At 47.4% G+C, this 280,009-nt stretch overlaps 12 protein-coding genes across 32 annotated transcripts; 7 read left to right on the forward strand and 5 right to left on the reverse strand.

Moving 5' to 3' along the window:
- The first annotated feature begins 339 nt into the window (after nucleotides 1-339).
- LOC143164755 (exocyst complex component 1-like) lies at nucleotides 340-29,408 on the forward strand. Its single transcript, XM_076347677.1, is given in 17 exon segments — nucleotides 340-457; nucleotides 1,824-1,951; nucleotides 6,063-6,222; nucleotides 7,003-7,196; nucleotides 11,634-11,861; nucleotides 13,883-14,015; nucleotides 15,139-15,248; nucleotides 16,393-16,542; nucleotides 17,184-17,277; nucleotides 23,154-23,272; nucleotides 23,502-23,612; nucleotides 23,969-24,039; nucleotides 24,645-24,885; nucleotides 25,717-25,900; nucleotides 27,110-27,306; nucleotides 28,942-29,136; nucleotides 29,253-29,408. Coding segments are annotated over 17 exon segments (2,589 nt in total).
- Nucleotides 29,409-34,455: 5,047 nt separating this feature from the next.
- GLOD5 (glyoxalase domain containing 5) lies at nucleotides 34,456-35,293 on the forward strand. The gene is made up of 2 exons (XM_076347620.1): nucleotides 34,456-34,617; nucleotides 35,141-35,293. The coding sequence occupies exons 1-2, from the start codon at nucleotides 34,456-34,458 to the stop codon at nucleotides 35,291-35,293; spliced, it is 315 nt and encodes a 104-aa protein (XP_076203735.1).
- Nucleotides 35,294-40,143: 4,850 nt separating this feature from the next.
- On the reverse strand, nucleotides 40,144-46,223 carry LOC143164756 (cis-aconitate decarboxylase-like). The gene is made up of 6 exons (XM_076347678.1): nucleotides 46,203-46,223; nucleotides 45,552-45,606; nucleotides 42,566-42,753; nucleotides 42,292-42,384; nucleotides 41,792-41,997; nucleotides 40,144-41,062 (listed from the first exon to the last, which is right to left on the reverse strand). The coding sequence occupies exons 1-6, from the start codon at nucleotides 46,221-46,223 to the stop codon at nucleotides 40,144-40,146; spliced, it is 1,482 nt and encodes a 493-aa protein (XP_076203793.1).
- Nucleotides 46,224-71,346: 25,123 nt separating this feature from the next.
- Nucleotides 71,347-77,531, reverse strand: LOC143164700 (uncharacterized). The gene is made up of 7 exons (XM_076347621.1): nucleotides 75,899-77,531; nucleotides 75,209-75,308; nucleotides 74,374-74,522; nucleotides 74,090-74,202; nucleotides 73,202-73,291; nucleotides 72,190-72,312; nucleotides 71,347-71,727 (listed from the first exon to the last, which is right to left on the reverse strand). The coding sequence occupies exons 1-7, from the start codon at nucleotides 77,529-77,531 to the stop codon at nucleotides 71,533-71,535; spliced, it is 2,403 nt and encodes an 800-aa protein (XP_076203736.1). The 3' UTR covers nucleotides 71,347-71,532.
- A 5,974-nt stretch (nucleotides 77,532-83,505) lies between these two features.
- LOC143164757 (glutamine amidotransferase-like class 1 domain-containing protein 3, mitochondrial) lies at nucleotides 83,506-89,057 on the forward strand. Its single transcript, XM_076347679.1, has 4 exons — nucleotides 83,506-83,648; nucleotides 85,803-85,974; nucleotides 86,758-86,959; nucleotides 88,339-89,057. The coding sequence occupies exons 1-4, from the start codon at nucleotides 83,541-83,543 to the stop codon at nucleotides 88,529-88,531; spliced, it is 675 nt and encodes a 224-aa protein (XP_076203794.1). The 5' UTR covers nucleotides 83,506-83,540; the 3' UTR covers nucleotides 88,532-89,057.
- Nucleotides 89,058-90,328: 1,271 nt separating this feature from the next.
- Nucleotides 90,329-95,750, reverse strand: CETN2 (centrin 2). Of its 2 annotated transcripts, XM_076347489.1 has the most exons (6): nucleotides 95,679-95,750; nucleotides 95,225-95,383; nucleotides 93,540-93,668; nucleotides 92,717-92,854; nucleotides 91,777-91,908; nucleotides 90,329-90,387 (listed from the first exon to the last, which is right to left on the reverse strand). In XM_076347489.1, exons 1-5 carry the CDS (start codon nucleotides 95,679-95,681, stop codon nucleotides 91,819-91,821), a joined length of 519 nt encoding a protein of 172 aa, XP_076203604.1. In that variant the 5' UTR covers nucleotides 95,682-95,750; the 3' UTR covers nucleotides 90,329-90,387; nucleotides 91,777-91,818. The 2 variants fall into 2 exon arrangements, with proteins under 2 accessions (XP_076203604.1, XP_076203603.1); XM_076347488.1 differs by lacking the exon at nucleotides 90,329-90,387 and having other exon boundaries at nucleotides 91,744-91,908.
- A 367-nt stretch (nucleotides 95,751-96,117) lies between these two features.
- Nucleotides 96,118-108,850, forward strand: NSDHL (NAD(P) dependent 3-beta-hydroxysteroid dehydrogenase NSDHL). Of its 3 annotated transcripts, none has more exons than XM_076347490.1 (8): nucleotides 96,118-96,151; nucleotides 97,870-97,920; nucleotides 100,281-100,442; nucleotides 101,385-101,531; nucleotides 102,932-103,060; nucleotides 105,068-105,210; nucleotides 106,725-106,827; nucleotides 107,551-108,850. In XM_076347490.1, the coding sequence occupies exons 2-8, from the start codon at nucleotides 97,900-97,902 to the stop codon at nucleotides 107,884-107,886; spliced, it is 1,041 nt and encodes a 346-aa protein (XP_076203605.1). In that variant the 5' UTR covers nucleotides 96,118-96,151; nucleotides 97,870-97,899; the 3' UTR covers nucleotides 107,887-108,850. The 3 variants fall into 3 exon arrangements, with proteins under 3 accessions (XP_076203605.1, XP_076203607.1, XP_076203606.1); XM_076347492.1 differs by lacking the exon at nucleotides 96,118-96,151 and adding an exon at nucleotides 96,598-96,620; XM_076347491.1 differs by lacking the exon at nucleotides 96,118-96,151 and adding an exon at nucleotides 96,844-96,866.
- Nucleotides 108,851-112,743: 3,893 nt separating this feature from the next.
- Nucleotides 112,744-170,031, forward strand: ZNF185 (zinc finger protein 185 with LIM domain). 12 transcript variants are annotated; one of them, XM_076347496.1, is made up of 34 exons: nucleotides 116,231-116,247; nucleotides 129,203-129,298; nucleotides 133,861-133,935; nucleotides 136,521-136,659; nucleotides 137,248-137,307; nucleotides 139,158-139,196; nucleotides 139,826-139,900; nucleotides 140,763-140,837; nucleotides 141,540-141,620; nucleotides 142,642-142,725; nucleotides 143,939-143,977; nucleotides 144,621-144,701; nucleotides 146,373-146,447; nucleotides 147,107-147,187; nucleotides 147,625-147,693; nucleotides 149,251-149,334; nucleotides 150,989-151,033; nucleotides 151,421-151,525; nucleotides 152,397-152,480; nucleotides 152,992-153,090; nucleotides 154,932-155,030; nucleotides 155,701-155,814; nucleotides 156,490-156,585; nucleotides 158,191-158,271; nucleotides 158,519-158,620; nucleotides 159,082-159,240; nucleotides 160,580-160,693; nucleotides 160,962-161,057; nucleotides 162,226-162,327; nucleotides 163,800-163,868; nucleotides 165,981-166,061; nucleotides 166,422-166,524; nucleotides 167,106-167,204; nucleotides 168,049-170,031. In XM_076347496.1, the coding sequence occupies exons 3-33, from the start codon at nucleotides 133,911-133,913 to the stop codon at nucleotides 167,202-167,204; spliced, it is 2,655 nt and encodes an 884-aa protein (XP_076203611.1). In that variant the 5' UTR covers nucleotides 116,231-116,247; nucleotides 129,203-129,298; nucleotides 133,861-133,910; the 3' UTR covers nucleotides 168,049-170,031. The 12 variants fall into 12 exon arrangements, with proteins under 12 accessions (XP_076203614.1, XP_076203613.1, XP_076203611.1 ...); XM_076347495.1 differs by lacking the exon at nucleotides 116,231-116,247 and adding an exon at nucleotides 118,363-118,487; XM_076347497.1 differs by lacking the exon at nucleotides 116,231-116,247 and adding an exon at nucleotides 125,480-125,496.
- Nucleotides 170,032-171,938: 1,907 nt separating this feature from the next.
- On the forward strand, nucleotides 171,939-198,009 carry LOC143164643 (SLAIN motif-containing protein-like). 3 transcript variants are annotated; one of them, XM_076347508.1, is made up of 9 exons: nucleotides 171,939-171,952; nucleotides 174,823-175,550; nucleotides 185,343-185,479; nucleotides 188,073-188,222; nucleotides 192,298-192,438; nucleotides 194,417-194,734; nucleotides 194,942-195,079; nucleotides 195,241-195,559; nucleotides 197,372-198,009. In XM_076347508.1, exons 2-9 carry the CDS (start codon nucleotides 174,841-174,843, stop codon nucleotides 197,436-197,438), a joined length of 1,980 nt encoding a protein of 659 aa, XP_076203623.1. In that variant the 5' UTR covers nucleotides 171,939-171,952; nucleotides 174,823-174,840; the 3' UTR covers nucleotides 197,439-198,009. The 3 variants fall into 3 exon arrangements, with proteins under 3 accessions (XP_076203623.1, XP_076203622.1, XP_076203624.1); XM_076347507.1 differs by lacking the exon at nucleotides 171,939-171,952 and adding an exon at nucleotides 173,101-173,180; XM_076347509.1 differs by lacking the exons at nucleotides 171,939-171,952; nucleotides 188,073-188,222 and adding an exon at nucleotides 173,101-173,180.
- A 2,717-nt stretch (nucleotides 198,010-200,726) lies between these two features.
- On the reverse strand, nucleotides 200,727-224,018 carry VAMP7 (vesicle associated membrane protein 7). Of its 5 annotated transcripts, none has more exons than XM_076347512.1 (8): nucleotides 223,966-224,018; nucleotides 215,778-215,936; nucleotides 212,476-212,533; nucleotides 211,725-211,862; nucleotides 206,953-207,043; nucleotides 206,263-206,330; nucleotides 203,749-203,841; nucleotides 200,727-203,039 (listed from the first exon to the last, which is right to left on the reverse strand). In XM_076347512.1, exons 2-8 carry the CDS (start codon nucleotides 215,921-215,923, stop codon nucleotides 202,971-202,973), a joined length of 663 nt encoding a protein of 220 aa, XP_076203627.1. In that variant the 5' UTR covers nucleotides 215,924-215,936; nucleotides 223,966-224,018; the 3' UTR covers nucleotides 200,727-202,970. The 5 variants fall into 5 exon arrangements, with proteins under 5 accessions (XP_076203627.1, XP_076203625.1, XP_076203626.1 ...); XM_076347510.1 differs by lacking the exon at nucleotides 223,966-224,018 and adding an exon at nucleotides 223,278-223,342; XM_076347511.1 differs by lacking the exon at nucleotides 223,966-224,018 and adding an exon at nucleotides 223,139-223,253.
- LOC143164646 (DNA-directed RNA polymerases I and III subunit RPAC2-like) lies at nucleotides 223,452-232,477 on the forward strand. The gene is made up of 5 exons (XM_076347515.1): nucleotides 223,452-223,514; nucleotides 228,831-228,928; nucleotides 230,646-230,722; nucleotides 231,841-231,923; nucleotides 232,278-232,477. Exons 1-5 carry the CDS (start codon nucleotides 223,476-223,478, stop codon nucleotides 232,323-232,325), a joined length of 345 nt encoding a protein of 114 aa, XP_076203630.1. The 5' UTR covers nucleotides 223,452-223,475; the 3' UTR covers nucleotides 232,326-232,477.
- Nucleotides 232,478-238,102: 5,625 nt separating this feature from the next.
- Nucleotides 238,103-252,046, reverse strand: LOC143164647 (endothelin receptor type B-like). Its single transcript, XM_076347516.1, has 8 exons — nucleotides 251,880-252,046; nucleotides 246,699-247,226; nucleotides 243,415-243,527; nucleotides 242,730-242,934; nucleotides 241,878-242,027; nucleotides 240,981-241,114; nucleotides 240,215-240,323; nucleotides 238,103-239,274 (listed from the first exon to the last, which is right to left on the reverse strand). The coding sequence occupies exons 2-8, from the start codon at nucleotides 247,146-247,148 to the stop codon at nucleotides 239,125-239,127; spliced, it is 1,311 nt and encodes a 436-aa protein (XP_076203631.1). The 5' UTR covers nucleotides 247,149-247,226; nucleotides 251,880-252,046; the 3' UTR covers nucleotides 238,103-239,124.
- Between the last annotated feature and the right edge of the window lie 27,963 nt (nucleotides 252,047-280,009).

Raw genomic sequence — 280,009 nt, forward strand, 5'->3', positions numbered from 1 at the left:
GTTTTTGATGAAATTAGGAAAGTTTTGTTGTAGCCTTACTGGGCTGGATGCACTGGCATGTCTTGCTTGCACTGGGCAGGAATTCAGACCAGCTGATTATAAAAGGCCCTTCTGGCCTCAAGTCTACAACAATTGCTTAACACTCATGCTGTCTGCAAGACAACAGAGATGAAATCAGTGTGGGGGTGATGCATTTTACCTGTGTGCCAGGAGCTTGCGTGTGGATCATCTCTCCAGCCTGTTTGTGTTTCACAGGAGGTGCCGCGCAGCCTGCGGTGACCGCGAGCATCAGCGGGAGGCACACGCAGCTACCGCTTGCCGTTGCGTTCAGGTATCACCATGGCTTCTCTTTGGAGCTCGCTGGAAAAAGATGCGTGCAACCCACAGAAAAAGAGGCTGCTGGAAACCGTTCGTGTCCGGAAGACAGGGAAGAAGATGTCCATTCTCTGTGTTGTGGGTGAGAACCCCGGGGGACTGGGAGAGAGGTTGAGTTGCAAATCCAGGAAGGTTTCTTGCAGCTCTGGTCAGAGAGTTTGATCTCTGATGGCTCTTTTCCTCATTTGGGAGAAGAGGTAGGACCACTATTTGGAATGCTGTATTTTAAGATTAAATGAAGGAAATCTTAATCCAAAGATAGGAGCTGTGCCATGTCAGTACAGCATGTCAAGAGCTGGCAACAAAAGCACAAGTTCCCTCTTGAATGTTGGACGATCTTTAGCTGGCTAGAGAGAGCCGGGGTCTGCAGGATTGCTCCCTCCACCAATGTAAGATTATTTTTTTTACCATTTGCATCAAATCTGTCATTAGAGGTCAGCAACAAACCATTCTAACATGACACGGCATTACAGCCTCATTCTGTCTCTCCATAGTTTTGGTGAAAGTTTTAACAGTACCCAGGCATTTCAGGAGTACATAGCTATTTGATTAGGATCCAAAGGTGCAAGTGCTTTGGGAAATTTTCCATCTCCTTTGGTCTGTGCTTTTCCAGTTGCTCCATTACTCCTGAGAAGTTGTTAGCATAGATTTTTTTGACAAACTTACAGGGGAGAGACTTTCCTGCCAATAAGCTTCTAGACAGCGTAGTCACCTACTACAGGATTGATTTCTGACAGACTTAGCCATAGTGTTTACCTAAATGATGTGCTTCAACTTCCTCTGTTGTCAATGGAGGGCAGGAGGAATATCTCCAAGGGATGATGTAGCCACCCTATAAGTAGCATCTAAAATACATGAGTTACCCCTGGAACTGTCCCTGTCAGCTTTCTGGAGATATCTAGCTCATATGGGAGATCTAAATTATAATAGCCAGAACGATGTACAGTGAGCACCTCCCAGATGAACCAAGAGGTGACAGTAAACTAATTGGCGCTGGTATTCATTTTTGATGGGATATGTTAGTGTGGGTATCAGTCAAACAGTGCAGTGCTTTTGGACCCTGTTGTAGGGCCAGCAATATGGTATGTAACTACCATAAATCTTATTGCACTAGGGCGCCCTGTTCCCGTCACATTTGCTCTTGCTGAAATATTACTTATGCCTTGCGTAGAGCACAATGGCCTGGTTTAAAACTCATTGAAATTATTGGGAATCCCTCCATAGACTTCAAAGTACTCTGGATTAGACCCTGGCGAGCACTTCCCATATGTAAATACTCAATGAAGAGAAAAGTCAGTAGAAACCCTGTAGCATCTCTCCATACAGCCACAATGCAAAATCAGTGTCTGTGTGTCCATCTGTACCTGTCCGCTCACACTGAACTGTTGTGCACTGGGCTAACAATAATATTGTGGGTTGGTTGGTTTTTTTCTGTCCCTCATCCTCAGTGGACACCTTTAGGCCAATGCAGCCATTTCTGGTGCAGGTCAAGGTAGACTGAGGAGAGGAGTACAAGTTAGCCTACAGGTGGCCTTTAGCAGAGCTGAAGCTGGTAGATGGAAAGACTCTCAATCACGTAGGATTGATTTTCCTTCTGCAGCAAAGGGCAGAACTGATCATAGGGGAGAGATATGAATATGAAGCTAGAGAGACACAGGCCAGGATCCATAGGGGGATTCGGGTCCTCCGGAGCTCAGCCCATGCGTTTAGATGGTGGGAAGAGCAGCGGGTGGTGTGTGTGTGCGTGTGTGTGATTTCTAATATAGGACTGAACCAGCCTGAATGACACTAATTTTGAGGAAACAACCACCATCAAAAAAATATAAAAGCCTTCTGCCTTCCCTCAGAGCTGTTTTCTAGAGTATGGTGAACTGGGGTCTCTCCCTGGATGGTTCCTCCATCCTACATCAGTGCTTTTGGACTTCTCGTTTCCCTCATCTCTTCCAGGGAGATGCCTGTGCCCAGGATGCTGAGGCTGGAGTGATTTCCTCCCTCCTGAGTCATCCCTCCCTAAGTTAGGAAATGTCAGGCTGGCCAAATACCTGACCAGGGTGAGCAGCGAGTGGGTGACCGCTGCAGGGACACAGCTTCCATCAAAATCAGTGGGCAAACTCTCCTTATCCCTCCGGCAGAGGACCTCCTGAAGCTCTTTGCAGCAACCCTCAGAGGCTAGAGAGATGGGCTGCAAAGCACTGCTCTTGTCAGGTCTCCAGCATTTACAGAACACATTGTCAGGCCCATCTGTCGATCCATGTTGACAAACCTTCTTGACAGACATTTGCATAGGGTATTTAAAGATTAAATGGAGGCATTAACTGAAAGAAGGATTATAGATACCTGGAGTCGGCGTGAGTCTACGCTTTTAGGGTGACGTTAAGGTTTTTGGGAAAGAAAGCATGGACAAGATATTCCCTTTCTGCTGCTGGTGCTGGCAGAGTGTTGTTAAAGTTGTTATAATTAGTTTTTTTATTAATGTGAATGTTCCAGGGGCTTTGGCAAGGTGCCTGGATTTTCACAAGCATAGAAATAAATGAGAAAAAGAACAGCTTTCCAGTTCTACATCCAGGACAAATAAAGTACATCTGCACAGCATGTCTGAGAGGAAAATCACATTTGCAGGTTTGCAGGGCATCTTGATCCTATGGGTAGAACTGAACTGATATCTCACTGTCTTTTACATTTTCCCACGCACAAGGAAATACATGCTTTCATCCTGCCTGAGCTTTCCTCTAGCAGAAGAGCCTGGCTCCACCAAGTCTTCTAAACTGCTTTGACTCCTGAGGAGTTAGGATTACAAGATACCTCCAGGATTTTCAGTCCTTTCCCCCTCACTTGCCATCCCAATGAGAAGAACTGATCTTAAAACTGATCTCTACTATTAAAGTTTTGGTGTATTTTTGAAGCCTCTCCTACTGGGAGGCAAATAGCGAACTTGGTTGTCCCGATGCCTAAAGCCTTCTTATGACTCCGAGCCTGTATTCCTACCCGCATCATCCCCGTTTGCGCTTGTGCCATGGCTGTCCTTTAGGTTAAAGAGCTCTTCTCCTTTGCAGATTTATTTTAGATTGCCCCTATTAACCTTCCTTCTGGCAGGCTAAGCAGGCTGTCCCCTTAGTCTCCTCTTCTGTGTTGACTTCTCTCTTCCCTTTATCATGCCTGGAGCCCTCTTCCTTGCCTCTTCCTGGCTGAATTGATCTTTCTTGAATGCAGGCAGCGGGAATTGTCCGTATCATTCCTAAAATGGGATCTACTCACCAGCTGAAGCTGCTGCACAAGGTCCCCAGGCAGAGGAGAGGCTGAAGCAGTAGGCTGCAGCCAGGATGTGTTGACATCTCTCAGGGTCCCACCATGGAGGCAAGCTCCCCAGTGCAGCCCAGTGCTCCAGCCAGCACAGCCCCTCCCTGTTGCATGGCTTGGCGGGTCCATGGAAGTCAAAACAAGAGCTCTCTGTTGCTTGGCAGATCGTACCGGCTACAGGCAAACCGCGGCTCGTGGGTCGATATTCAATACACACAGCAAGGGCTTGGTTGTCAGGTCTGCTCTGGTGCGCTGGGAAGCCCTCTGTTCCCTGGCACCAGCGACGTCCTGACACTGCAAGTCCAGCGGTGCTTAAAGCTACAGCTCCCTTGACCAAAACAATATTAATATTTATGAAGCGATTAACGGATGCCTCCCTGCTTTAATAGCTCCTCATAAGGCATGCTATAAGCCACGCGCACTGCAAATTCCTCCCCCAGACATCACTGCTCTGTGCTGTTGCAGGGGCTGCTATCAAGCCTACAAAGCAATGCGGGGGCGTGATGTATTGCTTCAAGGTGTTTAGAAAGCAACCCTTAAAGCATCGTAGCACTGCATCCATCCTTATAAACCCTATGTCTGTTATGATGATTAGTATCAATAATTAAAGTGCGGCTTCTAAGTTCTCCAGAAGATGAGATCAGGCTGTGCCACAGAGCTAATGAGATGGTGCAGGAAGGAGTTTCTTTCTGTGGGATGTTCCTAGTTCAGCAACCTCCCTTATTCTCTCCACCTGTATATCACTTAGTGGCAAATACTAAGTCTCCTGTGGCTGGAGTTCCCCCTCCATGAGACTACATCCTTTGGGCATAGATAGATGTAGAGCTATTGACACTTACAGGGATGAAAACAACATGGGGAAATGCCAAGGGTGCTTTTCTTCCAGTCCACGCTCCCGTTACCTCAGGTGACCTTCCCCTGCCGGGAAATGGGGCCGCTGGGAGATGCCAGGTGAAGCACGCGTGACACCACAGTGCTGCTGGGGGGATTTCAGGTCTGAGCTTGTGGAAGCCTGTTTCTGGGTTTTGTCTGGGTGTTCCCAATTCTTGAGTGAAGAGAGGTTTGAGATTTCAGGTTGGGTGAGGATTGCAGAGGGGAATATCTGCAGCGGGAGGCAGGGTGGGTGCTGGGCTTACCCCAAATGCTTAACTCCGGTTGATTTGAGCTTTCTCATCCAGCATATCATTACACTGCAGAGCTTATTGCCACAGGATGCTGTAGATGCCAACGCTATGAATAAGTTCAAAAAACCACTAGAGGAAATCAGGGACAGTAGGTCCTTCAAGGGCTGTTAAACACAGTGCTGTGGATGCAACCTCTGGCTCAGCAAGCTGCTGGATCACGGGCTGCTGGAGGCTGGCAGGGAATCCTGAAGGCAATATAACTCCGGACTTGCCCTCTGAATGCTTTTTCTCCCAAGCATCTGCCACTGGCCACTGGCAAAATTCATCAGCGTTCATCTCCCAAAACCTGCAGTAAAAGGTGAGGGATTTATATAATCTGAAAAGAAATCAGGGTGCTGGATCAGGACACTGGGACTGGTTGATTGCTTGGTCTGACCCACTGTGGGTGTCCTGGTGTCCATATCTAGGGTCAGAATTGCTGTACATCCTTTTATTTTCAGTGTTTTCATCATGCCTATGATTACTTGCCAAGTGCCATGAACATACCTCTCAAATCCTACCCAGTTGCTCTGGGATAGCAGCAGAAGTCCAGGGAAAGATGTCTATATCTGCAGGAAAGAAACACGAAGGAGGATTTGCTGTTAACTAGAGGAATCACCTGCTGTCAGCTTGGAAATACAGAGCTTGTCAGGGAATTCATGGACTGAAAGACTTCAAATCAAACTTCTGACAACGGTTACCCTGGGTATGGTACAGTCGGTGTCCATCGCATCAGGTGGTATGGGGATGTTGGATGCAATAGCCCATTTTAGCCCTTCATCAGATCTGAGTCTGACTATACCCGTGCAGCTCCACCAAAACCAGTCTAGTCATCAGCCGGCAGCACTGGTCTCCCTGGGGTCACCTTCCCAGCATATGCCAGCCGGGCTTTTTGCTAGGTGGTCTCAGGGAGCTGTCAGGATCATCCCTCTGGTTGAAGGGGCTGCCTGTGCAGGCAGAGCTCTCTCCTCTAACATCTAAGCCCTGTGCTAGTCTCCGTTCACAACGTGGCTTCCTGGGGCCACTGAAAAGCCCAAAGCTTGAAACTGCAGCGTAGATGTGCGTCTCCCTCCCTCCTTCAACCAGGAGGTGTGATTCCTCCTGGTGCACAAGGTGTTTTCACAACATTCAGCGCCTGCCATTAAAATGTGCTGCAAACCTGTGCTGAGTGCGTGTGGTGTGGCAAGTGGCATCTAATTGATGTGGTAATTAACTCTTGACATCTAGGCAAGCCTGGATTTTGATCTGCAGTTCAATAAGGTTTACAAGTGGACTGCTAGCAGCTTTGATGAGAAGAAAACCTTTATCAGATGCTTGTGGAAGCTGAACCTCCGATTCCTTGCCAGCTCTATCCCATTTGTGAATGTCCCCTCCTATGCAGCGGAAGGCAATTAGTTTCCTTGTCACGCTCAGAGTGGTGTGGGTTTTTTGCATCATCACTATCATCGCTTTAGGAACAGAAGGTGAATAAATTTCAAACAGTGAATGTGGATGACAGGAGAGGCTGGGGTGGGTACCAGTGAGAGGGAAGCAGGAGGATCCATGTTTTGTGTATCTGGAGGCACAGCCACCTGATTTATCCACTGACTCTTGCAGTGCTAGGCTGGGAAGGAAAATAGATGGACAGTTTATCTTATCTCCAGAGATGCTACCTGCACTCTGGGTTGGGGAAGGCGAGCAGTAAAGTGTTGGAAATGTCAGGCCGGGGGGGAGACTGGCTGCCTGCCTGGTAACATTCCCCAGCAGTATATCAAGAAATACAGACATATATGAATATAAAAATATATTTTGCTCTACAACACATGACTATCAGTATATTTGATCAGAAGAAGCCTGTTCATCTTTGAAATGAATGTCTCAGCTTTGTATAACAAATATCAACATGCCCCAACACACAATCCTAGAGAGGTGAGCAAGTAAAAACGCAACCAGAGCTCAAATTAAGTTTCGAATGTCCGTTTTGTCCCTCTTTCAAAGCTGACCCTTTATCCCATCCACATCTTTCTTTGCTCCATGCTGTGATCTTATTCTAACTGACCAAGAGACTGAGACCACTGGACTCGTCACTTGGATTCGATGGGACCCCTGGCACTAATATTAGCAGGGCTAATAAAATGACATAGCTAGAAAGCTTTGGCCATCTCCACGTCTCCTCCTGTCCATGCAGGGAGACAAAGGCCCCAAGAAGACAGGAAGGACACTGCAGAGACTGAGAGCCAGGAGGAGCTCAGCGCATACCAGGAGATGACACCAAAGGAAGCTGCTGATGTGTTGAAGCTGATGGAGGAGTACAAGCCCCTTGTGAACAACTCCGTGGCCTTTGCAGAGCAGCTAAGCAACAATCTCCATGTGCTGAATGAGGTAAGGGGGCCAAGGGCTGTGACTCAACTGAAAAGAAGGTGCCTGGCCTGCAGGGGCACTGGACTGAGTCTCTGGGTATCGGCAGCTCTTTCGCTTGCTGTGAGCACTTGAGAGAAAGTCATCTCGGTGTTGTGCTACTTCAGCTCAAAAGGCATCTCACGTGCAAGTCAGGAGGACACTGCTGCTCCCCTCTCGAGGGTCAGTGTTTGTCCCACCATGCACTATCGTGGGGCTGCCTGCCCTTTGCAGGGGCTAAACAAATAGCTGCAGCCTGGCAGGCACAAATGTCTGCCTCTGATGAGCTTAACCGGCCTTAGACATTGGCTTGAGTGGTGTCTCTCCAATGAACGCAGTGACTGACCAACTCGGGGCAGATGAAGCCCACTGTCAGTTTTGCAAAGGAGTAAAACAAAATAGTGGCACAGACCCAGCTGCAGGGAAGGATACGGAGCCCAGCTGCACACGGACGTGTAGCTGTGAGGGATTATAATTTCTGGGGGCAGCGCAAGGACGGGTAAGGGTCTAACCGCGGGGCAAAATGAAGTGGGGTGCTCTGGGGCTGGCTGAGGGAGGTGGATGAGACTGGGGAGCTGCAAGATCTCCTTCACATTGTGCAGAAGGTCTCTGTGTCCCAAGCAGTGTGAATTAGGACCATCGTTTCTGTAATAACCAGTGCAGAAGAAATTTGTCTTAGGGCATTGCCTCTGGCCCTTACTGCTGGGTCTACAAACTGTGCCTCCGGCCAGGTCAGTGGTCAGCAGCGATCTTGAGCAATCCCACAGCCTTAACCACATCTGGAAGTGATTTACAGGAACTGTCCCAAGGGGAAAATGTGGTGACGATGCCCACGCTGTGTGTCTTCCCCTCCCTGTCTGCACGGGGCCGGGTGTCCCACGGGGAGGGTTAGCCTGCCAGACACCTCGGGGCACTGAGAGCTCCCCAGGCTCCTGCCAAATCCACAGCCAGGTCTGCAGCTCATGGCGTGCCTGGTCCAGCGTGGCCATCCGCAAGCAGGACGTGCAGAAGCAGTGGGGACGGGTCCTGCCCCATTGCCATGAGGGCTATCACAGATGCATCAAAAATTCCTGTTATTTCAGTTTGTTTGTTTGTTTGTTTTTTTAACTTGAGCACAGGCACATGAGTCACCTCAGGAAGGGGAGAACAGAGAAAAGCTGGGTAAGGAAGGATAAAGGCTGCTGAGTAGGGAGGGATGGGATGAATGTGCATGTAAAAAGTTGGGGGTGATGAAAAGCAGAAAGGGTGGTCTGACAGGCAGGGATGCCTGGAAGAAAAGGAAAGGGCCAACAGTGATCCCTACAGAAGGAAAAGCAGCAGCTAGGGAGAAGCAAAAGAGGAGAAAATGAAACCGAGCTGGAAAGAGATAAAAAGTAAAAGATAAACTGTAGTAGAAAGGGCCAATGAAGAAGGCACACATTATTTTCAGACTAGTGAGCTTTATTTACTTTATTAGAGTTGCTGTATTTTATTGCATTCCTGCAGAGGGTAACTTGTTTCTTTGAGTGCTGGAGCAAAATAATGAGATAGCTGCTCTGAGCATTTATCTTATGCTAATATATCTGGCGCTAGGATTTTATGCGTAGGTAGCTGAAGAACAAAGGGGGAAAAAAAAAGCCAAAGGAAATATCCTAAAACATATGAGAAACCACAAACTCTAAATCCAACCTCCTTTAGCTCCAGTATTTGCTGTGTTCCCAGTTTGTATTTATATATGACTTATTACACTTGGAAACTTAGTAGTTAATCTGGAAGACCAAACTCCCGAGGTCTGCTCCTGCTTGCTCTTAGCAAGTCGTACAGGCACTTTGCGACTGTTTCCCAGCTGTAAAATATCCTATGAGAGTAACTAATAAATCTCTATTAAGTTCTTTGAGATGAAAGGTGCTGTCGAATACATTATTTTAATGCCCTCTAATGAATAAATGTCACTTATTGCTAATACTATTAATTAATGAGATGTTTCTATTTCTAAGGTTTAATCTATGATATTAATTATTAATACCAGCAAGTTAGACTAGCACATGCATATATTTAAATGTTTTTCCCCACATCCCAGTGGTAACACCTTGTCCTCCTCTTACAATACTAATCACCCTCTGCTAACCCATCTCTTCTGGGGGTCGCGAAACACTGCACCAACAGCAAGAAAGCACTTATCTGCTTCGGAGGGAAGGAAAGCACAGCCAGGGCACCTGGGAGGCCGTGAGCTCTGATTTTTACATTGGTATTCCTACGTACTTGCAGGATCCCAGCACCTGCTGAAACGCAGGCAGCTCCTGGCGGCTTCGTGCCGCCTCCAGCGGGAGAGTTATTACCCTTACCCGAGCGGCGGTTCTCCGGAGAGCCCTTTCTGCCAGCAGTTGCCCTGCCAATGTCACTGGTGATGCTTTGCTCTAAGCAAACCCCCGTGGGTCTGTTAAGCCCTAACAAGACAATCAGAAGGCGCGGCGGTGACAGGCTTGTGGGAGGTTTATGGCTGTAATTTAGGAACATTTAATAAAATGTGAAGCTCCGGGCAGAGCCTGTGGCCGTGGGCCAGGGTCCCTGGCGTGCGGCTGGAAAGCAGCAGTCCGGGAGCGGGGCTGTTTGCTCCCTCGCAGGTCCCTCGCGCCAGCCTGCATAGGCTGGTTGGGCTCCGGGCAAAAGGAGCATTCGCTTAGCATCCTTGGTGCTTTTGGAGATGAGTATCTGCGTGCATTAGCATGCCCTGCTTCAAATCTGACTGCTGAGCCTGCTGGCAAATGAAACCTCTGCCTTCCCTGCCGTCACTGGGCTCCCTGTGGGAAAGCTGCATCACTTTGCAGCGTGGTAGTTGCATCTGTACCCTTCGATAGAGATGCTTTGCTGTGTTTGCTATGATATCAGACTTTTCTTTTCTACAGAATTCCTCTGACCTTTCCAGATCCTTTGTGAATCTGCCTACATCCGAAGTCATTCCCCACAGTCCTTTCTCCCCCACTTTCCCAAAACGGCACTACCTTTGTCACAGGAGAGTGTAATCCGTGCTTCGCCAGCGAGACCGAAGCCGCCCAGCCACATTGAAGAGTGGCTCTCACACATTTCAGGAGCACCTCCGTGCTGCTCCAGCATCTTGTCCTGCATGTACCACCTCTAGAGCTGGAGCGGCCGGCTCATTTTTATCCCGATAGCAATGCAGGTGGAGCTTGAAGAAGAGAAAGTCCTTAACACAGGGATTGTAGGTGCCCAGCATCTACCGTGCTTTCAGACACATTCCTAATTCGGAGCACAGGGTAGGTCCAAGCCACAGTAACCTGACTTGGGTTGACAAGACTGTGCTTCTCTTCCTCCTGTCATTTCCCACTGGCGAGCCAAGCGCAGGGCATAATGGAGGGTGCAGATACTTCTGCTGTTGTTCTTCATTTAATGAAAAAGACATCAGATAATTGAAATATCAGAAAAGACAAACTTCTTTAAAAGCTTTATTAATGGAGAGAAAAATAGCAGTCTGGAAGCCTCATGCCTCCCAGGCCCGTGTCTATTGATTGTTTTCTTTGATATCTCGCATGGTACATAGGCCCTGAAAACGATACAATTAACATTTGGAAGCAGTTAATCTCTAGCAGAGCTTGTCAGCAGCAATTAACACGCCGTTATATCTCTACCACCCGTCAAAACAAATGCCTGAGACCTCCCTAGGCAAATTGTGCCTTCAGTTTCTATATTAGACACATATATATGTGCATGTCTCATGCATGATTTAACTGTTTATTAATTCCACTGCCAGAGCAGCTCAGCTGGGTAACACCCTGGCAGCAGTGGCAATGCCCGGAGCTGTGCTAAATGTGCTGTGACAGGCACTTGGCATGGCCATGGTCTGCGTAAATGCGTTAGAGCTAGACAGAAATGGCCAGTGCCTCAAAGCTGGCATGTTTCCTTACAAATATTGTGGGATGGACACCGAGATCCTCAGGGGACTTCACCAGTTGTGGAGATGGAGGGTTGGAGACTCCATGTAGTGTCCACTTGGGACTTCCCTAGTGCACAGAGGGAAAAGCGGGGTGCAGAAGCCAGCAGGGCTTGGTACCCTCTCCAAACCTACAAAGACTGTGTTCTGCTCATGGTCGGATTTGCCCGGCGACTCCGCAGTAACCTCTTTGCTGTGGCAGACGAAAGTCCTCTGAGCGTACACCTTGCTCAGGGAAGGGTTTTGTTCTACCCCGGCACTTGGGACTTGCAGATGGTTACTGATACACAGAGTTTAGCCAAGTGCAAAGATAAGACATTGACCTTGTGCAGGTAGTGATGCAGGACAGCTGCAATTATAACAGCACCTTGCACGTTATAATGACAGGGTCTCTGCTTTGACTTGGGAGAGCGAAGGTCAGGATATTTGGCTCTGAGATGGTGGTGATCAGTCCCTGCTACAGTGCTGAAGCCCTCCGTTTCTCCATTTCACAGGCCAACCTTAGAGCTATTATCTCTTCTGAGAAGCGGGTGACACAGCTGATGAGCTCCATTGACGAGGCCCTGGCAGAGGTGGCCAGAGTGGAGGAGACCTTGCAGATCTACGATGAGTTACTGGGAAGCGTGAAGCAGCAGATGGACCACATCCACAGGGAAAACTCCTTGCTGCATCGCATCGTTTCCAACAAGACAAGGCTGATGGATGAGATCCTCTTCCTTACGGTACATGGATTTGCAAAGACATAAATCTTCAGCCTGTTGCATCTATTAGAAAAAAATTTCAGTGAGCCTCAAACTCTCTGAAAACTATTGTCTGTCTGCAAAGGCTACAGAGCTTCTCTGGCCCAGAAATGAGGGACTTTGTTGTCTTAATAATATAAGGACAGCCACACAGCTGGGATGGAGTACAGGTAGACCAGCAGCAGACATGATGTGCAGTACCCTCACTGTGGTCCAGGGCTGTAAGAGGGGTCCTTGAAAGTCCTTTCCATGGGCAAGATGAGCCTCAGATCACGTAATGCCAAGGACCTTCCAAACGCAGCTCTGCAGCCTTTCACTTGGGACGCTGTGGTCTGCCTTTCACTATCAGCTTTGGGACCTTCTTACATGCCCAGAGGCTGCTGGGGCAGTGCTTTTACCCTTGCACCCAAAGAACTGACACCCTCTCAGCCTGGTGCCTTCAAATTCCAGGCGTACTTATGTCTGGTTTGTGGGGTTACTTGTGGGAAGCAATTGTCACTGAGGACAGTTACTTTCTTCCTCCCTTCACTTGGCAGCTTTCAGTCTATATTTTTGTACTAGGGAAAAACCGCTCTCGTTAGTAAATAAGAGTAATTTCAATAACCAATAATCATTACCCAGGAATATGCAAGCACAGTACTTAATGAGCAATTAGAGCCAGTGCATGCAACACCGGCCCCGGGTCAAAGCATGCTCCCATCAGCACTGATAACCTCACATGCAGAGAAACCACTGGGGACTTTGGGAGGGTCCTGAGGCAAACTATACGTCTACCATGGGAAAAGCATTCTGGGGACTCCCTGTTGCCCTGGAGAGGAGCCCTGGAGAGGCTATTTGCCCAGAGACCCTGTTGCTTCTCTTCCCACTGATAGGAGCTTCCCCATTCCTTTTCTCTCCTTTGCTTTCTTTTTTTCTTTTTTTCTTTTTTTTTCCACCCTTGAAGGTAACTTAACTGTTAAGTCGATGTCTGCCATCAGTGGTGGACTTTGTGCACATCAGCCTGTCTCAGCATCCATTGCGGAGTAAGGAGCTTTTCTCTGCAGTACCTCATAGCCACAGAGACACTGGTGCAGGAGACAGCACAGCCAGTGGAAAGACTCTTGATGAGCTCTGGGAATATGGGAAAGCAGATTGTTTACAAACATACCATAAATGCAAGAACTGTGCAGTAATAGCACAGCTAATCCTCACTTCCACTGCTTACGGTGACCTCTATGCCATTGACCTCTGTGCCAACGAGGCTGGTGAGGGGTCTGGAGAACAAGTCTGATGAGGAGCGGCTGAGGGAACTGGGGTTGTTCAGCCTGGAGAAAAGGAGGCTGAGGGGAGACCTCATCGCTCTCTACAACTACCTGAAAGGAGGTTGTAGCGAGGTGGGGGTCGGTCTCTTCTCCTTCCCTAGTGATAGGACGAGAGGAAACGGCCTCAAGTTGCACCAGGGGAGGTTTAGATTGGATGTGAGGAAAAATTTCTTTACTGAAAGAGTGGTTAAACATTGGAACAGGCTGCCCAGGGAAGTGGTTGAGTGACCATCCCTGGAAATATTTAAAAGACGTGTAGATGAGGCGCTTAGGGACATGGTTTAGTGGGCATGGCGGTGTTGGGTTGATGGTTGGACTTGATGATCTTAGAGGTCTTTTCCAACCTTAATGATTCTATGATTCCATGACCTTTTAATTTCTGAGTAACTCAAGCTGCGGCTTCCTTAGCTTTTTCTTTCTCCTCCCCACCACTTGGCTGCCAGTAGTGATCCCAGAGGAGCCAGCCCTTTGGAAACTCATGCTGAGGTTTGCCAGGGCTTCCTTGGCGACCGCTGCAGTTGTTACTGTGCAGACCTTTGTTTTTGGTGGGGATAGAGCAGCATGGTCTTCTTGACGGACACATGCAGCCTGGCAGCTGAAAGTAGCACTTGGCTATTTCAAGCCAGCAGCCTTTTGGGTGGAATAAGAAGGGATGAGAAGCTGGCTGTGCTTGTACCTGTTCTCTTCTGGCTTTGTTTTTAGACCCACCTCAACCTCAGCAGGGAACACTGTGATGCCCTGAGCCGGGCAGATCTTTCCAGCCCCAGCAGAGTGAAAGCCTGCATTGCTGCAGCAGAGGCTTTATCTGGCTGCATGAACACCCAGATACAGCCCGGTGAGTAGAGAGCAGAGATTTATGTCTGCAAATGGCAAAGCCACCAGCCCATCCACAACCTGTGCTGCCCAGCCTCTGCAGGTGCCCCTGGACCGCTGAAGCCGGAGGGGGGTGTTCCCAGGAATTAGCTCACACGCTTGCTGGCCAGCCCTGCAGGCTGCCTGGAGCAAAGCAGAAAAGAAATAGAAGGCAGGCATGTATTTGGGAAGCTAAGCAGCAGCACTGTCCTGGGGGTACGGGGGGGTGTACGGTGCAGAGCACCCTGCAGCACACCTGGAGCTGCAAGCTGGGGAAACAGGCTTGCAGGGTTGGCTTTCTTCTGAAGATATTGCTGAAGCTTTCAAAGTCTTCAGCAGCTTCACCTAGAAGCACAGTCAAGCAGGGCTGGGAAAGCCAATGTAACATTACTTCTGAACATCCATGGAGAAAAGTAGCTGGGGCAGGATTGGCTCCATCCCTAGAGAAATCCAATTCATGCTGCAAACGGCCAAGCCAGGGCATCCACTCACCACAGGCAGGTCTGCAGGCACCTCCCTCTGGACTCAGGCACCGGCTGGTCCAGTTTACATTAAAGTTGAGGCAAACTTATGGCAAGCATCTATACAATTCCTCTAAATACCTGGATGTAAGGCATCGTTGTCTGCCATCTGTGTACAACACCTCTTATAGTTCAGAAAGGAACTGGTGGAAAGACATGTTTAGAAATTGTGGTCTCTTGAGACAACCCTGTTGTCTGTACTTGAGCATGGAAAAATGATAATTCGTTGCAGCAGTATCCACTGTGGGTGTTGTTGGAGACCTGCCGGTGTACAGGGACCTGATCTTGGCATGAAACCCCATGCTTTCCTTGTGAAGAGGCTGGGTGTTTGTCCTTGACCATGGTCGGACTGATGGATGCTTTGCAATTATTTTTTTTTTTAAATTTAAACTCTCTCCCTCTCTGTATTTGCTTGGTACCACAGCAAATCTTTTTCCCTTTGTTGGCTTTTGGGTGGTAGCATTTATCCCAGAACTTACTCCTTGAAGACCTGTTTTATTTGCCAGTGTGCTGAGTGACGTTGGTCTTCAGCCACGACAGCTCATGCCCCTCCAGACCACGACACCCTCTCTTTTTTCCCTCAAGGTTACCGGAAACTGCAGTCTGTGGCTGAGCAGCTGATCATGTTTGAAACTCTCAGGCAGAACTTTGAAAACTCTTTCATCAATCACATTACGAGCATCTTCAAGCTGCAGGTGGGCTTCGCTCTTCACGTGGCAGCTCAAAATCCTGGGAGATTTGAATATTCTGGTAAAATAGTACCAGCGGTATAGGGGAGGCCACCGTAAGAGGATTCTCCAAAAGTCTTTCCACATGCCTTCACCCTGCTGTTGCCCCCTAGCCCTCTGGTTAGTTTTGCAGGCATGCAGAAGAAATCCAGCGCAATTCTGCGTCTATCAGGCTATCAGGTTCCCTCCCATGACAGTCATTAATCCTCTGGTCGTGTTAAAAAGTGCTTAGGCCTAAAGATTTTTGCTTTAGATTTTCTTGTTTTACTTCAGGAGTGGTGGTGGTTGTTCGTCTGTTTGTAACATAAAATCCCAGGATAAAAGCCGATCTCTTGATCCTTTGATTAACGTTTTCAAGTGCTCGTCTTGCAATTTAAAAGATATGGTGGAATTGTCTCTGTGGGAAGAAAGCTGAAAGGAAAATGTTACTCTTCCAGATTTCATTTCATGAAAAGAAAAGGAGCTACTCCCAAATCCTTAGCATTATATCCTTAAATCTTTAGCATTTACTTTCAAGCATTGACTCTGGGAAGGGATGTGACTGGCAGGGAACTGTGAGGGAACTGTGGGATCTCCATCCTTGGAGATTTTCAGACCCTGACTGGACACGTCCCTGAGCAAGCGGCTCTGCCTGGACCTGCTCTGAATCTGCTGAGCTCCCATCCCACCTACATGACTCCGAGTCTGTAGGTGTGATGTCCCAGCACTGCCGGGCCCTGGCAGATGGGCTGCGTCAACTGTGCAGCATCCTTCCTCTCCATTGCATCCCACCGCAGCGGCATACCCACTGCCCAGCGCTTGGAGGGACAGTTTCCAGCATGCTTCTGAACAATGAGCTTTTCTCCTGTGTCTTCTCCTGACCAGTGTGCTTAGCTGGAGTATCCCACGTTACTGATGGGCCAGCTCATTCCTCTGGGCTCAGAATTTTTCCCACAACATGGGATTAAAACTAGAGTTCAAAGTGATCATGCGTGCTCTGCTTCACCCTTTAACTTTGCTTCTCCAACATATTCAGAACTGGAAATTCAAGGGCAATTATGAAAAAACTGTTTTCCAGAGCTTTTCAAGGCTATGTTTTATTTGACTCTTTCTGCCGTTTCTGTTGCTTTAGGGTAATGCTCAGGTCCCTGCTCTCGGTCAGCCCGTTAACAAGCTATCTGCTCCAAGCCATGGACTCCACCATGAGGAACTGGTGCCCTACGCCCCGCTCATGGCCTGGCTGAGGAACGCCAACCCCGTTCTGTTCTATAATCTCCCCAAGGTATGGCTGAAATCCTGAACAAATATTGCAAACCATCCACCAGGAACAGATTAGTCAAACTGGTTAATTCGTGACGAGAGCTTGGTTTCACCAAATCCATACCACCAACGAGCTTCCAGCATTTGGCCCTTCTAGGAGAGTGTCTGGCCAACTTGGCCACATGATGTTGGACCTCTGTGCTTGACAGAAAGCAGTCTGGGACTCGGTGGCAGACATTGTGTTGAAGGAAAAGGTCTGAAATGCTAAAATTTGGTCTTTTTGCTTTCATCTGGCCATTTCTCTACTGAATGAGAGCGATAAGCATTAAATGAATGTGGTTAATCTTGTATTTTATTCCATACTGCTTTATTTAAAGGGTTCTAGGGAAGGGGCATCTTGAAGTCCTTGGCCTCTTCTGTTAATAGGGACTTTGTTCAGTAACTGAGATGGTTCTTTTTATATCACTGAGGCTTGGTTTCTATTTTTCATGCTGGTTTTTGCCTTTCCGAAGGTCTTACACACCAAAACCAATAGGTCTGTTTCAGTTGCCATCTACTGACTTTTGTTTTAAGCGGGCAGCTGAAGAAAAAGCTATGAAATGGGCACTGTTCGTAGAGAGATGAGATACAGCAGGAATTTCTGTGTCTGTCTGGTCTTTCCAGGTCTATGCCCAGAACCTCAGAAGACTCTATGACCGGCAAGTCGAAGCCTTTTTTGAGCAAGCCAAAACCTTCTTGTTAGGAAGAAGAAAAGGAGGTGAGTGATTCGCAAATATGACTTTTGTGCCGCTGAGCAGTGATTTATTTGCAAGTAGGGAACACGGCAATCGTCCTCTATCACAGGTGTCTTCCCCAGATTTTGTGACATGAATTTACTTTCTCCTCCATGGACCGGGTCTGCAGCTGGCAGCACATGACAAAGCTGACTCTGCTTTACACCAGCCAGTGTTCGTGTGAGCTTTGGCTCCGTGGATTGTCCAGTTTTGTTTAGCTGCTTCTCAGAGCTGTAGCTTTTGTGCACCTTCCCTTCGCAGGACTCACAAATGATGCATGGGTGGCTGAGATCGTGTCCTGAGGAGCCGTAAGAGAGGGGGACGTGGGACTGCCTGGCTAATGCCTGGTCCACATTTCATGCCAGCAGAGCTGGTCACGGACCCCTGAGACACTCTTTTCCTTGTAAAGAGGTGTCACCAAGCCTGTCCCTGAAGACACGAGTGTATTCATAGCAATATTTGTGAGAACAGAATGATTTCATAGAGAGCTGACTGTGGGGCTGTGTTGTCCCAAGGTGATCATTTCAACAGAAATCGCTGCATCTGACTCAAAATATTCCAGTCAGGTGTTTCTGAAGATAAAAAGAGAAACTGATCTGTCTCCTCTGGAAGTTTTTGATTGCGCAGAAGTCACATTTTCCTTCAGCAAAACAAAGCACTGTGATGGAAAGTTCCATGCCAGCTTGGCCCCGCTTGAATGTCAAAACCCACTTTGCATGGTGTGTTTAGTCTATCAGAATGCTAGCTCGGCCTCTTCCAGCTCTGCACCTACTTCATCACTTGTGTCCAGATCCCGGAGCCAGAGGACGAAGGCTAGGGAAGGAAACGGGGCTGGTGGCTGAAGGATCCTGGCGAAGGGCTCTGCCTCCCTGCGGTTGCTGTGCTGGCCCCGCAGCAGCGATCATACCAATAGCCCCTGTCCAGCTGACACAACTGCCCTGATATTTGCCCATCCTTTGTCTTCTGGGGTGAAGTCCATGCCACTCTTGTGGGGTACAAGAGAGAGTTAGGGAGCCTGGGCCATGGGCAGCTGGAGGGAGTTACCCTGAAGCTCACCAGGCTGCAGGATCAGAACACTGCACATGATTTCCACTTCTGTAGCCCTCCAGGGCTCTTCCCCTCAGTTTCAGAATTGGCCATGAAGGGAAGAGCTAATATCTGGGTGTTTTGCTGTAATCTCCTCCCTGCTCTGGGGATCTATGAAGAACCTGGTGAGTCTCAAGCAGGGACGGAGAGAGCCTGTGCTAGCAGCAACTTGCACAAGAGTGGGAATAGGACAGTGCTTCTGCTGGCAGCTTTTCCCATGCTGGGGTAACAGAAGCTTCCTCTGCATCCCAAATTTTGTGGCTGTCGACTGGCCCTGCATCCCTCCGGGTGGGAGCACTCGGCATCGCTTTGTTCTGCATCATGGCAGCTGCAGCAGCTCCCTCCTCACAGAGGTGAAGGGGCACAGCACCCAGAAGCACGAGTGGACCTGAGCGCTGGGTCTGCTCACCCCCTTGCTGCGCTCCCAGTACTGCCCCAGTCAGTCCCAGTGCAGGGTGGGCCAACAGCAGCAGACTGCAGTGCCCAGATGCTGGTGGCTGTGTCTGAAGAGGGACACGGGAGCGCTTCTCCGCTCCCGTTTTCGGGTGCGCATCACAGCCATATCTCAACACACCCACCACCCCTTCCAGCTCCTCCCTCCCCAGTGCCAGTTCCCCTGGGAAAGACGCTCCGCCACACATACCAGGAAAACAGGGGACCTCGGGACCATGGGACCAAACCGGGATGGGCAGTGCTGGCAGCGTACACGTACCTGCAACGGAGCACACAAGTCCTGAAAAGAAAGAAGGAAAATTTCACCTAAATAGTCTTTTGCCACTGGCAAGAAGAGGAGGGGAAAAGAAAAAATGCTTTCTCCCCACTAGTCATTTTCAAAAATTTATCCCCTTTGAAGGAAGAAGGAGACAGTAGAAGCTCAGATACTAATCCTTAATTAAAATGCTCCTTTTTGAAATTTTGCTAGAAATGGAGAAAGCGAACACCTCCAGGAAATGTTTTTATAGTCACCAGAAATCTATTTTTCCATGCCAAAATGATTTGCCAAACTATGGAGCCAAGAGAGGGAAAAACGGGGATCAAAATCTCTCTGCTAGTTCCAGCAGAAAAGTAGTGACATGATAAAAAGCATCAAAAAATAAATAGTAACATGATAAAAAGGGTCAAAAAATAAGTCTTGTAGGGAAAGTCAACAGGACATTTTTACTCTCCTTGTAATTTAAAAACAAGGTAACAGGCAATTAAATCAAAGGGACACGCTGAAAAGTGGTGATAGGAAATTATTTGTGCATAATGCCGTTAACCTGCCGTACTTGTTGCTACAAGCTGTCTCTGATGCTGGAGGACTCAGGAAAGCCTATAGCAAGCAGATGACAGGAAAATAAAATGAGACGGTAATAATAATCCCAGGATAAGACTGAGATACGGACTTTCTGAAAAAGGATAGCATTTCATAAGAACTGTAAAGGAAGACGCTTCTCCCATGGGGCTGTTACAACACACGTTGTCACCCTGAATGTCGTCCTCCCTCCTCGGAGGTGCCAGGGACCCAGCAGTGCTGGAGCACTCGATGCATCACTTGTTGGATCTGGGATACCCACCCTTCGAACACTTTGGCAGTCCCTGCTGCTGCGATCTGGACGCCAGGGAGGATACCTACGTTCAAGCAGACAGTGACGGGTTGGTGATGACACCTCGTGAGGATGTATTGGCCCAGGTGGAGGGCCCCGAGCAGAACAGAGCACTGTTCCTGTGCTTCCTTTCCAGCTCATGGCAGATGCAGTGCCTGGGGAAAGCTCTCCCCGGGGCGGCTGTCAGAGCTGGCAATAACGTATTGGGACAGGACACGGCCATTTCGTGTGGCTCCCCAGGGCTCGCTTGCTTTTGCCGTCCCCGCGCTGCCACACAGCCGGCGCTGGGTCTTGTCCTTATGGATGTCCCGCACTGCCCACCCTACTTGGAAGAAGGGGCGTGCGCATCAATAAAGCAGTCATTGTAATGAGATATTCTAGTCAGGATCAATTTGCTTCCAGCTTCCAGCTCTTTTATGCCTCGCTCATACAGGGACCAGCTCACCACGTGGCTCCTGCACTCAGCCCGGCAGAGAGGGGCGTATGGTTTGCCTCACCTGCCACGTAGGGTAAAACAAACAGTTAAAAAAGATAATGTTCCTCTCACCCCGCCCCCCACCCCCTCCTCCAGCTTTTCCTGGGGAAACATGCTCTTTCTCGCTTAAAAATAGGAATTCCTGATAAGAAGTAATGAACGTACTGGCAGCAAGCAAGCCTGGGGAATTAGCAGTGGGGAAGCAAACTCCGACCTGTGGTTTATAAGATAATGTGATCAAGTGCCATTTCCTGAAGAAGGGTGATTGCTTTTATTTAAACAGAAGAAAATAATGAAGATTGTGTATAGGATAAAGAGGCCCTGGTTCCTATTTGCAAAGTGATTGATGAGCTCTGAGCAAGGGACTTTAATTCTGCTGGGTGATAGAAAATAAAAACACCCAAGTTTGTCTCCTCCCAGAGCACAGCTGGGTCTGCTCAGAAAGCCATTAAAATGGGGGACGTTGCAGGGGCAGAGATGGCTATTAGAGATGCCCTTTATGAAAACAGATCTGTTAAATTAAAAAAAAGATAGCGTAGGGCATGTGTTGCAGCCAGTCTGCCTGATCCCCTTTCGGTAAATGTTAAACCAGTGATTTCTCTTCAGTACTTTGTCTATCTTTAATGCCTATGCGAGTCCCATAAAATGGGAGTAATTAAAATCCCAGGAGAAAATCCAGTGTCTGTGAAACCCGTTGCAGCAATAGCAGGACACCTTGATGGTTACAAGCCTGTTACTGCACTGTTATAAATCACCCAAAGGCATCTGCCTGTCGCTGGTGTTGCTCCCGGGGCCAGGACGAGATGGGATGAGCTTTGCCCGTGCTGGGGTGTGCTGGCACCGTGCTTTGCTGGGGTGAGAAGAGGTCTGGGGCGAGAAGAGGTCTGGGGCAGGTAGGAAGCCCCAGGCTTGGTTGGGGATGCTCAGCCCACCGTTAATGTGAGCAGCACATTGAAACGACAGCCATGACATCATTGTAGAGTGCAATTAGTAATAGTGGGAATTTTTAGAAAATTGTATCCATGGAGCTTCTGCCAGCTGCAGAAAGGCTCCTTCCCTGGGGCTTGCACTGCTACCAACTGAGATTCACCCGCCTGTCCCTGGAGACCCTGGGGACAAAGCAGGAGGGAGAGCATCACCTCCCTCCGGAGGTGAAGCTGACCTCGTCTTGACTCAGCAGGGTCAGCAGCACCCTGGAAATGCATGCACATGTCCTTCTGCTGAAGGAGCTTGGCAGCAATGGACACTGAAAGCGAGCACGGCCTCTCCCAGCTCCCGGGGACTTTTGGAGACCCCTGCTGAAATATTTTCTGCAAAATCAGTTGGTCTCAGGCTGTTTTGCAGGGAAGGTTTGGCTCTGGTGAAGTTCTGTGGGAACCTCATCCAAGGTCTTTCCTGACGTTTCACCTGCTCAGCTGCTCCTAGGGGTGAGCAGCTGCATGGATAAAAGCCCAGGCTGCAAGGACACTTGCCTAATAACATCCCTGAGCCCTGCTTTAAAATATCCCAGGCTCGCTCTAGCTCTCCGTGCCTCTTTCTTTCTCCTGATTACTGTGGCAGTGTATTTTTAGGGTTGATTCCCTGCCCTCATAAAGGATTATTTATGCCAATCGCTTCTAAATATACCACCTGATGATTTATTGCTTTGTTTCAGTATTATGGGAGAATTTAGAAGGCAAACCCCAAGCTGTTTATAATTAATTGTGAGCCAATAATTAAATCTTTTCTCCTCATTTTCCCATTCCCTTTTCCACACTGAAATTTACAGGTGCGTAAAATTCTTTCCTGTTTGCCGTGGGGAGATATTTTTTCCCTGGTTTTGCCACTTCCCAGCAAGTGAAATTATCATCACCCATTGCATAAGGGTGGAAAAAAGATTATGAAGCAGCTTATTAACAGACAGCAGGGCTGTCTGTCATCTCTCATCCCTGCTCAGCATGTAGGGCATCTGACAAATCCTTTCCAAAGGTAAAAGCCCTGCAGGTAGTAGCTTGAATAAGGATATTTCGGATGTTATGAGAAATGGAGAGCTGGCCTGACTCACCCAGGACCTCTGGGGTTAGTGGAATGATACCAATTGTTAGAATTAATTAGAAAATAATAGGGATGTTTCCCCACTGATTTCTTTCAGTGAGCATAATAGTATTTTTTTAATGCACATTTCAAAGAAATTTTTCAACTTTTCCACTTAAGCCAGGGACCCAGTGAAAACCGTGTGGTAAAAACTGGTAATATTCGAAAAGTGTATTAATTTCCAGGTGAATGTTTATAATTTTTAAAGGCTAGTTTTTGGAAAAAAGCCAACCTCCCCCCACCTGGATACTGTTTTATGGCGATTTACCATCAAAACTAAGCAACAAACATTTTCCCTGAAACTCTTGCAGGCATTTCTGCCAATTTATGCTCTTATCACCTAGGATTTTTCACTCCCCAGTCCTCAAGGGTTAGTATTAAGCACTAAATAGCAAAGGGGAAAGCATCACAGACAGTGAAATAAAAAAAGAGTAATGAAAAAGAGAGAGAAACAGATGAGAAGGCAGATAAACGAGAGCAAAACCTGCATCCCCCGTACATCTGAATCCAACCGGAAAAGGCCAATTCACACGTAAGATCAGACATAAAAAGAGACATTTAAATCTGTTAAAATGATCAAAGGAGCTGGAGAGGCCAAGAGGGATGGAGATGTCTAACCACTTACCGACATACTGTGCAGGTCTTCAGGAATGCCTAGAGAAGCTGATGGTGATGGGGAGCCAGCAGCTGTCTCTATGGAGTCTCCCTGGGAGCAGAGAAGGCCAGGAGGACACATCAGGCAAAGGCAATGTCATCGAGGTAAGGAGCTGAGGTTTTCTAAAGGGTTCATGTGTCCCATAGGAGCTGTGCCAGCGCTGCAACCCATCCCATGGTCCTTTCTCTAGTGCCGTGTACTTGGAGCAGAAGCAGAGATGTTTTGTACTGCTGACCAGGTTTAGATGTCACTTCAGGTGGACATGGACATCTACTCCGGTGTCCTCACTGTGTGCTAGAAGGTTTTCTAACATGTCTGATGGTTTCTAAGCAGGTGTTGGAGCAGGTGCTGAGAGAGCTGCAACCCCTTTGCACCGCAGAGCAGCAGTTCATTGAGAAATTCTTCCAGCTAAGCCAGGACGCTACAGAACTGCAGGTGCTGGAGGTACGTGTGAGGACTATGTCCTCTCCAGTCCCTATAGTCAGTCCTCCCTCCAGCTTGATACAAGCCTCAGCAGGCACAGTGGGGTGGCTGCTTACCTCTATCAGATACCTGAGCTCTCCTGGGCTCTTGTCCTCTGGCAATTGTCAGTGGTATCAGTAGTGGGGAAGCTTAAGACCTCCTGATGACAGAGGAGAATTGCATTGAACTTAACTGACAGCTCCAGCAAAATCACAGGATCTCTAAGCATTAAACACAGGACTCCAATATGAGGCAGCAGAAATGAAGCCCAGATCTCAAGTTTTCCTCTCTGAGGGAGGGCAGACAAATCATATTTTCCATCCCATTCTTTCTTTCAGGCATCTGCCACTGAGGGAGGAGCGGGCATGGCGTCTCCAGAGGACCCTCCTTGCACCAAGCCTCGGAGCCAGTACGTGGGTGATGAGATACAGCTGGCTGCTCTGACAAGGGCATGGTCTGGAGTGTCCTACAGGAACGGCCTGACATACTGATGGAGGGATTTTTTTTTTTTCACTCTTGACCATCCTGATGTCAACTAAGTGGTCTCAGGTTTGCGCCCTGGATAGCAAAAAAACCAGGAGGCATCATAGCTGGGCATGCAGAGGGGCTGAGCAGAGCCTACTGGTTCTGCCTTTCCCCAGCACAGTCGTTCTGCTTCAGGGTGGATCAGAAAGCGAGGTTTATGTTTCATGGAAAACCCTATGTTTCAATCGGTTTTATTTCCTTATTAGCAATGTCATGAAGTGAAAATATACTGCGGAACAGAAATCTTATTAAAAATGTCAGCATAAAAACACTGGAAGCTTTCATTTGGCTGGCAAAACAGGACATTTCAGCGTCTTCCCACAAGCAGAGATGGTGAAAGAGTTGAAGGATGACCCAAGCCTAAACAGGCTCCACTGTGATACAGAAAGCTTTGATTCTTTCTTTAGCTTTGCCCTTGCCTCTGCAGCTGGCCACAGGGCCAGTGCCCCTCCCCATTTCATTGGTTACCTTTTTTTTTTTTTTTTTAAGACTAGAAGAACCTACGACCCAGCTGCTGAGTGAGATCTTCAGTTGCCTGGAACCGGAGCTGAGAGGATTTCTAGAGGTCTGCAGTAAGGTCCACCCATTCAGCTGCTTGCAGGTCCTGGTTACCTTGAATGACTTCATCTTTGAGATGTTGGGCTCTTCCTCAACTCTCCGCTCATCCTTCCTTAACACTGTCCTGGGCAACATGCTGTTCCTGGCCAAGAGCCGCTTCAACAAATGCATTGTGAGTATCAGTAGGAGTAAGCCCAAGTAGACCTGAGTGATGTTTGACCCCCTCCAGAATCTTCTAAACTTCTAACATGCTCTTCATCGAAGGCAGCACTGGTTTATATCAGGCAGGGATCTGGCTCTTTGCTTTTGGGAGGACTAGACCCTCATTGCACCAATGATTGTGTCTGTGTGAGGGAGGTGGGACACAATAAACCTAAGTGCCATCTGTGCCTCCTTTTACCAGGATAGTCAAACCAAAGGGGTTTCCCCCATATAGAGTACTGGGAGGCTGTGAGGGTGACAGCAGCATGTCAGATGGCTGGAGCCAAGCTCTCCTCTTCTCCTGCTGGTACAGCGGGTCATGCTCCAGGACCAAGCAGCAGGGAGGGGAGTGGGGAGCGGGTCAAGAGCCCATCAGAATTGGCCGAGGAACCACTGAGTCCACTGAGGTCAAAGGAAGCCACATGTTGACATCAACTGTGTTTGCGCCAAGACCTGGAGCAGCAAGTCTGCTCATAAACCAGCCTGAGAAGTGCAAGAAATGGCAGTGGTGAACAGGTCTGCCCTAGGAGCTGCGGGTGTCTGCATGGGGAGATTGCAGCAAAGAACCGCATAGCCTGGGAGGCCAGGTACGCCAACTCCAGGAGAGCAGCTAGCGCGGCTTCACGTCCAGCCTCAAACAAGGAAGCTCACATATCTTCCCACGGAAGATATTGTAAATGGAGAAAGTGGTATACACGACTGATTTCTTTGCTTGTTTTCTGGCCTATGCCTTCTTGTGCCATAAAATGAGGCTGGGGCCACATCAGATCTGAGAGTGCCGTGTCTTGTGTGTTGTTGCCAGGAGACCTTGTGCAAAGAGATTGAGGAGGCAAAGATGCCCAGCAAGTTGAAAGACAGGATCCTGCCCTCCGTGAGCCTCTTTGAGGAGTTTGTGAACTTCTCGGAGGTGGTGTTCAGGACAGCTCGGCAGAGAGGGGACCTGCACGAAGCACATCTCAGGCTGGCCAGCAGTGTCTTCAGCAGCAGTGAGTACAAAGGCTGACGGTTGGATGTATCAGTCAGGCAAGCTTCAGGAGTTACTAGCAATCAGCTGAGCCACCAGGGCAGGGTATGTGCAGGCTACCTGCCTCCTGGCACTGAAACTGCCTTCCCTGAGCAAAAGCCTGGGAGCATCAGACAAATTCAGCGTGGCATGCCAGCTGCATGGGTGCATGCCACACCGGGCTGGTCCCAGCTGTGACAGGGCTGAGACACATGTGCTTAGCTTTGAATCTAATGTCAGTCTCTCCTTTCCCACTACGGAGGGAGTAGCTCCTCACTACAGATCAGACGACTCTTCTTACAAGCGCAGCGGTCTTGGGAGCAGTGGCAGCTGAAGAGCAACTCCCCCCAAAACACCAAGGCATATTGGTAGGGAGAGAGGGGTTGGGAGAGCAAGGCAGGTAGCTTTCAGCAGGATCCTGTGTTGTCCCAGCTGGTGCTCACAGCTGTTTATAAGTGGAGGGACCCTGCTTCCCAGCTTGGAGAGGACCCGAGGGGCTGCAGAAGTAACAGCTCCAAGCCTCTGAACCACAGATCACTAGCTGGTGTAAAGAGGCAGCTCCCGCCTGCAAATGAGCCTGGGATGACCCACTGAATAGCAGCTCATAAATCCAGGAACACAGCTCCTTCCAGGCTCCAACAATGTTTACAGTGAAGCAGGTGAGATAGGGAATCAAGCTAATGAACAGGGATCAGTATTTGCATTATGGGTAGTTACTCCCTCCAGTACTGGAAGTCAGATGGTTCAAATGAGACAGCCTAACGACATTTTACTGACATGCGTGAGAAAGGCCCCCGCTGTCCTGCATGCACAATGAGCTACTCAAGCTCTTGCCCTCTCCAGACCAGCTGGCAAGTGGCTGGCAGCGTGGTGAGCCATGCCTCCGCTCGGCAGGCTGAGTGTGTGCCATGCTGATGTGCCGCTCTGGCCCCCAGGTCAGAAACCAATTTGGACAGGGCAGGACTTGGATGTCTCTGCACCCTTTTGGGTAAACAGTTATTAAATGTCATGACCCCAAAGCTCTGCAAGGCAAGGTGGTTGAAGAGCTGAACAACCTGTGGTGATGCTCACCTCAGCTCTTGGTTAAACTCTCCACTGGTGACCAAAGCCTGACAGCGTCTGCATCTCATGTCCCTCCTGATCCAGCCTGCAGGGTCTTCTTTCCATACCTGATTTGTTCCTTTCTTTTAAGTCAATAGTCTGTCCTCAGCAAACCTGAAGGTGAACACAGATATGGTCATGATGGAAAATTTCCACCACGTTCACTGCTTCCTGTGCCAAAAGAAGATCCACTGCCTGGAGGGCAAGAAGAGAGAAGCCAAGCAAAAGTATAGTGAGCACATGGAGAAATATGTCAAGTACCTGGGCCAGCCACTGGAGAAGCTCAATGTGAGTACAGGATAAACTGACCCTTGCCTGGGTCTCAAAGGGCAACTGTACTTCCCAAAATTATGAATTAACTGGGGTTCAAATCACCCCTCCCCAAATCCAGTCTGGGATTATATCGGTGTGTTGTCACATCCCCAATGTTCCCACACCTTCTCTGACCACTTGCTGCTGGGTTTCACCATGCAGCACAGCCCCAGCAAGGACAGGGCTCAGCAGCGTCAGATGCTGGTACCAGCTCTGCAACCCAGCCTCCGTGCGGCAGTGTGAGGACCTGTTCAGACCCCCACTCCGGGTTGTGTGCCTGCGTCTGGCAGATGCTGGTTTCTTTTTGCACGGCTGCCTGGACTAATAAGTCTAACACAGCTTCACGCTTCCCAAACGGCTGCTTTGTTAACTGAGCTAAGAGCATCTGGCTTTGCTAACTCAAACAGGCATCCCCCTTCCCCCCAGAGACGATGGCTGCTCCCGAGACCCCTCCTCGCTCTGCTCCTTCTCTCTTCTCACTGGCCTAAAATGTCTCTCAGACTGAGATCAGCGTGAATTATTTATAGGGCCTGTTACTTTCGATTTATTTCCAGTCTTTGCTGTCAAACATCTTGTAGGTTTGACTGGAAGATCAGCTCAGTGTCTCATGCTACCTGCAGCCCTGTGATGTTAATGGCTTCAAGTCCTTCCTCTGTGAGGGAAAGTATAATTTCACTGCTTACAACAAAGCAAAGCAAGTAACATATGAGGGTACTTGGATCGCATTCTGCTCAGGGATTTCTGGAGTCCTGACATGACCTTCTCTAGCAGACCACATAGCTCTTCAGGTTTGAGTACAATTTGCTAACATCAAGAGAAGTTGCAAAGGGGCCTAAATAATGTAGGAGCCCATTTCTGCTTTTGAAAACAGCTTATGCATTTAGGAACCTCTTTGCCTCTGAAATTCCTTAGGATTTTGGGGTATTTCTCCACAGCAAAATTGCAGTGTTGAACCTGCTTTGAGCAGGAGGTTGAACTAGAGACCTCCTTAGGTCCCTTCTAGCCTGACAGATTCTGTGTCTGAAAAACTCATGCTGAAAAAAATACTTGTCGGCATTGAGCTTTTTGTGGAGCTACACTGCTCCTGGTACTTTTCTGAAAGCTAGCTGAGGTCTGTATCCCTTGGGGTTGGCATAGCCCTGGGCTCTCAAGCAACAGCCATGCTTGGGGTGGGACATGCGCTCCTTTTGAAATTCCTCCCTACAGAACAGCTTTTCCTGCTTTCATACGATATCCTGGAAGAACTGAGAAAACTTGAGTTTTGCTTTACACTTCTGCAGATTCTGGGATTCCCCCAACCCCACCTCCGGCTCCAAACCCCCTGTAGTGAGCAAAGCTGTACGAAGCACCAAGGAACATGAGTGATTTTTCCAGCAGTCCCATTGCTCCATGGTACTGCAACACTTAGATATGCTGCTTGCCAAGCAGGGAGGGAAGAGAACTGATGACATTCCCTATGCCCTGCTTTCGTGGAGAGTAAACAATCTCCAATACTTCATTTCCACTTAATTAGACATGGGAAGGGAACTGAGGAAAGTGGTCAGGTTTCAGCCCTGCCACAGGAGTCCGCCTTAGGGCAGCTCATCAGTGAATGTCTCCTTGCCTTTCCAGCACTTCTTTGAAGGGGTGAAAGCCCGTGTGGCTCAAGGGGTAAAAGAAGAAGAGGTCAGTTTTCAGCTGGCCTACAGCAAGCAAGAGCTGAGGAAGGTCATTGAAAAATACCCTGGCAAGGAAGTGAAAGGAGCCCTTGAGACCCTCTACAGGAAAATCCACAAGGATCTTTCCCCAGAGGAAAATCTTTTGCCGGTAACTGGAGCGTGATCTGGGTGTCATGCTATGATGTTTTGGGGGGGTTCAGGACTGCAAAGCATGTATAGCAGTCACGGGCTGATGAAGGGAGCTGACGGTCTGTTTTTCCCTAGGTGGTGTGGCACGCTATGGAGCAGGAGTTCATACGTCAGTACCAAGAGTTTGAGGATCTGATCCAACGCTGTTATGCAGGATCAGGGATTGCCATGGACTTCACCATGGAGGCCTTGCTGAGCTACTTCAACTCCATCACTCTGTCCAACATGTAAAGGCAACCCTCCCTGGATGTCTGTTGGGAGCAGCTCAGGAACCCTTGTCTGCAGCTACACCTTTAAGATGCTACACTCAAAATCCTTCCCAAACTGAAGTTTGATGTATGGGGGTCCCATCCTGAACTTAATGCCAAAGTGCATCTGACTTGTCTGTCTTAGGCTAGATCTCCCTTGGGGATGTGGAGTTTTCAGACCCAAATCGCAGCTTCCCTGCTCCAAGAAACCATTATGCAGCTGGTAAAAAAACCCTCCCAAACCTCAAATTTCTGCCAAAGTGAGTGCCAGCACTGTACCTTTTCAGCAGACCACTTCCCAGTGCAGCTGAACAGCAAAAGGCATCTTCTCTCCACGAACTCTCTCCTTTTTATCTACTCTCAGAATTCACAGTGAACCTGTGCTAAAACAAGAGGGTTACAACACACCGAGACACCCAGACGCGTGTAGTGTTACTATATCCAGGTATCAGAACATGCACCATTGCTCTACCAGCTCTTCAGTAGAGACAGATGAAAGTTCAGAGTTATTAATATAAAAAGTTTTATTGCTTTTAGCTGAGAAAGGATTTACTTGCACGTAAACTGGAGTGGAGCAAATGCTACAGTTCTAGAGATCCAAACTGGTCTCTCAGGGAGTTGCCTGTTCTTACCTCATTTTCTTATGAAGCATCCTGTAGCAACATCACAACTCGCATATATATTTTTATTGTTGAAAATACAGCCTCCGTATCTTGTGATGATAATTGTGGGGCTAACATGCTGTCCATTATAACCTTCTCTCTAAAAAACTGAAGATCCTGAACTTTTTGGTTCAGTACAAAAAAAACCCCAATCAATCAGGCCCATAGTGATGACACAGGGTCAAGGACAAGGATATTAGTCTATAAGCTGACATCTAGACCAGCAGGGTCATCGGCCAGGTAGAGGCACATCTGAAGCTAGGCTGGAGACCAGCACCCCTACACCAAAACTCAGGCATGGAGTAAAGGCCCTGAGAAGAGCTTAAATATCCTCCAGGACCCATGGATGTGGGTGGAAGCCCTCAGGTGAGGCTGGTCAGGGCTATTAAGGCCAATTAGTGCCCTCAAAGCCCTGTCAGGCGTCAATGTCAATGGTCCCGTTGCTAGCACCTGTGGGTGCTAGCAACTTTGGGAGTTTTAGTAAAGAAAAGATATTAGGATTTTTCCCAAGAAAATGAGGTTTGGGAGGTCCACCTGCTGCTTGTCCATCTGTCTGTCAGCCCCCCTGTGTAGCTATTAAACCCCTTGGTCTGGAGTGGACAGGACAGCAGAAATCACCAAGACAGTCAGCTCCTGCATGTCTTGTGAAAATCAGGGGCTGACAGAGGGAAGGGGTGTCAACAGCCTCCTCCAAGCGAGGCTGTAGCGTGAGCTGAGCAGCTCTCTGTCCTGCTTGCCCCAGTCCGGGCCAGCTGGCAGAAGGCTGCTGCAGAGCCTGCAGGAGTGGGCTGTCACCCATGTTTCGAAAATAAATGTGGTCTGTTTTCCATAATTACCCTCGGGGCAGATTTATGAGCTTCTTTCCCCATTCAGAGCATTGGCATCCTCTTCTTTTCTGTTGTTTCGTGTTGAGACCGGTGGCAGTCCCCCCACTGGAGGACTCTTAAGGGACACCACCGTGCTGGGGAGGAACAGCCTTTCGCTGGGCTCCGGCTGTGGGATTTCCACCTCAGCTCTGCCTTCTCCAGTGTGAGTAAACCCACAGTGACCTTCAAGACAAGGAAGGCACGAGGGTGGTATTGCATGTCCCGGGATTAGCTTGTCTAACCTACTCACCCTCACCATTGCCAGTTGACAGTAGATGATAACCCATGGAGTGGCTTTGGGGGAAATTCTGTGGGCCAACTTGGACAATTAGGGGAGAAAAATCCAAAAAGGATGTACAAAAAGGATAGAGGGACTTGGACTGCTCCCTCCCACAGCAACACACAGATGTTCTTTCCCTTGATCTGAGGCAAAAAACCATTTTCAGCTATTTCCACATATCAGAAATTCTGGTTTTATTTGCTGTGTTGCTGTACACAGTGAAACGTGGGCAGCTTGGGTGGAGAAGGTCTAAGCAGAACGATTTTAACACAGAATGTCCTGTGCCTTGAACCACTTGCCCGGCAGATTTTCCGCAGCCTGAATTACTCACTCCGTTGGAGCCAACTGCCCAGAGAGCTTCAGACCTTTCAAAACTCCATTTTATTTTTGACAGATTTGGGTTTCGTAGAGGAAGAAAGAGAAAATCTCTAACTTTGCCTCGGGCCACAGAGAACCCCTTCAGACATGTCTTTTTGCAGGAGGGGGTGTCCGAAAAGGTGCCCAAAGCTGTGCACGTCACCCTGAGGCTCCTTTTCTATTGCTCCTTGCTACGTATTGGCTGTTAACACGGCACCTGCAGCTCATACATCTTTTATTAGTGGGAGCTTTGCAGTGCTCCCAGGGACAGCAAGTGCCTCGCAGGGCAATAAGACCTCAGCATGTTGCATGGTAGAAAATAATCTTGGAGGGAAAGAGGTGAACAGGCAGGTTGCCCGCTGCCGGCGAGGTGGGGAGCCTACTGCAGCTGCTCGCCACAGCTCCTCTTCTCCAGGGACGTCTTTGCTTCTTCTTAACAGCAAGTCACCCCAGTCTGAGCACCAAGCTCAACTGTGTGCTTTAATATAGCACATTAACACATCTTTCCCTTGCAAAGGGAGAGATATGTGGCTGAAATATCCAGACTCCTTTTCCGGGATTTTTCAAACAGCTCTATGTAGTTGGACTTCCAGGTCCTTCGGGTCAAGGTACACCTCTGTGGGGAGCAGTGCTCAGAGCTCCTGTTTCTAATCTCGTCATTTTCCCCCCGCCATTCTCCTGTGACGTTGCTTGCTCGTACCGCTCGGCTCCGGGCAGGAGAAAGAGGACGGCCATAAGGGAACCGTCTGGCACCGGCTTGCCCAGCGGTTCAGCCTCTCTCGCAGGTACTCAGCCTATTTTTGCAGCCCAGTTTCCTTGCAGTTGTTTGCTGAGGGGCTCACATGGGAGGGGAGGGTTGTATTGGCAAGGTTTGCTAGGCAGGAGGTGGGAGCTGCAGGCTGTGACATGAGGGCCCTGCAACTGGGGAGCACCCGGGAAGACTTCCTGGGTGGAAAGGACTTTGCAGAGGGACTGAGCCGGGGTTGCTCGGAGGTGAGGTTATTAAACACAAAACGCCACCTGCAGCAAGGAGGAGCAATGACTTTCGCTGCCTCTGTTAACAGCTTCCCCCCATAAATGGTGCAATCACCAGGCACAGTCCAGGCCATGCTGCAGTCCCAGCTTGGGCTTGGGGACAACGGGGTCCTGCTCCAAGTAAGCTCCTCTGACTGCAGTGAGCAGATGCCCCGGTGAAACTGTGCCTGGTTTTATGCTGACGTTGCTCCTGTGTCAGCGGGGCTTTGAGATCTCTCCTTGCCAGTCATTTCCCATGCACTCTGCTGCAGAAGGATGCCAGAGGATATGAACCCAACATAAGAGAAAACACCCAGAACCACTGTAAACCCAGGCTGTTGAGTCCCCCATCCCCTCATGCTGCACCTCCTTGAACCTCTGGCATCAGCCTCACCCTCTGCCTGCAGATGACATCTAGCAGTTTCAAGGCAAATAACGAGGCAAAAAGGGGTTGGTGCTGTGGGCTGTTTTCCTGATTTGTGCCACTTTGTGCTGCATTAGAGTTGAGAGGGTTTATTTTCCACCTGTTTTTTTTCTGAGAGGCAGCAGGAGTGTCGGGCTTCCCTTGCACAGGGGTATCAGTGGAGAACCTGTTGAGGGTCTCAGAAGAGTGAATTGTCATTTGCATCAGTATTTGGGGCTTTTTAAGAGCGAGAAGTAAATGTATCTAAGCAGAGAGAGCCATTACTGATTTGAAGGAAACTTGACTCCATTTGTCATTGAGAGGCTTGTTACAACCCTCCTAGTTTCCGCAGCCAGGTTTTCTGAAGGTAAAATCAACCAAACCCAAAATGAAATGAAAACTTCACAGCCTCCTAAAAATATCATTCAGGCCACCAGGGCCGAATCCATTTCCTTTTCACAGCTTGGTGCAAAGGTTCTGCCGGGCTCTGGAGAACAGCAGGAAGATCTGCTGCCATTGAGTTAAGCAGCCTGAGCCTGCTTCAAATGTGTGTTGATGATCAGGGGTTCAGGGATCATCAGAGGGTCACTGGAGCCATCAGAGCAGCATCATCGGGTATCCTGCTCTGGCGCGGATGGGGCTGAAGTGAAGCAGAGACGTGACAAGTAGGTCACCGAAATATTTACAGCACTCAATTTTCCTAAAACTGATGTTCCCCTCCAAGCCACCGTGTCACAGTCCCAGAGCCCTCAGCCATTTGCCCCTTGGGCTGAGTCCCACAGTGCAGCCATGTTGGTGGCAAGTTCCCATCCTCTTGGCGCTGCTCAGGGTCACAGTCCTTGTCTTATGGTCCATGTTTTACAGCTATATTATATAGGCACCAGAAGGGATTCTGTCCCCTTCCTGCAAGATAATGACACAGCACCTTTCCATGGGCACACCAAGCAGCTGCTTCAGCCCTGGTGCCCTCTTCCCCCAGGAATATTCTTCCCCCAGAGACATTTCCTACTGCACTGCCAGGGCCCAGCTTGTCTTCACTTTCTGTCTTTGCTCCACCTGGGTGAGTGTCTGCACCTGGACATGGAGAAGGTTGGGAGGACACCAGAAGGAGTTGGAGGGAAGGATCACATGCATGGTTCATCCTTGGTGCACACAGGTTTTTGTGCACTGGGAGCTCAGCATCTTGGTGACATCAGTCCTCAGCGAGGTCACCCAGCTGGTCTTCCAGATCTGGCCCCAGCCAGGGGCTCTGACATACTCAGGTCCGACCAGAGCAAAGTGAGGGTCTGAGGCCCTTCCAGGGAGGAGAATTTATTGCTTCTGTACTTGTGCCACCTGCAGGCCAAAAGAAAACCTGTTTGATCTCCATTCACAGTGCAGTTCACAGCTGCCTGGACGGTTTCCCTGAGCAGCTGGACACTCCTAACCTTCATCTTCTGTGGTTTTGCATGCTAGCTCCCAGCCCTGAGATGTCCTGGAAGGAGGAGTGTATGAATCCACCCCCATGTTTCATCCAGTGGCTGGACCACCTTGTGTTGACTGTGAAGAGCATCGAGGACACTGTGGCCTTTTATTCCAAAGTCCTGGGCATGGAGGTGGTGACTTTCAAGGTAACATGGGGGGGACAGGCTCATCTTGGGTCTAGGGAAGCTGGAACTGCAGTTCTGGGCCAGTGGCTGGTCCTTGTGGATCTCTGATAGGGTCTCTGGGGCATCTCCTTGGAGTGGGATGGTAGGACCAGCACAAACTGCAGGCCATCAAGCTCTGAGTTTCAACACAGTCAAGCTGAGTCAGAGGGAAGTCCAAACCATACTGCAGAAGGAGTCAAAGTGAAAAAAAAAAAAAGAAAGGTTCTTTGAAAAATGGTTTCTAGGGCTGAAGGAGGAGAACCCTCAAACCCACACATCCTCTAAAGATGTCTGACAGGCTCTTGTTTTGATATTTCCATTGGCAAGGAGAGAAAAAGATGGTTAACATTTTCAGAACAGCCCAAACTCATCTCCTGCCCAAGCTTCAGGCCACTTGCCCTGTTTTGGATGTACACACGGCACCTTTTTAACTGGGGGAAGAGTGCACAATGCCCTGGTAAGACTATCTTAAGCATTAAAACCCTGCCCTTACGTGTCTTTCCAGGCCTGTGGGGTGATCATTGAAGAAGGTCCCGTGGCCAGAACTGGTGCCGTGGGTCCAATAACATCCGTCTACTTCCGAGACCCCGATGAGAACCTGATGGAGGTTTCCAGGTACAGCACAGATGTGACTGCAGTCAATGGAGGGGAACCCTAACCACAACCCATACTCTGTCTGTGTCCCAGCAGGAGAAAGGATGCAGAGGCCAGGCTTTTGATGGCCAGTTTCAGGTTCAAGCTTTTATTTTGCAAACCTAGGACAAGTCTCAAATCCCAGCCATAAAAGTAGGGCTGCATGAACCTTGAGAGCTTTCCCAAGGCAGCCTGCTCAGCTCTCACCCCTGGGTGTGAATCCTACTTTTATAAATCATCATCAATGGAGACTTCATGACCTTCTTGGAAGATCTGTCCTCCTGCTGCTGCACTACTCTTGTTGGGACATTTTTCCTGATGTCTGACAGCCCTTTTGCTGCAGTTGGAGCCACTCATTTCTACACTATCCTCCATCAACACAAAGAACCTCTCATTCTTCTTCTCTTAATCGTCACTTTTACACAGCTGAAGATTTCTGTCTCCCTTCTTCTCTGTCTGCCTACTTGGCTTGACTCAGGCTGGCTGGCACTGGTGGCTCTCACACCAAGCCAGTGGTTTAAATCCAGCTGTGACTATTGAAACCCAATTCCTGCCTGGGAACTGGGAACTTGGCCTCAGTGTCTGACACACAAAGCGCTCCTGAGGCTGAAGCTCTGTGCCTCGTACTCAGCTCTCCATAAATAGTTACAGGGTTCCTGTCACCCGGTATGGGAAAGTGCAGAGATGAGATGGCTGCATGGAAGGGAGAGCGTATAAAGTCAGTGAGTTCACCTAGATTTATGCAGGGATGAGGGGGAAATAAGGTGCTAAGAAGATGCTGGCATCAGGCGGAAAACATTGGCTCCCCCTTGCAGCCCAGCCTGGTTGCCCTTTTTTCGCAGTGAGGCAGCAACAGGGCTTTGCTCTGGCCCTTGCACCAGCCGCATGTGCCTGGCCTGCACATCTCCGCTGCCAAGGGAAGGATGCAGCCTTGCACTGCACCTGGGAGGGATTTGCTCCTCCTTTCCATCCCCGTGCAGGACACATTCCTGCGGGCTGTTGGTCTCAGTCATTCATTTTTGGAAGAGCAGCCTCCTTGCAAAACTTGACCCCCCATGGCAACATGTCCAGAGCTTGGGAGAGCCTCTGGACCAGGGAGAGGAAGGCCAGCGCTCTTGCCTTCCTCTGTCCAGAAGAGGCATCCAGAGTCGCTCCCGGAGCTCTGGCGTGGAGCTGCCTGCATGGCATGGAGGGAGGCACGGCTCATCCCTGTGAGGAGGAAGGCATGTCAGCAGAGCTGGGGCAGGGCTCTGCCACAGCAGAGTCCGCTCTGACTCTGACTGAGGGCACTCAATTACTTGTGGGACTGTCCTAAGTTTTCTTCTTTCTTTAATTATTTAAAAAGCAATTCTTCAGTTATTTAAAAAGCATAAAACAATAAAGAAGGACTCGGGGTTTTTCAGGGAGAGCAGTTCCCCGGCTGGCCACACTGCGGTAGCAATGTTATCATCACGGAACTAGTGCTGGAAGGCAGAGAGGGCTCTTCTGACCTCTACAGTCAAAATCCTCTCTAAAATTGAAACAATCCGTGAATTGTACTAATTTTTTTCTGCTGGCATTTCGTGGGAGATCCAAAATCCTCCATGGCGCGAAAAAATGCAAAGCCCTAAAAAATTCAGTGCTTCAGATTACCGAAAGCTCGCGCCGGTTGGCGGCCGCAGGGACGAAAGCTGCTTTCGGCGCCAGTTGAACCATTTGTGGGAACTAAAGACAAGAGCTGCCACGGGAGAAAGCCGCAGCTCGTAACCTTCACCTTGTGAACGGAGCCCCGGGGGGGACGACCCCCAGGGAGGGACCCCCGAGGAGGGACACCCCCCCACACACACACCCCCCCCCCCCGGGGAGCGGAGCCCCCCGCCGTCCCGGAGCCCGCCGCCCCCACCGGCGGCTGCTCTCCAGGGTGCTGAGGGCCCGCGGCGGTGCCCGGCCCTCCCGCGGGACCTCGCGGGTGGGTCCTGCCCACGGGAGGGGGCCCATGCCCACGGGAGGGGGCTGACGGCGGCATCGTCTTCCCGCCAGCCCTGCCTCAGCTTTCCCCCGCTCTCTACGGCTCAGGGCTTCTCCCTGGCCAAGTGCTTGTGCCAGCGGAGCCCTACTAATTTCTGGCGTGGGACTGCAGCTATTGATTGATGACTAACACGGATCCTGCCTGGCTCTGCACTGCGAGTCTCCTTTCATTCACTGAGCTTGCTACTGTAAATATGTGCGTGGGGAAATGTTTCCTTTTCTTAATTTTAGTTGTCATTTATCTTGGAACGGCAGTAGAAAGAAGGACAACGGCTCTTTTCTTACTCAGCCTGAGAGGAGAAGTTAGGGACTTTGGTGGCACCATATTAATCACTGAATACCCTCAGTGTCACACAAGCTGGTCTATAATTTTCACAGGCCATTTTTTCCCGTGGCTCTTTTAAGGCCTTGCTTCCCTTGCCAGTGCTTTGGGCGTCCTAATTAGTTAAGGATATGAAACATTTCCTGTTTGAAACTGGAAATAACGAGTGAGACACTTTCCTGGGCTGGGATACTGGAAGCGTCTTCAGGGTCCTAGACTTTTAGAGGAAATACCATGAATGAAATAAATCTCAAGTGTGCCTTTAGCTCCTAGATGCTCTGGAAAGGCCACTTACTGCTTCAGCTGATAAGGGGACCAATAAAAGGAAAGTTGGACCTACCAGCCTTCCTGAGCCTTCCCTTCCTAATTTTACAAATAGTCTGCTGAAAGGTGTCAGGATTGCATGGGACAGGCAAGACATGAATGAGGTTTAGAAGGGTTTCTGTATCTCAGGGACAAAATGTAGCCTGAGACCCAGCTGAAAAGCTCTTTTTTCTGCTCCAGCACCAATAGGTAAAAGGTGCTAGTTCCCTCCTCTCCTGCTCAGTTTCATTGCTATATGGCATCACTGCAGCATGGTGCAGAAGGCCTGGAAATGAGAACATTGGAACAAATGTTCGGGCACTGAAAGCACTGATAGTCCACTGAGATGCATTGTTCCCTCCACTGAAGCCCATCTCGGTTCTGTCACACATATTGATTCCCTTGACAAATGTTGAGCTAATGGCTGACTTGGAAGGCGCTGGATCCGTGGGTTTCCAGTTCATTGGGCTGTGAAACATGGAATGACAGTTTTGGTGATCTCACACCTGACTCGATCCAAGGGAAACTAGAAGCTTGTCATGGAAACTTAGCGAGTATTTGAAATCCGTTGCTTAATGGAGAAACACTGGGTAACTTCTCTTCGTTGAGCGATCGTGTTTAACCACAGCCAGGCTTTGCTGGCTAATAGCTATTGTTCTCACCAGGAAAAACAGCCTGCAGGGCTCAATATAAATATATGACTCTGGAGAAATCACTGGCCACAAGCCAGCCTTCTAGCTGGTCCTGTCCTAGCCTCTGCAGTGTTCCCCATCTACTGGAAAAGCCTCTGTATTGCGTATGTTCAGATTAAAACTGAAACCCTGATGGTCTACATAATGTAGCATTAAATCTTTATGCAGAAAATGAATTTACTTCCGTTCTTTATTCAGAAAGATTCAGTGTGAAAATGCTAGACAGTATGAGAGAGTGGATTACCAGGTGGGCAAACAGTTTTGCCCTGGCTGGGAAGTTCTCTGCATAGACCACTACCAGCAAGCTAAAAAGGAACCGGCCCACATTCCGTCTTGCCTGTCTAGTCCCATCTCGGTCCCCCTTGCAGAAGGCAACCCTAACTTCCGCAACAGAAGCTGTACCTATATCATGATCACATCGGAAACAAGCCCTTTGGATAAGCAATCACAGTATTTGCCTAATGTACAGAGGAATATTGCATAGTTCTCCATCTTACTGTTCAGAAAGGATGCAGGGTAAGAAAGCCTTTCAGTGAATGGCTACTCAGGAGCACAAGTACTGATTTCATCCCAGCTGGAAAGATGAGTTAAGGACTGAGCCTCAGTAAGCTTTCCATCCTCTCGGGGGAGAGAAACAGGAATTTCCCAATGTGAGTCACAGTGTGTATGTGTCCAAGTCACCATCCAGAGGTGCCCATCTCTGCACGGACTATAGAGGACACTTCTGGTGAGCCAGCTCTGAATAGGTGCCTGGGCGACCTGCGCAAAGCCAGAAGGGATGATGTGGGACAGCCCTAGGATTGGCAGGGATCACCTCTCAGGAGGCGTACGATGCAGGTGTAGGACTGATGTAGGGTTCCTCGCCTACCAACTGCCTTTCATTCAGAAAAGACATACAGGTTTTAAGGGTCCTTGAACCATCCCTTGTACACAGAGAAGTGACAAAGACTTCCCAAGTGCTGGAGAAATGGGAGGCTTTTACTGGAAAAGAAAAAAAAAAAAAAAATCCCTCTCTGCCTGAGAGTTTTGCAGGCAGAGCTGTTTACAGTAACTGATAGATTTTTCATCTGGCCAGCGTGACTAACTAACCATGATCCGAAAAGTGCCCAGAAGAGCGCTAAGAAAAGCGCACATTTGGAGTTGAACTTCCTCTTCTTCCCAGACTCAGCGGTTAGGCATTCTGCACAGAAAAAACTTTGAATGCAGCTTTAAAAAATATCTAGACACAGTTCCTTCTGGGGAACCGGCTTCCAGATGATACCCCAGGATTCTCATAGATTTCCATGGGAGTTTTTTTGTATTTGTAGTGACCTTTCAGCTACTCAGACAGCATCAACTGTGAGTTGAAATTTAATCTGTGTACTAATTACTGACACAGACATACCTCCTGCCTTGTGGACTCCTTTGGTATTAAAGCATCTACTTTGACTTCGAGGGGTGGGAACTTTCCTGTCATTGGAAATGAATAGTAAAGCACCAATGAAGAAAGGAATCAGATTTTCACTGGGACAAGTCCCTTATAAAAAAAAAAACCAACCACTTGCTGTTCCCTCACAGGCTGCAGGCCAGCTGGGAACTATCTGACAGGTTCTCCAGGTTGTCCACCATGGTGATGATGGTTTCTATTTTTTCTTCTGGAAGCACATGAGAGGCGTTGGATCGAAACTTCTTCAGGAGTGATTCTTTGCTCAGAGGCTTCCTCCAGTGCCCATAGAAAGTGTCACATTTGCCTGTCAGGACATCCCCGCTGTGCAGGAGCAGTGCCACCTCTCCGTACATCTTGTCAAAGTTGGCCACGTTATCTTCAGGGTGCTCCACCACCACTTTGTCCAGCAGCTCCCTCAGCTCCTGCCGGTGGATGCTGCTCTCTGTGAAGGAGCTGAGGCCCACCTCACCATCCAACAGGGCAGTACAGGCATTGAATTGGAAGGAGTGTCTGGCCTGGTGTTCGGAGCTGGGGAAAGGCCGATTGATGTACTTTGACACTGGGATCTTCAGCACAATGGTGCGGATCAAAGAGGGAGAGAAGGACCCTGCATAGTTGATGAACAGGTTCCGGACAGACAAGGCAGCATCCACCACCCAGTGCATGCCCAGGTGGGCTGGGAATCGCTTGAAAGCAATATCCTGCTTCTCCAAGAGGAACTCATGATGGTCACTCGGTGTGGACAGTGGTTTGGGTTGATAGACACTGTAGAAAGCACTGAATCCAGAGCAACCAGGGATATCATCCAGAATTGAGGGGTTAGCCTCCATCCCTCGGGCGGCCAGCAGCGCTGCTTCGAAGCCCAGGCGGGTAGCATTTCCGATATGCAATGGCTTGGCTTGGGTGGCGGCGTTTGCCATGGGTGCCCCTGCAAGCGATGCAGCAATGCCCAAAGCATGTGCGCACTGGGCCGCGCTGAGAGAGAGCAGTTTTGCAGTGGCTGCAGCACTGCCCATGGTACCGACCACCGAGGGAGGGTGGAACCTAAAGGGGAAATTGCAGATATGAGCATCCCTGCCTGCTTGGCACAGGGAGCACCCAAGCGCCTCACTTACCAGACCTGCCTGTGGGACTGGAAATGAGCTGCCAAGTCAGCCAGTGGAAATCCCTCACGGCTCTGGTGCAGGTGGGATTCACCTAACTCAAAATTTAGCCATCTGAAAACTAAGCGTCTACTTGAAACTTCATTGGAGACAACAGACTGAGCTCAGCATCTCCAGAAAGCAATTTTTAATTTTCCCTAAGAGTAGGCGGCATGGCTTGTGTCCATACAGCCAAACTTTCTCCCCTCAGACAAATAAGGTGGCCTCATCTAACATGCCGAAGGGTAACAATTCCTGGTCGGTGCTGCCCCTTGGACCACACCAGGGCAGAAATTGTGCCAGGGACTGTGCCCACAATTAAGCTGTCTGCATGGCTGTGGGCCACTGCCTGTCCTGTGCTTTTGCCCTGGTTACTTTGGATGACGACACTGCAGACTCAGTGGTAGTCCTCTTGATGGTTATTTTTAAGGCAAGATCACTGGAGGCCACCAAATGATTATGAAATAAGCGGTGACTCATCAGCTCTGGCAGAACCGGCATTTGGCTCTCAGTAGGGCTTTACCCTGATCCTGAGTTCAGCTGGACTTAAACTAACATTTTGAAACCCTGAGTAGGCCTGTTAACAGACTCACCAACCCTCTTCCTACTCGGTGAAGAAAAGGAGGTTTACCTTTTGGGAATGTTGTGAGCCTCAGTGGAGAAATGCATGAGCCTTCCTTGCACTTCCAGGCCCACATTAAATGCCAGCAGGAAATCCACGCCGTTGGGTTTGGTGCTTGGAGGTAGCATCTGGGAAGCTGCCAGAAGAGCTGGCAGAACAGCCCCTGACGGGTGAGTAGCAGGGTGCCAGGTATCATCGAAGTCCATGGAGTGAGTCTGCCAGAGAAATGGAGATAAGGACATGCTGGTGTCGGGGGCTGTGAGCTGAGGGAGCTAGGGGTCCTTGCTGATATTGCTGAGGCTACGTCTGTAACAACATCCACCCGGTCACCTAGTGGTCCCCATGGTGGCTGTTCGGTCCCTCTAAAAGCAGTGTGCAAGACTGCAGAGGAGCCCATGACTCCTTGTCCCCCATTACCCCTCCCAGTCACCAGTCTGCTGCCTGTAATACTTAGTAGTGTCTCTGAAGGCACCACAAAGCAGAGCTTCTCCTGGAAGAGCCCGCCTTACCGCAACTCCGTTGGCGAACGCAGCCAGCGTGGGGGAGAGCTTTACACCTGGCTTGCCATAGACAGAGCTCACGGCAACCGAAGAGTACAGCTCCTGTGAAAGGGAGAGAAATTCAGGGGAAGACCTTGAGTGAAGCAGTGATCGTGTGATGCCAGAACATCCCTCTACTGCAAGGCAAAAGTCCTACATCAGCCATGAAATGAGGCCCTGGCTATGGTGGTGATGTCAGGGTGGGGACCACGTAACTTACGTGGCAATATGGGGCTGTTCTTACCCGGCAGTACTGCAGAGCGATATCGAACACATGCGTCGTGCTGCCCACCAGGCCAACCCCAATGCTGTCAAGGATCATCCTCTTGCTTCTGTGACAGACGGTCTTGGACAAGTGCTCGGGTCGAACTGCATGGATGAAGGCGGCAAAGCTGCTGGTCACGGTCTCCTCTGGAGCGCTCCTGGCCACCACTGCAGCACCAAAAGAGAGGGGAGGGGGTAAAGACACGTGTGGGCCACGTGCTGACAGCTCAGAGGTCTTCAGCCTCTGGTCTCACTGAATTTATTGAAGGGCAAAGGCAGCTGGAGAGTGCAGGATCTGCCCAGCATGTCCCTTGGGTCGCGTGGCCGCATACAGCTCTACAGATTTGAGAGGTGACGTACGGCTTCCCTGTGCTGTCCCAGGCTGTCAGCCTCTCCCTGAGAATGCCATTTGGGCCCAGAGTCATCTCCTGTGGCTTCAGGCACTTGGCAGAGTCTAGGAGAGGAGCACCGTTGCTCCAGGCTCTCTCAATAGACAGTGGAGAGATGATCCTGGCGAGGGGACTGGCATCTTCTCTGAGGGGAGGTGCCGTTTCTCCCTCATTGCCAGCACAGGGAGCCCAAGGTGAGCAGGGTGGTGTGAATCCTGTCCCTCTCCATGGGTTTCCAAGGGTCCACAGCACGTCCTGGCTCCTACTGCCTTCACATGCTGTAAGGACTACTCTGTGCACCTCCTGGGGTGGCTTCAAGAAGGTTCAAGTGAAGCAGTTTCAGGGCTCAGCCACATCCCCCCCCCCCCCCCCGGGTTTCAAGCAGCCATCTTTTTGGGGGGGTCAATACAAATTATGTCCCTTTATCTGGAGAAAAGGCAGAGCAGGTGCCCTGTTACATTACCAGTGGTGCCCTGCCGGGAGTGGGTCACATAAAAACAGCTTCCGTTATTTTTTGGCAAGCAGGACTAGACCCCAAAGCCTGGATTTATCCAGAAGTTTGGTCCTACAAGGCACTGAGGTGTCTTGACTCAGCCAGCAAAGCTCTTAAGCCCTATGCACTCAAAACAATGCTAGTGCTGATAAAAAAGGCCTTTGTGTGTTCCTTCATAGTTGAGCTCAGCATATCAGAGGATTCAGCCTACGCTTCAGAAGGAGATTAAACCAGAAGATCTCCTGAGCTCGGTGTTTGAAGGAAAGTTTTTCCTGTCTCTGAAAACACCTTTGCTGGTAGACAAGAAGCAGCACGTCGAGCTTCCCAAGGCAGAATCGGTGCCTGTATTTATAACCTGTAAGGTAGAGCTGGGCAGACAGCACAAGCTACTGGCACTTTTGGATTTGGAAGTCACCATTTCCAAATCTTTGGAGGTGTTAAAATTCTGTGGAAAATATCCAGTTTGGGACCATTCTACTTTTTAATTTCAGTGACAAATTGCTTTGTTTTGATGAATTTATAATTCATAGAATTATAATTATTATGACCCATTATAATTTATAATATCATTTTGAGAGTGCACATGAGAGTAGAAAAACTATAAAATTCAATACAGCTAACATCTGCATGATTGTGAATCCATATAAATACACACATGTCTGTATGTATGTGGGGGGTGCACGCACACATGCACGCAGATAACAGATGGCATTAATGTCCAAATGAAACTAATCACATGAAAAAGTCAAGATGAGTGAAGCAAGAAAATAAAAATACTTTGCTTCAACATCTTACGGGAAACCTCATCAAAATCAACAGGTACATATGACACTTTATTTTTTAAACAGAAAATATCCCAATCAAAAAAATGACCATTCCCTAATTTCACTAGCAGGTATTCATTCTTAAATGTCATGCCTACTGACTCACAGTTTGCTTGCAAATGTATTTGGACTCACCTAGAGCCTAGGAGTCTAAAAGCTACTTGTAAACACAGCTGAGAATGCCATCATTGCTGTGACTCACTGAAATAAAACTCACCCCTCGCAGCGGCTCTGCGAAATATATTGCTATAGGAATCTGTAACACTCAGCAGTTTGGAAACCTTCTGCTGACAAAAAACTGTGTCCTCTCTGTGAGCATCTTCAGTACACCACAAACGAAAGCACCAACGCCCTCAAGGAGAAGGAACCAGTGAAGACAAACCAGATTGGAGAGGCTGGAGCAAAATCCACTCGAATCACACTGCACCCATAAAATTTTGATTGCTTCCTTCCCGTTATCAAATGCTCTTTGTCACTTCAGTAGGCAGCAGTATTTTTTAACTCTTCAGTTAAAAGCATTTCATGACTCCAGTGTTTTTGTCCTGGTATGGCAGCTGTGCTGCAGAACTTAACAAAAAAAAAAAAAAAAAAGACCCTGTCCCAGAGCAAATAAATCTGTGTGGATTATTATTATTTTTCTTGTTCTCAAGTGTTCATTAAGTAACATGCCTTGCATTTATTGTATTAATAACACATTTTAAAATAAGTTAATAGACAAACTTATAACAGACCGAGTGGCTACACAGCAAAGTTCTGCTTAATTTGTCTGGAGCAGAGAAGCTGTAGACATGCAGTGCTGGAGAAGACAACAGGCTGGCTGTGAGACACGGAGAACGATCCGCGAATCACTTCAAGTACTGCTAATAGCAAGATCAGATGTAAAACAGAAGTAATGACAAACAGAGGAGTTAATGATCGGAGCAATCCGATGACAGCTACAATTTAAATATCTTATATTTATGGTCAAAGAGTAAGAATTTGGAAAGTCTGGTTCTAAATCAGTTAAATTTTCTGTTCTAGCGCGGGACAAGCAATCAACATTTTTACCACTTGTTACTTCTCTCCTTGTTCTTTAGCAACCGAGGGCAGCGATCATCACAAGACCCCCCAGGCATGCTTTGTCTTCCACGAATTTGAGCGGTTCATCTCAGTGTGCTTAGCCCAGCGCTTTCTTTTTTTTTAAAAAAAGTAATGACATGATTATTTTGGGATGCTCTTTAAAAAAGGGTAGGGAATGCTGTTCTGCAGAGAGATACAAACCGTGAGTAGCAGTTTTGTGAACTTGCCGGGAGCTTGCCAAGAACTTCTGGGATTTCTAGAGTAAAGACAGAGGAAGAGCATTTGTCACCTAAGCTGCTTGAGCTTCTTCAGAGCCATTTTACTGGTTGTGCCTCTAACATGGCATTGTAAGACACTCACAGATCAAACGAGCGGATAAAACCAACTACATATTTAAAGGAGGAAAAAAAAAAAACATTTTTCCAAAGCTCAGTCCAGCAGGGGTGCCAATAATATCCAGGGAAATAAAGCGGTACAGTAGAAGGGGCAGCACAGCCTTTTCAGACCTACCATGAAATCCTCTTACGGCTGCGAGCAGGACCAGCTCAGAGTGGACACGAGGAGAAAAAAACCACACAGCACGTCCCAACAACAACAACCCCCCCGCCACGGCACTGTGCAAAACACGTTTGGGACGCATAAAAGGAACAGGCATGGAAGGAACAGGTTAGTAACTATGAATAAAGTGTCTGTGAAAACCATCTGATTTTGTTAGTATTGGGGCAGGTTCCCATTTAATGTCACGATAATTTTGACCAGTTGAGGAAACGCCCAGAAAACGACATTACCTCCTTAAAGTGAAAAAAGGAAAGATTAGAGATGAATAGGTTTTGTACATGAAATAGTAGTTACCTGTAAGGTTAAGTAGACCATGCTGGTGGCTGCTACCACTGCTTAATCCCCAGCTCTGCACTGCTCTATTCGAGGGATGGGAGAGGTGTCTGTCTGAAAGGTGCTTTGCTGTCAGGGTTTATATATGCTTCTGAAAGGCAATTTGCTTTTTGTTTTTTTGCAACTGAATTTCAAGTGTGATGACATCAGCCTCTGGGGACGGAGAGGGTGGGGGGAATAGATGAGGAGGGGTGGTTTTTCTCTGCTGAACGGAAGGGAAACCCCCCTGGTTTCAGGAAATAAAAAAAGGTTTAGGACAATAACCGACAAGGTTCAAGGAAATGCCTGTCTCCAAAATGCCACAGGTGCCAATGTGTGAAGCAACTGGCCCCAGGCTCCTCCTACAGAGGAGGACTATAAAACTGGTACTTACCAGGAAATGAGAGGGACAAGAGCATCCTCCCATTGAGCTGAAGTGTCACCAAACCAGGTAATCCAAGCTGCAGAGGGAGAAGTGTGGCATTGGTGTTTTTCTTTGATGCTTTTCTCGAATACATTCAGTGTTTTGTCATTTGGCTGAATCTTTTCATAGCTCTCCTTCTTCTAAATATTCAGCTCTGCGATGTTGCCTGCCATGTGCTGCCGGTTCATTGAAATGTTAGTGCAGACGTGAACTCTGTAGCTTCCAGGAGGCAGCGGGACCCTTCGTTCCCAAATGAACATTTGGACTTTGGGGGAATGCCATGGCTCTTTGCTTTGTCTAATAGTGAAACCTGGGGACATTTAACATGCTGCGTATTATTTTGTGCAGAATAACAGCCTGGTGTGATACATCTTGCATTTAAAACCAGCCTGAATTTGCTACTAAATACTAGTCAGACCCTTGATCACTGTGAACATAGCAATGCATCTCAGGCAACTTCATGCTGTTTTTCACCAGAGGAGAGTCAGGGTTGTGATATTTATTCCAGCTGTGTAGCGTTGTCGTGCACTGTTAATCTTGCTGTGTGCTTATCCAAAAAGAATTGCATTTTATTCTCTTAACGTGTTTATCTTGAGAGACACAGTATTTTCTCAGAGCTATATAAACATTTGTTATCATTAATAAGGTGGGATGGAAAACTAATCGCAAAATGCCACTGGGGAATAAGTGTCTGAAAAATTAACGTTTTGGTATTTATATATGTGTCCCATGGCATGCTAAGCCTTGCTCCAACCTCCTGTGGAGACAACGTCCATACACCAGCATATTCCCATTAATATTAATCAAGGTAAAGAAGCACAGGCAGCAGATGTCAGTGCAAAGCAGATGCACACAGTGATGTCTGCAAAGCCCAGGTATAACAGCAAGGTGGAAAGTAGGTGCAGAGGGGGATGACCTTTTCTGGAAGGGGTGAAGGGAAGTTATTGCAAGCAAGGCGGCAAGTAAAGGAAAAGGTGTTCAGAGGCTGCAGCCCAGCTGGCATGCTGGCCACGTGGGCATGGCTCAGAGGTCATGCTGAAAGGAGAAGAGCCAGGACAGAGGGAGGACCTCACGAGCCATTTCTGCAAACCCCATGCTGAAGAATGTCAGGGCAAGCAGGAAAAGGAAAGAAGACAGAGGAGGGTGGGTGCATGAGGGGATGGCTTTGGCTTTGCCCTCGCTGCACGAGGGATTTGTGCAAGGGAAGGATCACCCCGGGCTGCCCCATCCGTTCGGTAGACCCAGCTCTCTGAAAGGCCTGGCAGCACCCCAGGTCTTCAGGTGCCTCCTCACTGTGGGGAGGTCTCCATCCTCGCGGTTTCCTGGACAGTGGCTGTGCTGGCTGGTACCCCGTGTGTACAGAGAGCTGCTAACCCCACATGGTAGAAAGGGACTTCCCGTTTGCTCCTCTGCCTCCGCACTGCCCTGCGTTGCCTGCATGATCTCTACCCAAAGAGCTACTTTGCAGCAGTCCCAGCTGAGGATGCCCGGCTTTCAGACTTCAGCACAAAGAAAAGACCTGGTGGGAGATCCTTCTTTGCTGTGTTGCACGGACTGGGGAGCAGAGGTGTCATGTTATCAGTTTTCGGTAGTGCATGAGGAGAAATAGGTCCTTACAAAATGCCAGAGGCAGCAGCGGCACGAAACGGTTAGTGACAGCAGCAATGAGTGGTTTTATCCCAGGGACAAACACGGCTTGGGCATACTTTGGACAGAAAACACCTCTGGGTGTTTCCACGCAGACCCTTGTTTCTCCAGGTCTTGGTGCAGCCCACAGCATTACTAGTGCTGCTACTCCTGAGAGAACAGGAGGGGATTAATTATTTGATGTGTCCTTACGTTGCATGAAATGGAGGAGGAGGGGAGGCAATGCACAAATGCTGAAATGGTCTTAGGACAGGGAGCACAAGTCTGTGTTTGCAGTGCGTGGGGAGATGCTGCGGGTAGGTGTGAGCAGAGCAGGTCTGCAGCTGTTTCCAACCCCAAAACCTTTTCCTCCCAAGGGAAGCTCCTTTATCCTCCTCCTTTTCCATATCTTGGTCTAAATCCTCTCACATCCTTTCCCTTTACACCTCCGTAGCCCGATATGGCATATTCTGGTATTGCCTTTCCCCCCTTCTCAGATGTCCTATGAAGGATTGCACTGCAAGCAGAGGGAACCAGAGGGAACCAGCCCTATCACTTGTGTCTCTACATCCTCCACAAAACCAAGCTGTATGTTGCAGGCTCTAAAACCGCTAGCACAGCTAGTTATGCACGAACCGCCAACAAAGCGAGCCTTGGCAAATTGAAAACCACTTCTGCGAGCCAAGCAGCCACCTGGCCAGCCCATCTTCCTCCAGAAAACCCATCTCATCCTCCTCCAGAGACCAACTCAAAACAGGGGCTTGTTGCAGCATGCCTAGAAAGCCACTGTCTGAGCTATTTCAGAGCGAAACATCTGGAGGAACTTAATATTGTGGCCCACCTCCAAGTATAACCATTTAAACCAAACCACTTATTTATATCTGAATGTCTTTAAAAAAAAAAAAAAAAGACAACGTCATGGACTCCACAGGTACCTGCTCAGCTCTTCCTAAGGGCGCATCGTTTCTTAGGGCCTCCTTCAAGTCAGTAGTTTATACAGATGCTTGACGTTAAAAGAGAGTGTTCCTCCCGCAGAACTGTGATTTGGTGCATCTCTCTTTCTGAACCAAAAAATCTAACCTTCAGCACAACCAAATAATTGGATGAATTAATTGTCCCCCAAGGTTCACTTGAAAGTTTTTACCCTTTACACATTTCATGAGAGTTTAAGTTGCTGAATAAGTTCAGAGCTGTTAGGAGTCAATTTATCCTTCATTCTTCATTTTTGTGAAAGTTACATCCTTCAGAATAAATGGAGAGAAGGAAAACATGGGGGTTTTAGTGGAACAAAAGAGTCCAGAGGCCACTGATATTTGTAAAACGTGTATGTCTGCCCAGGAATACTGTGTGCTTGAGAGTAGACACTGGGATTTAGGTTCATTAATATTCACAAAACTATTTCTTCTTTGGGTGGTGCTCCTTCACTCCTCGCTTCCCATATCAACAGTAGTGCCGCATGCTTTCCTTTCTTTCCAAAAGGCTTTTTGGAATGGCTGAGAAGAGAATACATCACTTTCTCCTTTTCCAGCTCCTTTAGGTCATAAAATGTTCTAAAAATACCAAAATAACAAGAACATTGCTGTTTTATTTTCATCTTTGTTTCCTAACAAAAACCTCCAGAGAGCAAACTCCAGCTCATGGTACCCAGGAGTGCAGAGGAATGGAAATGTGGGGGCTGCCTGCAAATAGACGAGTTAATGGTAGAAGTATGAAGCGTTTGAAAATAGACTATTTAGTCACTAGGGTTTCAAGAAAGGGATGGAGCTGGAAAATTCCATCTGGAAGGGAGACTGTGTATGTGTATGTCGTGCCTGACTGTTTGTCTGTAACAGTGGATAAGAAATGTCCTGGAATGGCTCAAAAATACCTTGTGGGTTTCGTCTGAATGTTTGTTCATTTGTGTTAGGCTATTCATTCCTCTCCATCTCCAGCAGCCTGGAGAAGAGGGGGCAGGAACCATCACCACCACCTGCAGCGCTTTGGGGCACCTAAACATGTTTTTGCCAGAAATCCTCGTAGCCTAAATAGGTTGTGTGTGTTTTTTCTGGATAGGACTCCGGAAAGTAGGCACCTAAAGTTCTGCTTTGAATCGAGCCTTTGTCTGAAGCAACGAGTGGGGAGGCACTATGGAAACACCTGAGCCTGTCACCAGTTTCTCCCTCCTTGGAGCAGGGGCACTTCTCTGAAGGTTGGCTGAGCGCCTGAGCCAAAGCAGCACTGGTCTAGACGCCGATGACAGTGAGGTTGTGGGGGTGACCGCCGACACTCTTGTTTTGTCTGGAAGGGCCATGGCGAGCGCGGCGGGTTTTGCAGCCGTCTTTTACAGCGAGCCTGCGGTGCTGGGGCTCCTCGCGAACGTGGTCAGCGCCTTCCTCCTTTGCCTGCAGAACTTTGCCGTGGCGCACACCGGCCTCAGGCCACAGGGAGCAGAGGACATCCTCGCAGGTGGGTGATGCTGCTCATGGGGGACACTGGGACTGCTGGTCAGAGGGGAACTTTCCCTGAGAGCGCCAGGCAGGATGGACTCTTCGAGAGTCATCCCTGTGGGCCAACGGACAGCATTGGTGGGACAGGTGGGGAAATGTGGGCTTTCTCCAATGTACAGTAGGTCTGTTGTGCTCCCTAGGATGGCTGCTCCTCCTTCCCCAGCAGCTCTGCCAGGGATCTGGTCCAAACCTTTCACGTGCCATTCCCCTACCTTCATAGATCCAAACTGCTCCTGGACCTGCTCACCATACTGAGCATACCAAGGGGCTCAGTGGCCATGCACCAAGGCTCCGCACAGAAATTTGTCATAAAGGTGGGAAGAGAGGGGAAGACAGAGGCCATGGGGCTGGTGACAAGAAGGCTGTGGGACCTGAGGTGGGGTGTCCCCCAGACCTTGGAGACGCAGCACTGCTTCCTGCAACTCAAGCCTTTTTGTGGCTTGTTTCCTACCTGACCTCTTCATGTGTCTCTCAGGTGTCCACCTCATCCTGATTGGAGGCTTTGTCCAGCTCCTGGCAGGATTTCTTGTGTTCCGGAAGTATGACCACCTTGGAGGTGCAGCCTTTCTCACCTTCTCCGCTCTGTGGAGTAGCTATGGGGCTACACGCATCATTGCGGCCGCTTACCCCTCCTTGCAGAACATAACGCTGCCCTCAGGGAATGCCAGCCACCTCCTGCCCACCGGCATGGCCCACCTCTCTGCCAGCCAAAGTGCGGTGGCTGGGCTGGTGGCCTACATTTCCATTTCCTTTATCCTCTCCTTCTGCTCAGCCACAGTGAACTACATCATGCCCTTTATATTTGGGGCCATCGCGCTTGCCCTGGTGTTTGAAGCAGTTGCACTGTTTGGCCAGTGGGCCCTGGTAGTGTCAGGTGTCGTTGAGCTTGTCATCGTCACGTGTGGGTTGTACGGAGCGGTGGCTCTCCTGTTCAAGGGCATCACACAACGGTACGTCCTTCCAGGCTTTGGGCATCCTCTCTTCAATGTCTTGCTACTGGGGTCAGCACAGAAGAGCTCTTCCAAGGCCATTGGGGAAGAAAAGAAAAAGAATACAAAGTATGCCGAGCCAATGGCCCTAGGCAACATCTGCAATACTGTCTCTGCCTTTTTTTTTGCCTTTTACTTCTTTGGGTACATGAAGAACTTCTGTATCGGAGCAGCGTGGATATCCATCATCTCCAGCTGCCAGCTGCTGTCCAGCTTCTACAGTTATCTGAGAGGTGATGTCTACTACACTACCAAGTTTGGTGTCCACAGTCTCTACTGGCTGGTGATGTCTTGGGAAGAGTTTACACTCACCACCTTCCTTGGGCTGTCCAAGGCTCAGGAAAGCAGGCTGGGAATGTTTGGAGGGTGGTTCTTCCTGGCCATTGCCTGCATGCTCTTTCTGATGTCAACCCACAAAGATACCCTGGAGATGCTGCAAAATGCCTCATTCATCATCCTCACAACCGCCTCCATCCATCAGATCCCAATGCCAGGTGCTTACCTGTTCCTCGGGGCTGCCTGCAGCCTTTGCACTGCTCTCTCAATGTATGCCACTTTTGCCAGCCTTATCAACTCCATCGGGGAGAAGGTTTTGATTCCAGTTGGTGTCCAGGCTATGTCCAGCTCAGCTCTTCAAACCACACTGATGGCTGTCAAAACCTGCTTCACAAGGTCCAAGAATTTCCCAAGTGGCACCAGTGCTGAAGTGCCAGATGCCTTGTTCTACGTCTGCAATGGCCTGGCTGCAGTCTCTGCCATCCAGGGTAGTTTCAGTGACCCCAGCAGACAGCAACTCTCCATACCCTCTGTGCTCATCCCAGGAACCATAATGCAGCTGTATGTCTGCAGGATCCAGGTTCAAGGAGGGAGAAGGTTTGGTTGCATTCTTCCATTCTGCTATGCTGCCTTCTGGGGAGCATGGACCTGGCTTCGGTTTGCAGGTAACGCAAGGTCAGGATTACTATTTTGCTTACTCAAAAAAAAAAAGGGATGTTGTTAGGAAATTTCAGATTGCTTTCTCCAACATAATTCCTTCTCCCAGGGGATTCAATGACACCAGGTTTACCAATATTCCTCCTTGTAAAAAGATAATGACCAAACATCCCAGCTTGTACTCACGTAATTGATTGCCATTGCTGCAGTCACTTGGTACTCTCACAGCTACAGGAGTCTAAGTTGTGTCTTCAACCCCAACAGAGGTCAAGATTTCCCTGATAAACTATTGTGAGACAGCACTCAGACCATCTCCGGGCTGTTATCTCAGAATAACAGTTCAGGAGATGCTTTTTAGGCAGTGGAATACTCCAGGTTCCGGATTTGTCCTTCAGAAGCCTAGAGCGATTCATCTTAGTTGGTCATAGCCATGAAAGAAGATCTCAGAATGATGAGCCTGGGCTTTAAAAAGTCTTATTTAGCTCCAGGTGGGCAGCATGTTCATACAGCCTCCATGCCAGGCCCCATTAAAATGAACACCTGTGGGGAAAGTTAAAGCTATTGCTTAAGAGGTATGCCAAGAAGCTATTAATGTTTTCAGGCAGACCCTGTTTATTACAAGCTGGAGGTAAAATCATCAGCTTTTTTGGATAACTATCACCAGTTCTTCAGTTAATACCTCAAATACTTTGCATTGCAGAAGCACTGGGTTTCAATGCGGTAGATTTTCTTTATAGCGGCCACCATCAATTAGTTTGAATTGTAGTCATTCCAACTGCAGATATGTCATTCTTCTGTTACGCTGCACTTAATGGTTTGCTCACAACCAAATCTGCTGCTCCTTTTTCAGGCCACCTGGTGAACATCGGTGCGGGGAACAGTGAAGGATTCACTGCTGGTTCTATTGCCTTTTTGGTGCTCAATGCTTTTTTAATTATTTTAGGTAAGTCTCAGTACCATATGTGATTGTTTATTGAGGGGTATTCGGGGTCAGATCATTAATTGCATCTGTGGTCACTCTGTGGTGGAGATGCACAAGTGAGGGTGTCTCAGCTCTCTCTGTCACTCCGATTAAGCAAGAACTGAAATGTTTTGCCCACAGCCAGTAACAGAAGCTGAGCTGGGCTTAGAAGAAACAGTCATAAGGGAACGGAAGAACATTTCAAAGAAAATAAAAGGTTCAAATAAGGTGAAAGTGTTAGACAGACTGGGCCACTGGCATATATCCACAGTCACCCTTCAGCCCAGCTGCTGTAAATCAGAATCTTCTTGGCTGCCAGAGAAGTGTTTTCCGTGTGAGCACAGTGTACTGGCAGATTAAGGGTTTGGCAGCTTGTCTCTTGAAAGCTGAGGGCTGAAGAAACCGTAGCCGTACCACTCTGTTCCTCCATGAACAGGGAAGTCAGACCGTGGACTGCTCAGTTTAATCAAATAAGATTAAGTTGATTTAGGAACTCTTCTGCTGTTTCACATACATTTTTATGGGCCATTCTCCGATGTGAGTTCCTCTTGTTTCTATTTCTTTTCACAGCTTCCTCTTTTAACGTGGTGCTTCTCTGCATGACCCTTGCAATGGAGCTCTTGACCGTTTGTTTTCTGCTCTTTACATTGGAGAACCTCCCTTTGCCATTTGAAAGTGAGTTTTAGGTGAACTTGGTCCTCAAACCTTCACCCATGGAGTGCAGTGAGCGGGTCCCTGGTTGGGGAGCAACGTTCTGCACAAGCTCAATATGGAAAAAAGCAAGCAGAAGAGTGTGCCATCTTTCCCTGGAAGACTGGTGTGTGTGCAAGCTACAGACGCTGAGCCTTTCGGCTCCATGACTGGAAGAGGAAACCTTTCCTCGTATCACCCCCAGGTCCTTGAGCTTTCTAATAAACATTTAGGTGTGGCTGATACTGCTGAATCAAGACAACCTCCTGATGTTCTGTACAGTCCTACCTTATAGTAGTTGTTCAGTGAGCTAAGATTTGGGATGAACTAAACGTGCCACTGGTGTGAATGGCTGTAGTTCTGTTGAAGCTTTGGCTTTGCAGCAAGTGAGAATTTTATTTGTAATTCCATAGAGTGTTTTAGCAAGATGCTTTGTAGAAGCTTTTCCACCAGGAAAAAAAAAACAAAACACCATATGGCAAAAGATGCACAGGTAGGCAAGCCTGGAAATGCCTTGAATTTTTAGACCCACAAATATGCTGGACTGCAAATGTTGCATGACAGGAAAGACTGAAGTAAGTTTGCAATGCTGGGAAGTCATGAGGCATAGAAGAAAATAAAACTTTGTCATCACCCTTCCTGCCTTTGACTCTCTGTTTTTTTTTCCAGTTGTGATGCTAAGCATTTTCAGCATCGTCTGCTTCTATGGAGCAACAGCATCACTTGCAAACAGCATGTTTGGGAAGGATCTCATGATGATGGGACCCCCTCTGTTCACAGTAAGAGATTTTTTGCATGATGGTGTAGCTTCCCTGGTCAGGAGGGATATCCTGGGGTCTTTGGTCTTACCTGGGGGAGTTCAAATTTCCATTGAATGTCCTTCCTTTGAATCCCTTAGTGCCATTTGAAATCCCAGTCACAGCATTTCTGTGGGGAGCTATGAGCTGAAAACAAGCTTCCTTCCATTATGAATAACACGTACGGAAACTTGGAGAAAGGGCAGGGACATTTACAACACTCCTACCTCACTCCAAAATGCCTGTCTCCATGGTCCTGTGGAATTAGCCATCTCCAATCCAAGAACTGGTGACAGACTGAAGTTTTAAAGGCCACAACCTTGGGGGCAGGGAAGTAGGGAGTTAAAAGTTTCCCAAAGTGGACAGCAAGAGCTCCCCACTGTATCTGTTAACTTTAAACTTTTTCTACCGTCTTGTATGTCTGACCAAGGCAGTTCCACCTAACTGGGTTGATTGATCTGACAGCTCTAATTCCTGCTGCAGAGAAACATTTTCATTAAATCAGCATTTCTAACCACAGATACTCATAAGAAAGCACTTGAAACTTGATCTTACTCAAGTTCCTCTGGATTTAAGATTCCCTAGCAGCTTCCTTATGTCATTTTGGAGAGCAGTTACTCCTCCAGGAAGCAGTCACTGTGCTGGGTGGGATTCATCTCCTATAATTTTAGGCATCAGCAGTTCAAATGTCCGTACCTGAGCTAGTCTCTTTGACTTTTTTTATTACTGGGACAGAGCTAATCACTTCTGCCTTGTAATTCACCTCACCTACTTTAGGTGAAGCGTCCCTAGAAGTGCTGCTTCTGCCCTTTGACTATCAAGGGAGCACGGCAGAGCGAGATACCTGCATTTGGGTGGACTGAATCCTACGCCGTGTTTCATGTTTGCTTATTCACACTGTAATGGATTTGTTGCCTCCCCATTATTGCCAGGCTGAGAGCTCTAAGAAGGACACCGAAGATCCTCCACCCTGCATCTGCCCCAAGTCCCACTGTACGAGTGGCTTGAGGACCATTGCTGACTTGCTGAACACAGGGGCAGTATGTGGGGTCCCGACAGACACTGTGTATGCTTTGGCAGCCTCCTGCAAACACCCTCAAGCCATCGAGAAGGTCTACAGAATCAAGGTGTGAATACAAGGCTGTCATCTCGTTACTTGGATCCTGCTTATGTCCTATAGATGAGTTATGTACAGTAGCAGAAATGGGAGCCCCTTGTTTCAAGTTGTCCTAAGACTCAGAATTTGACCGTGGATAGAGTTTATGAGCAGCCACACAAAAACGTCATGGGCCATTTTCTGAGCTGAGCAAACTGGGGTAAAGCACCCTCTGCTCTGGGCATCGGGCACTGGGAATTAGACAGCTACGTCCTGCGTCACTGCGGGGGCAAAGCACGAACCCAAACTGGAACAGCCCCGATGCTTGTCACAAGTGGGTCCAAACCAATATTTGGACCTCTCTGTCTTACGAAGTGCTGAATCAGAATCCCAGGTCTAAATTTCCCCAGACTTTTGGAGACATTCAGTGCTGGAATCAGACCCACAGTTTGCACCTTCAGTACAACTTTTGCAGCCTGGCCCCGTCTATTCTCCATGAGGCAATTTCCTGGCTAGCCTGGAGAAATAAGCATAACAGACTATCTCAGCTGGCACTTAGTGTGAACATCAGCAACAAAGGCAGTCTTTTCTGTCCTGCTTTGGTGCCAATGCTAACCTTCCCTGTCGATGAGATAATATAAACAGAATGTAAATACATGCCCAGTTCCTTAGTCATTTGGCCCCACTGAAACTGATGTCAGTTGAGGACTGAAATGACACCGCTTTGTGAGCTCTTTTTATTTTCCCTCCATACCACTGTTCATTTTACAGCAAGCTTATTTCAAAGTACCAAAGAACTGAAGAAGTGGTCGTGTAGATGTTGGTTTCCAGGGGGTTAGGATCTCCTTCCGTTATCCTGTCATGAATTGGTGGGCTTGACCTTGATTTACACCAGCGTAAGTTAGAAGAAAATCAGGCCCCTGGTGTATAAGATGTTAAAAGCACCGATAATGAGCAGAGCATTGCTGTCCCTTCGTTAGTTGTGTCTAAAGCAGGGGATTTGGATGCATCCCGCCAAGATCCCAAGGGCAGACCGCTCTTCTCTCTCTTCTTCGATTTGCAATGCAGATCTGAGCTGTGGCATCGATCACAGCATGCAGTCCCCTCCTGGGCTCAGCATTTTGTGCAGAGATAACATCTTGCTTGCTTGGAGCTCCTGGTCCCTGGGAAGTACACAAACTAGGATTCCAGTGGGCTTTGATCTTCTCAAGACAAACTTTCTGTCTTCACCTATTTTTTCCCTTCCTCTCTTCCTGGTTTTTGCAGGACAGGCCTCAAGAGAAGCCCATCTGCATCTTTATTTCAAACTTGGACCAGTTGCGAGCAGCTGCTCCCCCCATCAGCCCACTGCTTTGGGAATTCATGGAAAATGTTTACCCCGGTGGCATCGGCTGCATTATCAAGAAAGGAGAGTGGCTGAAGAAGTTAGGTGAGATGAACAGGACAGCCCTTCTCTCCCTCTTCCATGTCTTCAACACGGCAGGTCTGCAATCCACACACCCTTTTTGATGTCAATGGGGAGAGATTCAGTTCATTTTATCCTGAGAAATCATCTCTGGAGCTCTTACATGCCTTGGTAAATGTTTAGCAGAGGGTGTCAATGAGCTGGAATGACTCATTAACAGTGTGAGCCAGCATGATGATTTCTTTAACTCAGTCAGACTCGAAGGAAGGGAGGCTCATCGGCCTGGGAGGGTCACCTCTTTCAAGCCCATAGCTGTTAGCTAGGAATGAGCATCATTCCTAGCTGGGTGGAGCATCAAAAGCAGATGGGAGGTCCTGGGGAGGAATGGGGTTCCTATGGACGTCCCTTCTCATCGCCTCTTCCTTCCTACCATATGGACAAAATCAAAACACCGTGAGCAGCAGTATGCTTCACACTCAAACCTGGCTTCTGGGAATTAATGAAAATATTAAAGACTGAAGAAACAGTAGGAGTTATGCATGCTTGACAGGCAGATGTGACAGAGGGTGGGAGGGTAGGTAATGATCACAAGAAGTTAGGCTCTGTGATGTAGGTAGATCCTATGTCCATGAAGGCAGCCATGCTGATCTTCAGCCATTAATCTTTTCCTTTTGCAGTTAGTCCCAAAATCTTACAGCTGCTCTTGTGGATTTCTGATCAAGAAACTTCTGAAACTGTACAAACAGACTCGTAGTTTTGTTTGGGGTGCGGAGCAGGGTCACTTGCAAAGAAAGCAGGAGGTCTCCCTCTAATGCCATGCCAGGTATTGTGCCAGTCTTGCCTCTGCCGACATCCTCTGTCTGTCTTTCAAGGGGTTGGAGCAGGCTACAGCAGAGTGGGAACTCAAGACAGTATCATGATCAGAGTGCCTGACCTGACTGTCCTGGTGCACCTCATTGACATGACGGGACCCTTGGCAATCACATCTGCTAATCCTAGTGGAGAGGTTGACAGCACACACCACGACATGGTCATCTCGTGAGTACCCGGTTCACCGGCATTTCTATTGCAGTGCCAGTGAACAGGCACTGCATTCTACTGGGTGGCCAGCAAGTTTAAGTGGTGTATAGATCACGATTTGATGCCCTGCATTGAGGGGAACTTCAGCACAATGTAATATGAAGTACTGTGTACTTTTGTTGGTTTTTTTTTCCCCTGCAGGCGTCTTGGCCATAAGCTGGAGGGTGTTCTCTGTGATGGAGAATCTGATGAGGTGGTGGCATCAACTGTAGTCAACTGCACGAAGATTGATGAAAGTGAGTGTAAGAACCACCCTTTCTATGTCAGCAATTGCATTTTCCTGGGATGTTTCCATTGCTTTCAATAGTATCAATCTGGCAGCACAGTGTGCTCCAAGAGTAACAGTTCTTGAGTGCCTGGACATTTGCAAACATGTTGACGAAGAGGAACAAAAAAAAAGATGTCTTTGGAGGACCTCTGTGTTGACAGAGAACAAGGCAGGGAGGAGAAACACAGTTGTGCAAGCAAAATCTGCCTTATAAGAGCAAAAATGCTTCAAGTGGGAGGGTGGATGCTTCTGGAAGGAAGGGTGTATACCCCTTGTAGACCGCCAGAATGAAGGTGTTACAGGAGCTCATCCACAATGATGTAACAGCACAAGCTGAGGTGTCATTAGCTGGATCTGGATTGTCATTTGAGTGGGATTCACTAATGGAAAACTAAATTCTTGAACAAAGTGCAGGGTCAGTGTTGGTTGTTTTTTTTTTCTTTCTGACAAAGTTTCTGGTCCTCTTGCTACACAACTTTATTGTTTGGATGTCCTGAGCATTTGGATGGCTTTACTGGTCCAAGATATTCCTTTATATCCCCATCTCTTTCACCCTTTGGGGATTATCCTAACTTTCTCATTCTTCCTCCGGGAAGGTGGCATCACCATCGTGAGAGAAGGCTGCATACCAGCAGGCAAAGTGATGCAGATATTTGAAAGCGTGAAGAACAGAGCAGTCTGAAACGGAAGGAAACTTTTCCTGAGCAAAGGAACAGCGTCTGGTCTCACTAAAAGACATGAGGCATCCCATGCCTCCCTGGAGCACATGGCCTTGTGAAAGCCATACCTTCTCTAATCAAGCACTTACCTCCTTGGGAAACAGCAGCACTTCCCCGCCCAGCGTCTCTCCTGGGAGCTTTCTGCGGCTATTTATTGTTTATCTCCAGTAAGTGCCTGAAACCGCCGGGAGACCTGCCCACAGAGTGCCAGCAGGATCAGGAGCTGATGCTTTATTGCTGGAATTCCCAGAGCGCCTGTGTTTCCTAAATGCCTTGAACTGTGAATGTCATGCCTGCTTGTATATCCCCTTCCACAACACTCAGATCTGTGTATTTTAAACTGCTAAAGTCCACTAAATAAATCCTCTTTTTGGAACATAAGGAAAAGGCTTTGAGTTTCATTTGATTTCCACCGAGCTATTCATCCTCCAAAAATTGCAAGGCTCCGTGGCTAAACACTAGAGGAAGGAATAAATATTGGAAGGTGCAGTTCTGACAGAGGGCTTACAGCAAGTAACTCACCCCCTGCCCTTCTCTGGCATCTTCACATCCATTCCCTGCTTGGCCCAGGTGAGTCCCCAGCTGGTCCTGGGGCGCTCAGCTCCTCGCAACATGCAAAGGCTGATGTGGGTCCATGGCCAAGCTGGGAGCTGCAGAGGGTCGGGTGGCCCCTGGCTGCAATGCCTCAGGAGATGTCCCCACGCTGGTCCCCAAGCACATGGACCTGCATTACGCAGCGTGGAGGGGAGGGAGTTTTCTGCCAAGAGCAAAGAACAGAACTCTTCTCTCCCCCAGAGCAAATATGACCCAGGGGGAGTCAGGGACGAGGGAAATTCCCTCTTGAGAAAGACAAACCTCAACCAAGGAAACAATGATTTAGGGCCCAAAGGCAAGAGACTGGCGTCAAAACACTGAGATGTGCATTACAGATTTGGAGGTTTTCTGTAATGTTTTTTCCTGTACTGGAGGCAGTGTCCAAGTGGCAGATCTCTGCCAGCTCCCTACAGTTGTTCCTTCTCCTCCCTCCTGCTCTGGGCAGGAAGATTGCTCCCTCGGCACAGCCACAGTACCACCTCCCACCACCCAAGGGACAAGCCCCTTCCCTTTTCTTCTTCCTTATCATTGTTTTGGAGCATCTTTCTGTCTTGCTTATGGATTTCTCCCTCAAGCCACATCCCCCCTCTACATCTCCGGGCAGGAGCTCACTCCCTTTCTCCTCACCAGACGCTGCTCTGGGACCTGAGCAGCCAAACCTGGGAGCTTCTGGGGCTGGATTCCTCCCACACTTCATTACTAACATGTAAACAGTAACTCCAGTTTTAACCGTGCTCAGCTTGCTTTGGCACTGGGGTTGTTGTCCATCTGATCCTCCATGAAGTGCAGCCTGCTATTTAGTTTGCACTCAGAAGTCACCTTAAATAGCAGCTTTTACCCTGGCTCCAGGTGGCGGATGTTGTTTCACTCAAGCAGCTCCCCAAACTCCCAATTAAAAATCCTTGGCAGCCGTTCCTCGGGTCTGAACACAGGCTCCCCTTCACCCTGCAGCCTTCTGACCCTGCAAACCCACTTGCACCCTCCACTCCCGGGCTGAGGGCTGTCACTGTTCGCTCCGCTCGGGCACAGCCGGGTATTCCCAACCTCCTGTGGTTTCCCAGCCCATGCCAGCATCTGTAAGTGGAATTAAATCATGCTCTCCTCCCTGCGCATACCTTATGACAACTAAACAAGCCTCTGCACACACTGGGCCCTTTTCTCGCACACAAGCGTGTATTCTGCCTCACTGAGCCATTGGCCAGGGCGGCACCTATATGACCAGTCTACGTCTCAAGAGCCCCTGTTCCTCCCTGGAGGTTAAAATTGGCTCCCCCCTCTTGCTGTAAGTGGACAGCACGTCCTCGTAACCTCCGCAAAGTGCCGTGTCCCACCTCCCTTGCCGCCTGCACCGTGCCGGCAGGGGCGAAAGCAGAGCAAACATCTGCTCGCCTTTGCCAGGTCCAGAGGCTGCCCAGGGCACTCCCGAGATAAAACAGTGAGCCGGGAGAGCTCTGGCTTGCTGCTCTTACGCTCAGCCTCAGGCAAGGAGCAGAACCTCTCTGCCACCCCTTCTCCCCAGGGCAGAGTTCTCCCTGATTTTTGGACCAGGCGTCCGCCTTCTCATCGTGTGCTGAACCGTGGCCCCTTGTCCTCTCCAGGACACCGTGCACCTCGCAGCACGGATCAGACCGATCAGCTGTATCTGGCATAAGGGGAAAGTCAGCAGGGTGAAACACGTTGCCAGGGTGAGGCGGACCAGCTGGGAGGGGAGCAGGAAACCACAGGAGACTGGCTAAGCTGAAGATTACTGTGCGGATTTCTGTGGAAGTTATAAAATACCAACATCCTCTCTGGCCCTAACCCAAAAAGGCACAGACAGAACAAAGTCATCAATAAGTGAGTGCAGTAACACCTACTGCTTCACTGGGACAGAGTTACCCATGGTTCTCGTGCTCCCAGTACACCTGCATCCCAGCTGCAGATGCTGCCACGGAATATTTAGTTTAAATGTACAGATAAATGAATTAGGTAACTATATTAGACCAAGAAGGAGAGGAGGCCACTGCTAACACCGGGTAATTAGTGTAGTGCAAAGAGTTGTTAACCTTCTGCAAGCCCCAGTACAATAAACCACTTATTCATCAAATGCATTTAAGTGCCAGCTGAGGTCCACCACCATCCAGCAGAGGCTTAACTTTAAGCATGTGGTGAAGTCCCACAACGTGGGACTTCTCTCATGTTTTAATACTTGAAAAACTACTTGACCTTTCCAAGCAAATGAGGTTTTTTAATATTGGCCATAAACTGCTGGAACAAAAGAAAAAAAAGCAGAAGGCCCCTTCTTGACTTGTCACCTCTGGGATGTGGGTCTGCGTTAGACCGTCTCCATGTCGGTGACACAGGACATTTCAGCTCAAGGGAAGGATGTGGAGTTCCCCATCTGCCGTGATCAGTGCACACACCAAACGGCCCAGGATTTGGTAAATCAAGGCAAGTTTTGGCCCGGCTGGAAAAGTTACCCGTGGGGGCTGTGGGCTCCTGGGACGTTGCACAGTGAGAATTTTGGTAGCAGTAGCAGCTCTCGCCTTGCACTGCTGCTATCTGACAGGTAAATCAAGACTGGGATGTCTCAGCCCTTGAGGAAAGTGCTTGAGAGCATTGTGGTGATTGGAAAATCAGGGGTTAAAATAGAAGCTATTTTACAACTTCAGAGCTATGGACAAATCTGTAATTTACGTTACAAATGGAGCAAGATAAGAAAATTACAGGACCCTCTTGGCTTCAGACAACAGCTTCATTTCAGGGAGAACCATGAATGGTATTTCCTTTGATAACATGCTTACGCAAAGAATTACCTGCCGGTAATTCATATTGATTATGAAATAAATAATCCATCTGTACTTATGGGCGGGGTGAAAGCCAGGGATGTAAAGATGGGGACTCTTTTATGCATTAATTGAGGCTTTGTGGTTTACTGAATGAGAAAGCAAAGGAATTATGCTACAGGAAAAAAAAATAGTCTGGGCTTCTTATCTTGGCTTGTCTTGGTCTCGTAAGTACTCTGCTGACCTATGAGAAACTACAGCAGAGAGGTGTTTGCCCTGTACCTGTTTTCCAACATCAGGTGTGGCATGATAAAAAGAAAATAGATGTTTAACACAATAAACCACACAATCATTTTCATCTTCCCCCAGTTTGTGCTGGGAACAAGCATGCATCTCTCTTTGCTGCGAACAAGGAAATAAATTAGATTTCTCAATGTTGTTTTAGTGCTGCTAAATAGACTGGAATATTTCCTTTATATAACATATTGGGTAAATCACCATTATATTTCTATCATGACAAAGACTTTTTGTTAAAATGCTGTGAATTATAGTACTTTACAACACTAATTTTTTGCTGGTTTAGCTGAGATTTATCACGATTCTCCTCTTGACAAGGAAACCTGTCGTTCCATAACCTCCAGTGATGTTGGTCAGAAATGGCCAATTGCGCGTGCAAGACCATGGGAACAGAGGAACTGTAAAACTTAAACCGATTGAAGACGTGTCTGGCTTGGGAGCTCATGCCCAGCAGATATCCTCGACAAATGCCAAAGAAAAGTGCAGATTTTCCAAGGTGGTCACCCATGTCTGCCTCCAAGAGGGTTTAATTTAATTGTATTCCCAATAGCAACCACTTTAAATCCTGAGCGCGTGTGATGAGATCCTGCGCAGTGCATTGGCATTAGCCATCGGATCTCCAGAGATCCTTCGTGGGTTTGGTCTGTACCTCAGGCTGTCAATTCTGCCACTTTAGCCAAATATAAGACAGAATTCATCACTGGGCTGTGAACAGTTATCACGACAAGTTAACCTGGAAAATGGCTTAGTCACCAACCCCCACGTGAGCGAGCAGCACCATGTCCAGACCCCACGAACATAACAGGTGCCTCTTTCCATAACAGGTGAGCTCCTTTCCTCCAACTCAGCACAAGAAGGTTGGGAGCTGGAGCAATGTCTGTGCGGTCACGTACCCACTATTCTTCCCAGGGACTCACAGCAAACTCCCCAGGTCTGGACCACCCTTGCCAGCATTTCTGCAAGGTTAGAGGGAAACAGACGCACCTCCCTTAGATCAACAACGGGAGCCTTCAATTCTTTTATTCAAGCTCTCTAAACACAGGGTCCTTTCATTAGGGCTATTGCTAATATTTAATGCCTCTTGATGTGTTTTCCGTTACAAGATGCTATATACTGCTCAAGGCTCATTTCCAAATGGGAACCAGCAATGAGCAACCGGACCTCTGGTTTCTAACAGAGCCAGGGGTAAAGGATGTAAACCATGTCATATTTGTCCCTAAATCTCTCCTGTGGATGGGTTTCTTCATTTTGCCCCGCTTCTCATCCTCATGTTTACTCCGAAGTGAGCGGAGCTCCAATGAAATCGTTTTCAAGGCCGGGGCACCAGGTCTGGCAGAGACAAGCAGCCCACTCGTGTGTGCAATCAGATGGGAGAGGGAAAGAGGTGTAGAGGCAGCGATGGGAGAGGAAGTTTTAGGCAAGGGGACAGAAAGTCGTTATTTTGTTAAAAGAAACATTGGTGCAAAGCGTTGTTGCAAAACTGAATGTCTGCTCACATCATCAAGGAAGTAAATTGCACTAAATGTCACTGGTGGTGACGGGCAGCACATGTCTCTTCCAGGAGAGATGCTGGAGCCTGGTGAAAGGAACGTTAGAGCATGATCATCCGGCCCTCCATGGACAGGCCCATTCTGTGACCAAGAGACCAACACCTGGGGGGTGACAGCACACGTGCATGCACCACCAAGTCTCCAATGCCTCTGCAGTGCCTCCTTTCTCAGGAAAGCAAGATTTGGTCAGTTCAGCTTCCCAGAGCACTGAATTTCCGTCTCGGTCTCAGCGCAGAAAACCAGCTTGTCCACTCTCCTGGACTCTCAGCTGGTAGCTTTCACCAGTCATGGTTTAATCTGAAAATAAGAAACAGACATTCTTAAGCCAGGACAGCAGGTCTCATGAGATGTTTACTCCCTTTCTGGAGCTGACCCATGTTCAGATTTGTGCTGTCTGGTTTCGGTTCTGGTCTGCCCATACCCGTCTCCTTCCTTCTTCTTTGTTTTTTCACTGATTGATTGATTATTTCATTTTATCTGTCAGATAATTTTAGGAGCCAGGAAAAGACATCTTCCTGAAGGCAGCGAGGTCATAACTCCATGAATTTGCATTTTATCAATGCACATTTTAAACATTATTTCGTGCAGAGTAACAGGAAACAATTACCAGTCTCTAGCGTTTGCTGTACACAGGCATGCACCCTCCTACCCTACTCTTACCCTTCCGCCAGAGACCTGGTGGGACACACTTCCTCAACAGATGGAATGAATTGTGCTGTTCTGGGCAAAGCACGTCCAGAAAGTTCAAAAAGTCACCAAAACCTGTAGCATGACAGACAAGGCAACCTCAAAGGATCCAACAGCTGCTGCGTAAAGCCGGTCCTCAGTTATGAACCCCCTAAAGCTGCTTTGTTCCATATCAGAAGTTTAGCTATGAGGAGACATGGACAAGGCCTTTAACTTCCTTTGACTCACACTTTGTTGTGTCTTTGGAGAGCTAGAGCTTGGAAGCAAGATGGAGAACATAATCAACATTAATTATGTCTGTGGAAACGCCATCTCAGCTCTTTCTGTGGCCAAGGAGAAGCAAGCCTGTATCCTGTGTCCCAGCAGCCATGGTCATCGCTGCCTACTGGATTTGGTTTCTTCTTCACACCTGGAACTGTAGCAAGCTGCTATGTCTGCTCCTTCCTTATTCCTCCTCCACCTCTACGGCCATTTCTACTTCCCACAAGAGACTCCTGTATTACCAATTAGGACTTGGTTTATTTTGCAAGTGAACGCAGCTGCTGGCAGCCACAGGCAAGGAGGGCCTGGAGCAATTGTATGGGGTGGTAAGAAGGAGGACGGGGGTCTGTGGTACCTCTTGGGTCATGTAAGATCTGATAACCTAGTGTGGGAGGACATGTACTTTAACAAGGCTGCAGGGGAAAGGATGCCAGAGGCGGTTAGGGGACTTATGGGAATTTTGAGGAGATAAGGTGAGCTTGGTCAGGAGCAGAGTCACTGCTGCTGGCACTTACCCAACCTCCAGGTTCTTAAGAATAATGCACTGAAAGGAAATCTGGGCACATCCTGCTAATTTAGGGTGTTGTCACTGACTGCACAAGGTCACGGTGGAACCCATAACAGGGAGAAACTGGCTATATGCATCCCTCATTAATTCAGCAGATAAGAGGGCAATTGTTTGGTGTGAACCAGCAGTCAGGTCAAAGGAGGAAGTTTGTTGTAGTATCTCCTGTAATTGGTGGTATGTCAGAGAAGGAATTCAGAGCTGGCTATTTACTGAAACTCGGCAGTAAACACCTCGTTATGAAAAACCCATGTTACTTCCTGCTGGGTGGATATTACGAAAAATAGGGTCTGAGAATGGAAGTGCTCAGGTAGAGAATGTCTCTAAGTTCGGGATGTGATCCTACAACCCCTGCTCCTCTGAGAGCTGCATAGAGCCAAGACAGGCTGCCTTGCGAGATGGTCGAAGACTTTTCTGCTTCTGCAGCGGTACGTGGAGAACGTGAGGTTCCTCAAAGGTGCCTGGGCATGGCTGGTCCTGAAGGGACTGCAGTGTCTCTGTTCCGCAGCTGCTGAGACATATATGTGTCTCAGGATAACTGTCTGAACCCCGACATCTGTCTCAAGGTCAGAGCAGAAGAATTTGTTGAAATTCCTGCTTTTTTGGTATCTAGGAAGAGATAATAACACGAGTAAGACCTTCTCTTTGTGTTTTCCAGGAAGGAATGGAAAGGTCATTCTCACAAGAACTAACACTTCTGAGCCTTTGAACAGGCTTTTCAGTTGAGGTATTTATTATGGCTGCTGAACCATGGCCAGGGGCAGAGCCGAACTGGATGTACAGGATAGACCTCCCCATCCAGCCCCCCAACATGACCCCTTGCACTGACTGCTCTGCAGCGCTTTCTGCCTGTCTTCCTCCATCCAGTCCATGGGGCTGAGAAGTTGGGGACCCACAGCGGTCCTGCTGTGGGATCCCTTGAGTTCCCTGAGACAGGAACCAGTGCGGAGGGCTGGGTCCTGTGCCTGGTTGTCTTTGTGCACCTTCACGCCCCACCGCTGCGTGCTGGATCTAAACAGAGAACTGTTGGGCTAGGCACCGACAGAGCCGGAGGTGCAGGATCGCCTCCATCAGAGGTCACAAACACCACGGAGCCACTGAGCTGAACACAAGCCCTCACACACGTGGTCGGTTATAAACTGAGCTCCGTTGGCAGTGGGATGCCAGGAACCGTGGAAATGGAGCAGGGGAATACAGTGATCTGACAAACCCACCGGTCCTTGCCCAGAGATGCAGCTACTACAGAGCCTTTCCTTCCTCAGCCCCAGCTATGACAGTGTCGTGCATAAAGAGGAGATGAAAGTCTTGGAGCCATCAGATGCTTTTCTAGTCGGGGCAGAAAGGAAGAATGTGATGGAGTCACAACTGGAAGTCAATCCCATTAATTCTTGTTATGACTCAAGAAGCTCAATTTCCAGACCGCTGTTTTTTCCCCCAAGATTTTTTACACAATTGATGTTATTCACTAGGTAGATAAATTCTCTACTGCTGTTCCACACCAGACAACTTCAGGTGCACCGTGAATTACAACGAGGGAGACATGCAACAAAAGACAACTTTAACAGAGTTATCTTCTGCTTTGGTTAAGTGCCTGGCTGCTGTCACCCAGCTATCTCTGTTCTGACTTATTCTGAGCCTCAGCTCAGAGCGGTTCCGTAAATTCAGTATTACAGCTGGCACGAACGCCAGGGACTCCCAGATGACTCTAGACCATTAGAGGTTGTCCGGCTCTTGGCTGGGCACCGCAACTCAGCTATCAGGTACGTAAAGCCAAGCCGTATTTTGTGGAGCAGCTGAAGATCTTGAAATATGCTGTTTCTTTGTTGTTCTTGGTATTTCCCCAAAAAGCGACAAACCAGATCATCTGGTCATTTTGTAGTAACAACCCTAGGCCTTTGATGTTATAGGGAGGGGTACCAGGAAGAATGCAGCAAGGTGAGTATGACATAAAATCACTGCGGGTTGTGTTTTTAGATGCTGTGCCCTCAACAATGCCAAGATCAAAGGGTTTTGATCACCCAATTAAGCAGGACTTTGCTTCTGCCTTTTCCTCCACCTCATGTCCCATCCCAAGCTATAGGCAGACTTAGACTTTCGTATTTCAGGAGCAGGAGCCAAAGAGGAAAGGACTCTGTCCCTACAGAGCTCCCAGTTCCTGGTGTTTCTTTAAGTTGGAGGTGGTCAAGGACCACCAGAGAGACACGACTCTGCCCGTGTCTCAAGGCTTCTGCTTGGCTGGTTTCACTCAAGAGGTGGTTGTGATGCCGCCCTTCCTCTTCGAACCACTCTACCCACTCTAGTATCAGGTCCACCCACTATACCAACACGCATCCTCGAAGATGTCGTTGAGTCAGTTCCTGTTCCTATGGCACAGCTCTATTCTCAGAAGGGTGAGCTGTTTTTTTCCTGTGACTGGAAAATATACTTCTTTATTTTCCATTCTTTTTTTTTTCTTCTTCTTCTTTCCATTGACACGGATGTCTGGACTCCACAAAGGGCAAAATCAAGGTGGGACAGCCCTTCTTCCTGGGTTGTTTCCAACCCCAGTGGGATTAAAATGTTGGCTATTTCACAAAGAGGCCCATTCATGAGATTATTTTGTCTCCCAAGGTGACCTTTCAGGCCTAAAGGCCTCCAAGGCATTGACAATGCAACCAAAATTGGCCTTTCTCAGAAGTCTCTGGTTTTCCTCAGTCACTTCAAACTCCTCCTGTGATGGAGGTCTGAGGACCCCAAGTCCCTTTCTGTCCCTCTCATCTGGTACACTGCAATGGAGCGATCCCTTCCCGTTAAGCAGGACAGGAGAGGAGCTGCACCAGAAGGCCTCAATGAGAGTCTCCTCTGAGGAGGGCCGGGCAACCATTTTTGACCAAACCCTACATTTTTAGAGTGATGAAAATATCTGAGAAATTCTTGTCAATACCTCAAAATGGATTTGATCTGTGATTTTTCAGAAAATATGCTGAAAAAAGTTCAAATGTTTGTCTCAACTGTTTCATACCAAAGCGTTTTGGATTTGCCACTTAAAACAGTGGCTTTTCCTCTCTCTCCACTTCTCTTTGAAAGTGTTTTTCTTCACCTTGAATGCTGGGAAAACTCTGGAAATATTAGAAAACTTTTGCCTTGATTAAACTGAAACATCCCATTTCCATCTCCTCCTCCCTAAACTGTTTCTTTCCAGTTTGCTTGTACACAGGAGAGCTGCAGGTGGGGTCAAACAAGGACTGAGCTTAAATGAAATATCTCCCCGTCTTGCACCTCGCTCAGCAAAGTGAGAAATGGTTCCCCTACATGTTCTCCCAGTGTCCTGATACTGACATCAAAACTTTCTGTAAGGATCAAGCACCATGGAGAGAGCGTGAAAGAGGAAAAATGGACCCAGGCGAGGCATCTTGTGAAGAATCCAGCTTTTTAAACCACTTCTAACTTGTGGCACACTAAAATGTGTCATTGTTTGCAGCACAGGGCAGCAGTATCCCTGGTATATTTAAGCCAGGGCTGTTTTCCCGCAGCAAAAGGCTTTGTGATGCTTCAGCACCTCTCCAGATTAACGCTCCTTACCACACTTCCTCAGATTTCAGTGTTTATGGGGTTTTTTTACTGAGTTAAGGAAAGGGGTGAAATTCAGCCCTGGTGTTCGTGAGCTCATTAGCACTCCTCAGCAAGGGAGCTGGCACCAGGGGGTGGATCTTAAGAGTTATCTTCTCTTTCCCTCCTCTTCCCCACCCTGGAAAGTGATGCAATTTGATTCCCTGCTAAGATCCTCCGTGCAGGACCAGGACCCCTGACATGCTGAAATCCACAACCCTTTGACCCGCAAGGTTTTTTCCAGGTACTCGCCACAGATGATAGCACAGTCCTGCGTGACATATGGCTGTTTATTGAAAATATTTTATTGCTTTCTAAAAATCAGTTTTAATAAACTCCAAAGAGATACAGTAAGTAGACCAGCAAAATTATTTAACGAACTCAATTATCCGGCATTTTCTTTCTCTGCAGGAAGAGAGCCAGTTCTGCAAGAACAAGCTGAGAAGACCTGGTTTTGCCGTAGTTCACAGAGATTGAGCTTCTCTGACTGCACAGCATTTATGCTTAAGTTCCAGCAGAACTTCAGGTGAAATCAATGGATCAATTCATTGGTTTCAGCTGGAGTCTGATCAGCACCTTGCACCTGAGTCAGGTAAGAATAAGATCAACAGTTTTCAGAGGCTAAACAAGCCACTAACTGCACAGCCATGCAGTCTTTGCCAAGGAAAACTCCTCACGTTGGTTTGAAACTTCTTTTCACCTCCTCCTGGTCAGCAGCTACCACTCTGCACTAAACCTGCACTCTGGAGGAAACGTGCCATGAGATGTGTACAGTTACGCTGTAAGGCAAGAGACCCGCTTCTAGCATCCTCAAATGCAGTGCAGGTGGTTCCCCTGAAATTCATACTCTATGTAAGATAACATGGGAAGGGAGGGTATTCCATAACGCTCCAGCACTTCTAAGGAAATATTACTGGAGTCATCAAAACGGTAATTCCACCCTCACACTGACTGTGAAATACAGAAAATGGCATCTCAGACAATGGCATTTCTTTTTAGTGTTGTGTTCTGCGACCTCCATTTTGAGAAGACATATCAGAAGAGAGCCCCAGCTCCCGAGGCCATGCTTTGCCTCACCTATTTTAGGAAGTCCACTGTATTCATCAGCACAGGACCTGAATACATCTTCCCTTCTCCCTCTCCCACTTCAAGTTTTATGCAGTGTTTTCCCCCCAACGTGTAATTATGAAACACTTCACGTTACTCTGCACCCCAAACCGAAGGTATTAGCTCCCACTGAAAGGAATAAAGCTCTGTTACTGTGGGGCCAGTCTGTCACCAATATAACACTTTCTTTGGTCACGTGTGATCTTCAGTGAAAGCTGGCAGTCTCCGTAAGTGAAAATTTTACTTCTGGGTGACTGTGGTTTGTAAGTCAGCTTTGCACTGGGATATTTTAGCAGTATCCATAGAAAGATGAGTAAGTCACCCCTGCAGCTGGGAAACCTTTCCCATTCCCCAGTTTGAACTATATGTCATTTCCAGCAAACACCTTCCTAGTGAGCACGTAACCGCTTGACCTGCACGGGAGTCAGAGGCGAGTGTGATTCTCGCAGCCATCATCGGGGGACTGCACCGGCGCTGTCTCTTCCGAGGCAGCCATGCCCACCCCGTTGCGCACAGCAGGGCTATGATTCGGGTGTTCTTCCCAGCCCTTTGCGGTGCGAGTGCCACTGTTAGGAACCAACGTGTGTTTCTTCTGCACCTGCTCCAGTATCTGCAGCACCTGCGAGCGGGTTGGTAATTAGGGGAAAGCACTGATTTCTTCTCCAGCTATTGAAATAATGTCCTATTCTCTTTCAAGCTACGTGTCTGGGCTCAGCCTTGGGATTACGCTAAGCATTTCTGTCTGCTCAGAGGTCTCTGGGACAGGTGTAAATGGAGAGCCTGCCCCATGGAGGTCCGTGACCTTGGATCTCAGAGCTCTTTCCGCGAACCCATCAGTCTCACCTTGCACATTCCCCAGCAACGTGCTTAGCACAGAGAGGTGCAGTGGTGGTCCGGAGGCAGGATCAGGACACAGGCAACACGGAGCTCTCGTTTTCTGCTCTTTCACACCACCCTATGATAACTCCTCATGCTATCACAGATTTCTTCACCTCCTTATGGAACTAGGAAACCCCCAGCCTGAAACCCACTTAATGGAGATGGAGAAAGGGAGCAGAAGTAAAATCAATATTAACTTTACCTGGGACTTGGGGATGATACCGACTCTGAAGAAACCTATGTTTCCACTGTCAATTTTGGTGCAGTCCACAACGGTGGAGGCAATGTTCTCTGGAGAAGGCCCATCACAAAGAACTGCATCCACCTGAAGAGCAACAGATGCTCACACCAAGTTCCCCTCAGGCACTTGGGAAAAGAGAGGGCAGTTTACCCCTCTCAACAGCAGGTGATTATTATCAAAGGCAACTCTGCTCTTTCCTACCCCACTGTATTGACACTAACTGAGGGCTGAATTTGGAATGAAGGAACTTAATAAAAGCGAAGAGAGAGAGAGCTCTATGGGTGGTAGGTTAGCAGCACAGCAAAGACAGGTTTATGTCAGCTGAGGAGCTTTGAAGAAGTCCCATCCACAAAGCAAATGTGTAGAAAACCAGATTATTGAGGAGTTAGAGGTGGAAGATTTGTACCAGCTTTTGTTTAAAACTGCCCTCACATAAGCTGCCACGAATATACAAAATGTAGTACACTCAGGATTTAGCAGTGAAATGAAAGACAGTCATTTGAATGGCCAGGACTTATGAAAGTTCTAAAAGCCAAGAACATTTAGAGCTTTGGCACCAGTTTTAGACCAGCTTCAGCTTTAGATGGGAATCCCCTGTGTTCTGACAGCTCTACTCCAGCTGGAGCCCTGGCGCATTCAGGCATCAGGGGTTTTATTGCTTGTAAGCAAAGCAGCATTTTTTTGTTGCTCATATCATTCTGTGTTGGAAGATGAACGAACTCACGTTGCCAAACCACAACTATACTGTATAAATCAGAAGAAATTTGGTTTCCCACCAAGTTCTGTATTTTACACTGTTCTCTCACTATGACACCAACATGAGGAGTGTCCATGAGATTTTTTTTAATGAGATGCTTTCCCAGAGTCTTGATGTCATCTATTGATTTGCCTACTGGAAACAAAGTGGTTGCATTCTTCCATCCCCACATCTTTTGGGACCAGCCGGAATGAAAAGACACAGAGCCCCAATTACCTTATCTCCCAGCTTGGCGTACACTTGGTTGTGGTGTGTTGTGTCTGCCTCTCCCGTTGGGTTAGCTGACGTGACCACAATGGGGCCAACCTGGTGACGGAAAAATGGGAATAAAAGCTCTGAGCAGGTTTTGCTGTATAAAACAGATGACTTGAACTCTGAAGTTCACTCGTGAGTCTCTGTGACTCTAAAGAGAACTCAGTGTGACTCACCCAGGTAGAGACACCTACTGTGCAGGCAACCACAGTCCCACCAAATCTGTGTACGAGTGACTAACACCCTGCTGAACTGGGGTTTGCTGATGTTGGTCAGGAAAAAACATTTTGGTTTTCAGCAGTAGCAATTGCCAAAGACCTACAATGTCTGTCCTAGAAACGAGCAGAACATGCAGGGTATCACAGTTCCTCCGGCCACATTCTGGACCTTCTGAAGTTATTCTGGCTTCAGATAAGCCCGTGCTTGCAACAGAAGTGTTCTATGTAGGAAATCAGACAAAGTGTCTGTTAATTACATCTTTTCTGGCTTTCTGACCTGGTGGTTATTCCTTTTACCCTCTTTTCTGCAATAAAATCAGCTACCAGCTGCCTGCATACCTCACCCCTTCCTAATGATATTTTTCTTGCAGGAGTTACTCGTTTTAGCACTTTTCACTCCCAAAACCTGTCTGAACATGCTAGGATACTCACTTCATTGAGAAGAGAAAAAAGAGAGGAGAGGTGACATGCCAAGAGGGCTGACAGAGTGCTCCAGCCTCTCACTATCCTCCTCCCCTCCAGCAGGCCAGAGGACCTGGGTGCTAGTGACCGACACCAAGCCTGCTCCCTAGACAGTGGAATGGCAAGGTCTGGTCGCCAGCGCTGCTGGGATGAGTGTGCTCTGGCCACTCACCAAGTCGATGAGGTGGGTGGTGACAGAGCAGTCGGGGATGCGGATGGCAATGCTCTGAGGGGTACCGACGTATTTAGCAGAGTCCTTCATTCCCAGGAAGTCCACCCATTCTCCTGCACAAGGAAGAGTCACAAGGCACTTATGGACGTACAGCAGTCCGAACACAATGGTCTTACTAGAAATATCGCCACGGAGCACGTGGCGTTGCAGGGATCCGTGACTTAAAGTTGGAGTTTCAAAGCCAAAGCTCTCCAGAGAGCTTGGAAGTAACAGCATTTCCTCACCTCTGGGAACCACCAAGCTAATAGGAGACGGCCAGGCAGCCTCCATGAAGTCCCAGAGGAGGGGAGTGAACAAATGCTTTGCAGGTTCCAGTTGCTTTAGGCTAGAAATCCAGAGTGACATGGGGCGATCCTGAGCCTGGCGCTTGGACCTGGAAAGGAGGCAAGAAAAATGAGCCTGGAAGTAAGATGGGGATTTATTTTCAAGCTGAAAAGGAAATTGTGTTGGCGAGGCCTAGAGTTAAGAGAAGGCGTGTAGGCTCTGCCCCAGGTCACCAGTCTGTAGTAAAAGTAGGACTGTTCAACAGATGACCTGACAGGAAGGGACATTAATGACTATTCCCAATCAGGAATGTCTACTCCAAATCAAAGTTTTAGCTTCTTTCGTAGTGATAGGTGCAAGTCCCAATTGCCCAAGTTCTGAGGAAAACCCACCAATATGAGGGGTCCCGGCTGCTTACAAAAGTACAGCTAGAGGCATTTGTTAAACACGAGAGGGGTTTTGGTTGTGACAATATGTACCTACAAATATGTACAATAACCTCCTGCCCCATTTGTCACTTCTTTGGGTTTCCTTGTGATATCCAAGCTACCTGGCTTCATCACCTGCCAGGAGCCTTCAATATCCTAGAAGACAATTCCAGCTCGACTGCCTCCTTTCCTCATTCAGATTTTCTCCCCCAGGCTCATCACCTTGTTGTTCCCATGAAGGCTAAGCTATGTGTCTCATTGCTCTCGATGGCTGCTGTAGCCAGTACTCAGTAGCAGCTGTAAGTCCTAGAGGCTTCTTTAGACTAGCCAAGGAAGCCCTCACTGGGGCACCAAGACAAATACTTACTGGTGAGCTTTCTCCACAGCATCGGGCCGATTACAGGCTGCCACAAGCACATACACAGTATCTGTGGGGATGCCGCAAGTCCCTCCATTCTTCAGGATATCTGTTGGCATGTGAACAGGGCAGAACCCCTTGAGTGACTAGAAGTGAGGGGCTGTAATTCACGGAGGAGCTGTCACAGGCAAAACAGCCAACTCGGTGCTCTCATCTCCTTTTCCCAACTAACAAAGCTTTTCCTCTGACAGTGCATTTTCTAGCATTCATCCAAGAGGAGATCTGGCATTTAGGGGAGTTCTGGGCCACGTTCATCAGGGCCAGAAGTCATTCAGCCCTGTGGAGAGAGCAAGCACCATGCATTTGCCCTGCTTTCTCTATACAAAGCTTTCAGTGGTAGACGCAGCCTGGAGGATTCGTGTATCTCAGATTGGATGAGCAGACAGTGACATGATAAAGGAGAGACAGCAGCAAATTCACTGCTAAACCCAGCTCCTATTAAGGAATTGGTCCTATTCCCCCCATAGTGTATTTAGCTTCTAATGACTCTTGTAGCTTGGCCCACTTTGTCAAAATGTCATCAGATTATCGTGGTTTCCACATCTGGATTGGAAAAATGTTCTTTTAATAATGTTCTGCTACAAAACCTCCCAGAGTTTACCCTCCACCCCCACATTATGCCCTATGTATTTCCCTTACCTGCAATTCTCTTGACTGAGGAAGCTTTCCTGGCAGGCAGGTGAAGGCACTTGGTCATTCCTCCCCCCACACCACTAAGCTGCACAATGGGCCTACCCATTGGTAAGCAGGAGCCCTCAAAGATGCTGTTGAAAAGGGCAGACAGGAAGCAGTAAAAGCTGACCAGACCAAAGATGAGAGCGGCAGCAATGTCATAGCCAGCTGGAAGAGCATGGATGGCATCCAGCAAGAAGCTGACAGCGATGAGCAAGAAAGCGAGGGAGTAAAAGAACCAGGCGATGTTTAAGAAGAGTGTGCAGAAGACAATGAAGCCATTGAAAAGCATGAATGCAATGATGCCTACGGCTGCGTGGAAGCTTCTGGTAGTGCCATAGAGGCCACCATATCTTGCCAAGCCCCAGATGATCCACATGACAGCATAGAGAATGAAGACACTGCTCTCCAAGGTTTTACCCCGGGCAAAGGCCACCGAGCCGCCTAGAAGCTTAAGGATCCCACCAGCTACCACTACCCATGGAATTACAACAGTAGCAAGTGGAGCCTGGGGGTCTCCTGTCATTGTTATAGCAAAAGAAGCGAGGACACTGCATGCATAGCCAAGTACTTCTGCATCTGCATACTTGGAATACCCTAGGTAGGGAGCGTGAAGGTCAGCCCCTTCACGAATCTTCAGAAAACTGCTGCGAGCAAGTAGGGCCTTCACAGCACCCTTCCCTGTTGGGATCTTGGCACTTGCTTTCACATTGTACAGGTGAATTAGAGTCATCAAGGCTGAGGCCACAAAGATGGCCACATCCACGCCTTGGGGTCCACCTTCAAAAAATCCCTTGGGACGGCAAGCTAATGCAATGCAGTAGGCCACATAAAACAGCAAATACAGGCCATCCACTGGGCTCTTAAGAGTGAGAAAAAGAGCCAAGACAGCAAAAAGAATTGAGAAAACCACCAGGAATGGAGTAGGGAAAGATGGTTCCTCTGGTTGCCAGATCGGGTACAGAAGGCAATAGCCTCCAGCAAATTTCAGGATGGAAGTGAAACCAAAGAATGTAGCCATTAGTACATCCATTGCACGGTATGATAAAATGCAGATGCCAATCTGGTAGATCCCAGCTGCCCACAGCCAGGGCACTTGACCGATAAATAGTTTGCCAGTGACGCCCAGGAGCCTGCAGCCGAAGACACTGGCAGACAGCATGTTCAGGATCAGACCGGAGACTGCAAAATGATTCATGCTGCCTCTGGTGGATTGCATCTGTTCATGGGTCTTTTTCTTGGCCAGATCTGTGCCAGGGAGGGCAATTTTCTCTTTGGTTAGGAAATAGAGAATCCTTCCCAGAGCAAAATAACCACCAACCAAGCAGACAATCATATAATTGCAAGCCACAGCAGAGGAACCGAAAGCTGTGCTATAATGCATGGCAACTTCATGAGCACTGGCAAGTGAGACAGCAGAAGCAATCATAGCTAGGACGACCTCCCTGCAAAGGAAGCCCACCACTGCAATAATGAGTAGTGCCAAAGTAAATGTGACCAGGCCAGGCACCAAGGCATTGCGGAAATCACCAGTGTCGTTCAAAACTCCTTGCCCTCCCAGGATGAAGACCACTCCATAGCCGCACCAGAACACTGACATGGTCAGGCAGAGAGACGAGAACAGGGAGGCATTTCTTAGGCTTCTCCGAATTCCTGTGAAAAAAATTACAATGGAGACAGAACTGTGATTTCGAGACAGTAGGCTATGGAAAGCGGTAGTTAGGACAGGCGGCTGTGCTATAGGCACACGGTGTGTTGGAAGCATGATCACTATGCCAGCATGGAGCTGCACAAGTCCTGCATGATGCTAGACAGAGCTATCATGAGTTTGGGCAGGTCTGCACCATGCCACATTACACTGTGTAGACATGACCGTAGAGGCTCCATCAGCACAACACTTTGTGTTCATCAGAATGCCTGAAGTGAGCTCAAAGTATTTGAGTTCCTTCAACTAAGTATCGTACCAGGCCTGGTATGCTGTTTGCCCTAATGAAGTTGAGGTTCAGCAAGCCATTGTCTTATCTTCTTCATGATGCCTACAAGACTCAATAACAAGACCATAATATATTAATGCAAATCAAGTCGTGACACCTCTTTCTTTTGGGTTGCCTGCTGGTTTGTTTTGTTCCTGCTGTAAGCCGTCAGGTCCAATGTTTGAACCACAAGTGTCATACAACCTGCTGGGTCCCCATAAATAATTGGACCTTCTCAGAAGACAGAAGCACAGGAATTGCAAAACTCATTTCTTCTCAAGAACTATCCTGCTTGGTATCCTGATCCCCAATATGACAAAGACCTTGATTTAAAATACTTCAGGTTGAATGGAACGCAACTACTACCCCCAAACAATATCACGAGGTACCTTATTTTTACTGCTATGCTTTCTTACCTCATGATGTGAGGATACTGATCAGCACGGATAGACCTGAAAGCTTCCTTCCAAGCTGGAGCTTTGTAATGGACCTATGCTTCATTTCTTCTTCAAACTGATACAGCTTTGTGAGACAGGCTCAAGTTGGGAAGGGAAGCAAGAGCTCTGCTGAATGAGTCCCCAGGCTACAGAGGACCGTAATCACACAAGTATGTGTGATTATATGATTATATACTTGGATATGTGTTCCAAGTATCTCTTGGAACAAGGGGGCACAGAAATTCCTGCCTTTGGTAGGAGGCTGTTGATTCCCACCAACTGTGAAACATCACCTGCCCAGTGGTCCATTCCCTATGGTCCCATCAATACAGCTGCTTCGAAGTGCTTTCTACTAATGCTTTGTGCCACCACTGACTGAGAGAAGAAGTGGACCTATGTTTTATGGGTCTCTCCCAAGCTGTCTGCTTTGTAGAGGAAAAAGTACCAGCATCAAATCTTGGATTTGCATGTCCTCATCGCTCCAAGTTAAAAAGGAGAAATAACTCAGCATTCATTCTAAAAAGTGTGGACTTTGTTATAGCCAGTGATTTTTTCTCTCAGATAAGTAGATCTCTTGGCATTTACACATCGCCATGCCATTTCAATCCACAGAAGCCTAAAGTACTCTCAGAAAGCCTGGGAACCGTTTTTAGAGAAATCATGTATTCAGTCTGTTAAAACTCTCAGAGATCCTGGTAAAGCATTTGTTCAAAACTAACATTGATTTTCTTTGGTTGCCTATATAGGAAAAATTTGCTGTGCTGTCATACTCCTCTAGGAGAATGAATCAGTGGTCTGGCAAGGCTGCCACGGTTTGTATAAACCTGTGGGCAAAGCAGACCAAATACATGCAAAGCTGTAGAAGGGGAGGCCTTGAAGCTGGCCATGCTCCGAGTCTTACCTGCATACGCCAAAAGAGACGATAAAACCAGCAGAAGGACTCCTAGAGCTGTGCTGGGGATCAGAGGGGCTGCTCTGGGTAAACCGTAGAAATGCACTGCCAGTAAGAGTGATCCTGTGTGTGACCAGGGAGGTGGGAAAAAAAGAAAGAGCTTGTAAACTTTGCCCAAAAAACCAGGAGAGAACCAGAGTGGCAAGAGCAGGGAATAGAGGAAAAAAAAAGCAGTACAAGATCTGAAAATAATGAAATCTAAGGAGCTGGGGATGTGTGTTGTAACTTGGTTTGTGTCCAAGGTCTCACCTCTTTCTGGGTGCCTAGTTTTAAGAAACTTGAACTTAATCATGTTTGAAAGTGCTCCCCCGTTGTCAGATAAAGGTAAAAATCAGCTCTCCCATTCCAGTTACACAAAAGGCAGGCAGACGCACGCACAGTCTACAGATGATCACGTAAGCCGTGTGCCTACAGAAAACTAGCCTAAAAATGCAAAGAGGCAGCACTCAGAGAGATGAAACGCAAAGAAGGAGCAAATGAGAGGGAGTGAACACGGAAAACAGAGCTGCAAGGAAAACTGCTAGAAAAGGAGAAGAGAGGAAAGTGCATCCAAATAAAGATCGTTTATGAAAATGACTACCAAAAAGTTTTGATTTGCTTCCCACCCAGGATGGATCGAGTACAAAATTTCAGGCCAGCACTTTAAAGCCAAGACAAATATTTTGTTGGCTGCTGAAATAGGCACGGGGATCTCTGGATCGAACGGCTTTACCCAGGCAGAGAAGATTCAGAATAAACAGACTCTTTAGCCCCCTTTGAGAAGGGGGTTGTCCATGAAAGCTAGTCCCAGCCCCATCTTCCCATGCCAAGAAGACTCGATCCCTACCTGCAGAAATGCCCAAGAGCCCTGTGGAGGAATGCAGTGACTCAGCTTTTCTGTCTGCCATCGCAGAGTCCGCCGAAGACCCAGATGCGGGCTGAAATGCTACCTCTCTTTCCTCCCTAGCTCTTTATAACCAAACCAACTCCACTGGCCTGCGTTCCTCCCTGCTCTCCACCCCTTTTCCCTACAAACATCTTCTGTTAGTGTTCCTTTCCGCATGCGGGAGGAAATGCAAACGAGCTCCTTGCTGCAATAAATTTCAGTCTGTGAGTCAGCATGGACTGCTGGTAGCTCCCTCCAGGGGCCTGTTAATTTTACTGTTGATTAACCCTTGTTAAAAAAGACACTTGAAAAATAATGCTGAGGGTTTATTACTATTACTGCCTTTTTGCTACTGCCAGTGAGGAAATTACACTAGTTAAAATTAAGGGTTTTTGAAGAATCATTCTTGCTGGAGCAAACAAGTACTTTGCAAGCCCAGGAGCTCCTTGGGAACCAGTTACTTCTCCTAACACTGGCCACGGTCCTGCTGTTTGTCCCTGTCACAGCTGTGAATGCCTGGCATCACTGTCCTGCGCTGGGCAAACCCAGGGCAGATTCAGTGCCATTCCCTTAAAGGTGACTTCTGTCCATGGGTCACTCCACATCTATCTAACCCAGGCTCTTTGTGCACACTCATGGGGAACTCCTCCTAAGTGGTTTTCATGAGCGAGGTGTCGATGCAAACATGCCGTCTGGAGACCAGCAGTGTGAGGATAAATCTAGAGGAGCCTTGCTGGCTTTCCAGGAGAACTGTGCAGGCAGTGAGTGAGTATCAGTCATTGCCATGGTCGCTGCTGTATCCCAAAGGCGACACGAAGGACCTATTCACAGCTTCCTACTGCTTCCCATGGAGAATGTATGATCAGGGCATAAAGGTCTTTACCAATGGAGGAGAGGCTGCAGAAAGCAGTGGACGCTGGCCTCGGGATCATGTTGGGTCATGCGTCAAGCGGGAATTAGGCGGAGAAGTGTTCTGTGAGAGCTAACAGAGCTTTGAAGGAAAACAGGGGCAACACTTGCCTGCACTCGTGTACATTCCTCCATTGATTTGTTCGTGTGCAATGGACCGGTGTAGGGCCTATTTCCGTGAAGGACTCAGCTCCTGTTCCCATAGCCCCAGTTAAAGCAAATTCCACTCTCAGCCTCTTGACAAGATAAAAGATGCAGAACAGTGTAAAGAGCGTCACACTAATATTACTAGGCTGGTCAAGGATGACTCTGCAGAGGCCCTACAGCAGCAAGCTGTGATGTTCCTCTTGGCAGATCCTGTTCTGTGTTCCTCTATAAGTCATGGTCCACAGTCAGGGCTGGAGGACAGAAAAGCTGTTGGAAATGGGACTTAGAGCTGCACAGGCTGGGGCTCAAAGACAGGCCTCCAGGATCATCCGTCCAAGAGGCATTAGATCTGTAGCAGCATCCAGAACAACCCCAGACTGTCAGGGTCCGCAGATAATGTCAAAGGACCCTGCTCCTCCTGTTCTCTGAGCCAGTTGGAGCATGATGGCATGCTTCCATTGCGCAGCTGGATCCCTATAATGGCTCCCAAACTTTCCTGGTTTCTTCAGTGCTTTGGAGGACAGTTATCTTTAACTGTGTTCACCCTTCAAGAAGAGCTTTGAGGCAACAGGGTTCCTTCACACTCATCTTCACTAGAATATTAATGCAGATTAAAGAAAGGTGTTAATATTAAAGCCCAATGTGTCTACTGTAATAAATGTGTGCAGACATTCCCCCACGGAATACTCAGCTGAAAAGTATTATTTATCAAGAATACGTTTATTGCAGTTAGACCTTTAGGTTCAATATGTCTATTGAGATAGACCTTATTACAGGAGGAAGCATGCACTGGAACAAGCCTGGTTTGTCCAGTTACACCTAACCAATTACATCAGTAAGGGGAACCAGCTCAGTCACTTTGCAACAGGCAGAGCTAAATGATGTGGTTTGCAGCAAGCAGTAAGTTTGTTTAAATCATCAGCCTCTGGCTATCTTCGTTCCATCATTAACGGGACTGCTCTCTAACCAGCTGAAGGAGGAAGAAACTATCTGTTCAAGTTGCAGCATGATTCAGCTGTTTTTTCATGCAAGAGGAAATAATACATTTCTAAACCACAGTTAGAATACATTAGATACCAAAACAAACAGCAGTAAAAAGGCTTTGGGTGTTTTCCACACATATGCGTCAGTTTAATTCCTGTTCTGGGTAATAAAAGTAACGGAAAGGAAAAGCCTGTGTTAGATTAGCTGGACTGCAAGTCCTTTCTCACGTGCTTTTTATTCCTGCTTGTATAGGTAGCAGCTAGGAGTATGTGATGCCTGATATCACTAATTTTAAGTATGCCTGCAATAGATGAAGTCGCATGCATTAGCAATTATTATCTTCCTCATGCCTGCTATGATTAACAAACTTGCCAAAACACTATTTTATACACAGGATGTACTTCATGTCTTTTTCAAATATGATACAGACCCAAGGAAAATTTCTTATAAATAACCCCTGAAAAACATTCTTCAGCCATGTTGCATGAAGTTTTTTGTTCTCCGAAGAATGGCAAGACAGCCTGAACAGGCCAGTTACTTCAACAGTGTAAAGTCGAGATAGAGAGGTACATAATCATCTCAGGAGTGAGCATATCAAGGACATGGAAGAACAAGTCTCTGCACGAGCAAGGGATTTTCCCCATCACATGCTGTGAATCTTGCTGCCACGTGCCCCTACAGAGGTCAGGGCTCTGCAATTCCCGGTACCACTTTCCTGTCAAATGGAGAGATGGTGCTGTTGATGAAGAATCAAGTTATAAATTAATAACCTCAGGACCCAAAGGCCAGGAAACAACTACAACTGGGTGCAAAACCTCTGCTCTTGAGAGATGGGATATGAGCTTAAGAACATTTAAGGTCAGAAAAGGAAATCTTGGGGTTAAAAGACTGAGGTTGCCTATGCAGCGTAGGGTTTTAAAAAATGGGGCACAGAGGGGAATGCACTGGCTAGAATACTTGCTCTGGGCAGGCTCCCTTTGATACCATCTTATGGGCAAAGACTTTGGTACTTTAGCCTGAAATAGAATGGAAAACCGACAGCTGAGAAGGAAAAACACAGCTGCTCTGTTGAACAGGTCACATCAGCTGGGGGTGCTTTGGAGACAACGTGCTGAGAAGAAGATCTGCAAGGGAGCAGTCAATTGAGGAAACAAATAATATTTACATGCCCTGCCTGTGGCATTGGAAATAAAACCTTCCTGCCAGTAAGAAATTCAGCCCAACCCTCCTGGCCCCACCTGCTCCTGGGGGAGGGATCGCACTATAAAAGGCTCCAGGCAGTGAACAGAGACGCACAGCAATTTGGGGCTCTCCAGGGAATCCTCCCGCTCTGGTTGTGACCATGGGAAAGAGAGTGGCTGTCGTGCTGGCTGGCTGTGGGGTGTACGACGGGAGTGAGATCCATGAGTCTTCTGCTGTGCTGGTGCATCTCAGCAGGGAGGGGGCACAGGTAAGAGGCACCCTGGCAGGCTCCTGCCCCATCTCTGGCTCCTTTTGCCCGGCTCTGCTTTTCAAGCTCTCTCTCTTGCAGAAGATACTCGTCTCTAAGGAGCTTTGCAGCTTGCCGGACAAATCACAAGCTCCCCATTGCTGCTGGGGTAATTGCAAAGCATAAGTGACTGGAGTCAAAGCAAACGGCACAGCGTAGGAGCTGCTACAGCGAGCGTGGAGAACTCCCTGGTCTCTGCTTCGCTCTTACAGCTTTGCTGTGCGAGAGGATTGCCTTGGTGCTCTGTGTTGAGTGTATCCAAATTCTGAAACAAACTTTCCCAAACGCATTCTCTATTCTTTTTGGCTTGCACTTCCTCTTTTCTGCTTTGGTATTTCTGTTTAAAAGACTACTATTGGTTTTGGCTGTTTGAAATTCATCTTTTTAAACCCCCAAAGATTAGAACTGGAAATAGACAAGTTCTTGAGAGTTGAACTTGAATAGGGGTAAAAAAGGCGACCCTCAAGCAGCCGCTCTAATGTGCCATTAGTCACGATAGCCACTCCGCGAGGCTGGAAGAGGAGGGAGACATTACCCTCAGCTCTGAGCCACCCAAAAATCTGGGTCAGAGGTGTTCTCCTGGGAATTGGAATTGCTCTATTAAATACAAAGGCACAGTGGTGATGTACATGTGCTGCAGAGCCAGCCCACCCAATTCCAAAGCCTCCAAAGTCTGTATTCTCTGTTTGGCTTAAAGCTGAGACTTGTCCAAACCTTTTCTCCCACTGTCTATAATTTTGCCTCTTCTCTCCTGGAGCTGCTGCGGTCGCTTCCCTCCTGCCGTACCCTGGATTGGCAGGATGGGAGCACGGTCCTGCACTCATCCCTTGATCGGCAGGGACCTCTAGTGGAAGAAACTCGGGCGTTATTTCAACCCCCGCCGTTTATTTTTTGGTCATGCTTGCCTGAGGAAACAAAGAACAGCACAGCATAGACTAGTTCAGTTGGAAGGGACCTACAACGATCATCTACTCCAGCTGCCTGACCAATTCAGGGCTGACCGAGTTAAAGCATGTTATTAAGGGCATTGTCCAAATGCCTTTTAAATGCTGACAGGCTCAGGGCATCGACCACCTCTCTAGGAAGCCTGTTCCAGGGTTTGACCACCCTCTCGGTAAAGAAATGCTTCCTCATGCCCAGTCTAAACCTCCCCTGGTGCAGCTTTGACCCCTTCCCAGGCGTCCCACCCCTGGATCCCAGGGAGAAGAGATCAGCACCTCCCTCTCCACGTCCCCTCCTCAGGAAGCTGTAGAGAACGATGAGGTTGCCCCTCAGCCTCCTTCTCTCCAAACTAGAGAAACCCAGAGTCCCCAGCCGCTCCTCAGAGGACATGCCTTCCAGCCCTTCGCCAGCTTTGTTGCCCTCCTCTGGACGCCTTCGAGTACCTTCACATCCTTCTTAAATTGTGGGGCCCAGAATTGCAAAGCTTGTACAGTCTCAAAATCTATCGCCCATCTGTCTGTCGTCCTCCACTCTTAATTACTGCATGTGAGCTTGAAACAGTTCTGAAGGCATTTTCCAGAAAAAGAAATACTCTGGCTTTGGGAAAACAGTGGCTGGGGAGAAGAAACTCAAAGCCCTGTCTTTGAGGGAGGCATGTGGTTTGGCAGCAGCTTGCTGGGTAGTCAGCACCCATAGGGGATGACTGGCTTTGTGGGGGCAGCTGGGGCAGGGCTGGGGCTGCCCCAGGGAAGGGGATTGCTTGGGATGCAGATGGAAACCTCTAAGAAATGGCTTCACCAATGGCTCTTGGAACACCTTGTTTCCTAGGGAGGTAAGGAGTCACTGCTCCCTCTCCAGCACTTCAGGCCCCAAAACAAGCAGCGTGGGCTAGCTTCTTTGCTTTCACCTAACAACACCCTCATTCCTTTAAGGTCAGGGTAAATGTTCCTGTGCAGAAGCTATAAAAGACCTTTCTTTCTTTCTTTCTCCTCCCTATGACAATAGCCTTCCTGATGCCAGTATCAGATACAGGTGAGCCTGAGAGTCGCTGTATTCATCAGCAAAGTTCTTTCCTAACAAAGTAACTCAAGCATTTTCATTCACTACCTATGGTCTTTAAGATGCTTAGGATACCTGACTGAAGGATAATAGACCTTTCCCCCTCCTCCCCAGGCAGAGGTTTATGCTCCTGATGTTGACCAGATGCATGTGGTGGACCACGTGAAAGGACAGCCAACTCAGGAGAAGCGCAATGTGCTAGTTGAAAGTGCCAGAATAGCCAGAGGCAACATCAAGGATCTAGCTAAGCTGGATGTCAAGGGGCTGGATGCCCTAATCATACCAGGTAGGACGGCATACGGGGTCTGCCTGCCCGAAGTCTTGGGAACAGCTTAGATAAGCCATAAGCCTTGGATGACATGGGAGTCACGGGCTGGAGAGGAACTGGGCAGAGCCACCGGGGAAGAAGACAGGCTGGAAGCAGGGACTGGAGAACAGTTCCATCTGTGCTGGCGCTGGCATGCTAGCTTGGACTTGTATTAAAAGAGAACATGGCAATGCAGAAGCTTATCCCAAGAGGAGAGGGCAGATAACTGCCAATTGAATTATCCTTTGTACCATCTACTGAGCTTTTTTTTTACTGGATGTACAACTATCCCCTCCCTCACCAACATGCCTACCTCCTCATCAGGAGAAGAGGCTGGGACAGAGAGGGGGTGACTCAAAAGCGGAAAGCTTGGTCAGTCTGGCAATTCATCTTTAGTGAAAGTATGACCATGTGATTTCAGTGGGGATGGATTAGGCCTGGAGCAAGGATTAAGAGGCAAGTAAAAACTTGTCAGCGTGCTCCACCACAATTCAGAAAAGAGCTCATGGGTGAAACACAGTACCCAACACACCCAATACCTCTCCGCTTCAGTTCTGTATGGAAGCAAGAAAGGTGCTTTGATGTCTCATCTCCTGGCAGCCAGCTCACAAAGGTTCAGCTTGTCTGGTTTCAATTCTTTTATCAACATTGGACAAATGCTGTCATCCATCAAATCCATTTTAGCATTCTAGTGAGTAATACCTGAAAAAATCCTGCCCTGGAGTACTAATCTTCCGGTCTAATCTGTTTCTCTTTTCTCAGGTGGCTTTGGAGTGGCTAAAAACCTGAGTACTTGGGCCACCCAAGGCAAGAACTGCATCATCTCCAAAGAGGTGGAGGACGTCCTGAAGGCATTCCACGCTGCCAAAAAGCCCATTGGCCTGTGCTGCATTTCCCCAGTGCTGGCAGCCAAAATCTTCCCAGGTTGCGAGCTGACTGTGGGTCATGACACAGAGTGTGAGAAGTAAGTAACCTCGGAGTGCTGATATGAAATGACACCATGAACATCACAGAATCAGCAATGCCTCCCCAATGTACGTAGCGCCCCGTCTCAACTATCCTGCCCGGATATCTGAAGTCTCGTGATGAGTTGAATGTTATTTCTCAGAACGAATGACCCACATCATGCATTTATTAAATTAACCTTGGCTGATAAATTAAATAATCAGAGGTTTTGATGTACCCCTTGTAACTTACAACGTACGTCTCACGTTAAAATTAGAAATCTGATTTTACTTTTTACAGTTTTCTGTAATGGGGGTACTTTACCATACGGGGGCACAAAAAACTGCAAGAATCGCAAAGGAATAAATTAGATTTTGAGTCAGGAAGATGTTCAGGTTTCTGGAAAGGAGGAATCTGTCCTTTCCTTGCCTGAGAGCAGAGAGGGAGGATACCAGAGGGATTAGTGGAACGAAGAGAAGTAGCAGAAGGGCATGGGAGCTTGTTTCCTTCCAACACAAGGCAAAAGCCATCCTTCAGTTATGCTCTTACCTCAGGCGGACGCCACTTCAAAGACAGGCTCTGCTGTAGCTGCTGCCTCCAGAGTGAAGCATTTAGCAACTAGGGCCCTTTTGAAGACTTAACAGTTAAAGCTTAAAAGTTGAAACTCTTCAAGTACCTGGAAGAATTGTTTCGTTATTTGTCAGCAGATCAGTTGGCATCCTGTACCAGCGGATTTGTTTGTATTTTTGTACACTTCTTTCCACAACTCTGATAGCTTAAAATAAGACACTATTTTAAATACAGTCTTTTATTTGCCTCCCCAATGTAGGTAGCACCCTGTCTCATGCACCTCTTGGTCCCAGGGTAGGAAAGACACCAGACCACTGACTCATGAAGTTAAGCAGACCCTAGGTAGGAACAGGACGGTTGCACAAGACTGGGTAGCGTTTAGAGCGGGAGGGAGTTAAACTGTCCTTACTCATATGGGAAAGCTGTGACTGAATTCTCCCAATGGCAGGGAAGGGACTATGATGGCTCTTGCTAGGAAGGGCTAGGAAGCAATGTCGCTTGTAGGAAGCTGGTGAAAAAAACCCCAAACCTAAACACAAAGACTGGAGTGGGCAGAGTTAAGTACTGGAACATCTATAGTGGCACATCAAGGTCTTATTTTGGCTTTACTTCAGATTTTTAACTCACTGCAATCTGGAGGTTTTCCTGGTTCTATAGTCCCGGAGAAACTCATCTGACAGGAAAAGATTTGGATCCTATTGAGCAGGCTTTCTGTAGGGACCATCCATCTCTCTGTAGTCAACGGACTTCTCACTCTAGGCCTTCATCAAATTGCTCTGTGTAGCGACGGCTTCCCCACACAGGGTTTATTCTCTTTTCTTCTTGTAGATGGCCTTATGCAAAGACTGCTGAGACCATGAAGGAGCTTGGTTGCAAGCATGTGAACAAACACGTCACTGAAATTCACGTGGATGTGAAGAACAAGCTGGTGACCACCAGCGCCTTCATGTGCAATGCCCCCATTCATGAGATCTACGATGGCATCGGAAACATGGTCAGAGAAGTGGTCAGACTTGCCTGAATGCCACAAAGCCACAGAATCCATCTCCTCTGGAGTGCAGGCACTGAGCCTCGGATAACGTTCTTCCCCTTTTACACCCACATGTCAACAGGCAAACTGCTACTCAAACGGAGTTCTCCCCCCTGGCACCGGACCACCGGTGGCTGCTGAGGAGGGAGAACCCCGGAGCAATGGAAGCATTGTGTTCTGCCGAGGACACACCACTTACTGACAGCCAACTGGCAGTAACTGGAGTGTGGGCACGCATCGAGCTGGCAGGCAGAAGCCAGGTTTCCACGGGGCTCAAATACAGCCGCTGTCTTTGGTTCTGAGTGGCCCAGGAGTTGCCCGGGTCACGTCAGCCACGATTGGGCTGACCTGACACGTGCATATCATCTGTCAACAGGAATTGGTCCCCTTCTGAGATTCCTTACACATCCATCTTTGCCAGTACTTCAAAGCTCCCCACATACCTCACAGAACAGAGGAATTAGTGGCAAAAGGAAGGAACACGGTTCTGCTACTGAATAAAACCTGTCACTACTTACATGGGCTGAATTCTGCTTTCATTTTTGCCTTTTACTCTGGATTAGGAGATGCTCTTAGTGCTACTGGTTGGCCAAGGAGTGGGGAAAACGGTACAGGAAGAAGTCACCAGGAACGAACCCCACTTGTTTTGCTAGGATTTGTCAGAACCAGACTTGGGCATGAATACGACATGGGTGAAAGCGGAGTCAAACCAATATTAGCATCCAGGTCTAACGGGGAGAAGTTAAATTCTTCCCTTGTATTAACAGAAGACCTGCTATGATAGCATGGAGTGTTTTGGAGGCAGCCTCCCATACTGCTCCTAGGCAGAAAGAGTCCAGGGCGAGATCTAGGCATCCCGGAGAAAGCGGTGCAATTTCCAGTCCCTTCCAGTCTCTAGGAAAATTCCTAGAAACAACCCGGAAGCAACAATTCTTCATTGCGACGGGGACAGACAAGATACCCGTCTAGCTGAAACCTGAATGGCAAGCTGCGGACCAGCTGGGCGATAGCAGAGTCTGGCAAGCAGAAGGCACTAAAAATAACCCCGTGTCCGGCGCAGTTGTTCAGGTAACAGGCCAGGCATGGGTTTTTAAGGCCAGAGGGAACCATTTGTAATCCGACCACTCTGCAGGAGCTGTAGAGAGCGCAGCAACTTACACTGGGCTGAAGCAAGCCTACTGAGGGGATTCAGTCTTGACCTGAAGACGCTGCCGTAGTATTTGATAGCTCATTCTCACAGTTAACAAACGTCATTTAAGATAAGCCATGCTTTTATTTCTCTCTTATAGTTGAAGAGCTTACTTCCCGTTCCTGGATGCTGACAGGTTTGTCTCCATTAGGTTAAGAGCTTTTTAGATGGTAGCTGGTATGTTCTTCTTATATAGGTTCTTATTAAACAGGTAGTATCGTATAATCATTACAGACTGAGCTGTTTAATTCTCTCAGTGTAAGAAAGACGTTTTCAGAGCCAGCAACTATTTTCTGAGGGTCTTCTCAGCAAACTCTTCATGCTTTTTACATCCTTTTCGAAACACCGGCGTATTTTTGCACTCTCACCAACATGGCAAGATCCTTCGTGACTACACTGGTGGCCAGAGTGCAGTGGTGCTGCAAAGAGGGGTTCAAGCACATCTGGCAGTGACAGAACAGCCCAGAGTAGCATAATACAGCAATTCTACCCAGGTTTCTAATGAAAACGTAGCTTATCGAGTCACTCTTTTCTGCGTTACTTTTTTCCACTGATTCTCCTACCAATCATTTTCACCCCGTTGGCCGCCTTCCGTAACCTTTTGCAAAGGTGTGAAAGCCTCCAAGACATAAAGGACCAGCCAGTTTGGGGACAGCAGCTGCCAGGAAGAGGAAAGAAATGTTTGCTAGCACAAAAAGTCCACCGTTCCCTTGGTCCTTCGACAACCCCCTGTAGAGACCTGTAGTGAGTATCCCAACCACAGAGTAACGTTCAGCCTGAATTAGCATTTAAGGAGGACAGAGCACAAATCCATGGGAGACCAGGCCTCAGAGCTGCACGGTTTTCTCCCATACTCTTACTTCCGAAGGGGAATCCACAGCTTAAGCTGTTCATTACCTTACAGAAAGTAATCGTTCCCAAGCCCTTCAACTCTTGTCTTTTGCACAATGCAGGAGTTCAGGAAAGGTACAGAAGTTTCTGCCATAAGCACTAGCTTTTGAGAGTTATACAGGATTTTCTGGGATTAAGTGTTTTGACTAACTTATCAGATAGGCTGAAAAGCTACAGGATGTAAATACAATAGGGAAAATTCCAGGGACTGGCTGAAGAATTTGAATTAATCTCTAAGTTTAGATCCAACCCACACAGACACAAAGCTACTAACAACACTGTTTGCTGGGATGCAGAAAACTGCTTCCACTAGTGGAGCAGGAAAATCAACCCCAAAGATGAAACATTAACAACAGGGCCCTTTTGAAGACTTAACAGTTAAAACTTAAAAGTTGAAACTCTTCAAGTACCTAGAAGAATTGTTTCGTTATTTGTCAGCAGATCAGTTGGCATCCTGTACCAGTGGATTTGTTTGTATTTTTGTACACTTCTTTCCACAACTCTGATGGCTTAAAATAAGACACTTACTTTAAATAAGTCTTTTATTTGCAGCCACTGAATATTCCTGCAAACATACAGAGCTTTCAACAGCAGCACTGGTAACTTTCCTCTTCTTTTGCAAAGAGATTTCTTTCAGTGTGTGAACTCAATAGCAGTAAGTTATGTTGCAGCAGTCTATTTACTTACTTTTTTTTCAGTTTAAAGAACATACTAAAAAAAAGGGGAGGGGATAATCACCACAAGACAGAGTATAAAAAGCTGATCCCTGCAAATATGTCATATAAAGAGTTCACCATAGCTGGGCCCAAACCAAGACATTAAACCAAAAACTTCAACTGCTGGGAAATAGAGATTTACACTATCTGGTTTTGAGTCCTCTCTTTACCAAACCATAATCATTTGACACGTGGTTTTTAGTCAGAGAAGGATCGGAATTCTGTCACTGAAAAATGTGATTTGTGTATCAAAAACAAAGAGTGTAAACATCTTATGAGCACAAACAAGCAACCACGTTGCTACATGTAAACAGGTTAGCAGTTGGTAACTGTTCCCAAACACAAGTTTAAGATCATCCACTTAAAAAAAAAAAAAAAAGTTGACCTATATTTTCTGCTGTCTCAAAAGAAAAAGACTGTAAAAAAAGTGAGGCACCTACCAAACGTATATACAGATGTGCAAAAATAAATAAAATTCTGTTTCAGTACAGGCTGGTCTTCTTCATGATCCGCAAGAATTCTTGCTCGTTCACTTCCCCATCCCCATCTCTGTCTGCTTCATCGATCATTTCCTGAAAGATATTTGTATTCAGAAATTAGATGCAGATTAGACTAGGGTTAGAATTATTAGATTAATTCAGAATTAGAACCACTTTTTAGTAAGTTGTATTGGAGGGGACAGTGTTAGCTCAACGTCAGACCTACTATGCTACAAAATATTTACTAAACCAGACACTAGTATGTTTTTATATATATTTATACAAAAATCCGCACGGAAAATGTTGTATTATAGGAACTGTCCTGGAAGAAACAAAGTGCTTGGAGCAGAGTTCTTCCTTTTACATCACCGTAACTCCATAAAACTGCAATTCTACTGGCGCAATTTCGACAGCCACATATGCTTAACCCATCGTTGACCTAAGAATCCATTTCCCAATCACAAATTGACAGAAGCTCTTCCATTTCTGCTGGGAGAGAGGGGGCAGATTTTCCTAACAGTTCAAGCGTAAAGATCCCACGGGACACTAGAGGACAGCACCTAAAACTGAGAGACCGCTGCCTTTACCTAGAAGCTGACCCTGAGAGGGCTTCCTTCCCCCACTGAGAGAGAGATTCCCATTCCTTACTCTCGCTGCTAGCTCTAGTGCTTAGCAGACCAGTCAGGGAGACGGCTCAGCTCTCCAGACAGAAGCAGAATTAGGCTGTGACTATTTACATAGGTTTTACACGAATGTAAATACGAAACCAAGTAACGAACATTCTGTGACTGCCTTCCTACTCAACGGGCACAGTGTAATCTGGACCTTTCTATGTTCACTACACACAAAGGCAGACAGTGGGCGTTTGTGTATGATACGGTTTCATATACCAGGTACAAACCTGCAGCTCTTCATCTGTGAGATTTTCCCCCAGTTCTTTGGCGACACGTTTGAGGTTTTTGAAAGAGATTTTGCCAGTTTCATCGTCATCAAAGAGTTTGAAAGCTTTGAGAATCTCCTCTTTGGAATCTTTTTCAGCCTTAAAGAAGTAAGCGTAAGTTTAAGAAAAAAAAAAATAGTGGTTATGTTGCAGGTAACACTCAAAATAAAGTTATAAAAGACAAGCATTAGAAAGACTGAGAAACCTCTCTTAAGAGCAAATTTAAAGAAGTATATGTGCAAAAACTGAAGGTAGACAGAGACACGTCGATGCTTCCTGAACCTCAGGGTTTCGGGGAGGTTTTTTTCTTTCATAGCTAGCCAGTTGTCTTTGGGATTTCAGTATCGGGATCTTCCATGGTTAAATATCTGGTTTTACTCAGCATGTTTTAAGATTTTTAAAACCAGAGATTTCATCTGTAAATATCTTAAAACTGCAGAAAAGAAAATACAGTGCATTGCTTCACAAGTCACGTGTCAATACTCCCGACAGCTTTCTGCAGGCCAGAGCTGGTTTTAATCTGTGATAAAAATCTTGATTTCAGTTTTTCCCTTTTCTCACACACACAAAACTGACTGCTACAGAAACTTGTTAATGACATAATTATTTCAACCTTACCTTGAAAAATGAGATAGAATTGCAAGACAGGGACTACCCTAACTTTTGTATATTTTGTTGTTAAGATTAAAGTAGTGCTTTCATCTTCCACTAAAACCAAAAGGAGATGAAAGGTACTCAGCCATTTTCAAAATTGCTTTCACTTTGACTTTTAAAATTTACATACCATTTTCTGTGTCATCACTACCAAGAAGTCATTGAAGCTGATTTTTCCTGTTCCTTCCTTATCGATATCTGATATCATTTTCTTGATCTCTTCTTTTTTAGGTTCAAAACCTAGTGCTCTCATGGCCACCTGTAAGGACAAAGAAAAAAGTTATAAATCATACAAAACCATAAAAAAAAACCACGGGGGGTAAAAAAAGTTGAACTTTATGTTCGCACATCATGTTAAAACACGCATTCTGTGTCTCAAGGAAAACAGCAAGGTAAGGGGCAGACTTGGAGCAATGCTTCTCAACACACAGGGGCACATCAAGATGCAGAAAACAGGAATGCAACCATTCATATTCTGGAGTTGTCCTTCAGTTAATTCAGAAATTTCCTAAACACATCCTTACCACCACCACGTCCACCAGCCCCAGCTCAGAACTGGCAAGAACTTGGAGGGTAAGGCTATATAAGAGAGTCTTGGGAGAAATATTTCCTCTGAGAAAATTTGGACTTTTTTTATGAAGTCTTACCATACCTATTTTGGTATATACTTTTTTTAAATTCTTGTGATGGGCATAAGAGTCCCACTTCAATTAGTATTTTGAAGGAAAAATCCCAAACTGTCACACAGTGCTGTGGATAGCAATTTCCAAGGCTACCGGAAAATTTAATGTTATTCCATTCCTGTCAGGGGAATTGCTACTAGTATTCCCTTTGCAATGAGAAACAAGACACTGAATAATAATTAAAAAAAAAAAAAAAAGCTTATTTCAGGCCCTGTTGTAAGCAAGATGGCTAAATGGAAGACCCAGAAATGTCTCAACAAAATAACTTCAGGACAAGTGACTGCATGAAAGACGTTTCAATCATACCTGCAACTCTGCCGAACTCTACCAACCTGATCTGATGGCACAAACATGGGAGGCCTTAAGCCGGTAGACCTCAGGGAACTTAAATCAGTTAATTTTTCATTCTAGTGACATAAATCTTTTTCAATGGATGTTGGGAAAACAGAATTCAAGCACTTTGCGTGCCTTTCTACAACACTCCTATAAGCAGCACATCCAAGGCTGCCGTCACTTGCAGACACACGCATGCACACCTACACGCTTTATTTTTTCCTCCTTTGATAAAGGGACAAGCGGCAAGTTTGAAATCAGGTCTCCTCCCTAAGGTCTTAAGTAATATGGACACCCAGCCGGCAAATAGGAAGGGCAAATGCTGAAAGCAAAAGAAGTATTTATTTATTGATTACTATTCTTCCCGAAGGACAGGGGTGGGAAAGGACCAAAAATGTTTTGCAATAAATAAAAGCATGAAAATGAGTAGCATTGGTGTGTTCCATAGCTTGGATAACCTAGTTTGCGAAGCATGCAATCCTCAATAACACATAAGAGGGGAAAAAAACCCCCGCCTTTTTAATATTCACAAACCCTTGTTGATGTTTTACTAACAGAGAAGGAGACAGTAGAGAAAATACAGAACTATCAACGTATTTTGGCCAGCGCGGCCTTAAAGACACTTGATAACAGCAGTAAAGAGCTATAATTAAAGAGAAAAATGTACCTGTTGACAACAGGGTTTTAGGGGGGGGGGGGGCAATCTCTCCTTTCCTGTTTAAGGTCACTTAGGCACTTATGCCCCTATTACTTTATAACCTCAGCAGAACTGTGCTTTTAGCACCAGGAAAGTTCTTACCTTTAGCTCCTTAACATCTATGTTCCCGGTGCCGTCTGCGTCAAACAGGTCGAAAGCCTCCCGGATCTCCTGCTTCTGCTCCTCGGTGAGCTCCAGCTTGGGACTCGCTTTCTTCCTCTGGGACGCGGCTCCTAGCGAGGGCTTCTTAAAGCTGGAGGCCTTGGCACAGCAACACAAGAGCAAAGGAGGATCAGGCCGCCGCCGCCGCGGCCACGCACCGCCCCGGGAAGGGCGGGTGAGGCCCGTAGGACAGCGGCCGCCTCAGCCCCCAGCCCACACCGCGGCCCCGGGGCCGCTCCGGGCTGACAGGGGCCTCCCCCGCAGCCCCGCCACCGTGGCGCCGGGAAGCCGGAGCGGAGCAGCGCGGGGCCCGAGGCCCCCTCCCGCCGCCGGTGAGGAAGGCAAGGCGCCCCGCAGCGCCGCGCCGGGCCGGGCCGGGCCGGGCCGCACTCACCATCCCGGCGGCCGGTACCTTGGGGCGGCTCCAGTCCTGACAGGCCGAGACTCAATGCCGCCCTTTCCCATTGGCTAATGCCCCTACGCCGCTGCTATGGCAACCCTCACTCCTATTTGGTGGAGAGCCGGGCGCGGGAGGCGCTTAGGCGATAGCTATTGGCCAACACGTGGCTGGGGCGGATCCAAGAGGCGACCGACCGGGGAGAAAGGCCTCTCCTCCTTCCGTCAACGCGATTGGCCGAAGGGGGGAGGCCGAGGGCCAATCAGCGAGCGATAGCCGGCTAGCGCGATGCTCAGCCCAGGGCGCGCGGGAGGAGAAGCGGCGGGAGCCGGCGGAGTGGGCGGGGTCTGCTGGAAGCGTCCGCGCCGATTGGTGGGCGGGAGGGACGGGCTGGAGGCGGGGGCGGAGCCGGGCTGGAGGCGGGGGCGGGCAGCGGAGGGCTGAGGAGGGCTGAGGGGGCCGCCGGTGTGGTGAGTGGGGAGGGCTCGGGGTGAGGGCGGCTGAGGCCTGTGAGGAGGCCTGTGAGGAGGCCTGTGAGGAGGCCTGGGTGTGGGGAAGGTCACGGGGGCTGTGAAGGGGCAGACCGCAGGCAGCGGGGCCTGCAGGGCTGTGAGGAGGGCTGGGGTGTGGGGTAGGTTTCGGGGGCTGGGGGAGCTTAGGGGTGAAGGGCGGGTGGGGGAGGCTGTGGGGGAACATGGGGTAGGTCGTGGGGAGGGAAGCTGGGGGTGGGGGAGGCTGCAGGGACGTGAGGAGGGCTGCGGTGTGAGGAAGGGCAGGCTGTAGTGGCGTGTGAGGAAAGCTGGGGGTGGGAGAAGCTGGGGGTGTGTGGAGGGCGGCTGAAGGGGTGGGAGAAGGGGGGGGGGCTCTGGGATGGGGGGGCTGAAAGAGCTGGAGGGAAACTGGAGACGGAGCTGTTCATGAATTGCATTTTGGAGAGGGGTAAGGCCTGTGTTAAGGGAGACGTGGGGGTAGAAGAGAGGGCAAGTGGAGGGTGGATCACCCTGTGCCCATACTTTCAAACCAGCTTGGTGTTCCTGGCTGGACAGGCACTAATCCTGCCTTTTTTTTGGCTTTTTCCTTGATGTTTCAAAGGGCTTGTCAGAAAAATAAAAACCGAAGAGTGCTAAACTGTACAGCTTGCAGAGTGAGCCAGTCCAACAGATGTATTTGCTTGTGTGAGGCATGGTACTGAGATAATTTTATAGCAACGTTGGTGTAGCTGTTCCTGGATCTCATCCAGTTGTGTTGGCACTAGTGTTCGTGAAGTGAGATGGGTCAGAGAGCTGCTCTGGCTGAAAACCAACCCAGGCAGAAAATGATTTTCAGCTAGTCGTAGCCTTGATCCATCTCAGCGCATGAATAGGAGGAGGTAGTGGGAAGCACTGACTAGGAATAAGGAGAATCAAATCAGCCTCTAAAGCAGTAGTTTATCATAGTGATGGTTTAAAGCGACCATAAAGCCATCAGAAGTCTTTGTGTGCAGCTTGTCTTTATGTTGGAAACAGATGTAAATAGGCATGTTGTCTTTTTCTGTCTTTCAATTATACCCCACATAGTAGGATCCCAGCTGAGTTGGGAATTTTGTTTGCTATTGCTGGGAGGAAGAGCGTATTTTAATGAAACTGGTGGCATCAACAGCCTGTGATGTGAAAACTTGGAAAAATCTCACCACGGGCTCCCCTCTCTTCGCTGATGGGCACCAGTGGGTGCCAGCGTTTCTTCCGTGCTGCTGTGGAACAGGCGGGCATGGTGCTGCTGAAATGCTTGAACTTCAGTTGCATCTTGTTGTTCTAACACCCTTGGGCGACTTTATTTTTGAAGAGGACATTGCCAAAACCTGCAATTGTGTTCCTGTTATTTGGAGAATAAATATTCAGACTTAAAGGAAGTGCATTAAGCTAATACTAGCTAAAATAAGATGGTGCCTTTGTTATCAAGGGTATCTTATTATATTAAAATTATGCCTTTGAGAAAGCTATTTGATGTCACTGTTACTCTCATACTGCTTATTTTGTTCAGCAGGGCAGAGAGAACTAGCTCACTCTTTTCATGCTTCTGCTTTAGCATAATGTCTTCAAACCTTGATTTCTGTAACTAGAAATGTGTTTAAAAAAAAAAAGTTTGGTTTGTGTTAATGGCATGCTTAAGTAACGTATTGTGAATAAAATAATATTCTTCTTTTTTAAAGGAATCAGGTTGATAGTGAATCATCTGAGAAATGGCCACACGCCTCAGATCCGTAAGTTGAGGACTTAAACGATGCTTTATGGAGATTTGTCTTGCAGAAACATATTTTCATAGACATTTCTTCTGAACATTTCTAGGGAAGACATGAGACTGTTCCTGCAGTGCTTTTTCAAGGAATCATTTGCTGCCGTTAGTTCCAAAGAGATCCAGGGATGCTGCACCCCCCCCCAAGAACACCAGTGGCTTTGTCAGTGCTGCCAGATCAATTGGTCTGGAGATTTAATTACTCCAGGACCATTTCTACATGCCTTATAACATTATTCCATGTTGTAATGCAGATAAAGGCCCAGTTGAGGTCCCTGAGGTCTACTAGACCATTGTAACCTTTTTCTATGATTACTGCATTGAATACAGGAGGTTAGAATATGGAAAGAGTAACATTTTGCTTAGCTCAGAGAGATGTTTGGACATTACTCTTAGGAGTACAATTTATTAAGCTGTTCTGTTGCATTACCTGTGGTTCTTGTTTATGGAGAAATTTCTACCTTCTGAACTATTTTCTCATTAATTCATATGAAGCTGATGGAAGGCCAAAATCTCAGGTATTTAGGAAACAAAGAATCCAAAAAAACCCCAAAACCAGTTTAGCATCATGTTAGAGAGCATGAACAAGCTGTTGTATCTTCACAGCACAACACTAGATAGGTAGTAATTCATATCCTAAAATCAATATAATCATGCGTAGCCTGGCTTTCTACCTGCATTTTGTAAAACAGCTGATTAATCCAGGTGTAGCACTGTTAGCTGCAGTTATGCTGATTCTAGTCATTGAGTCGGTTCATTTAGTACTTTCCCAAGAGGTGTGTATACTAAATTGTATTGCATATTATAAATGTGCACTAAAGATTATTTAAATAGCCTGCTTCTCATCACCAGTTAGAATACTGTCCTTTACTTGGGCGAGTGGAAAACTATCATACAGCAAAACCTGGACTATCTCATCTGTACTGGTAGAAAATGATTCTGATATTTAGAGCCAGACAGAGGGCGTCGTTCTGCCGCTGTAAAACTTTGGTTCAGCACATCTAAGGGCAGTGTGCAGTTCAGGTTCTCCGTAAAATGAGAGCACACACTGCAATGAGAAAGGGTGCAGGGGAAGACGAGTAAAAATATTGATGGAACAGAGCGACTGCCTTTTGAGGAGAAGGTGAAAAGGCTAGACCCCTCACCTGGGAGAGGACACCGCAGAGGTGTCTGAGTTTAGAGAATGTGACTTAGTCAGATGTGACCGAGTTTAGAGAATCAGGAAGCTGACAAATAAAGCAAATGCAAAACTGTTATAGTGGGGGAGTACAAGGAGAGCGAACTGCAGAGTCCTTAGACTCACGTTCTTTCTATATCGTCTGTTCTCTTGCAACTATCAAAACCAAATAGACCACTGGGCCAACCCATTAGAACTTTTTTTTAATTATTTTAATCAGACTGTACTTTGCATGCACCATTCTAAAGAATTGGTTGTGCTTTAATGTAACTGAGCAACTGCAGTGAACTCTTCTAATTTCTGTTGTGGATAATTGATGCTTTGCAGTCGAACCTTTGTTTAAGGATGTAGCGCTTAGAAACTTCTGAACAATTGTTGTCTTTGTGTGGTTTCACTGGGTTAAATTCCCTTCAGCTCGATAGTACAACTGCAGAGGTGGTTTTTCGCGTAGCAACAACAAGGAGGAAATCTATTTCCAACCAGGACAGAGCATTCTTTGTACAAAAGCTTCCTCAGACTCATTGCTTGTATGTTCTCTGTTGGCGGTAAGGTCTTCAGTCTCAGTCCAGTTAGACGAGTGACTAGACCGGAATCTGTTAGCTAGTGACTCTAGCCATTGATTTTTTAAAAGCTTAAAAGAAGAAAGGAAGAACTAATGACTAACTAAAAAGGATAAGCCTTGCCTTTACCCGATTGCTTTCTTGGCTTGGAGAAGCCTAAGTTTCACACGCTCTGCAAATGGTTTTGTCCTTGCTAACGGTGACAGTTTTAGTATTCTGAATTATCTGTGCCATGTGGCTGAAGCAGATTCTGTTTGCTTTACCATCAGGGCAGAGCTTGTCAGAGCCAGTCCTCTTTTTCTTCCCTACTACGTGAGCTGTTTGGTTATGAGGCAGAGTCCTGCCAAATACAAACCAGCACGTGGGCCGTGTGGACCATTAGCACGTCTGAACTTTTAAGATACTGTGATAGTACAGACATATTGAAGAGTGTTTTGATATCTGAATTTAGACTCCTCCAATTAAACTAGCTACTGACTAGTTGTGCAAAATTCCAGCATGTTAAGATCTCAGGAAGTTCAGATTGGTTTACTTGCGCAGCTTGTTGGTGTATGTCTGCTTGCTAAAGTGCTTTTCTCCCTGTCTCTGCAGGCTGGTAAGAAATGTACAGTGATCGGTGGGTCAGGATTCTTAGGCCAGCACATGGTGGAGCAGCTCCTGGAGAAGGGTTACGCGGTCAATGTGTTTGATATTCAGAAGACATTTGACAATGACAGAGTGCAGTTCTTCCTGGGAGACCTTTGCGACAAGGAGGTACAGACTAACAACAGTACATGACATGGGTAGATGGAAAGGATGTCTGTTTAAATAAATGTTTGTTCAAACAGCTTACCGAGCCTTGCCTGAAGCACTAGGACCTGAAGGCATTGCACAGGTTGTAAAAGGGTATGTAGATATGTCCCCCAGCCTTTCCCTGGGAAGTCAGTAGCCTAAGCAGTTTTCTGTGGAACCCTCATCTAGAACATTTAAAGAAATATACTTGACGTCTGCTTGAAGCTGAAAAGAACAGAACTTGTTTCTGTATTATGATTTGCATTACTGTTAGCTTAGGTATAGAGTCTAATTTACAGTCACTGTTGGTAATTGCACGTGGGTGCTCTCCTAGCTGACCTCAGCTGCGTGAGAATGGCAGAATGCATTATTCCTAACAGTTAAGGCACGCTAAGGCCTCTTCCCTTAACTCAGTCATGTGTGTGAGCCTTGGCAAAAACATTTGTATGCAATGTGAAGAGACGTCTCCCCACCAGTGTAAAGTATCATGTCTCAGAGCTTTGTGGCAGTCATCTCAAACGCTGACAGTGCCATGGGGTACTGCTGGCTGTTAAACCTGCTGCTGGCTGAGTTTTCTAACTCCTGTCTCCAGGTAATTTTGTGTCTCCTACCTGCACTTGAGACTATTGCAAGTAGTTAAGTCTAGATAGCCTCCAGGTCTCAGAAAGTTCCCAGGTTCTTCTCTGGAAAGAAAAAATAATATATAGTGCTTTTTTGCCTAGCAAGAAGGAGAGGACATTGTGAAGATCCTGGACAGTAATCCTATTCCAGCTGCTCACCTTTATGGAAGGAACGTGACTTGAAATTTAGCATTTTTGTTTCCATGAGAAAAAGAACTGTGTTTTATTTCCTTCCTTTTTTTTTTTTCCTGAGTAGGCACTATTACTGTTGCTTCATTACTGTCTCATGCCATGTATCTTCTAGGCTTTGCTCCCAGCTTTACAAGGTGTGTCAGTGGCGTTTCATTGTGCATCCCCAGCACCTTCAAGTGACAACAGGGAACTGTTTTATAAGGTGAATTTTATGGGAACCAAAGCAGTCATTGAAGCCTGCAAAGAAGCTGGAGTGCAGGTAAGGGTAGAAAAGCACCTGGAGACTATAAGACGCTGACGTGACTTTATAACAATTGCAGCATGGACCAATTTCAGTCTAGTTTGACAGAGGGGCAGAGGTATCTGAGATACTGAATTCCTACTTGTTCTGTGAAAATTAGTAGAAGAGAGAGACTGTTGGTCTCCCACTTAGTGTCTGGTGTAAGCTCAGTCCAGGTTTGCCACAGAAAACCTACACATTGCAATCTTCCTGACTGCAGGAAAAGCATCCATTAAAATTTGTCCTACTAGACGCCTGGGAATCACCCACGGGAGAACCACAACTGACAAGTGGATTCTTTCATGCTTTAATGAGGGGAGAGCTGTAAAGATAGCTTTTCCAGCAGTGGAAGTATTCATGGCATCTATTACCTATGTGAATTCTTGACGTATAATGAGAAGGAACACACTTGTGTCATAATCTCAGTATAATTTGCTTTAGAAAGTCATTTGCCCACAAAAGAAAGAGCCAGAGGAAACCAGACTGCTGTTCAGGCAAGTTTTTTGTTTGGGGCTTTTTTTTTCCTTATGTTATTTTGGTATCACATGAGTTTTCATTTAAATTCTTAGCTAATTTTCAAGCGCAAGGCACGTGAAGATTCCTTACTTATTTTGGGCAGAGATGTTGCCTCCAAAGTATGCATTTTGCGCAGTGTCCACGTACAAATATGGAAGTGATAATGTTCAGAATTAAGTGATGTGTATTACATAGGACTCCCAGCCCCAGAGTTTGTTGTTTGTTGGTGTTTTTTTCCCCTCCCCCTCATGTAATAAGCTTTTGTAGGAGATGGGCCACGCAGTGTTTACCTTCAGGCTTAGTCTGGATTTTGTCAGAGCAAGGGGTTAAGTCTTGTTGGAACTTGTTGGATCTAGTCATCTTTATATTACAATGTAGATCTTTAAAACCCCGTGTTTCTGATTACTCAAATACATCACTGACTTCCTGTTTTGAATCCACTAGGGTATGTTTTTATCCAACAAAAATATCCCAAGATAAGAATTCTTTTTTGGTTTAATCTACCGTGGTACTGTTATAATCAAGATAAGCAAATGTATCTTAAAAACACTCATTGTGTGTTAAGTGCTACCAAGCCAAGTGGGCACTGATTTTCCTAGAGATCTTTTCCCCTTGACTGGCTGCCTTGGAAGTTTGTTGAAATGTTTTAATCTCTTTTAGAGTGACAGAGTCTGTTAAAAGGGTGGGAGTTTTCCTACCTGCAGCTTCAGATCATCTTCTGTTAGCCCACGTTCTTCTAGACTTAGTTTATTATCTGTAGAATCAGTTGATTAAACATTATTACTGTCTTTACTCGGCCCTCGTAAATAATGACCCTTTTGTCTTAGGCTTTAAACAACTGTTTTCTTTCACATCTATTGCAGAAACTGGTGTTAACTAGCAGTGCCAGTGTAGTTTTTGAGGGCACAGACATAAAAAATGGATCAGAAGACCTCCCTTATGCAAAAAATCCCATCGACTATTACACAGAGACGAAGATCCTACAGGAGAAGGTATTTGTCATCATATGGTTCACATTGTTATTTTCGATGCTTAAAACTGCCCTTCTAAAAGTAGGGCATGCCCTGGGGGACACAACAGACTCTTCAAGACTGAACAGATCTCTGTTGTTCTCAAGAATCTCCCTTTCATTAAAAAGAACTATCTCATTCTTACAGTCGCGAAGAAAATCTGCGCAGAATCATGCATGTGTAGCCATGCCTGCCAGAGTTGTCAGTATAACTGAAATAGAAAATTCCCTTCTTTTAGACAAATCTGTCAGATTTTAGCCCTCTTATTCTCAGCGCGGAGGCTAGTGGGCTGTGGATCCATTTGTTCTGTTACAGAGAAGTATGGCAGGTGGTTGCCGCTGGCGTCTTTCACAGGTGACCCACATCCTTTTCCCTAGGCGTGCTGATGGCTTGGTCCAGGGGGTGCTTTCCGAGCAGCTGTCTAGCAGTCCAAATACATAAGTAGTCAGTTATGTCTTCCTTGGCTGGTGAAACTCCCAAGGAGTGTATTCACTTAATAAAAAGAGAATAAAACAAAGCTGTGACATAAATTACCAGGGAAGTTGAATGAAATAGTGTGTTACGCTACAGAGGTTGTTTCTAGAGAAAGAATAAAAGAACTGGCAGAGATGTCGCTTTCGTTGCAAGAGCCATGTGATAATCCCGTTTCTTAACTGATCCAGCTTTGTTTTCAGAGCAGCTGAGGGGAGTCTTTTGCCTTCTTTGCTCCTCCGGGAAGGCTGTTTCAGAACCACATTTACCTGATTTGCAGCCTGAAGTTACAGTTGGGATTGTGAACAAGTCACTGGGGAAGGAGAAGATGAGATGGAGGTGTGGACTGAGTTAAGGAGCACGCAAGCCTAATAACATGTTGTAAGCTAATGCTATTGGCCATATACAGAAAATATTCTTGTTAAAAAAGATGTAAAAATTTCCCCTACATCTGAATGTCCACTACTTCGGACATTTGCAGATCACCAGTATCTGTTCTATTTCAGGTTCTTAAAGCTGCAGTATTTGTGGTTTAAATATGGTATGACAATGTTTTAAATCAAAGTGAACAAACATTTTTTTCAGACTTTTTTCAGTGGCTTGCATTTCAGTCGTGGAAAGAATCTACGCTTTTTGTGCAAGAAGAATTTAGACTTGCTTCCATACTGAAGCTGACAGTGTATCCTCTAAAGTCGAGTATTAGCCTTTAAGAATTTTTCTTATGTTCCTTGAAAAGAGCTTAACTGAAAACGCAGCATAAAAACATCTGTTCATTCGCAAGCATAACCACTTTGCAGTAAAGTGGTCTGATAAAGTGGAAGCTTATGAGTGGTGATCAAGCCTAGCCCAATATGCTGGTAACTATGTCTTTGTTTTGGGTGAAACAGTGAAAGTATTCAGTGTTTATGTGTATGCGTTGTTCTTAGATTTTTAACAGAAAATCCAGCAGCTGTTAAAAATTAGTAGAACACGCTGTTTGGAAACTCCCAACAGAATTAAATCTTCTTCAAAGATGCCTTGCTAAATCTGCTTAGCACTTGGTGCTGCTGGGAAAATGGGATCACACCCCTTCTGAATGCAATCGAGAAGGCCCATGATGGAAATCTTCCATTGATTCATGAGAGAGACAGAGACTGAATTGCTTAGCATCCTTCTTTTCTCCAACATGTCCATAAAGAATTCATGGAGTGAAGGAACGTTCAAAGCTCCTCTGGTTTCTATGGTGTTAAATGAGAGAGGCGAAGAGTTCCTTTCCTTTGCCTATCAATTCATTAAGTGTTCAATAACGAAAACAGATTTTTGTCTGTTTTTCTCATTAAAGAGAAGTGGGAGAAGAGATGGGAACAAAGGAAGGATCATTTGTAAAGATATGGGTGGACCGTGATTCTTCCACTGATGTCTTCCCAAGGAGATGGGGGAACGCCCACCCCCTTTAGTGATGATCTTGGAATAAATTACTAAGCCATATTTCTCTTCCCAGCCTTTCTCTCCTGATTCAGTTATCGTTTTTCTGTACAGGAAGTGCTCAGTGCGAATGACCCAGGCAACAATTTCTTCACTACTGCTATTCGTCCCCATGGAATATTTGGTCCTAGAGACCCTCAGCTGGTTCCCATCCTCATCCAAGCAGCTAAGAGTGGCAAAATGAAGTTCATAATTGGGTGAGCAAGGCTCGGTCATTTTATAGCTTTTGTTAAAATCGATGCTGAACCTACAAAGCCCTTTTGGAAGGGAATAATATTAAATCAGTAGTGTTGTTGTGGCATGCAAAAAAGTACATTTCTTCAGTTTTTCACTTGTGATCCGGGATTCTTTTTTTAAAAATCCTTCTATGTTAGGGACTCATGCACTCAGATGGTAAGTGTTCATAATGCAAGAAGAGTATCAGTGGGGAAAGCTGACATAGCTTGAGCTGTCTTTGCATTGTCTGAAGAGCTGTCCTTTTAAATATGAGAGAGCTCAGATTACTTGCTGTTAATTTAATTAATATACACTTCTGGTATTTGAGGTTCTTGCAATTAAAAAGCCCATATGACAGTGTTTTAATATTTCTGATTATAAGATCAAAGATATTTGCCTTGTTATTGAGCCTTGCAGAGCTTCTAGTGGACCACTGAAATTTTAGAGCAAGAAAAAGTTCAAGCTACTACTAAGGATATTTTTACCAATTGTATTATGGTCTTGAAAAGAAATGTGCCCTTTAATTTATAATAGATTTTTATTACATGCAAGGAGCTGGTTTGTGTGTATGTGTGCACATGTGAATATGTGCTTGGGATAGAAGGAAGAAAGGGAATAGGGTTGTGGGTTTTTTTGGTGTCATTCTTCCTTACAGTTCACTTCTGAATTGATCTCTCAAACTGATCTGTGAGCAGCAAACCTACACAAACTCAAGGTTTCCACTTCGTGCAAGTCTGCATTCTCTTCCAGCTCAAACATGCATTCCTCATTTGAGTTTTCCTACTGCTATGCAGACCTGTATATCCCTTCAAAGAAAGCAAATAAAATAGCCATTCATCCATGAACGTAGGAAAAGAAAATGATTCTTTCTCAGAATGTTGGATTGCAGCAATATTGTTTCTATGGCCAAATGAGTGTGATAATGGTTTTGTAACAAACCATTTGTTTGATTTAGCTGGATTCTTGCAAGCGATACGCAGATTCATTTTCATTTTCTGTACCTGTGTAGAAATTTAACACAGTGGGTTAAATCTGTTTCAGCTAGGGCTGAAGTTGGCTTAATGAGGGAGTAAGTTAGAATTTCATGAGCCAAGAAATTCATAATTGAAAGCTTGTCCTTAAGTGACTTCCTTTGTGCTAGTTACCACTCTGTTTCTATTTGTTCTGCTTCTGTGGATCACTCTGCTGATTCTGAGACCTGTAGGATCTGCCACACCTAGAAACTTGGTAACTTGCGAGGTTTAAAAATGGTACTGTTAAAAGAATGTAAACTTTGAGGGCCTTGACAAGAGCTGAGACAATAACAGCCTTTCCTCTGTCTCCAGTAGTGATTTAATCTCTCTGACAGGGTATAGCCTGATGTTGCAGCACAAGAGAGCGGGAGAAGAGGAAACTTGGAATAAATATACCTTGTGTGAAAGTCCTGCCTTTTGCCACAAGCAGATTTTCAGCCTAACTTGCCTTAGGGCTAAACTTCTTCCTTTTGTCTGTGCAGGGATGGAAAGAACTTGGTAGATTTCACCTATGTGGAAAACGTGGTCCATGGACACATCCTAGCTGCAGAAAATCTTCAGAAAGACTCTCCCCTGTGTGGGAAGGTAAGGAAGGACCTAGCGAGGGGAGGGGAGTGGGTGTCCCCTAGCCAAACTTCACCTGCAAGCCTCGCTTGGCTTCATGTGTCTGCTCTGTAGTTCTTGCTGATTTTTGTCTGTACTGAACATCTATCTTGGAGGTGAGTGGAACTAGCACACACAAATGGGTCATTTTTTTTCTGTCTGTGGGTATAATGAATGGTTGCCCATCTGGTGACCATTGTGTGCAACCACATGGGCTAAGGTGTATCAGTATACTTTAACTTCATGTTATAAAACCCCTTGTGAAAGGTAATCTAGGCAGAATTGTGGGCAGCCGAGATGCGTACGTAAGAAACATAGTTATTTAGCTTTTACGACAGAGTTCAGAACAGGAGAAACTTTTACAGATTTTCATGGCACCACCATGCTCTGGGCATGTGCCATACATAACGGCTCGGATGCTTTAATGTGTTTGCGTTCTGTTGTGTCATTCAGTTTGTTTGACCATTTATGAGTAATCTTAACCTCTAGAGTGTCAGAAGTAGCTCGCTTTCTTAGCAAAGAAGGGGTTCATCACTTTTCAGACAGAGCTGGTTAGTGCAAAGCAGTTTCTCATGAAAATGTGTTCTCAGTCAAGTCAAGGATGTCAGTCTCCTCAGCGTGAACATGAGATGGGCCATCACAGAGACAAATTTGTGAAAACCGTAATGATTTTATCATCTGGCTTTTTGTCTTCCTCTCTTTCAGGCATTTCATATCACAAATGATGAACCAGTTCCTTTCTGGGCTTTCATGTCCCGTATCTTGACTGGCTTGAACTACGATCCTCCCAAGTACCATATTCCCTATTGGCTGGCATATTACCTGGCCCTGTTCCTGTCTCTGGTGCTGTGGCTGCTAAGTCCACTGGTCACCATCAAGCCCACTTTTACCCCTATGCGGGTAGCATTAGCTGGAACGTTTCACTACTATAGCTGTGAACGGGCCAAGAGAGACATGGGCTACAAACCAGTGGTGAGCTTGGATGAAGCAATAGACAGGACTCTGCAGAGCTACCCCCACCTGCGCCAGGCTAAGGCCTGAGAAGTCCTGGATGGATTTTTTTCTACTTGATTTTTGTAATTGCTTTGACATCTTAACATGAACACTGAAGCAAATTTCACTAATTCTCTGGAACAGGGAGTTTTTCCAAAGTCCCCCCTCCTCCTCACCATTATCGAGACCGCTTTATCTGGATTGAAGAAAAAACTCGTGTAGGAGCTGTGCTAACAGTTCTTTTCTTTGATGTGACTTCTTGTTTTGAAGCAGCTGCTGAACCCTATGGACTATGAATAAACACCCTGCTGTGCCCTCTTCAATCCCAGCCCAGCACATCAGCATTCCTTCGTCTTCCCTCTCCACCCTTGTCCTCTGTTTTGTTGCTCTGGTGATAACGGCCGCCTCTTCTCATAGCTGCAGGCTGGTTAATGAAATACTTCTCACGACTGGTTCCTCTCTGAGGTTTGGCTTTTTTCTATACAAGAGCAATGAAAGAGAGGCTTATGCCAAAAAGGAGTTCTGCCACCATCTCTTAAGTCATTGAAGCTGATTTTGTTATTCCCTCCATGACTGGTGAGTGATTTGGCTTCTTACTGAGGCATCAGAAGGAAACCTGAGAAAAGGCATGCTAGGCCTCTCTTTGTAAGGAAGCATGTGCCTTTGTTTCTGCAGGAGCCTATTTCTATCCAAAAATTACCCAAATAAATCACGAAGAGATGACTTCCTAATTTTGTGTTCCATCTTTGAAAGGGCAGATCCCATTCTGAACATCTCAGCATAAACAGGATTTTAATCATTCCCTTTGTGGGGGAAGAAATCTTTGCTGTGGCTGTTGCCAGTCAGCACATACTATTTTACCATAGCTCGCTCGCTTCCCATAAGAACTATGTTGGTTGGAAGATCCTGCTGCACAAAGCTCTCGTCTTGTCTGACATGTTATTGCTGGTAATGGTGATTTTTGTTGCTTTGACCACTTAGTACATGAAAAAAACTCTTTTCCACAAGAAAATGGTTGTCTTAATACTGTGTTCACCAAGCTGTTTAGTTTGACATTTATATTAAGTGTACTTTACCCTATAATCTTTCTAAGTGCTTCAGTTCTGTTTTGGTTTTAAATGAAGAGTTTAGGTTAGAGTTGGAACTTCCCTCTCTGCCAGTTCCTGGCTCCCCAGGAGTTTTGGTGTTTCAAATTTCAGAAGTATGGGAAGTGCCTCACTCAATCAGCCTTAACCTCATCTGGGAGCTCGATATGCTGCTTAGAAGTCAGTTATATTTTAAATTCTGGTTATTTTCTGGAGAAGAGTTTTATGTTGGGCGCTTTTTTCTGGAAATTTTTGTTTGCTGCTTTAACAGCTAGCTAGTTTTACCAACCTTTGCCTTGCTTGATCTTGAAGTAAATACTAGCCAGTTGCTTGGGCCAGTTCACACAGTTCTGGTTTGTACCTGTCAGCCACCTTGGGCTTTTTTTTTTTGCCTTTTTTTTGTTGTTGTTGTTTTTCCCAGCCTGCAGGGTTATATATTTAAAGCTTGAATTCTGGAGTGCCATTCTTCAGTGGTGTGTTGTTTTTAAAAAAAAAAAAAAAAAAAAAAAAAAAAAAAAAGCCCTGTGGTTCCTAGGTTTTCTGGAATCTGCTTGTGTCATCCCACATCCCATTTCAGTGGGAGACAGATGCTGCTTTCAAAGACCTAAGCTGTGTTAGCCTCCATGTGATGCATCAGTGTGCCGGCACAAATTCAGTGTTAACGGAAAGACCCTTTCTTCCCTCACTGTTTCTGTAAGCATGTACCAGTGCCCCATCTATATTTAAAAAAAAAAAAAAAGTGACATATAAAAAAAAACACTCATGGTGAAACCACGCCTGGCTGAGAGACATGGCTTTATTCCCAAGGTTTTGTAAGAGGCCAGGCATCTTGCCTGCTTTAAGGGGTGAGGAAGGACTGGAGTATGTTTGTTCCTTGCTCGTTTTGGTAAAGCTGGGCCCACTTCTAGTTTTTGTGATGTAGTCGACGGACACTAAACTCGTAGCTCGTCACTAGAATGGCCTTTTGTGAAAATGGACAATTCAGATGCACCTCTGCTATGTGCGATAGAGGTAGCTGCTAAACCCAAGCTGGTAAGTACAGAAAGCCCTGAGGGACAGCGTGTTCTAGTTCAGATGCAGTGCTGCACAGAAAAGATGGTACTGCTTTTGGGACTCGTGGTGCAGCACAGCAGAGAACTTCAGCTCCTCATCTGCAAAGTAGGGATAACGCTGCCCTCGCACAGAGAGGTGGTGAGAGAATGGGATTGTACCAAAGCAAAAGGAGCAAGCACTACGAGTGCTTGAAGTCAAACATAAAGAATAGGTAAAAGCACATTTTGGCCTCTAGATGGCATTTCCCAGCTAGATCTGCCTTGCAGCTTCAATCAGTCCCAAAAATGCTGTCTCTGAGTCCTTGGACACAGTTCCAGTGGAGGGTTACTCATCTCCCCATGTCTTTGGAGGACTGTCAAGGTAAGAGGTGAAGGTGACAACCAGAAGGTGCTACAGAAACAAGAAGCGCTGGAAGTTCAAGTCTGCTGGATAAAAAGCAGTAGGCAGTATGGGTTCCCTCATGTATGGTTAATACAAGAAGGGTAAACCAGAGGTTTGCTTGTATGGGGGCGAGTAGTTTCCCACAGCTGGGCACGGAAAGAAGCATTGCATCATGCTGAAGTTGGTTTGACTTGGTACTCCCTATATAATTAGGTCAGTTCCCAGCATTTCTTCTGGCAGGCTGACTAGCTTCTGTTTTCCAAAACAGAAGTAAACAGGCATTGTTGCTGTGGTGGAGCCTGACATTGCTGTGCCTATACCCCTGGCCACAACAGAGGAGGAACCTTGCTTTATCCATAGCCTCTTCTATCCCTGATCAAGCCTCCTCCTCTCAACTCATTTTCTCATCCTGATAAGCACCTGCGTAAGTCCCATCTTGTGTTTTCTGGGCAAGCCAATAAGATCCTTCTGTACTTTCCTGCCTGTGATTTGTTTGTCATGCCACCTCTTTGCAACCTGTATCTTGTGTGTGTGTGTGTGTGTGTCAGCAAGCAAGCAGGAGGCTACAGAGCAAAATTGCCATTATCAAAATTTCCTTCCAAATATCTAGGGTCAAATGCAGTTGCAAGCTGTTGTTATTAGTAATGCTCAACAGGAGCTGCTAAAGACTTTCCTGTGGCACTCATCAAACTTCTTATCTCTCTCACTTTGCTTTCCTGGCTTTTTCTTGCTGCAGCTCCTAATTTTGCTGACCTGAGACTGTTTTTGGTTTGACAAGCAATGGGAGAGATAAAGGAGATATCTTCTGTTGCTTACCCTAGAGAAAGGAGAGGGAGGGAAAGAGAGAGAGGAATAAAAGTGCTTTTCTAGGTGGAGTTAGTTAAGGTAACCAAGAACCCCGTTTCCCCTCTTACAGAGAGATTGCAAAGGGGACATATGCACAGGAGGAATGTTACAGTCTAAGAAATACCTTTCAGTCTTGCCTGTAGGAAGCTCTTGTCCAGACACACCTCAGTGCCAAAAAGGAAAAAGGGTGGCTTGGTTGTAATTACTTGAAACAGGTAAGAGGAGTGACTGATGAAAAAGCAGGTCAGAAATTATCTTGCATGTCCAGTGAGCAAAAAGGCATGGAGGCAAACTTAAGCCTGTGGTGGATGTGTAGGAGGTTTCAGGTGGAGGATAACGTTTGCATCACGCAAGCATGTGGTTACCACTGTGGAAGCTCCATACCTTCAGTGACTTACAAATACAGGGACCTACGATGCGTTACAGTGCTCAAATGCAGCCTTTTGTGAAACTGTGTACCTTTTGACTCAGTAGGTCCTTGCATATGTTATTCAAGTCTGCTGATGCTAGTGATCACCAAGCACTAGTATGAGTGCCCACACCTTTTAGCGCTGCAGAGCCGAACATGGCATGAGTGGGCTGAACTCTGCTCCTTGAGAGAATTGTTTACCAAGTTTCGCTAATGCTTGTGCAAGCCTTTGGAAAGTGCCAGGTCCACAGATGTAAGTGATGGTGCAACTTGGTTCTTATTATGGGCGAAGGAAAGCAACTTGTTTGCCTCAGAGCCCAGAGGAAGCTTGCTGAGCTGGTGATGAGAAATAAATAGGCATCTCCCTACTTGCAACAGAGCATGTCTGAGGTGTTTCTGTTACCAGATTGCACATGTTGTTTTACTGTCTTAGCAATGCCATCAGGCTGGCACTTAGCCACAGCCTCACTTTTGCCCTGCGTTTGCTGACAAGATCATTTTGTCTCAGCGCTGAGAGCTCCTGACCTCCTGTGCAGGTGTGTCTTCATGACCATGGGTGAGATTATTGTATTCTAGCACTAAGTAGTCAAGGATATACGATTCTGTTCTGCTACCTGCTATTAGGAAGGTGAGGTCTGGCATTTTGGCAGTGCTTTGTAATGACACCTCATGAAAAACCAGTTTGATTCCCTTGTAACAAATGGGTGTAGTGGTTTTACACCCTTCTACTCATCACAGCTCTGCTCAGTTTCTACTGAGGCTTTGGTTTTCTGTCACCATGGCAAAGACCCAAAGGATTGATGGGGTAGTCGCCTTCCTCCCACCTTCAGTGCGAGGATGGGGGCCAGATAGTTACACAGGAGAAAGTGTTGTCGAAAAAACAGTAAATGTTCCAGTGGAGTTCAGTGCTCTGGAGTGGTGTTGACTAATTTTTCATGACTAGAAAATACTCAAAAATTTTTAAGGATATATTGTACTAACTGTTCAAATACAAGCTGGACTGGTCAGGGAGGCTGCATGCCTCTGGGCAGAAGTCCATTGGTGTCATAGGAACGACAAGAATTGCTATGCTACTCAGTACAACCACCTTCCCATAAAATTGGCTGCCTGGATTTCGAGAGTTGAGCAGGTTTCTACCTCGTAGACATCGCTGTTTCTAAAGGTATGTGTACTGCACCTCTGGAAAGGAACATACTGCAGAGTTATGCAAACTGCTTTTACACTGGCTGGTTTTGGAAGTGGTAGCAGCGTGCCCAGAGCGGAAGAGAGCTTAGAGCAGGCTGATTTACCCTAGCAAGAAGAGGCTGCAGTATAGGCATAACTGCAGTTCACAGCCAGCCAAACCTGCTAGGCTGACCTTCTACGTTGCTAGCTGTGAGCTTTCCTGCGCTTACCTCTGCATGGTTCACCTACTGCGGTTTGGCAAAGGGATCCCCTCTGGGACAGCTTCTGGACTTCAGCAAATGGAGAGCTCATCTGTTGATGTTTCAGAGCAGTGGCAGTGTTTAATCCCCATTGCTCTTCCAAAAAAACCCAAAACCAGCCCACCCCCAAACAAAAAAACTTTCACTGGAAAGTGTCTAGTTTGCAGCTCAGTCCTCAGTTTTTCTGTTTTTATTTCTTGGATGCAAGTGCCCTTTGTACTTGCCATGTTCTCTCCTGGGTAGTTCTCTTACCATATGGTCAAGTCCCTTCTGTTTCTTCTTTTTTTAATTTTTTTTTTTTTTTTTTTACCTAAATGGTCTGAGTCCTTTAAATCTTTTGCTGTTAGGCATTCTCTCCAGCCTGCGAGTGGTTTCTGTGGCTGCAGCTTCTTTATGTGATGTAATTCTCATGTCTCGCTGATCCCAAATTATCTGCTTTGCAGTGCACTAAGAATATAAACAGCAGTGAAACAAGCATCAACCGGTGCTAACTGTGAAACATCTTTATGAGAGGTGCTTGTGCTTTTCTTGTAAAGGAGATTCAGGGAGAATCCATTTCCTTGTAAAGTCAGACACTCCAGGCTAAAATTTACCTACAGCTTTTACAGAAAAATAACATTTCCTAACTGGAGATGGGGAAACAAGGCTCTTCGGACCTGGTCCTCCCTCCTCCCCTGCTAGCAGGAGCGTGTGTGTGTCCCTGGAGAAGGTTGTGTTGTTGAAACAGAGCGATGGGACGTTCCTCCTGCTTTGGGCTGGGCTGGCTTCTCCGGCACACCTGGATGGCAGCCTCAACTGCACCTTTGGCTCGTGGCCCGAGGAGGGAGTCCAGATCCGCAGCAGAGTGGGGGTGCATTTCAAGCCAGACCCTCTTGGTTTTAGCCTGGTACAGAGGAAAAAATGCCCCTCTTGGATTCTGCTCCTGGACTGATGAAGATAAGGGACTTTTTGTTGTTGACTTCAGTACACGCAGGCTTTGCTCCAGAGGTATGCAGGTTAACTGTGCTGTTTCCAGATGAGGCTGGTTTGGTGAGACTGAGTTTGGTGGCTTTCTCCTGAAGCATCATGAACTTGTCAGTATTTAACCTGTAGCTGCTAGCTTGGAAAAGCTGTTGCTTCTTGCAGTGGTAAGATTTATAGTTTTGCTAGCTTCAAAGTAGTATTGGACTGTAGTTGTTGCTATATATATTAGCAAAAAGACCCAGTTTCACTCCCCCTACACACACATGTGCACACGCACATACACATACACTGCATATTGAATGGATTCCTAACATAAATCTGGAGTCTTTATCCTTAAGCCTCTTCTAGAAGTTAGAGAGATGATGCTCCTGATCCGATTGTCTCAGTTAAGTGCCTAAAGTGAAGTAAATTGACTTTCCCTACAGACTTACTGGACGGTCTTTTAAGCCTCTGGTCTGGAGCGACTTGGTGGTGCTGCGTTTCAGTGGCCCTGTGGCATGGTGCTCTTCTGGATGTCACACAGGCCTGCCACTTGCTGGCAAAAAAACTTCTGCCTCTGGCCGCTGCTGTGACTTTGAAATGCCACGTCATTAAAAACTGAATATGCTCCTGTAATTATGAGGAAAAAAAACACCCATCAGGGTTTCTGTGCCTGCTGGTGTGAGTGACATCCAGCTATACTTTGGAAAGAGTGGTTTATCTAAGGGCTTAATTGGGATAAAACCACAGACTTATTTGGGACTGATTGTCCCTAACTGTTCAAGCTGCTGAGCACCGTAGATGTGCTTCCTGAGCTTTGTTTGCAGTATGGGAGTACTGTGAACTGTGGTGACACGAGAGCCCTGGAAATCTCCAGTTCAAGATAAGCTGCCTGCATGGTTGGCCATGGTTATTTTCAACTGAACAAAGAATATGAAAAGCCTTTTCTACGAGGGGGGGGGGGGAAGTGTGTTCCTATCCTACTCTCCTTAGTGGGGAAATAAAAGACAAAGCTGTGGTTTACATTAGTATACTTGTATACTAACGTGTATATACATATATACTGTATTTCCTGTGGTATCTAATGTCTCTGACCCTCTGGTGTTGTCCTAGTCCATGTGAGAAAGATAGAACGTCCCTTTCCATGTTCTGCCAGTCCTGGAAGACAACTGTTCTTGAGACTTCCTTCCTTCCAGACTTTTTAAAGTGTTCTCTCTCTTGCTGTTGATTGGGAAACCCACTCCCTGAGAGGCCTGTGACGTTCGTGCTGTCCTTGGAGCATCCACTTCTCTGCTCCTCTTTAGCAACAGCCATGGCTAGAAGAGTTCCCCTGCTTTACTCTTTCCACAGAAAGTGGTGTTTGGCAGCCATGTGCTAAATGGTGACGAGGGTGCAGTGTTTTAGGGACATGATGTTGCCCTTGTTGCCCTTGGTGATCCTCCTGTGCAGACCTTGAGACTCTGAAATGCATGAGCTTGATTGTCCTTGCAATTACATTACTGCAAATGAAAGCAACTCCCCTGAAGGGCTACACTGCTTCAAAACAGATGGGAGAGAGACAGCTGGAGCTGCTGGATAGGTCTCAGGTTTAATCGCAGTGATAAGCTGGTACCTTTCGTACAAGGTACCAGCTGAAGCGTAGGCGTTGCCACAGTGGAGCAATGCACTTGCAGGAGACGTGGGTGCCTCAGCACTGGAGGGACCATGGACATAAGGGGAAGGAGATGCTGTGTGTTGCTGCTCTTCCCTAGGACTGCAGTTCGCAAATGAATCATGGCTTCTTAAATAAAATGAAACTGTACCCTTTTTAAATGGGAAATTAGCTGAAAGGGGGAGTAGATATAGCAGAATAAAGTCTCTCTTATTGCAATGTAGGCTGTCCATGTGTGGCAGTTGTAGCAGTATCATAGTTCTCCCTTAGCTTTCCCAGACAAGCCTTAAGTCTCCTCTTGCTTTACTCCCAAGAAGCTGCATGTGGCCAGTGTGATGTACAGCAGTGAGCAGGCAAATGCTCTCCACTCAACAAGTGTTGCTGTGCAACAGCCTTACATCTCACAACTGTGTTAGCCAGCAGCTGAAATTATGTAGGTAGTGTTTGCACCAGAAAACCATGGCTAAATTAAGTGAAATAGTGTCTCCTTTTGTTCTCTCTCTCAGGAGCATTGCCACAGGATTAGCACAGCATGGAGAACCCTGTGTGGGACTGATACAGATTTCAGACTGGAGTAGCAAGGGAGCTGACTCCTGAAATGGAGGAAGGCTGTGTAAGGTCAGTGCTGAATCAGTGGGGCTTTGGGTGGCATCAGGAGGTTGAACATGGAGGCTGAAGATTGAGGAGACTTCAGAGAGTTGAGTTTGACAGGGCTTGAATGGTAGTTCATGTTGTGGAGGAGAAGTGCCTTGCGTGGCATTTCTCTGTATCTCACTAGGCTACGTGCTATGCAGCGTGTCTTTCACTAACAACTTGTGCACCCAAGTTGTTGTGATGGAGCTGCCAGCTTGGAAATACATTCTCTGCTGTTCTACCTTGCTACCACACCCCTGACTTTAAGACCTGTCTTTGGAAGTTTTGTACATATGCTTGGACCTGTATTTTCAAGCTAATAACAAAATGTTACTTAATACTGCACCTATCTCCTCTTAGTTAATTAGAAAAGCAATTCTTTGCTGTGTTCCTTGTTCCTTTCTTCTGAGGAAGAGAGCAACGCTGAGAGACAACTAATGTTTTAGCCTGCCTATGTGCCAGTTCAACAAATAGTTGTCTGCATCTAGTAAAACAACACTCAGCTTCTGTGTGTATTGTTTTAGGATCTCCTTATCCATTTCTTTTGGTGTTTAATATTAAGGTGCTTGTAATAGGTGCTTTTTATTTTTTGAACATTCATTGTGGAACAGTGTGTTCACACTGGAAAAAAAGCATAGTCCTTAGACCCTGTGGTGTCCCTTCTGCTTGCTTGGCAGAGGACCTATTGTACCCGAAAGGCGGGCCAGGCTATTAGTCACTATTTCAGGAAAGAACCTGAACGAACCTTCAGCAAACGATAGGATGACTCAGGGGTTACCGAAAATAAAGCTGCACTGTCAGCTGGCGCCCTGAAGCAGAGGATGCTTTACTGAGGTGGGGTCTGGGCTGCATTTTAAACAGCCCACTTGAATAATTTTAAATTTTCCTGAGTTGGACACCCCTCTGTGCCCACTCTGAGCTCAGGGTGCAGCTTTGTGAATATTACGCCTTCTCTCCTGTGCTTATCTCAGCTGGGATCACAGGCAGCCTCTGGGGAGGAAAGCTCAGCTGAGCCTGTGCTGCTGCTGGTGTTGCAGCGTGAGTAGATCAGAGAGAAAGATCTGGGACTGGAGTAACAACGTTGACATCAGGGCTTTTCAGACGTTATCTTCGTGCTGCTGGGAGCCAGGAATGGGTTATTAGCCCTGTTACAGCACATCCCAGCCCATCCCGCTGGTGGATTGCCCACCGTCCTACAGCAGATCCGTTGCAGAGCTGCGAGGAGAGCGTAGGAACGCTTCTCTCCAGCAGCTCATCTACTACAGACTCGGCGTTACTTCTGATCAGTTCACAGGGGCAGGGGAAAGTGTGTGCTGGTGGGTACAGAGGTGGGGAGAGGTGCTGACAGATGCTTGATTGGGGCTCCATCACCTTCTTCTTACCAACCTGTGGCAGTCCCAGGCTGAAGCCCTGACTTCTCAGAAGTGCTCTAAACTCATGTCCCCAACCACCACCGGTCTTTAGGAATTGGCAAAAAGTGTATCCAAGGGTCTTGCTGTGTCCATTCAGAGACTCACCAAAGCTGGGCCTTGGGGATCTTGCGGTGACCACAGCAGTTAGAAAGAGAACTAAACTGAGGAAGAGCAGAATACCTGGCAATTTCCTCTGCAGTGAATAGCGATAATCACACCTGCGTACCTCATTTAATTAGTTAGAACTAGACAATCACTGTTGAGTGCTAATTACAGTGCCAGTCCCTGATGCTACCTGGGTACCACCACTGTAAGTGTCTCTGAGACTCAAGGGCTTGCCAGTACCTGAGTAGCAGTGGCGTGCCTGCTCCCCATTCCTGCAGGGCAAGCCTGTCTGGCAATGCTTGGCCTGAGAAGAAATTCAGTGGGGTGAGAGCTGGGGGGCTGCTCTCTGCTGTCCCATTGCAAGCACAGGGCTGGGGAACATGGCATTCGCTGGAGAATGCGAAGAATGTAGAGGAGAGCTTACAGGGAGGGGAGACCATGCCGTCTGAATGGAGAAACCTGTTTGGTTCCCCTGAAGGGCAAAACACACCCAAGTCTCCTCCTCAAAACAAGGCTTGGCTTCTAGGAGCCAGCCCTCTCGGTCAGCTCGGCAGGTAAGCGCTCAGCTTCGCCCACAGCTGCTTTTGCTGCCAGGGAGGATCGGAGATACCTGCCGCGAGCCCTTGGGGGGCAAGGGCCAGGAGACTGGTTGCAGACTGCTCCGCATCGGTCTTTTCGGGGGAAGGCACAGCTGAGGAGCCTCCGCAGGTAGGGCTGGGCAGGGAGGCTGGTCCTCTAGCCTTGCAGAGGGCAGCTGGGGTGCTGCTTCTCTCCGTGCTTCACCTGCTCTCTCTGCCTGGGGAGGAGGAGGAAGAGGAGGGCTGTCCTTTCCTAACCTGCTGATGCAGGGATCTGGCAGGGATGAGGAAGACTTGAACCGATACCTTAAATCCTCCTCCTGCATGGGGAAATGAAGCTCTTTTCTGTAGTGTGTTGGACCAAAGTGTGGATCTAAAATGGTCCTTGAGTACTACAGGGATGGTGTTAGTACAAGTACACAAATGAGGCAGAAGAGGGGAGGTTTGGGTATGGGTCTTTGTTGCTTGCCCCTGTCTGATCACTGAGTTCCCTCCCTGCCCATGGCCCCACATCTTTCTAAAATCTGTCCCCCTCTTAATTTACTAGGTAGAGCGGGGGGCGTAGCAGTGAGCTAGCTGGGGAAAAGTCTGTGTGTGGGCAGGAGTGAGCAGAGTCTGGACAACATGGGTAAAATTTGAGCCTGTGACCCTTGACAACCTCTTGAGAGGCTTGGGGTAAGCTGCACCACTTTCTGCCTCTCCAGCCCCACCTCCCCAGGAGGAGGGGGATGGACAGGGGTGCAGATAGAGATTTTTCTCCCTCTCCTGCTCTGCCTTGTTTTGTTTCTCTCTGAATTAGTATGAAATCAGCACCCTGGAAAGGAAGGGATGGGAGTGGTAAAGCTGGTACAGAGGAGACGGGCACCTCCCCCAGTTCTTGCTTCATCCTACCTCCAGGCTTGGTGAATGTCTTCTCCACTTCCCCGTCCCCACCCCTCTGCTCAGCCCTTGGCTGCTCCAGGACAAACTCCTAACAGGAGGATGAGCTGGATTCAGCTGGACAGGTTGCTCCACCGCAAGCTGGGGAGCAGAGATGTCCTCCCTCATCAGTTTGATCAGGACGTTGTACTTAGGCTAGTTTATTTTATTCATCCAGCCAAAGAAAAAGCATTAAATTTGTTCCCAAAAATTTATCATGTTTTAATTGGAAGTCCCAATTTCCACAAATGACAGATTTTAGTTTTCTTTTACAAAAATGTTGTTTTTTTCTTGGCAAAACTTTGTACCGTCTCTGCGATGTCATGAAGCTTCAGTGAGATTTTCTGTCCTGCTCTGTGGGTCTGTGGTACAAATGCAGAGCTCTGCCTTTGAAAGCAAAACTCTTCCTTCCTTCTTGCTTTCATCTTTAGACATCAAGGCTTAAGGTCAATGGCATGTGGGTGTGGTAAACATCCTTTACATCCTTCTTCCTTTTCAAATACAGAAATTAGTTGAGCAATTAGGAATTAATGCCTTGTAATTAGAGTAATGAAACTGTATACCCAGTATAGTGAAAAATGATCTAGTAATTTTTGGCAGTAACAGCAGTGAGTTTTTGTGTTTGGGGGTGGTCATGCTGTGTAGGTTTGTACAGCTCCTAGCACAACAGGGCCCCAAGATGATTTCTTGGGATAGGCAGGTTTGCGTGCTGCTCTAATTAAGTCTGTGCCACACTTTCCTGACTTCAATAGCTCACGTCTTTGCCAACTTCTTCTGGTTGGACTGAATTTTTTTTTTTTTGTGGGGTATGTGGTTGCAAGTGAATTAAAAGAAACTATAATTGTGTTTGTAGCTTTACAGCCATTGTCTCAGACATGGCTGAAACGTGTCTGCGTTGCTTGTGTTAATGACTTCTGTGCAGGCAATTGCAGGTTTTCATTTCTCTTTTCCCCATGCTCGGGGAAGAAGAGGCGTTCGCTGTCCCCAGGTAGCGGTGACCAAGATCCTGAGGAACCGTGGTGCTGGGCTGAGGCTCTTCACAGAGATCCTGCACAGCCAGCCAGGCTCTGCTGCAGCTGCAAGTGCTTGATGCTTCTGTGGTTCATATTCAGGGTCGTGTTGGCCACCCTGAAAAAGGTGGGCGCACAGTTTGATGACCGTGATGCAGTTTAAATTATTTGACTAGCATCATGGAAGAACTGTGGCAGAGGCATAAAATGTCACCTGCAGCGGAGTAACAATCCATCCTCTCTAGCTGTCACCTCACTCCTCAAACACCTCTAGCAGTGGTTCCTGGGGAAAAGAGCTTCCTCTTGTAGCCTGGCTTCTCCTTAGAGCATCTCTGCATGCGCTGAACAAGGTAGCGATGAGCTATTGTATTGCACAAGCCTAGAAGGGTTGATTTAAGTTTGCCTGGACTGCTTCAACTGTGGCATTCCTGATCGTTTGCAAGCTTGACTTTAGAAATCTCCTGGTGCTTCTTAAATACCACCAAGTGTGTATGTAACAGTATCAGTGTTAAATAGTCTCTGCATGGAAAAGGGGGAAGGCAAGAGTAAAAAGCTGGTCCTTCAGAGAAGCTAAGCATTGTCTAAAATGTGAGGACTCATCACCCTGCCTGTATGGATGACCATTCAGCTGGGGTTTAGCATAATAAACCTTTCTACTGTTCAGAGGCGGTTATGCGTCGGTTTATCTCCGTTTGAAAGCCCACAGCCATCCAGTTGCTCCTAATACTGAGCCAATATCCAATATCGGGGCACTACGTGTTATTTGCCACTGAGGCTCAGTCCAAGTCCTGGAGGATGCCTCGGGCTGTGGGTCTGGGCTTTCAGTGACTGACTGACAACGTCCCACTTCAAACACATTCAGCCACCTGCGTGCATGAGGTAGGATGAGATCCTAAATTGCAGGTTGTGCGTTCGCAGTGTGAAGCCTGAAGTGTAATTCCTGTTGCCACTCATTTCCCCAAGTGCAGACAGTGGGACGGAAGTGCCCATCCTTCCCAGGCACGGGATGTCATTCAAGTCAGAGTTCAAAGGTGAAATAAGTTTTAAGAATGCTGGCTCAAAAATGTCGCAGGCACTGGGCACAAAGTGCTAATCCAGCATAAACTTCCTTTACCAGTTCAAACTTGCTGAAATGAATTTAAAGGGTTAACTTTGTCCTGGCAGGGTTTATGCTAGATCAGGTACAGTCCGTCCACACTGCTCTCACTTCACAGCAGTTCAGGTAACAGCTGACATAAAAGCATAGCACTGGCACAAAGTTTGCATTGTGTGCTCTGGCTAACGCAAGAGAAGTGCAAGTATGTGCCCACGCCTAATCCAGATCACTGGAGGGCAGTCTGGCAGTGCACAGATTTAGATTAGCAATCCTGCAACCTGAATACTGCCTTCCCGGGGCAGGCTGTCTCGTGGCTGTATGTAACCTACATGGAGAAGCTTTCTCTCCCTGGCTTTCCTTCCTGTGGGTTTGTAAAAGTCAGGCTTGATCTGCGGAGTGTTAAACCAAGGTCCCACCTCTCACCATATGGGCTGGAGAGCAGGGACTTGGACTATGATTTAGGTCTAGATGACAAAATTCGCAGCAGAGTTTAGGAGGTTCAAATGAAGAAGGTTCAAACCTTTTGCAAGCTTTAAATACATTTTAATTTGAGGACTGTGAAGGTCAGAATAGACATCAGTTATCATTAAACCAGGATATTCTTCCTCGTGACTGACCTCAGTCCTGTTTGCGGCTGAGGGCCAGCATTCAGGTCGCTGGCCAAGTCCTCCATTAGTATGCAAGTTCCTAGCTGGTGAAATGAGTTTTATGCTTCTACCCAGGAGCAGGAGGAGCATGTGAGAGCTCCTTGGAAAGCAGCGTGACAGCACGGGTGGTCTCTGCTAGTAGGCAGCAGAGCCCAGAGCTGCTGGCTGTAGGTCCTGGATCACTGTAGGCGGGACAGGATTGCTTTGCAGTTGGTCACGTAAGTGATGCCACGTGGGCTTTGGGCTGAAGGAAAGTAACACTGGCTTAGGACACAGTTTGTCATCTATTAATGACCTTTCTGTTGAGGCACCAAGAGTTTAACTCCCTGTTGCGTGGACTAGGGAAGGCAGCAGTGCATGGGTCAGCTGTGGGGTACCTGTCCAGAAAGGGTCTGACTGATGCAGCATTTCCTGGCGCAGAGCGTCTCACCGTGCAGCTCTCGCCGGGACCAGCACAGTAAAGTGAGCCTGGTGCCCCGGACATCAAAGGGAGATCCCGTCTTGAGAGCGGGGAGTGAGGCACTGGGAACAAGAGCGCTGTAACATGAACTTGGTGGCTGGCCTGGGCTGTGCGGACAGTTCAGGAATCTAAAGGCACCCTGTGGCACTCCCCAGGAAAGCTGTCTTTACAGGATCAAAGCAGCTCTGCTTCCTTTCCCAGGACATTCATTTAGTCCTCAGAACTAGATCCAACGTCGGATCCAGCTCATCACCAGGATGAACGGAGGGCAAGGTGGCTATTAGGCACAAAGGGGCTATTACCGCAAGTGCCCTACATACTCCTGACAACAGCAGGCTAAAAAATTGTTATTAACATTTTAAAGTTGCAGTTGAGCCATCAAAAAGGAGGATGGCTGGCAGGTTTTTCTTCTGTGCGTTCGTGGGTAATAGGAGCTGCAGTCAGCTTTTAAAGAATAGTAAGTGTTTCATCTCCTGGGATATAATTACATCTTTTTAAGTGGCTTACATGGAAAGCAGAATCATTCACAATTAAGTGATGGGCTGCTGATTTCAGGCACTTGGAGAATTTATTAGCAAAGAGTGCTGGTCTGGCTGTACATCAGCTCCTTCGTAGAGGACTGCATGAGTGGGCAAGGATATATCACCCTCTCCCCCCACCAGCTGCGGCCTCCGTGGCCTTGGGGAGAGCGGTGGCCATGGGGACAGACAAGAGCACAGCTGTAGTTACTCCCTTGTTCAGCCCACGGGCTGTAATCCGTAGGGATCACTCCCTGCTAAGGGTAACAGAGGAGTTTGTGGTGCCTGAGCCATCTCTCGGCTCCTCTGCTGGTACCACTGATGACGGTGCCCACTGTTGTGGTCCTGTGTGTCTATCGGCTGCCCCGGGCAGCCAAACTGAGCTCTTCAGCTTGTTTCACGTAGCACAGCTGCCTGCTTGCCTGGCAGGGTGAGGGTTTTCACCAGGAGCTGCTCTCTGAAGTGCTGCTGAGAGACAGAGACTCTCTATCCCATTAGCAGCAGTGGCATACCTTGAAGCTGCTTTAGAAACTGAAAGCTCATTGAAATACCCGAGGCAGGGCAGGGACCACTGCAGCACCTGGGAGCATGCAGAGGGAGAGCTGAGCTGGCTGGCTGCCCGCAGACGGACGCACCCTGAAGATTGAAATCTAAACAAGGTTTCAGCTCCCCTTTCCTTATTAAATAGCTTGTAATTGCTTTCATTCACGTGATGAGGATCTTCAGAGTTACTGTCTTCAGTGGGAGGCAGCGTATTGGCAGGCACCGTGCCCTTCCTGCCTGCAGTCAGCAGACTGACTCCGAAGCGAGGGCTGTCTGCCTGTCTAGCACTGTAGCAAAGCTGCTTCTGCACCCCAGGGGTTCCCAGAAGTGGACATAACCTGCATGTGATTTCGAGGGCCACGCTTGTCAAGGGTCTTGGTGGTGCTCCATGCATTTGAAAGTCAGGGCTTTTGTGTAGATAGTTAGCATGGATTTAGCTAGCAGCTCCATTTGAAGCATGCAGTCTCAGGACACGGTCTAATAGGATTTGGGTCCTGCGCAGGCAGAACACTTATTTCTTGTGCTGGGGTGCCCATGTTGGATGCTTTGTCAGCAGGAATTTAGCCACCATAACACCCATTTTTATGGGTCTCCTGTTGCCTGGGACATCCCAGTGTTATATCCCAGAGGTTGCCGTTTGAAAGCTGAGTGCTAGTTGCAATCAGCCAGCATATAGGTCGAGGGACTTGCAGTGAGAGTGTTTTGGCCATATTGTACTAGAAACATGAGGCTGAGATGGACTGTAAATCACAGATTATTTCAAATATCAGAGAGTATCTAGCCTATGGCTGTCATGTATTCATATTGCCCAGGACTGGCCAGCCAGTTTCCTATATCTTGATGCTGCTTATAGGGAAGGGCTGGAGAGAGAAGCAGGGGGTGAGGGGAGCAGGCCTGGAGATCCCTCTGGCTTGTGAAGTGTTCTGCAGAATTAAGCAGATTGTAAACTGTCATAACTGGGCCAAATTCATCCCTGCTACTCCCTGAAATCAGCCCTGCATAGCTGATGGAGAAGGAAACCCGGCTTATCAATAGAGGTTCTCCCAGTAATATCACTCAGATGATCAGCCTCACCTTCTCTAGCATACCTGGCACGTAGCTCCACCTGTGCTACATACCTGAGACCTGCTATCACAGGGAGGGGAGAGGCAGTTTGGGTTTAATTGCCTGGAAGCTGTCAGATCCTGACTCATAAAGGGCTTGTGAGAACCTGGGGAGAAGAGATGAGTTTAAAAATTGCTCTGTCCAGTGGCCAGCATGTCGCTTCTCCCCCATGTAGGACCAAGGCATTGATGGCAGTTTCAGTTGACCCTGTTTCTCTGCTGTTATGATCCACGCTGGAAACATCCCGTGAAGTCAGAGCCTCAGTAAGGTGCCAGCCTATCTGAATCTTGGCCGTGGGCAGATCCAGCAAGAGGGAAGGACAGGCATGGGAAACAAAGAGATAACAGATGAAAGAGATGACAGTGGTATCAGGGCTAAGCAGCACACCGGAGATGAACATGGAGTGGAGCAGCCTGCAGCAAGCCAAGAGAGCAAGGTGGAAGGTTTGGAAGAGCAGAGTTGTCTATTTATCCTGTTGTGGCAGGACCCCATTTCGGAGCGGTACACTGAGGTAAAGGGTTGAATGGTCCATGCTTGCCCCTCTGCTCACCTGGCATCCAGTGCTGGGTGTGAAGCAGGTACAGAAGATCCAAGTTTCAACAGACTGTCCCAACTCTGCTCCCGGGATAGGATTTCACCACAGGCACTAATGAGAGCACAAGCAGGCCACCACTGGGTATTCCTGCAAAACACTCCCATGATGTGCTGCTCCCAGCCAGCAGCTGGGAGGAGAACAACACTCCTGTAGCAAGGATAAAGCTTCACCTCTTGCCTAAGAGCAGAGGGTGGCAGGGAGACGCATCCATCGGAGGAGTGGAGTGGAGGCCAGCTGCATTGAAGCAGGTATGTCCTTAGGATCATGTGAAGATATACCCTGAATTCAAAGCCTGGGCTTTGGGTAGATTAAATATTAATTAGATATTAAAATTTGGTGAATTTTAATAGGGGAAGGGTCTTCTCAGGGGCTTTTGGGTTGGTTTTTTTCAGCTAGGATCATGGTAAGGGAGAAACGTTGGGAGTACTTTGGGGAGGCTGTAGCTGGCAGCTGCTTTGCCTTGTGAACTTGGACTGGCAGTGCTGAACCTGATACAGCTCTGTGGTTAGACTTGCACAATTTCTTTTTTTTTTTTTTTTGTTTGTGCAGAATTAGCAACACTGAACCCTTTCAAAAATAGGTGCAAGTTTCACTAAGTTTTTGTTCCCAAGAAAAAAGAAGTTAAAACCTGAAACAAAAGGCTAACTTAAGCCTTTTGTAATGAAACATTTTCATTTTGTTTTGAAACAATGTGGGTTTTTTCCTCAATTTTCATTTAATTTTGTTTAAAACATATATAGCAGCATAACATGTAACTAAATCCCTTGGCTGATTTGTCATGATCTCGTCTGAATTTTTCCGTTTGCTGAAAGCTGTGTTCTCACGTCAAACCAGAACAATCTTTTTCTATTGTGGAAATGAGCAGCGAATAAAAAATCCTCCATCTTTTGCCTGTTCCTTAATGATGCCTAAGGAATGAGTAAGCCCATAACCCACTAATTTCCCACTCCTCTTCACATTGCACTGCTACATTGAAAAAGCAGATTACGGAGAGGGGAGACGAATGCCCCCTCCCTACACGCCAGCAGCAGGGCATGGTTCAAGACCTCTAAATGACGCCTTTGTGCAGGACACAAACCCGCTCCGGGAGTCGAGACGGGCGATGCCACCGGCTCCGCTTGCTGACGCCAGCCACGTCAGCGCCTCTCAACAAAGAGGCAGGTGTTTTCTTTGGGCTGCGTGCGGCACCGAGTAGCGTGTTGGGCCTCTTCTTTTATCCTCTTTATTTAATAGACTCAGATGGCACCTGGGGACTTGGTTTTCCTTTCCTCAAGCTAAGGCAGTCAGGAGTTAACCCCTCTTATAACAGTGGTGCTGCCTCCGTGTAACAGGCTCCCAGTCACTCATTGTATGGCTCAGGGCTCTTCCCTTCATTAGAGAGCGAACCTGTGGGTTTGGTTTTTCCCCCAGCTTTTTCCAGTCTGCGGACTGCATTTCCTATGGATACACCTTCACTGCCCAGGGACTAAACGTCCTGGCTGTAGCCTTTCCAGACTTATTTTCAGTAAGGGTTTGTTCTTGTATGCTGTCCACAGGACCCTGGGGGTTTTAAGGATCAGAAGATGAAAACTCCTGTAGGCATTTATCCTGGGAAACAGAATCATTTTGATTCTGTTACCTCCCATTAAACCTTGTTATGCAGACGGGCTTTTGTGAAGCTGTTTCTTCAGAAATTCAGTAGCTGGTTTGATTCAGCCCATGAGGGCTCTTTTGCAGTTAGGTGCGTTTGCTCACCAGGCTTGGGTTTTGTTTCTCATGGCCACAGGTGTTAATAACCCCTGTGTCCAGCATCACTGGGATTGTGATGTGACACAATCTTAGAAGTGATGTGACAGCTCTTAGAAGTTCCCCTGTTTTCTCTTACTGTTCCCAGCTAAGGGGTTTCTCACAGAGCTCTGTGCTTCTGCAAGTAAAGCACTTACATCTTCATTTTGTTTTAAGGTAAAAAGTGTGGTGAAATTGGCACATATTTGCCAGTCTACTTTTTTTTTTCCAAAAAACGTTTCTTTTTGGAGAAAAAACAACAAAACCAAAACACTCTCCAAATATTATTCTTAATGCTTGCAGGAAGAACACAAGTCCCAGTGTTGCGTACCATTTGAGACATCCATTCAGAGCTGCATGTGCAGAAATACCAACATGCAGTGACTCTGCTGAGACCAAAGAAAAAGGAAGTATGTAGAATAGAAAAGTATAATGTATTTATGCCTAACTACAGATTAAGCCACAGAAAAGATTCAGCATATGTATTCTTGGTCTAAGTCTGTGCACTGCACTGTGCACTGTGCTGCAGTATTTGTTACCCACAGACATTACTGTGAACCGTTTGAAGGTAGGTGGTATTTGAATTTGCACCCTGTTGTGCTCTTCATGGGCAGTACACGTGGCTCTGTGAGTCTCAGACTTTTTAAAATAGATGAAATCTAAATTATTTTAGCTCGGGAGAAGTCTGTAAGGAGGTGCAGGAGGAACTGAATTCTGTCCCTCATGCTACCTAGAAATTTTCCCTAGGTTTTGTATTTGACAGGTAGGTCATGGATGGATGTACCATCAAGATGGTGTCTTGAGTATTGCCTGTAGCAACGCCCAGCTGTCCCTGCTGAGGAAGGAGTCACTCCAACAGGCAGGTTTAGGCACCATGGTCAGCCTGGGGCTTTTTTGCTGCTTGTTTGATGTCTCTCTAGCAGGTCATGCTCACAAGTTTGTGTTGGTCCCATCTCTCTCACTGCCCAGGTAAAAGACCTACTGCCGTACACCACAGCTTCCTGTAAGCGCAAGTGCCAGGGCTCTGTCCACATAGAAATCAGTATATAACTGGGAAGAAATACAGTGCCTGCGCTGGCTTTGTTTCAGTAAGGAGTCAGGGCATGGCAGAAGCACAGACCTGAACAGGGTACCTGGAACGTCCCGTGATGCAGATGCAGCCTCAGTCTACCCAGCAGCAAAGGAAATAAATGGACATCTGTCTGCAGCCAGATGCAACTCCTTACTTTCCGTGACTGTTTTCAGAGGGGGATCGCTTCTCAGAGCTGGTATTTTGCAAGCCAATCTCGTATTTATTTCAGGATCCCAGGGCACTTTGCAAACATTAAGCCCGAGGCAGCTCTGTAAGGTTATCCAGGGAAAGTGTGTTAAGGGAATCATCCTTCAAAGTGCAGCCATTTCGGAGTAAACTGGGCAATGCTTAATGGTGCAACAGAGCCTGCAATAACTGTTTGGATCAGGAAGTGAAGAAGGATTATTGCTCATTTACATAACGATGGCACCCAAGGGTGCTGATTAGGATCAAGGGCCTATTGCACTGGTGGTGTGCAGACTCTTAATAGGCGGCAGTTGGCTCCAAAGGGCTCCCACTGGACTTCTGAAGGAAAAACTTCTCTATAAATAGGGAGGGAATAGGGATTTTTATTTAAATGGATTTTTTTTGTCTCAGATTTTGTAGTGAATGCTTGGGGGAAAAAATATACTCCTGAACAGCTCTGTTTGGTATCTAAACCAGAGTGACTTGGTGACTTACTGTATGTCCTTTTATAATAGAGATGTTCCTAGTCACACAGCAGAGGCATTTTGTACTCGGTAATGAATAAACAGAGGACAGAAACGTGTGTCCAGCCTGGCAGAGCTTATTTTCTAACTATAAGGCAAGAGGTAAGGGATGGATCTAGCTTGAGGCAGAAGAGGTTTGGTCTACATGAGAGGTGGAGATCTCCACATTTTGTAAGCATGGTGACAAGAGTTTGCTGCTGTGTGTTTGGAAACAGGTGATTACAGGGATGGGGAAGTCAGTGTGGATAGGGTTTAAAAAAAAAAAGTGAAAATGGGATTCTGCAGTGGTGGAGAGATGGAGAGAGGACTGTGGGACAACGAAGGACAGAGATGGTTGGGAGCTGTGTGGGGGATAGGAGTGGGAAGGGTTACAAACTCTTCAGCTGTGCCTGCTTGTCTTTCATCCAGTGCCTCAAAATCTGAGACCTGCTTGTTGGTGAATGGAGACAAGGATCCCAGAGGTTTTCGGGGGACGGCTACCTTTGCGTACCAGTAAAAGAGGAAGTGAGTGTTTTGCTGTCGTGCTCCTCTCCAGTGCCACATGCATTTCTGTGGTGCTACAGGTCTGGAAGTTCCTGTGCATGCAGAGTGCTCCCTGTCAGCAATAGGATGCTGTAGACATGGGGACTCAGAGCGCCCAAAATACAGAGGGATCTATTGCCATGTTTCCTGTCCTGAAGCATCATTTGTGGGCCATGGCGAGTCATCTGAACTGCATTCTTCCCTTTTATCTCCCATTTTGCCGCAAGTGCCAGGTGCTGGGCTAATGTTTGAGTTGTGTTGGCAAGAGGAAGCCAGGGAACAGCACGCCTCTGGCATCTTGCATAGAGGAAAGGGTTTATCCTGGGGCATTTTTGAGAATCTGTCCTGAAAAAATAGCTGCAGTGGTGTATAGCTGGAGACTATGCTCACAGCCAGCTCCAAAGATTCACAGATATCCCTCAGCACTGCCAGAAGAGAGGTTTTTCTTTGCTCCCAAACTCATGGGTCATGCTCCCAGCTTCTAAATGACTCTCACAAGGTGGAACGCTGCTTTTGGATCCTAAAACCTCCAGAAATACTACCCACTCCAGTGAAGCCTGGGACGTAACCCCCTGGGAGAAAAAACATTTGTCTTATTTAAAGTCTGGAGATGCTCAGAGCTGAGGAATTGCAGACCAAGGGAAGTTTTTTGAGTATCAGTGTTTTCCCCTCACCTGCTGAGTTCAGATCTCCAAGTTTCATTCAAGTGGCAGATAACGTTCTTGTTCTCCAGGTGGGAAGTAGAGCTGTTGGGATCAGCTACAGTCTGTTCCAGCACTAGGCAAGTGCATTTGTTTCTGTACCAATAGAGGAAATTGCTGTATCCTATGGCTGTAGCTAATAATTCCCAAATAAGCTATACCAACAAAAACACTTTTTGCCCTTGTAACTTAACATCGCGCATGGAGGTTCCAGTAGCATAAAAGCATATTTTTGAAGTGCTCCACGTTGGCTTGTCACAACCTTTCATGGGAGTAATGGTAGGCAAGTGTTAACAGCTAAAGGCACCCCCTCCAAATCTAGAACTGAGGTCTTTGAGATTTACTGCACTGCAGACTCACAAAAATTTGAATATAAAGGCAAAAATGCTTTGAAACATGTTTTGAGGTCCTATAGCACGTGTTGAAGCCTAAACTAAAATTTTGCTGAAGAAGGGAAGCTGTTTTCAATTTCTAAGCTGTCCTTGGAGCAGTGAAAAGCACTTTCTTTCCTAGGCATGTTGTATCAGTGCTCTAGAGCCAGACACCCTCTTGCTAATCCTCTCTGGCCCCATAAATCCTGTGCTTCTTTCTGCACAGCAGCATAGTTTGAGCAGATGGACTGGGATGTGGTCCCATTGCAGCCTGTTGCAGCCCGAGAAGCTATGTCTGCTGTTTCTTATTCTAACCACCAACTGCTGGAATATCAAAACATGGACAAGTACAGTTACGAGGAAGATGCGAGCATTTTCCCTGATAGTAGTTTGCCGATCTGTCTTTCTTTGGTTTGGGTTAGTGTGTCCCATGTATCTCTCTTGTTCTTGTTTCTTCATCACAGCTACTATCTTGGCATCCGTAGATGTCAGTTTATCTGGCAGGTATCACTGCCAGCTAGCATTAGAACAAGAAAATGAGCTTTAAGTTTCTCATCCGAGAAATGCTGAGTTATTCTAACTGCAGGATTCAAGGTATAACCTGGCTTGATTTGTCTTTTAATGTTCTCGTCACTGAGCAGGCACTAAGCACGCATAAGATCAGCCCAAAACTTTACCAAGCCCAGTATCCTATGTCCAACAGGAGCCTACAGCAGGTGATTTAAAAAATATGGGCAAGAAATAGGGTACTTGAATTGCTCTTTTCTTGCTGAAACCACTCAGCTTCTGGTGATCTTGTTTTGGCTGTATTGCCTTGATCCTCAGGTGAAAGGTAAAAATCGCCACTTGATAGCCTTCGTTAATGAAAGAGAAAACTGTGTTATAAGGAAGCAAAGAGCTGACTCCTCTCCATCTCTCACAGAAGGACCTTTGCACCCCTCTGCACCTGTCACGGAAGATTTGCTGAAAGTTTCATTCTGGACTCCTTTGTTATGGTGTGGGGCAGGAGGACAGCCGGCTCTAACCCCCAGCGGTTTCTGCCGGTCGAGCAGTAGAGACATCCCGATCGGTCACACTGTGCAGGTACACCATCCAGTGCTGCAGCGGGCCTGATCTGGAGCAACCAGGCTGCTGCTGCCATTGTGTGATTCATAGCTGGAAAAAGCAGGCTGGCAGAAAACATTTGCCAGTCCCCCAAAGCCAAGCCCAGTGAGCACCACCGACATGTTCCAACGCCTGTTTGTCAAGCCAGAAATATCACTGGAGTACGACGTGTTTGCTGCGGTCCCTCCCAGGATGATGTGAGCCGGGAAGAGGGAAGGCAGCGCCAGAGGAAAAGGCTTGGCCAATGTGTAGTTTCTGGCGTGTTTTTATACACATGCTAAGTGCCACCCTTCACGGCTTCCCTTTCTTTTGGGTGTATTTGTTAGGGGAATTGTGTGAGTAAGAAGCGAAGTTTCTGTTTAAGCAATAAATGGGAGACATCGTTTCTTGCAGGGCTGGCGCGCTATGCCTGCAGTATGTGCCAGGCAGACCTGCAGTGCGTGACCAGGAGCGGAGTGCAGTCCTGCACCTCCGTGAGCTCCAGCCCTTTCCAGGAATCTTTCCTACATGCTCCTAAACCTCCGCTTATTCCTTTAAAAGATCTGTGCTGCGCGGCTAATCACCTCTCAATTATGCTGTTAGATAGCTAACAGCTCTCCAGCTTCCAAATACCTCCGTTATATGACAGCATGTAGCCTATGCCTACTTCTGCCCCTGATTTGCCCTGGATCAGGGCCGTATCAAACTCTTGGGATAGTCCTTTTCCACCGCTTCTCATCCTCCACTTGCTTCAGCTTGATTTTGTCCTGGAATAGGAAAGAATATAATAAGTAGAAGAGAGCACCAACTGCACCTCTGAATTGCAGTTAGCAGGGTAGTTGTGGTCCGAATCCGCCTTGCTCAGATACCTACCTCGTCTGTAGGTAATGAAGCCACATGGCTTCTTTATGTGCAGGTCCAAGATGCTGTGATTTCTTTTTAACACAAAGTTGCCCGATTACAGCTCTGTCAGCTGTGCTCCTGCAGGCTGCAGCCATGTCTCCCACCTTTAGTATAAAGCTACCCAAGTATTTAGAGGCTCTTCATGGATACCTAGGACAATGCTACAGTTTTCATTTCTCTCTAAATACTAGGGTCAATTAGATTTGCGTGGGAAGGGGGATCTGGGAAGGATAAGAAAAGGGGTGGGCTGTCTGTTCACAGTGAAAGCCGAATTAATGTTTGGGAGTGTCTGCGAAAGGGAGAGGGAGCCTTGGGGTAGTAGCAGAGAGGTTGTTCACAATCTCAGTGCAAACTGGATGAGGAGTGGATACGCAGTAGGTAGATCTTCGGCTGAGACAAGCCAAAGGAGGAGATTTTGCCAAGAAGCAATGCTATGAGATCAGCACTCGGCATTCCTTATGGGCGTGTGGCTTCGCAGCAATATTGCAGGGACAAGCCCACCAAGATAATAACAACCTAATTTTGGATTCACAAACTCCCGAATAGGGTTGGGCATTTTTATTAATGAATAGTATAGTCACTTAAGAATCCAGGTTCAGCAGATAGTTTTGGCGAGGAAAGAATGGAGGGTGGTAAAAGCTGGAAGTTGCCCTTGATTTTCTCCTCTGAAACAAGGGCCCATCCCACAGCTTACCTGAAAAACTTTAGAGAGTGAAAAAGGAAAAGAAATGTTTCTGATAAAAATGTAATCAGGTGCTGAATTAACATGGGTGCTACGAATGTCAAAACAGTGGGTCCATTTTGAGGGGTTTTGCTTTCTTTTGTTTGTTTGTTTACAAATTAAAAAAAAAAATTGGCAGAATCTGAAACAACCAATTTTTTTTCCGGACTTTTAGTTTGTGGTTGGTTTTGATTCATCTACAGCACTAAACAATCAGTGCTCTGCAAATTCCTAACCTTAGAGCATCTCTGAGGCTGTACATTCAGGAGTTTCTCCTTGCTGCTTTACTGTGGTCATTTGAAGGAGGGGCCCAGCTGCCATCAGAAACAAGAACTAACTCTTGCTTCTGAGACAGGCAGTAAGACGTTCTCTCTGCTGTATCTTAGGGGAATAACAGACATCTCTACCAATTGAAATTTGTGAAGAGCCCTTATGTTATACTTCCACTTGACAAAAATACCAAGGTTCACCCAAGCAGCCTCAGCTGCTCTGAGTTCTATAGACTCCAGAAGGTCTGTCCCACCTGAGTGGCTCTGGGCATTTTTGCTAAGGTCTCCTCCACCGCTTTCCTCCCAGGCCCGGAAGGACGCATCTGTCATGGCCAATCCGAAGATTTACTGGTGTGGAGAACACACCCATTTGATTTTTTCTATCCTTGATGCTGATGGCTGTGACACTGTTGTGATGCTCTCCCTTCCGCATAACTTCAAAGTTTTTTATATCAGAACTACTAATCTGGTTTTCCCCCTTTTCATTTCTTCCAAGGGCTTGTTGTCTTCAAACAGTAACTGAAGGGGAAGGCGCTTCTGAGAACCATGATGTCCCTGGGTGTCAGTAAAGGTAATTCCTTTCCCCGTTCCAAGCTGTTGGGGATCTGTCCACTGTCATGGCTTTCCTTTGCCTTCTTTGCTCAGTTGTATCTGCTGTAATGTCTCTGCTCAACTCCCTCAGTGCAGTGTGTCCAAGGGTAGAGGACACCTCTTCCTTGTCTGGGACCTGCTCCAACCTGCAGCTCCAAAATTACGTGCGTTTGGCTATAATTTCAGTATCTGTGAAGGTATACAGAGCTGGAGAGCTTATAGCCTGACTGAGGTTTTGAGATGAGCAAAAGACTAATAAACTCCCGTATTATTCTCTCTTCAAGACCCTCCTTAAAATTCTCTGTCTTTGAAATATCTACTGAAAATACAGCAGGAATTAGCAGCCAGTGCAGCAGCTGACCAGGATGGCTTCTCTGTATCTCTCTCTACCCACACCCTCTTTTTGTCTCTTCTAGAGATAAAAACCAAAAGCCTGTGGGCTGGAGACCACCCTTGTGCAGTATGCAATATCCATACAGTAATGAGAAGACTGCCTTTATTATTAATAAACTCCTAATAATGTCTTACTATCAAAGGAGTGTGAAAAAGTCATACTGGGGCTACAAGTTGCTCTGAGTTGTCCCAGGAACACACCCAAGCTGTAGAATTCTGTGGCAGACTCTGAGATTTCATTTTTAAGCAACAGATGCTCACAGGACCTTTAGATGTGTATAGATGCGGTGATGCTTCCAAATCCGTAGGTAACCTGAAACAGTAATGTGGAGAAGAGTGGAAATGCCTTATTTCCACTAGGCCATAGATTTAACTTTCAATTTTGGTGCTAAGAAAAGCAGCCCTTCCCTTTCCAGGTGCTGCCCATGAAGAGTGTTACTGCTGGTCCCTAAACTGCACCCTGACGTAGATGTGGCCCTGCATAACTGTGCCTTTTAACTGCTACTGCTAATTCCACATGAGGAAGGACATTCTCTTCATTGCTATAGCTGTGTTTTCCTTAGAGATGATCCAACGTGACCAGTCATTTAATAATAATAATAATAATAATAATAATAAAAAAAAATCCTACCCCTACTATGTAACATATACTTGAAGCACATGACCGTGTGTCAGAGATTAATCAATTTACTGCATGTCAGCTGCTCAGTGATAACTATTTCTGGGCAGCCTTCTAGCCCATCACGAGCACAAGATATAGAGACCCTCCTTTCCTGGTAGCTAAATGGAATTATTTCATGTTTGCCACAGGCTAAGTGTGCAGGCAGGCAGTTTCCTTGGCTTAGATGATAAGAAGTTGCAAAGCTGCAATAACTTGTTGGTGTCTCTAAACCCCTGAGCTGTATTGGTCCGAGTGTGACGAGGAGAGCAGGCTTGATGTTTTCAGCCTTTACCAGTCATTTCCAAAATGGCAAAAGATGGAAGATAGTCAGAAATACATAAAGATTTCCTTATCTGGTCTTCATCTTACGATTTCCCCATGGGAAAACAGCTATTTCCCCCAGAAGAAAATGCTGGATGGGGAATTTCCCAGTTAAAATGACTTTTTTTTTAAAAAAATAATATCCAGCTGCAATCTGTTTGGTCCAGCAGGACTTTGGCACTCAAGGATGACTGAAGCCCTTCACATCAGTCACCTGCACATTTCCTGCCCTTGTGAGAGGCTGCTCCCCCTTCCCCAGCCTCCCATCTCCTTCCCTGCCTGCTCCCAAAATTTTTGGCTTTAATACTCCTCCCCATTAACCTGTGCTTTTTTCACGCAATCTTTTTCCCACTGGGAGGACTTGCCAACTCCTAATCCATGACCTTCTGCCATTTCCTACATTTTAATTTTATGTTTTAATTGCCATTGCTGATTTTCTCAACCAGAGAATGTAGTTGTGGTTCATTGCCTGAACAGAGACAAGGAGCAGAATGAGGATGGTGGCAGAGTTGCTGTTGGATAGCAAAAGAGAGACCATACAGGATAGGACATTTCCAGATTCGGGCCAGAACCACACCATTAGGGAGACATGGTTTGAGAATATGTTTCTGAAACTGAACTTTGTAATGGAAATGTGGAAATGAGGAACCAAAGGATGTGTCTCCTCCAACTCTGACAGGCCACCAGAGAAAGCTGACAGCTGGGTGTTTGCATTTTATGGCTTACCTCTATCGCCCAACTCTTGGCTCAGCTTCATGCCCCAGACGTATCATCCTCTCCCATAAACCAAAAAAGCCTCATGCTAGAGCTGATGTGATGGGAAATGCCAGAGGAAACTCACTGCTTTGTAAATATGTGATTAGACCACCCACTGAATGTCTTTGGTCTTCCTGAGAGAAAATGACTCATTAATGTTGAACAGTCCTCTGAAAGGAGAGAAGAAGCTGCATGAACCTCTGTAGAGGACGTGATGCATCAAGGTAAATTGATCCTGAAGTTTGGATGACAGCTTGTTTCCATCTTCCATCAGAAGTGGCAAAAGACTCACTCAGTGTTTGAATCTCTGACTGAAAGGAGACCTGTGCTCCCTGCTGTCTGCGATTTACCCCGGCTCACCTGCTGACACTGAATTCTTGCCCTTTCTCAGCAACCCTTCTCCTCTCTCCTTCCTTTCCCTCTGCCTCTCCTAGGACGTGTCATTCCATCCACTGATGAAGACCGCAGGAGGATCATTAAGCAGATGAAGGTTCGCACCACCCTGAAAGGAGATAAGAGCTGGATCCACCACCATAACTCGGACTCTGAGGATGAGAACAAGAGCAGCCCGCTGTAAGTGTGGCCACCGAGGAACGCTCCTCTTCTCCCTTCCCTTTCCCTTATCAACCTCCCATGAGTACTCTGTTCTCCGGCCTGCAGAAGAAGCACTGTGTGGTACTAGGATGTTTTGGGGTCCCCATGATGCCAGGAAATGACACTGCCAAAGGGAAGCGGTGCTCCTGTTTAATTTTGATAAATGCAGGCTGGGGAGAAGCTCTGAGAAATGGCCTTTCCTGGGAGCTGGGAATCCAGCAGCACAGGCAGATTTGAAGTCTCAGGAGAACTCCAAAGTTTTTTTTAAGCCAGATTGTGTTTCACCATCTCCGGAGTGACAAATGAAGGGGCAGACCTTGATGAGAGGGAGTTTAAGTGATAAAACAGCCAGGTCTGCATCTCCCCCTGCAGCTCGCAGGGCTGTGTCACAGAGCCACCTCTGTACCAGGGAACACCACAATCTGCACCAGCTTCTCTTTAATTAGAAACAAAACCAAGCCCAAACTGGTCTTCTCTTAGCAACTCTCTCCAAAAACTGCCATGTTCAGCAAGGCAGCTCAGCAAGATCAGAAGTTAATTATGTCATTGTGTTTTCTCTTTACTCAGGTCCGGACGGGCCGGTGGGGAATCCCCAGCCTCAACGCCTAGTGCTCCCCAGAGTGACAGGTAATTTTGGGGACCCATCCTGTTGCTTCCCTTCTGTGTTATCTCATGGGGTCGGTGCATGCTTTCACTGGTTCTTCACAAATGTCTGCTCTTTCTTCACCTCCTCATACCCACTCACTGCTGCGATTCTGTTGAACAATACAGTCCTTGAGGAGAGCCTGCATTGTTCAGTATAATGTCTTACAAACTGTGACCTTGTTGAGAGCGTGTCTTATCTCCTGCAAAGTCCAGATGGATAAATGGGTGCCTTCAAGCCCCTGATCCCACAAGATTACTGGTGCACGTCAGCTCCTGTGCTGGTGCAATAACTAAGCCTGGGGGCTCCTCAGAGCAAGCAAAGCCCCGTGTGCGAGCTGAATTTGCTTCAGGGTCAGAGCATGAGGGCTCTTCAGGAACCCAGGAGCTTGTAGGACTAATGTCCTAAAATACGAAGCTGTTGGAAAGGGCTTAGTCATATGTGAGAGCGCTTTGCTAGCTGCAGTGCCATTGCTGGGAGAGCATTGTCCTCTCCCATGAGCAGTTTCCTGCTTCCTCTCCCTTTTTCTGTGCCAGCTCTTGTCACTTCTTGTTGCAATTAGAGAGGATGGTTTCCCTGCCATGCCCTACTTCTTTCTGCCTCCCTCTGCAACATAGTGCTTTATCAGGCACAGGATAAGTAAAAACAGGGACATTTGTGACATTGGAAATGTGGCATCTGAAGGGGCCTCTTCACACAAATGTGTGAGGGCCTGAAGTTGACAGAAGGTGAGTGACAGGGAGTCCAGGACACTCAGGATCTGTTTACACTTCAAAGTGAGGACAGGCATTCATACGCCAAGCTGGACAACTTCTCGGCTTCCCTGCAGCTCTCATTCAAAGCTCAGCGCTCAGGGAACAGCTAGGCAATGGGGGTGAGATGGGCTACACCCTGCTGGTGCCTGCTCTGAGGACACTGCAGAAACAAGAGCTTGGGGCTGTGCTCAGCAGTCATTGTCCTCCAGCTCATCCCATCCAGAGAGCTCCAGAGCTAGGCTAAGCCTGTGGTGAGTTTGCATTTCTGTGTCTGTGAAGGCAACCGGATAAATTTGAGCTTGGCAGGCACCTCAAGCACGTAGCGATGGGCAGCATAAACCTGCCTCCCTGCTAAGCTCTGACCTGATGGCTGACCCTGCTTGGAGCAGGAGGTTAGACCAGAGACCTGCTGAGCTTCCTTACTGAATTATCTTGTGATCCTAAGGGCACCTGGACAGACAGGAAGAGAAGGAGTGGTATTTGGGCAGGGGTGAAGGGAGCCTGTCTGAGCTCATTTGATGGGAACCGGGTCCTTGAGGCCCATCCTGGTCCCCACCTTGCTCTCAGGAAGACGTCTCCAAGACAGCTTGAAGCAGGTTCCAGGGATGCTTCATCCTGCCCTGGTGCAAGGGGCCAGATACCTGATGATATCCCTTTCCTTTCCCTCCAGGGGTGCTATGCCGCACTCCCTTCCTGAGAATGGACCCTCAAAGGAGTCAGTGTAAAGATGATGTTTTCCTGTGATAAAACAACCAGGATCTCTACTATATCTAATTTCCCCACTCTATACCATCAATCTGTGGACTTAATTTTGAGCCAGAAAACACTGTCAGCATGGCTAATTTTAATTGGCTAACTCTAAAATTCACTTTTCTTATAAAAATCTTTTATAGAGCTTGTTCTGATGATTATTCATTTTTAAAGAATCCTTCCAAGGTTAATTTTGGTGCAGCAGCTGAGGTATCACTCAAGGCCCATTTAGGCTTGACAGCCACGTGGATGTTTCCCTTTAATAGTGGAGGTGCTGCTGTTGTTTTTCACCATGTTTCTTAATTCACTAACGTCTGTTCTTTGCACAGGTCTCCTGCCTCCAAGCCTCAATCCGGTTACCTCATCAGGTTGGTATAGAGTGGCATATATTTGGGCTGTAGGGGAAGGAGAACTACATCAGGAGCAGCAAGCATGAAAAATACTACTGTCTCTTGGGTAACTGTTAGTTAGGAACATTACAATGCTCGGGGAGTACCTTGGTGAAGAGATAGTCCGGAGTGTTTTGTTTAACAGGTAGTTTGATGGTTAACAGAAAATCAGATCTCCTCTGTATGATACAGTGATCACACACGGAAGGATTATCGTGGTATGAAAATGTTCCACCATCCTTGTGATCAGCACAGCACCAGTGATGGGGCTTGTGTGCTTCAGCTTCCTCTGATGCGTGGGCTGTTTCCCACGGAGACTCTGATGCCACCGTAATCCCAAACAGGTTGGCAAGCCCTGTGATACCGTACTCAAGCCTGTGTGTGAGCTGATTTTACCGTGTTGTCTAAGGCCAGGAAGTAGGAAGATGGGACTTTTCTTGGGATGACTCTCCCAAGGAAGGACCTTCTAATTCTCAGTGTCCTGAGCCAGCACCTTCCTCCCAACAGGGGACACAGACACTGTTAGGCCAAAGAATGGCTGCAGGCCTCTTAATTTTAGTTCCAGACTCTGTCCTGCAAAAAATATAACGTGTCTCTTTTCTCCCCAGAGGGGTGTTCACAAGAACCATCGATAAGACCTCTTCTGTGCCAGATTCCTCATCTTCTAATGAAGCACAAAAAAGGTATGTGTGTGTCTTCCTCTTCTTCATGAAAATGAGCTTTTAAATATTGTATATATTTCTAGTCATCCTTTTACTTTGGCCAGTGCTTGTGGGCTTCCACTGAGCTCCACTAAATCCCTACTAAATGCTGGAAGACGTGGCTGTTCATTTAACAGCTCCATTCAGCAGACGTGGGAAAAAGACAAGGTATCAAACTCCGTATTTTCCTCACCAGAGCATGGGAGGGCAGTTGGCTGTGAAAGTACTCACAGGTTTGGGTTTAATTTGGCAAATAGTTTTGCGTGGGGGACAAATCACAAGGAATCCTTGCAAAGCTGTAACACTCCATTTTGATGTTTTTAATGTGTGGTTTTTTGGTTCTTGGGTTTTTTTTGTTTGTTTTTTTTTTTTGAAACTTGTCTTGTGAGAGGCACTTACATTTCATTCTAGTAAGTGAGATCTAAGCATGGCTCTGATCTAAGCAGATGCTTTGTTGCACCTCAAGTGAAACCTTTGAAACCCCATTTTTTCCCCCTGTTTTGATTCATCTGGGGAGAAGGATGATGACACAAGGTGTCGTCTTCCTTCTCACTGGCTGATCCTGGGACGGAGTAGCACCATCCCACAGAAGGCGATCTGGCTCTGACAACTCACAGTGGCCCTGGAGAAGCAAAGTAGACCTCAAATCCTAGTCCAAGGCTGTGAAAAGAAGGCAAATGCTGCCCTTCAATTAAATAGCATTCCCTAAATTCAGAGAGTGGATCTTTGGGATCACCCTATTTTCCCCCATCACGTGGAGCATGAGCTCACCCGGGGAACAGGGTGGTGAAGGGTGAGAGCTCAGGAGGGTCATGTTAACAGACGTGATTTGTGCCATCTGCAGCACTGCCGTGAAGGGACACAGCCTGTGCCGTTCTTCCTCTGGCTACAGGATGACCACTGAGGATTACAAGAAACTGTGAGTGTGCAGAGGGGAGCAGCACTTTCTGTCCGTGCACAGGCTCAGCAGCACCCGAGCCTCAGTGATGAAGCCACCTCCACGTGGATGGCCAGGCATGGCTTTATCAGCTGAGCACCGCAGAGCTTTCAGTAGAAACTGAAGCAGTTCCCAGTGCTACCTCCAGGCCTGTGTGGGCCATAAGGTGTTCCTTGAACTGGTAATGGCCTTTGTATGGAGTGAATTTTATCAGTTGGTAGTAATTAAGGCAGAAACTGGAGGATGCAGCCTGGGGACTTGGTTTGCAGCATGGCTGGCCTTCCTGAAACCAGGAGAAAGGAGGGAGCTTGTGGCAGAACAGCACTGCTGATGTTTCCTACGCAGCTTTTCATGTCAAAGACTGTGGCGCTAATCTGAAATGCAGCTGAACGTTTATTATGAACCAGCCTCTAAGAATCATAGAATAGTTTGGGTTGGAAGGGACCTTTAAAGGTAACCTAGTCCAACCCCCCTGTAACCCCTATACTAAGAAAACAGAATCCTATGGGGACATGTGTACCCCAATGTGCATGGAAAAATACAAGTGTCTTCCACACTTGTCTGCAACACTTCTAGGGTCTGAACCAGCTTCCACATGCCCTTGGGTTTTGCTTGTGCTGCCTCTGCAACAGACTGCAGAGGCAGTTCCCTTACCGTGGCTCTCCCCTTCCCTTTCTATTTCAGAGCTCCATATAATGTCAAGCAAAAATCAGTGGACTTGGATGAGAAGGATGTGCCTTTTACTCCAGATGAACGTAAAAAGAGGTATGGCCTCCAGGTAACCACCTTTTTCTTGCAGGGGCAGTGACAAGTGGACTTACTTCAGTTTAACTGTTCATTACTGGGAGGGTCAGCTTGATGATGATTACAGCTGAGCCATTAGGGCTGATTGCAATAAAATAATAATAAGCAGATATTTCCACACAGAGCGCATCTATGCCCACAGGCGACTGCGCTCCCAACTAAATATAATTAAAAGCCTGACATGATTCAACCTGACAGCATACCCCAATTAATTTGGCAGCTGGAAATGGCTTGTGGAATCCATCAGCTGCGTAGCGTCTATGTGAAAAGATAGAGACGCACAAATAGCCTGGCAGTAAAGGGAGGAGCCCACCTCCCACAGCCTACGTGTGCGCCTTTGAGTCTGGACCACTCGGGGACTTGCATCTAAGTCCAGATCCAGACGGAGTAGAATGCGTCTTGTCTGTGTGGTAGATCTGCATCTGATGCAGCCAGTGTTCTTGTTGCTTTCAGTCGAGTTTCTGAAGATACTTTTCCTCAGATACAAGACTTTTACAAATGAAAACTTGGTAATTTGCCCACTGGGGATGAACCAATAAAAGTCCTTTCAGAGATCTGCACTTCTCCCTTGGTACATCTGGTGGTACTGATGTCTGTATAGACACGTGCAGTCCATGTAGCATGCCAGCCACAAAGCCTGTATCCCCTTTTTTTGTCCTGCGGTATGCAATATTGCAACAGTCCAGGTCTTGAAAAGGGGAACTCCCTCTGCCCTCCTGGAAGAGGAAGTTGTTGGGGTTTTTTTGCCTGATGCTTTATATCCATGTGAAAGTGCTGTGGCCCAGCATGAATGATACTAAAGAAAAAGATAAGACATTGTTACTCCTCTCAGCTCTGGCTGGATTTCTGCTCCCCAGAGCATGGGAGCTCTGTCAGGGTTAGCACAAGCCTCCACTGGGTTGTTCACCTATTGCCTCTTCAAGGCTACACCCAGCAGCCACTAACGGCATGAGCAGAATGTGAGCCCTTCCCTCCCTTCTAGGACAGAGGCAGCCAACAGTGTCCTGAGATGCACTGCCAGCAGAGAACGTGCTTACGTCCTCTCGGCGGCCAAGAAAAGCAACGGGTGAGTCTTCAGCGTGGAAGTGTGGGGCAGGAGACAGGGAAGAGGCTGTTGAAGGTGGTCTCACAGGGATGGTGGCCTGACTCAAGACTCTCTGAAGGCAATGGGCACCTTTCCAATGAGTGGAGAAGATGTAGCTGCCATCTCTTTAGAAGTGCCAAGGGTATCTGCAGGTTTCTGCAGAATTGGGGAAATCCTCCAGGAGTCTTGGGAAGTCTTCCTTACTGAGAGGGATGAAATTTAGGAAGAGAAAAACCATGAAAGTCCCTAATTCCCTGGGGCCCGCAATCAAGACTTCAATTTTCAGACTCAGTTCTTAATACTGCTCTCTCCAGTTTTGTTGCATGTAAGGGGAAAATCAGAACAAATATAAACTGCATCTAATATGGATCAGCTTTTTGTGACAGTTTGCCTTTACGTTGTGTTTGAACAATAGCTAGACTTACAAGATCCTGATCTTAGTTGCAGCCTCAGAATAGTTCTGTGGGGAAAAAGAACCTAACAGGAATGTGTGGATGTGTAACAGGAATGTGTGGATGTGTAACAGGAATGTGAAGGATGTGTGGGAGCTACTGGTGTTCAAGGCTCTGTTGTCCATCTCTTTCCTGGGAGGGGAAAAAAAGGCAGATTTCCAAGGTCTGTGATCTCCCAGCAGCCATGATAGTGACTTTTTTTGCAGCTCGCTTTCACTATAAATCCTTTTCCTCTTGACATAACTCAGGGTGACACAATGAGGCACCAGGAGGTTGCTGGTGCAGGAGGAAGCAGGGAGGGGATGCACCAGCAGCACTCAACTGTGCCCAGAATGAGAGAAATGCTTGGAGAGGATTTGTAAGGATGTTGAGGGTGTTTGCACTGGCTGCTAGTTCCTCTGGTGCACTGAATATCATGCGGTATGGAGGGAGGCAGGTTTGTATGCAGGAAGAAAAACAGCTGTCAGAAACGTATAAAATTAAAAAGAGCCTTTGGGGAAGGTTCTTTACTTCACATGTTATAACTAGCTGCTCTTCCTATTTTTATTTCTTCTGCTCTGTAATTTGTACATGTTTAACACACCCAGTCGCTGTCAGCTCTGCCCAAATGGTGTTACATGACCCCTTAACGCTTTGCACCATATGGGTCAATTATGGGTCAGAGACTCGGTGGGAGCTGCCCCTGCCCAAGGTGTGTCTCTACCTCCAAACTTCTAACTGTTGCCTTTACGCTTCCTTTACAGCAGCCCAACACAAGAATTTCCACCCTTGTTCGCCAAGAGGTAGGTCACTGACCCTCTGGAAGTACTGCTGAGGTTGTGCGTCTGTGTACTGTACCAGGGCTGCTCTTAAGTGCTGGGATAGGAGATCCCCAGGTGTTTTAAAGCAGAGGAGAGACACTTCCCTTAAAAAGGATGCTCTGGGTTGAATCACGCTGGCTTTTGAGAGCCCACAGTGTTGTAAACACCGAGAATACACGACTGATGATGATGCTTTGGGTTATGGGCAACCTGAAACAAGGAGAGACTCATTCACTGCCTTTCTTCTTCCAGGGAAGGCTGGTTCCAACCAGCAGGGTGAATACTCTTCAGGCTTCAGGCATTTAACTTCCAAAGCAGTCGGTATGATAGGGAAATGATGCCTAGGGCGCTCTCTGGAATTTAAGCATTCAGCTGATGCTATTTGTAAAGCGACTGTGGTAGCAAAATGCCACTGATTTGGGCTGAAGATCTCACTTCATTCAGCCGGTTGAGATGCTCACCAGTAGCAGAGTACAGGGAGCATGAGGAGCAGGAAAAATCTGCCTCTAGGGGAAACAGAGGGAAAACATAGCTTAAGGGAAAACGAGAATAAACTGCCTGAATTAGCTAGCAGTGGGGAATAGGAAACAGTGTGATATTTGTCTCTCTTTTTGCCTTTTGAAAGAATTGAGATAGAAGAAGAGGAAGGACAGCAGAGGAGTCCAACTGTGTCTGGCTCATGCAGGTTTACACCAGATGACAACAGGTATTTACCTCATCCTGGAGTAGTGTGTTGACTGTCTTTGATTTTAGGGTGCACTGATTTGCCATCTTTGTAGATAACTGCATTTATGTGCAAGGTAGCAGCTATCTGAACACGACTAGGGATGAAGGTTTTTCAAAAGAGACTTCTCAGAAAATCCTGATTGCCCCTTTCTTGCAAAAAGGGAAAGATCCAAAATGAAAAATGAGGTCAGCTAACTTGGTGAAACAAATGGGCAGGCATGGGGACAGGGCCAGAGTGTCATAAAGTACCCAACTGACAGCCCTGGAGGGTGACAAACTGCTTTTAACTACAGGCCAACTCTAATGTGAGTTGTATGGTGTAAACCTGCCACTGAGCCCCTCTCCTGATCACACTCCGCAGCCCAGTCAGTCCTGTCTTCACAAGGTGCTCATAAGCCACAGGAATGAGCCTGGCAGCACTTCTGGAAAGACAACTCACAGGAGGAGTCAGAGCAGGTTTAGATGAGCTCACCTACCCATCAAGCAGCCATTAGATAGTAATGATTTTCTTTTACTAGCAAACTTGGCTGCGTGAACTGACCCCATCACCTAGACACGAAATACTCAATATCTCATTATTTCCAGTCCCCTGAGCCAGCTCTCTGCTTTTGTTAGACTTTAGATTTAATTATTCTACCATGATAGCAACAGATAGGTGTGACCGGAGAGGCTTGAGAGGTTCATTATCTTTAAATTGATCTTCGCTTTGATGGGAAAAGTTAGCCTCATTTCAAGCCCCCAGCCCCCTTCACAGGCTACTGTGAAGCCCAAGTATATGCAGAGCCATACGGAGCCGTGGCAGACAGGCCAGAGCGTTCTTGCCATGGTATGTGAGAGCTGGGGACAGGTTGTCTCTGGTGTAAAAGGGCAGCAGTGACAACCTCCCCTAGCCCACACTGGTCAGGAACAGCTGGCACATGGTGTGGGGCTGAGTGAGACCAGTATGCAGAAATGTTTGGCTGAAATGGAAATATTTGCCCTAGGAGGGAGAATCCTTCTCTGTTTTCAAGCAGATTCATTTAATTTGGGATTCAGCTCTCTCTTCCTGCTCTGAGGGGTGGCTTGATGCCAGGCAGCAGCATTATTAGCTTCTCTGCCACTCTGGTCCTTAGTGGGCCCAGCAGGGAGTCCAATAAATGAGGTCTTTCAGCCTGAAATGCTTTATTTTCAGGATGAAGGAGCTGCCTCATGAATTTTGGTAGCAATTTTGTGCCACTGTGGTGCAGGTTTGAGGCAAGGCTGGGAAGCAGTTACCCTCCCTTCCTCGCATATTACACACGTGCACATAGTGAAATCAATTTTGTGAATGCACTGAGCTTTAATCTATACATTTGGGGAAGTTGGTTTTTAGTGCAAACTCAAGCACTGGGGATAGAAACAGCTCCAGCTGTGTTAAATAGGAAAAGCCAGTTTCTAAAGACCGAGCCTTTCAGCAGAAAGGCAGATAGTAGTCCAATCAGTGCAACAGTGCACAGGGACAACTGCGTGTGTGAGTCCTTGCACAGCAGGGTTTGGCCTCACTGCCCAGGAAGCAGACACAAGAGCTGTGGGCCAGAAAGCAGGATGTGTCCCCCCACAGGAGAAGGCACCTAAAAAAATCTTCTGTCTTTAATGCTTTGTTACTTTTTTTTTCTTTTTTTTTTTTTGTCAGTACTAATGGGCTAAGAAAAACCACTGCTGGGTCTTCCTGGAATGAGCCAAAGACAACAGCAGTGTCTCCCTCCAGGTAAGTTTTATAGCACAGCCAGGATGTCTTGGACATCTTTTGTGGCTGTATCAGCCCACATGTAGGTCAGAGACTTCTGTGGGCACCCCTCTGGGAGGTGAAATGAAGCAAATTTGTCAGCCTTGTACATGGGAGACTTTTCTTAGATGCAGGCAGCTGTTTTAAAAAGGTTTGATGTCTGAAATCCATGTTAAGTCCTGCAAGGATCTGATAACATCCTGATAGAAGTGCACAAAACCTGAAAGGAAAAAACCAAACATGCTGAACTCTTTCTCGCCAAATATGTGTAGGGGAATAATTTTCAGTTACTTTCAACTTTGTCTGTTTGATTGAATTCACGACTGTAGCATAACAAATGTTGAGATGGTTTTCCACAGCACTGCAAACAGCGCTTTGGTTACTGACCTTGTTCTGTTATTTTTGTTCTTTGTGTATCATTGGCAGAAGGTAGATATTCCTGGCAATATCAGTGTTTTTAATTTAAAAATTGCTTCTGAAAAGACAACTTTGTAAGTCAATGTATTGAAAACAGTGATGTTTGTTTTCCATTTTATTTATTCACAGAAAGGAACACTTCAATGCAGGAAAATTTTGGCCAACTGCAGTGGGGAGCTGGTTTGTTCAGGAATGACAGCTTTTTTCTTTGCCTTCTCTTGCAGCCCTGAAACAAGCAGTAAGAGCCAACCAACCACATCCTTGAGTGAAACTTCAGAGACAACCTCTACTTCTACTGAAATCAGGTAGGTCTGTTGGCCCTGCATCATCCTAAAGCTCCACTAAGGATAGCAAGGGGCATGCTGCAGTGGAGAGTTTGGCTCTGCTTGGTGGTATTTTCCCAGATACATGATTGTTCTGGACACAGTGCAGTCATGGAACAATAAATGCTATAGCATAGGGAATCTAAGAAAGCAGCACTTTACAAAAGCGTTAGCAATCTGGGAGGAAATACACCCAGATGGAAGCTGTGGACCTCCCACAGCTTGAACATTACTCAGTCCTTTCTGATGAGAATATGAGCCCAAAAACTGCAGACCTAAACTGATCAGGCTTTAATTTTAATCCAGTCCCTGCACTGTACGTAGCACACTTCCAACAAGCACTTTGCCGTACAGTTCCTATGCCTCACGTTGTGACCCCTCATCTCCCTACCTAACCGTTCTTGCTGTTTTGCTTGCAGAAATGGTGAAAACAGACGGGCCCCTAATGGGAAATCCTCATCTGAAACTGTGTCACAGCATGGGAACGGGTAGGAAGTTAAGAAAGGCTGATCTGTGCTGCGGAACATAAGGCGTAACCCTGCTTTTTGCTCAGAAATAGTATATACCTGCTAGTGGTCTCAAACAGATGGGATCTTTCCAGTTATGGTCCTGGGCTGCACTCCAAGAGCATCATCTGCTGGCTAGGCTGCAACTTGTCAGTTTTCTCTACTCTTCCTTCACCTCCCTCAAGGGTTCTCCTCTCTGGCTCAGTCCCTAAAGAGCCTACTTCATGCATTTCTTTTCTTTTTCTTTTTTTTTTTTTTAATTACACCGCTCCAATTGCCCTCCCACTGCCGTTCCCTGGGGAGCTTCTTCCACCTACAACGGATGTGTTGAACTTCAGTTGCTGGTGGCTCCTGCTAACATTGGTTCTGGTCCTCTGCACCCTGTAGAAAGTCTGAAGGGGTGGCTGAACAATGGGAAAGTGTAAAAAGCTCTCTTTTATGGAGGAAAACCTAAGAAAGAAGGAACTGATTGTGAACCTAAAGGCATGGGTACAGGTGCTGGACACGTTAAGGGGCAGAGCTCTGACACTGTGTAGCTGCACAGGTGAGACAGGGGACTTGCAATTCAGGGCAGGGAAGCTTCTGGCCCTCCTGAGAGAGATCACTCCCTCTTTGTACGCTTATGACCAGTAGTCTTTATCCTCTGGACTGTACACAGGAGCATTTCAGATTTTTAAAACATACCCCATATTAGCAGGGCTCTTTTTGTTCTCAGTGTTACCACTCTGAATTTTTGGCTGTGTCTAGACTGCAGTAGGCGGAGTTGTACATGTGGCCTCACCTTTCGCTCTGTTGTGCTTAAGCACCTGTAGAAGGCTTGGATTCACCAAATGAGTTTCTGTTGCATATACAGTTAATTGCAACTCACTCTCCACCTCCATCAGTGAAGATAAAGCTAGAAATGTTCCCAAACCAATATCTCAGGCTGAAGCAAAGTCTAGAGTGCTTGAGAAAAGGTAGAGGCTGGACTATTGTCATGGTCATTCAACTGAGGCCCATAAATATATCCTTGTATGTCATTGCAGGGACAGCCTGATTACAACGCGCTCATTGTGCTTGGAGTCATTTGGGTCACGTAGCTGCTCCTAATTGTGAGGCAGTCTCTCAGAGAAATTAGAGGATGCCTCATTACTTAAGCCACCTAAAACTGCAGAGAGAGTAATTGGCAGGGAAGGAAGGAGACAGATGGACAGCTTGACAGGTCTGGGGGAGTGAAGGATGGGTGTAGGGTCCGGCTGGTGGACCTGTAGGAAGGCCTTTCTGGCCCATGAGCAGAGAGAGAGCAACTGTTGTAGGGTACTTACGCTCAGCCGAGCAAAGGGGTTAGCAGTCCCTCACTGCAGGGAGCAACACATCTCTCTAAGTAACCCATGAACTGCAGTCAGGCCCACTGTACTCGGAAGGTTGGCCCTTACTGTCCCGATATATTGAGCTAGCCCCATTTTGTGCTCCTCCTAACTAAATGTTAGTAGGCTGTTCTAGGATGATACAATATCAATGCTGTCAGGTCATATTTCACGGGCATTTTCCTTTTTCTAGTGACAAACCTCTGAAGGAAAAGTCTGAGCCGTTCCCATGGGATGAACTGGCCCCCAGAGCAACCGTGGCTTCCACGAATGGAAGGTAGAGTTAGTGTGAAATTCCTTTATTGACTTGAACATTGTGCAAATCATAAACTGCTGCTCTTGAGCTGTCTGGAAACTCTGAATGGATATTTACTGATGGAAAAACACAGTTCAATCTGTGCTTTGCAGAACTGCAGCAGTTTCTCTAATATTTTATTTAAGAAGGAGGGAAAAAAGAAAACGCTACCCTCTTCAATAAAATTGTTTGATATTTTGTTCCAGTTTTTTTCTTTTGTTTCCATAATATAAAAAACAATCACTTTTGTGGGTCATTTCTGCATTTTTCCGGGTTTATTCCCAAATGTAAACCAATTCTGGAATGTAATTTTTATTTTTTTTTTACAGTATAGAGAGGTTCCCACTCAATGTCTCTCTAGGCCTCCAACCTCCACCTACCTAGTCACTTTTGCAACAAGAAAGCCCCTAAAAAAAGCAAAACCAAACCAAACCCCAAACACAAAAGGAAATTGCACAGCCTGTAAACTGTCTGGCAAACCGAAAGGTTCAGTGGCGAGGAAAAGCTGTGTCCTGACTCTAAGGTATTGTGGAAAGTAGTTAAAGATCCCATAACCACAGGCACCGCACTGTAGCTGAGCTGGTTGTTGTCTCCAAATGCCCAGATGAAATCCACCATCACGGCTCTGCTTGCCTTTTGTGTGTATGAGAATCACCTGCCCCCAGCCTTCCAGGACCTGTCCTTGGCAGGATCCTGCCCCTCCCGTGGGCACCAGCGTTTCTGGCACACAACCAAGCTGATAGCCAGTGGATCTCCTTAGCTCGGGCTCCACACTTTGCTGCTCTTCACCGCTGCCAGTGGCCCTTGCTGGAGGCACACCTCCCGCTCTAGAAAACACTGGTTTAATTTGGTCCAGAAACCTCTGAGTTGAGTCTGAGGGTACTTCTCAGCGATCCACTGAAGGCGACTAAAACAACTCAGCTCCTGCCTGTTCCATGGCAGCATGTGGCAGTCTCTATGGCAGTCTGTTTCACAGCTTTTCTGGGGAGTCTGCACCCTCGCTGGAAAAAAAATTAGAGATTCACAAATCAAGAAAGGTTGCAACTGCGAAGAGCAGTGGCTGTGCTTCTGCCTGCCCGAGAAAGTGGAAGTGAGGAAGGAAAGGTATTGCTCCTGTGGTATGCAGAAGAGGAGAAGTTCAGTGAGAGCTGTTCACTCATGGGCTGTTCACTGCCCACAGCCTGGAAACAAGAAAACAGAAACATACGGTTTTGGATCTAAACACCTGAAGTTCCCCATTTTGTCAGCTCCCCTGAGACAAGGCAGAGGATGTCAGGGCCATTCCTGCCCTTCTGTGCGTGCAGATGGAGGTGCCTGTGTTGCAGCTGTGGGCTGTAGGACATCCCACTGTTTTTGGAAGAGTCCTGGCTTGAATTTCCAGATGACCCCATACCACTGGCATCTGTCATATGTTGATGATGTTCAGAGTTACTAAATGCTCCTTTGTACTTCATACGCACTGAATTTCCCCAAAGTTTCTTGCCATTTTTTCTGTAGAAATATACTGAGGATCATCTCTGGGAAGTTTTAGGGATTTCCTCCTCTCTCTTTTATTAAATGCATAAGAAAATAATTGTAGAACATTACCTAAACCAAACCAAAGATGCTTTCTAAAGTTGGTGTCTCTCCTTTTCAGTTATCCTGAACATGCAGAAGCCAGCAATGGATTCTACCCACCAAAGTACGTGTAAACCTATTAACAGTGTAAAATTCACTTTTTCTTCTCGATTTAAGAGTGAGAGGAGTCTTTTCCTGTCCTAGTACTGCCCTAACAAATATGTTCTGGGAGCAGCGCTTGCATGCACTTGCAAGGAGGGGTGGACCTGATCCACCAGCTCAAAATGGACTGAGATCTTTCAGCTTCTTTCCTTGCACTAGCGTGAGTTGGTTGGATTTGTGTCTCTGCCCTTCAGGTCTGCTGCAGGAAATTTACCGAGCTAAGCAGGAAGGAGGAAATGATGTTATGTTTGAGACAGGAAAATCTCATGTTTGATATTTTTGCTTCTTGCTCTGTTCTCCAATTTGCTAAGCTTCCTTCTGTGACCCACGAAACTCCCTCTCTTACCAGGTCCAACTCTGGTTGCAGGGACGGACCTGCAGATGCTACAGACAAGCTGCACCATCAGTATGAGACCTCTCGCTACCCAGATGATGCAAAGTCTGAACCTGCAAGGTCAGGGCCTGGTGCTGGTACTCACAGTGCTGCTCGCAGAGGGCAGACGGGGGAGGGGGGGAGAATAAGTAACTCGTCCAGAGTAGAGTTGGAAGCAGAATCCAAATTGGGCAACAAAGCAAGGGGAGCCAGAAAATCCTAGGTGGCTAAACAGTGGGAACAGCGTTCTTTCTGTTCACTGTTACATACCAACTTCCTTCTACAGAAGCAGCCTGGGAGCAGGTACAGCAGCTTTATCGTTGCTTTTAGCATTGATCTCAAAAGTGCCTTCATTCCACATGCTTTTTAGAGCGTGCTTGCTCCCCTGACAATGTCAGAGGTGCAGAGTCAGGAAAGAATTGCTGCTGTTGACACCAAACACACTAATCTCACTGAAGCTGCTTTCTTCACTTACTGTAGTCCATTATTTTGGGACTTGACTCCATGTATTGGCCTACCAAAGGACTTGAGGTGAGAAAATGTTGTCTTCAAACCTCCCAGCTGAGATGAGGAGGATCACAAGGTTCCCAGTAGGATGGTATAAAACCCAAGACCTAGAGCTGCTGCTAGTAATGTAGGAACGTCTTCCCCAAAGTTATTGATACTGTGCTTTGTCCCAGGTGCATGATCCTGTGACAGGCCAGAAAAGACATGTGTCCAGCCAAGACATGTGTGAATTGAGGCCAAGTAGCTGCATTAGTTCCACTAACAGCCTCTATTCTTCTTGATTAGAGATAGTGTAAATGTTTTTTCTGAAGGCAAATCAGTTCTCTGAGAAAATTACTTTCTGTTCCCTGGTCTTATATAAAGTGCAGTGTTGTTATTTCATATAAGTCCCCCTTGAAGCCTTTGGCAAACTATCAAGCTGTAGATTCCTTCCTGTTTTTGACAGGTCTAGCTTGCAGTCTGATGTCCCTTCTCCTCCTACTGAGAGAGCCCATGTGCATGTGGAGGGGACAGAATATTCCTTTAAAGGGTAAGAGTGGGGTTAATTTAGTGGGCATACGAGTAATACTGAGGATTAAGGGAAATCTGAATGGACAGGCACAGAAAGAGGCTTCTTTTCACAGCTTTTGTCCCAAGGATGAAGGCGACTGTGCTGAGGTTTAAAGCGCAGCTTGCAAAATAAACCAAGAGGTTTGCATTGCATCTCTCCTCCATCTTTGATATGAGCCAAGCACCCCAGCTCTTTTTTTCCTCTTGGTGCTTGTGTGCTTGGTGGGGTTCAGTCACTACTTTTTCATTCGCTGATAATCCAGTGAAATGCTACAGTGATGCTGGAGTGGCAGCAAGGGAGCTGAAAGGCCGCTGAAATACACTGAAATGCAACTGTAGTCTAAATGTGGTCCCTAGAGAAAAATGCTGGTGCGGGACAGCGAATGGTAGAGATTGACACAAGCCTTGCCTGGTGAGCAGACAGTATTCACTAGTGCAATGATTCATGTGCCAGTTGTTAAAGATGTAATGGGCCGTTCTTTGGTTATCAGATCTGTCCTGGGCTACGAGGAGAGAAGCAGCACCCGAGAGAGCAGATACACGAGTCCTGAGGTCCCAGCATACAGCAAGCCTTGCAGGAATGAAGTGACGTAAGGACCTGGGGTGCTAACCCCATGTTTGCTAATGTGTTCTTTCTCATTGTTGAAAGCCTTGGAAATACTGATTGCACGATATCGAGCACAAGAACAAAAGCATAAGGACCATTTGTCTAAGCAGCTCTAAACTGCTGCTCTCTCCAGCATCCACTGAAGTAGTAAATTTCCTACCGTGTTCACTGAAGACTAACCACACAGCAAATGCAGTTACATTTCCCCATTTCTTCCCAGCAGCCCCTAGCCTTGCTGCATGTGGCACGGTTCAGCTCTGATCTCCCTCCGACTCCACTTGTCCTGTGTTTATGAGTCTGGACAGGGATGTCTGCTGCATCCTGTACCAGTCCTGGGGCGGGATATGAGTGTGCATCACCCACTTCTTCTCCCTTGCCTTCTGCAGGGAGAAGGCCAAGGTACAGAGCCAGATATGAGCTGGGCAGTAGGACAATTGGGGTGCACTCCTGGGAGTCCATTTGCATGGACTGGTACAGCTTTTGAGTACTTTGGATTTTGCACCCTAGTGCAGAGATGGCAAAGGTCTCTCAAAACTCACAGGAAAAACAGCCAAACAACTATCATCATCATCACTTCTACAGCACTGTATGCCCTAAAACCTTAGGGGAGGCAGCCACAGTGCTCCCCTGGAAGGGTTCCTATCCCACTAGATAAGCAAACAGAAACCCAATGAGCCAAAAAACTTGCAGTGAGGGAGGAGTCACTTGACTCCCCCATCAGGAGTCTGCTGAGGAAAGAGAGGTTTTGCTCTGCAGTAGTTGTTCAGACTCCCTCTATTGCCACAGGTGAGGAAAAAAAAAAGATCCTTCTAGAAATGCTGAATACTTTATCCCACCCCTTTTAGACATCTCCATTGAATGCCTATTTCAGATGCTGACTGTACATGGATGGCTGAATTGCATCCTGAATTAGCAGCAGGACTAGGAATAGGCCGCATTTCTCCCCAGTCAAACGTTGTTCGGACATCCATGTCTTCACCATCCTTCCTTGCTGGCATGACTTAGGTCAGGTTTCCTTGGCTAATACTCCTTGTCTGGAGCAGTATTGTCAGGCAGAAAGCTCCCGATGGCCCTTCCGTTCCAGGGGAAAAGGCAGAGCTAAACGGATCTGTTGAGCATTGAGTCTCATAAAGCACAGCTCCGATGCAGCCATTTCCCAAGCAATTCCCTCAGAGTCCACCTCTGTATGCTGGCATGACTCCTTCTCCAGTAGGTCCAACTCTTCTCTGAGAGACAGCAGCATCGTTACTTCAAAGGCCCAGTGCAAAGTCAACGTGCATCTTGAGAAAAGGGAGTCTGAGCTAGAAAGGCAAGGGGAGATGAAGCTGTGTTGAGTGGTATCATTGGATACACTGAATGAGTGAGTCTGGCTACAAAAAAACCTTCAGAGTATTGGACAGGGAGGAACATTTCAAATTCAGCCTCAGGTATTATCAGACACTGTATCAGATGTGATGCCTCTCCTGGCATACACATCCTGATGTATGATATAGCCACAGTAAATAATCCAATACCCTGTAAGTCTACTTTCATGCTAGAAAGCAGCATGTTTGTCTAGAGAAAACATAGTTTGGACTGGTATTTTAAAGAACTAATTTCAGCGTGTGAAAATGTTGCTGCTTGACCCATCCATGGAATTCCAAGCAGTTAAGCAGTGCTTTGTGCCGTGCTGAAGTCAGTGCTTCATTGTGCTGGTTACAGCTTAGCCCTTGGAATATCTTCCACCAAAGCCTTGTGACTTTCTTTCTTCTTAGTGTGCGCTGAACTGACCTTTCAGGCGTTTGTGCCTGCCAGCCACGAGTGGGGTTTCTTTTCCTTTGCCAGGTCTTCCCAAGATTTCAAAGAGGGGAACACCCCTAGAGAAAGGGGGCACGAGAGCACGCGGGCCTCAGATGACTATAAACCAGAGCTGATCCAAGAAGGGTAAGTGGTCAGTAGGATTCACCCACAGTATCTATTCACTTCGTAATTCTTTGTCTTATTCTGTTCCCAGTGTAACTGAGACCACAGAACAGCTCCTCTGCTTTGCACCCAGGAGTGAGGGCTTTATAATGGCACATTACAGCAGGCAATCCCACCCATACCGATGGAAAAAGCCAGTTGGATGAGAGAGACTCACACCGTGTGTGAAGCCCAAGAGACAGTTTCTGCACTGACAGCATGTGACTTAGGTCCTTTGGCATCAGCATAGTTCCCTTGGTACTACAGTGGCAGGCAGTAGCTTCTGCTGCCCAGAGATCTCAGCAAGTACTGTCCAAGCATTTATGAATGCTGCAAAATCATGCATGAGTGTGTCCTGAGGTGTTAAAAGCATCTGTCAGTCCGAGGAATTCTGACACGAGTGCTTTCTCCTGTGCCTAACTCTTTCCTTCTGCGACAATCTCAGATGAAAGGCCTTTAGCTGCGATCCTGCAAGCTAGAATGGGATTTGTACACATGATTCCTGTCAGATCTGGTACCAGGGCAGTTTGGAATAGCTCTGGCCAAACAGTGACTCCTGCTCCCTGCCTGATGGCTCCTGTCTAGGGAATGGATGTCTAAACACCCCAGCATGTTTTTTCTCCACTGCCTTAAGCACAGGTCTTTATTTTAGGTTTTTGGACTCAAACAACCATACTGAGAAGGGACAAGAACCTCCTGACCATGATGTCCACCCAGAGACTCCCAGGTCGAAGGAACATGCTGAACATGAACTCAGCATGACTAGGTAAGGAATCGGATAATTACCCTCCCTGCCTTTTCCTGTAGGATGAGGGTTAATTCCTTGTGTGTCTTCCCCCACACACATATGCTGATAAAATCTTCTCCCAGGCTCCCCTTTTGTGCCTGATTCTAGTGCTGCTTCTACTGAGTGAACCTTTTACCATGGTTTTATATGAAAGCCTGGGAGAAAACATCCTCGTTAGCTGGAGGCATCAAACACTGTCTAGCTGGACTGCCAGGAGTTGCTGCCTAGACCTTAAATTTGGAAGCAGAGACTGCCTCTTAGAGACGTATGCCAATAAGCAACCTAATCTGGCATGGGGTAACACCTCCGTGGTAACGCTGGGTCTCATTTCCGAACTTACCCAGTCAGCGTCAGGTCTCAGGCTGTACTCTGGTCACCCTGACACAGGACCATTTGCCTTCCCACTGACCTGTGACTCCACTGGGTTTGCGGTGGCTGTCTCGGTGCCTTCAGCCTGCCTCGTGCAAAACAGTGCAGGGCTAAATGTCCAAATGGAAGGACTTTGTGGACTGATTTCTTTGCTTTTGTCTGTATTTTCCCCCTAAATTTGAAGAGTTGAGGCTCTTGGTCAAATTGGGCTTCCTTATGCATGTGTTTCAGTGAGCAACCCGTTCTTCAAATCAACTTGAAAACCAGACTGCTCTTCTCCCCCAGGTCCATGCCGTGCTCCAAGGACAGCGCTAGTGGGAGCATGGACATTAACAAGGGGATATCGCCCTGTGTGCAGAGTGAAGAAGTCACTTCAAGAAGGCAAGAGAAATAATGGGCTTGCTTTTTCTGATGAGAGAACATGGGGAATTTACTGCAGGTGGTTCTGGAGAAGGGACAGAGGATGCTGTGTTTGGGGTTAGGAGTCACCAAGCTGAGCTTTCTTCATGAGTGCATGGAGATACATAGTGAGCGGTGGGACAGCAGAGTGTGTGGTTAGTGAGGACTGTGGAGGAGGGAGCTCAGGAAGGGGCGCTGGGAAAAGCAACAGCGAGAGAGCAATGGCGTCAGTGTCCTGTCTTCCTGGGTTCTTCTGACAAATGGAGCTATCCTGGATGTACCACAAATACTCCAAATTGTAGTTCTTCATCACGCAGGGAGGCAGAAGGAGCTGTTCCCAGTCCCCAGGGACGTGAGTGGAAGTTAGACTGCTGAAGAAAAAAGTTGCAGGGAGAAACCTTCCCCTTTCTCTCCCGTACCCCCCAGCAAAGTGACCAAGATGGATAAAACCCCGTCTGTGCCCCCAGTCCACGGACTTCCTTTGGATAAGCCCTCAAGCTTACCAAGTTACCGAGAGAAATGCAGAGTCCTGATCTGAGAGTCTAGTGCTTCCAGGTGCAGTGACTTTGGATCAGACTTACCAAGGGAGCAGTCAGGAGTGCTTCTGCAGCATCACTCCACTGGAGGACTTGGGAGTTATCTCCTGCTCTTTTCAGTAAATTGATTTTGAGCCTGAGCTCCTGGACAAACACGTCTTCTTTAGGCACTTAGAACATCCCAACCTGAATGGGAATCTATAGCTCAGTGAACATTAGTGTTTTGCCAGAAGTAAGAATTTAAGGTATCTACCTGTGTTGCAAAAGAATCAAAATAAATTGATCTTGCTTTCACTTGGGTGTCAGTACCCATCGTTTTCTGGCTTACCCCCTTGGTGAACTTGCAGGGATCGAATTAACGCTGGTGAAGGGAAGCCCTCAACTAGTAGCAAGTAAAGTGTAAAGTGTAAGGGCTGCCTCCTCTTTCATCAACCTCAATGTTTCAGGGTAGGATCTTTGAAAGCATTTTGAGAATTAATTTCTTAGTCTAATTAAATGCAGTTTTGATGCAGGAATCCAAGCCAGTTTCAGATTTTCTACCGGGTATCAGAATTCCTAGAGGGGTTGGTGTGCACAAACATATAAAACCAGATAGAAAAAGTGAACAAACTTTCCCTAGATTAATGTAGACAGGTGTAAATCCAGGGTGGCTCTGCAGTGGGTTTATCTAGTGGATACACTTCTGAGATGGTACCCAAATGAGGCCAGCTCATGCTCTTAGCAGTCTGAAATGTAACGTAGAGGTACTGGATAACCCATAACGGTCATAACTAAATGACCAGAGTTAAAATGTCAAGTTCGGAAAGAATAAACAGGTAACTTGGGCTCATCAGGAGCTTTATTTTTCTTTCCTTTCAGCCTTATTTTTTAAGAGATCTGTATTTTCCCTCTGGTTTTTTTCACATCTCTTTGGATTATCTGGCATATTCCCATGCAGGGATATTGTACTTTTCTTGAGGCAGGAGATTCACCAGGGGTTGCATCTACATCCTACAGTAATTCTATGCGCAGTGGCACTTCTGCAGACTATAATGGTCTTCTGTCTTGGCAGGCCCAGTGCTCTACCTAGAGAAAGCAGCATCACTCCTCCAGAGACCCAATGTGCAAATGAATCTGACCCATGCCGGGAAAGGTACGGAGCCAGGGGACGGGGCATGCTTTACTGCTATCTCGCACATCTTGTGTTCTCCCTGTTCAAAGGCATTACAAATGCTCATTTCTTGGCTAGTGAATTCAGAAACCAACATAATCATGATGTTACTGCATTTACTCAGTTCAGAAACCAACATAATCATGATGTTACTGCATGTACTCACCGCAGTGGACAGGTTTAGACACAAGTGCTAAAGCTGCTAACAGGCTTTTTCCTCCCTGACCAGGATCACTCCGGCTTATGAAGAACAAACCTGCCCCACCACAGAAAGTCACCATGAGAGCCCAGGAGACTGGAGAGACAAAGAGCCTAACCCAGTGGGAGCCAGGTACAGTGGGACTATCCCTTTGTTTCTCCCCGTCACTGGCTCTCAAATCCTCATCCTTTGCCACTCCTTCTTCTTGATACAAACCTGGCTGAAGTCCTGGACCTATGTAAATTTGCCCAGTGTATGCTAATTACATGATACTGACAAAAGGAATATTAGGTTTAGGATTCCACCCACATATGGTTATCGATATTCATTTCAGTTAACAAATTAACTTAGACGACCGCTGAATTTTGCAGCATTTCATTGTGCTGGGAATTCAGCTCATGAGGGGAAGTAGTATAGGCCTCTGCCGTTTCCCCTGACCTTAAGAACCTATTAACAGCATGGTGTCCCAGGTTTTCCTTATTGCCAGTAGAAAGAGGCATGATCCAGCCTCGGCAAATTCTGAACACCTGTGTGAGCTGGTCATAGCAAATACAGTCACTGGCTTTATGGTCAAATTGGCTCTAATTTTTTAGCAGGTCTAACTTCAGCTCAAAAGAGAGTGCTCTCAGTGCATATGAGACCCAGCATCCCATGCCACTGTACGTGGACCGCCAGCCTTTTAACACCAGCGTGTCAGCACCCAGTCACAGGATACCATCCTATGTAGACAGCCAAGTATTCAGCACCAGAAGGTAAGGGTTTGGGGATGGGATGCAGAGACAAGGAAAGCTGCTGGCACAGAAATATTTGGCAGAAACTCTGGTCCAGGTTGTATGATCACTGCATCAAGAAGCGAGAACAGGATTTTGTTCTCAGAGGGAGCAACAGTATTGCCAGTAACACATTGTTCCATTGTATTAATGGAACAAGATCATTTTTGGACCTGAAGGGCTGAAGAAGGGATTCAGGAGATCTGAGTTGATAATTGCTCTGTAACACCGGAGAGCTTGGCAGGTTGTGTTCAGACCACCTACACGCTGCCTGGAAACCTGACAGATGTGTAGAGACCACATCTGCTTCTCCTCTGTAACTGCAGAGATGATGATTCAGGAGCAATCTGGTTTTTATTTCTCATGACCCTCAATGACATAAGAGAAGAGTTGTACACTTACAACTACTATTTATATATACATCTACATTCATGTGATCTGAATGGAGCCTTCACCTCTTTTAGCATTTTCCAGAAAGTTGGTGTCACAAAGCTCTCATTTGCGTTTGGAGGCATTTGTAGACTAGGACTAGAAAAAAATGGGGCAGACCTTTATTGTACTTCATAGCCTGTTGTCACCCCCCGGCACTGTGTGATGCTGACATGTCTCTCTGCAGTGCAAGAAACTCGCGCTCCATTCCTGCCCTTGGGTTTATATCACAGCCCAAATGCATGTCTTGCCCAGAGCAGGGTTTTCCTCATCTTACGATGAGCTTAGCCTGTCCCTCTTTCTCTCTTTAATGCAGCATTGATTTACAGTGTTTTTCAGCATTGTTTAACATTAAGTTATACAGTTGCCTGAAGCTTTAAGCAGGATCAAAGTGCTGATATACAATAAAAACATAATCTGTGCCCCAGGGCACGTGCGAGAAAAGAATGACCATAAGCTATAAGCTCATTTTCTCTATGGAAAGAGCCTGAGCTCTGCCCACAGGTTAAAGCCATTCCGATAACGAGTTCTGTCTTGGAAAAGTGAAAATGTGCAGGTCTGATGCCCAGATGGGCCAGCTGGTCAGAAGTTCACACGTGCAGATGGTGCAGTGGTGGTTTTGGTGGGCGCTGGGAAAGGAAACAATACTGAAGATATAGCCATTTATGAACTGCTTCGGCTTTACTCTCAAGCGTTAGATTTTGAGTCTGCTTTCCTAGCCTCAGGGCCTTGTATGCATGCTGCAGCTGCAGAACCAGCACAGGTGAAATGGGCAGAGCAAAGGGAGAATGCATCACGATAGTGACTGCTGAGACAAAATGTTAGTTAGCCAATGTGGGGACTCCAGTAACTCCTGGTACAACGTAATCAGGGCTTTGTGCTTCCTTGCCAGACCTACCCCAGATTACGAAGGGCGAGTTTATGATGGGAGAAGCAGCCCTAGGAACAGCAGATATGACAGCGCTAGTGCCAGGGGGCACTGTGAATTTAACCCCACAGCCGGACGGTAAGAAGTCAAAGGGTGGGATCCAGACTTGTTAACCCAAAGAACACCCCACTGCTCCATTTATTCAGTATCTGGAGTTTCCTGACCCACTTCTTACTAATTCTCTGGATCTAAGCATGTGCAGCGGTGCTGTCTTGCGTGGATGGCTGTGGTGCGTGGGTGATTTTGATGCTAAGCAGGGAGACATTTAGCCAAGATTCTCACCACTTGTGAGAATCCCTCACATGCTCAAGTTCAGTGCTTGAGATTGTATCACTTCCTTTCATAGCCACGACTCCTTTCCCAGAGATACCACCATGTCCATTTCCCAGAGAAGCCACAGGGTGCCATTCTACATGGACAGCTTAAACTATAACAGCACCAGGTAAATGGGTAGTCTCGATGGTTGTGAGGGAAACCTCCGTGAAACTGCTGTGGAAGAGAAGCTAGGAAGCAAAGCCAGGAGCTGAAAGACAGATGAATGGTTTCCAGGGAGTGGATGTGTCATCTAGAGGCACAGAACTACTCTTAAACCATTCCTAGCAAAAGCTACCCAGCACAGGGTCTGTGATACGTCCACCTCTGGTCTCTGAAGATTTTTCACCATGTGGGGTGCCAGAACAGAGTGACAGGAGAATGAAGGGCTGGTTCCTGGCTACCCTCCCTTGACCAGAAATTGGCCTTTGCAGAGGCTACAGGAAAAAAGAGATCTAAAAGCAAAGAGAGATGTCGAGAGAGAGGATCACTATCTCCAGAATGTCAATGAGTAAATGACTGAACTGGTCCCAGAACAAGGCTGTTGGAAGGGGTAGGAGGTATCCAATATGGAATACCATTACCCTGGGCTTTCTGCAGTCCTTCATGGCGGTGTCAGTCCATCCACATGCGGTCTGACACTGTATGGAGGCACCAGCATAGGTCTGAGTGTTGGATCTGTAAAGGGGAGTATGTTGTGGGTGTGAACGGGAGGCACAAGATCCTTGGGACAGCCCAGGACTGGCTCCAGGCAAGATCAGCTTCATCCCTGCAAGGCAAACTTAACATTGCAGAGTGGATAGGCAGAGCTGCTTTCCGAAGACATTTTAGTAGCCGTAGTTTTGCCACCTTCTCCCTTCTGCAGCTTTTGAAATTATTAAATTGGGGATGGTTATGCTGGGGATAGTTATGTTGGACTTTGGCCAAATATGTCCCCGTCTCCTCCTCTCCTGCAATATGTTGTGTGCCATTTCTCTCCATAGCTGCTCCCATTCAGGCTACATGATTCACTTATGGTCTGTGCTTATTTGAAGATCTTCTTTGATCTTTTTCTCCCATGGCCCTATAAATGATACTTTTCTAAATCACTTCTCCAGGGAAGTAGTACTGTTATGTGGCAGATGTAAAAAGAGAAAAGAGCCTTTTTGGTCTGTGATAAAGATGAATTAATCTGTGGGGTTAAGGGCCTTAATACTGCACCCTCCTAACAGTAGTGGGAGGTCTTTTCTTGGCTGCCAGCTTGGATCATGTCATGGCTCATGCTTCCAGTGCCCATAGACTTTTCTCTATCTCACCAGGCTTCTCTCAAGTTCAAGTGAGAGGATCTGCAGTCCGATTGCCACCTTACCACACAACAGCCCAGCGGCCTCTGGGTGCCAGCCCGATTCCAGCATTGCCGGGTAAAGAGCAATGGGTGGTCATGATCCTCCCGCTGCGATACAGGTTTTGCATGCAGCCATCCTGTTTGGTGAAGGCAAGCCAGGCTTTGCTGCTTGGCATCTGGGCCACGGGACATTTCTCAGCCACTTCTGGCTAAGAGCACAGACATTGCCATCGTGGCCAGAGCCACCCAAAAGGGAGAGATGGGCTGGGTACTTTTCTCCAGGTGCCCTTTTTTAGAGACCAGGATGTAGCTCACTGTATGAGTTGCGTCTTTCCTCTTTAGCCTGGAAAAATCATGAATCCTCCATAACACATTGTAGCTGGAGGGACACGATGGAGCTCCTCGTGCCATACACGCTCATCACAGGTGTGGGGCTCTTGGAAGACTCTTTGCCTTGTTGTCAGTTGTGAGCAAGTGAGCAGCCTACACACAGCAAGTGTATCAGATTTCAGTGGGGCTGGCACAGGACCAGGATCTGTCATGTATTACAGAAGATAACATCCCATCACGGTGCAGCTGTCGACTCAGAGCTGTATTCTGGGATTTGTGGTTTCCACAGGCTCCACCTCAGAGGTGAAAACTGCTGCACAGTTTTACACGATTTGGAGAGGGGTTTCAAAGTGGTGAGAGGTCAGCGTAGGCTTTGATGGGCAATAGTTGGGTCCTCCTGGCTTTGCTAACCACTGTCTAAGTAGGAGACTCTCATCTGAAACACTTGACATGGGAGGTGTCTATGCTAAGTTAAAAAAAAAGCTTTGCTTTTTGTTCCTTAGCTGTGACATGCCTTAGTTTGCTCATATAGGAAGAGAGGATTAATCGTAGCTTATAGGCAGCAACGAAAATGCACCATGGAGAAAGAGCCTGATTAGTTCATTTCATGGCTCTGGGAAGAGAGGTGGTGGGCACAGTGTCTCCCCTCGATCTGCGACAGAGCTGTAGACAGACAGACAGATGGGGGCATGTCGTTTTGAAATCAGAATTTTAAAGAGGGAGGAATATGCAAGAAAGGTCAGATCTGTAAGCAAAAACATCCCCAAAACAAACCAGTAGCAATTTATAATGGATGAAAATGCTGGAGATATTCCAGCGACAAAACAGTCACTGTAAGTAGTGCTGTGCCAGTAGGGTTTTAATGTTAATGGGCAGAACCACAAGCTCTCTAAATACTTATTGTGTGCATAATCCTGACAAGATTTGAAAAAGACTTATCCTTGCAAAACAGGGGATAACTGGATGAGAGAGTTATATTATCCATCCCATTCTTTTTAATTAACTTGATTTGTTTTGGTGGGTTAATTAGAGGGGTATATTAGGTGTTATTTAGCAACAATGCTTGATATTCAGTATTTATTCAAGAACAACAGCATCTCACTCTGTGCCTTTTCGTGCAGGCATTACATGTCCAAGTGCACACATGTGGTCCCTGTCTCATTAGCTCCAGTCTTTTCTAATGCAAATGCTTCTCATTCTGTTTCCATCCATTCCTAGAAAAGGGGTCCTCTTTGTGAAGGAGTACGTGAACAGCAGCGAGTTATTGGCCTCCCCACGCTATGGCAGGTATGAGGAGTGTCCAGAGACAGTCATGTGTCTACATACGTGTGCAAAGCAACAGCGTATGGCTTTGCCAGCTAACACACACCAAGCAAGCTCCTGAGCTGGAACAGTTAGCACTGCGTCAGCATGCCATTGTGCCTGAGCTAATTAGCCCTGGAGGGATTATTAAATTGGGTGGGCAGAGAGTTTTGCTAAGGCAGCAGTGCTGCTTTAGGGACCCAGACGGATATCTCTGCAATCCACTGGGCTGTCTAGTCCCGTTGCGGTGACAGGAGGACCTCTGTCCCACAACTTCTAGTGGAGGGGTAAACTCCCCTCTAAGTGGGTTGGCCTCTAAGGTGGGTGACGGGATGAAAACACTACACTGCAGTTTTTTAGGCTGCGTATTTGGCACTGTCAGGCTTCACTGTGCATTTGCACACGTAAACAAATGATTGGAATCTGAGAAAAACGTGGAGGTTGAGGGTTCTCACTCAAAAAAGTTACTTATGAGTTAGAAGAAGTTAAAAGATGCCATTTTTGAAGCTTAAATCTTTGGTCTTTTGTATTCTGCTCAAAGGTAACTAAGTAAAGCTACTCCAGATTGACACCAATGTGACTGAGAGCAGAATTTGGCCCTATGTACATCATGCTTACATTGACGTGGCAGCCAGTTAACACCCAGTTTGATGCCTCCCTGCTGGCATTTATCCTCCCTCAGTGCTGTGTTGGCATTACTGTGGTAGCCGATTACAGACTCCATAAATCTCTAGCCTTTCCTATAGGTCGGCAAAGCAGATGTCAGCAACCAAAGATAAGCGTATTGCTGCAGTGTCTAAAAAACACAGGCAAACAGAACGCAGAGAGGGAACGCTCAGCTAGGTGAGACAAAGGATGTGTTCCGTGCCTTTTCCTGCATAATAGTTCAGGATTTGGGAGTTTAGTAAGCAGTGAAAATAGCTGCTATTTATAGGGTCCACATGTAAACATCAGGACCCCAGTGAGGCCGGAGGAGTTTTACTGATGAGTGTATTGGAGGCAGGATTTCACAGGTTGCCTGTCCAGCAGCCAGCGCAGGATTTTGCCAATCTCATCTAGCAGCTGGAAAATATGTTGGTCCCTATCGTCTGGCTCACAGCCTGTGCGTGTCCCAACTCCAGACCTGCTGGACGGCATGCTGCGGGCCCATGGGCAGCAGAGCCAAGGCAGCCGTGGCTCTCACTGACAGGGGAGCCCTTGCTCTCCCTCCTCCTCTCCTGCTCCCCCTCTTTTTGTCCCTGCTCCCAGCCCACCCAGTCTTGCCTTTTCTGCCATTTTAATGAGACGACCTGGCTCACAGAGGGATCTGATGGCTGGCAAGGAGTAACGGGGTGGGAGCACGTGGTTGGGAACATACTGGAGGAGAGAGAGAGCAAGAGGGAGCGGTATCTTTGCTTTGGCAAGGTTGTTAGGTCTTCTCAGCCCCCTCCTGAGCTGCATTTGACAAACCCTTGCGTGGGACTAACAGCACCGGCTTCCTCACACCCCCTGCTCCTCCCGGCACAGAGGGTGACAGGGTGGGAGAGCCTGCAGGGCAGGGCTGCTGTGTGCCTGTGCCACCTCCCTCGGCCTCAGGCTTGAAGGGGCTCCATTTCAGGGTGCGTGCCCCAGTTTCCCAGCCACGCTGCCCACATCCTGCTTCTCCCTGTGGGGACACCAGCAGCCAGACACTTTTTTTCAGTGCTCTGAAGTTAGGCGCTGGGGCCGCCAGCTCTTTGCTGTCTCTGCTTGCCCTTGGACGTGCCTGCTCCTTGCAAACCTTATCTGCCAGGCTGAGCCCAGAGTCGGCTCTGGGTCTGACCTGAGGCACAGTGATTGTGGTGTGGGGCAGGGAGCAGGAACTGCCACGCCTATGGAGAATCTGCAGCGTGAATACAGCAAAGATTGAGACAGTGCTGCTGACAGCCCCGCTCTGTCAATCAGCGTGGCCCTCTCTATTAGGGAAATGCCTTTTCAGAGCTGGTTAGGAAGGACCAACCTTCTCTCCAAGGAACAGGCAGCTGGGATGTTGCAGTTAGGACTTTAGGTGAATGATTCCATCTGAGATGCTCTTCCCGTATATCACTGTCAAGTGCTGATTTTTCCTTCCATCTCCAGTGGCAGCCTTGTGGATTTGACCGACTTGGAGAGAGCAGCCTACAGCCACCACAGCTACCTGTCCAGCGCTCCCCTACAGAGGTAGGACAGTTCGGGGCTGCCCTTGGAGGTTTCAGCAAACTGTTAAACAGAAATGACTTTAAGGTTTTGCTTTTTTAGAATATTGGTATGTGTTTGTTGAAATGACAGCATGAAGTGTAAATGATCTTTGGAAAATACAGTGACATTGACTTAAAGATCTGTACTGCCCTGCTGTTGCGGTCTTTGCATCCCTGGGATAACACCTGTCCCTCTGTACTGTCACTTGACACAGTCAAACACATGTAGAAGCAGGCAGCTCATGGAGAGCGGTGCTGGTGTTAGGTAAGAAACCTCTGGTACCAGTGCTGGGACTGGAACCAGCTTGTGTTACAGAGGAATTCACTCTCTGTTCCTTCACAGGTCCAGTGAACCTGCTTGCAGTTACTGCAGCCGTGAGATCCGAGACTGCCCTAAGATCATAATAGAGCATCTTAACATCTGCTGCCATGAATACTGTTTCAGGGTAAAAAAAAAAAAGAACCTTAACTACTGACTGCCTTCTATGTGCTGCTGTGAAATGGAGGAGGAGGAGGGGAGGAGGAATCTTGGTGCAAATTCTGTCCTCAAACTTTCAGAGTAATGTATATAGTGTGTGCCAAATGCTTGCATTCACATCAGGACAAAAAAAGTCATGCAGTCACAGGTGTTGGTTGTGTCCCAAAAAGCTTTTCAGCTCCTCAAATAAATGTATATTAGAAGAAGGAGAATTCTTTATTGTCATCTGATAGAATAGCAGCACCCTCTTTCCTCATGTCCCTGTCCTTGTGGCAGACTTGCTCATTTGTGGCCTTTGTGCCCCAGTGCAGGTCTTGCTGAACCTCTCAAACCTTGCAAAGTTTACAAGTGAACTTTGTGGAAATGGTGAGTGTGGGAGGAGGAAGCCTGCAGTGGCATTTGTCTGTTGTAGAAAAGTTTAGCCTCAAACTAGGTCACTGCTTTGGCATCCTCACACCTTTATAAAGTGATACAGAGACTGTTCATTTCTCTGCCCCCTCCGTGCTGTCACTACAGCATGGTCCAACCACCTTGTTTTCCCTTTGGCAGTGTGGAATTTGCCACAAAGCAATGGGAGATCTTCTGGATAAAATATTCATCCACCGGGACATTGTCCACTGTGACAAGTGCTACGAGAAACTCTTCTAGGTGAGTGCCCCTTTACAGTGTCAGCATAAATGGCTGGATGAGAGAGCTCATGGAGTTTACTGAATGCAGAGCATTTAACCCTCACATTTACTGAGTGACCCATACAGGGATTTTCCTGTGGCTCTTTAGTGGGAAGCAGCGACCCTTGTTGCAGAATCAGCTAGAAACATGCTAGGGCTGGTCCCAGGGGTCTCGGTTAGAGCCAGAATCTCTGGCCGTATGTGATAAACAGGCTGTGTTAGCTTCACGTGGGGGAGACAAGCAGAGGGATGGCTTGAGTGAAGAGAGAAATGTCCCTTAGAGGTTGAGAGTTCTCTCTGAAGGTAATTAAAGAGTTCCTCCTTGCATCCTGCGCTAACCCGCTGCAGGGGGGTGGGTGCTGTTTGCAGCCGTAACGCTCCTCCAGCAAGGAGGCAGCGTGTCAGTGGCAGGTGCAGTTACTGCTTTACGTAAAGATCCTTTGAGATGAAAACCACTGGGAAAACTAAGGAGTTGTATGCTCTGTCAACAGATCAACAAGGAAGTAGGTTGGATATGGTTTTGTTTTGTCTGATTATCTGGATGGGGCAGGAGTCACCACGGTGGCAACCAGAAACCCTGCCCCTGCACTGAGATTATAAAAAGAGGCCTCCTTTCCTCCCTCTGCCTCATGATAGAGAGAAGGAGGGAAAGGGGCACCTGCCTCACTGCATACACGGCTGCTTTGTTTGCCTCTTAATGCAATGTGACTGGCCAGCCTTTTTCGTCCCATTCCTGCAAGTTCATCTGCTCCACTGACCTCTATAATGCAGTGTTTTGTGTGGTACCCAGCTCCTATGTTCACCTTCTCTTTATTTGCTTGCAGGGTTTTGCAAAGCTGGAGAAGGCAGCCAGTGGAAAGTCCTCAGCAGCACGTATCAGAATATATCTAGCAGTTCCTGACTGGCTAAGATAGCAGAATTCCTGCTTCCCCCCTTTCCTCAGGTTATTTTCCCTCTCGCTGCCTCATCACAATGAACGAGTTTAACATCCGCTAGTTTATGCTGTCAGCTGCGTACAAGACAAGTGCCAATGTTAACAAGATAGGGCAGTGTCATCTACGGAGATAAGTGGGCTGATTTTCCAAAGGTGCTGAGCCCCTCCGCCTGTCTTTAACTTCATTAAGATTCCAGAGTGCTCCCTGTGTTGGAAGTCAGGCAGAGCTCCTTAGGTCTGTCTAAGCTAATTGCGAGAAACCTTTTCCGATTTTTTTATTTTCTTTCATTTCTGCAATCAGGCTGCAGCTTAGTGTGTGTGAGCTGGCACAAAGCAAGCAGATACGAGAACTGTTAAAACACTAAATTTGGATTCTTGGGAGGGTCTGAATTTAGTTCTTAGCAAAAGCCTATTTCTGCTTCTCTCACCCCCAAACTCTGCCTAGAAATAGCTTCTGCCTGACTTCCATTTGCTTTCCATGGGCTTTCAGGAGGACTCGCAGACGCACTTTACTCTAATTGTGTGTCAGCTTTAATTTCCCTTTCCTGCCTACTCCCTGGTGGATTGCTGCAGCAGCATGTGTGTCTGCTGTCTGTTTGGGAAGATAACACTCTCTTTCACCTGGTAGTTTAACTTGGCCTCTGATGGTAGGTGTCTCACGGCCATAGAAAATGTGCCAGAGAATGGGTATCTCAATTGCCTCTCCTGATGAGGAGCACTGCTTGACTGAAATCTGAATTTCCCCCCCACCTCGCCAAGGCTTGCCGTAATGCCTCTCTTGTTGCTGTAAATTATTTACATCACAAATGCTCACTCACAAAATTGAACTTCTAGCAGATGCTGCACTTACTAAAAGTCAGAATCGCGTAATTTTAGCCCTTAATTCAGATGCTGAGGGGTTGAGAAAGCTGAATACCGAAACCTGAATGTCAGCCTCTATGCCTTAAAAGTACAGCTCTGAATGTGTCCAGAGAGTTACTGTTTTCTCTTTGACAGCATTAGGAAGGTCTGCAAAGCACCCATGTCAGTTCTGTAGTAGCTCTTACATGGAAATAGGTGATGGCAAAAGCTCTAATGCAGACTATTGTTAGCTAGATAATTCTTCACGCGCTTAGTGATGGACGCTGGCATGCATGCCAAAGCTTAGCAAGTTAGTGTGTTACAGCACAAGTGCTACTTAGCTTTTTTTTTAGGCCACTGTACCAGTTATTTAACCGAACTATAGGCATGACCTCAGAAGCAACTCCGTGAGGGGAACTCTAGTTGAGAGCAGTAACAGCTCCGCTACTGGCAAGCTTCAGGTTGGGACCTTAGAGCCGTGCCTGCGACAGGGGATTGGGCAGCTCCATTTTGAGCGTGTGTGGTACAACCGGGGGACCAACAGCCCCCTGAAATCCCAGTAGTCACGAAGGCGTGATTTTTAAAAATGACTACTGATTTTTGGCTGCCTACGTTTCCAAGTTATCAAGAGGTTAGAGACACGTTACTTTCTGAACAGAAGAGGGTCACAAGGCATCTCGTCTCCCCAGATCGCTCATTTCTGAAGACCGCGGCCTGCGGTTCCTTACTGGTACCTGTACCAGCCGTGGGGAATGACGGGTACGGCAGCTGTTACACGTCTCATTATGCCGTGGTCAAAGGGGGATTGTTTAAAATACCGAAACAGATGGGCCTGTAACTACAGAGGCACTTTGAGAAGATGATCTGCAGAAATAACGTATTGACTGATTCCAGAGTTCCCGATGGGTACGTGGCCTTACGGGGAACAGGATTTGTCCCATCATACGTTTTGCACCATCCCTCCTCAGCACTGCGTTTCCCTGTAGCGATTGTTTCACCTCAGTATACAGCTCTAATAAACAGTCCTAGCTCACGTGCAGCGTCCTCACCCGCGCCGGCGTATAACACGCTCCTGTTGTGTGCCCTTTGATCTGACGGCCTGTGTCGTGTTGTGCTGCTCAGTGGCCTACGGGCATGACCCGTTAGTAAAGTCACTGAATGCTTTGTTGGAGGATGTGGCAATGAGAGAGAGAAGAAACGGTACCAACGAGAAAGGGTATTCTCAAAGGGGGGGGGGGGTGTCTGCAAACTGGCTCGGCGAATATTCTCTACACAATTTTAAGTCTGGTTGCTCTAAAAACCTGCTATTACCCGGGGAAAAGGGAGCCTTGATCCACAGCGCACCACCCTAAGCGTGCTAGCGGGCCCCAATCTGAAAAATCGCCCCTCTGTCCAGACAGGGGTCTGGACTGCTGCTCTCAGAGGTCCTGCCCGTCCCTTCTTCACGCACGTCCTAGGGTCAGGCTGAGGAGAACTGCCGTCCTGCTGACACCTCTGTGTAGCATCGTCACAAAGGGTTCGATGGCGTGTGTCCCCCCCCAAAGACACGTATCACCCAAAAGGAACCTGCAGCTATTCTAAAAATAATATGCTTTAATTTGTTTTGGCCTGAACTTTGAAGAATTGCTGACCTACCCTTCCCTGCTCCACCCTCCTGAACAAAAAAGAAACAAAATTCTTTAAAGATGTAAATCTTCCTGTTTCCTGGTATCCCCACCTATTTGTGGAGAAGGGGTCATCTGCACACAGATTTCTCCTACCTGATGGATGAGGTCACGTATTTTCCACAGACACGAAAGAGATCTTATTTCGCTAGGGATCCTGCCGCTTGTGGGGACAAACCTCGACCAGATTATTTCACGTGAAGTCACATAAACGTATATAAAGGCTACAAGACGCGACGCTAGCGACTGAGCAGAGGTGGAGGCAAACCCGTCCCCGCAGCGCGGCCCCTGCGTGGTGGCACCGAGCGCCGTGCTTTTGGAGGTACCATCTTTCGCGCAGACTAAACCTTCCCAGAGCAACTTTCACGGCTGTCGGTGCTAGGCCTGGTGTTCAAGCCGACTTACAAGAAAAAATAGATTCTGCTTATAGCACTCGTCCTCGATGGCTGCAGGAAGATACCCAACACCTATCAGAAGATGCCAGAGGGTGTATTTGGGTCCCACACACACATTTTGGAGGAGGACGTGAAAAGACTGACGATGTATTTATTGTCGCCTGCTGAAACCACGTCCCGAAGAGACGTGGCGCTTACCATAGCTTTGGCAGGTCCCGGCTAATCTTTATTTCGCCTATTTCCTTCCAGGACTGTATGCACAAGGGGAGACCCCTTCTCCCCCTCACCCACCAGCCCCTGCCGGCCAGGGCTCCTCCCCAAAGAGTCAAGCTTTAGCAAAGCCTTAGTGAGCCCTAGCAGAAGACCACGGCCCCACGGGCAGCCTCCTCTCCTCCCGGCCCACGCTGCGCCGTGCCCGCACACAGGCGCGGCGGGCAGCGCCGGGCCGGGCCGGTGACCCGGCCGCGAAGCCCCGCGGGAGGGGACAGGACGGCGTCCGCGCCTTCAGCCCTTTGCCGCGGGGAAGGCAAGCGGCAGCCCGCACGGTTTGAAATCCCCTTCGCGCTGCCGGAGCGGCGCAGGCCCCGGCAGGGCCAGGGCCCGGCCGTGACAGGGCCGGGGCCGCGATCGCTTCCCCGGGACCCGCCGCCGCCGCCTCAGCTACACCCCCCCCCGCGCACGCGCAGACACCCCCCCCCCCCCCCCCCGCCTCCCCACGGGGGCGCGCGCGCGGCAGCGGCGTTGCGAGCGAGCGAGGGGGCGGGGCCCGAATGCGCGCGCGGCGGCGACTCCCTCCCGCCGTTTGCGAGCGAGGCTCCAGGCGTCGCCGGAGAAAGGCGGCGGCGGCGGCGGCGCGGGCGCCCACCCACCCACCCGTCGGCGGCCGCGGCGGCAGGTACCGTGTGAGGGGAAGGGAGGTGTCGAGGGTGGCCGGAGCCCTCGGCTCGGCTCCGCTCGGTGTGGACTGGCCGCGCCCGAGCCCCCCGCAGCACCCCGTGAGGGTCGCGCCCTCGCCCCTCTGGTCCCTCACGCCCCGGGCGCCCCCCGCCCCCTCCTCACGCGGGACGCCCCCACTCCCCTCCACCCGTGGGGCTCTCCACCCGGGGCCGCAGCCTCATCCTGGCGGCCCCGGTCTCCCCACAGCACCCAGTGCCGGCTGCGACCCTCTCCCCGCCCTCGCCCTCCTCTCCCCGCCCTCGCCCTCCTCCCCCCCCCCCGCCCTCCTCCCCCCCCCCCCCCCCCCGTGATTCCTCCCTCAGCGCGGCCGGCCCCGTCCGCGCCCGCGCAGCGGGAGCTGTCCACGCTCCGGGACTCCCGGCCGGGCGGCGGGTCCCCGGGGCGGGGAACCTCCTCCTCGGGGCGGGGAACCTCCTCCCCGGAGCGGGGGCCGGGGCCGGTGCGGGGCCGCCTCGGTTTGCAGCCCGCCCGCGGCGGGGGGGGGGGGGGGGAGTTCGTGGTCGGGCGGGTGGAAGGTCCGTGGGAGCCCCGGCTGAGGGCGGGGGGCACACAGGAGGCATTTGTTCACCCCCCTGACCGCACCTCCTCCGCTGTGGTGAGGAGAGCCCGTTAACCTGCCGTTAAAAACCCGGATGTCTTTTTGAAAAAGTCCAAATTATTGTCTCCAACACAGAAATGGCTTGAAATGTGGCTTCCTTCCCCCCCCCCCCCCGCCCCCCCAGCCCATTATACAATGAAATTAAGTTTTGCAGATCGAGATTTTTTTTCCTCCCATATCCTGGTGGCATTATTTGGGTGGTTTTTAGACTTACTGGTCGTGGGAAAAGGCTAAACGGTTTTAATCTGTTTGTGTCCACCCCCCCCCCCCCGGGTGAATGAAAATGCAGTTTTTGCTGCTCCCCAGCCTTGGAGGGGAACTGATTTTTCGGGTGACAGATCTCATTGCTTCTCCCCCCCCCTTGGGTCATTGTGTTTTGCTTTGACAGTAGAACTCTTAAACTCCCCGCTGGTGCACCCTCAGCGAGTTCCTGAGCAATAGCTTTGAACTGTCTTTGGAAATCATACTAGTTCTGTTACTCGTCGAGAGATCGGATGATTTCGTAGGAGTGAGAATGCATGCAGGGAGATTTTCGAAGTGGGCATACGAGTAGGAATCGGATTGCTTGGTAACTATAAATTAAATTTCTTTTCCCCAAGTCAAAATGACTTCAGCAATGATTCTTGCAGGCATGATTTTGAAAACTATGTTTAAAGCATGCTGCAGTCAGCTCTGTTCACTTACAGCTCTGCGTAAGTGCTGTTCATGCTCGCTATTAATTCAAATGTAAGCCTAAAATTTTCATCTTGCATGTAGAGGACCAAAATAAAAAAAAAAAAACAACCCTGTCAAGTGAAGGGGGAAAAAAAACCAAACCAAACCCAAAACTATTTTTTTTAGCAAACGTACTCAGCTACTGCTGTTACAAGTAACTAAAGAATAGGGAGATGCTAAGGTGTGTATGGGGGGGTGTATGTATTTTTAACCTTGCTTGCTTTGTGTACGTTGTGTGACATTTAACTTTCGTGATTTCCTTTACCTGCTGGCAGTTAGGCCTTAAAAACAGGAGAAATTTTCAGACAGCAAAGGGTGGGGGGAAGAACATCTACAGCCACAAAAGATCAGGGTTCAAATGCAGTTGAATGCTTGCATGAGATCTTTTAAACTTTGAATTGGCTGTGTCGTCTGACTCCCTTTTCTGTCTGTCAGTCTGTCTGTTTGCCCTCCTTCTGCAAAATAGAAAGGATTTGTAATTTTTTTAGGGGAATCTATTTTACTTGCTCTGTGGAACATTAATCTTGTATTAGGGGCTTTTCAATGAAGAGTCAATTCAGAAATGAATGCATGCATTGAAACTGAAAACTCATGTAAATCACTAGTGTAGGGGAAAATCAGTGTTTGCTCATTATTCTGTAAGTGTTGTAAAACTGTACGTTAAATGCACCTGCGTTATTTTATGGCTTTTGGGAAGCCTGAATACCTGTGCAGTTTAAAGCTGCCTGAGTGATGGTGCTCTGCACATTCTTCCTTGGCCAACACAACCACGAGGTGAATAGTAGCACTTAAGACAGGAAAAGCAGAGAGGTGGCTTCATTTTATGAAACTTATTGGAATATGTAATCTATGGTGTGATACATTTTTTTTTTCCTGTTTTTCGCTGTGTTTGCATCAGAGAGCTTGCCTCTCTCTTCAGTTGTAACAGGAAAATATGCCAGTAAAGACACTAGTTACACTTATTTTCATGTACCACAGTAACTGCAGTTCCTGTCGTCAGTCGTTGTCATTAGTCTTTTGGTGTAAGCTGATACAGAAATGTGTTCAAGTTTTTTCTGCTTTTCCAGGATAAACCTGGTAACGAACAAAGGATGTTTTTACCATTTTCTTAATGCTGTCATTGTCTGACGTCAGCACCTTGCTAATTATGTTTCCTGACTTTGCTCAATCAATGCTTTTCTCACATATTTTGTTTGTAAACAGATGGAAACTAAACTATTGTGCATGATTAAATCAGCTTCCTTTTATACAGTCTAATTTGTAGCATAATAGTTGCACGTCCTAGCTGTTTAAAATGAGTAATTTGTATTTGCTGAAATGTTTCATTCTAATTTCAGTTGTTCTTTTTCAATAGATTTTGATTAAATTCAGTCACCTTGTACCCCAATGTAATTAGTTTATGCTTATAAAAGTCAGAATTTTTGGTGTTTCATTCCAGTTTGCTTAAAATATTGTGCGTCTTTGTGGAGCGCTTATACGTTTTTCATGTCTTGCAGTGGAACTGTGCATTTTGGATGATGGTAGTTCCTGGAAATGCTCCGATCATACAGCAGGATCACGCTCTGGAGCCTGACTTAGGACGGGACTCAACAGAGAACACTGCCATGGGCCCTGACACGGAGCCGGTGTCCGAGGAGGTTGGCCCAGAGCTAGAGGAGGTGCGAAAGCTGCGGGAGCTGGTGAGGAGGCTGGAGATCGAGAATCAGCACCCAAGAACGAAGAGTAGCAGGAGCATGCTTGGGACAAACATGCAAAGTGAGATCCATACTGGTGTGGATAACCATGACTCTGGTCTTAATGGGACGGAAATTAATAATAGCATCAATGTGATAACCGAGAAGCAAGAATTGCAAATAATGGCAGATCTGCACAACCAGTTAAGCAAAATAAGAAAAGAGGAAGGAGAGAACAACTGCTTAAAAAAAGACATAGGTGCCCAAATGCAGTACAGTTGCAACAGTGCCACTGAGGAATTGTCTTCCAACATGTGTAAGGCGGAAAGGAAGACCGACGATAACGTTAGATGTTCTTCACGTACGGATACAAGTAATAGCACAGAGCTTATGGGAAACTTGGTCATTGCAGGTATTGATTCCTCAGTTAAAATAAATGAACAAAATCCCAACGAAAAGCGTGGAGATCTGGAAAGTCTTTCGAATAACACAGATCTGGATGAAGTGAAAGTGTTAGAACTTGAAAATTGCAATGAAGAAGAGGATAGCTGGTATGTATTTCAAAAGCGTGGTAATATATGGAACTTAGGCTGCTGTGGTTGGGAGTTTCTGTGTTTAGGTGTGCAGTAATTTTTAAGGGTATAAAGCGATTTCTATACAGGGCTTTGATTTTTAGCAGCACGAATGCTGTTCTCATTATTGGCTGTTCTTATTTTTAAGACCATTGTGCCAGAGCATTATTTTTTTTTAAAAAAAAAAATCAGTTTAACTATAAGGCTTCTCTTTCCCCCTTTCTTCCTGACACTGCTGTAGCAAGCACAGAAAACCTTCCTTTCCCTGTTAGTTTATTTATGTATAATGCACACAGATGAATGAATAATGGAGTTCTTAAACTTTGTACATAACTGTCAAATACTGTATTTAAATAAGAATTTTGTAAAACACAAACCAAGGCCTTAGACCATCTGGAACTTGTGGCTTTTGCTAGTACCTAAGACGACAAATCATTTCCACTTCCTGAATACTGTTTCTTTGCAGTTAACCCGTTTCTTTTGTTGAGAGACATGAACTGAAACAGATCAATGATGTAATCCTTAACTGACCTTACTTTGCAGGACTCTCCATCAGCAGCCGTGTTTAGAACTTGTTTTATAAATCAGCAGATTAATTTCCCTTGCCCTTCCAAAGCTAGTTAAAGTTCGAGGCTAATTCCAGCTCCTGCAATAGCTGTGACTTGAGTACCTAGAGTTCTTAAAATTAAGACTTTGTAGGATAGCCTCAGGGGTCTGCAAATTGTGTTTCAAAATTGTGTAGCTAGAGATTAATCTGGCAGCGAAGATAGCATTGCAGAATGGTTGCTGAATACAAAAGAAATCTTAAACTCTAAAAATTCATTAGCCATTGTAAGTGAAGGTAAACCTTTGTTAATGGAATGGAGCTCAATAATGTAATGACGTCAGCTCAAGTCTAAATTCAAAGTTATATTAAAAACAGGGAAAAGCATTTTTGAGACGACAAATGAGGGAAGACTGATTTTCAGTGTTGGTTAGTTTTGGAAAGGAATGTATAAAGTTAGAAGTGTTCTTCAAAATTGAGTTTCCTCTTAACCGTTCTTTTCCTGGGCATTCAGAAAGTTCATTCGCACACCTCTCCTGGCCGCAGATGGTACAAGTGACTTCTCATTTGTTTTTAACTTCTTCTGCCAGTCATGATTTTTTTAAATTTTTTTTTTCTTTGCAAGCTTTCTTTTAAAACCCAAATACTGGCTCCAGCTTGATCACTGAAACTGTGTAGCATACCTAAGCAGCATTTTGAGCAGATTTCTTAAAAGATAAGGGAATATATTTAACAAGTTGAATTTGGAAGACAGGCTTCATTATTTCCATGTTAATGAGAACAGCTGGTTTTATATTCATGTTTGTATAGCTTGTGACATGAGAGATTCTTCAAACTATATTGACGTGCTAAAGAAACCAGACGGAGTCTGAGATTTACACGGGCAGTGAATACTGTCCAATGCAACCAGGAGAGATTCTGCACCCAGAGGCTCAGTTTATTAACCTTTCCTTGAGTTGGTGGCTAATAAGGTCGTTCTTTACCAGGTACCCTTCTCACTAGACCTTGTAGGATCTTCATGTTTTTGATACCTCTGTTTTCTTGTCAAATTTGGTTGATACAGGCTAACGGATTAAACAGAGGAGCTTAAATACAGGTGGTATTATGGAGCTCTTGTGCAAGTTCTATTATCATAATTACCTTTGATCATGTTGCATTGCTTCCATCTGTTTTGTTTTCCTCTTGTCAAACAGACCTGCTAAAACAAGAAGCCATTTTTACGATGGTTTCTTGTTCTAGAGCTCTTCAGCTAAACTGAAAGTGGGGAACAAATAATGTATGTACAGTCAGTAGTGCGCAGCTGTGCTTATTGCCAAATATCCTAAATTCTCGTCATAAGCACATCTCACATACTGTTGGTGCAGGTATTCATGCATTCTGATCAGCAATAACCAGGAAACAGTGATTGGGGGGGGGGCTTTTAAAAAACAAACCAAAAAAGCCTTAATGCTATATGGATTTAGGATCAATTTTAATAAGATGGCTTTGCTGACTGGGGGGGAATTTTGTACTTCCTGGATGGAAGTAATATCTAAATATGTCAAGCAGTATATTAGTCAAAGTGAATAGCTTACTATATTGTCATATTTGCAGTCCTTTTTTTTTTAAAAAAAACCCTGTAGCTAATATTGGAACATATCATATGTACTTTGATACTTACGATTTTTGGTAATTTCTGAGAAATTCACAGTGACTTTGTTTTTTCCTGTCACTGCTGAATTGATAAATTTTAACAGCCCAGTCCTTTTGGTTTGCTGACCTTTTCTTTAATATTATCTATTAGAGAGGATGATGCTTTATACCTTAAAGAATACTAAGAACTCATTTTGTATTCTTTTAAATCATGAAAGTGTTTAAAATAGGGGGTGGGGAGCAGGAAGCTTTCAAAAAGAGAGAGGCTTTAGTTCTTACATCTTCATGTCATTCTAGTTTTAAGAACAGGTCCGAACTTTAGGGTAATTTCTCTTGTGGTACTGTGCTTATGCCCCATGACTTCTTAGTAGGCTTGGAACCTTTAGTTAAGTCTACCATGTGGATTTTTGCCACTTGAGCTGAAGCGGTAACAGCAAAACCCATTGCCCTAGGAGGACGAAGGAGTGGGTCAGAGGATTTGTTACTGTTCTCTGCAGGTGCAGGTAGAGTCTCAGTTTCTGCACTGTTTTGAAATGACTGGTTTTATTTGGATCAAACTTGCAGACGTTTCTGTGCAGCTTCCCTTGGCTTCAAGCAAGATTTGCATGGTCTAGGTTTTGCTTTTAAAAACAACATTGCAATGACTGAACTCCTGTGAAACATGAGGTACTGCATCACCTGCAGTAGCTGTAACTCTGTACTTCTTTGGTGTCTGTCCCTTGACTTGCTTTCTTAGGTCACTTTCTCAAATAGCTATTCAAAATTGTAAATATCCTTGAGATCCAATCAAGTGAAAGCCGGCTTTCTGCACTGTTGAGTTCAGTGTGATGCTTAACTTAAGACTTCGGTGCTGTTTGCCCGTTACTGATTACCAGTTTGCTCCCTTACGCTACGCCTCAGCGCAGGTCAGCTCCTGAGCTGTTTGTAGAAAGGCTGTTGCCCATACAGAAGGGAACAAACAAGATATGCTTGCAGTAGCGTTACCTTGTTTGTCTTCCTCAGTGTTTGTCATTCTTAGGTATTCCCTGTATATAATAATTAAGTTGTTCTTTTCTGTGTGTTTAGTTTATTGTTTTTTGTGCAGTGATTTGTGTTCAGCATTTTGTTATGCATTCCCGTGCTACTTGCTTGGTGTGTTGCCAATTGTCAGTTATTTTTCCTGATAAGACTTGGGAGAGAGAGCTTTGACTTGGAATTATGATTAAGTGATTCAAATTCCACCCCCCTCTGAACTATAAAGTGTTCTTATTTATGTGTCATTGGATGAAAGGGAGAGAGATAAAGAAATGGCAGAAGTGAAAAGCCTTAAACTTTTTAAATTCTCTTTCTCCTTTTTACTGGATTAGACTATTTTTGCCTCCATCTGCTTTGATGGAATGAGTACCAAACTCTCTGTCCGTGCCCTCAACTTGAACAGCTTTAGGTTTTCTGCTTGACAGAAGGAAAGCAGCCCTTGTACATGTCTCCCCAGTACTCCTACTGCTGTTGCTTAAGATCTTGATCCCAGTGGCAGAACTGCCAGCGGTTTAACACAGGGCTTCAGATAAGCTTTTATGTATGTTCTTCTGCTTTTAAAAAAAAAACAAACCCAAAACACACCATAACAATCAAGCAAATCCATGTAACGGAACCTTTTCTTTACGTTTCTTTTAAATGCTGAGCTCCTTTTAGAAGAATATGTAAAATGTGATGGGTGTGTACATGAATGTACAGGTCTACTCAGCCTAACAAGGCCCTGTTTTTTTTGTGGGGCGAGGAGAAGGAATCCATGTCACTCAGGTGAATCGCTATGTTGCTGCTACATCCACACCTTGCACACAGTTTTCATTCCCAAAAGCCTGTCTTTCAACTGAAAACAGGTTGTGCTGCCTTCACCTTAGTGTTGTGTTGTCTCCCGCTTGAGTCCAAGAGTTCAACACAGCAAGTAGGGTGCCCTTGAAATAGTCTTTATAGGAAGGAAGAGCATGGTTTGCTCAGAGAAATTGCTGTTTAGGAGTTTCCTGGGAGTGTATGTTTTCAGCCTTAGCCCCGTGTCCAGTGGCCTTATATATTAATGTCTTAAGGCATTTAATTCAACGTACTGCAGGATATCATCGTTAGCTTGTTGTACCATCAGAGATAGGAGAAAATTTTCTGGAGAAGTTCCATGAAACGAGGATGTGGTTCTGCACAACGTTCAGGTATTATACCAATATAGCATCATGAAAAATACGGCATCTTGTGCCTGATTTGGGGGACAACTTTAACTCCCTGCTCCCTACATAATCCATTTGTACATTTCCACAGGCCCTGTAGTAGTTTGCCTGCGATCTTTCCTTGCCGACAAGACTCCATGTGACTTAGAAACAGTAATTTGCAAGGTCTTAGTTTCTCTGACTTGTCATCTTAGGAAAACCTTCTAGAGCTGTTTTTAACAATGGATCAGTTAGCTCTGTTGTGTTAAATAATGTACAGATGACTTATCAAAAACATTTCCTGATTGTCTAGCTTGTTTGAATAGTGTGTTATCCGTTTGCGCTAGCTGCAGTTAGCCATTACGATGTTCTGTGTAATGTCTGTCTTGCTGTGCACAATCTCTGGGTAGATGAGCTGCTTCAAAACCCTTCTGTGCAGCTGTGAGATAGCATTACCATCAGCAGTCTTCGTTGCCAGTAATTGCCAGTGCTGGAGTAGAGTAATCTGAAAAGAAAAATCTACCTGCTTGTCTGACACTTGTGTGCAAAATACGACCTTTCAGGTTAAATCGCTTTTGATGGCGGAGGCTTAAAATGACTGAGTTCTTACTGAAATGCTTGAGGTATTGGCTCACGGTTCTTTCTGTAAAATGAGGTGTGGGCATGGTAATCTGTCTGCTCAGTTGCACTGCTGGAGCGGAGGGGGAAAGCCTTTTTATGTTGCCATGGCGAGATTGCTACAGATGCTGCTCGGCGTCCTTGTGCAGTGTACGTATAATACGACTCTTAAGTTGTCCTACAAGGTGCCTTTTGATCATCTGACAGACTATTGGCTGTGTCATGAGATTAACCTAATGCGATGTTTAGAGCTTCTGTGATTTAGCGACTAGACTTTTGGTATTTTGTTCAGCAGGATTAGTCACTAGATAGACCTGAGAAAGTGGTGCCTCTTCTGGGTTTTACCGTGTAATTTTTTTTTCTATCTTTCAAATTTCTGTTTCTTGGGAATAAAGGCTGAAACCTCTACTTGGGCTAATACTATAATGTTTTTGTGTGGAGTGTTTTCCACAGGATTTTTCTCATTTTTTCCTTTTATGTTTCTATCATTTCAAGACCTGGACAGCATTGTTTCACTGTTGTTTTCCACAACACTATATTGCCGGTATTGGTATTTCTGTTGAACAGTAGTGTTTAGATTTGAGATTAGAACAGCATAAGCACAGTAATAAATCTGAAAATCAACTCTCTGAAGTCTGATATATAAAGGAAAGGAAAATGAATGCATTATCTGTTTGAAATACACGCTTTATAGAAGAATTTAGCTGCCTTCTTAGCACTTCATGGAGGCATATCTTACAAACCTAAATTGTTCTAAACATATTTAGCTACCTCAGGTCTCTTTCTCCTTGCATTGATGTATATAACTCAAAGGTTTGATAATCGGTGTAATGTCTGCCATTTTGGTACCGCTGTAGCTACTGGTGCTAAGTGCTGCGGAAGGTGTATAATAAACCAAGCATGTGTCTTAAAAACCGAGGTTCATTTGACTTTCAGTTTAATTTAGTAATGGACTAGTTATAGAGCTTTCGCCTGAATTCTCTTCTTATGATCTATAGATTTACTAGTGCAAATATTCTGCATGATTAGGATCTTAAATTCTCAGGCAATAATGGCTTGCACTCTTATAATTGATCTGATGTGTTACTAAATTGTGAAGATGCTTTTTTTTCAGTGCAGTGTGCAAGTTGAGAAAGTTGTCATAGTCTTTTCTAGATTCTTGGGGTTTTTTTATTTAAAGCAGTATTTTCAAAATCAAATAATAGTGGCCATTAACTCCCATAAAGCCTCCTGTGACATTGACCCCAAAAGAAAAACAGTATCTCTAGAAGATGCTCTGCTTTTTAGTACATTGGAATATGTTGGAATAAAGTGCAAAGAATCCCAGAAATTTATTTTTGAGTGCTTACATTGTTAAGGGAAGAAAAATCTCATGTTGTGCTTGCTGCATAACTCAAACTACTTGGCTCTTACCAGAGGTGCATTTCATATAATACTTTATATGGGAAAGTGAAACACATACACTAGTAAGCAGAAACGAAAGATGCTTTATCTAAGGGGTTTCCTCACAGAAGCTGAAGAAAATCTCATCCATATTTAATAAGTTATGCAGCAAAACCCCAATACAGCAAATTAAGAATATATGCCCAAATGTTTACTTTCTGAATCTTGTCTTAGGCCTTGTAACTATCTAAATAACTTCTTAATTGTCATCTGCAATTTGACAAAAGAAAATATTCAAAGCGTAACCTTTTGCCATTTAAACAGAACATGCTTCACACCCAAACTGCTGAGTTGTAGGAACAAAATGCAAGGTAAAGCTTATTCAGTAATGAGGTATTTGTTAAACCCAAATGACTTTGGCTGACTCGTTAGCTGGCAGTCGTGTGCACACTTAATGGCATGCCTGAGTACATTTTTTCCAGTGCTTATTGGATTAGGTTAACCTGACAAATCAAACAGCCTCAGAGGATAAAAGTACCAGAAATAAAATTCTGCATAGTTTTAAACAGAGCAGAGCGAGTTTAGCTTATTGCAAAAAGCTCTTTCAGAAGAAAGCCTGTTTTAGTTCAGCTAGGAATGTATTAATACTGTGTTAACCTGGCCTCTGCTGCGGCAGTTGTGCCACGGTGGCTAACAGAGGATGACACTGGGTGGGGGGGGCCTCTAGTAAAAGGTGACTTCTGGTTCTTAATCTTGTGTCCAGAAAAATACTCACTTCTATTTGTGGGGCTGGTGTTTCTAGTTTATCAGCTGATGGTGTGCAGTGCTCCAGAAGAATGAGCTATGCCAGCATATATTGAGAAGTTAGCTTGCTAACTGTCGAGTCCTTCCCCAAAGCTACTTAAAATGGAAAATAGTAAACCTGACGCTGTGAAATCAAACCAGAATTCCTCTTTTTTTATAAGTTGCCTGACAGTGCTCTGAAAAATTGAGTTGTGATTACTTAATTGAGTTTAGTGAAATTGTAAGTGAGACCATCGCTTGCCAATAGACTTGTCAGCTGAAAAATGAGTGTCCTGGCAGACTACAGAGGCCTCTGACAGCCTGGGAAGCAGGTAGCTCTGCTGCATGTGGAAACGGTTCTAGCAATCAAACAAGTGTTAACCATTTTCAGCTGATAGAGTCCTGGGTAGAAACATGATTAGAAGTGTGGAAGGAGGTGGGTAGAACTACTTCTTCCTCAAGTAGAGCAGGATTTTCTCCCTCAACCTAAAATATGTGAAGAACAGCATGACCTGCCTAAGGAGGCTATTGCCGTCTTTTTTTGTTTGATGGTTTTGTTGCTGCTTTTTTGGCCTGAACTGTGAAACAAACCCAGAGAGTGAGTGCTTTGCTTTCTCTGTTTTATTGGATCTGAGTGGTTGTAATGCTCATTTGCCCATGCAGACACGCAGCAAGATATGTTTGTGGGGTTTTTCATAAAAGATAACATTGCAGATTCAGGAATGTTTGTGTTCGTGTTTCTCAGCATTTATTTTGCCAATAGCAAATTAGGGTTTGGATTTTTTTATTTGCATGTGGTTTCGTGTGAAGCTTGGTATGAAAAAAGCTGTATGAGACATGACTAAAGAGACTGAATCTCTACTCCCTGAAAAAGATGGGTCTGTGTTGGGGCAGGGATATTATTGAGAAAGATGGACCTGAGAGCTAGACTTCACGTCTGCAAATGACAGCTAAACTTCTCAGTCAGGTTCCTGTATATTCATCCCCCAAAATTTAGTCTCAAAACATATCCCTTCTAGAAAGGTGTTTGATTTCTACACAATTTCAAAGACTTGGAAGTTTTCTTCTTCTTCTGGTATGCTTAATTCTAAGAAACTACATTGTGGACAAATTCAGTAGTTTGAAACTTAAGCGGAAGAATCTTAAGGCCTTGTTAACAAGATCAAAAAAGTTTCTGCTTTCAGAAATCTCCTCTCTGCTTTTTTATTGAGTTCAGAGGTAATCGCCTTGCAGACTCTCCCAGAAATTGCACAGATGCAGGTCCTTAAGTTCGTCATCACAGAGCTTACTTTCCTACCTGTGAATCCTTTGAATGACTTCAGTAGAATACTATATTAAATATCTTTTTGTAGTAATGCATTCATGGCACAGTAAATACATTAACATGTGCATATTAAGATTACTTAGCTGGAACTCTAATGTTAAAGGAAGGTACGTATTATTATATGCAGGAAATTTATTGACTCTGTGGGCAGATTCTGTTAATTACTGCACTTCTTTCTATTCCCACCTCTTTCATCCTATTGATTGATTGAGATCTCGATGCCCTCTACCTGAGGGTGTTCTTCTCTAAGTGACATGCAAGAATTAAAAACTGTTTAACTTTTATATGTACACAATACTGATTTCCCGCCCCCCCCAAAGTTTTAGGTGTGTTGCTCTTTATATGTTAAAATATAGGGTGCTTTTTTTCTGTTGGGATTTTTTGACTTTAAAAATGCAAATGTGGGATATGTAAGTAGAATTCTTGAGTTGCTTTTCAATCTGGCTCCTATACCCTTTGACCTTTTCTGAGAGAAATTTTCTACTTGCAAAACATGGTTAAGATGCTACTTTACACAAGATCAGTTGTAAATAATCCGACTATAAGATGATTAAATCTGTCTGTACGTAAGGCTACTCCTGTGTGTATATGCAAAACAGTGCTGGGTGTATTAGAACTGTCAAAAATGTAGGCTTTAGGAAAACTTACTTACCTTACAATTAAAAAGGAAAGGTAGCATACAGTCATACTTCCTAACTGTCTGAAAATTTCTAAATCTTCCAATTAAATGGTTTATCCCTGAAGTCTGAGAGTAGACTTCTTACTATTCATTCAGTGTCTCAGAGGGCTGCTGTTAGGAGATAGGAGACAACTGTTGCCTGCAGTGCAATGCAGGTGGAATATTCAGAGCTGCGGGTTTTTAACAAAAAATACAACAGTTAGCCTTCTGAAGGTAGATCACCTTGAATCTCAAGTTAGAACCACCTCCTCACCCTTGCTGGCTTTGTCATGAGATGGGTTTTTCGGGGGGGGGGGGGGGAGTGGAGGGAGAGGCAGGGGTTACAGGTGATGGTGAGTATACCAACAACTTAACTTTTTAGTAGTATTCCAACAGCCCAGACTTGAACCTTGCCTTGCAGAGGCTGTGTACTTTCTCTGTGAAGCTGTCTTTAAGTGGATTTTTACTATTGCGATAGTAAATTTTGTTTCTGAGTCATAGTATACAATTTAAACTTGAATTTTTTCCCCTGTTTTTAATTTGGATAGTTTTCCTATTGCTTACTGTTAGGTATACTTTAGTAAATGCTACTTCAGTGGCTGTATGCTTTGAGTTAATGAGCGTTTCTTACTGTTTCCTTTCAATCCTTGCAAAGGCTCTATGTGTCCCCGAGAAAATCTTCTACAGATCAGAAAACGGACTCACCTTTAAAATGGTGCCGACAGGTGTTGGATAATCCCAGTCCCGAGACAGAAGCAGCCTGCCGAACTTTAATAAACAGACTTGATCAAGGTACGTAAACTATAAGCATTGCTGCTTCAAGTGTCTTTTATTTCCACTTGTGTACTTTACATTATTGAGAAACTGTAAAGCAAAGGAAACATGGAAGTTTGTGCTTCCTGTAGTGTAGAGTATCTGCAGGGATAGCACTTCAGATCTTGTGCTTTTGGTGCATATTTGTACAGCCATGTTTGTATAAAAACCTCCCTGCTTTTGGTTTACGTTGGTAATGCCTCAACTGATGAAGGTAAGAGGTCATTCTGTAAATGTTAAGAAAACTATGCTGATTACAAGGAACAGATGAAACCAACTGAACTGTGATGTTTTGCATCTGTGTATTTTTTAAGATGCAAATACAGGTGTTTCAAATTAATTGCCAAATTGACCACCTTGCTTTCTGGTTTTCTAATATGTTCAGAGCCTAAACAGTAAAACATATTTTAGTGTTTTCAGGCTCTTGATTTTTTTTTTTTAATATTTAAACATCTTTAATGTAAAAATATGTAGAGGAAAAAAATGTGCTTTTGGGGAGTGGTGGAGAGAATCATATGAAACTATTATTGCAGCTTTTTTCTATGTAAAAAGTTCTAGTGTTGTTGTGTGTTTCTGATGGTGATTATTCTTACCATATCTTACCGTTAGTATTATTACCTGGGTAAAATATTTGTCTGATGCTCAACGCTTACAATAATGAAACATTAAAATCTGTAACTTGAAGAAATGGTGTCACTTGGAAACCTAGTTTTTCTTCCAGTTTTATCATCCCCTAAAAGCACTTCATGGTGGCTTTCAGCTGTGTAACTTAACCACTGAGGGAAAATCCCTTACTTAATCTGCCTGAAACGAAAACGCTACGGAGCATTCTGTTCAGTAGTCGGATACCACCATCATAGTCAGTATTCTGGGGTCAAAGGTTTGTGTGTGGTGTTCTCCTTTTTTCGGAGCACAGCAGGATCAATCCCATATTAGCCTTTCACTGATGTAAGAGCTGTTAGAATAGATGCATAGTTTACTTTATTACAAAAATAAGAAGGTTATTCTATTTCTATGTATCTGTAGTGCATCACCTGGAATCCATCTGGTGGATATCCTACCTTGGTCTTTCCAAATGCACTCCAGGTTTGTATGTAAAACGTGCGAGTCCTGGGCTGAATTGCTGATAGCCGAGACACTGAGGGGTTTGGAGTGAATAAGTAATCCTTTCCTATATCATATAGCTTTCCCATATCGGCAGCTGTGATTTACCCTGCAGCTGGAGGGATGACTAGTTTTATTATTTCCTTCTAACAAATCATCACTGAAAAACGTTGCAGAGCAGGACGTGTTGCAACCTCATCTGTCTAGTCTGATTCGTGAACATCTAAACACAAAAGCTGTGGTTAGCAGTTTTTGAAAAAGTGAAGTTTCTGAAAGAATTAATATTTTGAAGTTCAGTGATGTTCTTAACTGCTGAAAATACAACCCCCAGTTTGGTACCAAAGTTGTTGTCTGCCTGGGTTTTGAATTGGCTGGCTTTGTCTTCTATGTGATTGCAATAATTTTGATTTCAGCTTGACCAGTAATTTGACCTCAGTGATTTGAAGGCTGAGAGGCCACTGTTTTGTTCTGTTTTAAGTTTACATACTAACAGTGTTTTGGCACTGCTTGTAATCAGGCTTATTTTGAGTTTAGCCTTGAAATTCCTGATTTGAGATAACTGAATGTAGCTTGAGAACAAACTTCATTTACTTTTATAAACCATCTCCACTTAAAAATGTGAATGAAGATTTGTTTTATTAACTCTTTGCTTTCTGTCTGAAAGGTATCAGGCTTTATTTGTACTCTATCACTCCTTTTTAACTAAAATAGTCTGACTTTATATTTGTAGGGGAAATAAAAAAGAAAACTATTTATGTAGTGAATCTTCATTATTTTCTTGGCTGCTGTTCTCTCAGTGGTAAGGGTTCGGTGGGCAATCCAGCAGCCCCTTGAATATATCCAGATCATAGACTGAGTCATTTCCTTAGCGTTGAAGCTGCTTATTTCCAACTTCAGTAAGCATGGATGCACAAAGTTTTGCTACCTGGCTTATTTTGATTGTTTCACTAACTCGTATGCGAGTTTGTGTGCGGGATAAATGTTTCAGAATGGTTGTTTTTCATATTAATTTGGTCGCCTTTTAATCTAAAGGCATAGTTTTTGTGGTTTAATGCTGTTTTGAGTCCATCATTAAAAATTCAAAATAACACGTGTAAACATAAAGTTCAATGGAGCTCTTTAAAATGAGGATGGGGTGTCGAAGTGACAGATATTTATGAAAAGTCATCTTTGAAGACCAGCACTGAAACTTTCAGAATTGCATGGCTTCTTTAAAGCCAAGCTTGTCAGTAGTTATTCTTGGAACTCTTCAGAAGTGACAAAACAGGTTAGAGGGGAGAGCGAGCAAGGGAACAGGCGCTGCTTTGCTTCCTACATCTTGTAACTGACACCGTCAAGATGTCTTATTTGAAGTACATCTGTTACAATATTTAATCTTGTTTGATCTGATGCCTTTCTTTATCTTATGCTCTTTGTTTTAAAAAATAATTTGATAACCTTTATGGCTTTTTTGTATTTTTCCTTCTAGCCAGTAGATGGAAAAACCTGTATTGCAGTCCATTGGCATCACCAAGCGCACATAATTTGAATACAGAGACAGGCTCCTGTAGCAATGCACTAAACTCTCCCGGGCATCTCAAATCGACTAACAAAGCACTACTAACCTGTGGCAGCTCAGGTATGGCATGTCAATAGAGCAGTGCAAACCTGTAGTGTTTAAAATGCAAGGAGTATTACTAATTGACGCAGGGAAAAGTTGTCAAGAGATGCAAGTCCATCCATGGGGTTTTCTCCTTTTAATTTGCTCACTTACTGACACGGGTTTCATCTGTTGTGTGGGAGAAAACCTCCTTGCATTCTAAATGTCTTATAGTTAGTTCATGTTTTTGTTTTTATAACTTTCTATATATTTATAAGTTGTACTAATTTTAAGTGACTTAAAATAGAAAACAGCTATTGGGGCAAAGAAAATACTGCTCTTGAATAATGTTATCATATGTAGGTGTTAACTTTATAAAGTTACTTGGACTCAGTTTTCAGGCTTGAGAGTTTGTGCAGTTTATTTTGAAAATATTGATTAATGTAGGCAACAGAAAGAAGCCTTGCGCTTTAAGATAAAAGGCGTAGTCTCCGGGATAAGCCTTTAAATTGGCCGAGTGGGCAGCTAATCACAAAATAACAAAAGCTTTCCATCAGGCTTAATTGTGTTTGGAGTCAGATTTCCTACCTTAGAGGCAACTTACACAAAATTCTTGTTAGAAGCCTCTATTTGTAGGTAAGATAATGAAGCTTCTCCTAAATGGCTTGGCCTCAAGTCTGCCTTTGCATTCAGGCTGCTGCCTAAGGAGTCCGTGTAGGCTCTTTCAGGAGCTTCGTTTATCCTTGATGCAGTTCATGCTCGGTTTCCCAGTACAAATGCTTTGCCTCTTGGCTTTATTATCAAAGGAGTCTTCCTTGATTTGTTTGGGGTTTGTGGAAATTGCTATATCGTAATTTGCATGTTTAAAAACATAAAGCATGTTTAACAGTTTCTGGCTTGAAACTCGATGTTAAGTGAACCTTTTTTAAGAAAAAAAGGGTTGCGTATGGATGTTTTCACAGCTGCAGGTATGCTTTTGAGATCTGCTGGTTTTCTGCTGTAAATAGAAATTAACACTTATCTCTATTTTGCAAACAAAAGGATGCATGTAGGACTGATTATTTTTGCAAGCTGACTTCTGCAGGGAAAAATCTCTAAATCAATTTCTTGTTTTTAATACGAGGTTGGTTGGTGATCTAGGTCTAACCACCTTTTTACACAGAAACAGTTACTGATGCGTAAAACCAAAGTGTCTGTGCAACTTCTAGACTTATTCATTCACTCTGCAAATCTGCTGAAGTTGTCAAGGGTGCCAAATAAAAAACCAAGTATAGAACAGGCTTTGTCCGTGTAGGTTTATACATGAGAGTTCACTTCATCTGTTTGGTGGCTCTTCCCTTGTGACTTGTGTAAGTGCTAACATGAGTTTGAAGTTCACTGCCAACTTGATTGACTCGAATCTAATTTTATTTCTAAGAAAAATGGAGCTTCCCTACCGTTCAAATGAAAAATGTTTAACAGTAACTTCCCTTAAAAACCAAACAAAAAAACCTTTTACAAAATCCAGATGTGGTATATTTTGACGTTTCTGTAATGAAAACCATAATCAGTTCATCTCGCAATGTTGAGCCACAGCAGTTTTTACTGATGAAAGAATGTGAATGTTTTTCTTCCCCTCCTTGACTGTTTTTAAATAGCCCTGCAATTTGAAATGCAACAACCAAACTAAACACACACAACTGAATTGGGAACTTTGCTTTTTAAAAAGCTGTATTCAAGATACGGCTGTATTAAAAATACCACTTTTAGTATTAAAGAAGGTGTTAGTTACAGCAGGAAACCTGTGCTTATTCAGTATACTACATCCTACAGGTGCAATCCCTACTCTGATGTTGGCTTTATTTCAACTGCTTACAGTGTCTTTTCCTGACACCAGAAGGAAAGAAACGGGATTATGTTATACAGCCGTGCAGTCTTAATACTGGAGTGTCCCGACTTGGAGTGTGTATTAGTGTAACACACACACGCACAGACGCACCCCTTACACTACAGTCACACTGCTATCACTGTATTATGTAAGCATCTTGAAACTGGGAAAGCTTTATGCCTTTTCAGATGAGGAATTTGAGGCTTACTGGTGCAAAGCAGTTTGCTCAATGTCCGTGTAAGAAATTTGTTTTACACCTGGACTTCAAATGTGTGTTTTCCATGTCATCAGTTACTACTCTTCAAAACTGGTTGAAGAAGTAACGTTGGGAACCTGCTGCTTTTTCCTGCCTGACTGGAATTAACCATTGTTTGAAAGGGTTGCTCAGCAGTGGTTTTTAGATGTTTTGCCGAGAACAGGCAAAATGTTTTATTTCTAGCATCACTGTTGAGAATTACTCTATTCAGTAGGTGCACTGCTTTCAAGACTTATTAGAACACAGCAGGCAAAACTGCGTGAGCTGAAGTAAAAGTCAATGGTGAATGACATCATACAGATGCTTTGGGAGGCTGACTTGTATTCTTGATTTGGCGGCTGGTGTGCTACAGCCTGCTTGTTGCTTTTTATAAAGTGACGATCTCGAATCCCTGCTTGAGCAGGATTTGTATTTCTTAAGCCTACTCTAGCTGAAAGCGATGTTGCGTGCTCTTAGGCTCTTGCATATCTACTAGCTTTATCTGATCTTCTGTCAGATTGTGGGTTTTAATTTTTTTTTTTTTGTGGGTCTTAAATCTATATAGTACTGATTGCAACCTTGTCTTGGAATTAATTTAAGGTAATGATGTGCTCTCTCCTAAAATAGCTCTGTAAGTTATATGGTCTAATGTGTCTGTGTTCAAGGGTTAGTTATGCTAGGAGCATATTATGGTATTTTGTAACATGTGGCATAGATAAGCATGTTTGCCATGTAGAGGTCTTACATTCACTAATCCTTCTGTGTTTCCAAAAATCTTTCTAGGGATGTGGGGTGTTTGGTTTTTTGGTTGTGGGTTTTTTGTTTGTTTGTTTGTTTGTTTTTTAAAATACAAAGCAGTACGGTAGTTATAAAATGGGAAAAGAAGAGGGAGGTATGCTCACCATTGCATGCTCCCTCTCAAAGATACTACCTCGAGTCAAAATTAACGTTGATGGAATGGTAGCAAGATTCTCCTATCATTGCCTGCATCTGCCTGCCATCTGCAGATGGAGATAAGCTAACTGCTAGGTGATGCTTAGCCTTCCTGCATCAACAGTCATCCCAGGTGCCAGGAAGGGTCGCATCTGAGGAAAACCAAAGGCAGTTGCGATACCACACTTCTGTGCCTAGAGCTACTTACCAGCCCCCCACATTTGAAGGACAAGTACCAGTATAACCCCAAAGTTACACGGCTTGTTCTCATCTCCCTATTTCAGTAGCAAGTAGTAGTACTCCTATGCCATGGAAAATACTGACTTGCTTGACTTAATAAAAAGTACTAACAGGTAAAAGTTTGCACTTAATGATGATTATGATATTTTTATTATTATTATTCTTCAAAAGGAAAATTATTTGTTCCTCTTCCTAATGCCTGACTCATGGAAAAACTTCCCTGGTGGAAAGATCCTTCCAGTTTGTTTTTTATGACCTACTGTATGAACAAGCTATATCCTTCCCTGTAAGAGAGAGTTTGGTTTATGACGAGAGGAAAAAAATGGATAAACCTCAGGAATGGGGAGGAGGCAATCTAGTGTAAAGTCCTCTTTGCATAAGCAGATTGCATGACTGATTTTTGAGGTACTGTACTGAAAGCCATTTGGATCCTTACTCCTATGACCGCTTGCCAACACCCTAGCAAGCACTTTGTATAACTTTCCTGCTTAATATCTAGATCAATAGTTGCCCCTTTCTCAAAATAGGCTGAAATAATACTGATCTTTTAAAGGATGTTTCTAAGCTCAAAATTACCAAGCGTTCCTTTGCCACCTTCTGGACAGAAGTCCACAATTTTTTCCCCACACAAAGACAGTCTGCCTCCTGAAAATTGCAGGTTAAAATACTGAACATTGTGTTCTCAAGTAATTTCTGACTTCGTTATTTCTAGCAACCAAACCTCAACTTCACAACTGCACTGATTTTATTACTGGAATAAATACTCTGCTGCTCATTCTTGTTTTGTATGCGGACGTCTGAATGCTTTTTGTGTTCCTCCCTCCTCTTCCCTCCTAAAGGTTACTTGAGCATGCATTCTGCACTGAGCTCTCAGTCGTCTGTGGACAGTGAGCTGAGCACATCTGATGACTCCATCTCCATGGGATACAAACTGCAGGACTTGACTGATGTCCAGGTTATGGCACGCCTTCAGGAAGAAAGTATGTGACAGCCATCTCCTTTGCGTTACAGTTTTAGAACTGTAGAGAAATGTAGATGGATTCCAACTGTTCTTCTCTTCTCCCTTTCCCCAACAAAAAAATAATTTAATAGATCATTTGAAATGTTTGTGATTTGCAGGGGCTTCCTTTAAAAATCTACAGACCCAGACTGCCACTTAAACTTAGCAGTTGCGTAACATTCTCAAGATTACACCTCTTAAAGCAGAGGATGGTCTTGAAAGTATTATCTAAAACCCCACTTTGTTAAATACGTAAGAGCCCTTTAATATTCAAAAATATTCCATCCCAGATTGTCTCTGAAGTTCAGGTGAAGTTTTACAAGTAACTGTTTCGTAATAGTGGCAGTTTAAACAGCAGCAGCTCACAGTTGCCTGTCTGGTTGCTGTCCCCTCGCTTGAGCAAACACAAGCAGCTGTGTGACTGCGCTGTGTATTGGTTTGGGGAACTGATCCAGCTGAAAAAATAACCCAGCAAAATTTTTTGCTTGTAAATTTTTGTTTTTCTGAGCAGGCTGCCTAACTGCAGCCTGAAATCATATTAGAAGCTGTCTAGAGGACTGAATTTTACAAGTTGTTTATTTCACAGAAGATGTAAGTAGTATTTCACTGCTGTGTTGAGTAAAACCAAGAGTTCAAGAGTACTAAAACTGAAAAAGCTGAAATTACAATTTAAGTTTTGCTCTGGTAAAGTGCTCAGAGACAGCTCTGCAAATTTAACTTGAGCATAAAACATGTCTGTGTCCCAGCGTGTGGGGATTTCAGGGCCCTGAACCAGTTCCCATTAAATCATTGGTAAACTTTCTGTTGACTTCAGTGTGATTTGGATGAGGTCCTAATTGAAGGTCAAGGTGGAACGAAGTGGTTGAATCTGTTTTTCTGTGCAAACTAATCAATAATTTGATTTACAGGAAATAGAGAATAAAGTTCTGTTTTTCTTTTGGAGAACATTTACTTACTTATAGTACTGTGCCTTTAGAAATTTAAAAAACACTATGATCTAGGAATTGGAATATGAGACCAAAAAGACCAAAAGACATAAGATCTTCTTATCACTTTATTACACCTGAGCACAGCTGAGGAAAAGTTGTATTAAAGTGAATAAAGCAAATAACGGCCTTTTTCTTTCTAAACTTGAATATTTCCTCTTATGCTTTGTGATCCTTTAAAAAAAGTCAAGGAAATCCTGTCACATTACAAAGTTTGCAGTGAAATATGAAAAGCGCTTCATCCTCAGAATGATGGAAGCTTTTCATATTGGCATTCTGAAGGGAGAAGAGTGGGGAATGCTTCCGTGCTTTTTTTTAATCCCTGCAATGAAGGGACTGCACTGGGAAGAGGGTTTTTCAGAACTTTACCTGCCGCCTTTCTCAAAAGTCCCTTCAACCAGTTTGCTAAATTAGTTTTTGGTAAGAAGTTGCTTGTACTTTGTTAGGCAAGAAGACTTAAAGAAAGGCGTAAGTTGGGGGAGGACCCGTAAACAAACCAGGCAGATGCACTGCAGATGTCAATAAAAAGTAGGTGTTTTTTCACTTGGAGGCAGAAGTTCAAATCTTTGTTTCAACCTGTTGAAATGCTGGTGGGTGCATAATTAATTGAACTAAAAAATTCATACTGTAAATTAGACTCCTCTACCTAGTTAACCTAACAGAGCTTGCATGGCAATATATAGTCCACAATCACAGCTGCTTGTGTATGTGACATAAGGAGTAATTCAGGTCAATTTGAATATTAACTCTTTGCTCTAATTAAACAGTACTGATATGGGTGACACTGTTCCAGTTTAGAGATTCCATATGCTTGTGAGTGTCTTCAGTAAAGAGAGTTATTAACTTGACTCTCCTTCCAAGGTGAAATGAATCACTGATAAAAGCATTGCTTCTGAATTTGCATTGCAACTGGGTAAGGAATTTCTATTTTAAAGTATGACGACTTTGAGCCATGTTGCCCTCTATCTCCAGGTCTCCGTCAGGATTGTGCCTCCAGCTCTGCTTCTGTATCACGTCGCAGTTCCAGTGCCTCCCTTCACTCTCTGCGAAGAGGTACCTACAGTGACCAGGAGTTTGATACGTACAGCCTTGAGGATGAGGACGATTACGATTGTTCCCTGTCATACCGTAGCGCTCACAGATACTCACCGTCCCCGCTCAGTTCACCCCGATGTCAGTCTCCTTCCTCCAGTGCAGATTATGGCAGGTCATCGACTTCCCGAATCCGTCCCCCAAGGAGATCTGTGCAAAGTCCGATGCAAGACCGGCTCAAGTATGCAAACAGCGAAGGTAAGCTAGTTGTGAGCTTTTGACGTGAGTCAATGGAAAGAATTTTGACATGTACATTTGAGAAGCGCTGCTATTTAGTGGAAGCTAAGAATTAGTTACACGCTTGTCTACTTTTAAGTGCGTATGTTTTTCAAGAGGTAGTCTAAACCATTATACATCTCCACTGCTACCAGAAGCAGCAAACAGAGAATTTGCTCTTGATTTCAGAGGAGATGCGCCACAGCATGCCCAACCTGGCCAGGACGAGCCTCCGAGCTTTGGAGTCTGTGCGGAGCAGTCGGAGCTTGGAGTCAGATCTGCAGGTGCCAAGCAGTCGAATTCCAAGAACTCAGCAACGGTCAGCAGGTCAGTGCCGTGTCCTCTACACACACCGCTGTAGTTGATTTCATTGGTCTGTTTAACTGACCTGACTAAACCCGAGGCCCCTAGAAGGCCCGGTATCCTGAAGTGTTCTTAAAATACTGTTGCCAACTGGGTTATTCTTCCTTTTGTTGTTCCATTTCTAGGTCTGGCTCCCAGTAAGCTCAGGTATTCCTCCAGTGCTGGGCAGCCTCCCTTAACAGTGCGACAACCGATGAAGGCAGGGTCATGCACAAACTCTCTGTTAACACCCAGGCAGCCAGTAAAAGCCTGCGGTTACACAAGTCCTGTTAGTGGAGTTCGAAAACCACAGGCATCTTCGCTTAGTACAGGCTCTTCCAGTAGCAGTTGCGCTACCAGAAGCAGTAATATGGTCACTGTGGCAAAAAACTCGCCCATTAAAGCACGCACATCTGTTGGAGGAATCTCAGTGCCCAAGAGCAAGCCAGCACCGCCATCCAAGAGGTAAGCGTGAGACTGCAAGCCTCAGACTTGAATGTCTGCCTTTATTTCACAGATTAGAAACGCTTTTTTATAAAGTGATGTTCATCTCAGATTTCAAAGTGTGACGTGGGTATAGAGTTGGGTCAGAGCTACTGATTAACTTTACATGTAGGGTTGTGGTTGGGGAGCCCCTAAGGAAAGGGTAGTACTTAGCTGGAAGATTCATGGACGTCCAGTACTTTGCCCCCAGTCAGGAAGCAAAGGGCTGCAGTTCCTTTAAATACCACTAAAATTAAATTCTGTGGATGTATGTGTGAACTGACAGGCTGGGACTCGTCAGCTTCTGGGTGAGATACCCCTTTTCGCCATGTAATCTGTGACCAAACTATCCAGTATTTCAGTATTCCATCTGTTTAAAAAAAGTAAGTGCTTTTTTTAAACAAAGCTAATTATCCAGGAAAATGAAGAGGCATAGGCTCAAACTTATTTCTATAAGAATTGAACGTTACGGCACATATTTATTTGGCGCATACATCTATTTTTGGGAAGGGGAAAAACTCTTCCAAAGGACTAATAAATTCTCTTTACTGTTAATATAATAATCTTCCCAGATGATCTACTTTGGTGCCTCTGTAACTCTGCTACTGGTAAAATAAGTTTGGTACCAGGTTTTTTTTTTCCTTCCTTAGTCTTTCGTTAGGACTCCAGGTGGGCATTGTCCAAGGCCTAATGAGTTTTTAGAAGGGTTTGAAAAGTAGGACAAATTAACAAGGCTTGTCTTAAGCATGATTCTGTATCGTTACAGTAACTTCATACAACAGGGTGAAAGAGCATAAATAATGGTTTCCAGAAACGTACAATTTTTGTTCTTGTTGCACGAGTCTGAACTGATTTAGGGGCCACATCTTAATCCAGAAAGTTGCAATGGGCTTTTGGACGTTTTTTTGACATCTATTTCTAGCTTTTAAATTTTATGATTAGCTTCCTAAATATTTAGACAGCGGATATCTGAAGTTCGTAGATAGTCTAAAGCAACAGCTGTTTAGTTAAACATATTCAGTCTCTTTAAAGAATAAGGCCTCTAAGATGCTTCTAACAACAACTGCATGCACGGACTGCTTTATGCCATTGTAGCAAAGCCTGTTCTACCCCATTGTCCTAAGGCATCTGCTGTGCTTTGGCAACGTGGCAGTGGATTTACCACACACAAAAAGCTATTTTTTTACAGCTATTTGTTTGCAGTACAATTGTAGTGTAAACTTTTATGATTGAGGGAAGTTAAGTTGATTCAGTATCAGACTAATAAGCAATAAGTACCTGTTGATTTTTAATGTCCTGTTGTAGCCTTTGATAAATTGAACTGTATCTACTTACTTAAAAAAATACTCAAAAGGGAATTTTTAATCTCTTAATTTGTACATTGTACGATTATTTTTCATGTGTTTAGTCATATTTGCAGGGAAAAATATTTCTCTTGGAGTCAGTCATGGGAAAAACCCACAACAGTGTTAATAACTTAGCAGAGCAGGATAAATATGTCACTGTTTTAAGTACCCAGTAATAGTTGCTTAATTACTCTAAACTGCCTGAAACTGCTGCTGCTGTGCCTGTTCTGCTGGCCTCCTGGTGCACGGGATGCGCGAGCTGTGCACACGGGGGACTGCAGCAGTTTACCGACGGCAGGCAGATGTTGACATTGCCAAAAGGCAGATGTTTTAGAAGCCCCGTGTAAACTAAAACCTCAAACAAGCATTCCTGCGTACAGCAACAGCTCACTGGGGTCTTTGCTGCTTCTAGCTGTTAGTGACTTTTTTTTTTTGTCTCTCAAACCAGATTTCTTCAGTCAGCACAGACCACTCAGGCCGCTGAGGATGACTCCTGGAAGGATGGGTGTTACTGACCCCCCAAAATGCCGATGCACTGCCAAACTCCTCTGTGAAGCAGACCCCCCAGCTGGCTGGGCATAAGAACGTTATTTGAAACTGAAACTCCAGAGACCCGTCGCACTGCGGACTGACGTGTATAGTTCCTCGCCTCTTGAATGCGAACTATCCTTACCTTCTGCTGTTCTGCCAAGAGCCTGACCTCTTAGTGGTGGAACGGACAACAACTGCTTTACTGTGTTTCCACTGTTCCAAACATTTCTGGAATACGAGTCTTCGCGTGAAGACTGAAAATAGCCTTATTTCATACAACCTCTACTTGCAGCCCTTTGGAAGGCTTGTCACAAAAAACTTCTCAGGTGACCCGCTCCTGAGGATGCTTGCTTAAAAAGGCTGCTGGCTGTCCTGTTTGTGCCAGAAAGCGGCTTCGAGCTGTTGCTATGGTGTGTGGCATAGCAGTGGCTTGGGGAGACTAGAAATAGTGACATAGATGTTAGAAGTAAGACTTTTTAAATTCAACCTGATGTACTCTAATATTTGTCTGAAACTCAACTGTTTGGGGTTTTTTTTTTTTTTTTTTTTTTACTTCTGTATAGAATGTATTTCTGCTACTTTTTATTGTTTGTTCTAGAAGATGAAGCAGGTTTTTATAACTGTAGTACACTTCCAGCTGTTGTATTCAAGTGTGTGCATCACAGTTCACAAGTGAAGGAGCAGTACACAATATTTGTGTGGGTTTGTGAACGGGCAGTTGCAGGGACAGGGGATGCAACTTAAAAACTGCAGTTTATCAGCATCTTCATATCGCAGATGAGGAAGTTAACAAACACCAGTTATGCTTTTTAAAGATAACCCTCCATGACTGATTTGACTTGAAGTGTTTCCCGTTGATCTCCTGACTGCCCTGACTTTTGTAGGTTTTCTACTGTCTCTCTGGCTATGAAGGATTCCGTTTCAGTGTCCTTTTCCTCGGCAAGTGCTGGATGCTATGAATACAGTCTTAGTACAGAAAAGATGCACTGATAGCAATGTTCTCCCTGCCATCAATGTGACTTTGATAGTGTAGTTTAATAAAATGTTATGGTGCTGAAACAGATCTGCTTTATTCAAACAGCGAGCCTGACTTTTGAGTGTGTTTTGTGCTAGGAGCGAGGCTTTTCATGACCGGCCCAGCTGTACAGACGTCTGCTTCTGCACTTCAGCTTCTGTTTCGTACGAATGAGGTGGGTGTTAGGCAAAGGAAAACTTAATTCACAGCCCTTGGTTCACGTCTTTTCTAGGAGAACATCCACAAGTGGCCTAAGCAGAACAAAATATAGGTAGGAAACAACACTCACAAATAGGAAGCTCTGCAGGATGCTTTACAGCCAAGATCACTTTTTGCATTGTTTGCTTTAGAAAGGAAAAAAAAAAAAGAGGAAGAGACAGCTGGTATCAAACTGCTGTTTCAGACTGGCTGGTGCATACGTTCCCGTAGCACCCAGTCACTTCACCTAGAAGGACAACGCTAGCGCAGGACTGAGTCTGTGATTAGCTGACTCTTCTCAGCCCCTCGTAGGCACACAACGGGAGCTTTCAGCATTGGGTGCGTAAGCTTTGAGACCAAGGTCGGGTTTGTCGCCTCTTGAGAGAGGCATCTGTAAGCTAGGAGCTGCAAAGGAGCAAGGGTTTCTTTCTCATGTTCCATTTGCTCATGAATATCAATGTTTTGCTATAGACTTCTTAAGACAGAGCTGTATACCATTAAAATAACCCTCTTTTACTTCAGAGCAGCTTTGTAAATGTCAGAGCCGGTTCCACCTTGTTGAAAGGCTCTTGTTAAGAGCACTGTTAGAGTTGAGAGAAGAGGCTGAACTGGAGCTGACTAGAAACACCTCCCTTCCACCTGTGAAGGTGTCAGAGACGACTGTTTTTACACAAACAAACAGGCTTCTCCCTACCCCCAGTAAAGCTTTGCAGGTTTACAGCACTGTCCTGGCTAAGGCTCCTCCTTTATGGAGAAGGTTCTTTTCTAGTAACTTCTGCCTGGTGGAAGAGCTGGAACCTGGTCACACTGAACTTAGTCACCTTCCCAGTGTGGAGAAAGATAAAAGACCGACAAGGCTTCAGTTCGATTCCTCTAGCGTCTGAGTTCACCTTTTGTCTTTACTGTGGTCTACATCCCAAAGGTAAGAGCATGCCTGCGTTTTCCAGGCAGTGCATTTCCCTGCAGCCTCCGAAGTCGAGACAGCTGCTGCTATTTAATGGATGCTTAACAGATATTCAATGCTAGGTAAAGAACAAAAAAGGAAAATGCTTGAAGAGTTTAAAGGTTATATTCTAGTTAAGGCTTATCAGGCATGTGAAGAACTGCACAATAGATGCAGAGAGACAGATCTGGATACGCGTTTCCAGACAGACCAGAGGCTAAAAAGAGAAGTAAGCAAAAAGGTGACCGGGGCCTTATTCCGAGGTTAGCTTCTGCTGGAATTCATGAGCATCTGAAACACAAACCTGATACTGACACACACTTGAGGACAGCTGTCCCACGTCAGGAGAGGCCGCGTTTGCTTCTGGGCCATAGATCAGGAACATTAAATTCAAACCCAGCTCTGTAAGAACTATCACACTAATGAGATGATAACTTAAGTTTTATCCTTTCATTTTTCTACGCTGTTCTCATACCAAGTGATCTTCTTTCAGGTTTTCATATTCTGTATCATCCTGAGCCCTAGCAGGTATCATTAGAATGCAACTTTGCCTCAAACCAAGATAACAAACTTGCAGAAACTGTTTGAGTTCAGGTGATTAAGAGGAAATCCAACTCCCTCATAGCGATGCGTGAGCCTGCTTCCAGCAACACCTAACACGACATCAGCATTTAACCTTCCTGAGGTAGATGAAAGGCTACGGAGTTTTTAGAGAGGCTCTAGTGCAAGACAGCGAGCAGTAAATCGGTCTGTAGGATGAACTCCTCTAGAAAGAGTGGGTTCTTCCCAGCTACCCCTGGAGAAGAGGAAAGGGGTCCGTTACTAGGGATTGCCCTCAAGACAGCGGGGTTTTGTATCACTGAAAATCGCCTTAAAATACAAGTTCTTACACAGACATTCATTCAGCTTCCACACGGTAACTCCACTGCCTGTCTCACCACTCTTCCTTCTGTATTCTCTCCACCCACACGTGCTCTGAGCAAGCAGGCGCCTTGTCCACTTTGTCCCAGGCTCCGAGTTCACAACCAGGAGAAGCAGATTCTTACCCCCCTCAAGTCACAACAGGCTCCATCCAGCACCTGCACCCAAACATAAGCCAAAATCCTTCCAAAGCCAAGAGGTTTCACACCTATTTATTTCACAGCAGGACTGCTACCTGCCGTTTCTCCAAGCCTGGAGCTGCAGCGTTACAGAGGGGGTGACCCACCCCCAGGCACACGCTGCTCTCAGAGTAGTTCCTACCCACAGTCTACACCTAGCGCCAGACCCACCTCTCACGATGCTAAAGAACTCTGCGTTCTGTACAGTAATTTTATTTAAATCAAGTTAACTTTGTTTTTACACTAATGCCTCAGTGCATCCTTTAAAAGGGAAGGAAGTATTTTCTTTAAAAAGTATTTGTACATAAGACAACAAATCATAGAAATGAACACAGTAACATCAACAATCCCTAAAACATGCACAATTGTACACTGAACTGTGGGCGGCTGTAAGAGCAGGAGGTAAGAGGAAGGAAATCTTTCTCCAAGCTTTACATTCAATTAACACAAACAGGAACGGATGCCAGCGAGCGCAGTGCTGATCAGACCCACTGACGCTGTCTGGGTATCGAGACCCGATTACCCTTAGTTAAGTTTCAGCCTAGTAGAAGACGAATCCAAATCGGCATCCTAAGTTTACAGGAGAACTCTCCACCTGGCACCTGCTGGAAAGCTCCAAGGTCAGCGTAACGTACACCAGGAAAAGCACGTGCAGGAGCAGCAGTTTCATGTCGCTGCCCGGCCCCTGGCAAGCCTGTGCTGCAGGGCGCAGGGAGCCCGCGGCACCAACCGGGGGCTCGAGTTTAGTCACCAAATTAAGCCTCCCCTTCCCATACCTCGACAGCTTCCACCCACCATGAGAAGCCGCTTCCCTGGGTCAAAAAGATGCAGCTTCCTTCGTGGACCATCTGATGCTTTTATGAGATTTCAGTTGTTTCTATTTCTTCTCTGGGAAACGAGCCTGTAAGATACAAGACAAAGTCCCTACACCCTCACCCAGGCGACAACAGCTTTGGCTCCGGTCAGCCAGGACTGGCCGGACCATTCAGCTGTCCAGCTGGGACAGAAATAACAGCATTCACAGCTCCCAACAGCAGGCAAAGCAGTCCCCGTCCTCTGACGGCAGCACATCATCGGCATACTTGATCCTACATTTGGTTATTAGCCTTGGGTTTGGTTTTGGGGTTTTTTCCCATGTTTTTCTTTTCAGAGGAGTACGTGTTACTACATCCTCTGAAAGAGCCTTTCTTCTTCAGGCCATAGAGAAAGTAACCACCCATCAACCCCAACCTTCTGTCCCTTCTCCGTCCTCGGTTTTTAGCACACACCTTCAGAGTAGAAGCACAAGCAGCAGATACCTGACACCTTACCAAGCCAGATCAACAGATTGGCCCCCAATTTCACCTTAGCAAGTGATAACGTTAGTATTCATTTTAGTCCACCCTCAAAAGAGGAACAGGAGAAATAACATGTGAGAAAGCAGATACATTACTGCAACCTTAACCATACGCAACCATCTCCTTTACTGTGTTGATTTAGCCACAAATTAAGGGGCTAGGGGGGAAGATGAGGAAGAAGTGAGGATGAAGAGGCAGCCATTTCAAAACGCTGAGGTGGCCCAACGCCCTCTCCTACCACCTGCAGAAAGACCTCCAGGAAAAGGGAGATTTCATACAGAAGCAGCACCGCCCACATCTTACAGTGCGTAAAGCCCCAGCCCAAAAGCCTTTCTTTTTGTTACTACCAGGACTGCGCTTGCAACCTCTACGTGCTGAAACCCTACGGACCCACACGAGGCCGGACGTGCAGGGAGAGGCACCTGGGTCTCCAATATTTGTAGAAAGTGGAAATTCACACTACACCCATCTTGTCCCTCCCCCGTTAGTTTGGCGCAGCCCACCCTGAACTACCCTCCAACACCATCCTCATGGGGAGGACGGTTGCTAGCAGTACTGCTCTCCACTTGCACGCTCACATGAAAGTGCAAAGCTACACGGACACACGGGCGAGCATGCACATAACCCTCCAGAGCTGGACGTGCCGCCCACCCAGCCGAGAAGGTTGGAGCTGGGACAGGAAAAGAAACAAAAAAAAATCCCCCTTCAAGTAATTCAAACCAGCCCGTTCTTCAGGTTACAGCTGCACAGAAGCAGTGACCAGCTGGGCCTGTTTGGGGTGATAAGGCAAAAAAGTCTGAAGTCCCGGCGGGATGGAAGAATGAGAAGGTGTCAGTAGTGAAAGATTAAGAGTTATTCTGCAGATTGCTTCTTCACACTCCTGTGATTCTCATCTCCAAGTGACCAGCACCAGCTGCCTCCAGTTACTTCTGCACACAGCTCGGCCACGCAAGCCCACCACAGGCAGCCGATAGAATGATATAGATGATTACCTGGAGAAAGAAAACAGCCACCTCAGGAGAGAATTACACTTCCATCGTTCAGCCAACTGCTGACTTGGCCTGGCAATCAAAACACAAGCTTGGAAACCCCAGGTTATCAAAACCCTAAATAACTTGTCAAATGCCCTACAGGACTTTGTGCCAGTTCCTCTTCCTCCACATCCCTGCAGCAACGTGGGGATGAGAACTGTCCTCCAGCGAAACGCGAACGAGGGCTCAGTGGCGACAAAGTACTTCACACGTCTAACCTGTAAGTACACTTCAGCATCCTCACGTTAGCACTGTTTGCATTTATTACAGGCTGGAGGTACACCGTCACATCGAAAGAAGCTACTTTCAAGTTAAGTATCAAGATAGCAACAGGACTAAGGCCTAAAAAGCTGTTAGAGATAGAGCAGCCATAAACTCAAAACCTTCGCTTCTAACGGAGCTAGCGAGGCAGCCGTCTATGATGGGCACTTAGAAGCTAGACAGCGCTGTCTGGAAAGCTGTTCCTGTTGCCTTGACAGGAAAAGCTGCCTGGCACGATGCTCCTCTCTCCTCACCTCACACAAGACCATTAAAACACCTGTTTTACAGCTAAAACCCTTCCAGGCACAGAGCTGAGTACACGCGGGTCCAAAGACAGTAATATGCTGTCGGTGTTTTCCAGTAGTTAAGTCTGACTTAAGAGCTAAAGGTTATTGTGCTCCATACTTACAATTGATACAATGATGATGACGATGGTAAGCTTGAGGTTCTTCATACACATGGCTCTAGCAAGGTTCCTGCTGGTAGTTTTGAAAGTGACTGACTACAAGAGAAAGTAAAACAACTAATTCATTCCTGAACCTGCTGCAAAGGAAGCTGCATCCCAAGGAGCTAGACGGAGAGGCTTTTCCCAGCTACTACCTCCCCAATAACCCAAACCACTGCAGTTATCTCCTCCAGAGCCACTTAACTCCTGCAGTTACACTAATACAAAACTGAACAGCCATCAAGAGAAAACTCTCCCACGCTACTTCAGGGGCAAGGTGAAGCGTAAGGGTAAGTCCAGAACCAGCTCGGGGTTGTGCCTTCCCACGCTCAGCTTGGGAGAACGAAACACAGAACATCGCCGGGTCCGTAGGCTGCCCACAAGGATTCGTTTACCTTAGAGTACTTCTGGTTGGGTTCTCGTTTGACTTCCAACCTTTTGGGAACTGAAGTGCTCCAAAATATTTGTGGAACTACTGATCTAATCACCAACATATTACCTGCAACTTTATCACTGTAAATACACCTGCTGAAATGAGACAACCCACATTGCTACTCTCGACAGCAGTTCCACAGGGGCTAGACAAGTCCTTCAATGCTAGAACTTTCCTCCAGTATTTGGGCTTGCTGCATTTTATGGAAAGCTTGTGGTCGCCCTGTTCCAAGTCTCCTCCCTGTCCCCTGCAGTTCCACCCATTCAAAACAAGTTTCGGTCACCAAACGAGCTCCAACACCCACCAGGCTGTATTAGCGCAACTATTGTCACACGCCTTCCCCGAGCAGCTCGTGCAAGGACGTGCCTGCCCAGGGAACGGCTGCAGCTCCCAGAAGCAGCCAACTCGGCAGCACACTCTGCTGGTTATTTTCAGGTTTTCCCCACAAACCACCCCCCAACTTTTTCAGAGAAGGCTACGCCAGGCAGAACTGCATCCCTATGAACTGCAATTTTGACTTAAAGCCGATTCCCCCTGCTCAGCCACCACCTGAACTTTGGGACCACTTCTCTTGCCCAGCTGTGCAGTTTCTACCTGTGGGAAGCAGACTGCTGGATACCAGCACACCTCACCTCAGCCCAGACTAGTTCTCCAGAGGACAGGGCTACTCCGACCACCAGCTTCTTCGGACCTCCCTCTCAAAAGGGGGCCCTCGCCACTGCTGCTAGGAGGGTTTATGTACAATATTCTGGTGGTCAAGGCTCATACAGGAGTGATAAAACACAGTCCATTACTCTGAAGTTTGAGAGCTTCAGCCCTGGACCTCCTAGGATACTCGCCATCGGGCTGTAAGACATTCACACTAGAGGCATATCCCATTGCTTTATTTTCTGCATGGTTTCCAAAAACCAGCACTCCCTGGGAGAGCTCGTACATGAATTCAGTCTAATTGCTGAAGGAATTCCAGCCCATTTGTCTAAAGCACTACCTGAGGTTAGACTACTTGCCACCACCTGAGGAAGTGGTGAGGTTTAAACACCTGATAGCTGGAGGACAGTATTCCCTACCGGGTAAGCTCCGGGCATCTCTACTATCTCTCTAAAGCATGAATACTTTTTCCCAGCTCAGAGATGTTTGGATCTCCACAAGCCCCATACAGGAGACACTGGCACTCTGCTGGGTTGGGGAAGCCAGGACTCTGCAGAGGAGGATGCTGAGCCAGGTCTAGGGATTCCCAGAGGAAAGAAGAGCTTCCAGCGTGTACGACACTTTACTAGATAACATAATGCTTTACAATTACATTAAATTTGGGGTTTTCCAGTCTCTTCTCACTTAGAAACACTCCATGAAGCTCCAGAGTCTTTTACAGTCTATTTAGGTGGAACAACTCAGCTTTTCCCCCCACCCCCTCAAAACTCAGCTACACTTTCCCTGTTGGTATACTACTAGAACAACTCTACAAATTAACATGTTTCCAGTTTATCTGCATCAAGCAGCCTGGTCTGAAGTCAGCAAGAGAAGTTTTAATTATGATCTTTAGCTTTCCTATCGCTCCAGACAGAGTGGGTTTTCCCCCCCTTGGGCACAAGGGATGAGGACAAGAAACACCACCGCTTGTGCTGGCAGCGTGTTAGACCGTGCATTGGTTGTAGCAAAGGGGAGCAAGCTGAAGATGGTTCTTTAACAGGATGGGGCAGCTGGTCCTTGGGAGCAGAGCATTTGGTCAGCAGTGCAGCCTAGTATTTAGCAGACACTCACAAATCCCACCAGTACCGGCAGGACACAGAACAGAGGTGCACGGGATCCCTTCATTCTCTTAAAGGAGCTGCAAGGCTGGGATGCAGCTTGTGAAACAGCTGTAAGGAAGGGGGGAAATAAGGCAGGACTTGTGTCTGACGCAGGGAAGGATTACCTGTACATCTAGATGCTTCAGTGTCTGTTTAAAAGTGGCTCTAGATGCTGGTCTTCACCTCCACTGCTCCCTGATGAGCACAATTGATGCAGTAACACTATTTCCCCATTTCTAAGTTCTTCCCCAGACTTACCGAATCCACAAGATTCTCCGTTTTATCGATCAGCAACTCCAGCTTCTCTCCTCTTTGTGCCACAAGGTCTGGAGAAAGAGACAAAAATCCAAATTTGTAGGTGGAATCCCAGAGCAAAAAGCTGCTTCCAATACCCAAGCCCAACTGCAAGCCAGGGGCTCTTGGCAGTAGCTTATTAGGCATCGAGTAGTTCTCAGCCTTTCAGAGACTGCCAGGCAACAGTACTTCAGGAACAGTCTCACATCACACAGGCTACGTTTTGGGACTGACCTGACTCAATTTTGGTCAATTCCAGATCCAACCCTCTATTTTAAGTGGTCAGACTTGTCAAAACCCAAACCAGAGTCTGACACGAGAAAAAACGTAAGCTACCAAGGAGCATCTTCCTCACAGCGGCTGCAGGAAAGTCAGAGTGACAAACAGACCAAACCCAGAGCATGCTTCACCCCATCACAAGCTGCGCAAGTTCATCTCAAACAGCGCTCCTCACGCCCACGTGCCGCCCTCAACCAAGTTCAACGCAAGTAACAGCTTGCAAACTCTGAGCTTCCCCCAGCCCCTTCTTCATCGGTTCCTTCTGTCAAGAGAGGCCACCCCACCATCAGCTTCACCCTCGGTAACTCTCCCTGCGGGACTGCCATTCTGGCCCAGAGGAACTCTGCACGCGTGGCACTGAGGGAAGCCAGATACCTATGTTTCGAACCATGATTCCTTTAAGTTCATCAATTTGAGCTTGCGTCTCTGCCACCTGGTCAGTGCCCTTGCTCTCCGAGTGGTATTTCTGTAACAAATGAATAGTCAGTGAAAGCAGGGACCCTCAGCGTTGCACTTCAGTTCCTTAAGACAAAAAAAGGAAACTCCTGGTCACTACAGAACAGCACAGACATAAACCTGAGTTTTCAAATTACCCGAGATAAGGGGGTGGTAGACCAAAATCTGACTCTCTCAGCCGCTTACAGATCACACGTGCCCATCTGCTCCTGCGCTGCAGGAGCTGCAAGGCAGCCAGGTGCCTGCAACTTCCAGAGTGCCCAGAAGTAACAGCCCCCTTTGAAAGTCTAAGCAACTGGCAGCAAGGAAGGAAAGTTAAGAGAAGACTCCGTGAGATATGGTTTACTAAATGCCTGGGCTACTATTGGTGGTCCCACTCCCACACATCATTTCTGAACTATTTATGAAGGCAACACGCTTTCATGACCTCCTCTACTTATCTCTAGAACATGTCAAGAGAGCCCTGCAATTTCACAAGCAAGACAGCACACAGCCATCTCTGCAGGTGAGCACCAGAGGGAGTTCCAGCAAAGATGAGGAGGGCCTGTGAACTGGAAACACCGCACCAGGAGGTGCTGAAGACGGCCAGTTTGAGTTGCCTAACTGCTCTTCCTGCAGAGAGGATACGAGCAGCCAGGAGCCAGCCTGCTGTGTACTAGACCCACCTAGGGAGGACTTCGCACGCCACTTCCTAGCTACAGTCTGGCACTTGCCGACAGCTTTGCTGATACTGAATCCCTCCAGTGTATGACAGCAAGTGGAAAAAGCATGCACTAGATACCCCAGTGGCGTGCTCAGCGTCTGTATGGAGCAAGCTCACCTGCTACTTTGTCAGATACCTACAGAAGCAACACTCCGTCCTGTGGCCTCACAGAAGAAAGCCAAAAAACACGATACGTTGCTAACCTGCGCACCATTCCTGCCATCCCTCCCCCTTAATTCTCTTCCCTTCAGAAGTGATTAGGACTTCACTCAAAGACTGTTCTTCAGGTTTTGGGATCACAAGTGAACCTTTGGTGACTGCATGGTTCAGGCTGGTAGGTGAGAGAAGCGCTAGCCAACATCCCCAGGTTAAAAGGAGTCTCACAGTGTCTGCAGAATCAAAGGAGGGAAACTGAGGTGAAGTCAGCATTGGATAACTAAGTTCTGCTATTCCTGGATTGATTTTAAGTCACTGCTCTCATCACAGGTCCTTTGCAGTCAAGCATTGCTAGCCACAGCTCCTACTATCCCACTCCCTTTAAGTCACCTTCACCCAGGGAAACAGGGCTCTCTAGCAAAACTCACAGATAAACCGTTGTTTTCCCCTAAGCTTGTAGCCATTGCACTCCCATCTGAAGACCTTCACGAAGCATCTCTGCTTTCATAAGAGACCATCTAAGGAGACTGACAGCAGAGGCCAGGACTAGATCACGGTTGCTCTACTTCATGACCACCCACATGGCTACTTAAACCCCAATTTTCTTCTGAATAAGTGTTCGATTTGCATTCATTTCTGACAACGTGGGAAGCAAGAGTCTCTAACACTAACAGAATTCACATACTCAGGTCATAATTAATGGTTATAGCACTGAATGCAACAGCTCCTTTGAACCTTTTCCTCAGAGGTTAGCTTTTTAGGAGAAGGTGCAGAACTGGCACGCTATCAAAGCTGGTCACTGGTTTTACTGGAAGCATAGCCTCCCTTTTCAGTATTATCTGTGCGCTACACTTGAGTTGTAGCACGATCTCTGAACTGCTAGATGAACTCTTCCTCCACCCTCGGCCTCACACTAGTTAAACTTCTTAAGTTACAGGAATCACCTAGATAACAGTCCTGCTCTTGCACTACATGCAATGTTTGATCAGTAGGGCTCTCGTCTCAGCAAGTTCTAGAGCCATTTTGCAGGAAGAGCTTTCCATCATCGCTTAACTTCTATTAGTTGATGCCTGGATTTCTATCAATATGCAAAAGCTAAGGTAGGCAGCTCCTCTCATGCTTTAGAGAAATGGAAAGGCTGGGATTTTTAGAGGAATATCAACACCATGGCTCTGAAGACCGCCTGGCTCTTCCGATAAGGCAATTCATTAAGCTTATTCCAGCCATGAACAGCTTACGATTTGATGAGTCATGTGGAGACTGAAACTACATGAAGTGATATCAAAGCCCGGTGGAGAAGAAAAACTCAGTCCTATCACACACAGGAAGTTAATTAATTTATCATGCACAATGCACTGGGCCCTTCTGGAGCCACACTGGCATTATTATTCATTGTTCTCTATCTGCTGCATAAGGCAAAGAACAGTTTCTGCAATGAACTATGTGCAACTCTACGTGCTCCAAATCACCTCCGCTCGTCACTGAGGGCACCAACACAAACGGCTCCTTTCACAAACTCCAATACAAACTTCAGGCAGCAACAGTGCAAGCGCAAATTCTCACTTAACCGTCACCCACCTCAGAGTCGGGGCTTCACCCTGCACCTCAACATGCAACGATTACTGCTGGAGAGTGTTATAAAGCTTGCCCAGTTCCTACACTTACAGGCAAGAGCTATGCTCATGGGTCACCAGCAAAGGACCTCTCCTCCCACACCTGTAATATCACCAAACCTGGCACTTCCAGTAGATCAGAAGGACAAAAGCCAAGCCCTTCACAGAGAACAACAGCAGCACTAACATGCTCACCAGCCACAGCAGAGCAAATCGACAGCCTCCTACTCCACGTGTACAGCACCCGTTGTAGTTGCCCCAGATACAGACTGTACAAGCTCTGAAAGCCAATATTCCAAGGACACCTTATCTAACCCTAAACCAACATTGCTCAGGTTACAAAGTTATTTGTAGTCAATTAAGGACTCTTAAGAATCTTCAACAGAAGATTCAGAACACTTTCCTTGTAGACCACAGCCTGAGGTTTTGTGCACTAATAAGGCTATTGATCATATGAGTCACAGGGCAGTTATTTATTCCTTCTCTATTTTCCATCTGACTTCATTCATTTAATTTGACATTACATCTAGCAACAGTCCTGTGCTTTCCCCGGGCCTGTTTTCTCTGCAGGTGCTGGAAGTATACTTCTGCAGACCAACCAACAGGGAGAAGTGCGAACTGCAACGTTCCCACTACATTAACAGCTCATATTTTTAAGAGCTGTTAAAAAGCTCTCTGCTTTTTCTCCTCCTCTCCCCCACCCCCCGAAGCAGGGCAAAGTGTTGCTTGCAGACCCAGGTTACACATCAAGTCAACACTGCACTGAGAAAAAGTGCTCTGTGAAATGCATCTCATTCTATAGAGGGCTGAACGGAAACGCAAACACTACGCTGTGCACTTAAATACTTCAGAAGCTATACCCATATACTGCTGTGAATAAAATACATAAAGCAATGCAACTATTTCAAATCTCTCCTGTCTGGCAGCTGTGGGCTTTGCCACACCTCAAACACAATACACAGCAAGCAAAGCACTTTTGTGAAATGGGATGGTAGCATCAAGGCTGTATCAGATTCCCGTGGTAAGCAAAATAAGCACGTAACTCCTCTGCGCTTCAAGAGGGAAGCAGATTCCAGCCCAACCTTTCCCTTCAGAGTCCAAGAACAGACCCAAAGTAGCTAGAATAGAGTCTTCCGAAACCTGGAAATTTCTTAAAAAGGAGATTGACAGTGTTCTGTATGTGCCCTAACAACATTCAGAACTCGGCTTTAGTTGAGCTGTCAACAGGGCCACTAAAATCAGACAGCACAAGCCAGAACACATCAGAACAGTGGTGCCGTGCCGTCCAGTTCCAGCAACTGAAAGCAACACACTGCGTTGCCAGTGGGAAAGCTAGGACAGACTGCTCCCTTCTCACACCGCAGGAGAGGGGTGCCACTACAATCCCACCAGGACATCAGGCTGTGCCGGTATCAGGTAACCACTAGAGCAGTGGGCAAGAAGGTATCTTACACTGCAGGCAGCTCCCTGACAGCAGCTTTCCGCACTGCAGCTCAGCTTGCAGCACCGCACCGTACCAAGGCTCCCTGTCCCACAGCCCTCCACGTGCTGTTGTTCAGTGCCTGCATAGACCCTGCTGACATGGGCTTCATCTTCCTTCCAGACTGGAATCATACTGGTGGAGCAACTCATCTTGCAAAGACTACAGTGCCTACAGTCCCTAGACTTGGAATCCAGCATCGTCTAAACACTGCTACAGCCTCAGCTGAAAAGTGCAAGTTGAGGGCAAAATAGATACTCCCCTCACTTCTGTAACACCCTCACACTTTTAGTTTTGGGGTTGGAAGGGTCCAAGGCAAATCTCAGCTCAGAGAAGTGAGAGGCAGTTAGGGCTTACTGGATACTCAAGTTCTGATGTTCAGTTTAACAGAAACGGAGTAACATGCGTTTGTCTTGCTCTCAGTGACAGCGATGTTAGCTTGCACTGGATGGTCAACTGGAACTAGGTTTGACATTTCAAACGTCACCATCAAGATCTAATCGCCAGTGCAGCTACCTGGTACAAACAGTTAATGCATCACTATTAACCCCAACACATTTTTACCACCGAAGTAGCGAAGCAACCCAGCTGCAGGGTAAGCGTGGGGAGAACAGCCAGCTCCCCTGGCTTTATACCCAGATTCAGCATGGCGCTTCAGTTCCAAGTGAGAAAATACAAGGAGAATTTCTGGGGAGAAGTTTAGCTTGTTAGGGAAATCCCATTTAGCAACAGATCTCACCAGCTGTGCAGCTAAGACGCTTGAGAACTCGCTGTTCATTGCATAGGGAAGGGCTGTCTGTGCTCTTGAGCCATATGTGGTCTGAAACCTCTTCTTGATTTCATTCAGGAAGTTGAAGGCTCTGGATCGTTCAAAGTCCTGGAAGGAAGAGAGCAGACCGCGTCCAGAGCTGCGTCAAGTCAGGAATAACGAAGTGTACGGGGCAAGTAGCCAGTTGTAGAGAAACTGTAATCATCAGTCCTTAACAGGCACGCTGCACATAACACTATGGGATTCGACTGGTCATCCTGGGGTTTGAATAGCAGCCAGATTTCAGCCTCGGCTTCCTGGACATTGGTGGGCAGACTTTACTGGGGTATCCATAGTTCTAACTCCGTGCCTGGTACCTTTTTCCAGTGAGGGAGAAGTTTTTGCTTTGACACTTCCAGAATTGAGGAGTATTACGCGTATTTCACTGACAATTAAAGGCTAGCCCCTACATCTAGATTCTACTGCATTGGGGCTGCTAAGAGAGAAACTAGGCAAAACCAAGAACTTAAGCTCAAAACTAACTGTTCACGTGCATTTGAGTTCCAGGCTTACACTTCAAAGCTGTAACTGATGTGAATGAGAACACAAGGAGTAGCTCCAATGGGAAAAAAAGGCACCTCAGATTAGCACCCGCTATGGATTTTCTTTGACATACAGATACAAAAAAAGCCAAAACCTGCAGAGAGCCTGTCTGTGCAATAGCTGTAACCAAAATACTTACATCATCTGTAATGCAGAGGTATATAATCCTGTCTTGGCAGATGTAATGAAACAGATAACTGCAGAGAAGAAAAGAGGAAAAAAAAAGGTCATTTGGAGCTGCCACAGGACTAATCTTCTAGAAGACACTACTGCCTGCAGGGCCTTCAAAGGCTGGAGAAGTAGAGGAGCAAATTCGTTACTCTACAGGAAACCACACAGATGCCAACATATCCCAGCCATCTTTGTTGAGGTAAGCGTCTCCATTCCTATAAGCAACAATGAATTAGAAACGACCTACATGTTAAAGAATCACTGGCCTCACATACCTCACAGCACTCCATGCTTAGCAAAAACTTTGTGGGACACCTAGTTGCCAAACAACTTCAGGTCCACGTTCTTCCAGCTACTTACTTGTAAAAACAAAACCTTGACAGGATACCCAGGGGTAAGATTTAGGTCTAATCCTAATCAATGTACATACAAGCATCCATGCACTAGTTCACATGTGACAAGAGCTGCAGTTAATCGGAGTGACCAGAAAGTTTATACTTTAGTGAACCTCGCTGCTGCCGTGACTTGCTTCTTTAGCCTTGTTTGTATGACCACTGGGTTGCGCTGCCCTTGGTTTTCATTGCAAAGGCTGAGAGACAAAAGCAACCACAGCAGAAAATGAATTCAATAGAACAATAATCAGGCTAAACAGGCCTGAATCATGTGGCTACGTTAACTATTCGTTTAAAGATGCCTTCAGTGGTGCTGAGCGAACGCAGATGTTAGTTAAATGGAATTGTCAGTATCCTGAAAAACAGTGCAAACCAGTTCAAAGCAGTATTTTCCTATCAAAATTAAACCAAGCTGTTATTTTAGGCTCACCAGAAAAAAAACAAAACAAACCTTTAGTTCATACACAACTAAACCCAAACCAGAACTGATCAGGGCATTCTAGTTCAACTCACTGGCTTTAGCTGTTGCTTTTTTATTACATTGCTCCCTCACCACCATTTGATGCTGTAGTGTATTCTTCTGATGAGTACAGCAGGACAAAATAGGAATAGAGTTGCAAAAAGGCCACATAAATACTTTTTTTTTCCCCCCTAATTAAAAACTTTATGTATCCTTTCACTTTGACATTTGTATATTCCCAAAAGATTCCCCAATAAGCATGTGGACCCTCTTACAAACTCCAGAATAAAAGCAAGTTAATGCACGTGCTGCACAGCAGTTGCCTCGTACAGCTCTAAGGGCACAGCTCAGTAGCTTTCAAAATCAGGTTTTGTATTATATAAATAAGAAGACACTGAAATAAGCTTTAGGGGTGGGCTAGAAGTATCATTTACTGCCCTGAAGGTCTGTTCTCATGAAAAGAAAAAAAAAAAATCCCTGCATATCCACAATTATTGACCCTCCTTCCTGGAAGGAGAGAGGTAAAGCTTGTCTGGTACTACCTTGTAGGCTCCCCAGTGACTTGTAGAAGAATCTTAACAGCAGAGACAGAATAAGCCCAAGAACTCCTGATGCTACAGGGCTGGTTTTCCTTGGAGATTATATAAAAGACACAGAAGTTCTTCTTAAAAACAAAAAGAACTCATTAAATGAGTTTGTTTGAATTTCTTGAAGTTAAAAGAAACTCAGTTTTTTTTCCTGTTTCAGAAGAGGAGAAACGAACCTAGACAGACAGATAACAGGGCAATTTTTTAGCCTACAGGCTGGGACCCCGGCAAGGCAGAAGGATCCCTGAAACCCTACAGACACTAAGAACGACAACTCCTTGTGCTCACTCAGCTTCGCAGCTTTCACGCTCTGCCCAGTTATGATGGCCAAGGGAAAAGAGAGGCTGTTCTATATGCCTACAAACCAAAACCCTTGCTTTTTGACAGCAGGAAGAAGTTGCCAGCTCCAAGCACGTGTGTGTGAAAATATTCAAGCCCCCCAAACAGATGGCTTAGGAAACCTTCCCTCCCCTCTCCTAGAGGGAAGGCAGGGTTGGCAGATTCTGACCCAAGAGGTGGTTGTCCAAATCATAGAAAAAAGCCAATGTAAGACTTGTCAGAAGAGACCAACTTTAGCAGAGGAGACACTCTGATGCAGCCCAGAGCTGCAGAATGGCACCTGTATGTTTTAATAGAACAATGCAAAGCAGAACAACCACAAACTGCAGTGATCTTCTGCCACATTTGTTAAATCCTCATCAAGGAAACAGTCAGTAATGAGCAAAAGATTGTACACTTCGCAGCATGCTTTGCAAGCGTAGATGCATTAGTTACCTATCTCTCAGTGCTCCCCAGCAAAGAGCAAAACCAATCTCTAGCACAATTCAAGTTTTCATCTATAAAAATGCACTATGGCACTCCTAAAACTCAGCTTTGTAGCTGGTTGAACAGCACTCGAGGCAAAGTTAGAACAAAAGAAAGTAACTGTACCCTTAAAATTACAGTAGAAAAAAAAGATTCAGCATCCAAAGTACTTTAGACCCAGGGCAGGCAGCTTCTTCAGAAAGCTCTCCCCCATGGACTTTTAGTGCTCCCAAGCCAGGGAAAGATGCGGGAAGACTACCCCAATTCTTATCTCTTGAATCCTCGGGCAGCCAAAACAGCTTTAACACAACAGCTTGGGCAGTATTGAGAATCCAGCCACACTGGCAATTCCAAAGACAGAGCTGAAGTGGGGTCCAACGCATCTAAATTTGCTTTCTCCACAGTTCCTTCTTTAGTTGCACACAAGCACATTGACTTACCTACTGTACATGTGCAGTAAGTCAGCACAGTCTCGGGCGATGTAACATCTAATTCCTCCATTCTATCAACATTGACCGAGGGCTGTTCAGAGATCTGTACAAGCCTGGGAAAAATCCTTCTGTCCCACAGACAGGATTTGTGGTAGCTCAGGATGACTCTACAACATCTGCCAGCACGACTTAAAGCAACCAGGATCCACAAGTGATCTGAGAAGGGTGACATTTTTACCTAAAGCCATGTTCAAGCCTCAGAAAAGCCAGTAAAAGACTCCACGAGCCAAATACCAAAGACTCCAACAGTTTGATATCCACAGCTGAGCATCCTCCAACTCACTGTGGACTTGTATAAAAATAGAAAACTTGATTTCGTATCAACTACCTTGGTACTTATTGCTTAAGCTAAATTCAAATCCTGATTATGCTGCAAAATTCTGGGGGAAAAAAAAATAGCTACTACTGAGCTGACTGCACATTCAATCAGCATACTAACACATCCAAATATGAGTTTGGCTACACTCCATTTATTCCTATCCTTGTGCACGTTCACTATTCTCTCCTCCCACACTCAGAAGAGAAGCATTACTCACTTCCCATGTGAATAGGTCAGTTTGTTGTTTTCAGATGGTATTTTCGCCAGGATCTGCTCTGTCACCTCCAGGAAGTTTCCTCCACACCAGGCGTGTTTGGCAAGGATGGTTGTGCCCCTCGCCACAACAGCGAACAGGATAGCCATGACTTCACACTACCTGGAAATAAAAACACTGCAAGAATTAGACTCGCATTCTTTGGCAGAGAAAGCATCATAATCTTAACAGTATTCTCTCAGCCCTCAGCATAACGGGAGGGAGGCATAAGCTTGTTAAATACTTCGACGGGATACCATTATCAGAAAGCTTCTCTCATTTCCCCTTTTAGGTTCTGTTCAGAACACTACCAAGACTACAATAACCTCTAGAAGGAGGTTCTTCTTACTGCAACTGCACGGTGTCCTACAGTCAGCGATCCCATAATGAATTTTGCCTACCTTGTTTCCACCTAGTTTTCTAACTATTAGTACTTTTTTTTTTTTTTTTGCTCTTCAGCTGGCCCTTAACTTTCTTCTTGCTTGTTATTGAAAAAACTGCCTGCAGCCAGCAAGCTCCAGTTCAGAAAGGAAGTAAGTGTCTTGCAGCTATGTTAACAGCAGCGCATTATACAGACCAAGCCCACCATCCCTAACACATGACTGTTTAGGGGTGAGGCCTTGGCTTTGATTGCTATCAAACCAAAACAGAAAAACTGCCACTTGCTTAGAGTCACACCATATACGTCCCCTTTTAATGGTCTAGAGACACTCACTAGGCGTACATTGTCCCAAGACTTCTGTAAAAGCACATAATCTGCACTTCTCAAAGCGAGACAGCACATGTGTAAACAAATTATCCTCAGCATCACACCATTTCTACAAGCCAATATTCTTGCATACATATCAAACTGGACAGGTTACAGCGTGCAAGCGTTCGAGGGCCAGACTTCTGTGAAGTCTCCAGAGTTGGAAAAACATGCCTGCTGTCATATAAAGGGACACACTTAATCAGCTCAAGTATCATCACATTAATCTACTGACAGACCCAAGATTTAACATGTGAAACCACATGTCAGACCACAGCTGTGACATCTGCTCGGCTGATCCAGTACATCCATAAGCCTCTTTTCTGCTTAGGAAAGGCTTAGGGAGACTTTTGACCCTGAAAATACCAAAAATCTTATTTTTCACTTTGCACTTGACTGCCCTCATATTGCCTGCCTCGTTTTGTGTCTAGAAACGTCTGCATTCTGGCTGGAAAGATCACACACCTATTTCAATGCAGCCAAGTCGCTTGGAGACCTCCCTAGAAATAGGTACAACAGCAGAGAAGCAGTGGTTTAGCTTCAGGATCCAAAGACCACAGGCAGAAAGGCTGAACACGGACAATGCCCAGCCAGACGTTCCACCCCTCTGGCACTGACTGAAGTGACCTATCGATCTCTTCTGTATCAGGGGTCGGTCCTACCGAGCACTGTGCAGACAGATCTGCCCTGAAGAGCTTATGCTTTCATGTGAACTGATGCACAAATGATCACGGCAACAGTGGAAGAGGTGGCGGAGAAATGCAGAGCTGTTAACAGGGCCGTGAAGTTGCGATACAATCACTGCGATGCCCCACCGCATCGGGGCTCACTTTGTCGGTCTGAGCTTGACAGATTCAGGCTTGGCCAGCAACGATCAGGTTATCTCCCAAACCTCCCACAGGTTTAAGAGCTCAACATTGGAGGGGAAAAAGAATAAACTCGTGGATTTATTCAGAAAATAGACTCCACAGCTAAGCTATAACCACCTGGGAACACTGAGGTAGCACTGCCGACGGGAACAGAAGGCAAAGGAGGAGTCTGACAAGGGGCCACAGCAAGCAAAGCGGGAAGCAGAACAGTAAGAGGTCTCAAAGGACACTGCTTCGGAGCACAGCACCCAGCCAAGCGCACTCTAGAAAACCTGAGAGAGTTCATAGTGCCAGTAAAGGGGAAGGGAGAACACGCCAAAGCCTTACACCATGCAGATCCAAGTTCCTAGACAAGCTGTTCTCCTTTGCTCTTCCTGACTAGTAACACAACAAAAGGGCATCAATAACTGAAGGGGGGAGGAAGCACCAGAGCACTCAGCAGCAGCTCCCCCAAAAGAGATTTGCCGCTTTCACTTCCTCCTGGCCTAAAGCTGGCACTCCTCCAACCCATATATGTGCCCCTGCACTTCTACCGAGGGCACGGGGGAAGCCCCTCGTGCTGCTTTGCACAGCTTGCTTCTTGTTTCCCCTGTCTCGGAGCAAGATCTGTTTTCAGAACAAAGGCAACTTGTTGCGTTTACTTGCTGCTCTTTTTGAGACGACAACTTCCCTTGTCCTCACTCACCGTGTCCAAGTATTTACACACCACTTGTTTCCCCACCCACGACTTGCATCTAGATGTCAACCTGATCTGGACATGTCTCAGGGATTTAAGCAAACAGGATTTACATCCGGCTGACACACTTGCACAAAATCTGCTAGGAAAAAGGAAGGTGAAGAGTGCCCACACCAGCAGACCCTCTTTCACTACTGGTGAAGGCATCGGGGTTTGCAAGGAGCTGTTCCCCCACCCTGTACCCCTCCCTTCCAGACTGAAGCAAGTTCGTTCCAGCTCATTTAAAAACGTGGGTACAAAGAGGTGACAAACAGCTAGGTTTGTTTTTGTTTCCTCCCACAGTCACAGGTATGCTGGCTTGCAGGCTCACAACTGCCCTCTAACATCAAGCCTGTCAGCATTACAGGAAAAAACCCCAAGTTCTTTTATATCTAAGAGGAGATGATCTTTAATCACAAGGACAGGTGGTGCTTATTATGGTCAATTAAGCAATGCCAGTGTCCACCTGAAGATGACTGTGGAAGTTACAGAACAAGGAAAAGCAAGGGTGACAGTTTTCCCCCTTACACACTTTCTAAGGAAACTCCTCAGCCCAAAGATACCCCAGGAGAAAGAATGTAAAGCAGAGAAGAAAGTCATGATTACTCACTATAATACAAAAACGAAAAGAAAGTTCAACAGCAGAAGGAAGTTCTTCACACAATGCATCCTCTGAAGCTCCTTCCCACATGTTATCATGTAGGAAAAGAGTTCCCATGAGTTCAGAAAGCAATTGACAAGTTTACAGAGGAGGAGAATCACTATTACACAAATACCACCCAAGCAGCCGCTCACTGGAGCCTAAGAGTTTATCACGAGTTTCTTCTATTCTCCCACTCTTCCCTAGGCACCCCACCAGTCACCACAGAGCCAGACCCACCTTTGGTCAGACTCAGTACAGGCATTCGTAACACTGAGAATCACTTACTCCACAGAAGTTCAGTTTTTTTTTTCCCCAGGGAGAAGTACTATGAAGAGCAAGCAATAACTTCAAGCAGCAAAGCAGGTGGCCCGCCAAGCCAGATCCAGCCCCAGTCGAGGTTATGACTCTCACAGTACTTGAGCTTTAGGGCTGCTCCTGTTCACCACACTGCTCTTCTCCTACAGGAACAATTAAGAGTTACACAAAGGCCTACGAAGTCCCAGCGCTCCCAGTTTAGAGCAAATGCCTTAAAGGAGTTTAAAAACACGCTTCCAAGGCATCCTATCATCTCTTGCAACGCTTGAACTACCAAGAACATCACATGACAAGCAGAGAGCCAAGTCATTGCAAAGCCTCCTAGAAGCCCGACCACAACCTTTTCCTTCCAGCATCGCTGAACCAGCCTGCCAGATCACATCTCGCCGAGAGTGTTTTAGAGCTGCCCCACTACAGAAAATCCAAACTTCCTTCTAGAAAGCTGTATCTAGAAGAGCCCACAGACTGGTCAACCTGCATACACACAAACCATTCGGGGGTGCTCCCAGCACTGAGCTCTCTGACATCCTGCCACAGAAGACTTACGTGGCCAACCTAGCAGAGATGGCTGCTTTTTTTTTTTTAAGCCAGCCTTAAATTGCTGCATCAGCCACATGTTGATTGCATTAGAGCAGGAAAAGTAGTCACAGATTCCAGGGATATTTTGCTGCCTTGGGCCTTAAAAAACTGCTCTCAGCTCTTCAAAGCACAGTGCTACAGACATAGAAGTCTGAGGGTCACAAAGTGGGACTCTAGTGCTCTAAGTCAAGACTCACCTACCTCTAGTTAAACACAAGCTGAGTAAGTTACTAATCACAAGTGCCCCCTCCACAGAACTGAAGAGACCAAAAGCTTTAGCCTGGTGCTCACAACATCATGTAAGATAGGAGTATTTGCACACAGCATTGAGCACAAGTGGGGATTACTCAGAGCTAAAACATAAAGGAATGAGTAACTCCTTGGAACCTTGGAGCCGCTACCTCCACCTGAAGAAGCTGAAGCAGAAGAGAAGCCAAGCAAAAAATCCAGACCCAACATGTTTATGGACAGGTGAAACAAAACTAAACCTTGGATAACTCAAGTTAAATGCTTATCACACCAGAGACAAGGGCAGCCACGCAGCTGATTCTGATCTTACAAAAAGAAATGATTAACTGCCACACAACTGTTCCTAGTTTCTCCTGATTAAAGAGACAGCAGCTCACTCCTGTCTGACAAGGCTACAGAGAGAGCACAAACATTCTCCCAGCAAAAAAGTAATACCTGTGGCAAAAAAAAAAAAAATTCAATTGTCCAGTCCTTCACAAGTGAAGGACTCTCTCCAAGCTTAGACTCATCCCCTATCCTACACCTTAGCTTTGACTGATTTAGCCAGAAGATGCAAACTACACAAACTGCACTTTATTCTGTTTTCTACTCACTCAACACCTGATCTCTTCAGGTGCTACCGACCCTAGTTTTCCTAACAATGAGGAACTGCTGAGCAGCACAAGTCAAAGAATTTGTGAACAGTTACTACAGCACGCTGATCTGCAACAATACTAACTAAACCAAGAGGAATTCATTATACAGTCACGTCCCTTCAGATCCACCAAGATACAGCCGTCTGCAGTGTCTCAGCCAGTCCAGCAACTGAACCAGAACCGTGCCGGTACGTGGTACACCACCAGGTCACAGCCAGGAATAAACGAACACGGCTAAGCCTCTTGAGCAATCAGGTCACTGTCAAGGATCAAGAAACCAGTCTCATCACATTGCAGTCACTCAGCGCACAGGACCAATATAAAGGAGCAGTTGTAAAAGAAAAAAAACATCCACCAACCCTCCCGCCGCCACACACACTGCAAAGGATCAGCAGCCTGCAAGGCAGTGAGCGACTAACCTCAGAACTACAAAGCCCTCACAAGCGAAGAGACACCCTAATTCCCTGAGCAGAAGAACTCCAGGTTCAAACTGAGAATTATAAAGTGGTTTAGACAACAAGTCTCTGTTCTGGAGAGAGATATTTGCAAATATCTATCCAGTATTCTGCAAATACTGGATATTTGCAGAACTCATACTGGTGAGGTGAGAGTTCAATAGTACCACAGGTAAGGTGGTATCCTACACACTGTAGGATCCCCCACAGTCCTGTGACAGCAAGGAAATCAACTCACCGAATTCAGTCCTCAGCCTTACTTAGGAAACAATAGCCATGTACTTTGCAAGGACACCTGCCCCCAGCTTTGAGCAGAATGGATTAAATGAAGACAGATTAACAAGGGGCATATTTCCCTCTATAAGCAGCGTCTCATGCAGCCCTGTAGAACTCACGTATTGCTTTTGTTAGTAATACAATCTATTAAACTGCTAGAGAACATCCCTCCTCAGAAGTTACAAGAGAGTCAGGAATTAAATCAATTAAAATCAACCCCTTTGTATAACCTAGAGATCACAACTGTTTTCTATCTAAACTTACAATATTGAACAGCTGGAAGCAGCCAAGACCAAACCTTCCTAAAAGAAAAATTCCCTTAGAGGTATCAGGTAGGCCTTGCATGGAAAGGCTCCAAATCAGGAGGCAAAGGGGGAAAAGGCTGCATTCCTCAGCCACCCAGAAACCACCACGGTTCCAAAGAGCTCCTTAAGCACTGCCAGAAGCATTTGGCAGCTAACAGAGATGAAGCACAAAGGTGAGTCGAGTATTGCATTTGTATCGCAATGGCTGTTTACTCATTGCAAGTCACTGCAAGATGCAGCGTGCTGCTGTCTATGAGGTCTCTCATGGTATGTGACAGAAGGGCACAGAAAAACCTGCAGCATCTTAAAGAATGTCAGAAACACAAGTTCAGTCTTCAACGTGATGTTTAAAACTTCAGTAGGGATGATTTACTATTTTCAAGTGAGACACGAAACAACTTGTTTGTTGCTCTGACTCCACTGAAGATCTAGAATAAACTATCGGACGGCAGTTAAGACATCTGGGGCAAGAAGCGAACCCAGAAAACTGCGCCCACCCTCTATGAGCAGTGCTGCCCTTGCCAACCAAGGGGGACTCGTCGGTTCTTCTGCTCGACTGGAAGATTCACAGCCTCGGTGCCAACAAGCGATGGAGGAGGTTACTGCTTATATTTCCAGAAATCCTCTTTACAGAAAGCAAGGGGCATCGCATTACTACTGGCTTTAAACGTGAAACAAGTGTAAGTGTTGCAACCCTGCAAGTTGCAAACTGCCTGACTGCAATAAGACGATCACCGAAGTACGGTGACTTCAGCAGAAAGCAGTCTAGACTTCCCTTTAACCCTTCCTTGGCATCTGCAGGTTGTTGTTTCTTTAAAGGACATTCCAGCATTAAGCCCCATAGCTTATTTGTTCATTTTAAGCCTGAGAAGCATGACATTCATGCACCAACTCAACGGAAGTTTAGCATCCCCTCTGCCCGCGTAGCTTACTTCAGGTACCTCCGCTTCATCACGACAGAAACAAATCGCTAGGTAAGATTAATCCGGTTTCTCCTCCAGGCCCCCCACCTTTTCTGGAGGGCGGCGTAACACCTTTTAGAATGGGGGGGGAAGACAGAGGACACAGCAGCTATTGAGCGAGCAGCTCTCTAGAGAGGCGACGCGTACACCCTAAAGCATGCGTGCTTACAGCGTGCCCCCCGCACCCCGCGGGCCTGCAGCTACTGCCCGCCATCCCGCCTCCCGGACCCGCGCAAGCCTTCGCGCCCGGTTACGCCGCCAACACGACGCTCCGGGGTCAACCGCAGCGCAACGGCCGCGGCCTTTCCGCCCCCCCCCCGCCACGTCCTCCAGCAACCCGCTCCCCAAGCTCCCGCAGCCCGACCCCACGCCGCGCCTCCCCGCCTCCGATACCCAGCGAGGCCTCCGACCGCCGGCGGCACCGGCCCGGCCCCAGAAGCGGCCCACCCCCGGGGGCCGGGGACGCCCAGCCAGCCTCCTCCGCCCGCGGGGAGGCGACGACGGTGCCCGGCTCCCCCCACCGCCAGGGCTCCCCCCACCGCCACGGCTCCCGGCCTTGCGGGCCCGGCCTCACCGCCCGCCGGCCCAGTCGTTAAGCCAGTCCCGGCCCCGCCGCCCCCGGGGGGGACCGGAGACAAAACCGCTCGCTTGAGGGCGACAGGCGACTCTCCGGAGGGGCCCGGCCTCCCCGCAGAGCCCGGCCCGCCGCTCACCAGCCGCCGCGGCAGGAGGGAGCGCTCGCAGGGCGCCGCCGCCCGCCGCGCTCGTTAACCGGCCGCCCCCCCCCCCGCTCCCCTCCGCCGCCGCCGGGCCTCCGCGACGCGCTTCCGGCGGGGGCGGCGCCGCGCGGGCCGCTGGGAGCTGTAGTCCCCCGCCGCGCGGCGCCTGCCGGGAGGTGTAGTCCGGCGGGCATGGCGGAGGAGGGCGAGAGGAAGGCCGCGCTGGAGACGGTGAGCGAGCGCGGCCGCCCGGCTGCGGGGGACGGGGCAGGGGCCGGCCCTGCTCGGCCGGCGGGCGGTGAGGCGCCGCTCTGCCCTGGCAGCGGCAGCCGGGGCCTCCCGGGTACTTCCTGGGCCTGGCTCAGCGGCGGGGCCCCCTCAGCGCGGGCCCGCTGAGGAGGGGAGTTGCGGCTTTGGCGTCGGGATAAATCGCGACGGTGAGGATCGATCCAGGGGAAAGCCGCCTCCGTAGGTCGCCCTCGGCCGCATCCCCGGGCCGGTGCTTCGTCGCGGCGGCGGGAAGCGGCAAGGATCCCTTTGGAAACCGGCCCCAGGCTGCGGCCCGCCCGCCTTCCAGCCTTTCCTCTCACTCCCGAGCCCAAACCCTCCTCAGGTGTCACCCCTCAGAGACCCGCGCGGCCCTGCCCGGCTTTTTTCAACCTGTAAAACCGCTTGGTTTTACCCGGCGTGGAGCGGCTGCTCCGTTACAGTGTCTGTGAACGGCAGGGGGAGAAAGCAGCTGAGGAACGCCGGCAGCGTTTCCAGAAATAGGAGGGGCGGACAGGAATGTGCCTTTTAGTCGAATTTCTTGACGTTTAGGTGTTTGAGATCGTCCTATAGGCAACAGAAGCAGCTAGAGGTCAGGACTGACCTATTTTAAAACTAGTTAGGGCTAACGCTTTCTAAAACAAGCCTTGCTTTTTAAAGATGAATTGCTCGGTGCTGCATAACATCAGGCCTTGGGTGGCTTTGCCGGTTAGCCACAGGCCCCGGCAGCGTGCCTCGCCTCCTCCCATACACCCGTTTCAGGTTGCTGAGCCCTGTGGCAGGAGTTTATGGACCCTCTTTCCATCTCCAGTACCCGTTGCAGGCAGCAGAAGGCACTAGATGGCACTGCACTTCACGCTAACGGGCTTGCAGGCTCCCAGCTGGCAGTTACACGAAGACACGATGACGGGGAGAGCTGACACAGGACCATCGGGTGCTCCGTGCACCGATCTGTCTGTCTGTCAGTGGAAAACTGGGGGAGCTGAGCACCAGGACAGCCATACGGGAGAAACAAGTGGGCTCTGTAAGTTGCCTGGTTTTAAAAGCTGCCTTTGGGGAAGGCTTTATACAACGGTTTTCCATAATCTCTCAATCTACAACCCCTAAACTTTTCCTAATGGCACAACAGACCCTAGAGTCTCTTGGCAATAGTCTGGCTTCTGCCAGTTACCTTTTTCAGGCTCTTTAGAGCCATATTCTTCTCCCCAGTTGTGCAGGCCACATGCTGAAAGTCACAATTGCACCAGGAGGCCCAACCCTAATCCTGCAAGTCTGATGCGATGAATGAAATTGATCTTTGAAGAGCTGCAGTTACTAGGCCCTTGGCAACAAACCAGCAGATTCCTCCGTGAGGAATGCAGTACCGTACAGAAAACAGGAGGACGCGTAGAAAGCGATACTGGCTCATGAAGACCAGCAAAGGACTACATATTCTGACATAAAAGACAAGTTACGCACAAACTGCAGTGAGTGTAGGAACAAGTGAGTTGTAAGACTGTTTTCCACCCACTTCATGTCTAGCTGCTCCCATCTGTCTCAGCGCTGTGCTAATGTATCCGCCACAGCACTACCTAAGCACCAAATACAACATTAAATAGTTCATCATCATAAATCACAGCCCTGCTAAGCAGGAGAGCTTCTGGATAATGTGAGATTGCGGCTCTTAGGCTTGCGTAGCCGGTAGAGGAGGAGGGTGTCCGATGCGTGGGTGGCCGGGTCGCGGGGGCCATACCCTGGCCTTGCTGGGAGGGTGTACCCCGCATCATCTCGAGGGAGGTGCAGGCTTTTCCATTTGTCTCCGAGGGGCTCAAGTGAATTTGATCAACCCTAAAGCTGCCTCGAAATCTCATCAGCTTTTCCTTCTGCCCCTACCGTAATACAAGAACAAGGACAATTTGGTAAAGAGACTAGCAAATCGGTGTGTAACTGAAGAGGAAAAACTCCACATGAGCAGAATTCCCTACTCCGGGGCATCAGGGCTTTTTTTTTTTTTTACAAGTTGGCTCATAGGAGAACAAGTTTTCTTGCGATGAATAGTTTGATACCTGGACCTCTGAGATGAGACTCAGAAACACCCTGAGAAATCTCAGCCTTCTGCCTCAAGGCACAGACCCGATTGCCGCAGGGACTAGGGAGGAATCTGTCCTTCAGGGGAATGTGTCAGTTTTCCTTGGAATCATAGAATCACTAAGGTTGGAAAAGACCTCTAAGATCATCGAGTCCAACCATCGACCCAACACCACCATGCCCACTAAACCATGTCCCTAAGTGCCTCATCTACACGTCTTTTAAATACCTCCAGGGATGGGGACTCCACCACTTCCCTGGGCAGCCTGTTCCAATGTTTAACCACTCTTTCAGTAAAGAAATTCTTCCTCGCATCCAATCTAAACCTCCTCTGGCACAACTTGAGGCCATTTCCTCTCGTCCTATCGCTAGGGAAGGAGAAGAGACTGACCCCCACCTCGCTGCAACCTCCTTTCAGGTAGTTGTAGAGAGTGACAAGATCTCCCCTCAGCCTCCTTTTCTCCAGGCTGAACAACCCCAGTTCCCTCAGCCGCTCCTCATCAGACTTGTTCTCCAGACCCCTCACCAGCCTCGTTGCCCTTCTCTGGACACGCTCCAGCACCTCGACGTCCTTCTTGGAGTGAGGGGCCCAAAACTGAACACAGTAGTCGAGGTGCGGCCTCACCAGGGCCGAGTACAGGGGCACGATCACTTCCCTGCTCCTGCTGGCCACACTATTTCTGATACAGGCCAGGATGCCATTGGCCTTCTTGGCCGCCTGGGCACACTGCCGGCTCATGTTCAGCCGGCTGTCGACCAGCACCCCCAGGTCCTTTTCCGACAGGCAGCTTTCCAGCCACTCTTCCCCAAGCCTGTAGCGCTGCATGGGGTTGTTGTGGCCGAAGTGCAGGACCCAGCACTTGGCCTTGTTGAACCTCATACAGTTGGCCTGGGCCCATTGATCCAGCCTGTCCAGGTCCCTCTGCAGAGCCTTCCTACCCTCGAGCAGATCAACACTCCCGCCCAACTTGGTGTCCGTCGAAGCATTGGACAGCGTCTGTGCCAGAGGCAAGATACCTGACTAGGTGGGCCAATGGCTTGGTGAGAAGCAGAGAAGCTTATGGCCCTGCTGAGATCCAGAATTGTATCCGAGGACTCTCCGCAGGAAAGAGGAGAGAGAAATTGAGTCTCTGTGAAGCAGACAGGTTCAGCACAATATGTTCCTTACAGCTGCGTGAAAGAGCCATGCTCTGGCTTTCATCTGCCAGATCAATGCACTGGCTGCTTACGCTGTGCCGAGGAGGCAGGGCAGCTTAAATTCATTGGATTGCTGCTCTGAGGCACTTGCTGCAGCTCCACAAGCTGGCCCAGCCACCGTGCCAGAGATGCATCTGTCCCTTCCTTCCTATGCCCACATGTTCCTTCACCTCTGGGAAGGAGTCTGAAGTCACTGCAACTCCCAGCACTGTGTGTTAAACTCCCAGTTATCCCATTTTTCAAATCATTTTTACGCAACATTTGTAACTCGGCTGTAAATATTTGCTCTCTGTCTAGAAAAGCATCTCTTTGCCCCGGTGTGTGCAGAGCTACAGCTGAGCTAACTCTGTCGAGTGACCAAATTGCAAGAGTGTCACTGTCCCAATGGACAGAGCTTTATCTGTCTCGTGGCAGGGGGGCACTTGGGATTTTGGCACCTGGGCACACTTCTAACCCTGTGACCGGTTACAGGGAGCAAACCGGGGGCCAGGCGACCTGTCCTGGTGTGCAGGTGCCTCCTGAGCTAGTCTGCTCTTGTTTGAGCCTGTAGTCTTTGGAAAAAATGAGCTCTTCAGTATGATTGGTGCTAATAATTTTCATAAATACTTCCTTGCAAGGCCTCACAGTAGGAGAGACTGAGGCCAGCAGCTACGTTTGGGAAGAGGGTGCTGGGTCTAGCAAGCAGGAGAGCAGGTGTTTCATCCGTGCCACTGGCTGCTCGAGTGACCTGTGGCGAGTCACTTACGCATTGTCCTTCCCCACCGAGGGAAGGTGTTTTTGCCACTTACTGCCTTAGTTTAATCACCAGCGAGACCTACCACTTTGGCTGTGGATTGCGAGATGCTGGGAGGTGAGGGAGACCCTATGAGTCCAACGTCCCCGTTGCTGATGTGATGTTGCTGCATCGCACCTACCCTTCTGCGATAGCTGGTGCGCAGGGAGCCCGCCCTTGAATTGTGCTGCAGCTCTGGGTGATCTCTTCCTCCGTGGAAATCAGTCTGTGTTTTCCTTCTGAACTGCGGAGCCAATTCCCCACAGCAGCTGTACCTGCAGAAGGAGGAACGGGACTGCTAGGGGGGGTGTTAACGACCCGAGGAGAAATGTGAGGGGTTATAAAACCCCTGGAGCGGTTAAGGATTTGGCTGCGGGCAGGATGTGAAGAGATCGGCGCTTGTCTTAGCCCGGCACTACACTTAACCTTGAAACCTCTCTCTGCTGCCGAGAGAGGAAGCGGTTGGGGGCTGTCTGGGCATGTCAGGCTCCACGGTGGCTACGCTGAGCCTGGGGAAAGGTCAGAGGCTCAGCAGCCCTCTGACAGCTAAGCGATTAATTAGGTGACTTACTGGTTTTGGAGGGGATCCCAAACCAGCCTTCTGAGGAAGCGTTAGCTGGTGAAGCTCTTTTTGAGCGCCTGAGCCAAAAGCAGCAGGACGATTAGGGGCTGGCTGCTCGTGCTACGGGGTTCATTACATGTGGGGCTCAGCAGCGTGAGGCTCGCCGGTGGGCTCCCCAGGCTCATCCTAGGCATGTGAATTTGGGCTTATAGGTCCTTTTGTTTTTGAGCTGGGATAAGATTTCCCTGCTGACAGGCAGCATTCCTCCCTGGGGATTTTTTGACTGTTCCTCTCATTCCTGTCTAGCCACGGGCTGGTGGTGGGACCGGGGATCACACCAACCTGAACAGTCACTCCCAGCTTCTTTCCACTATGGGTCCTGAAGCCGCAGCTTTCCTTGGGCTCCTCTTCTCTCCTGTGAAGAGGAAGGATGCACAGGCACTTTGATAACTCAGAGGTTTCTCTGAGGTCTGTAATTTTGCAACTTCCCCTCCGCTGCAAATGTGCTCTTGGTCACATTGCAGCACCTGAGACATGAGCCACAGAGATGGCCCAGCCAGACCTACAACCCTTCCCAGTTACCCTGGTGAAGCTGAGGACAGTAGTTTATTCTTCACCCTAGGGCTGGTGCTCATTACCTCAGAGAGCCTTACAGCACCTCTTCTTTCCCTATTTGTGGCAGGTCCAGCCGGATGGGACAGATGGAAACTGTGTCACATTTGTGTTGCATGATGAGGACCACACTCTCGGCAACTCCCTCCGGTATATGGTCATGAAGAAGTAAGTGGAGCTTCTGTGGTGCCTGGCATCGCTGAGGGTACCTCTGTCTCCTACTCTGGCCTTCTCCTTACTGATCTGCATCTCAGTTGTTGCTGGAACAAGGCAAATGATCAGAAACTACCTCTGTGCGTGCCTGTTAGAGTCTTTGTATCAGACATGGTGCCAAAGGCTCCTTACCTGCTACCTCTCTTCACAGGATTAACTTCTTCCTTGTGCTGTTAGTGTCAGGACCCTGAGAGCACTAATAGGCCTTAGTGGGCCTGACTAGCCACACCTGGGGCCTCCACCCACACCCTGCCCATGGGCCCGGGAGCCCCATTTAAGCTCAGCTCAGGGCTTTCAGTCCCTCCTGAGCTATGTTGTAGGAGTACAGGTCTCCAGCTCAGCCTGTACTGAGCTGTGGACTCCATTCACCTGGATGCTCACCCACGGACTGACTTCCTGACCTGACCTCACCTCAGCCCTTCCTCATTGTTGTGCACCTGCTTGGTGATCACTGGGTAGTGTCTGACCCTCATTACCCTCACCTGACCTGACACTGACCTGCAGATTGACTTCCTGGCCTGACCTCGGACCTGCTTCATCCCCACGAACCTGCCTGATGATCTGGACCCTTGGCTGACCCTGGCTACCAGCTTTGCACCCGCCCTACTCCCTCGCTTGGGTGCTGTGGGACAGGGCTAGCTACTGAGGCCTCTGCCCTGTCGGCTGTCTTACTATTCATGGCTCCCAGCTCCCTGTCCCTTAGGGAACAGCCAGCCCTCACTGCTCCTTGATGGTTAGTTATGGAGGAAATTTAATGTCTGACACGTGACAGACTTCTGAATGTCTTATTTGGCCCTGGGTAAAATGATGTGCAACTCCATGTAAGTACATGTGGTCAGGCAGTATCTATGTCTCCTTCTGGGACAAGCGCTGTCAGAAAAGAGGGTAGGAACAGCCGGTATTAAGCAAATTGATCATCTGTCATGCTTGTGTGGAGATGCAGGAATTGATGCTGGGAATTAATTATCCTGCTGCCCCCATCAAAATATACAAATAGGTTCACCCTGGTTGCCCGATTTTATCGAACTGGGCAGCACTGAGGGTTTGTGAAGATCTGCTGGTAAGCCTCAGAAGAATTACAGCAGGAAGTTCAGTGCATCATCTCAAATGACAGTTGCATTGCAAATGTCATGTGAATTCCTCTGATAAATCACCGTGACAAGAAAAACAGCCAGCTTCTTGCAAAGGGCTGTTCTTTTTGCTGGGCGCACACGTGTTCTACCAACCACCTCAGCTTATGAAGGCAGATGCCATGCAGCCTGCAAACCATCTCAGTAAATCCTTGCAGTGCCCTAGACCTGTCAGCCTCTTTTGCCCAGCAGATCTGCAACAGGTTTGTGTACAGCGAGGTTTCCAAGCATCCAGGATCCCCTGTGAACTCTGCAGGCCTGCCAGTGGACCGCTGGTGGTGCCAGGATAGTGCCTACGATCGTGCCAGCCATGTCTTTCCCCTGCAAAGCTCCAGCTGCAGCTCAGAGGCAGATGGGGGCATATGAATAAGGTTACACAGGTAGTTTCCCTTCAGCATATCCCTCCCGTAAGACCCTCAGTCATTTTAGAAACATCCTGAGCCCCAGCAGGTCTGGGGTGGCCTGAGCCTCTGACTTTCCTGAGGTTTGCTGTGCATTAGCCTGGGTTTCACTGCTCTCTTCTCCTCTCTCCCCTCCTGCAGCCCTGATGTGGAGTTCTGTGGCTACTGCATCACGCACCCCTCTGAAAGCAAGATCAACTTCCGGATCCAGACCAGAGGTATGGGTGTGCGCTTTTCCTTTGTGTCCGGGGCCCTCTTTTTGTCTAATTCCCCCTGCTCACGTCAGGTTTCCGCCATGAGTCATTTAAATAAAAAAAAGCACTTTTCTCCCTCTTCTCTGCTAGCCACCTGCAACTGCTGTGCCCTGTTGCTCGGCTGGAGAGGCTGCTCCGAGCCATTATGCCACAGCTCTTCTGTTTCCCAACTGTAGGGCTGAGCCAGCTGAGGCCCGAGGAGCTCACAGACTTGCCTGGTCCCAGGTATCTGGGTTGGCTGGCAGCCGGCACCCAACTGTAGTGCCGGGGTAGAGTAGATCTGCTGCTCACTGTCACAGGTCATGGGTGCTCCACCTGCCCCTAAATCAGCACAGGGACTGGAAAGCAAAGCCAAAGTGTGCTGGCATATGTAGCTGCAATGAGGTAATTTGTTTCTGCTTCCCCTTCTCAGCTGTCTTGCAGCTTTGGTCATCGGGCTATGACCCGAAGCTCTTTTGAAAAGCCTCATCAGTCTGTGCTGTCTTCTGACTTGCCCCCCAAAGAGGACTTTGTTCCCTGATAATAGATAGCACTGACAACTCTGAGCCTCTTGCAGTCGCTCACTCCTCCCAGCACACCAACCCTTTCAGCTCAGTCCACTGTCTTCCGTCCAGGCCCTGCAAGCTCCACAGCTTTGTCTGCTGCCTAGAGGGGCAGAGTTATTTCATTCCTTCCTCATGGGGCTGTTCCCTTGAGCATCAGATATGTAGAAGCCACTTCCTGGAAGCAAGTATCTAGTTTGTGCTTGCTGACTCTTTAATTTCCTAAAAATAATTAGTGCTGAGGCTGTTCGCCTTGCCAAGGGAACCCCTTCCCCATGGGACTAACTGCAGGGTAAGTGTCTGCTGTTCCTGCACCGCAGCCTGGACCACCACGCTGAGCTCAGCTCTCAGGCTGCTGCTGGTGGGCTGGTAGGAGGGAAGTGTGTGGGCGCATACGTGGTGTAAGAGCCTCTCCCCATCATGGGGACTGCCCTTGGCCACGGTGGTAACAGGCACGGTGCCTCAGAGCGGCGAGGGAGAGGGCTACCAACCCCTTTGGAAGGCACCTGCCATTTCACTAACGCATCTTCTTTCCTGAAGGGGCCCTTCCTGCTGTTGAGCCGTTCCGGAAAGGGCTGAACGACCTGATGGGTGTTTGCCAACACGTGCTCAACACCTTTGAGGTGAGACTATTCCTGAAGAGCTCGGGGGGCCTTTTCTGTCTCTTGGTCTCAGAGGGGAGAGGAATGGGCTGAGACCTGTGCTGTAGTCACTTTTGACGTGAAAAACCTGATTGATAGTTTTTTCAGACATTCTCTGCCTGACCTGCGGCATGGCCTGGCTTCCTTTCCCTTGGAGTGACTGTAAAGCTCAGTCCCTTCTGAAAGTAGCTGGAGCTCTGTCAGAGCTTCTCAGGTCCCTCAGCCTTTCCAGGCGCTGGACGGAGAAGTCACAGCGCAGACTAGGGCGGTGGCACTGTGGTACGAGAGTCACTCAGATACATGCTGTTAACATTTGTCCTTTGCTCTTGTTTGCAGAGGAGCATGAAGGAGTACAGGGCCCAGAGGGAGGAAGAGATGCAGTAACGTTTGGGGGTGGCAGTCCCCATGGATGTGTGTAATGTCTGTGTGTTGAATTCCCTGTGTCAAGAGTTTTTGTTTGGTTGTTTTTTTATGACCACTTTGATGCAAACCTGTATTTTTCTCTAATAATAAAGTTTATGAAGTTTGATGCCACAGAGGTGACACTGCGTTCAGCTCAACACGGGTATGGAAGATGACGGCTAGAAGGCAGCTCTTTCACTCTTCCGTCTTATTTCTTTCCCTCTCCAAGTGTCGTTGCTGTTTCCTGCCCAGGGTTTTCAGATCACAGAGTTTGCAGGTAGTCTGGTGCACAGAATTAGCCTGCCCCAGAGTCCACAGGGAGCAAAGGGGTTCAGTGCTGCGTAAAATCAAGCTTTTAGAGAGGCAGCACCCTCTCCCAATTTAAATCTTTCTGTTCCTGGCACTAGTGCAGTTGACTTCAACAGATGCGGCCAGCCTTCCTTTTCAAACAGATCACTATAAAATGATACTCTGCTCATTTGGGGGGTGAGATGGGTAAAAAAACACTTGCTTTTTTTTAACCCCCCTGAAGAATGCAGACAAAGGCAAGCCCAGACCACTCCTCATGAGCAGGTTTAAAGGGTACAACACTGAAACCCTGGCCTTGTTCGGATCTGCTGGCAGCTAGCCAAGTGAAAGCCTTTTGTTGAGTGTAACATGGCATGAAATTGCAGGGGTTTTTCTGCTCCGTGCCAGGCGTAGAATTGTGAACCTTTACGGTTTGCTCTGCACAGAGGGGACGCCTCTTGTCTCTTCAGTGGAGGTCTGCAGTTACCAAAGGAACCTGCTGACACTCAATTAAGTATTTAGCAGACTTTGCAGACCCCCTGCTGCTTAATAAGAAACACCCAGAGATTTTCCTTTCAAACACCAACATGTTTTATTAACACAGAGAGGAATAAGAGGGAGGATGTAAAATGTCAGGTTTTCTCTATAAAATCATTCTTTCAAATACGAATTGACAGACTTGGTCTCTCTGTCAGGCTGGCCCTGGGTTTGTGTTCGCAGGTGTTAGGCCAAGAAGGCAGCCGAGCCCTACATTTCATAATAAGGCTCCTTTGCCTCTCAGTTTGCTGCAATGGATTCATCCTGCCCATGCCAACATGGTCCCACATCTATAGCGGGCAGCTGCTGTGGCTTTGCTTTTGGCTAATCCTGTCTGGCCTGGTTTCTCCATGCTGAAACCTGTGGGTGGTTAAAGCATGCTGTCACACGGGGCTTGGGACACAGCAGGGGCGCGTGGGGAAGAGGGGCTGCTCCTGGTGGGTGCTGGTGAGCGTTTCGCCCCGCTGCGTAGGAGCAAGCACAGGGCCGGGGACTTTCTGGTTGGAGAATTCCCCAGCCCAAGCAAGAGGGAGACATAAAAAAGCAGGAAAGCAGTTTCCCCAGGGCAGAGGGGAGAGGGTGAAGGGGTGAGTAAGCCAGGAGCTGGCTCGTGCACCTGGGCTCAATCTCAGCCCAGGTGTCGTGGAGAATATTTATCAGGTCTTGAAACCTCGCTGGTCATTGACCTGCTGGTCACTTCCTCCAACATCCAGGGGATGCTGTGGGCCAGCTACGTGTTCCCTGAGCTGGGCTGCAAGGACCACTCTGTTCCTGGACATCCTCTGCCTGAGGAAGCAAGAAAAGGATGAGCATGCCCATAAACTGTACAGCTCTTCCCTGTGAATGGGCAATAGGAGCTGGCAGCAAGGAGCTGTCTTTGCATTTGCACTTCCATGAGCAGCTAAAACAAGACTGTGCATGCATCCCTTCTTTTCTGATGTTCGTTACTTTCCCTCTGACCTGAAAATTGCTGGTCCTGGTCTTGGCTGTAGCCCAAGGGAGACCTTCTAGGGCTGGGAAAATGCCATTTGGATGCCAGCGCAATGTAAGAGCTTTTAAAGGGTACCATTTCTAGCTGGTATTTCAGCTTGCTTCTCCTCTCCCTCTCCTCTCACACTTGGTCAAACTTTGTGACATTGGTTTTAATAGGAGACATCTGGGAGGAAAACACAAGGGGAAAGCTATGCCGAAGGAGGATGAAGTCATTGTTAAACAGACGTGCAGCAAGTGATAGCGATGTCCAGAGCTGGGATAAATTCGTGTCAGTCTGTTTGTTGCAATATTAATAATGTGCAGATCTGAGACTGGTTTTGAACCATTTAAGGCTAAAATGTTGATCTGAGTGTAGCTGCTAATGCAATATGATTAAATCTGCTCTTGGAGCATAAAAAGAGATGTTAGCCACTTGGGGCCCAGGAGGTTAAATAAGGTAAAAGGATTCCCCTGTGTGCCTGTAATTGGTATCTGTCTTGTGAATATTAGCAGGTCCTGGCTGCTCTGCCCGCCCTTACGAGAGGAGCGTGGCTCTTCAGTGTTTGGGGTGCTGCTCCTTATGGCATTACCAAAGGTCACTACTGGGAAATTGTCAAGATGCTTCAATCTTCACTGAAATGAATGGGAGCTGTGCATTTAAATATGCTAGTTCCCATGCACTGTGCAAGTAAAAGACAGACCAACCCTTGCTTAGCTGCTGGCAGGCAGCACACTGCATGACTGCATGCTTTGCTCATTTTAACATGATAAGGCTGACTTTTACAGGTTGGGACTGACTTTATTTTGCAGCAGGGAGGACGGCAACAGCCAGGGACAGGTCTATAGCTTTAAATTCCTAAGCTTCTTTCTTTCTTTGCTATTTCACCTTTTTGGTGCTTGTGGCTTCTCTACCAGGAGGACATGCAGAACTTGATGCTCTCTCCTGCTTCTTTGAGGCACTGAGTGCATTTTAGCTGGCTCCTGTGTCCCCAAAGTATTTCAGTCCTCTAGAGAACAGTATCTCCCTCCCCCATGTCCTGGTAAAATGAGCCGGCATCCACGTCCCTCCTGGGTCTGGAACGATCTTGTTTCTAAAGAAAGCGGCTTCTCCTGACTCTCTGCCCAAGGGATCCTGTCTTCTGACAACTCCAGTTCATTTGGCATTATTTCTTTTTAATTAAGGGCAGCCCTGTGACTGGCGTTGCAGGGTCAGGTTAGAATCATAGAATCATTGGAACAAACCAGCTGAAAACTAGCACCTGGGCTAGCAGAGGGGCAATGTATGTGCCAGGAGGGCAGAGGTGGGCAGGACAGGGGAAGCCGTGTTCCTTGCACGTGTGCGTGCTCATCCTCAGCTTGTCTCCAGTGCTGATTTGGGGCTGAAGCTGGCCCTGCTCAGTGCATCTGTTGGCCTTGAATTACCTACTGTGACCCAGACTTACCAGCTTTACCTGACAGATCTCCAGATCTGACCCACAGCATCCGCTGCTCGCTGGAGTCATCAGCCTTCTCCAGGTTGTCCAGGCTATAAGGGCACTGACCCAAATCAGCCCCCAGCAAGCAAGTCCCCTGCTTACACAGTGTTTCTCACCTACGTGACTCCCGTGGTGGGGTCCCCACAAGTCAGGGCTACGCTGCAGGCCTGTGCATTGCATTGAGGACCTCAAGAGAGAAAGATGTTGGCTCAGCCCGTGACCAAAGCACCAGCCATTTCAGGTGAGTGGGGGGGGAACTGTAGCCGTAGGGTCAGAGCATCCCAGTTAGCTGCTAGCATCCTAAATACTGCCTGTTATGGGACTTCTTTCCCTGACAAATGAATTGACACCTCTGTGGGCCTCCCCATTGCGTGACCCAACAAACGGACCCTTGTTTGAAGTGATGAGAGGTTTGTAATTAGTGGAAAACCCCCGGTGATGCACGTGGCAGCAGATGGAAAGGTCAGCGCATCCAATCTGTCTCTTCCCACCCTCCCTTCCAGCCACCAGCGCTGCGCAGCTGCCCTGGCACCTCCTGAGCACGCTAGACCCAGAGCTCAGATGAGTTTTAGGGAGTACCAACAGAGATCATAGAATCATAGAATCATTGAGGTTGGAAAAGACCTCTAAGATCATCGAGTCCAACCGTCGACCCAACACCACCATGCCCACTAAACCATGTCCCTAAGCGCCTCATCTACACGTCTTTTAAATACCTCCAGGGATGGGGACTCCACCGCTTCCCTGGGCAGCCTGTTCCAATGTTTAACCACTCTTTCAGTAAAGACATTTTTCCTCACGTCCAATGTAAACCTCCCCTGGCACAACTTGAGGCCGTTTCCTCTCGTCCTATCGCTTGTTACTTGGGAGAAGAGACCGACCCCACCTCGCTACAACCTCCTTTCAGGGAGTTGTAGAGAGCGATGAGGTCTCCCCTCAGCCTCCTTTTCTCCAGGCTGAACAACCCCAGTTCCCTCAGCCGCTCCTCATCAGACTTGTTCTCCAGACCCTTCACCAGCCTCGTTGCCCTTCTCTGGACACGCTCCAGCACCTCGACGTCCTTCTTGTAGTGAGGGGCCCAAAACTGAACACAGTATTCGAGGTGCGGCCTCACCAGGGCCGAGTACAGGGGCACGATCACTTCCCTGCTCCTGCTGGCCACACTATTTCTGATACAGGCCAGGATGAAATGTGGAGATTTCAGGATGCAATGGCGGAGATGTTAACCTGAAGCAAATCACTCCATAGCGGCTGCTTGCAACCCGGCAGGGCAGGCCCTGGAGGGTAGGAGAGGGCCAGCCTCATCCTGGCAGGAGACCGCCAAGGAGCTGGGCCATCTGGAACTGGATTTGCCACAATTTGGGGTAGGGCAGAATTTGAGTGAGACATTGCATAAGGCTTAATGTGCCACTGGCTTACCCGCTGCTGCGTCCTTGGAGTGGTATGAGGTGATGATTTGAAGTCACAGAATCCACCTGCCTGTACACGTGGACAAATACAGAAATACACAGAATTCGGATTTTTTTATATGCACAATCATTTAAAAATATCCTTCTACTAAGGTGTCTGCACTGGAACATTTCAGTCTTTATCAGTTTTCTCAGTTGACTTCATTTGTCCACCAACAAAACGCAGCCAGCTCTAGCGCAGAGCACAGCAGCAGCGCTGCGAAATTGATACAGACAGATCTCCTCTAGTGGGTAGGTAAGTTTATAGAAAACGTGCTGGTCTAGATATTCCTCAGTCTTTCTGTTTTCGTTGAAACCCGTTTGTTTGTCTTTCAGAAATGTGATTTGTTTGTAAAACATTTGCACTTCAGTGAAAGCTAAGCTAAAAAACCCCCAACGCCTGGAAAATGTTTTGCTTTATTTTCAGGTCTTTTCTCCCTTTTTCCTCTCTCCATTTTTTTCCATGACAAGATGAAAAGGGGAAAGAAGAAAGAAAGAGAGAGACGTAAGAGAGAAGAAAAAAACAACAGAAAAATTATCAAAAACTTGGTAACTAAAACTTTCTTGTAGGTTTTCTTAAAATTTTGGCAAGAGATGCAAGCATGATTTTTTAGAAAAACATGCTGGAAAAGCACTCAGGGATTAATTATTTTAAATAGTAAATTTGTGAAAGCTCTTTGCCATATTTCACTTAGCTCCAGCAGCTCTTTCAGCTGGGATCGGACCTTCCCTGTTGCCTTTTCCACCTTAGTTGGACCATGAGGACGAGCATCTCTGTCCCCCTTACAAATGGCATGAACCTTGGTGTCATGGTGCTGTGGGCAAGACACATCGGGGTCCAGCCCCACTGCCCCGTTGGAGCTCAGCCTTGTTGGCAGGGGGAAGACAAACTACAGGCATCAAAATGCAGGGCACCCCTTTTTTTCCCTTCTCAGCTGTGGTCTTGCAGGCGATCCCCCTTCCAGGAGCCGGTGGCTGAAGGAGGCTGTGGACTTTCCAGCTGCCAAAGACCGCGGATCAAGGCTGGATGCTTTCCTGGATCAGAGGATCAGGACCCTTGCATCCTATGTCAGGCAGAGAATTAGCTGCTTCCAGGTTACGCGGGGGGGTTGGAAAGGTGAGGGCTGGTTCCTTTGTCTTCCCTTTCCTGGGCTTACAAACTCTTCCCTGGAAGGACAGGACCTTGGGCCAGCAACGGTGCCTGGCTAGCCAGGAGCTCATCTGTCCCTGGGGAGGGGGAAGCTGGAGCAGATGGTTTGGCTGGATGCTGCCACTAGCTTCAGCCAAGGATAGCTGGTCCCCTAAGCTGTGCAGTCACATATAATCACTTTCTTGTGCCATACGCAGGTGGGGTGAACATCGTCCCTGGGTGGCGAGCCTGGGGCAGATTTCCCAGGAAAAGGTAAAGAGGAGGGGGGCTTTTAGGGCTCCCCAGGTCAGGTTGGTCACACAATGAAGCCAAGTTACTGCCCATCTCTCCCTACGATGAACAGGAGGAGATTTCAGGCCATTGATGGTCTACCGGACATACATGGTGCCTGGACCTTATCCTGGCTCTCTGCCCAGGGACAAACCGTCCCAGCAACAGAGGGAGATGATAAGGGATGTTACCAAAGCTTTTCTCTGGCTTTTTCAGCTGGAAATTGTCACTCGTGGTCCTATCCCTGTCCTCCTCATCCCACATCCATCTCAAAGTGACCACATTTCAACCTTCCTTCTCTTTTCACACACATCTCCCCACCCCACGTTTCTACCCAAGATAAATGGCCGTAAGTCACTTGGTTTTCCTGCAAGGAAATGAAAAATCCTGCAAGGGTCTGAATCCCCTTCCCCCTCCTCCAGAGGCGACTCGGACCAGAGGACGGATCGGCATGGTTCAGAGGCTGTGTCCAGAGCTAGTCCCAGGCATCCATGAAATGCTGCAGCTCCTTCCAGGTGGGTTACAACACGAAGGCAAAAACAATTCAGGCCCAGCCAGGAAACAGCCGTGCAAGAGAAATGGAGGGGTCCTGCCGTCTTGGCACAGTGCCTTCTCCTCTTGGCCCCGCGGGTGGCATGGCTTTAGGAAGAGCTGTACTTGTTACTCAAGCGGGAGCTGCTCTGGTCCAGCCCAAGCTCCTGCCCGTTGGCTTTCCACTTCCCAACAGAGCCCTTCTCGTCCGTCGGCGTGATGCTCAGAGCCGGTCTCTGGCACCAGCAGCACAGGCAGGACTGCGAGGAGACAAGAGGGTGGAGAGAGAGGTTACAAGCGTGGGCTACAGGGTAAAAGGGCAGGAAACATTCCCTTACTGATGTTGGCAAGTCAACCTGCGCAGTGCCAGGCTGGGAATCGCAGCCTGCACTCCTGAGCCTTGCTGTTCTGCTGGGAGCAGGTTTTCCAAGATAGGGCTGGTGTGGATTGGAAATGAAGATAATCCAAAGTCTTGGATACCTTTTGCATTTGTGTTTTCTTGTCCTTGGGAGGCAGAAAATACGGGTAATGCTTAGCTGGGCTCAGCTTTTCTTTTTGCCACAGCGGCTGGGAGGTGATTCCCTTTCCATCCCTTTCCATCCCTTCCATCCCATCCCATCCCATCCCATCCCATCCCATCCCATCCCATCCCTTCCCTTTCTCAGGGCTCCACAGCTCCTGAAAATTATCTCCGAATAACTTGGGCTCAAAGTTTAAAGCAGCCCCAGTCCCTGGTCTAATGGTTTGTGGGGATGCTTCTGATCCAGAATGACAGGGACGTTTTTGGCTTGTCCTAGGTCCTGCACTGGCAAAAGCCTCCCCATAGGAGGGCAGTGAGCTCTAGTGTACCTGAAGCTGGGAAGAGAGGCACCTAGCAGGGGGAAAATTTGGGAGGAGAAATATGATCAGTACATGAGCAAACAGGGGAATCCTGTGGGCTGCTGGCAGCCCCAGCGTGTCCCTGATGGGGCATTTGTCTGGGAGCCAGGAGCTGCGAGGTCCAGACCTGTCTCTGCCACTGCTTGCTGGGTTTGTTTGCCAAACCGCTCTCCGCCTTTCCCCTCTTCTCATAAGCACAGAAGTCCACTGCAATGGGGGTGCCTCTGGCTGCACCGCGCCTGGTCCTGGGAGCTTGCGCCCCTGGGACCGGTGTCTGGGGACGGTCACCATAGCCAGGAGCTCTGGAGGGGCCAACCCTACCTGGAAGCAGTTCTTGAATTTCCGGCTGACGAAGTAGAGAGCCACAGGGTTGATGCAGGAGTTGAGGGAGGCCATGTTGATCCCAAAGTAATCCATCACTAGGAGGAAACTGAGGCGGGAGGGGAGAGAAGAGGGTGGACGTGTTGTAAGCTCACCGAGCGGAGAACTGAGGCAGGGTTTCCAAACTGCCTGCAAACTGCCCAGCCCCGGAACCTGCTTCCACGGAGGGCCAGTGACTGATAACATAGAGGAGAGCACAAAACAGCCCCTCCTGCAGCTGGGCAATTGCCCAACACTTTTTACTGCGAGGAGCATTTCCTTAGGAAACCGAAAGCATGAGATCTGATTTCCCCTGGTGACTTTGATGGTCTCAAACTCAAGCACAGTAGCAGTGCCTGGCCTGAACTGGATTTTGGTGTGATGGGTAAAGAGGAGAGGAGAAGACAGGCACCTACCAAGTTGCAGAAACTGTGCACAGCCCTTAGACGTGATGCAGTTCCTTTAGCCCTGCAGGGAATGTTTCTCTGCCCAGGAGACCTCTTTAACCCATAGCTTTATAGAGACATTTCAAAATTTAATTTCTTCTGTTCTTATGGTCCCCCACACCCTTTCTCTGTGCCTATCAGGAGAGCAATGCCATCTAGAAAGGAGTTATTGAAACAAGGTGTTTGGAAGGCAACTCCACCAGCCTGCAATGAGCCCAGCAGAGCTTCTGCCGGTGCCCACAGGGGCTCCCAGCGCGATGCCCTCCTGCTGATGCTACTACCTGAGCAGTTCACATCTGTTGGGGTCCGTCTGGTCATAGATGGTCTTCTTGAGGATGCGGCTGAGGTGGAGCGGCAGCCAGCAGAGTGCAAAGATCACCACGAGGCAGAACACAGTCTTGGCCACCTCCCGGCGCTGCGAAGAGAAGGTGGGCAGGAGAGAAGGGATGGTCTGGCTGAGCATTGGAGAGCAGGTGGAGCAAAGCACCATCTCCCCATGCTGAGCAAGGCCCCTTCAAGTAATTTCTGTAATCTGATGACGGCTGGGCACCCCTTTTGAGTCCAAAGCACAACCTGCAGGTCCCACCTCCTGCATCATGAGGAGGACTCTGAGGTCCAGGCTGCAGAAAGGGGTAAGGTACCAGCAGCACAATATGGACCAGGCCCCTTCCCACCATTGCTCCTGGTGACTTTGCTCGGGCGATACTCCCTGGGACATGGGGGCCTCCTCCATCCACCCTTCACACTATATTATTGTGACAACCAGCTGGTCTGCCTCAAGGGGTCATTCTGCAGTGTGGGAAGGGACAGTAAACTATTCCTTTTCCCTGCACCCCTTGTCTGTGATATGGCACATTCAGCATTTGGTCCAGTTTGGTGTGATCTGGGCTGGCATAGCACGGCCAGAGACAAATGGCCATAAGAAATTGAAAATCAAGCTGGTCCATGGCCGTCAGGCTAGTGGTTTGGGTTGTCCCTGAGACTGGAGCTTGTAGAGCTGGAGGCCCATCCCTGGTTTTTTCCATGCATCTGCATCAATGTGCCAATATCCGTTGACCACTGTGAGGCTATGCCAGCTCATACGTGTCCTTTACAGGGACTGGTGCGTGCTCTCCCCTTCGACAGCACTCCCTCCTTTTCGGGTAATATCAGAGTTTCTGCCCTCCTGGTTTTCTTACCCGTTTCATGTGGTCATTCAGAGCAATTCTCATGCCATTTCTCTTGCTCAACATCTCGCATGACATGAGGGTGTAGAAGATGCCAGTGCATACCAAGGGGAGGCAGAAGTAGAAGCCGAAAAGCCACCAGTCCTTCACATCACGGTAGAACTGCGTGCAAAAGAGACAGTAACTGGAAACTGGGGAAAGGGGGGGGTAAATGGGGCATGAACTGACCCGGTCCCTGACACCGACGCTGGCCTGTATCAGACATTTCTGATGTGTGGAAGTGTAACAGCTCCTGTGCTAAGTGCACATGGGATTATCTTCCCCCAAGGTGGGTGCACGTTTAACCTAAGAAGTAAAGGCTGGTTTACATCTGGCCGCCAGTCCAATCTAGCACTCTTGTGCAAGAAACGGTTGCAAGGACCTTATTTGGCAGACACAGTGGGATAAGTTCTGATGCTTTGTAAGGGTCTTCATTCCCTTGCTCACCCTTAGCTGACCCTGTGATAAAGGTTACCCACGCAGACTGGTTGTGGAGATGCTCTTTGGCCTGCTGGGACAGCGTAGCACGTTCTGAAGCTTCCCGAGATGTGTCATGACCTTCTGATGTGGATGGTGAAGACACGACAGAGCTTAAGGACCAGCTGCCTGTTTTCTGGCCCCACATTCAAAGCAAGTCTGCCCCATGTCACTACAATGCTGGGTCTTCTGTGCTTTGTCTGATACTGCTCTCCCTATGTTCACCCCGGTGGCTAGAAGAAGCCATCTACAGAAGCATCTAATCCTCTAATCAAGGAGGGAGGATGCCCTGGTTGCCTGTGTCTCCCTTTAACTCGCACTGCAGCTGGGGTGGGACAGAGTACATACCATCATGAAGCTGGATTTCTGTTCGGAGGCAAGCATGCACACCCACAGGTGTTGTTCCCAGTAGCTGAGCTCCACCATGTCAAAGGCTATAGCTTCGGGGACTGCAAGCACAATGGCCACTGCCCAGATCAGCATCACCTCCACTGCCTTCCACATGGGGATTCCTATCCCCTGGATCCGACTCCAGGACGCCACTGCTCGGTACCTGCCCAACGCATGGGAACGTGACAGGAGCAGGGAACCGTCAGGAAAGGGCTGAGAAGGTGCAGATTAGAGATGTTCCCAAAGGCCCTTTCCCTTATGCCTTCCTCCTCCACCCCTGAACCTTCCCCATCAGTGGAATGGGAAAGATCAGAAACAGGGGCTCAATGGATGGATGTGGTGGTAGCTATCCTTGGCCAATGTCTACTTGCCATTGGGGCGGTGCCACCCTTCCCCACCACCCCAGCAGTTGTTCCAGCGGATCATGATCCTCCCCTCAACCTTTTCCGGCAGGATTTAAACTCTCTCACCGGAGTCAGTTCCTGTTGGATTTCAACTCTACAAGACAGCACCCTGTCCCCATCTCTGAATTTGGCCTGAGACCAAGCCGCCCTGCAGTCTGCCTCTTGGTGACAACGAAGGGGCGTGCTATAGACAAATATGGGTCAGGCTGGGCAGTGCAACTGTAGAAGTTGTTTCTTACCTGTCAATGCTGAGAGCACAAAGGCTGAGGACCGTGATGCCCACTGAGGCCTTCTGGATGAAGGGGACCAGCTTGCACACCTGGACGCCGAAGGGCCAGTCCTTTGCCAAGAGCTGGGGAAGAACCGCAGGGTTAACAGGCCGCTTCGGGAAAGTGTGTCCGGCTTCCCGTAATAGCAGGTGGTTATCCACAAGGTGTGAGAAGCCCACAAAGAGCAGCTTGAAAGCACTCTGAGGTTACCTCCGCTGGGATTACGCGGTGTGTGCTCTCCGGTATTTTGTGTTTTACTGGGAACCATTTGTTTCCCCCAGGGCTCATTGTGAGATGAGTTGATGGAAGGATGGTCCAGACACCAGGTCCTGACTCCAGACCCTGGGTGATTTTGAATGGATCTGAATCCTAAACGCTACAATGGGCTTTGAGTCGCTTTCAGAGGGAAAATGGGTGTCATTCTCTGAAACAGCCAAAATCCAGCAAGGACAGCTTCTTTCAGGTGGCTTTCAAAGCCATGTAGTCTTAAGCCTTTACCATACTCTGACCCTCTACCACACTTAGATTCCTTATAGAACACATACACTGTGGCCCCAAACTCCACTGGGGCAAGCAGAGGGTATCGATGGGGACAAGATGCCCTGAAGGCAGGAAAAATCCAGGCTACTCATGAGGGTAAGAGTGAGCCTGGGTTCACAACCCTTATATCCCCATGACACCTGGAGCCCATCCTAAGGTTACCCCTACTCAGAACCACCCCCCTGTGCAAGCTCTTTAGTTTGGCCTCAGCAGCAAGACAAATTGATCCAGAAGCTCTCCTGGAAATCAGGGTCTCAGGTGAAGGCAACCACCCAACCCTACCCTTTTCTTTGGTCTGCAAACCTGGGTAGTCCACCCATCTCATCTGTTACTGTGTCATAAGTGAGACACACCACGAGGGAACTGGGCTACTCTTAGGACCAGGTTGCTCATAGTCAGTTTGGGCTTCTCAAACAAGCAACAATTTCTCCTCCAGGAGGTGGCTGGAAGGGAGAGGTGTAGAAGGGAGGGGGGTTGCTCAGGTGGCCTAGGGAAATCATGAACATCAGTCAGGAAATGTCAGTGTAGATGTGGCCAGAGCAGGGAGTCTCAACCCTGGAGATTTGACCCAGTTTTCCTGTTACAAGGCAGGCAACACCAGTGCAAGATGTTGTCCTTAGCCTGGACAAAATACCTTGACTTTTCTTTGTGTTGGCTGCAAGCTGTGTGAGTTGCAGCTCCAAGAGATGGCCAAGTGTGTCTCCAAGCCAGCAGCTTATGTTAACAGGAGGTGTCCTGTAGATGAGGCCTTTGGTCTAAGCCATGAACTCTGCACAAAGCTCAGTGCAACCCCCGTTCTTGGCTGACCAGGACGCAGAGCTGGGTATTGAGCCTGTGACTGGTTTATCTGCCAGCTTTCCTCAGGGAGGTCATTCCTACAGTCTCCATCTGGTCCCACACGCCCCTTTTTTTATGATACATAGGACCTTCCTACAACAGAGACTTGCGAAATACAGCAGAACTGGGCAAACAGATCCTGAAGGGAAGGGCTGTCAGACCCATCTCTTCACAGTCCTGTTGTATAAGCCTTGTTTCTGTGGGAACCCAGGCTAAAACCAACCCAACCGCCCCGATATTGTGGGTGATATAAACGTGACAGATGGACTCTGCAGTCCAGATCCCCCAAAGTGGAGAAGCATTAGCATCACGTGGAGGCAGGTCTGCCAGGTATTGTGCTGTTGCTCTGTTCTTGTTAAATGTACATTGCACGACCCAAATTCTTTCCCTGGCCAGATGGTCCATTTCACATCAAGTGTGGCAAAGGCAGGATTAAAATAGAAATCTTCCCTGCCTTGGTTTTGTCTGGGGACAAATATTGGAGGGGCTTTGCTGTTCAAGCTTTTGAGGGGCTCAGCTATGACCATGCTTGTTGTGGCTGCCTCTACAACCTCTGCCTGTGCAATGGGTGCGGGGTAGAGGTGATCCCTGGGAGAGCTGCTGGCGTTGCAGCCCCGTTCCCCAGACTGTCTCTCCCCTCTCGGGCAGAACAAATTGCACCTTATTCAAAGCAAAGGGGTCCCGTTGGGTGGAAGCGGAGATAGTCTGTACACCGTGGGTGAAGGGGGGCAACCCTCCCCTGGGTCAGTTCTGCTGGCCCCACGCTACTGTGTTTTCTTGCACATGAGTGAAACCCTCTGCATGGATCCGTATTCTTGTAACAGCGGGGTCGTCCGGCTCATGGAGAACCTGTTTGTTTTGAGCTAAAAACCTTTACAGTTTTCAATCCATTTTCACTTAAAGTGTATCTGTTCACAGTGATTTGAGACCCCCTGCCAGCCACATCTGGTTGTTCTCGCTGTCAAATTATAGGCACCTTCTTCCTACTTCAAATTTCTCTGCCTTCTCCCCCTGCCACCCAGCCTGCTCGATCCAGGTCCTCTCTGGCACTCAGTTGCCACTTTTCAGGCTAAAGCTCCGCTTTGACAAACAAATGTGGCTGAGCTCAAGTCCTTCACCCCATGGCATCCCTTCCAACCCTTCACAGAAACCTCTGGCTCCAGCCCACCAAAACCTGTCTCAAGTAGTGGGCGAGAAAGAGCTGTAATAGCCCAGACACATCTCACAGATGCCATAACACACCTTCTGCTCTTAACTGGGGTCTCAGGTCTACTGCCCACATCTGCCTGGTCCTCTCTGCCCCAGTGCACCGTGCAGAGCTCAGGTTCCCCTGATTATTTGTTGTGCCTTTTCTCTCTCGGTTAGAGGGCAGTGTCTCTGAAAGAAGCCCCTGTTTTATAATACAGCCCTCTTCCTTGTTCCTGGATGAGTCTTCACATTTAGCTAGAATAAAAAAGGTATTTGCTTGAGGCTGATTGACTGAACTGTGCTGGGGGAAGTGTCCCCAGTGCACAAGAACAATAATTTTCGCTCAGCTGAAATAAACATCGGGTTGTAATGTCAGAAGACTGCAAGTGATTCTCTTCTTGTGATTTGAGATGAGATTTAAAAGATCTGGAAGGTTGTGTGCTTGTGTGTGTGTGTGCATAACACAGCTGTAGCTGAGAACACCTCTGCTTTCCCAGGAATGTTCTCCGAGCTTTTTGTCTGTTTATGTTTTTCTCATCCTTTCGAGAGCAGAAACACCCTTTCCCTCTCCCTTGCAAAAATGGAGCCTGCAATAAAGAGCAGAGGACAGATATTCCCCAGGGCACTGAGGCAGACACCATCCCTGCAATCACCAGGCTGCCGCAGCACTCGTGCCACATGGAGCCTACCTTATATACGTTGATGGGCAGAGCAATGAGGATGTAGAGAAGGTCTCCGAGCGCCAAGCTAGCAATAAGGACATTTGGCCCATTCCTCATGCACTTGTTCTTGTAAATGATCCTCAGGAGCGTGGAGTTCCCGATGATCCCTACTATGAAGATGGTGCAGGACACGATGGTATTGATGTACTTGAAGATGTGTCTGATATCTGCAGGCTTCACGCACACGGGCAGCAGGGGTGGCTCAGAGCCGGTGCTCCTGGGGAGGCTCTCCGAGTGGTTCGACAGCTTGGCGTCCTGGAACAGGCTTGGCTGGACCAGACTGTAAGCCTGCTCCTGGCTAAGCACCTCGAAGGGGACGGTGCTCTCCTGGAAAGCCCTTGGGGTCTGGCCGTGTGCTCCAGAGAAGAGGCAAGTCAGAAAAATGGCTAGAGCGGTGGGAGCAGAGATTCTCGCCATTGAGGACCGAATGGCAAAGCTGGGTGCAGAAGTCCTCGCAGTGCTCGTGGGACGTCCCTGCTTGGGTCTTGGTTGGATCTGCAGATGGAGAAAGGGACAAAGGAGAGAAATTGGTTAGCAGAGGAAGGAGGAACAAGATGAGACTGAATGAAAGCAGTTGTTGGAGAAAGTCCATCATCACAGCGATTAGAAATAATGCCAGATTAGATCTCATCTGCTCAAAGCAGCTGACTCCTGTGGGTGGAAGTCTTTGCTGCTAAAATTAAACATGCCTGTTTAGAAACAAACTAACAGGAAAACAAGCAGTTTCTTACGCCTCTTACACAGTATTTCAGCAAATGAGGGCACCTGCCTCTTCTCAGATAGGTGTGTTGAATCAGCTATTGCACCTTCTGAGGCTGGCAGCGCTGCTCACCCAGCAAACCTGACTTTTCTGCCCAGCACAGCCTTTTATGCCCACCCCACAGTTCTCATTTAGTTTCTGCCTGTTTGAAGTAGCAGTTTTGGGGCACCTGCCCTGTCGATGCCTGCACATCTGGGTGATTCTGCAAACCCCGTCTCGGGGTCCACAGAACCAGTGGACCTTTTCTTCCAGTTCGTGCCATGGGAAAACTGGAGCAGCACTAACATCCCGCTCTTCAGCAGATCCCGTGGGCTGCCATACGCCATCTTTCAGTGCAAAGTGAAAAGACTCAGCGCAGTCTTGCTGGGAACCATGATGGGAAAATACTACAAGGGTTTTTCCAGAAATGCTGTATTGATACCTGACATCTTATTCCAATTTATGTGCGAGTAGAAAAGGCCCTCCTTCCCCAACCTTATAGTTGTTAATTGAACCACTTCCTTTCCAAATCCACTGTGCCCATTCAACTCAATACTCAGGGACATAAATCTCCCTGTGCTGTTTGCAGTTCTGACTGCTGAGCACAGTAAAAGGTCTCTCAAGCTCACCGAGGCTGGAGCACTACCAATAAATATCACCAGAGTGGGTTCTGCTTTGCAAATCTCAGACAATGCTTTCAGGCAGGACTAGCCAAGCTGCTGCTCCACAACCACTTGAGAAAGCTGAGGATGGCTGTAGCACTGTCCTGGCATGATGTGGATTTGTGGAAGGGGCTTCTGGCTGATCCAGATATGGCCACCGGTGGGAAGTGAGCCCAGAGAGGGAGTGGAAGACGTCGGCACCCTGTCAGTCTGTGCCCCAGCACTGTCTGTGCCACAGACAGGGACAGATCTTGGGTCTCCTGGTTAGAGTGGGTGAAGAACATGTTTCTCAAACGATGAAACTTTACAGCTTTGAAGGGAGGAAAAATTGCTGTGCTTAGACTGAAAGCAGGAGCCTTTCCGGGCTTCCCCGGGATGTGCTCCGCGCCAGGGGAGCCAGTTGGGCAGGGATCGGGGTGCCTGTCTGGGATTAGAGATGGGACTTCAATCTCCACTCTGATTCCACCAGGCAGAGTTGGGATCTGAGCCCAAACTAGCTGTACCCCGGAGATCTGCTCCCCAGGACCATTCAGCCAGGGCATTCCCGGGTTGTAGCACAGTTCCCCCTGCCCAGGACCAGGGGACCCCAGGACCAGCAATGCATATACGGTGGGAGCAGGCTGTTCCCACTTTGGGAAGGCATGGCCAAGCCAACCATGAGTCCCACTAGGTACAACCATAGCTTCTCTAGGTACAGCTGTGCGTTCCTCATGCGACAGGGGCTCAGGCCAAGCTTTGTAGAAATGTCTGTGCCTTTCTATTGCTTGGAAGACTCCAAGCATAATCAGCACAAAGTTGGACTCTTTCCCAACAAACCAGCCTGGCCAGACCTACCCTTTTCTCAGTTTCACCCTACTGCTCTTGCCAGGAAATCTAAATCAGGCTTAGTTCTTCCTGACCCTCTTATGTCCTTCGGTCAGGTCCTTAGTACTTTAAACTGTAAACAAGCAGTGTTAGGAGGAAGCCTAAAATTTATTCCCCGTTACGTGTCAAATATAGGCAATAAAATAACCAAATCCCTTCAATCAGAGTTTAGACCTCATGAACTAGAGAGTTAAGTTTTCAGTTCTGTTAAAACAACCACATTTTAAAGATGTTTCTTTTCTAGTTTGAATCCTTATAACGGCACCTTAGATACAGTTTCACCACAGGAAAGTTAAAGATGCCATTACTTTTCTTTTCAGCTCACTGTAAGCATGATTCTATCTGCTAAAATATTCATGCCTGGTGCTTAGCAATCTTGTGTGTTCTCTGTGCCTTTTATCTGTGCAGACTCAAACAGCTTTGCAAACTTATCTTGCAGGTAAGCCGCATCGGTGTGAGCCAGAACAGGCACTATGAAGTTACCTGCCTGCTTCTGCCTGAAAAAAGAACAGTTTTCAATGACTTGAAGAGCATTTAGAGAAAAGTCTCCGTATGATGGTTGGGAAACAACCCATATCTGGCCTGTAAGCACCCCGCTCTCAGAGGTACGTAGGTATCCCAACACTGAGGGACACCTGCAGGTGTATGTGATCCGAAAACTGGGGAAACGCTCAGCCCATACTGTCCCTCCTGCACGGGCAGAGCTAATTTCCTAAGGAGGGGATGGTGGGATGACAGCTTGTCACCTTGGATAACCAGTATAAAATACTATGGGAAGGGACTAAGCTATGCACCAGAATGCCTGGTTATTAAAGAGCCGAGGCAAGGGGGAGCCTCCTTCCTCAAAAGACCCTTTGGAGATGCATTGGTCAAAGCTGAGGACTCATGAAGTTGTCACCAGTCAGCGTGTGGAGAGGAATGTTCCCACCTGCTTGCTGGAACAATGTTGGTCCTTGGTGGCTATGAAAGTCCTGGTACCCTCCCTGGCCTCAGCACATCCCTAATCAGCTGATTGCCAAATCTGGGATCTTTTGACCAGAGAAGCTTCTCCGACACCACCTTCTGACTGATATTTACCTAAACATCTGCTCCAACTGCTGTCCTGGAGACAGCTGGCCAGGGTGGACTTTGCTCTGACCTGTTTTGATGTTATTCTCAGCTGTGACTCCTGCTCAGGTGCTGGGCACCCAGCTATGTCAGGAAGGAGGGGAAGAAAGGAAGGGAGAGAACGGATAAATAACCTGAAGGACCACAAACCTGGTGGTCCAAACCAGCAAATCCCTGCTCTGGCTTGGTGCAGGGACTTTAGCCTGCACCCTTGCTAAGGTCCTTAGCTCTCCATCCTGCCCCAGGCCACACCGGGGGCAGCTCTCTCGTGGGTGGGTGCCCTGACCAATGCCCTCCTCTCCTCCCCACTATGCCCACAGGATTGGGGCTCGTAGGAGAGGGCAGACCCAGCTCAGAATTCCTGCCTGGGAACCTTGAGGGTCTGGGCACCTCACAGGGAGTAGCTTCGGACGGCACAGACAAATGTCTGCCACTCAGGGCTGTCTGGGGGCTTGGAGAAAGACGGTGGCTCCTTGAGTCAGCAGCTGACAGAGGGGTACCAGAGCATCCCCGGTCGTGTCCTGTGCCCTCTGCAGCAGCGGGCTGCTCCTATCTGCTCTCCCTGATGCAGGACTACAGAGCCTGGTGTGGCTGTTCAGCCCCTGGGTATTTAGCAGGAGAGCTCATGTGAGTAAGTATCACAGGACATGGCTCACCGGATCCTGCCCGTGCCCTCCACAGCGCAGCTGCAAGGCACTGAAGAAAAAAAGCACTTGTCCCTCATCTTGCCTTAAAATCCAGCAATTTAGCAAAAGAGAAGCATTGTTTTCTCCTGTTCAACAGCCCATTTATTTCTTGCCCTCCATGCTGCCTCTCACATCTCAGAGTGCTTGAAAGCATAACCTTTTCTCACTTGTGGGGGAAACTGAGGCACGGGAGCATCAAGAAGCTTGTTCAGTGCCCAGCAGATGTGAAGCCAAAGCCAGCATTGCCTGACCCAAAATCCTCTGAGCTTTGTTCATGTTGCTGATCATCTGGGGAAGTGACTTGGTGCCTGAAGGGGCCATCCCCATCCCATCTGCCCAGCTGGGGCTCTTCTGTTAGCAAATAGCTTAGATACATGAAAATGGAAATGCCCTTTACGCTGTGCTGAGTCCAAATCGCAGCTGAAACCACTGGAGGCATGACGTGGACATCAGGGAATGATTCCCAGAGAGGAGACGAGACTGAAAATCATTGCCATAACCCTGCACAGCCTGCTCCTGTCTGAAAGGTGCCACGCGCGGGCTGGGGGGCTCAGGACTGCTCTTGCCTGGGAGCCCAGGAGGGCTGACCACATCCCAGGTGGCATCCTCATCTCAAGCCCGCCTCTCCCGCCACGGCGCGCTGCCTGCTGTCCTGCCCGTAGCAGGGCAGGCTGCCTTGGAGAGCAGCTCCACTTGCGCTCTCCTGCCAGACTAACCTTGCCAAACGCAAAACAGACCTTTTCTGCGGATAAACACCTCTTGCAGCAAAAAACGCCATGGGTGGGGGAAAGGGGAGAGAAAGGCGGATGATAACACCACATCCTCAGCTGCTTCCCTGACCTGAACCCAACCTGGTGCACAAGCAGAGGGACCTTCTCCCCCCGAGGTGTGCTGGATTTCTTCTCGTGCACCCTCTCCCTGCCCACCTGTTAGAGCTTGCTCAGGCACCGTGGTCCCTCCAACGCCTCCCCCAGAGTGGGGGCCGGTGGGGGGGTCTGAAAAACATGCGAAAACTCACCCCAAAGCAGGAAATCATTTTGTTGCAAATTAGTGCATGGAACAGCAAAGCTTTTCATCGGAGTTAAGTTACCTTTCTCGTAACTTTGGATGCTCCTGGGATCAGTTTCTTTCCCTCTCACGGCTCCTTCCCACTGCACGGGCAGCTGGGCATGTCCTGCAGGCCCTGGGAGAACTGCAGCGTTGTAGATCCTGGAGTTTGCTTTTGTGTGTGGGCTCGTGCTCAGGGGAACGTTTCTTCCCTCTTGTGACTTGCTGAGGTCTCTCTGAATGGAGTGGTTGGTTATATAGAAAATCGCAGGGCTCCCCCTGAGCGCAGCCCCTGCAACCAATAGGCAAAGCGCGGGACGGGGATGTAGGAGGAGGGTGAAGCAGGAGAAACGCAGGACAGCTCTTGTGAAGGAGATGAAAATAATAAACAAATAAAGCTCGAGGAGGAGGGAGGGAGCTGGGGGAAGGCTGCTGACAGCAGAGCAGCGTGCCTGCTCGGCACGTTGTAGTGGCGGGCTCGGAGGAGCCCCGTGGCTGTGCTTTGGTGAAGGAAGCTGCAGCCCCGACCACCTTTGGGGAAAAGACACATCAAAGCCTTCTCTGCCCAGGGTGTATAAAGCCAGCTGCTCCACCTGGAGCTTTTGAGGAAATGTTCAGGAGCAAGATGAGTACTGCAAGCAAGGCGGAGGGGACCTGTGGTTTCCCTTCTAGCAGAGAGGACGGAGTGTAAGAAGTCCTTACTGAGGTGCTGGGGAAGGATGAGCCTCCCTTTTCCCTCTCACGCGGTCTCCCCAAGCCCTGGTCTGGGTGAAGCAGGCTGGGAACAGGTTTCAGACCATGCTCCCATCTACAAGAAGTTGCACTGGTGCCTTTTCACGTGCCAGCTCTGTTTTTATTTTGCTGTGGTTTCTCTGCGTCCTGAACTGCCTGAAAAGCAGCATCCGATTGCTCAAGATGCAGGGCAGAACACTTCATGGCTGAGCAGCCGGTGCTGCCGAAGGGTCACACCGACCTCCCCCATCAGCCACACATCCAGTCCGGTCTCTGGACATGGTCCTGGCTCAAAGACTCCCCTCTGCTCTCCACCTGCCTTTGAACAGAAGATCACGAGCAGTGCTTTCATGAGACTCTTCCTGTCTTTCTCCAAACCGTATGAACCTGCAGACAATTTGTGCTGCTGCACAGCCTGTCTCTTTCCCTCTGGACAAAGCCTCTCCCAACCTCCTTGGCTCATCTGCTTGGAGAGGAAAGTTTCTTTCCTCACCATGCTGTGAACCCAGCTGTTCTCAGGAATGGGAGATTTATCTGGTATGTGGCAGCCTGTTTATTTAAAAAAATGCCAAATCACCTTGCTCTGGGGTCCTTGACGGCTCAGAAACGTGTCGGCATGGTGCAACTATACTAAGTCAAGGCAACTTCACTCTGATGCAGGAATCCCTTTGCCCTTTTAGCCCCAAAACAAGGACAGAAAGAATAGGTTCAGACTCCTTCCCAAATTGAAGGCATCTCAAGTGGAACGAGATCATGTTTCTCTGACACACTAGAGGGTCGTGCTGCCATCCAGAGGGACCTCAACAGGCTGGAGAAATGGGCTGAGAGGGACCTCATGAAGTTCAACAGAGGGAAGGGCCAAGTCCTGCCCCTGGGGAGGAATAATGTAGACCTCTTGTAGGAAGCCATCTTGCGGCCTTGCTCACCCTCGTTGTCCATCTCCGACCTTTTCTCAGTTGTATCATGTTATTTGTATATTGTTTTATCTTCAAGCCATGATCTTCTCTAATCTCTTTTCTTACTATGTTCTTGATTACCAGTCTTCAAAATGTAATTGCCAATTAAGTATGCCTGGCATTGGAAATATCAGATAAAATGTTTGTTCCTTTCTACTCTATTCTTCTTTTTTCTTACCCCTTGATTGAAAGTTTTAAACTTTGGAGCATATGCAGTAAGTTACTGAAAAAATAAATTTTTTTTTATAATTACCTAGGAAGTTCAAAAACCAACAAAGTCATGCAAAGGTACTCCTATGTCCTTTATTATCCTGTAGAAGGATTTTTGCAGCAAATCTGCTGCGATCCACTTCTGGAGACAGACTTCTGTGCTACGTGCTCATTTTGTCTGACCAACTACAGACCACTTAAGCTTGTGCGACATGACAACAACAAATACAAAACTGACAAATACTTTCAATTCGTCAAAACTCAGAGGCAAACGAATGGCTGTCATCACCCTGAGGCTGGGGGAGATTGGGGCTGGCCGCGTAGCTGCACCGGGGAGAGATATTCACAGGCTTATGGATGAACAAGTTTCCACGGGAAGCAACACTTCTGTGCTTCGCTGCAAACTCTGCATTCACGCCGGGAAGCAGCGCATCGGGCAGTGTAACTCAGGAGGGGCCCATATCCACCCTGGGTTTGCAGACCCCCTTGCAGCCCCAGTTAATATTTTTCCTCCTGGACAATCACAAGGCTGCTGAGTTTAGACCCCAACGCGTCTTACTCTGATCCTTGTGAGCTTCTGAGTTGAACAGGCGCCCGCACGGTATCTTTATGGGACCCGCTGGCTGTGTTTGGAGCACAGATATTTCTGCTGCTTGCTACTGGAAACGGTAGGTTGGACTCCAGCTGTTTTCAGCCCTGTTGGCCATTGTTGGTCTTCAGTTACTATGTCTTAAAATATGTTTTCATAGATCTTTGACCATTTAGCACTCCGATGACACAGAATAGTTGAAGCTTTTAGTGAGGATTTTGCAAGAAATTATAAGACTACTCTTTTCTTAAAGTAACACAAGAAATGGATAGATTAACTCGCTGTGGTAAAACATCTGGACACATTTCTCCTGCTGATTTTCCTTTGTTTTTGAGATCTCTTCAGACTTTACACTCTCACCTCCAAAATCACGGGCTTTCTCTTTTTCTGTGTCTCATGGCTATAAATTTCTCTCTCAGCTGCTCCCTCAGCTAAAAAAGAGCCCCTCTGTTAGGAGGGCATGCCCTTCTTCTCCCAGTGCTGCCCAAGCATCCTTTGTCCTGGGGGTTTTTGTGACTTCCTAAGATCCTGGAGTAGCATCTGGTTTCTTTGACCAACGTCTGGGGTAATTCCAAGCTTTCAAACCTTGCCAATTCCTAGACTACAAGTGATCAGACTGAGGTTATGATAGTTATTTCTGGTCTGTTCTTTAAAGAAATGAGATTTATGTGATCGTGCCATCTTTCATTCATGCTTCCTCCTTTCCAGTGAGTTTAATCTCAGTTTTGACCAAATGTTTCAAAATGACAAACATCTCTGAGGTAACATGTTTTCCATTGTATTTCCAGCAGCACAGCAGAGAGGACAAACCCAAGCCAGTATCACCAGCAACAGGAAGGCAAGGAGAGCTCAGCCACCGCCTGCCCTGGCTGGGGCCAGCCGGCTGGTTGGTCAGTGCAGGGGTACGTGCCTGTTTGCACCCAGAAATAAACCTGGCAAACACTCCTGTGATGGGAGCATGTAGGGGTAGGAGCAGAAACCTGTAAGAAGCCAGGTTTGGTTTGTCACATTACTCATGGGATGAGTTTGTTGTTCTCCAGGGAGAAGATCCAGCCAGGCTGCAATGTCTGCGTGCGGCGGCTGCTTCCTGCCTTGTCAGCAGAAGGATTAAGGGGTTAGATGTCAAGATTCAGAGAGTTCATAAAATCAATGCTAATTCCTAAACTCTCCCTGCAGAGACTCCTCAAATCAGCTCAGTCCATCCGTGCTGTGCCAAACACCGAGGAGGGCTCCTGACTTGACCACAACCTCAACAAACCACCTCACAGCAAAAGGTGAGGATCCTATTCAACTGTAAGATGAAATTTTTCAAAGATACCTTGGAGGCACAGACAAAAAAAATCCATATTAATGTGGAATGTGCAGGTAAGTCTCTTCTGTGACTGAGAAACTTTGTCCTGGTCTTGATATGGATCTTAGTTTTTAAACTAGGTAAAGTAAGAAGACAGAAGAGATTGATCAAGTCTCCTTTAGGAACTGAGAAAAGAACAAAATAACTTAGTGCTGAAGCGTAAGTAGAACTAAAGCAATGAGGAACAGATCTTGAAATTAATAAAGGACTTCTCATTTCAAGAGGAAATGAAGATCAGACCATGACGATTGAGACAACTCTCAGCAGGGAAAATTTTCTAGCGTTATTGTTGGCATTTACCAGGCAATATGACAGGAGAAATGCTACATTTGCCTTGGTTTATAATTGGCTCCAACACATTCAAATTTGTGGCTATCCTTTTCCAGCCCTTTTCGTGGGGATCGTGAGTGAACTTGTGCAGGATCTCTGCTTCTTATGGGAGAACTGCAGAAGTTCACAATAAAATACTGTTACAGCCTTTTTTTTATGAGTGGATTCAGACACAAGAATGGATTAGACTCCCTCTCATCTTGAGATTTGGCCAAAGATGCCAAGGAGGATTTGACCAGCCTAGCTTTTCTCAGAGGTCAAGATTTGTAAATAGGGTAGAGATAATCTATATTGGTTGTTTGGGAACTTTCTTCCTTCTCTGTGTGAAAGCAAATTATCTGTGTTTCTCCACTAAGTAATTTCCATGATTCCTCGAAGATTTGATGGATCAGAGCTGTGGGTAATCCATAGAAAAGTTATGTCTTTATCTACTGCATGCTGTTGTTTATCAGAGACGACTCCTCCCTCAGAAGAGCGGAGAACAAAACCTCCATTCAGACTCTTCTCTCTTCATCCTATTAAGCATCCCAAATTGGAGAGTCCATCTTAGGGATCTGTCACCCTCCCATCTCTCCGTGCGTTTCTATACCCTGGTGGATGCCTGTGACACTGAGGCTGGGCCTTCGGTCTGGGCCAGGGTGGGAGCAAACAAGTTCATTACTGGCTGGTGTCTTTGAAGGGCATCAGGAGGTGACCTCCCACCGTTCCCTAAGTGAGTCTGCCCCTCTGCGCACTTACACTCCCCAGACAGATCAGGAAATACGCACCTCAAACAGCTCATCTCCGCCTAGGGCAGAAGTCATGGCATATCGGTTGATGCCTCCTTCGTTTAACCCTTCGGCCTGTTTGGAGGGTTGCAGCTTTTCCTTGGCTCTCTTCCCAGAGCACACGAGTCCGCATGGCACCTCTCCTCCTGACCCCACTGGGGAGGTATCCTGCAGCCCTATTCTGGGACAGTCATGTTTCTGCATGTGACAGAGGGATGAATGGGCCTTTCTGTTCTGCTGGAGACAAAGAACGGCTCCAGCCCCCTTTGGAGACCCCCAGGAAAACAGCAATCTTCTTGTACAGTCAACTAGAGTCCTTGAAACACAATTCAGTTTCAAGGCTGATGTGAAGGGTCACTTGAATTATCAGAATGAAGAAACTATTTCTGAATTGAGCCATGGTACAATCCAGCAGCAACCAGCAATGCAGCATCGTGCAGGCAAGCAACAGCTTCATGGGATCCGTTTTGCACAGACTGCCCTTACGTTATAAAGAGTACATGTCAAGTATAATTAATTTGGCTTTCTGCTGCCATTTGTGCTTAACTGATTCCCATGCAAGCAGCACAGAAGGTAGCTTGGCAAGATGGGCTAGTCCTGTGCACGGCAAGCTCAGAGGAGCCATAGCTCAGAAAAACACCGACTCCTCCTTGATATATTAGATGACAAGGAGACTGATACTTTGTCTTCACGCTACCTTTAAGCCAGGTCGATTGATCTGCAGCCTGGAGCTAAGATTTCATTTGGAAATCAGACATACCCTCAAGTCCTTGAGCGAGCATCTGGACGAGATCTGGCTAAAGACCATCATCTATCTGTCAGTGCCTCCTGCTAATGCTTCAGTCATATTTGTTGAGAAGAAGGACAGATCTGTGTTGAAATGAAATACCATGGCCTTAACATATCACAAGAAAGAGCACATAGCTTTTGCTTTTAACTTAGCGAGCTGCTGGAAGGATGCGCTCTGAAAACTTACCTCTGCAGCTAAACTTTAATGGCTTCTGCAATTTTTTTTCTATGCAAGAAGCTAAGGTGTGGAAAAATCACAGTTTTGCACTGAGTGTAGGTGTCTCGAGTACCCAATTAATCTCTCTGATTTGTCCAGTGCTCATCCTCTTACATCCTTTTGTCCCTCTTAGCATAGGCTTTGGATCACCTAGTGGCCATCTACCTCAACAGCCTTCTGCTCTTTCCTATTCCTACCTAACCTATTCCTGTCCATAGGATACTCGAATATCACAAGAGAAAGGGCTAATAGGTAAAACCTAAGCAGCATGAATTTCTTAGATCATAGCAAAGATCTTGTGAGTGAGTGTAACCAAAGAGTGCTGCTATGATGGAAGAGGTCAGTCCAAGATGAAGTGAATGGCAACCAAGTTTTGGGCTGTTTGTGTGCTCTGGGACAGTCTTTGACCAGTAACTTTAGGTTCAGCATTCCCAGTCTGAGATACTCATAGAAAGTAGTTCTCCAGAGCTCTGAGCTGAAATGGAGTTTGTTCCTGTCCTTTAATCTGCAGCCCTCCTGCTCATCTTGGAGTAAGTCATCCCAGTGCATGGCTTTGCCTGGGAGCTAACTTTTAACTTTTTAAAGCTGCAGCACCAAAGTAAAGCCAAGTCCCATGATATTGTATCACAGCAAGAAATCATCTTACTGGTGTGATCAGCTTATCTTTGTGGTCTGGAGAGAGGCAGAGATTAGGGAATCCATCCCTCATAGCTTTGCCAACTGTGGGAACATGTTGATGGCTTTCTAGTCAAAGCCACTGGAACAGCAGTCCTGAAAGCATTGATAAACAAAAATAATAGCTTCTGCTTCAAGCCTGAATCACTGCATTTAACCTGCAGATAAATAAGTTTGAAACTGTCCCACAGAGAGTCAATTGTGCTCTGTTTTTTGTGTGTGATCATATGAGAGGAATCAGATCATACAGGTATGGTCATACAGCAGAGAAATAGCTGGAAGAATCATTTAAGAGGTTCATCTTACACCCCCCTAACATGGACACATACACACTCATCCACCCTCCTGCAAAATGAATGCAGCTGTTTACCCTGACATGTATTCAGGCCTGGGCTGGAGGTGGCTGTCAGGACCCTTAGGGCACTAATTGGTCTTAATGGCCCTGAGCAGCCTCACCTGAGACCTTCACGCCCACCGATGGGCCCCGGATCCCTGTTTCAGTTCAGCTGTAGGAGTCCTAGTCTCCAGCCCAGTCCTAGCTATGCCCCTGCTTAGCCATGGGCTCTGTTGAGCCATACCCTGACCCACGGGCGATTTCAAAACGTGCCTTGTCACCATGAGCTTACCCAATTATTTCAACTCTTGCTTCAACCTGGCTGCCTTCTCCAGCCCTGCTCTACTCACCTTGCTCAGGTACTGTGGGACAGGCCCTGGCTGGTGAGGCTCTGCGTTGCTGGCTGGGGTATCCCCTCGGCTCCCTGTCCTTGAGGGAGCTGCTGGTCTTTGTGGTGCCCTGGTGATGGGATGGTGCCCTGTGGTAGAGGTGTACCTCTAGGAGCAGGGATGCGGAGGAGGGCTTTGTGGCTGAGTGTGTGTGTGGGGAACCTATCTCTAGAGGAAGAAGCTACATCCAAGTTGGCCTCCTGAGCTCACCTTGAGGAAGGAATGGGAGTCTGCCACGGTGACCATCTCGTTGCCTGTTCCAGCTCCTTCACATCATCTCTCCTCTCCCATTTCCTTTGCCTTCCTGCCCTGCTGCAGTGCTCTGGTTGCCTCCACGTGCCCTCCCACAGATCCTGCCCTCCCTCTCTACCTCTGGTCTTGACTCATCTGTTCATATGCTCTGCTCTGAAACGCAACGTGATGAAAAGTTATCGTGCCCATAAGAAGCAACATAATTCAGTCAACATCACTTTGAGTCTGACTGTAATTAATCCTGCTAATTAGCCAGGGGGCTGTATCTGCTTCCCCCCCACCCCCATATCTCCCAGGGTGTGAGTCTGCATTACCCCAAACGCAGGGAGCGTGCTGTAGGAAGCAGCATACAGTAGCGCAGGGGTGCCTGGAAGGAGAGGATGTTCGTGCAGACGTCAGGTACAGTGGCTGTCCTCCGGGACCTGAATAGGAAAACTCGGAGACAGTCCCTCAGGAATTCAAGCGGGTAAAACATTCTGGAGAGGAGACTGCTGGGGACCTGCATGACCAAATCCTTTGGGAATATTCTTCTCTAGGGTTGCGAGTGGGCAAATCCTCCTGCTTTTGGGAGGCCTGTTCTCATCTGACTTAAATGCTCAGTGTATTTTTGTTTAGTGATCCTCCAGGAAGGCTTGGGTTTACTTCTGGGGCACTAGGAATGCTGACGTCGAAAGCTCAGAAACCAAATCCCAAACTGACATCTTCACTGGCATTATTTAAAAAAAAAAAAAAAAGTTGTGCCTGCATTTTTAGTCGTGTTCCTTAAATCTTGCTGCCAGCTTTCACTTTACCCTGCCTCTTTTGCCAGAGAGGTCTGGAGTCCTGGAACACAGCTCTGGCACCTTTCCAGGGGTGTTTTTCTGCAGCAAATGTTTTCATTCTTGTCAAGCTCTGTGGTGCTGCTGATCTCTGAACTTTGTCATATCCTTTACCCTCTCCAGGCTGATGTCCCCCAGTTTTAACCCCTGGTGCAACCAATGTAGCAACGGACAGTAAAGAGCCCAAATGATGGTGCCAACACCTATCCTGCCCTCTACTCATTTCCTTTCTTATGGGCAGTCTGAAGAGATGCTCCATTGGCTCAGGAAAGCTTTGAAGCAGTGGGATGAAAAGCCCCGCTTCCCTCATACTTTTGTCAATGGTCCCCACCCCTGACCTATACCAGCCCAAGAGGAACTACAGGTAACCTTGCGTGGACCTCCAGCAATTCCAGGCTGGATCCCAGCAAACTCTGCTGATGTGCCCCTTTGCAAAGGGCTAGAAAATAATAACTGGTTGAGTACTTGCATCTGCCTGTGTGTATGTGTTCATTTGCAGCCACATCCCTTCCCACTGGTCAGGATGTGAGATTGGAGGAATAGGCTTGTTTAAAACACATGGGTGCCGGGACTCTTCCTTCCCGTTGGAGGAGGGGATGTCTCAGAAAGCATCTCTGCGCTGCAAAGCCAGATCACTGCTGTTCCCACGAGCCCACGCTGACCCTGCACTTGATGATGTTTTTTTTTTTTGCTCGTAACTTTCTTATCAGCTGGGGCCAACTGAAGTCAAGCTGGCTGGGGATGACAGGGCATTTGCAAGCTCTGACTTCTGAGGCATGGGGAGTTTCATGACAGTAGTCACAAGTAGAAAGGGATGCTTGCCAGCTTCTTCTCTTTGAAGGTTGTCCATTATGTCCTAGTTCAATTCTGAGGGTGCATGTGTGTATGTGACTTCCTGCTTGACATTTGATAAACTGGGGCTTGCAATGAGCAGAAGCCCCTTGTTGTCTTCAGATGCCTTAGAAGGCCCTGACTGCAAGCCATCAGGGTTCAGGATAACTGTACTCATGGGTGGAGGGAGCCGTTAAGGAAGTCCCAGAAACTGTGGACATCTCTGTACTCCAAAGACGTTGCTGAACCTGGTGTGATGGGAGGATATTGATCCTGACCTTGATGGAAGGAGGACTTGTTTCTCCAGAAACCCCACAAATGCTAAGGATTCTCCAGAGACAGAGGGGAAGGATCTACCAGGCATTAGACTGGTGTTCAAGCCAACTTGGCATTGTCAGTGAGATGCAAAGGGCTGAGAAGTATCCAGCCTCCAGTGTTGCCTTGCAGCTCTGTAGGGAGGGATGTAGTAAAGCGCTGGATAGGAAATTATCCTCTCTGTATTGCATCTACTAGGGATTTTCTGTTAGAGCCTTTTGAAGGTTTGGGTTAACTTGGGTTTTCTGATTCGGGTTTTTTTTTTTTCCCCCCTCTTGGTTTTTATCAAAATTGGAACCCTCTGTGGAAGTGTTCCAGATCTGGTGACAATGCTCCTCTTGTCCCCTCTGGGATTTGTGGTCTGCAGTGAGAGCAAATCCAGTAGCCTTGTGCATGCAGCCCTCCTCTGGAAGGCAGAGCACCCAACTTCAAGTCCTCTGCCAAGCTTGGGCCAGGGGTTTGAACTCACATCTTCCTGCAGTGAGCCTGGCTCTCTGCTCGACTTAGTATTTAGTTATCTGTTTGAAGAGAAAACGTGCTAGTAAGAGGATGAGAAAGGCCTGTTTGAAACAGCCTGGTGGTCAGGCACCCCCAGAGCCGGGGGACTGAGGTCCAGGTCTTTGGTCTGACTCAGGAAAGTGGCTTGTTTGCCTGGTGTGCGTAGTAGACAGTGAACAAGCAGGGATCAGGATGCTTGTTCTTCAGCTGGGTGAGTTGTCATTGTGGTTTTGATGTTCTTACAAAATGAAGAACACAAAACTAAAATGGCTGGCTGAGCCCAGTGCAGGGGGACAGGTAAGGGGTGTTTAGTTCAGAAAAGTCTGTGGAAAACAGACAAAACTCAAAATACCAAAGGAGAGAATATATCCCCTGGCATCCCATAACAAGAAATCCTCCGATCTTGAAGCCCCGTAACTGAATGGAGGCTGCTGTGCAAATCTGCTCTCTAAACCAGCTTTGGCCTGTGCCAGCCTTGGTTAGGTAATGGATGGCAACCAACCAACCAAAAGCACAAGACAGAAAAAACAAACTGTAATGATGATAGTTGTTTCTATCAATAAAAGTAAACAGCAGGGGTATTTTGGTCTTTCTTCTCCTCCCTGGGAAAGTGGAGGGAAACTTCCAGCTCATTTTGGGCGTGATCATTTCAGGATAAAAACCAGCCATAAGGCTGGTCTGTCTTAATGTGTTCAGAAAGGAGCCCATGGCAGCATCTTCTCTGGGCCCCCCCAGAAGTTTACTCCCCTGTTGGGTTTGACTTTGGGATGAGTAGAACTGAAGAGACCGGTGAAACACTCTGCCAGATGACATAGCACATTTTAACTAGGTTTTAAAAAAAAAAAGTGGCAGTAGGTGAATGGAAAGGAGCGTTTTGGGTCCTCCTGGTGAAGCAGTACCAATCTGCAAGTGCAGTCCCCACCCTTTAGGACCACAAGGGCAGGATTGCTGCTGTCAAAATGGGACGTGACTTTAGCTGACAGGGTATCCCCCCGAAGTGCTGGTGCCGCACTGTCTGAGGAGCACCCCTCTTAACCCAGGGCTCTGCCACAGCTCCCAGATCAAGGAGATCCCTGCTCTCCTGGACAGATGTGGAACTGCGGTTCCCTTAGTGGTTCCTAGATTGGTCCATAGCTGGTCTGGTGGACAGTTTGGAAATGCGAGTGTGGCACAGGCAGCATTTGAGCTTCAGCTTGTGAGCTCTTCCAGGCTAGCCAGGTGTGCTGCTGGGACGTGCACGTGGCTTCACCGTGTGGGACAAACAGGAGATGGTGCTGACTGTGTATGTATGAACTGATACTATATGATAACATATACTAGAGGATTAATTTTTTTCATGTGTGCCTGTATAACCTCTGAAGACTCAGACTAAGTAACTGTGCTGCCTTAATGACTGTGCGTTCGTCAGGTCTATGGATTCAGAGGCATTTCCTACTGGGGAATCCTGTAGCTCTGTACGTCTTATTCAAGGAAACAACAGAATGAATGTTGTGCCTGTCAGCACAGAGGGTCCTGCCAAATTACACCTGCCAGATTGCCCTGGCTACCTTCTTGCAAATATCTTACTTGGAAGCGCAGAAAAGAGAGCGAAATTTAGTACATTAACGCAGAAATGTTATTTTTGCCAGCGTTCTTTCATCCGGATTTTATACGTCACAAGGTGCGTTTCTCTGAGCTGTTTTGGGAAGCTCTCGTATGAACCTCCATCGGAAGCACTGATGCTGTTAGCTAACACGCCTGATTAAAGGTAGGCTACTGTGTCTGGCAGCAGAGCTGAGATGTAAATATTATATTCATTTCCCTTCACCAGCTCTTTGACTGAATTCTAAATATTGTTGGCTTTAAAACTGACAATATCACAGGGCTTCATAGAGCTGAGCAAACTCTCCTGCCCTGTGTAATGGCTATAGCCTTTAAATAATCCTTTGCGTATTTATGTGGTAACTTTATTAATTTGACAGAAGATGAAAGTGGATTTGGGTTTTTGTTTAATGTCTGAATGTTGTTTATTATCTTCATGTATTTTTGGGGGTCTGTTTCATTTAAGTAGTTCAGATTGAGAACTGGAAGATGTGAATATTTTGACTTCAGAAACAGTCTTCCTGGGGTATTAAAAGTCAGTTAAATTAAAGTAAACCCTAGCACTGTCAGTACAGGCATAGATCCAGCCGCTTCATGTAAAGCCCACAAAGAATCTGAGGAGATCACCAGATCCTCCTGTGATCTTGCTAGCATGGGAATTGGAGACTGGCTGATCTCGTTGACTTTGGCAGGACAATGCCAGCAGAGGAACAATGACAGCCGCAGTACCCAGAAGCTCAGTGGTACCTTTTCTGGACTATTTCCCAGTCTCTCCTACCTTCCATTCCCTCACTCTGCTTAACAAGCTTCTGAGAAAAGTTTGGACAAATGGGTTATTGCTCCAGAAATAATTGCAGATAATTATATAAAGATTAATGGCCTCTTCTTGAAGAGCCACCAATGCAGGCTTCATCTTCTTCAAGTACTGATGACCTTTCCAGGAAACGGGAATGACGAAACACAGTGGGAGAAGGATTGGGTAAACAATATGTAATTTAGACTCTAAAATTATGGGGAGAGCAAGACTGATGTGATTCCCTGCATTCAACCCGTACCACCCCCCTTGCTGCAGTTTGCAGACAAACAGTGTTAGTTGGCTGTTGACCAGCGATAAAGTCTGAAAGGGTAAAGTGCAAAATGCCTTAAAGCCAGCAGAAAAATGTATTCGGAGTAAGAGAAGGCAGAAGAAAACACAAGTGTGTATCACCTCCCCTAACATCTGATAGAGGACACTTTCTTCCTATGATCTGATCTTTGGAAAGTGAGTAAAAGTCAAAGGTAGAGCGAGGAACTCAAGGTCACCTTCACTTCAGGCTTTGCTGATAACTGATAACCTTCAACAACTTGGTAGCTCAGGGATGAGCCATGAATAACCAGAATTTAATGCAGATGGTGGCTAACTTACAACTGGCCTGTTGCAGCACGTGCTGGCTTCAGATTCGCCCTTTGAAACTGGACCCTGCTAGGAGAAAAGCAGGTTCATGAATGCCAACAAAGAAAATCGAGAAATCTCTGCCCCTGGAAGTCCCCACTGCCAAAAGAGGATCTGACCCTTTTATTAAGAGGTCTGCAGTGTATGGCGCCTCTGGCAGCGATATGGAGGAGGCTTTGTATAATACCAGCTGAGTTTTATTGCTCTGCCAGTTACAGAGCCACCCCAGAGTGGCGATTAGATCAGGGGTGGAAAATGCATCAGGAGCTTTGTGAGGGGATCACACCACCGACTGAATCATGCCACCGGGATGTCTCTGGCTGCTGGTGAGAGCCTTGCAGGTAGGCAGCCCCGCACCGTGGTGTGTGACTGTCTTCTCTGGGCCAGGCACTGGGTACTTGAAATTGGTGTCCCCAAAACAGTTTGAGAAAGAAGAGCGCTGGCATAAACCTTCTCATCCCTATTAGTAGTTACCTTGCTGCTGCAAGGTAATCCTGAAAGAAGAGGTGGAAAAAGCATTTAGTGTACATGCACAAAGCTGGCTTTATAAATTAACTGTCAGTTAAAAATCCATTCATCCACAGAAGTAAACATCCCATTGAAATGCCCCATGGTCGTCTTCATGCCAACAGCAGATAGCAGTCCTCACTTCCATTCCTGAACTTAATGCCACTAACCTCCAAGTCCCTTTGGTAACTCTGGTAGCTATCCTACATGTCCCGCTCATTATGTTTATGAGTGCCTATTCCAACCAGAGTGGCCAACTTGTCCTTGCTAGCTTCATGCTGGAGAGGATGTGCTGAGAGCGGCAATGTGAAACTCGCCCACGGAGTCTAGGGTGAGTCAAGTGACATGGCGTGTGGAGGGGCTCAGAGAAAGTTTTCATCTGCTGCAGCGGAGCTGGAATAATACTAATGGGGGAAGGAAAAAAAAAATTACAAAAAAAGGAGTTGCCTTGTAAATCAAGGATGGCCTGGAGACAAAACCCAGTCACGCGTGTTAGGACTGACTGGTTTCATGTGAGGCTCCTCAATAGTGTCTCTGTGTGGAGGAGACACTGGCCCTCTGTGGAGGGCTGCACGTCCCAGGAGAGCTGCTGGGTCACAAGCAGCGCATGTGACTGTAGACTGTTACCCTAGTGCGGGGCCCCACTGTGGCCAATCCATCTTGACGGTGGACTTAAGGGCAGTGTGTGTGGGGACATCCTGTCCCAGGAAGCCTCTCCCTGCTCCATTATCTCCCACAGGCAGGAGAGTTAGAGAAAGAGGGAAAGGAAATGTTTTTGGGGTTTTTTTTGGAGGGCTTCATGTTAAAAATGCTCCAAATGTCCTGTATTAGGCTTTTAAAATATCGTTTTCTGGGGAGCTTTGTGGGCTTCTGCACAGAGGAGCTGTGCAACGTGGTTCTTGCTGCTCTGGACTGACGAGGAGAAGGCTTTTCTTGTGGACAGTTCTCACTTGTCACCCACAGATCTCCTTTGGGATTTAAGATAGGAAAGCAGCACATGGGCAGTAGTTGATGCCCTCTGTTTAGCTGCTAAGCATATGATGATGGGACGTTCCTTTATGCTGAGAGGTCTCTCCACCAATGAATGCACCATGGACCCTGAAAATACTCACTTTGCTAGCAGGTGAGGCAGCCCTGGGGGCTCTGTTGACAGCCTATGGAAGAAAGGATCTGGTTCAGAGAGCTGGGATGCCACGAGAGTCTCACCACCCATCTGTAAGTAGATCAAAGATGTGGGAGGGAAAGAGCACCAACAGAGAGCAGATGAAGTGGAAGTCAAGTGGAAGAAAGGTGTTTTGTTGCTATGATAAAAAGCTATAGGAGAAAACAACACTTCCTACACTGAGCCAGGAACTTTATCACAGTAAGAAAAGCACCTGGACCTTTCCAGACTCTTTTTCTGTCTCCTTCGCTGTAAATCCCCATCAATCTTCTCTGATCTTCCTCACCTGTTCTTCCTCACATGTAAGAAATCTTATGCAATAGGGAATCCCAGAAAACATCTAGTCCATCACCGTGCCTCCACCCACAGTAAGTTCTACCTAACCCACTGGTAGGGGTTTGTCCATCCTGCTCTCACAACCCACTGGCATCCAGAGGGTGCGTCCAAATGCTTCACAAGCCTTTTCAACCAAAGTTTTTCCTATGGCAGGGTGCAGCCTGCCAAACTTGGGCAAGTAGTTTATCTGTCCTGGAGCAGTTTCCCCCAGAGTAAGAGCCTGCCTCCAGTCAATGGAGGCAGGATGAAGTCTTCGAAGATCCCAGAGGGAGATACTCTCTGCATAAGATTAGGCAAAAGTCAACATTAGAGGAACTGAATCCTGCAGCCAGGTGCTTGTTCCCCATCCCGTGCAGTTTGGTATGCCTAATGTGTCATCCCAGTCATGGAGGTGGTGTCAATACCGACTGAGTAATCCTCCACAGGTGGTGGATTAGTCAGAGCTTCCATATCGTGACTCCCTGGGATGTGCCTGCTATTCATGTATATCCCACGTATATTTGTCGTTGCCATCACCTATTTTTAGGTAACTAAGTTAAGATCCTAGCCCTGCTTGCTAATTAATGGGGGCTCTGAATCTACTGGCACTGAATTGCCCTGCGGACACCCCACAGACTCTTGAAGGCTGATTGACCAACAACTTCAGGTGTGTCGAATAAGGTGGTGGGAACACCTTCCTCCCAACAACTCGCCTACCCTCCAGTTTTAGGGGACACTGCCTTAGCTGTGCCTGGCGTACGCAGTGCTACAGGATGCAGAGTAAAGGGATCTCGCTGGTGGAGGGCTGAGACGAGCCCCCAGCGCTTTCCACTTGAGGAGGTGAAAGCAAGAGTAGAGTAACAATTTGAAATAAACCCCAGGAACCTAATTCACCTTCCTAAACTTTGATGGGACAGTGGCATTGCTCAAAGGGTAAGCTGGGTCCTGCCTGTTTATTTTAAGCTGAAAGCCAAAATGATCATGCTAGCTACTTAAAAGAAAAGTTTGCTTCTGTGTTCTGCTAATTAACAGCCTCTGAGAGGCACCCAGAACCTATCTCTGGGGCCCAGAGTGTTGCAAAAACATGGAAAGGTTAATTGAAGGCAATGGGAAAACAAGAATCCTAGCTTTAACCTTCTTGGTCTGCCCTTGTTATGCTAACAGCATGGTGCAGGCAGATTTAATGACTCCTCATTACCCTGCTACCTAATTAACCTTCTGCCCTGAAACACAGAGAGTCTAAAACAGAACCTCCCTCCCCTGGAACCCCTTCTGCCAGCGGTCCCCAGGGTTACAGGAGACATCTCCAGCATTGCCAGGCTCAAATCCCTGCATGGCTTCCAAATGATTCCCATTAAACAGAGAAGAAGGGCTGTGGTTTGGTGTCTCTCTATATTGGGATGGCTTCGTGGCAGCTAGCGGTGTTGGCTGCAGGGCAATCTGTTTGCCCACCATCCCCGATGCTGAGATGGGAGCAGTGTGGCTCCTAGGGAGAGAGCAGGCACCAGGCTGCCACTGGAACAGGCAAAACTGCAATCTGTCATGGTAAGGATGCTCGTGCCAGAGGTAAGGGGTGGATGAGGGTCAGAGAGATGGTCTAGGGAGGGCAGAGACCTGGAGAGCTGCGCCCCTGCACCCACAGTCATGGGGGGAAGGAGCGGAGGCAGTGTCTGCTCTTCCTGGCAATGACCCTCTCTGCTGGCAGTGGTGGCAGCTATCACTCCAGGTGCCTGGGATTGTCTTGTAAGGTAACAGGCAGCTGCCAGTTGTCCTGGTTAACGGAGCAAAAAATGTTACCCTTTGTTTTTGCTGGATCAGCTTCAGTTTCCCTTCTTACATCAAGTGGTGCCCACAGGTGAAGTCAAGGAGGCGGGCTGGGCATTGGGTTTGCAAGCATCAGATTTTCAGATTGTCCAGCTCACACCCTTGGGCATCAAACCTATAGACACAACTGTTTTGGGTACAATTTATCTAACTTGCATGTCCCATGAAATGAATCACTGTCAGTCACTTCCTCAGGCACCAGCATGATGTCAGCTGTGCCCACAAATATGATCCAACCTGTAATCACCTCTGTAATTAATCTGGAATCAGAAATTCATGAGGCATTAATACAACCTCCTGCTGCTCCCACTGTGTGGGACCAGGGAGGAGATCCAGCTCCAATGTGAGGTGGTTGTTCCACAGGGTGATTTCCATGGGAGTCACTTTGCAGTCAGGAAGATCGCTGGAACCTGTTTTCCCATGACAGTCGAGGTGACGACAACCAAGCGCAGACTGCCTGAGCATTACAAATTGCGGGCAAGGTGCAGAGACCCACGGTTCCCAGAGAGCCATTGGGAGCTGACATTGCTCGGTGGGGTCTGGTGCTGCCTCTGAGGGGTGAAGGGGTGAGAAAGCTGAGCCACCAAATGTGAGGCCAGTCAGTGTCTTTTTGGCTTTTGTTACAGGAATTATAGGGTTTTTTCATGGTATCTTGACCTGGGACGGGTCAATGAGTGCTAAGTATGGACAGAGAGCATATGGCACTGTGACCATAGTCTCCAGCAGGACTGTTGAACACTTTTGTTCACATTAGCTCTCCTTCTAGGAGCTGGGCAACCATGGAAATTTTGGGGCAGAATACGGGCAGTGGAGAGATAATGAGCAGGAGCATCTCAGTGGGCCACAGCCACATGATGGGAGAAAAATGCAGAAGCCAGAACTCAAGCTAGATAATGTCACCCCAAGACCTCCTTGAAAGTGCAATGGTCTGCAGGGCTTATCTCAGCGTTATTGGCAGTGCATGAGTCTCTTCTTTTGATGTGTCAATGAACCGGAGAGAAGAAAGGACTTTTTTGGAATTCATTCTCCAGAACATTTGCCCAGAGTTTAACTTCTTTCCGAGCCGTCGGTTTGCTCATATCCTGCCTGTCTGCATGGAGAGATATGGGGTCATTGGCATGGACTGACCCGGACTGCTGTAAGTCCCAGTGTATGGGGGGTGTGTGTGTGTGTGTGTTGGACTGGGACAGAGCCCACACACGGGGTGCGCGGGAAGGGTGGCGCAACAACTCCTTGTGCCTTTTTTTCCTCTCTCCCTTCCCTGGAACTCTTGATCTTCTTGTTACCGAACAATGAGAAAATGACTCCCAGGGCCGACTGCTTGGGGTGGAGGGGTGGCGGCAATGGCAGCAAACTAAAGGGGTCCTGGCACACTGCACTGAACATGGGCTGGTGGCGTCCCAGCCCTGTATACCCCTGCTTCCTTCCCATGTACTCTGGTGGCAGGAGAGGACACTGACAGGAGTATGCAGGACAGCATGGCTTCTGATGATGCTTTTTTGGTGTCCTGACACGGCTTGGCTGTCTTTCCTATCCAGTCAGCTATGAGTGCTTGGCTTTTCTTCTCATGCCTGTATCTCTCCAACATGTGGTTGTGATACCATGGTATCAGGAGGTGCTACACTGGAGGTGCAGGTCTGTGTCAGGTGCAATGCTGTGATGGGGTGTGACAGCCCTGCCGTGGTGTAAGAAACTGCTCTGTTCTCAGTTTGGCCCTTTCTGCCTGGTCATCCTCTGGAAATGGTGGAGTCCTTCTGTCCTCAGCTCTGCAACTGATGGTTCACTGGAGGGCTGCCCACCATGGCTGCCTTTGAGGGGATGAAGGATCATGTCCACTGATGGTTGGAGGCTGCTGGTAAGGACTTGTTGGTGGACACCATGCTGGGTTGAAATCCTTTGGCTCTGGCTCCTCCCAAAGCTGGTCTGCAAAGGCTAACCACAGCCTCATTACGACTCAAAAGCTGCTTGTCTATCCTACAAAACCACAGTGTGTGTTAGCCAAGCAAGGAGGCTGCAGGAGTTTCTAACAGCCATCTGGCTTTGTCTTTCAGGGAGGTGGGTGTAGGGTCCATCCCAAACATGCTGAACAGTCACACATCCACAGGGTTTTGTATGCAACTTGTGCCCATTTTTTTTCCCTTCTATTAGGCAGTGCGAAATTTTCTTGTACTCTCGTCAAGGGGAGGCACCTGAGTCCTGACTGCAATTTGTTCCCTGTGCCCTGGAGTCTGCCTCAGGTGAGATGAATCGCATCCCTTCATTCGTTTCTGTTGGAGTGCAGAGAGAGTTCCTCGGTCTCCAAACCAGGACCAGGCATGACCGAAGAGGGCTGCGGGGAAAGAAACGTTGCAGGTTTTGTACCAAAACCAGAGCGGGTGCTGGCTGGGGTCTCCAAAGAGAAGAGCCAGTCCCAGCCCTGTCCCCTGCCACGAACGAACTGACGGACTGCAGCATTTGTGTTTCCAGGCAAAGCAAAGCTAAACTGAAACTTTTGAGTGCAAACTCCCTTTGCTATTGGACCTCTCAAAATTTAGAGATGCTTCCGATGCTGGGACGAGTCCACGGCCTTTTCTGTGTTCCAGAACTGCAGACTTTGCCTGTGTCTATAATACCAAATTGTGGTGCTAATGAATATTTCTAGGTGCTAGAAGGCAACTGTTTGGCCTGTTACGTTGATGAAATGGTCCTTGGCCTGGTTTCAGCCTGAGTCAAGTAGCAGCATCCAAACAATTGCCGGGTGTGCTTTGTGAGCTGGTGGGGCTCCAGGGGGGTCTCAATATGCAGCTTAGATACGGACCTTGCTGTGGAGATGGTCTAGCTGTATGGATCGGGCTGTGCCACTTCTCAGGGCTGGGAAAAAAGTCCCTGGCACCAGCCTGTTATTGTATGTGTCTGTAAACTTTGCTAGCACTTGTGGCAGCCAGGACTAGGAATGAGGGGTCTTTAGGTCCTCTCTGTGGTTGAGGCAGTCTGCAGCCTTCTACGCCTGCCAGTGGCTGCTGCTCCAAAGTGACAGAGCTGCTTGGTTCGGGCATGGTGTCCCCTGTCTGGGGATGGTGAGAAGCTGAGACTGGCTGCTGCTGTTGCCTGGTGTTGTCTGGGCAGCGGCACTACCTTGGGCACCTCTGCTGAGGGGCCACCAAGGAGCTGGCAAAGACTCCCTTGGACCTACGTGCTTGGCAGGACAGTGAGGCCAGGACACAGGGCTGAAGATGGTGCCTTCTAGACCCAGTCTCAAACTGAAGGACAGTAGGTCCGGAGAGTGTGTAGTGACTGATGGGGTCCCCGAGGGACCAGCTGCTGTGCCAGGAGTACCAAGCGCTAAGCCAAAGTGGAGCATGTGGGAAGATTCCTCCTCCTCTCCCTTTCCCATGAAACTGGAAGAGCTGCTCTGTGATTGCCATGGTGGGAACTGGAGTGACGGCTGTGTGAGGAGCCCTTCCCTCCCCCTCAGGAAGCAGGACGCTGCCGGAGCTATTTTGAGACCATTGCTGCTTGTTTTGGCTCTGACTTGATTGCTTTGGTCATCACCTCGCTCAGGTAGTTATTTTTGGTCTTGCCAGGAATTGACTTCCTGAAGGGAAAAACAATGTGGGAGGGAAGGGAGACTTGACTTTGTGTTCCTAAGCCCAAAAAAAGATCGCTGGGTGCTTCTTGGCTTTTCCCAGGGGCAGTGGTGTCCGGGAGCACGGGCAGGAGGAGGTAGAGAGGGTGTCCTTGCCCCATGAGGTGCTGGGGCAGCAGGAGTGCAGTCTCACTTGCTGGTGAATGCTGCAGTGCCTTGCTTGGGTAAAATGGGATGGACTTGGCCCACTGGGGCTCCCTTGAAGCCCTGGCCCTAGGGCTTGCTCAGGAAGGGGCTGGTTGCCTTCCTGGTGCCCTCAAGTGATGCTTGTCTGCTTCCTACTTGTGGTGGCATCAGGGCTTAAAGCAAAGGGATCTGGGGTGTGACGAAGGGTGAAGCCCCCGAGCCCTCTGGTGTGGAGGGGTGAGGAAACAGCTGGCTCATCACTGTGGGATTTCTCAGGAGGAAAAATGAGGTCAGGCAGCTTCATTTTTGCCACCAGCCTCTTCCTTGGCTCTTGCCCTCCTGCCCACACTTGTCACATGTAAGACCCCAAGCATATGGAGCCATGTTTGAGTGGACAGAGCTCACCAAGATCCATATCTCGGCACCGGTGTTGCCAGTGTCCTTTCTGTCCTGGTCTTATAACTGGCCCTTCAGACCAAGGTGGCCTGACCAGGGTCAGACCAGGGTGGTGGAGAACGCTGCCCTTGTGTGGAGTCTGGGTGGTGGCAGCCCATCTCCAGCCTCTACTGCTCCTCAAAGAAGAGAGTCATCTCCAGTGGTGGGTGGGTGAATTCAGCCGTCCAGTGCTCTGCCCTCTTGTCTGCTGAGGCAAGATCTTACTGTGAGCTGTTGAGCAATGTCCCAGGAACACAAAAGTATCTGAGCAGCGAGCACTTCCCCAACGGAGCTACCTTTTTGGCATCCCTGAGGGGCAGGGCTGATGGAGGAAAAAAAACAGCTGCTAATTGCACAGTTAATCACAGATGCTAATGAACATCTGCCTTCTTGATCAGACCGTGGCCACCCTTGTAGCTGGATAGGGCTGGAGGGCAGCGATGCTGCGATACCGCAAATCCACGGTGCTTGCAGCCCTGTGTGCAGGTGGAAGGGTAGGCTGCTTCTTCAGAGCTACTGTAATGTGCTGACCCTGCAGCTCTCCAGGACAGTGGGAGATGTAAGAACTTACTGGAAGTGAGGAGGAAATGGGTGGACTTCAGGGGAAAATCAGTTTGGGTTGAGACAGAACACTGATTTTTCCCAAGTTAGGGGGCTAGAAGGCAAAAATTAACTCAAAACTGTGGTTTGGTTGGCAACTTGATTAAACCTGAAGGCTTTAAAAAAAGCTTTTGGTACACATCAGTGTGTGACTGCCTCACAGCTGGCCAAGTTCATCCCCTGCTCCCTTCAACTATCCCAAATGAGTCCAAGAAAGACTGGGAAGAAACAGCTTTTTCCAGAGGCACCCATCACCCGGACTCTGGCTGTTGGTGTGCAGGTAGCAGCACCGGCTTCACAGGGGTCTGCTCCTTCCTCAGCAGGAAGGGCTGTGGCAGAGGGACAGATCTCCTGGGCTTTCCTTCTGGCCCCAAATGATGAGGTCTCCTCGAAGGAACCCCTTATACCTCCTGGGAAACGTCCAAGAGTTATAAAACCTGAAGGTATCATTCCTCCTGCTGTACGGAGCTGCCAAGAGATGGAAATGCGCATGAATGTTAACATACCATTTCTAGGAAGACAGTCAGCATTTGTAGACTTTTAATTCTATTTCTTCAATGATGTTTCCAACCAAGGAAAAAGCTGAAGACTCCAGTCCAACACTAAGAGGGCCAGGGTTTGAAAATCCAGTGAGAATTTTAGTTCAGAATGAAATGCTTATTTTTCCACCCTAAGCAAGGTGTCGTGGACCTCAACCGTGGTGTCAGGATAACAAAGTACAAGGACTTGGTAAATGGCCCATCTGCCCATGTGAAAGGAAATCCTGACTAGAGACAGCTGACTGCCCTGGGCGGGGGAGAAGTGAGACCTGGTGCAATCGTGCTTTTTGAGTCAGGTTTCCTTTGGATGTTTAGAAAGTCCTTGCGTGTTCGTTGCATAATGGTACTGCTGAGCTCTCAGTTTTGGAGTTTTCCTGCTGCTGCAACTGGCCTGTGAATTGCTACAGCACGAAACACTTGGCTCAAGGGTTCCTGGAAGCTGTGCAGCTCCAGGGATGGGGCTGCAGGATCTTCCCAGAGCTCTTGGCTGGTCTCCTGGCCCCTAGCAGGGGTGATCTCCAGCTGGGGGTGGCTCCCTCGCTGGCTGCTACCATCTCCTGGGGACTGGGTCAGTGGCCATGGGGGGCCTTTCCTGGGGCTGCTGCCCCCTGAAATCATCCAAGAGAGCAGAAGAGAAGCTCTCACCCAGCAAGAGGGAAGGAGCTGTTCCCTGTTGGACCCAAATGAGTCTCCTTCATAGCCTGTTCCCTTAACAGGAGTGATAGTGAGATAAAAGCATCCATCTCTGGAGGGAAGGGCTGTCTAGGGAAGGGTTAGGGATATTGCACAGCCGCCTTGCAGGGCCGGGTGTCTGGGCTGTCTGGTCTGAAAGCCATGTTTGCCAACAACGGGAGTGGTGGTGTGGGTCACAGGCAGAGCAGGTCCCCATGGGACGGCAAAGCTCTGCCCACGGGCTGCCCCTGCAGCCTGGGCTGCCCCTGGCTCTGGTGTTCAGCTCCTGCTGGTGAAGAAACCTTCCTTGGCCAAGCATGTGGAGGTGAGCACAGCTGGGCATCTCCTCTGGGCACCCCGGCTGACTTCACCAGGACTCCCTTCTGTATTACCAGGGTGGAGCGACTGGACCCCTCAGTTACAAACCCAAACGGTAGCTCGGAGTAACTATGGTGGGAGGCCCTGCTTTGCTGATTGCTGGGACCCTGCCCCAGGTCCCCAGCCCAGAGGGAGAAGGTCTGCAATCCCGTGTGCTACCAAAGCCCCGGGAGCCAGCACAACCCTTCCAGCCTGAGCCTTCAGCTACCTGCATCTGGCGGGACCCTGGGCTGCTGCCTGCACTCCTGCCTCGGGGCAAGGGGCTGGTGTTGGCCAGAAGATGGTGCTGGTAGGAAACTGATTAAAGACCTTGCTCCACTTCTGCCAGTAGAGTTTAGATTCCCCCCCCCCCCCCCCTTCCTATAAGAAACACTGTAAAAATAACTCAGCATGTTTAATGGCCCCCCCATGCAGGGCCCACAGAGTTATTTATTACATCCAGCAGGTTACTGAGAGCTAAACTGCGGTAACTCGAAACCTGCGAGGCAGAGGCTGCTTCTGGGCAGAGGGTTCTCTGGGCGACTAATGGAAGCATAACCCTGATTGATAATGGTTTTAGGCTTATTTATTTTTCCCCAGGATCCTTCTCGTAACATCCTCCTGAATGGTTGGGGCAGGCCAGGTTGCCCCACAGTGGGGTAACTCTGGGGATTCCCCCAAAAAGTAGCAAACGGTGTGGGAGGACCCCACCCTGGGGAAGGTCTTTTTCGGGGTGAGGGTGTCCCCCTTGCGAAAGCTGTGAAAATGCAGGAATTGTTTCTTTCTGCTGCAGCTTTGGGCATGCCTGTGCTGCACTGTCCTTCTGGGGGCAAGTCACGTCTGCAACAGGCTCCGGAGCCGCACCAGCGTTTCTGGTCCCTCCAGTTGCTGCTGCTCATACTGTGGCTGCTCTCTGATTCTCCTGCCTATGCTGTCTGGCAGTGCCTGCAGGGATCCCATCTCCTGGTGCAGGGGGATAACCTGCCCCTATGCCAAGGTAAGAAGCAGTGAAGCCGTCGGCTATCACAGTGCAGGCTCCTTTCCTCCTCCCATCTATGCACCTACATTGGCTTGCCGGGAGCCCGAGATGCTGACAAACCCCTATGGCCTTGAGCAACCGGGCAGCAGGACTGCAGGGACTGAGCCTATGATACTGCTGACATTCGGAGATTTGCTCCTGAAAGTTGCTTGGGATGAAAACAGCATCCTTTCCTGCACTTCCCTACCAGGTGTCAGCGCACAGCCCTTAACCCTGCCGTAGACGGGACACGTTTCTCACTGTCAAAGTCCTTGCAAGATCCAAACAGTTGTATTTATAGCAATGAGCAGAGCTCTGCTTTAGTCTGAGTACCGTGTTGCTCTATCACATCCTCAGCCCGCTAGTGGCTTTTATGTGAATGTCTAGCGGCCCCTATCAAAAGCAGAGCTTGCTGCATTTGGAGCTGTGTGTTGAGAGCTGCTGCACAGGAGCTGATTTCTATGCCGGGTCTGTTATTCCGGTCTTCCAAGCTAGGACAATTTAAATAAGAGATTTCCAGAAAGTTAGGAGTGAGACTTTCAATTTGCTGGAGCTTGTGGCTGAATCCCACTACAAGGAGGATCATGCTCAAGTGCTAACCAGGAATGAAGGAGCCTCTATCTGTGGGTGTGATGGTGGATCAGGGACTTGGCACTGAGCAAATTACTTCTGCCTCCCGGTAGGTACAGAAGCTTTTCCCTTTCCCCAAGGAAAAAGGAGGCAGCTGAAGTGGTAGAAGCACCCTGTGTCCCTCATGCCCTGGGGACTCCTGTGCACATCACTGAGGAAAGAGTGTGCTTGGGACTGGGGCTCAGATCTGCCTAAGGGCCTTGGAAAGGTTGCTTTGAGGCTCCATGCCTCTAGCTCCCAACCTGCAAAGTGGAGCAGTGATGCTCTGTTCCTGGACCACCTAAAAGGTTTGCATGAGATAAGGCAACCCCACGCACGGTGAGCCCTGATCTCTAGGGCCAGAAGGTGTTGCTCTAACTCCAGCAAGGGAGAGGGGGACCAGTACACAGTCTGGGTGCTCATGCTGGCAGTGAAAGGACCTTTCCAGTGCTGCCTGTCCCTTGGCATCCCTCCCTTCAGGCGAGGCTGCTAGGGGTCGTGCAGCAGGACCAGAGCTGAGCCCCACTTGTGTGGTCTGGACTTGCTGCAGTAACAGCCCAGCAGTGACCACAGCTTGATCCTGGAGGTGAAAGGATGAGCTGAGCCAAATCTGGTCTATATTCCCTGCACATCCAAGAATCCCAATTCACAGAAGGGCAAAGGGCTTCTTCCCAGCCTGAGTAATGCCAGAGTTTGGGACTCTGCCCTTTGAATGGCTGGGTGCACCCACAAACCCACAGGGAAGAGGGAGTGCAGCAGGCTAAGGGGGTCTGACTCTTCTGGAAGGGTGTTGCGGGGTGGGAGGGGTGCAGGCTGGAATTTATTCTGAGCTCATCAGAGAATTAAATCATTATCCTCCAGAATGAGGATTTATGGCTCTCGAAGCCCACAGCACACATCAGGTGAGTGATTGGGAGCCAGTCCCAGGTGCTGTGCCGCATCAAGGGGAGCTGGTAGAGAGGAGGTTGTCCTTACATGTGTCTCAGGGGCAGGGGCTTCTACAGGACCGTTGTCCCTTCTTGAGGGGGGATACTCAGTTTGGACATCCTTTCAACTGCAAACCGTCTCCACTGGGATCCCTGGGCCTATTATAGACTGATTAAATATTAAAACAATTCATTTTGTACTTAAACTGTTCCGAAGGCTCCTGCTGACGATGACTTTGAAGTCTGTGGTGAAAGGGTTTGCTCTCGTTTTCTCCTCTCCCCCACCATCCCCTCCATCCCCAACTTTCTCCAGGCAGGAAGGGGAGGGTGAGCTCTGGCCAGGTCTGGCTCTCCCAGCACCAGGGGCTGGGGTCTTGCTTGAGATGGTGGAGGGTGTTTTGCTCTGTGTGTGGGAGCTTGCTGGTGCTCAGTGCTGCTGGAGCAGGAGGAAAGCCATGGTTGCTGGTGGCAGGGGCCAGGAGAGCCCCTGAAGGGAGCAAACCATGTGCTCTGGGTGTGGATGCTGAAAGGGGCAGTGGAGGGGCTGGAATGGCAGCAGAGCTGCACTCCTCCTCCTCCATGGGGACAGCAGGTCCCCGCCTGGTACTGCTGGTGTCCTGAGAGCCCCCAGGAGCTGAGGGGCACGGTGCAGGGGCAGCCTGCTTTCATGGCAGGGAGGTCCATGTTGGCTGTCCTGTACGCTGCTCTCTCCTGGCAGCTGGAGGCTGGTGCATGGAGGTGAAACCACCCCATGCGTCATTCGGTATCTTCAGGACCTGAGCCTGTAGCATCCTAGATCTGGGTGCAAAACTTCTTCTGGCCTTGGTGACCCTGAGCCGCATGGCGTCCCGCCCCCCGTGTTTGTGGGGTGCTGTGGGTGGTAGCATGCATGCTGCATGGAGTAACGCCCAACTGCAAAGCGCATGGCAAGGGAGGCGTCGATGCAGCCTGGGAGGGCAGGATGGTGTGTTTTGAATCTCTTCCACCAGGTTTGTTTCACCCAAAATACCTAGCTCCGCACCAAAGAACTGGGGATGGAGACATGTGAGAGGCACCCAGCCATCAGCGGTGTCTGTGACAGTCCCTTCAAGGGATGGAGTTGACCGATTTGGGTGAGCTCAGGGATTTTCCATCTCTGCATTGAGATTTGTCTGGAGCCAGCCTGGCCTGTGGCTATTTCTCTTCCCTGTCCACAGTGGCTCAGCAGTGAGGTTTCTGTGCAGGCTCTACCACCCTGGGCAGCATCTGGAAAGACCGAGGGGAGGTGGAGCCAAGCCCAGGTCCTGGCATCTTGGACAACCCCATGCCCTGTGCCTCAGCATCTCCTGCTGCAGCAGCAGGAAGGGGACGACAACTCCTGGGAGAGGAGGGCTTGCTCATGATCTGCTGTGGGCAAGGTCCAGGGCGGGACCCCCACCCCTGGAAGGATGCTTGAGCCACCTGGATGGCTCAGGGCTTAAATTTCAAACTGCACGCTGCCTGTTTGTCCACCTGGTCCCAGCTCAGGAGCCAGATCGCGGAAGTGCAGGAGGACCTGAACCTCCTCTGCCTGCTGCAGATGAAGGAAAAGGTGAGTGGCAAATATTTTTGTCTCCCCAGCTGAATCTGGCTTCCTTCCCCCTTTCCTCCCCCTTTTCCAGCCCCATCTTTTACATCTGTTATATGTGAAATCCAGCAAACTCTCAGCAGAGCTCATTACTCACGGCCCATTGCTCTGAAGAGGGCCGAAAGGTCCTGCACGTAATGATTTGGAGGTGATTTGTATTTAAGACGCTTGGCTTTCAGATGCTGGGGGGGAGGGGAAATTAAATAATTGAAAGCTAGTGGGGAAGGGAAGGAGAGAGCCCTGGATAGAGGGAGAGGACAAGAGTTTCTTATGATCCAGAAGCGTTTCGGCTCACCTGCATAGGTTGCACAGATGCAGATTTAAAACCCAAGACTCAAGGAAAATCTTCCCCATGTCCATGCAGGATCAGAGCGTGCCCCAGGGATGGGGCCAGGGGTGGGCTGAGATGGATGTACCAAGAGACTTCTCCGGAGATGGCTGATGCTCAGCACAGCTGACCAACGAGGGCAAAAGGTCTGGCCCAAGCAGGACAGGGGATCCTCTGCCCTCTGGCCCTAATGTCTTGGTGGGATGCGATTGCCTTGGCCACAGCAGACTGCCCTTTCCTCCCCTCCTTTCTCTGCCTTTCCCTCTTGCTCCCTCCCCCAGCTCTCTGCTTCTGGCACGCTTTAAACAGCAAAGCCAATTTCCCAGCCCTGGTCCAAATTTTCAGGCAATCTGGCTGGCAGCACCTGCCAGCTGGTAAACTCCCCCCGCAGCAGCTATCAACAAGGCAAAGGGGTGAACAAGGCTGAAGACCACAGTGCTGTCCATGAGCCTGTACAG

The sequence above is a fragment of the Aptenodytes patagonicus genome, chromosome 9 (genome assembly GCF_965638725.1).
Source record: "Aptenodytes patagonicus chromosome 9, bAptPat1.pri.cur, whole genome shotgun sequence".
In the NCBI taxonomy this organism is placed as follows: Eukaryota; Metazoa; Chordata; class Aves; order Sphenisciformes; family Spheniscidae; genus Aptenodytes; species Aptenodytes patagonicus.

Bases quoted from the DNA above. Each gene is read 5' to 3' on its own strand.
- GLOD5 (XM_076347620.1), top strand. From the start codon at position 34,456: ATGCTAGCTCCCAGCCCTGAGATGTCCTGGAAGGAGGAGTGTATGAAT. The intron at 34,618-35,140 runs GTAACATGGGGG...GTGTCTTTCCAG, and splicing joins TGGAGGTGGTGACTTTCAAG to GCCTGTGGGGTGATCATTGA.
- LOC143164756 (XM_076347678.1), bottom strand. From the start codon at position 46,223: ATGGTCTACTTAACCTTACAG. The intron at 42,754-45,551 runs GTTTGTATCTCT...TTGGTGCTGCAG, and splicing joins TCACAAAACTGCTACTCACG to TGGTGGCCAGGAGCGCTCCA. The intron at 41,998-42,291 runs GTAAGGCGGGCT...TTTCTCTGGCAG, and splicing joins CGTTCGCCAACGGAGTTGCG to ACTCACTCCATGGACTTCGA.
- LOC143164700 (XM_076347621.1), bottom strand. From the start codon at position 77,531: ATGTCAGTGTTCTGGTGCGGCTATGGAGTGGTCTTCATCCTGGGAGGG. The intron at 72,313-73,201 runs GTAATTGGGGCT...GTTGCTCTTCAG, and splicing joins ACGCCAAGCTGGGAGATAAG to GTGGATGCAGTTCTTTGTGA. The intron at 71,728-72,189 runs GTAAAGTTAATA...ACCCGCTCGCAG, and splicing joins GTATCATCCCCAAGTCCCAG to GTGCTGCAGATACTGGAGCA.
- LOC143164757 (XM_076347679.1), top strand. From the start codon at position 83,541: ATGGGAAAGAGAGTGGCTGTCGTGCTGGCTGGCTGTGGGGTGTACGAC. The intron at 83,649-85,802 runs GTAAGAGGCACC...CCTCCTCCCCAG, and splicing joins TCAGCAGGGAGGGGGCACAG to GCAGAGGTTTATGCTCCTGA. The intron at 85,975-86,757 runs GTAGGACGGCAT...CTCTTTTCTCAG, and splicing joins GGATGCCCTAATCATACCAG to GTGGCTTTGGAGTGGCTAAA.
- CETN2 (XM_076347489.1), bottom strand. The intron at 92,855-93,539 runs GTATGTAAATTT...TACTTCTTTAAG, and splicing joins TAGTGATGACACAGAAAATG to GCTGAAAAAGATTCCAAAGA. The intron at 91,909-92,716 runs GTTTGTACCTGG...AATATCTTTCAG, and splicing joins TCACAGATGAAGAGCTGCAG to GAAATGATCGATGAAGCAGA.
- NSDHL (XM_076347490.1), top strand. From the start codon at position 97,900: ATGGCCACACGCCTCAGATCC. The intron at 100,443-101,384 runs GTACAGACTAAC...TGTATCTTCTAG, and splicing joins GAGACCTTTGCGACAAGGAG to GCTTTGCTCCCAGCTTTACA. The intron at 101,532-102,931 runs GTAAGGGTAGAA...CATCTATTGCAG, and splicing joins GCAAAGAAGCTGGAGTGCAG to AAACTGGTGTTAACTAGCAG.
- ZNF185 (XM_076347499.1), top strand. From the start codon at position 133,911: ATGATGTCCCTGGGTGTCAGTAAAG. The intron at 136,660-137,247 runs GTAAGTGTGGCC...CTCTTTACTCAG, and splicing joins GAGAACAAGAGCAGCCCGCT to GTCCGGACGGGCCGGTGGGG. The intron at 140,838-141,539 runs GTGAGTGTGCAG...TTTCTATTTCAG, and splicing joins ACTGAGGATTACAAGAAACT to AGCTCCATATAATGTCAAGC.
- LOC143164643 (XM_076347508.1), top strand. From the start codon at position 174,841: ATGATGGTAGTTCCTGGAAATGCTCCGATCATACAGCAGGATCACGCT. The intron at 175,551-185,342 runs GTATGTATTTCA...ATCCTTGCAAAG, and splicing joins AATGAAGAAGAGGATAGCTG to GCTCTATGTGTCCCCGAGAA. The intron at 188,223-192,297 runs GTATGGCATGTC...TCCCTCCTAAAG, and splicing joins ACTAACCTGTGGCAGCTCAG to GTTACTTGAGCATGCATTCT.
- VAMP7 (XM_076347512.1), bottom strand. From the start codon at position 215,923: ATGGCTATCCTGTTCGCTGTTGTGGCGAGGGGCACAACCATCCTTGCC. The intron at 212,534-215,777 runs GTGAGTAATGCT...TCTTCTCTGCAG, and splicing joins CTGACCTATTCACATGGGAA to TTATCTGTTTCATTACATCT. The intron at 203,842-206,262 runs GTAAGTCTGGGG...TTTCTCTTGTAG, and splicing joins CGGAGAATCTTGTGGATTCG to TCAGTCACTTTCAAAACTAC.
- LOC143164646 (XM_076347515.1), top strand. From the start codon at position 223,476: ATGGCGGAGGAGGGCGAGAGGAAGGCCGCGCTGGAGACG. The intron at 230,723-231,840 runs GTATGGGTGTGC...TCTTTCCTGAAG, and splicing joins CTTCCGGATCCAGACCAGAG to GGGCCCTTCCTGCTGTTGAG. The intron at 231,924-232,277 runs GTGAGACTATTC...TCTTGTTTGCAG, and splicing joins ACGTGCTCAACACCTTTGAG to AGGAGCATGAAGGAGTACAG.
- LOC143164647 (XM_076347516.1), bottom strand. From the start codon at position 247,148: ATGGCGAGAATCTCTGCTCCCACCGCTCTAGCCATTTTTCTGACTTGC. The intron at 242,935-243,414 runs GTAAGAAACAAC...TGCGTTGGGCAG, and splicing joins TGTGCTCTCAGCATTGACAG to GTACCGAGCAGTGGCGTCCT. The intron at 241,115-241,877 runs GTAAGAAAACCA...TTCTCTTCGCAG, and splicing joins TGAATGACCACATGAAACGG to CGCCGGGAGGTGGCCAAGAC.